Source organism: Cyprinus carpio, chromosome A16 (genome assembly GCF_018340385.1).
Source record: "Cyprinus carpio isolate SPL01 chromosome A16, ASM1834038v1, whole genome shotgun sequence".
NCBI lineage: Eukaryota > Metazoa > Chordata > Actinopteri > Cypriniformes > Cyprinidae > Cyprinus > Cyprinus carpio.
The window spans coordinates 2,003,170-2,286,787 of record NC_056587.1 but is presented as its reverse complement, the minus strand read 5'-3'; the positions used below and the strand labels follow the sequence as shown (position 1 = coordinate 2,286,787).

General features: G+C 36.9%; 2 protein-coding genes and 2 long non-coding RNA genes across 7 annotated transcripts; 2 read left to right on the top strand and 2 right to left on the bottom strand.

The window, feature by feature from the left end:
* The first annotated feature begins 4,191 nt into the window (after positions 1 to 4,191).
* LOC122147944 lies at positions 4,192 to 16,366 on the top strand. The gene is made up of 2 exons (XR_006161923.1): positions 4,192 to 5,724; positions 14,856 to 16,366. It is a non-coding gene; the product is annotated as an uncharacterized LOC122147944 (long non-coding RNA).
* A 54,452-nt stretch (positions 16,367 to 70,818) lies between these two features.
* On the top strand, positions 70,819 to 96,571 carry LOC109082426 (catenin beta-1). Of its 2 annotated transcripts, XM_042771997.1 has the most exons (17): positions 70,819 to 71,015; positions 88,468 to 88,512; positions 88,605 to 88,829; positions 89,149 to 89,402; positions 89,490 to 89,728; positions 89,948 to 90,149; positions 91,037 to 91,181; positions 91,280 to 91,383; positions 91,486 to 91,512; positions 91,928 to 92,266; positions 92,381 to 92,539; positions 92,663 to 92,782; positions 93,572 to 93,722; positions 94,023 to 94,144; positions 94,426 to 94,486; positions 95,379 to 95,604; positions 95,829 to 96,571. In XM_042771997.1, the coding sequence occupies exons 2-16, from the start codon at positions 88,500 to 88,502 to the stop codon at positions 95,585 to 95,587; spliced, it is 2,370 nt and encodes a 789-aa protein (XP_042627931.1). In that variant the 5' UTR covers positions 70,819 to 71,015; positions 88,468 to 88,499; the 3' UTR covers positions 95,588 to 95,604; positions 95,829 to 96,571. The 2 variants fall into 2 exon arrangements, with proteins under 2 accessions (XP_042627931.1, XP_042627932.1); XM_042771998.1 differs by lacking the exon at positions 91,486 to 91,512.
* ulk4 (unc-51 like kinase 4) lies at positions 95,827 to 282,983 on the bottom strand. 3 transcript variants are annotated; one of them, XM_042771992.1, is made up of 37 exons: positions 282,591 to 282,947; positions 282,367 to 282,504; positions 282,150 to 282,249; positions 281,581 to 281,720; positions 281,161 to 281,329; positions 280,936 to 281,052; positions 280,745 to 280,828; positions 280,591 to 280,666; positions 280,198 to 280,302; positions 273,308 to 273,405; positions 272,629 to 272,698; positions 272,211 to 272,277; positions 270,769 to 270,876; positions 270,574 to 270,634; positions 269,294 to 269,487; positions 267,502 to 267,548; positions 265,441 to 265,519; positions 253,181 to 253,288; positions 244,501 to 244,584; positions 224,165 to 224,326; positions 222,568 to 222,750; positions 217,651 to 217,778; positions 206,501 to 206,634; positions 205,984 to 206,105; positions 197,749 to 197,805; positions 197,160 to 197,211; positions 196,725 to 196,819; positions 194,171 to 194,222; positions 192,934 to 193,114; positions 192,289 to 192,381; positions 172,102 to 172,150; positions 158,460 to 158,565; positions 148,326 to 148,492; positions 139,071 to 139,163; positions 126,966 to 127,151; positions 100,613 to 100,696; positions 95,827 to 96,866 (listed from the first exon to the last, which is right to left on the bottom strand). In XM_042771992.1, exons 2-36 carry the CDS (start codon positions 282,502 to 282,504, stop codon positions 100,613 to 100,615), a joined length of 3,789 nt encoding a protein of 1,262 aa, XP_042627926.1. In that variant the 5' UTR covers positions 282,591 to 282,947; the 3' UTR covers positions 95,827 to 96,866. The 3 variants fall into 3 exon arrangements, with proteins under 3 accessions (XP_042627926.1, XP_042627927.1, XP_042627928.1); XM_042771993.1 differs by having other exon boundaries at positions 280,936 to 281,037; positions 282,591 to 282,935; XM_042771994.1 differs by lacking the exons at positions 95,827 to 96,866; positions 100,613 to 100,696; positions 126,966 to 127,151; ... (2 more) ...; positions 158,460 to 158,565; positions 172,102 to 172,150 and adding an exon at positions 186,457 to 187,139 and having other exon boundaries at positions 282,591 to 282,983.
* Positions 230,312 to 231,889, bottom strand: LOC122147943. The gene is made up of 3 exons (XR_006161922.1): positions 231,329 to 231,889; positions 230,927 to 230,991; positions 230,312 to 230,596 (listed from the first exon to the last, which is right to left on the bottom strand). It is a non-coding gene; the product is annotated as an uncharacterized LOC122147943 (long non-coding RNA).
* Positions 282,984 to 283,618: the final 635 nt, after the last annotated feature.

Genomic DNA, 283,618 nt, shown 5'->3' with positions numbered 1-283,618 from the left:
TTTCTGCCAGCTCTCTACATCAAAGGTTTGCTTTCACTTTGTTGGTCTGATTTTTTATTTATGACTAAACAAACCTGAAAATGCCATGGAAAGCATCTTGCCCAGCTGTGTTGCTCTACCCGACTAATACAGTCTGTAATAATCATGGGGTAGAATACTACAAGAGGATGGATGGGGGGAGGTATCCTTATTAATAATTATATGTCTTTATGATATATTAATAAAAAAACAAGTCAGTGATGGCCTGGTAATGATTAATAGGCTAGCCTTAATAAAACAAATGTTACAAAGAACAATGGTACATTTTCATAAGAGTAAGCACAAAATCAGGGGCCATGTGTAAAATGGGTTTTAATGATGAGTGAAGGAAAAACCTGGCCTTCAGATATCACAATAGATGGCGCAGATTAAATCATCACAAACCTGATGAACTGTTAGGACTTAGAAACAAACAATATCAAATAAGAAAATGTTAAGTTAGATTGACTTTCCATGGCATGTTGAATTAGAGCATTCTGTCAGTTACAAGTGCATAAATAATATAAAATACATTATACAGTATGTAGACAAGTATTTGTTAACTAGGCTATTACTTTATTGCAATTGTTATTAATTAACTTTGCTTGTGTGGGTGATAGCACAAATGACCACTTTACAAAAGTAAACATAGAAGCAAAAATAAATAAATAAAAAACCTTATGAGGGAGCATGACCCGGGACCCTCAGTTCCACAAAATGTAATTAAGTCATTTTAAGAGGAGATGTGCTGCAAGATTCACGATGGTATAATGCTTTGGAAGCAGTCATGTTTAAGATGCATGAATTTTATTTAATAGTTTAACAGAAATTAAATTAAAGGTCTATTTTTTTGTAACTATAATAGAATAAATACCATATAGAATATATTATAAACATTACCTATTCACTTAATTACATTATAATTTTTTTTTTATTATTATTTCATTATATTACATTTACAGAAATTGTTTCAATTACATTAAAAAATCTTAAATCATCTGACATAATTCTAGACAAATCTACGCATATACACTGGTGTTTATCTCATGTACTGTATTCTGAGACAGACTCATGAGTGTATAGCAAGGTCAAAAGTTCAATGTCATTTACTGTCATGTACTTTTGCTTTGTACTTTAATTGTAGCTAATAGCAAAGTCAGAATGTGCGCAAGCACTGATATAAAGATCAGTAATTGATCCTTCTTATGTTTTTCAGGTTATCATTATCAGAATATATTAAATATTTCCCTCTCTAATTTAAAAAAGTATTGTGTGCAGTATGGAAAAATGTGGATATGCATTTTTTCTTAATCATTCAAATGAGGAAATTATAGCAAATAAATAAGCAGACACAATAATATTCATGGGATGTTTTCCTTTTTTTAATCTACTATTCATATTTAAATGTCTATTTACTAATATCCTGCCATATTTGTACATGTTCAAAGTTAATATTCAGTATGTTGATAACAACAGCAACAACAACAAAAATGTCTTCTGAGTAATTCTATTATTGGAAGTCAAATCGTTCTTATTTTTAAGCAGAAAGTCTTCAGCTTTGTCTATGAATATTTTTTGCTCAAGGGACCGTATACTGCTAAATAACCCTCATAATGCAGGGATTGTTTCAGAGATAATAGCAAAGACCGTCAATAGGACTGTTATAAGTCTTTAAATCAACAGAACTGTCGTAGCCCATGGGATTTGTTTATATTACGAAAGTACAGTAGTCAATACTGAACCCTGATGCTGAATCCATGCAACACTCTCTAATTACCAGATCTGTGGAGTCTCTGTGTATTAAAAAGATCCAGATCAGATTAGGATCTCTTAGCCTTTAAAAAGATGAGTAGGTGCTGGGAGTTTCTCAGCATAAATGCACGTAAATGAACAGAAAAGGCTTGTAGGCAGGATATTCTATCAACTCCTACACTGTATCATATGGAAATAATAATAAAAATAATAATATGTGCAAAAAGGATTTTTACTTGTATTTTGTGTCATTTTAAAATAAAAAAAAATCTTGTATTATATGTACAGTAGTATCTTTTTTAAACCATTTTTTTAAAAAGAAAAATGTTCAGTAAGATAAAAATAGATGAATGAAGGAATGAATGAATGAATACTAGATCTGATTATGATGACACACTAGACTCACATTCAAACAAGCTTAAAATAATCAGATACCCTATGTGATGGTGAGCTATCATGGGAGCTTACTACATCGTCCATTTCAACATAAATTCACTTTGAGATTTATCCATTAATTCCAAGTCCAAGGGCTTATGCTATCGCCATTGAGCCAGGGTCTAGAAGTGTCAAAGGTTAAAAGGGTGCTGTGATAGTCATGACACTGCTGCAGTCAAACATGAGAATGCTAACTCTGTGCAACTTTTGCTAACAGTCACAACAGTATCAAGCATGTTGCTAAAACAATTTTAAAGTGGAACTTTTTCAAACGAGTCTTAGGAAAAGAAAGTCTTTTTAATCAAGAATTGATAGGGTAAAAGCAGCTTAGTGTCCTTTAACACTCAGTCTCTCCGTTACCTCAAACCTAATGATGACTCCTGAGGATGGTCACATTCAAGATGGAGTCCTAGAGGTAGATGAAAATCAGATCTCTCCTTCTGCGCTTTTCAGCCATGAAAATGGTTTTCGTGCCACTATAAAATCCTTGAAGCAAAATCGAAATAGGAAATTAAACAGACTGAATTATCTTTTTTAAAATCATGAATGAAGGGTCTTTCATGGTCTCTAGAGCAAGACGGAGGTGTGTTTGAAGGAAGAGGGGGATGGTTGGTCTGCATTAAGACATTCTCATCCCTGATGAATCTCCCTGCTGCGTTTTATTTCCTTTCCTCTTCACCCAGGCTCTGACACAGTGGTAAGCTGCTCGAAGAATCATTGAAAGGGTGAACGAGAAGCAGACACCGAAGGGATTAATTATTTTGGTGTCCAGGACTTGGCCGGATTTACCAAACCACTCAGAGACACAGGCAAATCCTCTCACCTCCGTATGAGAACAACATGCATGCAAACATTTCAATCGGAGTCCGAAGAGGAGCAGAGGACCATGGGAACAGACACTGCGATATGCCCATGCAGTTTACATCTGCTCAGCCTTGGAACTGCCAGATATAATCAATGCTTCCATTTGTATGAGGAGCAAAAGAAAGAAGAAATCAATTCTGACCATAAACTGACCATGAAGACAGGTGATCTGAGACAAAGTTCAATCAAAGTGGTTATAACCCATAATAAGTCCATGACTAACTCCTGGTCACCTGACATTTTTACCTGACATCTTGTCTATGCATTTACAAGGAATTATATAAGTTACACAGCTCATTATTAAATATCTGTAAATTGAATGCCAAGTTTGTAATGCCAGAATGTAGGTTTTGTGTGTTCATCTAAAATATTTGTAGCTACTAAATAGCTATGTATTTTTGTTTCATTATTTATTTTTTATAGATTTTATTTTTTAAGATAAAATTCCAAAAACAATCAGACTCCCCTTTTAAGGAAATAACTAATTATTAAAAATGATTAAAATTACATAAAAATAATAATAAATAAAGTTATTTTTTTTAAATGAACATACACACACACACACACACACACACACAAATCATTGTATGTGCATACATACACAAGAAGCCTTGATATGCCTACTAAAACAAATTCACACAAATCATAAAACAGATTGAGCCATTGTATGTATGAAGTTTTATTTATTATTTATTTTATGTTTTCCATGGTATGAATAAAACATTCTTGGGAATCTCTCTGATTTGAGTGTCAGTGATGTGCATGTGTAGAAGTCAGGGCCCTCGGCTGGGGCCCATTTCACAGTGCTAATGTATTTCACCCAGCTCAGTATGATCCACATCGCTGCAGGTAATCCATGTCAGCTGCCTCATTTATACTGGGGACCTTCTCAGAACGTTACAATCATGCTGGAAAACCGCAGTCTGTCAGGCCAAACTCTGCCAAACTACAATCTTTGATAACATGCCAATGTTTTATCTCAAAGCCATTATAAATTTACTGATTTGATTGGAACTTTTTGATTTAATTTAATACAATTTCGGTGTTTATAGAGGGAAAAAGGTGCTTCATAAATGTATTTATAATTTTAAATAAACATCGGAGCTGTTTGCAGAATGAACAGCAAAACAAAAGTTTTGATTGACAGCATTCATTATATATTATTCACAGTATGTCACTGAAACATTCTGAAAGAAATTTTTGTACACACAGGTGCTTAATATTTCTCAGGTTGTTCTATAATGTGCCTATTAATTATAGATTCATATACTAAAAAATATATGTTGGTGACACCACCCTTTGCCCAGCCCCTGCCCTGCTGAGCATTCAGAGCTCAAATCTGTTCTCCTAAATGCCTCCCTCCTGCCAGAACAACACACACAAACACATACACACACAAACACTATCACATACTTTCCGCTCTCCTCCGCAGTCACTTGTCAGCTAAACCAGATGTCGTCTCATAATTGGCTGATGTGAGCACCCACAAAGGCGAAGACATTATTACACACAAACTCCAGACACCGCTGCACCCCACCCCACATCCCAGCATCTTCTTCCCTACCTGAACCCAAACAAGCTTCCTACACTACAACAAATGAAACCAACTCACACCGGCAATTATTTAAGACCGTCTTGCTGCCAAACATTAACGCGAGAGAGCGATAATCAAGCCGGATGTGATTCAATCCGAGCAACGATTCCACAAAACCGGGGTGAGGTATAAAAATGGCGGAGGTAGTTGTGGTAGATTGGGAGCAGGTCTGGTCTGTGGTTGCATTGGTGGATTACTCCCTGACACAGAGAGAGCATATCTAATCAGCATTCCTGAAACCGAGCCGGGGTGAGAAAATAGATCCTAGTCTTAGTATGACGGCCCCCCTGCTGTGCTACCTGTCAAAGCCAATATTTCCCCTTCAGCTCCCCACAACAAGACCACATTTACCACCCTTCATATATTACCCATCATTCTTCTCAACAAACTCAAGCACCTCCTTAATATGCTTGCCAGTTGTAATTGGTATATGGATAAAAGCTACACTTGATTTCACTTCATTTCGATTTTGCTGTTAAAAATCAAAAAATGAAAAAGAGCACAGGCTACTGTTGATGTGGACATTTCAGCCAGATTGAAAAGTGTGTGTCCTGTAGTATGTAGTATGTGGTACAATCTGCAAATTTGGCAAAAACCAAAGATGGTAAGGGCTATTTCAGAATGGTGCAAAATGTTCGATTCACACGCACACACACACACACCTACAGAGAAATGGAAAAATGAAAACTCACAAGCGGTGGCTAAATTTCATTATGTCTTGGCAGGATATTCCTATAACTTACTGGGGATACATTCTCTCTGTGTTATGCAGCGAAAAAAAATCATTTGCATTTTTTTTTTCCCGCAAGTGTGAAGTATCAAAGGCGGGCCCCTGCTGAGCAGCGAATAGACAGAGCTGGCAGAGGCATGAATTTTTCAGCAGCTTTCGCCCTCCCTTTCTCTCTCTTTCTCTCTTTTCCTGTCGGTTCAGTCGATACGCTGCATGGACGAGAAGCCCAGGCTGCATGCGAACTAGCCGAGCTGCATTCCCGGATTTCCACCAGCTTCGTGAACTGGTACCTGAATACCAAATTGAAAGTAGATGTGTAAATACAATTCTTGTGAGTGTTTCTTTACCTCCTCAGAAGTGATTATCCGTGGCAGCAGATGTGATAAATCTGGAAATCTCTTATATGTTTACCTCTCTTCCACCGCTGGGGACGCACACTATATGCCAGTTTGTTTCAGTCGTTCACATTAATTAGGCTTCCGTTTCAGTCAAATCCCACCCTTAAGAACAGGGTGAAGGAAATCTTTTGACTCTTGCAAAACAGACTTGAGCTTAGCAGTAGATTTTTAATCAAGGGGGATCTGGGGATGTGGCCATGTTTTACATCTGAATACAAGAGCAGATGGAGAGGAGCTAAATTATGTTTCAAAGAAAGCAGAAAAAAAATCCTATTCTTATAAAAACTTTTATAAAACTTTGTTTTAATTAATAATAATATGTAGTCCATTAAATGAATGCTGTGGACATTGTCAAAAAAAAAAAAAAAAACATGGGCAGTGGTAACATGTTTGTAGTCCATACAACAGAGCTTATATATTAAGAAAGAAAATAAATAAATAAATAAACAATTTATTATTATTATTATTATTATTATTATTATTATTATTATTATTATTATTATTATTATTATTATTAAATGAATAAATATTTGGGGGAAAAATCATTATAAATTCAAAATAGTTGTAGTAATAATGATGATAATAATAATAATAACAACAATACACAGTAGGTTATAAAATAATGCACAGTATAATACAGTAAAATAATAGCAGTAAAAACACTATACTGTAAATATGAGCAACATATTTATAGTGTTTTTTACTTTATTATTACTATTATTATTATTAACACAACAAATCATATTAGCACTCATAAATATAAGCAACTACTGTGCTTAATCATTCTTAAAGTATGAAGTTGAAATATACAGTATATTATAATTATTATTACTATTGAAAAAAAAAAAAAGAACGTGATGTGACATAGGCCAAGTATGGTGACCCATACTCAGAATTCGTGCTCTGCACTTAACCCATCCAAAGTGCACACACACAGCAGTGAACACACACACACACACACCGTGAACACACAACCGGAGCAGTGGGCGGCCATTTATGCTGCGGCGCCCGGAGAGCAGTTGGGGGTTCGGTGCCTTGCTCAAGGGTACATCAGTCATGGTGTTGCCGGCCCGAGACTCGAAACAACACAAACTTAGGGTTAGGAGTCAAACTCTCTAACCATTAGGCCACGACTTCCCCATGATTGGTAATCATCATCATCATGATCATCTTTTTTTATGTATTCAGTCATTAAATTTGCTCATGGTTTGTTTATATTTTATGTATATATTGGAGTTACATTGTATAATATTATAGTAATAGTAATAATAATAATATTATTATTATACAATGTACCTCCAATATACACATAAGATATAAACAAACCATGAGCAAATTAAATGAATGACTACATAAAATGATGATGATGTGCAACTACTAAGCTACACTATTTAGTTTTCATACAAGGATGCAAAGTAACACGCATGTAAAGTGCTCAGGTCATAAATGAAAGATCACTGATATGAGAGTGTTTAGGTTTATGCATAGGTTATTCATCTGCAAATGTACCATACAGCTATTTTGAGCACAACTAATGTCTTTAGGGGATCACGCTTGATCCAGCAGCAGTCTATCTGTTTCTAATCAGCTGTTTTCAGCACTGCTATCAATTTGCAAGTAATGTGTTTCTGAGAAGTCTGGCAGGTAAGCTCAAAGACATTTCCATATTGTTAACTTTAGCACAGAAGCGTGCAAATTCCCATGCCTGCAAATATTGTTATGCTAAGCAAAACTGCCAGGCCTATTTATTACAGCAAATAATTGAATGGTTCTGTTTTAAAAGAATTGGTGACTTTTGCTCTAAAAAAAAAATAATAATAATAAAAAATAAATAAAAATTAAAGACTCCAAAACAGAATTCCATGTCAGTGTCACAGAGCTGGAAAACACTAAACAAAAACAATCTTCTAAATGGAAAGTCCTATAAGCAGTAACACATCACTGCTGCTCAGACACTGTTATTATTTACTGTCTTCCAATATTTTAGAGGCCAAAAACTAATATTATGCAGGAGTTCTGAACTGGAGGCTAAGTACTGTGTTATTGTGGCATTTCTTAGAAAAGCATGCCAACTCCTGATAACTCTATTAAGCATGTTAATAAGCATACCAGTAATAATCCAAAAACGGAATATCTATTTTTTCCAATACAAAACATAGAAAATGCATTAAATAACCAAGATAGAAATGTTAAATAAGAATCGACTACTTCTAGCCCCCATGTCTCATGGTATTATATTTCTATATTCCATGATATGCTTTGGCATATCAGACATGTTCACTTGCCTAATTATATGTGTTAATGAGCACATATAAACTGTGGTTGTTTGGGGCACATATCACCTTAGACACATTGCCAGAGTGTTAAAGTGAGCTCAGGAACCTTACAGTGATGGAGTGAGACATGAAAGAAAGAGAGCCACTTAAGATATGGATCTTCCATATCCTCTCCTGCAGCACTTATATCTGCCATTATCAACTTCTAATAGAGCCATTGACACTATCTCAGTGAGAGGAAATGTCATTTAGATGTGTTTAGAATCACATTAGGGTGCACAGTGAAGGTGCAAACATAAGGATTGAACGACAGAGCTGTCTCTGTGTGTCTGCTCTGCTCCACTAGTATTTACAGCCCCTAGGGAACCGAGGTGATGGTAGTATCCTTCTTCAATGTTGTAGGGCCCTAATGGTTGTTCTGTCACTGGGGCAGCTTGACCTGCCTGCTTCTGATAAGAGTTTTCAAAACGGCAAAGGACCAGTGTGCCCCAAAGTACCAGGAACTTAGAAAATTGAGCCAACTGAGCTTCACCCGAAAAAGAGGATTTTGTCATTATTTATTCACCCTCATGTCGTTCTAAATCTGTATGACTTAGGCTCATTTCTTCTGCAGAACACAAGAAGAAGATATTTTGAAGAATGGTGGTTTTGGTGAAAGAAAGTCTTACAGGTTTGAAACAAAATGAGGGAGAATGTTTGGAAACCATTGCTGGTTTGTGTTTGTGAATATCTCTTCTGCATTTGTCCTTGTGAAAAAGAAGTGTGCCTAATTGTATTGATGGTGCACTTATATTTAAATCCTAAAACATGCACTTTAAGAAGGTACACTTTAATGACTGTTTCTTAACACACTTAAGTACACTTTTAAAAAGTGTATATTGTGATAATGTCAAATTAAAAATTTTACTTTAAAGTATATTTTAAATAATTATGTTTTCATAAACATTTGGTATGCTTTAAACAAGTACACGGTAGCACTTTATAATAAAATTTATTTAGAAATCATTAACAAACATTATATAATGCTTCACAGATCATTAGTTAATCTATATCCACATAGCTAGAAATATGAGATAATATTATTGTTAATGTTTACTAATGAACTTTTTAAACATTACCTTACTGATTAACATAATATTATTTAATGTAAATTGAAATGCTTACAAATGTCAGTAAACTTTCAGTTCATTTGTTGGTCTTTTTTTGTTGTGTAGACCTCTATTTACACATCTTAACCAATCATTTATTAATCATCACCCAATCTAAATTGCAAAACACAAACCAAAGTGCAAACTATTCATCATTTGCAAGTGTTTATAAATGTTTACTAATCATTAATATCTTCATGAGCAGTCATCTTAAACCTATACAACAAGTTCTTTACTTATGTGTCAAAACAAATCAAAAAATAAGGGTACTTGGTGACACTTTATAATATTTTTTTATAAATGATTACTAATAACTGATTATTAAAGTATCTTTATGGGCAATGAACATTTAAATGCTTATTCATCATTTGTAAATGCTTATAAATCATTACTAATTACTGATTATTAAAGTATCTTTATGGGCATTAGACATTTAGCTGCTCTAACAAGGTCTGTGTAAAAGGTGGCTGATGAAGTTTAGCTTAATGCTTGCTAAAGACATAACAGATCGTAATTTTGGTGCAAACAAGTTTTTAATTGCCTCACCACTCACATTATCTAATGTTTAATAAGTTTATTAGCAAACATTAACAAGCACATTATCTCACGTTTCTAACTCTTTGAATATATATTAACTAATGATCCATTAAGCATTATATAATGTTTGTTAATGATGTATTAATGAAATTTATTATAAAGTGTAACCAAGTACACTTATTTTTGATTTGTTGACACATAGTAAAGAACATGTGTAAAGTATGTTTAAGCACATAGTAAAGTTAATTGTAGTGTTATAGTGTTTTTGATTTTAGTTTTTTTATTGTACTTTTAAACGTAATATATTTTGTATGTATTCAACTGCAACTTCACCATTATAAATATTTGTTATTACAATCAGGTAACACTCTCTATGAAGGCCATATTTATAATACATTAGATACATAAGAGTATTCTTAAGGCATTATAATGAACGCATAATGTATTAAAAAAAACTTATGTGTTGTATCATCTCATGAGTAACCAAAACAACAGTTTTAATGCATTATATTATTTACTTATTTGTGGTTATAGCTTTTAGTAGTATGATGTGTAATGTGTAATTGCAAAAATATTTAAATACATGACATGTTGGTTTCAATAGACATATAGTATAGATGTAAAATATGTTATAGTTTACCATAAATGCTTGTCAGTACATTCGGCAGTACACTTTAAACATATTTGAATTTAAGTAATTATGAAATTACAAATAAAAACATGTACTTATATACTTATTTAATATACATTTAACAGTGTACACTTCAGTATATTTTTAAGCAAATGATTTCCCTAATAAGTATTCTTGGTGGAACTAATAAGTATTCTTGGTGGGTGTTTGCCAACCAGTGGCAGATGATGTAACCTGTGTAATAACAATCATCATTTAATAACAATCATTACTGCTTGGTGGTGCTAGTAACGAAAAATAGTACACTTTAATTCTTACTGTGCTTTGCCTAGTTACAAAAAGACTTATTATTATTGCTTTGCAAATTTTCAGCCCAAAACACAAGTAAAGCATACGTATAAAGAAAAACTTGATTTCTCATACTTCATTATAGCATATATAGCAAACAAGACAGTAATTCTGCACTAATTCCAATGAACATTTTGATTTTCACCGATATCTAGCAGCTGAATGTCAGACTAATGCAATGGCAGTGTCTGTCAAAAACTAGAATGGCCTTTCACCACCAAAAAATGTCAAGTGCAAGTGCCAGCTGAGATTGTCTGGAAGATGATGAGTGCCTGTGTGAGTGTGTCTGTGTGGATTGATGAGGGAGGTGTGTGTGTGTGTGTGTGTGTGTGTGTGTGTGTGTGTGTGTGTGTGTGTGTGTGTGTGTGTGTGTGTGTGTGTGCACGCGTTCTCACTCAGGGGGCTAGGAAGAAATCTCATCACACCATATTGACCCATTGGGACTTGGCCGTATTTACATTATACTTTTGGTCTCAATTCAAAATTCTGCCATATTGATTTCTGTATTACAACAAAAAAAGAGAGAGAGAGAGAGAGAGAGAGAAAGAGAGAGAAATCCCTCTCCTTGATGAGATTCAGTCAAACTTGTTGCAGTTTCTGACAGTTCTCTGTCACCTGTTTCAAATATTTATAGACATGCTGGAAAACCTACAGTAATTTAAAAAGTGAAGGGCCCTCTGATAAGTTTATTTTTTGTTTATATTGAGGCTTTTAAATACAAAGTGCTATAAAAGGTCAGACTTGATATTCTCAAATTTCTCTAAACCTGACAAAAATGTCAACTAGTTCATCTTGATTTTCTACTCATTCATCAAATAAAATCCCCCCCCCCCCCCCCCTTTCTCAAAATGCATCAAAGCACAGTTAATGGGACTGTTGGATACTTGGAGCTCATGAATTTGACACTGTCCTTCGCAAGCTACTGAACACCTGTTTGTCATTCTACATAATGATTTTTGACAAAGAGAACAATGACAGAGGACAGTCATCCTCTGAACAATGCCTGTTGTGTTCTTTTCAACGTAAAAGCCAAAGGGATTGTGGTGGGGTTGGGGGTAGCTTGTCCCACACTAGCTAATCACACAGGGCTATCAAGACCGGATCAAAAGGAACTGGTCCAAACCATGCTCCTTTGTGTCATTGCACTCAATATATGTAGAGAATAGACCAGGGACATTGCGAATATAGAGCTAGATTCACCTGGACAAACACTTTTTATTGAGATGACACAAATGAAAACAGAACACTTCTTTTAATGAAGAGATTTTTTTTGACACAAAACCTGTTAATGCAATTCAGCAATAATAAAGTAACATAAAGGATGCATCCCCCTGAAATATTAGTTGTCTCCTATAAATGTAAAAAGTATAAATGAAATACTAGTATTTATTAACAATGTCATCTTTACTTCAGGAAATAACACTGTAGAATACACCAAGTGTCATCTTTATTTTGTTATGCTACTAGCTTTTATTATTTTAAAATAGGAGCTACTAAGTCAGTGTGTTTTCTGTTTTCTTTGACAATCTGTCTTTAAACTGTGTAAATTAATGTCATGTACAACAACGAGTGGTGTTGTTGCAACCTATACTCTTTAAAATAATAGTTCCTATTTATTTATTAACTTACTTACTAACTTATCTATTTTTTTAGTAAGAAGAACATTAATATTAATAATCTAACTAAGCTTTTATCCACTATAAAGAATCTATATAGAATCTATGAAGAATCTTTCCACTATAAAAAACCTTTTCTCACTATTATCTAGCATGCATATTATTAGCATATTGGCTGTTTATTAGTACTTATAAAGCACAATTTAATGCCTTATTCTGCATGACCATATTTTAGATCCCTTAATTCTACCCTATACCTAAACTTAACAGCTATCTTATTAAATATCAATAAATTAGGAGTTTATTGAGGCAAAAGTCGTAGTTAATAGTTTAATAGTTTAACTGTTGTCATAGTTAATAGTAAGAATTGAACCTTATAATAAAGTGTCACTGACTCTTTTGTGCAATGGAAAGGTTCCATGGATGTTAACAATCAATGTTAACCATTATTTTTTTGCCAACCCCTAATAAACGTATAAATCAGCACAGAAGGTAAAACAAATAATCAAATAAAAATTAACAAATGCAAAGTGAGTGCATTTTAGTCAAGTCTTCATGGGTCTAGAAAATGGACAAAAGTAGTGTTACATTGTATTTCTATTTTTAATTTATAAATATTATATATGAAATTAGACAAGAGAATATGTTGATTTCACAAATTAATAAAATAAATTAAAAATTAAAATATATCCCAGAAGATTTTTTTTTTTCTGTGTTGTTGTTGTTGTTGTTGTTGTTGTTGTTGTTGTTTTTCATCCTGGTGGTCATGCATGATAGTGATTTCATCACTGTATCTAATTTATAAGTTATTTACAAGCAATCATATAACTCACCCCATATTAGAACCATTCATGGTCTCCAATTCTCTAAACTAGCTACCACATCATACGTGCAACTCAAATATCACTGGTCAGTTTGACAGACAGACCTTCAGAATTAATTTTCTTCAACTAGAACCCCAGACCTTGACAAACAAGCACAGCCAAAATCAAACCAAACTCCAGCAATATCTCCAAACTGTCAATTTTGATAACCTATATAAAACTTATCCTAAACATCTCATGGTTAGGTCTTCCTATCATTGGCTTTTCACTATCCAGTCCTCTCTCTTTTGTCTCTTTCCACAAAGGGACATAATGGAAGGATAGCACTGCTTTTCTTTATTGATCAGAGTGAGTCAGGTTGGGCTGTCAGTGGAAGGCAGAGAGTTCTCTAGCCACTGACAGGCTAGACACAGAACCAAACTGACAGACATAGTTACCTTCAATGAAGTAGGAGAGAGAGAGGGTGGGGAGCAGGATTTGGATTGTTGGGGCCGAAATGGCAGTCACAATTACCTTCAATTCCCATTTCCTCCAGATCGCCTCAACATAGCTCAGATTCCATCAAAGCATTGATTTCCAATAGGCATGCAGACAAATTTAATTGTGCTTTATCTTTGAGTTTTGGGACAGCATGCTTTTGATGGCTACAATCAATGTGTGTACTTTTATTGTGAATTTATCAACATGCCATAGCCAGGAAAAAACAATCTCCACCTTGACAACTTGAACCTTGCCAACACCTTTAGTCACTTCATTAAATTTATGTTCAGAACTATTTTACTCCATTTATTGTAATTTTTTTGTTTAATCCATTAGCTTTTTCAGTATATAGTATATAACCTTGGATGATTTGGAATCATGAAAGAAAAGATCATTTCAACTCATGTCAAAAAAAAAAAAAAAAAAAAAAAAAATTCATTTAAAATCCTGTAATGTTTTCAGTAATGCACATATATGGAATTGTTGCTGTATGATTCCCTGCTAGGGATCCATTGTAAATGCAAGTGCAGATTACTGTAAACATGTTTTTCATTTGAGGGGTAAGTCAAAATTATTTTTCTCTCATAATTGATAACATGCCACAGCTTTCTAGAGAAATTAAACTGAATCTAGCCGGGAATATTCCATCAAGTAAAGAAAAACAATGTAATTTTCAAAAAGACCTGGCTGTAAATAATCACACTTGCTTCATAGCCTAGCATTTCACATCTTACTACATTCTACAAATTTGGTACAATTAATTTATATCTGCTAATAGCAATGCATTAAACAAATCTATAGTGGAAGAAAACAGGTTAAGCAGCAATGTGGTTGTCAGGATTATGGACCTGTTTTGTTGTTTTTTGCCCCATCTTTGTTCCTGGTTTTCCTTGCATGGTCTGTTTCCTGTCCTCATTTGGTTTAATTATGATTCCTGGCACCAGTTTTTGTTAATTATCCCCAGTATTTAAGTCCTTGCATTTGCGTTCTGTGTTTGTCAGTTCTGCTTGTTATGTTTGAGTGTTTCCTGCCATCTCCTGTGTGGATGTACCCTGTGTTTCGTGGATTAAAGACGTTTACTTGTGTCTCCTGTGTGCTTCCTAAATTGCAAACCGTGTCAGAAGAACCAACTGAAACCGTTACTTCCGTGTCTACCATCCATTTTTGTTTTTAATTTTTTTGTACTTTTTTTTTGTTTCTGTAGTTTCCCTTATGGATCCCCTTTGCCACCTTCATGGAGTGGATACTGGCGAGAAATGGATCTCCGTTCATCTCACCGGATCCACTCCAGATTCAGTGCCCAGCTAACCATCTCCCTGCGGTGCGGAGCATCAGCTCGAGCCCACTGATGACAAAGAGCCAATTCCAGCTGTGATCGACAAGCCAACACAAAGCTGAGTGACTAAGCGGAGGATCGTCCTGGACGTGGAGCTCAACCCGTCAGACCAGGTGCGAGAGCTGGCGACCACGTCCAACGTGAGGGAGCAAGCCGTAGACGGTGAGTGTGCAAAGTGGAGCTCCACCCACTGCACCGTCTACAGCTTGCTCCCTGAGGATGGGCTGATTATACACCTGGGACTGCTGGACTTAGAAGGGGACTTAATAGAATGGGAAACTGAGCTGGAAGTCGACTTGCCCCCTCTCCTTTCTCCTTGGTCCCCGCTGGTACTGTCCATCCTTAAGGGGGCTCCTGTTTCCCAGTCCAACCAGGAGTGGGCTCTGATCCCCGAGGGCAGCCCTGAGAGCCCGGAGGCTCACGAATGCCCGCCCACCCGCCCGCTCTTGCCTCCTCTACAGTCTGTCATCTGCCAGCCCCTCTGCTTGCCCTCAGCCCACCATCAATACCATGCGAGTGCCGCAGGTCTGCCATCCTCCATCGTCGCTGTGGCTGGAGCATCCCTCTCCTCTGCCCTCCAGCCTCCGAGACCCGGACTCCACCTCGGACAATAGACCCAGTGGCTCCATCTTGGCTCCCAGCTCCCTCGCCTCCACCATCACCCGTCAAACCCCTTATCCACCGGGTTCCCTCGTCCCTCCGGCTCCACCTCGGTCTGGTGTCGACCATTCTGCACCTCTGGACTCCGTCAGGACGATTCTGCGTCCCACCAGCTCCGTCAGGCTCCATCATCCCTTCAGCTCCTCCCCAGTTGTTCCGGCTCCACCGCAGATCTCCGGCCGGATCTCCACCTCCGCCTTGGTCGCCAGAGCCCTCAGCTCCACCCTGGCCCCCCGGATCCTTGTCATTCCCCTGGATCGTTGGCTCTCTCGGTCTCCGTTTCCACTCCTTCACCACCTGCTCTGCCGCCATTGGTCAGCCCCCTGCATTCGGCAGCCATTCCTACTCCCTGGCTCCTCCCTCCATTGTCTCCTCCCTGGACTCTGTCTGCTGGCCACCCTCCGGGGTGTCCGTCCTCCACCGGAGCTGCCTCCTTAGTCCCCACTTATTTCGATATGTCAGGATTATGGACCTGTTTTGTTGTGTTTTGCCCCTGTCTTTGTTCCTGGTTTTCCTTAAATGGTCTGTTTCCTGTCCTCATTTAGTTTAATTATGATTTCTGGCACCTGTGTTATTACACCTGTTAATTATCCCCAGTATTTCAGTCCTTGCTTTTGCGTTCTGTGTTTGTCTGTTCTACTTGTTATGTTTGAGTGTTTACTGCCATCTCCTGTGTGGATGTACCCTGTGTTTTGTGGATTAAAGACTATTTTCGTTTACTTGTGCCTCCTGTGTGCTTCCTAAATTGCAAACTGTGACAGTGGTATTTACAAAAGTTAATTGTAATGTGAAGTTATTTCAGACAGCCAGAGAAGCTGGCCTTCTGAGAAAGGAGAGCCTGGCAGCTCTGTTCTTCTGTTGAACTGATATCTGAATAACTGTCTGTCATGCATTACAGTGGAGTGACTGAGGAAGGAAAATCACCTGTTTTGTTTTGCATAGATAACTGTCACTCTGATAGAGCTGTCTTCATCTGACTGCAGTGCAAATATCAAACGTCACCAAGGTCATTTCTCACTATGAAAGCAATTAGCCTCAGTCTGGTTCCAGCAGCACACTAAACTGGGTGTTCTTTGTGCTCTGTGACAGTCCAAACCAAAAGAGTGAAATACTGCATTAAAATTACTCAGAAAAAATAAATAAAACTGTTATTTTGCCATTTTCCGCATTAAGGAGTCAAGAGTTTAACTAACAATTTGTAACAACTAGGCATACAGAATAAGCATAATCTGTAAAAATCAATAAACCACATCTAGGCATACAGAATAAGCATAATCTGTATAAAATCAATAAGCCATGTCGGTCGGTCGGTCGGTCAGTCAGTCATATAATTTACCAGAAGCCCAAAAATAAATAATGTGATGTGATAAGTAAATTTGGCTTCAAAGGTTAATGCCATAAGACTAGGCAACCATGTGATATTAGACCAAAATAAATCCCTGTTATCCTTCCAAACTGCTTTCTTTCAACCATGTAATACACTAGTTGAGTTTTTAGAGACATTTCTGGCCATTTTTCCCCATATACTAAAAGTGAATGGAATGCAAAGTTTTAAAATGATATAAAAACACAAGTACACGTGTTTAGAGACTCATGTGCTCTTCTAAATCTATTAAAACTGTACAATGTGATCAAGACAACATATTGAAACTGGAATTTATTTGGATGTGTAAGTTACACATCATTATTATAATGGTTTAAACTAGGGAAAGAAAAAAAAAAGCCAAATGCTTAGACAAGAAATAATGTATTATTTAAAAGGCCATCATACAGACACATTGATCCAGTTATGAATACACAAACACAATTTCCCCAAGCAAAAACTTTCGTAGGGGATCTTAAAATTGTAAATTATTTATTTATTAATTTATTCAATTATTGGGGAGAACTACTGCTCAGCAGCATCAGTCATCTTATCTAAAGTAGATATATATCAGTAAAACAGCAGAGAGGGAACGGATTAGGCAGATATGAGATTCCATTGAGTGAAAGTCCTGACTCTTCTCTTCCTTTCAGTGTTCTATAGTTTCTGCTTAATGAAGCTCAGATATGTGTAGCTCAAACTCATTGAGTTTCCATTCAGTCCTGGAGGCCAGTGTGTGTCCTTGCCTCTGACATTGAAAACTGAGTAGGATTGCCGATTATAGACAAAGAACCATTTCACAAAAATGATAAGAGTTATCATTGAGTAACATTTTTGGTGACAGCTTGTGAAAGGGAGAAAAAAAGGAGTGAAATTATGTTCTTATTGTGCTCAAGGTGATTAAATAATTGTGGAAATTTAGACAATATGAAGAAATTAAAGGGCACCTTGCAGATTAAAAAGTAAAGCAAACTGTTTAAGTTTTGGCGGATATTAATAGTATTTTATATAATTCATTTAAATTATTACATTTCAATGTTTTATTTCTATTAAAAAAATATATATAAAAAAAATCATAAAATAAATTATTTTGGTACTGTGTTCGGTCAGCATTTGATGTCCAATGTAAAATGCAAGTCCTGAAGCAAAACCAGTCGAAAATCACAGCTCTGTATCACCGACTCCAGTCCTCCCCCTCATATAAAATAAATATTTGCTAAACACACTCCTCCTCAAGCTCATAAATTTTGTACAGAGGCTATGCAATGGCCTTGGCTCACTGACTACTGAACAAAGTTCATCTCAAGAAATTAAAATTTTCACTGGAAAGATGAACATCTCGCTCAGAAACATTTATGGGTATACAAACAACTCCAGAGCTGGCCCATGGGGCTTGCTGCTTGAGATTTCCTGGGTCCTGGGTTCCAGGAAGCTTGACACGCAGCGAATCACGGTAAGCTGCGGAGACGAGAAGAGGCGGAGGTCAGTTCGCGCCTGCAGGCAAGCTCATTTGCATGCGTTTAGGGGCGGGACCTAATGGTGGTCTGTTGCAGGCACACTCAGCAGGACATCATTTACATAATTGATGAAATATGAGAATAATGCAAGCTGGCGTTGGCTTGGCAGGCTGGAGCAGCTCCCAAGGAGCTGGGCCTGGGTGAGCCTTAGGATGCGTGCCAGAGAGAAATCGAGAGAGAGAGAGAGAGAGAGAGAGAGAGAGAGAGATTGAAGCCAAGAGCAGAGTTTTTTGGGAGGTGTTGTTTGTGGATTGACATTCCTCTAAAGACCACAGTGGCATCGCCAGTGGTGGCCTGGTTGCCTTTGTGTGGTTAGTATCTTGAATATTTAACATTCTGCTGTAAGGCACCCAGAGCCTTCAAGCTAATCTGAAGACTTTTTGGTGTACATATACCATGTCCTTACTGTATATATAGCATTTATATACATTTTATTTTAAGGTGTCCTTGTTACACGTAATATGTACTTACTATTATAAGAACAATTAATTATGCATAATTACATGCAAGTAACCCTAAGCCAAACCCTAATCCTAACCCTAACCATATAGTAAGTACATGTAGTTAATTAATATTACTCAGTAATTAAATGTATAATTACACTGTAACAAGGACACCTTAAAATAAAGTGTAACCGTCTTAAGTATGTGTTTAGAGTACTACTGTATAAAAATCAGTCTAAGCCAAAATGCATTTATCATATTTTAGCTTAAAATGTTTTTATTACAATGTAATTACATTTATAATTACTAATGAACAACTCATATGATAATTTTGAGTTATACATTATGTAGGTGTTATAATGAGTGATGTTTAATAACATGTACAGTACATGTACTTTACATGATAATAACATGTACTTAACTCCACCATTGCTGGTCCCAAGCCCAAATGTGAAAGGAGGAGGGTTGGATGTCGGGCTAGCAACCCGTCCCTGCAACAACCAAATTTGCTATGTAAACAACAAAAGAAAATACATAAAAATGAAATTGGATGCAGGATCTCGGATCCTAGGTATCTAGATCCTACTATGAAGATGTTTGACCAAACCCATTGTTGAGTCCAGTGCCTAATGACGGATATGATGTTGACTGCAAAGAAGAACACCCAAATGGGAACTTGGAACGTACGTCTACTTAGTGTTGTTTTTGGCCGCCTGCTTTAATTTTAGTTTTAGTCTAGTCTTTGTGTGAAGCTGGCATTTTAGTTTTTATTAGTTTTAGTCACATTCATACTCTTTTAAGTCTAGTCTAGTTTTAGTCGATGAAAACTGATGACATTTTAGTCTAGTTTTAGTCGACTAAAACTGATGACATGTAGTCTAGTTTTAGTCAATGAAAATGGCATTTTAGTCTCTTTTTAGTAATGCAATTCTATGTAACCCAGTCAATCTAGTACAAGTACCTAGAAGTATAGACGAAACCAAAATTTTATTTTAGCCAAACCCATTTCAGTTATCTTATTTTATTATTGTTACCTTATAGACTCAAGAATACATCCATTCCAGACACGGAAGACGCTCTGATTTGAATTTACAACATTTATTTTACCAACCAGACATGTTAGAAGTACACACACATAAATTTAAATAAAATAAATAAAAACAATAAATAAAATTAAAAATAAAATATCTGCAAATTTTTCTCCCAAAGACGAACCCCGGCTGGCCAGCCATCGGTCCCTTTCTTTGTGTCAAGGTTGATTTATACTCGACATGTCCGCAATTTATTTTGGGTGAGCGATATGTGACGAAAATATAACCTCATCATGGTGTTGCCGGAAATTCGCTTTGAGTGCGAACGAACTAATTTCGCGTGGCGGAGTGCACAGCATTTTTTTGTAACTTTACGCATAGCTCCGCATCCGAACATGCACGTCTGTGCCGACATTTGTGTGAAACAGAAGCAGTTTAATGTGAAGTTCAAACCCCATCGGGTGCTTTTTGACGGAAAACTTTTTTTGGGAAAAAATGTTTCCATAGTTTGTCCAAGGCCTCTAATTTGAAGTACGTTTTATTTTTATTGTATAAAATAGAATTAGAAATAATTTAGATATTAATTATACACGATTTGCTTAAGGTTGTCTTGTGTTTGATGCGAAATACAGACAAAAGTTTAAGATTGTTTTAAGTTTGTACATAAAGAAATTATTAATTCATTAACTCATTCATCACAATATTTGTACTGGCAAATGACTTCTTATCACCGGTGATTCCCGACGGTTTTAGAGGACAATTACTCCTCGTCGCTCCCCTGTCGTTTCAAACAATAGTACAACGGCGAACGCGACAAGTATAAAAGCTTCGTCCGTTTGGGAAGGAGCGCTCGCAATCAGCAGAGCCAGACGAAAGTATAAATCCCACTTATCTTTGTTTGTTGTCGTCTTCTAAATAATGCCGTGAGTGGGGCTTGGGGAAGTGACTTCAGTCACGTCTGCTCAGTTAGACATAGGAAACAGAAATACTGCAAAATAATAATAATAACGCGACTAAACGAGACAAAATAACGTTATAACATTTAATTTCGTCTAGTTTTGGTCAACGAAAATGAAGAGACAGTTTAGCATAGGTTTTATTTTGTAAACCACATTTAGTCTTGTTTTTATTCATCAACAATATTGCATTATACATTTAATTATAGTCATCGTCACATGACCAGCATTTACGTTGCGTCTCGTCTCGTTTTCGTCACATGATAAAGGTTCGTTAACTACGATATTTAGTTATAATTTTCTTTGACTAAAGCAACACTACGTCCACTTCATCAAATCGCCCAGCTAAATCATTTACTTATGCAATTTGAGCAACATCGATTGGATCTGATTGGCATCAGTGAAGTTCGATGGACAGGGAGTGATGGAAAGAAGATCCAGTAACACTTTATTTTAAGGATCAATTCTCGCAATTAATTAGTTGCTTAATAGCATGCATATTACTGGCATATTGGCTGTTTATTAGTACTTATAAAGCAAATATTAATGGCTTATTCTGCATGACCATATTTTAGATCCCTTAATCCACCCTGTACATAAACTTAACAACTACCTTACTAACTATTAATAAGCAGCAAATTAAGAGTTTATTCAGGGAAAACTCTTAGTTAATAGTGAATATGTGTTCCGTATTCTAAAGCATTACCGAAGATTCTGTACTCCTGTAAAGGCAGCAAACACATCTGTGGTGTTGGACTGGTCTTCGGGAAACAAGCAATATGTGCCCTGGTTGGGTGGAAACCAACTTGTGAATGGATCATCATGTCCCGTTTTGCATCGGCCCATATATGGACAACAATCATTCAGGTTTACACACCAACTGAGGAAGCAGATGAGTTTTATGATGTGCTACATATTGACCATGTCTGCATTAGTCGACAGTGGAGGACGGCTTTGCAGGATGTGAGGGTCTTCCGTGTGGCAGATGTAGGTTCAGATCATCGCATTAGTTTGTATAAATCTAAAACTCAAACTGCAATGACATGAAGGAAGATCTGAAACTGTCCAACCATTTGGAACTGAAAAGCTTAAAGAGCAGAATATTGCAGATGTCTTCACCCTTCAGCTTTCCAACTGACTCCAGGCTTTAGCTGATGTGGCAGGGATAGAGTCTAAATGGCACAACTTCAAGGAAACACTGACCACCTGTGCGCAAGAAGGGATTGGCCAAAAGAGAGGAAGGCAGAAGGAAGAATGGATTCAGGATATATCATGGGCCTTGATTGACCTAAGGAAGAAGGCCAAAAAGAAATGTGACCAAGCCCAAAAGGTTGAGAATAAATAAACAGCATCACGTGCATTTTACTGACCTTGACCAGGTTGTGAAACAGAGCTGAAGGTGAGATAATAAATACTGGTTGGAGAAGAAATGTAAAGAAGCCACGGATTGAAATAATACCCGCACCTTGCACCGAATTGCTTAAGATCTATCAGGAGCCTGGAGGAGCTCCACCGTTCCAGTCAAAGACAAGAATGGCAAGTTGCTCCTTACCAGAGAGGAACAGAATCCCCAATGAGTCGAATACTTCCAAGAGACATTTAATCAGCCGCTTCCCTTAAACACCTATGACCTATGGTCAGTAGGAAGTGCAAGGGGAGCTAGATGTGGTACAATGCAGAGATGTGGCAATATAACAGCAGAAGAAGTTCAAATTGCCATTAAGATGTAGAAATTAAACAAGGCAACTGGCTTGGATGAAATTCAGGCAGAACTTTTGAAGTATGATGGCCCCAATGTAGTAATGAAGTTCGTTGATCTCTTAAATGCATGTTGGCGAACACAAGCTGTCTCCAAAGACTGGCAAAAGGGTACTGTCATTAAGTTACCAAAGAAAGGGAATACAATGGAATGTACAAATTGACGTGGCATAATCCTCCTGTCAGTACCAGGAAAAATGTTTTCCACAGTTCTCCTTAGACATTTGCAGGCAGCCATTGACAAACGCCTCCGAAAAGAAACAGGCTGGCTTCCAGAAAAGACGATCATGTAGCGAGCAGATCTTCGCTTTACGTAATGTCATTGAACAGTGCGTGGAGTACAAGCATCCGCTTTCCATCAACTTTATTGACTTCAGGAAAGCCTTTGATAGTGTCCATCATGAATCCTTATGGAATATTTTACAATTATATGGCATGCCTTCCAGTACTTGTTTAACAATTCCAGCTGCTGCATCAGAACAGATACAGGCCACAATGACTTCTTTGTCATTGAGACTAGTGCCAGACGAGGATGCATCTTGTAACCATTCTTATTTATGGTTGTGATGAGGTTCGACACAATTATTCACAGGAAGGAGAAGACAGGGGTCGGCTTGTGGCTGGGACGCTCGTTTTTATTGTTCCAAACTAAATAAACAAAACAATCCTGCGCAACATGCGCCAACGGTGTGCCCGTTGCACAACAATATCCCAATAACTTAGAATTCTCGTCGTTATCACTCCGTAGTCCCCACACGAGGGTCCCAGCCCGTCTCTCTCTCTTTCTCTGCCGTGCTCCGGTTTATATCCGGTCTCTCCACGCCAATTACTGAAATCAAACACAGGTGTTCGTTATTTGCACTTGACCCACTTACGCCTCGCTCTGCTCCCTCGTCTCTCTCCCGTTACAGACTCGGCAAAACCACGCCCCCCTCGCCACATACCCCCACCGCCCGACTCAGGCCGGGGAGCCATCCGGCCTGCAGCCTCCCCCCCCCTCCTCCTGGAGAGGAAGTCAGCCACAATCATCTGTACACCCGGCCTGTGGATCACCTGAAATTTAAAAGGTTGTAAAGCGAGATACCAACGGGTGATCCGCGCGTTGGTATCTTTCATGCGGTGGAGCCACTGTAGGGGAGCGTGGTCCGAACAGAGGGTGAACTCCCGCCCCAGGAGGTAATACCGGAGGGTAAGAACAGCCCATCTGATGGCCAGACACTCCTTCTCTATGGTGCTGTACATCGTCTCTCTCTTAGAGAGCTTACGACTGATGTACAGCACCGGCCGTTCTTCTCCCTCCACCTCCTGGGACAGGACCGCGCCCAACCCCCTGTCCGACGCGTCTGTCTGTAAAATAAAGGGGAGAGAAAAGTTAGGAGCATTTAGGAGCGGTCCGCCACACAGAGCAGCCTTTATCTGGGTGAAAGCCTGCTGACACTGCTCCGTCCACTGGACCCTATCTGGTGCCTCCTTTTTAGTTAAATCAGTCAGCGAGCTGGCAGTGTCCGAAAAATTAGGCACAAACCTTCTATAATAACCTGCCAGCCCCAGGAACTGTCTAACCTCCTTTTTGGTCTTGTGTCTTGGACACGTCGCAACCGCTGCCGTCTTGTCAATTTGGGGACGCACCTGTCCATGACCCAAGTGGAAGCCCAGATATCTTACTTCCACCCGCCCAATTGCACACTTCCTCGGATTAGCCGTGAGCCCCGCCCTCCTCAGCGTCTTCAGGACCGCTCGCAAATGCTGCATATGTCGCTGCCAATCACCACTGTAGATGATGATATCATCCAGGTAGGCGGCGGCATATGCAGCATGCGGCCGAAGAATTTTGTCCATCAGACGCTGAAAAGTGGCGGGGGCCCCGAACAAACCGAACGGAAGCGTAACAAACTGGTGTAATCCGAACGGCGTTGTGAAAGCTGTTTTTTCTTTGGTCATGGGAGACAAGGGGATCTGCCAATAACCCTTAGTTAAGTCCAGTGTCGAATAAAAGCGAGCAGTGCCTAGTCGATCAAGCAATTCGTCCACCCTGGGCATTGGATATGCGTCGAACTTCGACACAGCATTCACCTTTCTGTAGTCCACACAGAACCGTACTGAGCCGTCCGTTTTAGGAACTAACACTATCGGGCTCGCCCAGTCACTGTTGGACTCTTCTATTACTCCCATTTCTAGCATCGCTTCTAATTCTCCCTGAACCACTTTTTTCTTATGTTCTGGTAACCTATACGGCCGGCTGCGAACCACCACTCCCGGCTCAGTCTCAACATGGTGCTGAATGAGATTCGTTCGGCCAGGCAGGGGCGAGAACACATCAGCAAACTCTGCTTGTATTGACTTTATATCAGTGAGCTGCGAGGGCGAGAGGTGGTCTCCTCCAGGGGCCAGGGCGAGAGATTGGGACTTTGAGCTCACCTCCGGACCGAGATCCTCCTCCCCACTCACTACCGTCGCCAGCATCACTGATTCAGCCTCAGACCATTTTTTAAGCAGGTTGAGGTGATATATTTGATGTGCTCCGCCCCTATCCGTTCGAGCTACCTCATAGTTGAGATCCCCAACTCGCCGTGTGACCTCGAAGGGTCCTTGCCACTTTGCGAGTAATTTTGAACTAGACGTAGGGAGTAATACAAGCACTTTCTCTCCCGGAGTGAATTGACGTAGCCTAGCCCCCCTGTTGTACGACCGACTTTGTTTGTCCTGAGCCTGTAACAAATTCTCCATTGACAGCCGCCCCAACGTGTGGAGTTTTGTTCTCAGGTCCATGACGTATTGAATTTCATTTTTGCTATCAGAAGGTCCGTCCTCCCAAGTCTCCCTAAGGACATCGAGGACCCCACGGGGCTGACGTCCATAGAGAAGCTCGAAGGGGGAAAACCCCGTGGAGGCTTGCGGGACTTCCCGTACAGCGAACAAGAGGGGTTCTAGCCACTTATCCCAATTTTTGGCGTCCTCCTGTACGAACTTACGAATCATGGATTTTAACGTGCGATTAAATCGTTCGACCAGCCCGTCTGTTTGTGGGTGATAGACGCTTGTTCGAATCGATTTAATGCCCAATAACTCGTAAAGCTCGCGAATAGTACGTGACATAAACGCCGTGCCTTGATCGGTGAGGATTTCCTTCGGAATCCCCACCCGGGAGATTAATTGAAACAGTGCACTCGCAACACTTTTAGCAGAAATAGTGCGGAGAGGCACTGCTTCAGGATATCGCGTTGCATAGTCCACCAGAACTAATGCAAAGCGATGCCCTCGCGCTGACCGCTCTAATGGCCCGATGAGGTCCATACCAATTCGTTCGAAGGGGACCTGCATTAACGGTAATGGGCACAATGGTGCTTTTGGGGTGGCCGGTGGGTTCACCAACTGACATTCACGACAAGACGCGCACCACCTGGGCACATTCTCGTGGATGCCCGGCCAAAAGAAGCGGGCCATGAGACGGTTTAGTGTAGCCGTTTGCCCTAAATGCCCGGCCATTGGATTACAATGAGCCGCCTGGAAAAGCATTTCCCGACGGCTTCTCGGGATCAGTAACTGGGTTGTATCTTGCTTTGTCTGGGCGTCTTGGGTCACCCGATACAACTTATCTTTTAAAATTGAAAAATAAGGATAGGAGAGCGGTTGATCAGGGTGAAGAAGCTGCCCGTCGATAGAACGAACCTGATCAAATGCGTTTTTCAGCGTTTCATCCCGGGACTGTTCCAGAGGAAAATCATCGCGCTCTGGAAGGATGTTCCGTTCCAGAGCACTCTGCTCCCCTGAAACAGGCTCCGGAGGTTCCGGTTCAGCCTCTCCCAACTGCGCAACCGCTACTCCAGCCTTCTCTCTTTTCCCCCAAGAGGCATCCGCACATAAATACCCCAATAATTTATTAAATAAGGGCCAATTAGTACCCAAAATTAGTGGATGCCGGAGGTGCGGATTAACTGCCACCTCTAGTCTATGCTTTTCTCCCCTGAATTGAATATCCACAGGCAAAATAGGATAATTCACCACTTCCCCGTGTACACACCGAACCTTAACCATGCGGCTGTTATCCAATGCCCTCGGATGAATCAGACTTTGATGGATGGAGGATTGGTTACATCCTGAATCCACCAAAGCCTGATAGGTACCCCCCTTGATACTCACTGGTATTTGGTATAGGCCAGCTTGATCGAGGGCAGCCTGTGGCGCGTCGGGGACCCGGATCAATGTCCCCACCTCCATCAACGGACATCTATCAATGAAATGTCCTGGGTCCCCGCAGCGCCAACAGGCCGGCCCAGACTTTACCGCCGCCCTGGCGGCAGGAAGTGGGTCAAGCAATTGGCGGGGAGAGAGCGGAGAGGGCAGCGGTGGTGGGAAGGGTCCCGTGGGCGAACTCCCTCCCCTGGGAGGAGCCCGGGGTGCCGCTGCTGGATCGGCCGCATAACCCGTCCTCCACCGAGGTGCTGGCTTCGGCTGAAGCCCTCCACGGGACCTAGGAAGAGGTACGGGTTTGGAGAGGGAGAGGGGAGGGGGAGAGAAAGAGAGAGAGAGAGTTGCCGATGGTAGGGGATCGCCGACCCCTGGACACGCCACCATTTGGTCCTCCGCCAGCTGGATGGCCTGGTTCAGCGACGTCGGGCGGTGGCACTGGACCCACTGCGCCGTCTTTCTTGGCAGTTTGGCCACAAACTGCTCCAGCACCACACGATCGATCACATCCTCGACGTCGCTACTGTCGGCCATCAACCATTTGCGGCAGGAGTCCCGGAGCTGCTGTGCCATCACAAAGGGCCGGCCAGACTCTTCCAGGGTCAGGATCCTGAACCTCTGGCGATGTTGCTCCGGGGTCCGACCGACCCGCTGGAGGATGGCACGCTTGAGGTCACGGTAGACCAGGAGGTTCTGGACTGGCAGTTGGTGGGCGGCTACCTGCGCTTCTCCTGACAGCAGGGGGATCAGTCGCATGGGCCAGTCCCCGGGGGGCCATCCTCGAGCCTCTGCCGACTTCTCAAAAAGATCCAAGAAGGCCTCCGGATCGTCCTGAGGCCCCATTTTGTTGAGCGGCAGAGGAGATGTACTATCCTTGGACGAGGGGATGGCCCGGACCTCCCGGTCTACCCAGCTCCGGAGCATCTCGCGGTCTTCATGCTGGGCTCGGAGGAGCGCCTCAAAGCGTTTGTCCTGCTCCTCCTTGATCGCCAGCATGTGCTGATGTTGTTCTTGGTGCAGACCCGCGAGTGACTGGATGATGTCCGCAAATGGTGTGCCTGACGGAGACTGCATGGCGGCGGCGATCTTCCTCCTTCCCGGGTTTCGGCACCAGTGTGATGATGTTCGACACAATTATTCACAGGAAGGAAGAAGACAGGGGTCGGCTTGTGGCTGGGACGCTCGTTTTTATTGTTCCAAACTAAATAAACAAAACAATCCTGCGCAACATGCGCCAACGGTGTGCCCGTTGCACAACAATATCCCAATAACTCAGAATTCTCGTCGTTATCACTCCGTAGTCCCCACACGAGGTCCCAGCCCGTCTCTCTCTCTTTCTCTGCCGTGCTCCGGTTTATATCCGGTCTCTCCACGCCAATTACTGAAATCAAACACAGGTGTTCGTTATTTGCACTTGACCCACTTACGCCTCGCTCTGCTCCCTCGTCTCTCTCCCGTTACAGACTCGGCAAAACCACGCCCCCCTCGCCACAATGGTGTCCCTCGATTTTGTCATGTGAAAGGCTATGGCAAGACCAAACGCAGGCATTGACTGGGATGGACAGAACCGCCACACTGATCTCAACTTTGCGGATGATATTGCTTGCTAAAACGGTTATCTTTTACAAAGTAATAACATCAAGCTTGCATGAAGAAGCAACAAAAGTCAAATTATGCATTAGTGCCGAGAAGTACAAAGTCATGCATACTGGTGTTCAAGGTGACATCGTCCCCTTGGAATTATAAGGTTCTTATCTGCATTCCGAGTAGTTTTGAGATATTGAGCTTCAAAGTTTTTGTGTTCCATTTGACTGTGTAGATAGAACCTTATTGTTTTTTAAATAAAAAGTCCCATAATGTACACAACATAAAAAAAAAAAAATCTATCACATAATGTAAATACGTTGACATAGAATAAGAATATGTGAATAACTCAGTTTTGACAAAAATGTCAGATAGAACCTTATAATTCCAAAAGGACGACATGCCATGGATAAAGGTTGATGAATGCAACATTGAAGAGGTTGATAGGTTTACATACCTTGGCAGCACTATTGGACTAGATGGAGATGAATGCCGGATTGGCAATGCATCAACAATCTTTCAACAAATGTGCAAAATCTGGTCATCTACATCGATCTCACTTAACATCAAGCTCCGCTTATATGCATCTATCATCCTTCCGAAGGGAACTTATGCAGCAGGAACTTGGAAGGCTGATTCTCACAAGGTAGACGTCTTCCATTGGTGCTGCCTGCAAAGAATACTGCACATTCGATACTACAACCACATTATCAATGAGGAAGTCCTGCAACGAAGCAATATGCCAAGACTATGTCCAATGATTACACACCACCACCTGTGGCTGGCTGGACACATTATGCGGATGGAAAGCAGCCGCATGCCAAAGAAGGCGCTTCAGTGGTTCCCACCTGGAGGACGACGATGCACCGCCCTACATTCATCAATGACCTCAGTTCCCTTAACATCACATGGGAAGAAGCCAATGATCTGGCCCTTGATCGCATTCACTGGAGAGCTCTTTTCGCCCAATATGCTTCTTGGTGCAGCTGGAGAAGAAGAAGAAGTACAGTACTTGCTATAGGGTTAGGGGTTTGGTTTAGGGTTAATTTCTAGGGTTAAAATCATTAAGTACATGTAACACATAAACTGTTTCCTTATTTTGTAGTGCTACTTATAAATATACTTTTAAAAATACTTTTTTTTTTTTTGTATTACTGTGTGATTGATATTGCTTTAAACACTCTGGTTATGGGTATGACCTAAACTTATATGATTAATTCAGGGCAAACCAAAAGATCATCCTTTCATCCTTAGATGTGCAACTTTTTATTATCCTTTTCAAAACATCATACTTTAATAAATTTGGTCCCTTTGATCTTGTAATGTGATCCTGTAATTTTGTTTCATGTTTTGGGTTTTGTCATGTTCATGTTTTCATGTCTTTTATTTTGTTATTGTTTGATTGCTGTTTGTGTCATGCTTCCCTTGCCCTCTTGTCTTTATGCTATTGGTTCCTCTTGTTCATTGTGTCATGTTCTGATTGGTTTATTGTCTTGTCATGTGATTATCAGTTCTGTTTAATCATTGGTTGTTTTAGTCATGTGCCTTGTACCCCATGTCATGGTTCCATCATTGTTTGCACTCCAGAGATCTCTCCTGTCCACGAGTCTGATCCTGAGGCCGCTCCTGACCCTGAATTCACTCCACCTTTGAACTCTCTGCCTGTCCTGTCACGGCCATGAAGGCCGTCCACGAACTCTCTGCCTGTCCTGTCACAGCCAAGGAGGCCATCCACAAACTCTCTGCCTATCCTGTCATGGCCAAGGAGGCCGTCCACAAACTCTCTGCCTGTCCTGTCACGGCCACGGAGGCTGTTCACGAACTCACTGCCTGTCCTGTCATGGCCACGGAGGCTCCACCATGGCTCCATACTGCTCTGGATCTGCTCCATGGCCCAGGTCCCCCTCTGCTCCATTGTCTGTCTCTGCTCCATAGTCTGAACCTGCCTCTGATTCATGGGTCTGGCCCTCCATCCCTCCCCCTGTTCCGCCTCCACTGCACCACCCTCCTGTACTTTTTGGGTTTTGTTGTTTGGGCGTCTGGAGCCACCCTTAGAGGGGGGGAACTGTAATTTGGGTTTTGTTTCATGTTTTGGGTTTTGTCATGTTCATGTTTTCATGTCTTTTATTTTGTTATTGTTTGATTGCTGTTTGTGTCATGCTTCCCTTGCCTTCTTGTCTTTATGCTATTGGTTCCTCTTGTTCATTGTGTCATGTTCTGATTGGTTTATTGTCTTGTCATGTGATTATCAGTTATGTTAATTCATTGGTGGTTTTAGTCATGTGCCTTGTTCCCTATTGGTTTGTTCATGTCATGTGTCCATCATTGTCTGTTATAAATAGCCATGTCATTGCCTTGTTCACTGTCGTGTATAAATGTTGTAACCTGCTGTCGGTGTCAAGTCTGTTCATGCCTCATCAAGTCTGTTCAAATCTAATCAAGTCTTTGTTTATTGTTTGGATTATGTTTGGATGTCTGGATCACCTGTAAATAAACTGCACTTGGGTTCTCACTACGCTCGTCTCAGTGGACTGATCATTACAGATCCATACTTTATGTAAATGGGAAACTAAACTAAAAGAACATAAGTAATCCCATCATCATAATATTTGCACATCTTTTTGCATACTAAATTGCATATTTGGTTAAACTTTATCTTAAGGTGTCCTTGTAACAGTGTAATTATACATTTAGGTACTGAGTACTTAGGTACTTACTATATGGTTAGGGTTAGGATTAGGGTTTGGCTTAGGGTTACTTGCATTTAATTCTGCATAATTAATTGTTGTTATAATAATAAACACTTGTAACGTGTAACAAGGACACCTTAAAATAAAATGTTACCGCATATTTAAAAAAAAATTCATTCACCTTTACACTGTGCTGTGCTGGTGTAAAGACAAAAGGCAAAGCAGCTCTAAATGAATTTAATTTAAACAAAACTAAATTTGAAAACCTAAGCTTACCCAAAACACTATTTTTTGCATGCATGCAAGAACTGGTATTTCCTTCATGAAATGCAAATCTAGTTACCTTTGTTATTAATTATGTATAACATTGTAATTTTGTTGGAATTCTTGTGGTACAATTCAATAAAAGAAAAAGACACTAATTGGTCTTTCCAATTTCTTTCCATCTCTAATCACCTTCATTTCTGAAACACAACTGTCTAACGACAATTTCTCAGTCATTCCCACAGAGACACAGTCGTGCAATCCCGTCCTCTCTCCCCACGCACTAGGTCACATTGTCTGCGCCCCGCTCTTTTCACACCTCGGCATATGTTGCAGCAGAGCCTGGATCAGTGCCACATGCTCCTCTCCCTGGTCTCTGCCACCTGTGCTCCCTCCCTCAGCGCCTGGCTCCGGGCTCTCTGGCTCTGACACACACCTGTGACTGGGATTGAAGCTTCAGCCGAAGCCTCTCCTCCACCTCCAAGCTGTCACTCATCCAACTCTTCCACAACACAAGTTTTATAGACAACCCCCATGGAAACTCTAGACAATCTCCTCAAATTAAGCACATCAACCCACTCCTGTCAACTGACAGGAAATTCAGAACAGTGCTAAAGTAGGACAGCAGAGATTTCTTTTCATTAGAATGTTTTCCAACACCCACATGTCATTCCAAACATGTTTGACTTTCTTTCTTCATTGGAACACAAAAGGAGATGTTTTGAAGAATGCTCACACTGCTCTTTTCCATACAAATAAACTAGTCTAGTTTCCAAAATATTCTAAGTAGTCCATATGACTTTTGGACTATATTTCAAATCGTGTTATATTTTAGCTTTGTAATTTATTCTTTATGATTTATTCTACTTAATTTTTCTTGCTCTCACCCATTGCTTTCAAATTCAATTTGTGATTAAACCAGTACATTTTCAGACTTCGCACATTGCTGTGTTTCTAACATAGTATGGTTGAGAATACATAAAATGTTCTTTCGGACAGTTTGTTTTTAATTAACTGGTTCAATTCACTAGTTTGTTTATTTAAAACAAGCAATGAAGTAATGTATACGCAATTATATTATCAAAGCAGCCAATAATGAAGTGAAATGTGGATGTTTTACATGTCAAAATAACATAAAGTGAACAAACTTGTATTCATCAGCTCACATTTCTACATAAACAATGAGAAACCATAAAAAATTAATTTCGCCCCTTCATTCCTGTGCTTGGTTCACACATGCGCATATCACCTGCTTGTGGGTCTTTGGTCTGAGTCGGAGCTGTTTCCTTAGTTCAGTGACTGTTGGAGGTACTGGATTGCTGAATGAGTTGGCAAAACCCAGCATCAAGCGAGTTTTGATTGAGTAACTGTTTCAGACAGTTCAGTCTGATTTGGTGAACTGGTTCAACTAGTCCACCAAAAAGAACCGCTTCAAAATAATGATTTGTTCACAAACCATACATCACTCAGGACTGTTTGCCTAAGCCTATGGATTACAGGTAGCAACATTGTAAATAATGATCAGTTTCTTGCACAGCTCAATATCTTCCAGAGCCACCGGTGTTAATTTTGTGGTCCTTAGCATGTTTTTTTTTTATTATTATTATTCTCAAAAATGGGTAGCCGCTGACTTTTTTTTTTTTTTATGAATTACCAAGAACCATGGTTTCAGCTAAAAAGAAAAAAAAAGTTGCCTACTGTAACGCTTGTTGCTGGGTAGAGTAGAAAGAGTGCACAACAAAGACAAATATTAAATAACAATCCATTTAACAGTAATCCAAGAGGAAGGGTAGCACAAGTTCACAACAACATCAACAATACCAGACAAGGAAGAACAGAAAGGGAGCAACTTAAATACACAGACCAAACAAAGATAATTAACAACAGGTGAACAGAATTAGCTAAATCAAGGGAGACAGAAACTAGGTCAAAGGAAACATGAGGGAAGAAAACTAACTAATGGCACTTTGCCACTGCATGGTTACGACTCGACTCGGCATGACTCAGTACGGTACGACACGGCTCGGTTGGCTTGGTTTGCGTTTCCACTGCAGTTTAGTATCACTTCAGAGTGGGTGGGATTATTCACATGTGTTATAGTTGCGCCACCTCTACTGCCATGACTTCTAAAAAAAATACTTTTTAATTCCGCGTCGCCCCATCAAGCTCTTGCTGGATCTGCTCCTCTGCTATCTACAGGAACGTCTGTACTTCCTCAACAGACAACAAAACCAAGTTTTGGTTGTTAAAAAAGGTGTGCTTGTTCAGAACAGTTGTGTCTGATCCTTCGTTTTCTATGTTGATTTAAATCTAGCGGTTCTGTTGTGTTCGTGTCACAAGTTCAGTGACGCAGGTAGTGACGATTCTCTCCGGCCAATACATGATCAGCAGAGTTCACACGTCACATTTTGGTAACACCATGGTTCACTTGGAACCGAGGTAGCACTAAAAAAAAGAACCAGGTATCAGGTATTGTACCCAGTGGAAACACCCCCCCCCCCCCCCCCCCCCCCAAAAAAAAAAGTGAACTCTACTGAGCTGTACCAATGCCGTACAATGCAGTGGAAAAAGCGCCATAAAAGTCCATGTTGGTGACACCTACAGTACATCATGTATGGCCTGACGGTGAGCAAATTAAGAGCAAATTTAATTTTTTTTAACAATCCCTTTAAGTGTCTTCAATAACTGTGTACTAACATTTAAATTAATTTGCTACATTACACATAGATGTTTTACGTTAAAAAAAAAAAAAAAAAAAAAAAAAAACATACCCATATCCCATTCCAATAAAAGTACTGCAATACAACAAGAACATAGTAAGCACATTGTACAAAACAATTATTTTCTTGGAAGTGAGTACATGGTACACCTTATATAAAATGGGACCTTTTTCTTTTTGGAGCTTGATGATTCCTGGTCATTATATGCTTTCATTCTCTTTTACAAACATTGTTTACAAAAGACAGCTATATATGTTTGGAATGATTTTAGGATGAATAAATAATGACAGTGTTTGTTTTTTTATTTATTTATTTTGGTGGAACTGATCTTTTAATTTTTACTTAACATGATATTTTGAAAGGCCGAAATAAAAATACATCACATAACCACATGTACAATATCTGAAGGTCAGGTAACAAAATAACATTTTTGTTAGGCAGCGCTGCTGGGGAAAAACTGATCTTTTCTTGATGTTTAGATGAATACTCAAATCAATTGTCAGGTCAAGCTACAAGATCCAATTCAAAACTCAGCAGAAGCGCAGAGTTCTTCTGACAAGCAAGTGTTGTGAGATTTTGATTGTCAAGGCAGTTTTTCCACTATAGTCATGATCATTCAGTAGACAAGAGAAATGAAATGACTTTGTGATAATCCTCACTCACATTGACCCACAGGGACTGAAAGCGGCTCCAGTGTGTGTTTGTGTGAGTATTCATCTCTTCCTGATCATTTCTGATGGTGCATTATCATTCACAGGATGTCATAAAGCAGGATACAGACAGCACAGGGGATTAATGATGACCTTATTGAACGACATCTTGATGAATTTTACACGGTATGAAAATAACTGCAAGCAATGATTCACTCTGATAATAAGGGAACAGAACAAGTTTTCAGATAACATCTGAACATTTAATGCCCTGGATTATTTTGAATGGGCAAATATCGAGAGACTATTATCACCAATAACTGCTACTGAGACTCTTAACAGTCTTCGCATCAAACAAAATTATGTGTTTTGAACTGCTAGAATGCCAGCAGATTATAGATAGGATTTAAATACAACTGTTGAAAGGGGTAAGGAAAATAATTGTGCTAGCCATAAATTGTTTTGTGTTTTTCCAAGCTTGACATATTAAATTAATTATACAAAGTAATGTGATTAAACAAAACTGCCAAACACAGATTCTGTGGCATATCGTAAAACAGACTTTTATCTTAAGCGATATAGTTAATATAAGCGATAATAGTTTTGCTTTTTCGAAAGTCGAACTGTAACTTGACACACGTGAGGGTTATGTTTAGTTTCTTTGTGTTTTTGTTGTGTTTAGAAAGACAACTAGTTTTTGGCTAGCTTAAAAAATTAAGAGTTTAAGGAGTTAGATAAAAAGTAAAAGAATAAATAAAAAAAATAAAGTAAGAAACTTGGTAAGAGTATTTCATAACAATAAGATTCCCAGAGAACAGCTTGATCACATAGAATTAGCGTAATTGTTGCTAGATGTCATCTGTGTTTTTAGTTTATCAGGTCTTTTAATCTGGCCCTCTGCAAATGTGGGCTGCAGGTTTGCGTGCAAACCAGGCAACCAAAGGAAGAACAACACTGATTGCCATCCTGCTGACTTTCACAAAAGACTGAGTTTCTTTCCTGTGATGAACAATTTTAAATCTGAAAATATTTTGACTGAAGATGATGTTGGAAGTCCTAAATGGGCTAATAAATGGGCTTTTAGTTCATATCTGTTTGTTTTGCGATGATCTATAGCTAGTGTACTCCTAAATGTTAACAAAATTAACCTATCAGATATGCAAATCTTATAGTCTTTCTCTTTCAGAAAAAGGAAAGAAAATATTGATTCATCCTTCCCTCACATCATTTGCACATTTATGTCCAATCAAATGCTCTCTAGAAAGACAAGGGGCATCATTTACGAAATAAACATACAACAATGTGGTGTACGGTCGTTTCAACGCAAAACTTGGAATTTATCAACATGGACGTGAGTGGTGGCTATGATCTAATCTTACGTCTGGTCTCAGCTCTTGTACGCAAGTTTTTGAGATACCTGAACTTGTGCTCAGCTTACAAATCTGATGGAGAATTGTAGAATGACAGCATTTTGTCCCTTTTTATTTTCTTGACCATCAAACGAAGCTTATAAGTCGTAACCATTCTAATTTTTAACCAGTAAAATTAGAATGTTTTTTTTTATTTGGGGGGGGGGGGGTTATACAGGGCTTTAGCGTTATTTGCGTGAATAGCAGTGTAAACAAGACCATGCATGAGGATTCAATTGTCACATCATGCACATGCAGCGCTTCTGTGAAAGGAGAAAAACAGAAATTAAGTCTATAAAATAAATAGGATCACACAAAATATATATTACGCTATAATATAATTAACCGATTAACAAAAGGGGGGAAAACACTGTGCAAGAAGTATAGGCTACACTCATTTTTGTGACACTCTTAATGCATTTTATTTCTTTTCTTTATATCTTTATTTGATTTAATCAGTCTGATCACACATCCACCTCATGGAGACATAATGTTTGTTCTACCGCTGCCTGACATTTCAGCCATTCATCAAACTAAAATGCAATCAACTAAGCATAAAAGTTACACTGTTTATTTTAAAAGGTCAGCTGTAAAAAATCAGCGTGCAGCGCCCAAACAATCATTTTTTGCGCATGTGAAGGATTTTACATGGATATTAGAACATGAGCAAAGTATAAAGCCATGTTTAGGCTACATAATGAATAACAGTTATGCAAACAAATGTTAAAAATATGGCAAAAACGGAAACATTTTGGATTCTTGTGGTATGAGACAGGCTCGTGAGCCCAATGCCGTTTCAGTTTTGCTTGACATTTGTATGATGTTTATAATGAATGCCATAGCCTAACTTGTGTTTTATTTTATAGTTTAATATATAATTTTATAACTACTTATTTTTTATTCTTGTTCTGTTCTGAATACCGTTAAATTTAAAATATTTGTTGTAGAGTGAGAGGAACAAATAGGCTGTTTACATTTACCAGTATTTTAATATAAATTACATAAGTTAATGTAGCCTAATTGTTTGCAATTACAAGGTTAACAGATGTTTTTGGAGTAAGATCAATTTCTCGTTTATGAGATTACTTCCTCTTTTTGGCCGGGTTCGTTTCTCCGTGTCGTAAACTCTAGGGGTGAGGATTCTAAACTGGGGTGTCTTTATCTGCTTCAAAATCAAACAACGAACGATCTATTCTCAAAAAACAAACAACTCATGAACCACATGCAGCATACAAATGTGAACTCTGTCATAATCATAAATCACATCACAAATCTTGTGCTTGTTTCTACGTTAGATTCATAGCATTCAAGTGAACTCCATGAATGTGAGAACAAAAGTCTACAAGCTGTTCTAATCATGAAGATCTATGAGATAAACTGAATAAACAAACTTTCCTTGTGAAAGGCATTGATGAATGTCTGTAGAAGCACTGTTCACCCCGCATCTTTGACTGGCATCATATAAAGCAGTGACGTCTATGTGAGTCATACAGAGACTGATAACATCCTGCAGCTCTCAGTATCATTTCCATACAGCATCAAGTTTTTGAATACCTTTCCATAAAGATTCCTTTTTCTCAGGCTGATATGAGATAAGAGATAATCAACATCTTTATAAAACTGTATCAGTTCAAACGGATGGAATCCTGCATTACTGAGCTTGAATTCTTGATGCATTAATACAAGTATTCAACTGGATTAAACACTTCCCAACAACACCCTAAATTCAAGTTCAACCACAACCCTCAAAAACAACCACTGTCCTAGTTAGGCTCTCCTAAGAGGTTTCTCTAATCTAATCTGATCACCTGAGCCCAACTGAATGCCACATTTTTACCTAAACACACCTGGCTATTTTCCATGTTTCCCTCATCTTTTGCTTCCATTGTTCATATAGCTTTCCCCCAAAAAGAAAACTCCCCCAGCTGAGACACTGTGGCATTGGCACTGATTTAGATATTTTGTCCTAGAAGCCAGCACTCACCTAGGAGCAAGCAAGGAATGGCCTGACTGGAGTGGCCAGCCTCCATTAGTTGATCTGGCTCAGCTAGTTGCAGATTAGGGACACACTGGGCCTGAGGTGCTGTCAGAACCCATGTGTTAGCTAAACAAGTCCGGCTTTTAACCCATCTGCTGAAATGACTGGGCATGTCCCTCAACGCAGGCGTGGTGTTTTGGGGCCAACATGCTGCTGCCACCTGGCTCTCCTTCTTAATCCATACAATCACACACACACAAACATGTGAATAACACTTTTTCATTTTTGCTCTTTGCACTTTTCTCTCAGAATAAATCAATTATGTATATGTCTGTGCATTTGTAATGCATCAGACAAATAAAAAAAAATGAACTGTAAAAGATTGCAAAAAAAAAAAAGTATGGTAAAAACCTGTTAATGGGTTAATGTTAAGTTCCCTTACTGGTGAAAAAAAATGCAATAAATGACAGTGAAAAACCACAAATTGACATTCCCAGAATTCTGAATTGACATTTAATGTTTTTTCACTGAAATAAATGTTTCTTCTTAATGTTTTTCTTATAAGGATTTTATATTACATTTTATATTACCTAATGGTGTTAAACATTTATTGAATTAATTTAGTGTCATGTGTTACAGTGATGATGTTTTGTATTTGAGTGCATGACACTGTATACATTCTGTATATTATTATTTACCTCAGCTTGCTTTTATTCTAAATTTAAATGAAATCTGTAAAACCTAAAATATTATTACCATTTTTTTTCACAGTAAAGTTCTCGTATCCACATAGCAGCTATTTTTGTTTTACTGTAAATTTCACAATTTTTATTGCCTGTAATTAATGGAAAAGAACCATAAGAATTGTCTTGAAACATTAAGTTATCATCTAATACTGGCTGCCAATTAGGGTTGGGAATCGTTTGAATTTTATCGATTCCGATTCCGATTCTGCTTATCGATTCCGATTCTTATCGATTCCTAGTTTCGATTCCAATAAGATAAAAAAAATCCAATATAAAAAAAATTAAGTCAAGCATTTAGATGTCAAACATGTATTCTGTCTTTTTACAAAGTATTCTGTTGAGGCTGAATAACATGAGCAAAAATCAGAGAGGAATTTTGCCTGTGCTTTTAAAAAAATAAAAATAAAATAAAATACCATAGCAAAAACAACTAGATTAATATAAATTTAAAATATTAAAGTGTTAAAGACAAGTAAACAGTCAGTAATAAGACAGAAACAAACAAATCAATTAGCAATATCATGATTACAACTAAACAAAATTTCAGGTACAGAAACTGTAATTAAAAGTTTAAAAACATTACATAGTTTTCTTTTTATAAATAAAATAAAAATTAATCAAAGTTATTAAAAATATTCAGTCAAGATCAGTGAATGATTTTCTTTTGTTCTTTGATTAACATTAATGACAGGCAGCGCGTTTATTAGGCTGTTGTTTTCTCGTTAAGCAAAAATACTGTACATGTGTGTTATCTTTCTCATCTGTTTATGTTCACGTAAAACAAAAACGGCTGTGTTTATGATGATATACTGATGTAGTTTTCTGTATATTGGTCGACAAATATGAAAGAAGTTAGTTTCAGATCGGAACAACCTTTTCTACAGTTGAAACACACTAAAACACCCTAGAACGGACACAAACCGGGAACCCGCAGCGCGAACGGCTGCTCTCTGTGCACGCGCTTGCGCTTCATGTGTGCTGCACACAAACAGGGCGCAAATTCTTTCCATTCCTGCACTTAATCGTTTTTAATCAAATTGAAATGCGAACGCAGGAATCATTAAGCAGAATCGAAATGCACATGTCTTATCGAATACCCGGTTCTTGGAAATTTGGAACCGGTTCTAAAATGGAACCGGTTTTCGATACCCAACCCTACTGCCAATGACAGCTAGCCTTATCATTTTTGACTCAGAAAAAAAGGCTAAAAGGTTTCAGTGTACTGTGGCTGAATGTTAATTAAAATTCTCACAGTATAATAATCTTATAATTATCTCTTCTGCGGGGCCCTTGCTCATTTGAGCGGTTAGTGTAAATCCCACCACTGTAAACACAATCTTAATTTTCCTCCCAAAGGATTTCCTCTTTGGCACAAGTGCAGCTATATCATGTAGGATCCAAGAAAATGAATGAAACCCCCTGGCACTGACTCTAGTTTATGAGAAGCATCTCATTTCAATAAATAAAAAAGTATTCAGAGTTACAACACCAAATGTGCTCTGTCACTTTTTTTTCTAAATAACAGACAGTTTGGAAATTCCTTCCACCGGAAACTCAGTAGAACTGATTGTCAGCAAATAAACCTATTTTAAGTTATTTCTGAAAAGACATTATCAGTGCTAAAACTGTCACCCTATGATATGTAGAATCAAATTAACATGCTTCCCACAATAAAACTCTTAGCTATGCTCAGTTCTTAACAAAAATAGCATTGCTCTCCTGTCTTTGTCAGCCTCCAGTGCTGAACCAGGCTTTCCAATGGACTCTTGGGGTCCTCAGTTTATTTTTCTGCACAAAGGTCGAGAAAAGCCTGTAGTCCAACAGGCTAACTGCCAACAGGATCTCCTGCAGGACTACTGTATTTTCCACCCCAACTGGAGCACCATCACCAGGGCCCTGGCCCTCACCAACCCTGACATCTGTGTCCTTGCTGTTGCAGAATTGCGGTTCCTGCATCTACATGTGGACGTGCAGTAAATGATGGGTTTGTGAAGAACCGTGGCAGTGACGGATGGTATGTGGCTAACCAGGCTCACATAATTACAGGGCCAAACTGAGGCTCCAGGGCCCCGCCTGGCTTTCTGGGAAATCGAAGCACAGATGGAGCTGTAGAAGAAACACCAGGAAAAAGTGGCATGTGTAGCCCCAGTCTACTGCCATTTGGACTGTGTGTGCACCATGCACACAGAACAGCCATTTTAAGATCATAATGAGTTAACATTTATGGGATTTGAAGAAGTTCTTCCCTCTTCTGACTCACTCAAGTTCTAAGTTGTTGCCAACAGGTCCAGGAGCCTCACGGCAAGATAATCCTGCAAAAAAATGTTTCAGTCAGTGACATAGATGGGTATAAGTAAAACTTTTTCAAATATCATAGTCATCTTTGAGCGTGCAAAGTATGCTTTTGATCCCTCTGAATGTCTGATTGGGTTTCATTATATTGATTTCTTTTGTGATGGTCATGGGTAATGAACACACCATTCACCACTTGCCTTAAATTAGCAGCGCACGCTCCCCCAACCTACAAACATCCTTCATCCCAGCTGATGTTCAGTTTGTATTTTTTCCAACATCTCAAGAATACAAATGAATACTTCTTTCTAATACGCAAGGCGAGTTTTTCCAGAGGAGCCCTCATCATTATAGAGAAGAGAAAGTTGCAGAGAATTCCCTTCCTATTATGCACTGATAATAATTCAATGTTTCAAACATGAGCTCTCCTTTAAAAAGTCACCTAAGTGTCTGAGCCCTAAAGATTGGAACAAAGGGAAGAATGTGGCAGCCCTGCGACTTGACACTGCACCCGACTGGCTCCAGTGCGTCATGCGCTTAAAAGGGGATTAGAGATAGAGACTGAACTTGCTGTCTGCTGCTTGGCAGGCTGCTGGCATATAGACACTTTTTGTTTGTAATTCATCCACTTAGTTTCAAAGAATAATTGGAGAATTCTTAAAGAACACTGCTGTATCCTTAACTTTCACTATATCAAAAATAGAACAAAAATCTTTGTTTGTTGTAATTAACTTAACAGTTCTTTTTCATCTTCATTTACAACAAACATATACTTCATAGGCATTGTGGTTAAAATGGTGAGGGGGGTGAGGGGTGTCAAATTTTAGTCAGGTTGTTGTGTAGGCATGGGGAAAGGAGACTATTTCCCAGCTACATATATTTCATAATGAAATTAGAAGACAGCATCTACTGTATAACAAAAGGCCATACAAATATGACTTATCAATCAATCAATTTTATTTTATTTTTAACAAAAACAGTGTTATAATCATCCCATTCCAAGGCTGATTCACATAGAATGAATTTTTGTGTTCCACGGCAGTGCTTTTAAATGGCTTTTCTATATAAACATGCCAGCTGTGCTATGTTTCACTGCTTTCAGAGAATTTTTTTTTTTTTTTAAAATGACTCTTTGTATTGCTGCACAATGCCCATTGCTCCATTCTTTTAAATATATCCATAAATCAATCAAGAAAATGCTAGAGAGAGAGAGAGAGAAAGAGAGAGAGAGAGAGAGAGAGAGAAAGAGAGAGAGAGAGAGAGAGAGAACAAAGTAAACAAATAAATAAATACATAATTTACTAAACAGAACAAACTTGAGCAGTATTTTTCACATCCTAATCATCAAAAAATGTTGGTCTTTTCATGGTCTGTTTTCTGAAACTCGGATAGCATAATCTGAATTCATAACTTCATGGGACACATCCTTGATATTTTTATTTGAAAGGCCATTTTTATTTGCCCGAGCAATCTCAGACTTGTCCTCAACATAACATTTTTCATCAAGACTAATAGTAATAGTATTGTAATAATATTTCCCATATCTGGATCTTTTTTTTTTTTTACATGCATTTCTCAGTCATATGCAGCTTTATGAGATGACCCCTTTCTAAACATATATACACACTGTGGACAGTTTCGTAGATTAAGGGAGTGACATCATTTATTTCAAGATACTGCTCCACATTGCATTCACAAGAAATTATTGTAAAAGAGGTGTCTTCTACAGTGTCTAGATTGCATCTTCTTCCATTGACTGCATGATTCTTCACATCGACTAACAACACATATTGCAAATTTTCCTTGTTCCAGTTATCTGAGCCTCTATTCAGTCTGGAACCACTACCCCATATGTGCCTGATTTATCGCCCATTCCACAAATAGATGAGAAAACAATGGTCTCATAAATTAGATTCCCAACTCATTAAAATGCATTCCTCTCTAAAGATTCCAAGTAACTGCAATAGCCACCAATGGAAAAGTGTAAAGTCTTCTTCTTTTTTTTTTTCTGGTCCCAAAATATGTAATAATTTTTATAGAAAATGGATGAAGTACATAATGGTACAATGTGCTTGTTTGGATTAAAAATCATGCAGGATGAATATAGATAAAAAGGCACCACTTAATCATTTGTATCATTTGTGTTTTTGTGTGTATATTCTACCATTAAGTTCATCCTATACTACATAAGATGACACAAAATTTCAGAAAACATTATAGTTCTTCTTTAGCTCTGACATAATTTCAATTGGTGTGTCATACTCTGTAATAAATAAATATAAATATATAGTTAACTTATATAGCTGCAAAGCATTTTTTGAGTTTTCTCAACTTCAGTAGTTGCAGTTGTGCCCATTGATTTTTGACAGTTCAGACTGGTTGTTCACCTAAGCTCATATTTTAAGTTAAATCAACCATCCTCAGCAAGTACTTTAAGTATTTGGTGAAAGTTAAATAAGGAGTCGTACAAACTACTTGACTTGCAATGATCTCACAATCAAACATTTTCACGGCAACACAAACAAGTTCAGATAAGGAATAATATCAAATGAAAAGAGAATCCTACACTAAGACCACAGAACAGAATATACTGATATACTGTCACAGTTATGGACCTTTTTTGTTCTTTGTTTGCATTGAGTTTGGTCATCCTGCCTGTTTAGTTCTATTGCCTTTCGGTTCATTCCCTCATTTGTCTTCTTAGTTTGTTAATTAGCTCCTCACCTATTCTGTTTCCCTTGATTACGTTTGCTGTGTATTTAGTCTCCCTCCTCAGTTCATTCAATGTGGGATAGTATTTTTGTATGCTGCTTGTGTTTTGTTGCATTTTGAATGGATCTTCATCATCTTGGATTATTATTAAATGTTATATTAGATTAGCTTCATCTTCATGCGCCTATCTTCTACATGAGCGTGATGCGTATTATACTGAAAAAAAAACATTAAAATATTGTTTATAAATTACTGCAGATTATTCAGGTTGCTTGAACACTATAAGGGTGATAAAGAGGTTGAATGAGTACATCTGCACAGCAGAGGTCATACTGGTCATCTCATTTGCACACTATAATTTACATACTGACGAAAAAAGAGTCTGATAAGAAAATGGGATCTGATCTGAAGTAAACCATGTTTAGAGGTTAACTATTGTGTTATGTGTAATGTGAATGTTAAAGGAATAATTCACCCAAAAATGAACATTTACTGAAAATGTACTTGCTGCCTGGCCATCCAAGATGTAGGTTTGTTTCTTTGATTTGGAGAAATGTAGCATTGCATCACTTGCTCACCAACAAATCCCCAGTGAATGGGTGCCGGCAAGGTGAGTAAACTTTCAGCAATTTTTCATTTTTGGGTGAACTATTCCTTTAAAAAAGAACTTATACACAGATGCAACTTTAAAAAGGTTAAATAGTCAAAACATCTCTGGTATTGTTCCATGTTCCACAAGTAGAACTACAGGAAAAATGTTAAATTTGTAGTAGTAGTAGTAAAAATATTTGTGCCCTTTTAACCACTTTTGTTGAAATACTACTTGAAATTATGTCACAACTAAAGAAAATTACTTGAACTTAATACTGGTTTTATTGTTGATTATTATTTCTAATTATTGATGGTATTTTCTGATAATCTTCCCATCTAATTTTTATGTAAAATAGCACGTCTGTCTTGGTAAAAATGTTCACCTTTCAACTGAATCAATAATAATAATAATTATTATTATTATCATTATTAATATAAAAAATATTTTTCTTTTTCAAAGTGGTACTCAAATTACACCATCCTGAGAATGGTCCTGAAATCTATCTATCTATCTATCTATCTATCTATCTATCTATCTATCTATCTATCTATCTATCTATCCTATCTATCTATCTATCTATCTAATCTATCTATCTATCTATCTCTCTATATCTATCTATATATATATATATATATATATATATATATATATATATATATATATATATATATATATATATATATATATATATATATATATAACTGCAAATAGAAGCATGCAAGGTTGTGTATGGACTGGTGCTAATGTGTAGACCATAACAGCTCGTTGATTGCACTGCAAATCATGATTCTGCTGAATGAGGCTGAATCTCATTGAATTAATCACAAGCTGGCTCAGGAAGATCAATCTTCAGAGCTCATCACACTTCACTGGCTGACTATCACAGAAGTGTTCACTGTTTCAGGGTCACTGGGTGATTTAGGAGCTGTGAGATGAGCAGGATTGAGTTGTCTTGATGGTCGTATACCTTGCATGACAAATAGCTGACAAGGCGTTCTCTCTCTTTAGACACCCTGCTGAGGAAATGTCCACACTCAATATCCAGGACTCAAGCTTTAATAAAGAAAAGAATAATAAAACGACTCTGTGCTTATACAATATACTAATAATATTAACATTAAAATTTGTAATTTGATATAATGCACTTATTGTGCACTTATTGGGTTTTGTCGGAAAATATTCCATCTAATCAAAACTAGCATCTAGAGGAGCACTACTTCAAAAAGTCAAGTTAAGTAATGTGCATTAAATGGATTTTACCAGTGTTAAGAGGTGTTGTCAGGCATGGCATGATTTATTAATACTAGTAGTCATAATAAACAATTGTTCTAACAAGAATTATAGTTCACTAAGACTGCTTAGGGTTGCTAACTAACATAAAAAAAAAATTAAAAAAAATAATTATTCTGGACTTCCTAATAATGTGGATCATTTAGATAATTCATGTGGATAATTTCATTGACGCTATATGATTTTAATGGTTTTAATGTCTATAATTGTCAGGTGTCTACATATAAGATGTATTTACAACAGTTTTAAGCCTATTTCATCCAATCAGATTGTAGTTTTCAGCAACACTTTACAATAAGGTTCCATTAGTTAACATTAGTTAATGCATTACTGACAATAAATAATACAATACAGTAATACTACAATACAGATCCTTTGGTACCAGTTTACAATAAGGTTCCATTAGTTGATCTTAGTCCATGTATTAACTAAGATGAACAAACAATACATTTATTACAGTATTTATTCATCTTTGTTAATGTTAGTTAATGAAAATACAGCCGTTCATTGTTAGTTCATGTTAATTCACAGTGCATTAACTATGTTAACAAGCACAAATTTAGATTTTAATAATGCATTAGTAAATGTTGAAATTAACATTAACTAAGATTAATAAATGCTGTAGAAGTATTGTTCATTCTTAGTTCATGTTAAAGTAGTTAACCTTATTGTAAAGTGTTACCGATTCTTTTTCCAGCACTGACCTACTAAAGACACAACTCTTACATCTATGGCTATGCTAACATCCGTTAAAAGGAAGGAACAGTATGGCTCCAAATACATCACATTAGCTATATACATTAACATAAACAGAATAGGCTCATTTTAAAAGATGCTGTCAGATCTTTCAATGCAGAGTCAAACTAATGAAGGCCACTTTTTCCGAGAGCCACAGCTCAGTGACTGTCAGAGTCATGTGAGTCATATTCTGGTATGGAGGCAGACACTCGTGCTGGTCCCCTGAGAAAGCCCCTGAAAGAGCCAGCAGTCAGAGTCCCACCTGTCAGAGATGAGCTTTGGCATATCCTGGGGTGCTTGTGTGTGTGTGTGTGTGTGTGTGTGTGTGTGTGTGTGTGTGTGTGTGTGTGTGTGTGTGTGTGTGTGTGTGTGTGTGTGTGTGTGTGTGTGTGTGTGTGTGTGTGTGTGTGTGTGTGTGTGGTAGCGGATGTGGCGCAGGCTTCAAATTGGTCCCTGTGGTGGGAAGCACTATGCTTTTCCATGTTGTCTACTGCATGCAAGATTTGATTGCCTTCACTCAGTGTACATCAAACTGTGAATGAACTGAGAAAATACTAGAAAACAGTTTGTACTCTTTTAATGACAATTTTTGAAAAAATTTACCTGATTATGATACATATGTTAATTATACAGATAAAAAAGATCATGTTGGATAAACATATTTGGTTCAATGACTTGACGCTCAAGTTTTTGTTCCATCTGTTGATTTATTCAAAAATGCATTTAGAATGCATTTTATTTTTGTACATCTTTTTAATTTTAATATTCATTTTTAGGGTGATATAACTGTCTTGATATTACAAAGTAAAAAGTCTTAGGTAACACTTTATAATTACTATAGTTATGTAATAACTTTCATTAGGCTAATAGATTATTAACAAACATTATATAACGCGTTACAGATATATATGTAATATATATACATATATTTAACTTTCAATTCATATGATCATGCACTTTTTAAAACTCCACAAATGATTTTAACAGAAATTATAAAATGGAAATGTTTAATAAGTTTATTAGTAAACATTACCAAGCGCATTATCTCCAATTTATAAGTTTGTGAATATATAAATACTAATGATTTGTTAAGGTAATGTTTGTTAATTATTGTTAATTATTTATTAATGAAAGTTGTTAGAAAGTGTTACCAAGCCTTATTAAAGGAATGCAAGAAAAAAAAATGTTGCAGTCTTTAAAAAGTTAAGCCTTTTAAAATATCAGTTCATATATTATTATTCTTATTATTTATTTATTTATTTGTTATTTAATTTTTTTATGAAAAGGTAAGGTTAGTTCAGGTTGTAAAATGTTTCAGTGCAATCTCATTTTTTTGAGAGATATTATGAATTCATAATACATGTTAAAAATAAAGGTTACACTTTATTTTAAGGTGTCCTTGTTACAGTGTAATTTTACATTTAAGTTTTGAGTAATATTAATTAACTACATGTACTTACTATATGGTTAGGTTAGGATTAGGGTTTGGCTTAGGGTAACTTGCATGTAATTATGCACAATTCATTGTTATTACAAAAGTAAGTACATGTAACGTGTAACAAGGACACCTTAAAATAAAGTGTAACCAAAAAATAAATAAATAAAATAAAATAAAATAATAATGATAATAATAATAATGATTAAAATGTGGAGACTCACAGACATTATATCGCCTTTTTACTTTTATTTGATGGTAACACCACATGACATTTTTTAGAGTGATTAAATTCAAACTTTTCTTGACTTTTCTTGGGTATCAAAGATTTTCAGAATCACATGAAACCAACATGATATAGTGTACATTTCTAAGAAATTTGCACATGTTTCAAACAAGATTTCTGAAAGATTTTTTTTCTTTTCATTATCATGGACACTGTTATATATCATTGACCTTTTTTTTCCATAAGGGTTTAAACTTGACCAACTTTAATGTGAGCACTGTAAGAGTGAAAGTGTGCAGTTATATTAAAAACTCATTCATTTACCATGATCTGTAAAATGCTTTTGTTGGTGTAATTTGAGTTTGCCAGAATAATCTAGTCACATTAAATCATATTTAGTCTTCATACCAATTAATTTAGATTTTACCAACTGAAACCCATTTTAGGTTATCTGACAAATTCTTTTCAGGGTATTCACTCATTCACAGTGATTTAATACATTTTTCATTACAGTCTAAAATGAATGATGACTTCACTCAATAGCTTTAACAGCTAAAGAGAAAATGAAACTTTTAGCCATGATAACAAAACTCCCTGTTATCATCATGGTATATGTTTGTAATTGATCTAGTGTCTTCATCAGCATCACTACAGTTGCTTCAGTCAAAGTGCTCCTTTCATATGGAATGTTGGCAGGAGTCTATCAGCTCAGCTGGCTGATATGATAGACTGAATGAGTCCATGAGATCCTCAGAATAAGAATGGTGCGGCTGATGACTAACAGTCCCTCTGACCTTAACACAGACGACGAGATGTTTTGCTTTAAATGGCAGATTGGTTGTCAGCACCTTCTTTTGGTTAATTCCTCGAAATGGAGGCTCTCAGACCATGAAGGTTTAGAAAACAAGTCAATTATTGACTGTTGCTTGTTCTCCGGACAGTAGTAATTGAAAATTAGGACTGGCATTTTTGGGAATTGCACTCCAGTTGTACGGTCCACAATAGTCTATCATTATCCTAGTCTCTGCCAAGCCTCAAAAGCCAGATCCACCAGATACTGTATTTTTTTTTTCTTTTTTTTTTCCCATTAAGATTTACTGCAACAATCAAGTTCAAATCAGACTGTGGCAAGGTTCTTTTAAAATTTGCAAACAAATGATTTACTGGTAATGTTTGTTTTGTTTGAGCAGTGCCTTGAGCATTTCCCGTTCCTCAGCAAGGTCAAGAGTTTGTTAGCGACCTGAGGACATCACAACATCCAATGATTCAGAGCATTAAAACCCAAATGCGGATCAATGCGATCAAAACTCTTCGCTACTTGCTTTACCATTAAAACGGGAAAATAAATCAATGTCCTAAATAATGAATGGTGCATTTTTAGCAGTAGAATTACTGTGGTAGTTAATAGTTACTGGATCGTTTCAGCTGGACAGTACATGGAATAAATCTGTCATACAAAAACACAAACATTACCAGTAAATCATTTGTTTGCAAATTTGAAAAGAACCTTGCCACAGTCTCGTACATTTAAGAATCCTTGATTTGAACTTACTTGCTTGCTTGCTTTGGAATGATATACAACAAGATCCCTCACATTCTAGCATAAAGCCTTATGTTTAATAAATGCATAAATGATTCAAGAAATATTTTCTAAAAGGCTTTGTCCACAATATAATACACCTTAGAGATAACACTTTGGAAAAGTCACAAAATGTTTCATTGGTTTCTTTGTTTATGTAAATGTTTACTATATTGTATAACAGACCAAACTCTCTCTATCGTCCTCATACCTGGGACACTGTTAATGCAGAGAAAGAAGTCTCGGGTACTAGGGGTCCTAAGTACTAACAGCAGCACTGAAAGCCCCTGGAGAGAACTCACTGATCAAATTATTGAGTCCAGAGAGTCCTGCTGGAGTTCAACAATGACTCTTAATGCCTTTTTTTCTCTCCACCTAAACATTGTGGTCAAAGTGGAGTGACAATGGAGTAAAATTTGGACTCAAGGGCAAATTTAATCATTATAGACATATCCTTATAATGGATTTGATTTCCATCAGACATATTCTATCATATATATAATACCCTTAAGGTAAATAATGTATACTGAAAGGTTTAGTTGCTTGTTTTCTGTAAAAGGGGAATTGCAACCTTGTGTCAAACACTAAAAACTGTATATTATTCTAAGATAATATTTGTGAATTTAATCCTCAGAAAAATATATAATTTTAAGTGCATATTTTTGTAATATAATCAATAATATCTATATCTATCTACCTACCTTGCTATCTATTTATCTGTCTGCCCATCTTTCCATCCAGAATTTCAGAATAAATAGGTCATGAACGATAAAGGTTTTGATGGTTTTTAATCGTTGTTTTACAAATTATGCGTACAGTCATATCTGTATTCCACAAGCTGTCCGTTTTCCTGCTAGAGTTGCTAAAAAAAAACAACATGGGAAAACAACCTTGTTTCCTTCATTCAGTTCTCCACAATCGGAAAGGCCCAAAGTGCATCTGCAGTGGTTAAAATGGAATATGTTCACAGGACACAGCTAAATGCAGAACGGATTTCTAGCGCTGCAAAAAATCGATCCGTCAGCCAAGAAACGTGTGTACATACATGTTGAAAAATCAATGAGCAAATAAATAAACATAACAGCAAGAGAGCAGACAGTCCATCACCTCCAAAAGTCTGTAGATGTCTCAAATAAAGCAAACAACAGTGGGTCAGAGGATGAAAAAAAGAGATCTATGTCTTTAAAATGAATGAATGAATGAATGAATGAACGAACAAACGAATGAACGAATGAACAAATGAATGAATGAAAACAATAAAAGAGAAATTCATTGAAACAAGACATCAAAACCTTTCATGTCAGAGGTGGGTGTTTTAATTTGTATATTAAACTGTAAACCATGGTTTATTGGGCTATATATATTTACAATACATTTAAAGTCTGAGTGTGGCTGTGTTGTCCAGTGTTGCTAGATGTCTTCGAAAAGATACTATGGATGTGTCTCTCTATTCAGACAATCAGAATTGCAGGATTAGTCCCGAGGTGAGGGCTAGCGTCCAAGAGGACTGACAAAACATCAGCATTCATCTAATCCTATAGTAATGGAGGTTATCAAAGCCACAAGCCCAAAACTACTGAAGACGGCCCCTCAGCTAAAACCATTTGCATAACATTACGCCTTCCTAACAATGAGCATTATGGCCATATTGGTTTAAGTTCTCACAAGATCTCGTAGAGCTTTGCTAGCATTCACTGGGGGGAAAAGACCCAAAATCTTAATACTTGTTGGTTTATGTCCTTTATAAGACTGAGCGATCACTACAAGTGTATTATGGGGATTTAAAACCCTTAGACCAAATATTTCCCTTATTTTATTTTATTTTATTTTATTTTATTTTATTTTATTTTATTTTATTTTATTTTATTTTATTTTATTTTATTTTATTTTATTTTATTTCAATGCCAAAGTAACTAACTAAAAGAATTTACACAAAAGTAAACTGTTCTCTTGAAATTGCACTTATAGTAAAAATGTCAAAGGTTACACAAACTTGGTCATTTGTACAGGAAAAAAAATCAGCATTTCAATTGCCCTTGTTTTTGGCACAACAAACGTCCTTTGGATGAAAAGGGAACATGAATTTCGTGAATACTGCATAGTATATAGTGTTTTATAATACAGGTAATTTAAAAAAAAAAAAAAACAGCACAGAAGTACAGCTCTGTTCCATATTTTGCTGTTGTACTAGTCAGGGATTTGTCCAAATCAAGCTTCTTGAATCCAAAATTGAACATGGCACCCAAAAACAGATAAATGTAGACAATGGAATGTGTGAGGAGCAGCATGTTCCCCCTGCTTTTTATCATTTTTTTTAAATCTCTGAATTTCTTCCCCGCTTCAAAGACCATACTGTGCACAGTTGGGGGGCTTCAAAGCTACAAGTCCCCAGAATTAGGAGAGAGAAAAGCAGCTTCTGCATTGCTGACGGCTCAGAAATATCACAAGGCAAGCAAGTAGAAAACCTAAAATTTTCTCTCCCTCTTAAGAAGAATGATGTGTTTCACCTGCATCATTTAAACTGAAGATATGGATGAGGTTTTCTCCTTTGGATGAGATTAAAGGTGGAGATTTTTGACCGAACCAGACCAGCTATGGCCTTTATATGGTGGTTGTTGTGTCCTCTTCAACATTAAGTCAACTCTAGGTATGTTGGGTAAAAATGATGTCTTTGTCTCATAAAAACAGGCATTGTGCTAGAGCTAATAGAATTAGCATACAATGTTTAATGACTGTTTGGGTTTGTTAGTAGGTCGTTGTGAGTGGAACAGAATGCGATAAATTGTATTTAGAGAGCTTGTGAAGGTCTTTGTGAGCAGAGTGTTGTTTTTACTTCATATTGTTTCCAGATTTTAGAAAGGAATAAAAGTTCTTAAAGAGCTTTAGCTAAAATTGCTACTTACCGATCTTTATGTACAAACTTTAGTCTAAAAAAAAGTTGGTGCAGACAATTCCTGGCTTTTAAATGCACCACATACTCAGCTGATTTTTACATTTTCAGACATTGTTGGTATATGTAGCCGAGTTAGGTGGGGACCTGATTGTTCTCTCAGCTTGCATCTGCGCTTTCTCTAAAATAGCTACAGTTTAGTCCCCAGCGCCCTCAGCATTCTCCGAACCCCATCGCTCATAATTATGCATCACTGGTCACATTTGTTGGGGGAAAAATACTGTGACTGATGTAAAATAATTAGTGTGCTGTGAATGGGGCAGCTTGTTGCCAGCGCGGGATCAGTGCTGGCTAATGGGCTGTGAAAGGAGATCGCTACCTAGCTGAGTTCTGCCTTGCGCTACTAAATAATGCAGTATGTGCATGCACTGCACGATGGCCCGATCATACAGAGGCACTCCAGCACCCAATTATATTTTACCTGCCAAGGTGACACGCTAGCTAATGCTAATAGTACCTCATTACCTCCCCGTCCCCCTGCCCAATTTTTTTTTTTTTTTTTTTGCATCAAGATTCGGTATTTACTGCACTGAATCCTAATCAAGTAAGTTATAAACCTCTGTCATATCAGTTCTGGTAGTGTATAAAAAAATAGCTTTTGTATGTCAGCTGTCAGCATGTTTATGCTTGCAATACACTGTTTACTATTACAGAAACAGGAGATATTTTATATATACACACATATATGGTAGCACTTTATTTTAATGTGTCGTTGTTACTCGTTACATATTTTTTTTATAGTAATAACAGAAATGTATGCATGATTACAAGCAACTAATACTAAACTAAACATTAACCCTAAATCTATAGCAAGTACACATTAACAAGGACACATTCAAATAAAGTGTGATCATTGACAGCAAGCGATTATACATGATAAAGTTCAATAAACGCAAGCAGAAATTGGTTACATGTGGAAATTTGGTTAACACTTATTTTAGGACCAATTCTAACTATTAACTGGCATATTACTAGTATATTGGCTGTTTATTAGCACTCATAAAATACATATTGATACCTTATTCTGCATGACCATATTTTAGATTACTTAATCCTACCCCATATGGTAATTTAACAACTATATTATTAATAAGCAGCAAATTAGAAGTTTAAGTCATAATTAATAGCTAGTTAATAGTGAGAATTGGACCTTAAAATAAAGTGTATAAAAATAAGCATGATTTGTAAAAACATTTTTGTATATTATTGTACATACAACATATGTTAAAACGTATAGATTTTCATTCATAGTTTAAATTTAATTACATGTAACTTGATAACAAATTTCATTTCAATATTATGTGCCTTGCTATAGGGTTACTTAAGCATAATTTCACAGTTTCCACTTCTGATATATAAACTGACATGCTACTAGATGCATGATCATCTTTTTTCCTGTGCTCATTTTGTTCATTACCAGCATTCCTGGAGATACATCTATTTCCACCTTCATCCTCAAAAAGATATTACATTGTCCATCAAAATCATTTATATTCATTGTTTGGTTATTTGACATAAACTGCTGAATGTACTGCAGTATACATTTCCTCATTAATCACGAAACAGGGTCTAAACTGTGTCCTGTCAGAAAAAGAAAAAGAAAAAATGGCATCAAAATCTTAACGTGTTGAAAAAAGAAAGAAAAAGAAACGGTGCAAATGGTTATCTGGCAAACAATAGGAAGAAAAGGACACAGGAATTATGTATAATGTGTGTGTGTGTGTGTGTGTGTGTGTGTGTGTGTGTGTGTGTGTGTGTGTGTGTGTGTGTGTGTGTGTGTGTGTGTGTGTGTGTGTGTGTGTGTGTGTGTGTGTGTGTGTGTGTCACAGGTTTAAAGGAAAAATACACAATATAAAAAAGACATACACACATGGTTTTTGTACATAACAAAAACAATAGTGTCAACTGAAAAATAGAGCCATTTTAAAGTCTCTAATTCAGAGGCCAATTCTCACTTTCAGAATAGATCAAAATTTTCAGCTTCAAATTTGTGTACGCAGCAAATATGTTTAACCTCGGTTTGACTCTCAACAACCATCCAATTAAAGCAGTACTTGATGGTCCATTCATCCAAAGGGCTTTATTCCCACTTTCAGTGATGAGGCTAGTGGAAGTTCAATCTTGCCGTTCGGCTCTCACCACATTACATAAACCTTAATTTTGCCTGAAATGGGACATAAATTGTCACAGCAATCACAAATAAATCCTGGAGCATTCCTACTTACAAATTTGAATTACCCATTAATGTTAGAGTTGTAATATGAAGTTAAGTTTAAAATGCTTTTCAAGATCCAATTTTGAAAAAAAAAATCTCTGTCTTTATCATTGATTCAGACAACACCTGACAAACTGTCTGTTTTTCACCTTTGCTTTTTGAACAGGAATAATGGTGTCAATTTTTGCCACAAGTAGAGTATATATTTGTTTGTAATGACTGTACTTACTGTGTAATAATAGTGTAATATAAACTGCTATTACTATAAATTATTGTTTTGAACACAAAAATATAAGCAGATTTTTCTCATCAGCAGAGTCAGTGCAGCTGTGTGCAATTTAATTCAAATCTAAATGTGCATATATCCACCAGACAGATACAGATGTTATTCCTTGATTTAGCTTCCTGTAGTATTACAGACTGTAATATATGTACTAGTGCTAAAAGCTGCAATTACTTTTCCAATATGTCTAGAAAAGTGAAAAGAGCTAAACTGTGATAATATGTAATGAACATCTTTCAGTCATTTAAGAGCATGCATAATGTTTGAGAATGTTTAATTTTAATACCTAATATAATAAAATTATTTAATAGTGCATATAGTGGAAACATAAAATATTTATTTTGCAAACCTTTTATAAATGAAATTATTTTTTTCTTTGTTTTGATGTATTATGTCACCTAATCACAGCCATTTCAAAGACCTCATCTCACTTTTTTATATAATCCAAATATGACTTTAAGTGGCATCCTGTTTTTAAAAGTATACTTTAGCTTCATTATAGTAAGGAAAAGCATTATAATTCACTACTATCCCCCAGTCACAATGTTTCTGTTATACTGATCAGGCAGCTCTCAGTCTTGTGTTTCAGCACTGATTCATGACCATCTGCTGTTTACCTTATTTTTCCTGATAATCAAAAAAAATCAAAAACCTTAAAAAAGAACTGTTGCCTAAATCTGTGTTAAATTGTGCCAAAGCTTATTGAACTGATAATACCAGGGAGGAGGTTGAGAAACACACACACACACACACACACACACACACACACACACACAGACAGATTACAGCCAGGGTGACTGAACTCAGGCATTCTAATGGTATTGATTGAAAACAACAGGGGGTCCAGGGGCTGAGAGCATGAGATATTCACTCACCTGCAGTACAAAGTCACTCTCTCTTGCTTTCTCCTTTTCTCGTGTACACACACACACACAAGCACGCACAAATCCCATTTAGTGCTGCTGTTAAACTAGCTCACTAAATTGGCCTGCAGCTCTTGGTCTAATACAGCAATAATATCATACTGTGCTTGTTTACTCAGAATTTTAATTTTCTGTTTCATTGCTTGTGGTTATTGATGTTTGCATTATCACATTCACTTTAAACTATTGATAAACTGGTGTCTTAGGTTTCATACATATAATTACTTCAGTCATCTTGCCGACCAAATACACTGAACCAGCCTGAACCAGGGACGCCACAGTCAGAGAAAAGATACCTCTGCAAAAGATAGGGAACATCAAACTTTTACAAAACAAGATTCCCATACTCAGACATACCATGATATAAAAGTTTGTCTCATTAATATATATATATATATATATATATATATATATATATATATATATATATATATATATATATATATATATATATATATATATATATATATTAGTGGTGGGCATAGATTAATTTCTTTTAATCTAGATTAATCTCACTGTAATCTTGGAATTAATCTAGATTAATCTAGATTAAAATGGCTCATTTGAATACTGCCGAAGGCATTCAAATTATGTTCAATAAGATGTACTTGTTATGCTGATAGAGCTGTGCTGCACTCAAACATAGTAGTTTGACGACGACTCTTCCCCTGCGCTACATTGCTTGGCCCGGCATCTTCCGCATTAGCTAAGGGATGTTTTGCATTTAGGTGGTACTTGAGACTGGAAGAACTCCTACAGTAAACTAATTCCGCATTGCACAAGTTGCAAACAACGCCTGTTTCACACATACTCCGTCTGCAGTGCGTATGCGTTGCATTTTTTTTTTTTACACACCCATGTTAACTGATTCCAGCGTTCACGCGGTTGTGGTCCGTCAGTGCGTTCCAGGAGTGGTGCGTCTGCAGCAGTGCAGCGATCGTTTACGTACAGAGTCTATTTTTGCTGTGCTGCATGCGCTGAATTAAAATGACAGCGCATTGTTTGCGTTAAAAATTAACATGGATTGACACGGAAATGCAGTAATTTCACAATAAATGTATACTAATTAAAGCCTACTGTTTTTCACACGCAACACATGGGTTTTGGCTAGGTTTAAAACAAGAAAAAGAGCACCTTTCGATAAACGAGGCAACATGATATAGGCCTATGCACTTTTATGGAAGCAGAAAAACAAAGTTCATTAAGAACCGTGCGATTGCTTGTAATAAAGATTTAAATGCAAAAGGCACGAGAGTCGACTGTTTCTGTCAGCCGTGCTTTAATTTTAAATATTTGCGATATCCCAACAAGAAAAGTAGGCCGATTGTTGTGTTTAAATGTTTTGCCGCTTGCTTGAGCAGCTTATTATACAAACCTCGAAGTCAAATGCATGAATAAATTGTTGTTTATATTTATTAAGTTTAAACTAATGTCTATGATTATGAAAGACTGTTACTGTTCTGTGATAAGAGTCACAATTTTTTTATTTTTTTTTTAACGGTTTGAAATATAGAATAATGAACAAATGTTGTGTTTGTGGAATAAACAGCCGCGGATCAGTAGCGCACTGCAAACGCGTCCTGTGTGAAAGCACAATGAGTCCGTGTTGCTTCTGCACCACATACGTAACGCACACGGACTGCATACGCAATGCAGACGGAGTATGTGTGAAACAGGCCTGAGTCTTGTCGAGGTTTTTTTTGAGAAGCTTGGTAATTTCACAGCAGGCATACACACAGGTTCGAAGACTTGTTCTCGCCCCCTACAGTGCAATTCGTCTAGGTATACATCTGCGCTAAAATATCACGGTGAAAGTCATCATAGCTTGTGTAGTATAGACCCAGCTCCCAACCCATCTTTGAGAATAGATTAACGGCGATATTTTTTTTTATCACCCGATAAGAGTCTCACGTTAACGCAGCACGTTAACGCCGATAACAGCCCACCACTAATATATATATATATATATATATATATATATATATATATATATATATATATATATATATATATATATATATACACACATATATATATATACACACACACATATATATATATATATATATAAGAATTACAATTAGAAATTAGTTGAAGCTAAAGCATCCTGCTTTCTAGCCCTTGATCTTTCCAAAGTTGAGTAGCCCTGTATTTGTACTATTAAGTATCTAAATCTCTTTTTAATGGATTGAATTTAAAGTTCTAGTGAAAATTATTTTTAATATTTGAATATATTCCTAATGTTTTTGCTGTTGAACAGAATAATAGGAAATGCAATGACAGAAAACATTCTTGTGGAAGATTTTTATTTGCCACTCGTATTGTTGTTCAAATGACCTGCAATTGAAAAATCAAATGTATATTAAGGTGTATATAAAAACTCAAAAAGCAGACACAATCGATTTACAGTGATTCATTGTTCTTTTCTTGTTGAATACAAGCTACTACAGATAACCACATCCTTAATGATGTCTCTGTACATGTAAATGCATTAAAATCTTCATCATCACGGTCATATTCATTTCCAATGCTTCGTTGCGTTCATGTGATTATATCTACATAGAATTTCGCTGGAGTCTTCAGTGAACTGGAATTGCTGATGCCACCTTTTCATAATGATATTGAGATTATTTGGATGATAGTGGTCATAGGGCACTCGCCTATTAGGATGAAATACTTGAGATGCATGAGCAGGTGCACATTACCAATGATTCAACAGAACCATAATAGATAGGGAAAGAAGATGTCTAAGATTGATTCATCTAAACTATATATAAAAATTCTCATCTATAAGTACCAAGGCACTAAGTGGGGTGAGCACGGGGAAAGTGGGAGAGTTACTAAAATGGGACACTTCAATTTTTAATTGAATGTCTTCTTTTTTATGTTTCTTTGTTTGTGTAGCGAAGATGTTTAGCTGAATAGACTCGACTAGACTCGACTAGACTAGACTAGACTAGACTAGACTAGACTAGACTAGACTAGACTAGACTAGACTAGACCAGACTAGACTAGACTAGACTAGACTAGAATAGAATTTCATGTTCAATACAAGTTAAGTTTAATTAACAGCTTGATTTTGATTGCAATAAATAAAAATAATAATTTAAATGAATAAATAAAATCAAGCTAAAATCAAAGTTATGATGAGGCATTTACAATAGAAGTGAATGGGGGATTTATAAGCTGAAATGTGAAGCATATCATTTATAAAAACCACTGACACGAAAAGTTTGGGGTCAGTAAGATTTATTTATTTTTTATTTTTTTATTGTTTTTGTAAGAAGTCTCTATTATTCACCAAGGTTCCATTTACTTGATTAATTATATAGTATAAACTGTAATATTGTAAAATATTAATAAAAATTGCTGCTTTTCTTTTGCTTCATTTTAAGATTAATTTTATTTTACTTCTGTGGTCAAAAGCTTAATTTGCAGCACTCATTACTCCAGTCTTCAGTGTCACATGGTCCTTCAGGAATGTGCCAACATTTTTTATTATTATCATGTTGGTGTTGCTTATATTTCATGGAAATCTTTTGTAAAAGAAAAAATGTCTTTTTTGGCATTTTCTTCAATTTAATGCACCCTTGCTAAATAAAATGATGAGTTTCTTAATATAAAAATTGCTGTCTTATGTTGTCATGACAACAAAGTTGTAAAATTGGAAATAACTTTACACAGAAAAGTTTAGCAAGCTATTTTTTTCATGTGCAATTTGATCACATTTAGAGGCTACACTGTTTATAAAGTGATTATTTTGATATTTTTGGACTGCCCCAATTCAGTTCTATTCTAAGATTCTAAGATATTCACTGTAACCTTGATTTCCATTTTTTTTTCCTTGATTTCAGATATTCACTGTAACCCCAATTCAATTATATTCTAAAATATTCACTGTAACCTTGATTTCTATTTTTTGTCAGCACTATACAAGCATTAAACACCATAATTTGCCTGTTTTTATCTCAGCAACTGATAAATAAACTGTGAATTAATGTGTGTGTGTGTGCGTGTGTGTGTGTGTGTGTGTGTGTGTGTGTGTGTGTGTGTGTGTGTGTGTGTGTGTGTGATGATTTCTTTTTTTTTTTCTTTTTTTTTGGTTTGCACTCCAATTCCTTTGTGAAAGAAAAACACAACATTTGCATGGATGTTTATGTTTGCTACCTTCTGCATGTGCCACTTGCTTGTAATTTGACATTGTGGTTTTGTGTGTGAGTGAGTGCACTTATGAAAGTGCGCATGTGTCCATGTATGTATATGCTTTGTGTGTGCATATAGGGGAAGGGGGCTTAGTTAGAGCTCCTGGAGGCCTGGCTGGCCAGCTTCAGAAGCTCTGCCTCAGCCCAGCGCAACACAGCAGGGAGTCCTCTACAGAACCCAGGAACAAATGTCACCAGTTCTCAAACCCCCCAACCAACTAGCCTTCCCATCCTCCTAGATGTCAACACACACATACACACACAACTGGTCTTACCAGGGAGCAAGGAGAAACAGAGGCGTTCCACCCTGCAAATGCAACAGAAGCAACCATACGCTTTTCTTCACAGCTGTTGAGCAGATAATTCTATATTTCAAATTTAATTTGAAGACGACGAGAGAAGATGCTGCTGTAATGTTTATTGAGGAGAAAATTCTCTCCCCTGTTTTGTTGGCAGCTTGTTATCTGAAAACAAGATGGTGGCAACAGGTACAAAGTGCCGCTCTGCAAAGCTGTTCTCGGTTAGGGATTCTTCAAAATAACCTCGGCCACTGGGGAAAATATGAAGTGAAGGAGAGAGAGGGTCTTGTTTTTCACTCTCAGTGCCTCTTGTTTTATGTCCACAGTGAAAAAAAAACCAGCAGCTCTCTGCAGCACGAAGCCAATTAGGTTTTTTGCACAGGAGTGTCTTAATCAGTGGCGTAATTGGAGGCACCATGCTGAGTTTGAGGCTGATATATTATAAACCAACATATAATCAGACATATTGAGCTTCAAACTGACAGAAACTATCATTATGAAGAATTAACCTGTGTTTGGCTAAACCTGCTGAAATAAAGTTACTTGGCATCATTAAAAAGTATAAGGGATACTTAACAACCAACAGGGCTTTTTTTTCTGTGGTGCGTTTTATTTGAATCATTCGTGGCTATTATATGTGGTGTTGAATCAGAATGTGGGGAAAAAAATGTTCTTTAAAGTAATTCTGGTCTTCACTATCTTTTCAGACTCATCTGAATCTCAAAGACTGAAGTTTAATCAAAGGTTTTCTGTTCATCAGTAAAGTATTACATTTAAACCGGCCAGACATCTCAGGTAATTCCTTAAGCTTTACTAAAGTTTTTGATTAAAAATTAAAATTCATAACGCTTCTATCAAAAACTAAAAGGCTGGACATTTTAATAGCCATTTATCTAATATTATTCATTATAAGTAAATAGGGATTATCCAGGTGTGTTAGCTAACTGATGCATATTTTTCTTTAATCAACAAGATTTAAACGTCTGGATCTTTGGAAATGTAAAAGTCTTGGGTTAAAGAAATAAATTAATACTTTTATTCAGATGGATTAAATTGATCAAAAGTGACAGTAAAGACATTTATAATGCTGCACAAAAGATTTTGGACCTACTTTATATTAATATGAATTAATATGATATATAATATGACTTTAACTATGTACGTATGTACTTACATTTAAAATAATCATGATACATGATACAATTAGTGAGCACATACATGTTTTTTACATTGTACTATTATTTAAAAGTACCTTTGTGTATTCATTTCTGTAGTTACATCTAAAATTACACTGTTGACCCACCCTTAAACCTAACCTTAACCTATCCATACTATCATACCTATCCCTAACCTTACCCATGTCCCACCTCATTAGCAGCAAAAGTGATTTGTAATTCAATATGAACACAGTAAGTACATTGCACAAAAATAACAATAATAATAATAATTTTGATGTAAGTGCATAGTAGTTAAAGACACCTAACATAAAGTAGGACCAAGATTTGTATTTGAAATAAATACTGTTCTATTGTGGCACAACTTGATAATAATAAGTAATTTTTGTTGAGCACCAAATCAGCATATTAGATTGATTTCTGAAGGATCATGTGACACTGAAGACTGGAGTAATGAAATTGAATCCAACGCAGAATCCATCTTACTGACCCCAAAGTTTTGAATAATAGTGTGTGTACATATAGGTGCTGTAACTGGTCAACATTTGAAAAAAAAACAAAAACAAAAAAATTCTAAAAGTACAATTATTTTATTTCATCTCTTAGTTGTAATAAAAGTGGTCATAAAAATGCCTAAAAATATTTTTATGTGAAGTATATAGCATGTCATAACTCAAGACATCAATTTCATAAAAGTATTTAATGTTAACTGTAACAAACTGTACTTACAGTTATAGTACAGATTATCTGTTTTAAAAATAAATACAATAAATAAAACCTCTCTGTCACTGCACTAATTTAGAATGTTTTCTGCTGTACAGAATCATGGCAAATGCAGTGACAGAAAACAGTCTAGCCCCTTCAGACTCTGCGTTCATTGAAATGGACATCACACGATCTCTTGATTAAACCAATACAATTATACAAGAGCAAATATCAAGTGGATAAATTATTATTATTATTTTTTAATTCAGGTCTGAAGGGGCTAGTAGAAGATTATCATTTGGTACTGAATTTGTATTATAGATGCAAAATATTGGAGTACCATTGTAAAAATGCACCAGGACCAAACCCAATTTATTTGCAGTCATTCGCTGTTCTGTTATTGTTGCATCAGAAGCCAATCTATATCAGTACCATGTTCAAATACATCTCATTCTGTTTGAACGAAATGAACTAAATAATTTAGGTGAAGCTGTGTTTTACAAATCTGGAACCCTTCATATTACACACCGTCAAAAATAAAGAAAATGTTGAATGTTTGTGAGGCAAACTTTGACACTCTATAGTTCAGCGGTGATCCATTCTGTTGATGGAGGGTAAAGATTATCATTGCTATGAGGACCATCATCAGGTTACTGAAAACAAGAAGGTGGAAAAGTAAGACTTGGGGGAGGCCGGGGGGTGGTTCCCTCCTCCTTTCGCTTGCGGGAGCTTGAACTCTTTTAAGTCGGCCACCACACCATGGCTAATGGCCCCCGCTGAGCCTGCTGTCTCACTCCCGGCATCAAGCCCATCGTCCCTAAATCAAACCATAGAAAATTGGGCTTAAAATATTGGGGAGAGGCCCCCCAAAAGAGACCCAAAAGCTGCATCTGTCGCCGGCTTACATGAAAGTTGAGCTCATGAGGAGCAGTGGTCATATCAGTCCTCATTCGCAGTAGATCTAAGATGAAAAAGGTTGAGGCTTGTTCCTCTTTAGCTTTGCTTGTACAATGTTTCATAGAGCAGGATCTTGTGGACTGTTGGAGAAATAGGCGCCGTTCGATACATTTTCTGATGGATGTGACATGCTAGTGGTCTTGAGCGAGCTAAGAAAGGTGAGCATCGTGTTCAAAATTATTCTATTTCAAATCTTAGATCTCACATTGTTGTTTGAATATGATATGTAAATTAGAATATCGCAATCTGATCTCATTTGACTTGAGTTTGAAAAGGTCAGAAGGTGTAAATATTGTGTTTTCCGTTCAGTACCTTTGAGCTTGAACAAAACAGCATTTGCAATGCTAATAAGACTATATCATGTATTGTTCCAAAAATTATATGTGCAAGCATTTTTCTGAGCACAGTCAGCTGGTGTGTGTGTGTTTGTGTGTGTGTGCTGGCAGAATCATACGGCTGGTGATGCAGAGGTGAGGATTCGGAACAATGCGGCTAGATCAGGACCAGCCTTCCTGCAACACACACACGCCATGTTCTTTTCCTAAAAATACACATACACACACGTCACACACACAAGCAGCAGTCATTCCGCTAGTGCTGTCTGTATTCTGTCAGTCCGTCTGAAAATGCATGTGACGCAAGACTGAAAAATTCAGGAAATCCAGGCGTGATTCCAGTGGGCAGAATGCAAATTATTGTGTTAGGGATGCTGTAAACTTTGAGCTGGAGCTGAGTTTGGCATAGAGAACGAAAGAAGCATTGTGCATGTTGCAGAGGGGAGATGGAGGGTGGGGGGGTCAGACTGACTGATGCAAGTACGTCTGTCTGTGTGTACAGGGAATCATTGTGCTACTGTGTATCATGGTTCCTTGCAAAAGACACGTATAGATAGTTATCATCCTCGACTTCAGAACAGGTTTGGCATGAAGACCGTTTTTGATGTGACCTTTGCAGGATCTCTGATTGTCTTTAAGGTTATACAATAAGGCGATATCTGCTGAAACCGAACCAGAGATAGCGTCACACAAATTTAGCATCACTTCGAAAATCCGAACATAATTATAAGCCTTCTAAAAGTAATATTTTTTTCTTTTTTTAAATAAGAAAGTGATGCTAATTATCCATGCTGCTGAGGAAGACAGGATAGATGGATTTATGGAATGGGTAGCTTTTATACAATAATAAAAGATGGGGGGGGGGGGTATTTATACAAAGAGTAGGTTTTTCATTGTGTGAAAATATAAACACAAATGAGCTGTGTCTTTGATTTGTTCCTGCTTTTCACTCTACGCAGCAGGGATGCGCAGGCAGACGTGCCCTCTTTGCATTCGATGTAAATAGGTACCGTGGACTCTGCATGATGAGATTATATTCCGCCCGTTTCTCTCTCTTTGCTTTCTTTCTTTCACCCTTCATCAAAGGATACATTTTTTTCAGCACTGTTATGGTTTTTTAAGCTGGCTTTGATTCAGCTTTTTTCAGTGTTTTCCTCTGAATTGATGTGTCGCATGTTTTAGTTTCCTTGCAGATGATTGTGTTTTCAAATCAAGGTGACTGATAGCTCGTTTTTAACCACTAACTCATTGTTCTAAAAAACCCCAGAAATTTTAATTAAACAAACAGAAAAGAATTTATCATTTTTATTAAATTAACATTACTTTTAAATAATCTAGGAATAGAAACTGTCTTGTGTCATTCACTTTTAATATAACATTGGTTAAAATTTGAAATTCATCATGTTGTGGAAATATTACTGTGCCTTTTTTATGTGGCTATTCTTTTTACACATTATATTCTCTGTAAATACTGAATTCAGATCAGCTTGTTATCTTTCAACATGGTGCAATTCAAGGCCTTTTTAATCATTATATTCATCACAATCATTAAGGATTATATTTCTATATCATAGCATAATTTTTATATTACAGTCTAGTACAACCCTAAACTTATGGGCATCATAATATACCAGCAGCAGCAATTTCTGTATCATTTCATGAGGCTTAATAAAGCTTAATAGGCCACCAGGACATTAAAAATCTCAGTCTCTACCATCTACAAATTCTCATCATGACTGAATGCTCTATTTGACTAAAACAAACTGCACAGTCACTTCTTTATACCCCCCCCCCCCAATTCTGCAAACAAAGAAAGGATAAAAGGCTGATCTCGGCATAAGCAAGAGCAGGAAGAAAAGAAAAAATTGATGGAGATGTGTTCAGCGCTCTGATGTGTATTATACGGTTTTTAGTTGGTGTTTATTGATGTCGTTACACTCTTCATCTTTTTACAGTTCTTTGATTTGTTTTTCTTTTGCTTAAGGGGGGGATTAATAGAAAAAGAAAACAGTCAGTACTAATAAATGTTGGTGAGAAACGGCAAAAACAGCTGACAGCATCATCATCATCATTATTATCATCAACAACATTAATAATAGCAGACTAATAAAACAGGTGAAATTTTACAGCAATTTGGTATTGTTTGAAATAATTCTGCATGTTTTGCTTTGCAGTCTTTTAAAATATGAAACAGTGATAATACACAGAAACAAATTTTTATTTGAACAAATGTTGAATTTAAATGTAGGTATGAAGTTATTGTTGTTATTATTATTATTATTATTTTACATTAACAACGGCTTCATTTGCCATAGCCATCTGTTACAGCCAAATTAGCAACATTGTAAGAATTGTAAGAATCTCAAAATAAAAATAATTTTGATACTGAGAGTATAATACAAATGCAAAATTAGCACTAAATTATTCTATATCAAGAATTAATCAAACGCTTTGATATTTGAATTGGACTGTAATAATAATTCTAATAATGAAGACTTTTATATTTTGAAAAGACAAAATTTCACCCCTGTTCTCTTGCTCTCTTTAACTCATTTTGCTTTCCTTTTCACTGACATTTTCACATTTATTTAATGCAGAGGTATTTATTCAGTACCCAGCTAAAATTCTACAAGTTCTAATGCTGTGTTCATGAGGAGCCTTCCATTTTAAAACCACAATGTACTACATCGCATTGATCTGGGGATCCTGAACATTATTCAGTATTAGAGATATCAATAGCACCAGTTGGAATAAAAGTGGAGGGCTGAATGTAATGGGGGTGGCAAAGCAAGTCTTTAGTCTGTGTTTTTGAACCTCACAATGAACCAGAACACAAAAGGGGCTGGTCCGCACACAGATATTGTTGCCTGTGCAACCTTACAAAGCGGAGAGCCTTTGAAGAGAATTTTGAGTCTTTGTGCTGAAAAGAAGCTTTGTATTTGTCTATGTGCATGAGAATACACTCAGATATCTGAGGCTAGTTGGATATTTTGAGGTCTGTGATTTAACAGTTAAATAGCAATGTCTATTAAGATGAAAAAGTTGTAGAGCGTTGCAATTTAATCAAGAATGAGGGAAGCTTTAATGCTATTTGCTGGTGCTATTTGTTTGTATGTTTGCATTAAAATAAATCGAAGATTGTACTTTTTCAATAAATAAAAAGACTGGTGTTAGTGAGCTTGTATTTTTATTTTTTTATTTCACTGTGACTGTTTCACAGACTGTTGTTAATTTGTTGGAAGAATTTATGTAAATGCTTTCAAATTCTAAAATTTATATTCATTGTTTAAGCATCAAATATAGTATTTTGCAATTAAAATGATCTAACAAGCGTAGTAGATGGGTCAGTGATTTTATTTGACCTTTCACAACAAAGATTAATGCAGAAATTGTTTTAGATACTTTTCATGTCCTAAATATTAAGTTTCCTTGATGTTACTTTTAATATTAAATGTGATTTTCTTTCTTTTGCTTTCTAAAAACATCTATTATTATATTTCCTTTAAATTATGGCATAGAAATATTTCTAAAGAAAATCTTGTGAGCTGTTTATTCATGACAATTCCTTCACAAAATACACTTTATAAAAGAAGATGTTTAAGAATAATCATGGTGATTTAAAATGTGTGTGTTTGTATCTGTGATATTGGTTAAGTCTTTTTTATGTTTAACGTTCCTTCCAAACAGGGCAAACCAACAAATGTTGCCCAACATTAAGCATAATAACAAAAAGCTACCTCAAAAACAATTAAAATTCACGTTTCTTCTTTAGTAGCTTTTTTATTAGTTTATTTTGCTATTTATTCAGTCATTGCAACAATTTGTGTTTTTGCAATTACTGATTTTTCTCTGTGTCCAGTGTCTGCAGCCCTGACTTATGAAAATCTGGCTCTAGTTTTCTAATTTGCAGAATTTATTATTTCTACAACAATAGCATAAAATATTTATTTTGGTTTCATAATTCTTGATTAAAAGTAGCCATGAACAATTATTTATCAAATCATACAACAAATTAAAATGATCTGTAAGTCACAGGAATTATTTGGCTCAGGTATGTGAAACTAATGATAAATCATGTAAAGTTCAGAACAAGTTTATAATTAACACAAGTAAATAAAACCATTATTGTCTCAACACAATGTTTCCTCATCTAATGTGATGCTGTACACATTGTTACCAGTGTTGAGTCCTTTAACATCAGTGTTGTGTTAATAATGTCATTAAAGTACCAAAATTATATTTATTTACCTAAAAGCAAAGTTTTAAGTCACATGAGTGATTGTAAAGTCTTTTTTGTTCTCTTCCATGCTGGTGCCGTGGACCCGGGCTGTCTTCTGCCCAGCATTATTGTGACAGCCAGGATGTCAGTTCAGGACCTTTGGAGAAGTCGGGGTCATGGTAAACAATCATGCCAGCACACAAGTGGGTTTTAGCGTGCCCCTTTCATTCACGTCCAGAGAAAAGTGCCCCTCCCCTCAGCACACAGCTTCAATTCCTCCGGCTTCCCGAGGGAAAATACTGCCTTTCTCTAAATAAACCCACTATATATCTCTCTCTTTCACCCTCTCTCTCTCATACAAACATACACACACTCCAGTAGGAGTGCAAAGCTTTGCAGGATGTGACCTCGGCTCTCCTTTAGGTAAACCGGCACTCCTGGCTATGAGCAAGACCTGTGACTTCTTTTCTCAGCTTGATCCTACTGGGAGAAGGCAGGAGATGCATATGTAATCCTGATGTGTGCGTATGTGTGAAAAAGAAAGAGTGAGGGAGTACTTTTTTTTTCTTGGACCTTATTTATTAAATGCTGATTTTACTATGTAAAGGAGCAAAGTGCAAATAGCTGAAGCTCTTTTTCTTTTTTAATATGTATTAACAGAATGTTATGTATTATGTATGTATAATGTATTAACAGTTTGAGCAAGGGCTACATATGATTCAAGCTGGGTTATAAACAATAATAACTAATTTATGATATGTATGTATCAACAGCCTCTTTTATCATGCTTACATCATGTGGAACCAGGATAAAGGAAGACTTTATTTTGTGAAGAAGTGAATATTATAATCACAATATACATTCAGTGTATGATGAATTATGTTGAATTAATATAAAATAATATAATATATACAAATTTTATACAATATATCAGTTGTGACTATGATAATAAAGTAAAAACAAACAGTGCTTCTGTGAATGCAAAAATGTTTATTGTTAGTTCGGTATGAACAAATTACCATCATATCTTACTTTATTGAAGAAAAAATGGAAACAATGCACTGAAATATTGCTCATGCATTATTTTCAATTTATAGAGAGAGAGAGAGAGAGAGAGGAAACAAATATATTCTACTATTAATTATGGGTACAGCAGATAATTTCAATTTAATGTTTTTGTATTAGGTTTATTTATTTTTATTTAGCCTATTTTTTTATTTAATCAATAAATATACCATATTTAATCGCAAGCTTTAAATAGATATTTAAAAAGGCTAAGAAAAGAAGTTGACATTCAATTTTTGTTGCATAGGAATAAAAACATAATTGGACTGCAATTAATAAACATTGTAAAATGTAAAATGCATTAAAAATACAATTCATGGTATTAAATGAAGATTTTATGTCGATGGGGGTCAATGTTTATTTAATATGGATTTTTTTTTTTTTTAAATAGGAATATTGAATGACGTGAACAAGAGTTGAATTCTAGCATTTATTCAGACATGTTATTTTGACTCCAGCTGACATGCAAATATTGTGCTAATACGAGATGTTTTATTTACCTCAGGTTTGTTTATATCAGCTTTGTTTACCTGTTCTGCTTTTAATGACACTAAAGAAAAACCATTAGGTCAGTACTGGACTTTAGGAGTCATCTCTTAATCCAACAAATCTTAATGCGTTCATACATAGTAGCCTACATAGTTGTCAGTTGTAAGAATTTTAATTGTGACATTTACTATCCTCAGTAAGACTTTGAGAAGCGGATGGAACACAGACAAACAAGGGTCAGTCAATTACCATTTTTTTGTCATAAGGTATACAAAATACCACAATGCCTTAAAAATATTTTATTGTTATAATTAAAGATGATTTATTAAACCATATATTGTTGTGTGTGTTTTGGCATTGCTGTGTTTCTTCAGCCCCTCCTTTCTCTATTTTTTCAACAAGAGTTGAGGTAAAAACCAGTCTGAACACGACAGCTTCGCCATGGAGGCACACAGTCCCAACACCAATTGTGTTTTTGGAGACATGCAAATTAGGCACGTTAAAAGGCCATTAATTAAATTTGCATCCTCATTTCAGGGGTTTAAACGTCATACGTCGAATATTTGCTTTCGTGAACCTCCGCTGCAACCTAAAAATTGTCCTCGGAGCTTTTCTAGTTTTAAATTAAGGAAAATACAGTCTACAATTAAACAGATCGTCATTTAGCATGCATAAGTAAAACGTCTCAGCAGTTTATCCGATCCGCGCTGCATTGTTCTACACAGGAGAGAGGGTTGGAAAAACTTCCTCCGCCTCTAAAACCTAAACGCCGAGCTCCCGTTTGACAGGAAGGTTTACAAACATTTATTTCCACAAAGAAATTGCAATTTTCTTCATGATTTAAGTCTGGTTGTCTTGTGGCGTTGCTTCTCACCAATACTATACACACTCTCTATCGCGATAGTCATAAAACTTAATGAATAGGTGCGCCCCCTTGCCGCACCACAGCCGTGCAGTTCGTTGTATTCCTACGCACGAATCCTTATTTCTACATACTCCCTAAATTATCTCTCATTTCGGTCGTTCAGCTCGCAGCAATCTTTAACACTACCGAATTTTATATCTGTAAGTCACTGTTGGGTACAGAAACCGCTTTTGGTTCCATTACTATAAAGATCCAGTGGCTCGGGATCTAGTTTTTCAGAAGGCGGCAGGATATGGTGTGTGCAGGAGTTTTTATAATGGCTCGCGCACATATGGAGTGACGCCATCTTTCCCAGTGTGCTGCTGCTGCGCGAGCGCGGAGTGTGAGTCCTCGCGCACACGTTCACTCTCAGCGGGAGCTGCCGCGCGCTGCGGGTCGTTCTCTCAGATTTTCTCAACGGATTGTCGCCGTTATACGAGTTTAAGCACTGAGAAGCGAAAAGGGAATATACAGCGTTTGACACAGGTAAGTGTTTTCGCCGACAAAATGTGTGGTTCGTTATCGTTTGGGATGTTATGAGGGAATGTCTTTCTGCAGCTGTGGGGAAAGAGGAGGCGAAGCAGCCAGTGGAAATATTACTGCAAAATCACGACCAAATCCATTTACATTTACTCATATGAACGCGGATTTGTCCGAATATAATATTATAAGCGTTTTAATGAATCGGACAAGGTGTATTTAAAGCTCCGAGTTAAGACATTTTGTGTCTTTGCTGCTAGCTTGGTTAGCATTTTAGGGCTGAAAAGTGTTTTGTGGAGACCATGTAAAATCCTCCCCTAACTCAACTGGATCTCAGACTCCTTTTTTACATTAATTATTACCTCCTCTGTGAATTCTCCCTGTAATATTCAACAACTTAAGTTGGTTTAGTCTGACCGCAATCTCAAACCCGTGTTTAGTTGGTTGTGCGGTTGAAAGTTAGTCTGTGGTTAGCTAATATAAACTAGCTGTTTTTTCAGTTTACCTTCTACGCTGTTTGCGTATTACTGAACCAGAGAGGTTTTTTTAAAGCTTTTTTCGTGACTAAAATCTTGAGGATAATAAGTTTGGGATAACATTTTCTGTTCAGATGCGAGGCCATCTGTATCACCTTGAGTTGTTTATGAAATGCTTATGATATTAGTAAGGTCATGCGCTAATAAATACTCTAAATATGACCCATATTAAAGTCCACCTAAGAAAGAAACAAAGGCATTTAAAGCGTTTGGCCGTTGAGAGGAAGTCGAGGAGGAGCTTGAGTGAAATCTGACTCTGCTGGAGCTCGTGCAGAGGGGGGTGGGGATCACCGGCTCGGGCTCGATGCGCGCACACGGGCTTTGCGGACGGGCGCATACCCTACCCATACATCACCCCCTAGCTCTTCTTAACAATACCCCCCACTGACTTGAGCTTTACTACAATATTCAGTGAGTGAAATTATTACATTCTCAAATGGCGTTACTGCAGTCTGCCTTACGTTCTGTAAAAGTATGGGTTCATAATTGGTTAAGGGTTTGTTTTTTTAGCGCAGCATGTGATACTGTAGCCGCCCCTGTAAGCACAACTGGCAGTAGATTTGTTAATGATTCACGTGGCTTAAAAAGAAACCCAAAACCGTGCCTTTTCCTCCATCTCTGCCATGGAGTCTTACTGAAAGCAGTATGCACGTCTTCCTCACTTTTTCATTGACATTAGGCATTCTGTAGTCTTTATTCAATCCATGGTTGTAGTAATTACTATAGTGTGTGTATATATATATATATATATATATAATAATATCTCTCTCTCTCTCTCTCTCTCTCTCTATATATATTAAGAGTTATATTCCGATATATATATATATATATAATACAAACACACAAAATATTATAGTTGTGGTTTGGTAGTTTCTGAGATATGAACATCAGTAGGTATACACTAGGAAAAAAATATTTCTGCTGCTTGTTCAATTTACTTAATTAAAATGAGCTAAAACAACAATTGCTTAACATTTTATCAATTTCAGTGCGATTAGACCAATTAATTATTTAAAGTTAAAGTTTAATTCATTTGTGGTGCGACTACATGAATCATTTTACATTAGCTGAAACTGCATGGGTGGATTTTTAGTTCCCAGCATGCTTTGCATAAGACTCAGTTGGGAGAGAAAATGTTAATTCATGCATTGATTTAAAGGCAGAGGCCTTTTAGAATTTAATATTCAGTTATGCTGGACATTTAAAATTGAATAAAAAAAAAAGTTTGCACTTATTTACATTTTTAATTTTATGTAAGTGGATTTTACTTTCATGTGAAGTTTACCTAAAAAAAAATTCTTGCTGTTTTAATTACAAAATATATTAATTTGTTAATAAAATGCTTGTAATAGTTGTCAAACATATCCACACATTCAGTTTGACAGTTGTGTGCATTATCAAGAACTTTTAGAAAACATTTGTTGTTGTTGTTTTCCTAATTGGTGTATGAAACTTCATTTTCATTTATCTGTGGTCTAACAAGCACTGTTTACTTTTGAGTCTTCATGCCCAAACTCTCTAAATCAGGGATGGGCAACTGGCGGCCCGCAGTGTCTTTTAGTACACCTGCTGGATCATATTAGACTCGGATGATCAATTTTAAAACATTTGAAAAGCAGGTCGCGTAAAGTTTGCTTTCAGTTTATGATGCTAATACTATCTCCAACCAGGAGAGGTCACTAGTTTCCAGCCGCTCCCCGTATTAATTTCAGCGTAGTAGGACGCGCACTCTAATGTAAACATTCAATAACATAATAAATGAAAAAATGACCTTGAAAACAGTATTTTCCAGTCAAGATGGTAAACAGATTATCTTTTTACCAAGTTCAAGGGGATACCCATATGTTTGGAAATCTGTATTTTATTTAAATCGCCATCACACCACTGGTCACAAACAACGGGGATGCCAGAGAAGTGTTTGCACTGAACTATGTTCTTATTAGGGTTTCCGTGGGTCCTTAAAACGTCTTCAGTTAAATTGTTTACATTTAAGGCCATGAATACTATTAAATGGTACAAAAAGTCTAAATTATGAGAGGTCTTTGGTGATGGAAAGAGAAGAATTGCTATATGGATTAATATGACGATAAAACTTCAAAAGGCTACGATTTCACTGAATAAACTTGAACGCTGCACGTCAGTTTGTGTACTGCGGTTACCAGGGAAACCACTATATTTCTGCAGTTCCGAAAGTGAAACCTGTTGGCAGAGAACAATTAGCTTTTTCAATAAGCCCATCTGCTATTTTTACTACGTATTTTTAAATGTGAACCAGTGGATTGACAAAGCTAATGCGTTATAAAAATCTAAACACTTAAAGACACAAAGATATATTAATTTAATGTAATTAATTGGGAATAATTGTTTAAATTAATTTAATAATTGATACTTCTGACTCATCCAGTAAAAATTGTTTAAAGGCTGAAATGTGAAGTGCAGATCTTAAAAAAGGTCTTTTAAGGTCTTAGATTAAAAAAATTCTGCAGATACCAGGTTATTTTATGGTATCACTTGGATTAAATGTTGTTGTTGTTTTTTTTTTTTGGAATAAGCCCTTTTTAACTGCCCTCTTAGGCTGTTTTGAGAATGTTCTGTAGGCCACTAATAAAAAAAAGGACCTCTGTACAATTGTTTGTTGCAAATTTACAGACAATGCACTTGAGATGTTTACATTGGCTAGTTGGGGTAATATATCTGTCCACTGACATCAAAGTTTTCCTTCTGAATTAGAATAACTGCACAAGTTTTGTACTTAAAATCTTTAAAAACAAATTATACTTTAATTTCCTTCAGTAAAAAGGTAATTGAGTAAGACTGTGTTAAAGCTGTGAGGATATGGATTAGTAATCTGGCCCCTTAGTATAAAGGAGAAAAAATGCTGGCCCTCGTCACTGTCAAAGTTGCCCATCCCTGCTCTAAATGGAAGCTACTGAGGTAGTCATTTTGGTTGTACAGAGTGGCTTCAGTATGTTTTTGGATCTGGGTGAGCTATATGAAGTCAGAATACACTGAACTAAGCTGTATTCGGTGTGTACTGCACCTGTGCGCAGACTCATGCTCTTTGAGCATCTCTCATCACAATTGACACATTTGGAGCAGATGTGTAGTATGGGATGTTCCTGGGAGCTAGCAACTAAGATCTTTTGAAATACTGCAAACAATAGGCAGATCTCTGAAACTGAACGCGGGTGCTGAAATTACTATCTAAGCTGCATGCCCCTGGTCACAACAGGCACTTAGCCCAAGCCATTTGGGTGGTATTTAAATTCACATTCTGTCAGAATGCCAAGGATAACCAACAAATGCCTCAGTCTTCTAAAGCCTCCTCAGGTTTCTTTGGAGGGGAGCCCATTGTTGACTGTGGAATAGGCACATGGTTTGAGAATGGATGTATGTTGGATACTTTAAATATTGATGTAAAGCCCAGGTGCAGTCATGTGCGTGTGAATTTCATAAGTGCAATACTAATTTAAGTATATACTGTTTTATGATCAGGCTGGGTGAAACATTCTGGTGTTAATTTAACTTTTTTGTTAAAGTGCCCGTTATGCCATTTTGAATATTGCCTTTCACGCAGTGTGTAATGTAGCTGTATGTGAATGCAGATGATCTGCAAAATTGTAAAGCTGAAAGTGCAAAGTACTGAAATTTTAAAAGTGTGGCGATATCAGTATTTTGAGTACTATTGTGTGGATTCTCAAACAGCTCTGATTGGTCATTGTGTTCTCGTGCTCAACAGATATGTCTGTGATTGGCTACAATGATCATCGCTTCACGCTCTTCACTGAGCACTTATACAGATACACAAGGGGGCGTTGGAAAGCAGTGTCTATCTGCAGATCCATCTACAGGGATTAAAATTTTCCATCGCTACGACAGATTTCTGTCAATTGGAAAAAATGAGAGGAAAAGAAACGTAGAGCATTGTTGTTGTCGTTCTGCTGGCACACCAAATATCATCCCCTTCTCAGTGACAACGTAGTGACATCGCTACCTTCATTCACAGTCGGGTTATTAGCAGAGAACACAGACCAGAACTTGAATTTCAACGTGGGATTGCGGCTATTAATAACAATTCTACTCATTCCCTCAGGTTCTGCGCTTGTAACACGATGCAAGAACGTATCATTTGCACGTGCTTTTGAGTCTTAAACTCACTCGCGTGCGCTCATTTTTTGTGCATCCACAGATCATGATAAGAAGAGTGACAGCTTTTAATAATTAAGTAGTGGTGAAACGGATCGTAGTTGATCCGTACGGACCAAGCCTCACGGTTCGGCACGCATATGAGCCGCGGATTAATTGCAAAATGTAACCATAATAGAGTATAAGTTTATCATTCGTTCGTATTTACACAAGCAAACAAATTTTAAACAATTCCAGATAGAAAAGGCGAAAGGGAACTTGATTCGTTTCAGAAGACGCACGAATACCGAACTGAATCACCTTCTAAATCCTTTGAACAGACACATACACATAAAATTGACAAAATACCCATCTTGACAATCATTCAGGTAAACTCGGTCAGTTATGTCTCAATTAGGGATGTCAGTGATTAATCGATGATCGATAAGAGATGCAGTCGATTAAAGATATTTAATTTTGCGCTGCGTGTGGCTCATGCGCAAAACACGTGTGAGCGGCTGTTAGTGACAGTGATGGTATATAAATGCATCATTCATTCCTAATGTACGAATTAAGCTTTTTATGTGATTTAAACTTTAAAAGTACATTAAAATAAAAACAACATCAAGTTCTTTAACATGGAAAGCAATAGAAATGTAGTAACTAAGTCCCCAGATAATTTTCATATTATGCGCTTTGTAGGGCTGTGGGACACAGGACACATAGGCTATAGGCTATTCACGAGTTTTTAGAAGACAACGCTTCCCCGCTTCTTGCTGTTTCCGCCGGTGTCATGTTGTGGAGATGCCGTTTCGTTGTGAAACGAAAATGCTTTGTTTGGCCTTCCAAAATAGGACACAACTAGAAATCAGTGGTTAAGTTGTATTTACAACATTGTCCCAGAACAGTTCAACCCAAATATTTAGTATGCAGCACATTTTATGGAGGACTGTTTCTTGATCCTGGGAGAGAAGACTACAATGCCAGTGCTTCTGACTCACAGACTGTAAGTACGTTTACAAATGATGATTCAAACGCGAGTTCTGAGCAGTGTAGAGCAGTGTTTCTCAATTCCAGTCCTCGCGCCCCCCTGCTCTGAACAGTTTGTATGTTTCTCTTAGGGATGCATGATAAATATTGGCACGATATTACTGTGCATCTCGTCAGTAAAGCCGGTTCTGTAATCAGCGGTAAATCTCTACAGGTACGTGCTTTCATGTGGAGCAGCATTTATGCTGCTTACACGTTTGTGTATGTATGTATGTATGCATGTATTTTATTTATTTATGTATTTATTTATTTTTTTAGTGCTCCTAAATTTTTGAAGTTGGGAGCACCAGTGCTACCAAGTAAAAAAGTTAATTTCAAGCCCTGTAAAAGCATTAAGTTTTCATAATGTTTAGTGATAGTCTGAGGTGGAATGGGGCTTTTCCTATAGGTTTAAAGGGCCACACGACCAAAAAAGTTTGAGAAACACTGGTCTTAAGCAGATAGTGTTTAAAAAGTGCTGTCCACATTTATATACGTTTATTACAGTGACTTTGAGCTACCTAAAGTAGTGTGGTAAAGCAACAGATTTGTTTTTATATTTCTGCAATCTAGTTTAGTTTGTGTGATTTGTTACTGAATTTCATATTAATGTTTACATTAATACCGGGCTTATTTGTCAGTGCTTTATGTTGAAAAAAATAAAACATAAAAAAAAATATAGAAAAACAACAAATCAGTCAATATACTGTGATTTGTAGTTGTTAAATAAAAATTTAATTCCAATCTATTTATGCATCATCTATCTATAATCTATCCAATATTGTGTTGGTCATACTATACAATGATTTATAGCTTGTCTTTGAATAATACAGAACATAAAGAGCTTTAAAAAAAGTAATTGCATATTAAATCGCAATCTCAATATTGGTAAAAAAAATAAAAATAAAATCACAATTAGATTATTTTCCAAAATCATTCAGCCCTAATTTACAAAGGTACAAAGAAAATGCCCCTGTAAATCACTTTGAGTCAAATTTTTGATCAGCATTTTTTATTGATTTGAGAAGTGCTCCTAATTTTTTTTTATTATGAGGACAAGCACTCCTAATTACAAGAAGAAAAAAACTGCTCTTAAATTGGGTGTGTGATAGGTATGGCTGTGTATTGGGGTTTGGCTGAGGAAAAATTCAGTCAAAATATTTTTTTTTACTTTAATCCCTGCGTCTATGAGCAGATATATCAGGGATTTGCTAAAAGATGCGGCTTTCAAATGCTCCAGTGTGTATGTGTGTAAGTGCTCAGTGAAATGCGTGAAGCGATGATCATTGTAGCCAATCACAGACATATCTGTTGTGCGCGTGAACACAATGGCCAATCAGAGCTGTATAAGAATCTGCTCAACAGCGTTCAAAATGTTAGCGGGAATGCTGGCATCGTCACATTTTTTATAATTTCAGTACCGACATCGGTACTGTTGACAACACTACACAATAAAGTTATTGTAACCCAAAAGAAAGAATCGACTCTGAACAGCCGAAACGAGTCGTCAGTAATTTGAATCCCACTTCCGTTATGGCTACACGTCACAGGGTAACACATTTGCATAATGCCCATCTATGCTCTACGTTGGCTAGCCGAGAACAAGTTGACCCACCCTCAAACACTGTAGCTTGTTCATGCAGTAAATGTGTCGAGAAAATGTTGTGCAAGTATATTTGTTTTTTCACTTCAGAATGAAGAGGCTGTAAAGAATCAGTGGTTAAAATCAATTCTTTCCACTGTACCACAGCAGTACAACCCAAATCGGTTTTGTGTTCTGGCCTTTTTTACTGACGACTGCTTCTTGGGCAGTTCAATGCGGCATTCGCACAACACTCTTGAAAAATGGCTCAGTGCAGTTTATTTAGACCAGCTGGCTCCACTGAATCACAACCTGTAAATATGATTAATAATTGATGTTCATATTTTCTTTTGAGCTTTCAAAATACAGAACTATTGCATTGGGTGTATCATTTCCGACTGGGTCATCTGAGCAATCAGAGTAGGCTCACGGAAAGGAGGGGTTTACAGAGGCTGAATCTTAGATTTGCTTTGAACGAATTATTTGTAATTAGTTGGAAAATGAGGTAATATAGACCCCTTAATCGCCTACGTCACTGTGGCGTCACCGCTCTAGCTGGAGGCAAAACATAAGGAAGAACTCATAGCAGGCGCGCTGAAAGTTTGAGGTTTTGACTTTAAAATGTCGTCTTGTTGTGTTTTTTGGCTGCCAGAATTGAAGGAACAGCACTTTTGGTTCAAAACTAAAGTTTCACCGGATCCCAGCCGACATTCCTTCACAGAAATCAAATAGACAATTGTGGTTGAATGCAATACGGCGTACAGACTAGACAGAGACGATCATAAATAATGCTCGTGTTTGCAGTGCACACTTCATATTAGGTAAAATAATATATGCATATGTACTGGTGTGTTGGTTTTATCTAGTACAAATCAGCAAGTTTGTTTTATAGGTGAAAAGTCGCCAACCTTCAGCGCACTAGCTAGCTTAAATGTTAAAAAAACATACAGCGATAGATGTGTGTGTGCCATCCTTTGAATGGTCTCTTAAAATAATCCACATTGCTAATCATAGTTAGCCCAGCGATAGGTTACATTAGACAATAAGCCTTGCCAAATATCCCTCAAACCACCCGAAAGTAATTCATATGTTGTCTAGGAAATATCCAAAACCTGGTTAAAATGTTTCCAATGAGAACAAGATACAAGAACTACACCAGGCTTAGCTAAAATAAATAAATAATGAGTTAGGCTACTGTAATGTTATCCACTCATCATTATATTTTGGTCAGATAGCCAGTTTGGTCAGTGAACTGAGTGATCAACTGAATTAATTGATAAATGTATGCTAACTCCCACTTTTTTTATTATTTTTTTTTTGTCACGGTCCCGCAGAGTCAGTGACTGTACATATTCGGACAGTTCCGAACCTTCTTCTGCATCCATGTTTAATAAATCCCTCCTAAAACGTGCTAGTTTACGCTTGTCAACATTGTGTCCGCGCCTCTTTTTGCCTCCAGCTAAGCCCCGCCCACCCGGAGACGTTGCAATGTTTACAAACTTTTAAGGGGTCTATTAAATGCATATTTTGAGAAATTAAAGACCTTGTATGCATGTAAACCTATTGTAAGAGACTCACAAAAAAATATTAAGAACTTTAAAAATGGCATAATAGGGGCACTTTAATGCAAAGTTTTATATAGTCTAATAGTAGGGCTGTGACTGTCGCCATGACAACCGCGTCAGGTTGTCTACTGCCAACGGCTGTAGTGCACGTGACGTTACGCACTCTACGCACACTTGTTTTGTATACAAGTGTAATAACAGTAATAGTTGCAAATTGTTCTATTTAGACTTTAAGTCTATGGTAATTTTCAAATGCCATACACAGCGTTTCCTTTAGATTGGCAGGTTTGAGCATAGGAAAATAGTTTCTTTCAGCAAATTGATTTTGTGTTGGGTGATGGACCTTGTTGGGAAACCTAATAATACATTGCAGATCCATGATCGCAAACACCTGGCTGGTCAGGTTTGGCGAGGCTTTCTCCACGATTGCCATTTCGAAGAGAGTGCGTGCAGACGAGGAGTTAATGCACCCGCTTAAAGCGGGATTTATACTTTCGCCTGGTTCTGCTTCACGAGCCTCCGCTGACTGCGCGTGCACCTTCCCAAATGGATGAGGCTTTTTTCAGTGAATCATGTATACACCTGACACGACACCGCGTCGCAACAGGTTTGTTTAGTGTCTACACAGGACATTTAAACTCTGTGTCAGTGCCTCATAAATAAGACAAGGCAGTTTACTGTCGGGGATTTGTCATGTCTTGCCGCATCCAGTGTAGCATCACTGATTGATTATAGTGAGTTGTATAGTATTTTGTCCTGTCACGCATTCTGTAGACAGGGTGCATTTAACTTTCTTTAGGCTACTTTCTTGTTTAAAATTATATCTTTCATATATAAATATACTGCATAAATAGTATTCATCCAAATAACCAAAATCCCACAACAAGACACAAAATTTGAATTTTAAAAAACAGAGATTTTATATATATATATATATATATATATATATATATGTATCAACACTGCACCACTGGCGGTAGTTGGTCCATTACCACCGCGGTGATAAAAATCTGCCACCGTCACAGCCCTATCTAATAGAGCTCCAGCTAGAAGGGCTGAAGTGACTAATGACAGAAGAATGGTGGGTTTAGTCCAGGCTGTTGTTTTGTGATGCAGACGTTAGCTTTTCCTAAGAACGCTGAGTCTGAAATTCTACGTATCTGTAACAGATTTGTATGCCAGGTTCCAAGTCAAATTCAGGCTTCGAGTAATGAGTGCTTATTTGGTGCTCATTGTTAGTAACCTCTCTGTTAGACCTCTATGCGTACTGTGCATCTTTCTCCACCCCTCCCCCCTTTTTATGTGTGGCCAACTCCACCCATATTCCACCTAAACAAAATTCCTACCAAAACACGGAGATTGATTTCAGATGTGCAAGTAGGCCAGGCAGTGAAAAACACATGCATGTGGTTATTAGGGTTGGGTTTTTTCATGCCCATGCCAGTATGACTGTGAAATAATGAAACTAGTGGAGTTCAGCTAGAGTAAAATTTAGAAGAGCTCACCCAGCAGGTTTTCTCTTCATGATTGTATTCACACTGTCCATTCAGATGATTGTATAACCCAGCGTTTGAGCTCTGGAAGGGAAAACAGATTGTCTAAATACATCCAGCATGACCTCATCAATGACCCAGACTAACCTGTAGTTTGTTAGGACTTATTTCCATGTATCATCTTGACTGACTGTGACGAGAGGACTGTTTGAATGTAGCTTGTGTGTGGGATTTCTTCGAGGGTGAGGCTCAGTTGGCACTTCATATTGTGTGCAAGAGAGAGCAGTAATACTGCAGGGGGGTTAAGGCCTGTATGCTGCTGGGTTTATTTCTCCAAATGACTCCAGATGTTGTGAACCGTAGACCGAGCGACTGGTTGACTGCTGTCAAACTCTTGGCAGCCCCAGTTAGAGTGCCACAGCAGCACTGTTTTGCACATCCCCTTATCAAACACACTTTCCATGCTCTGCATTCACAATACTGACAGCTGCCTCCTAGAGGAACTGTTCTCGTTATTGGCAAATATATATATAACATAAGAGCTGACTGTGTCATTTTTGGCACTTTCCACTGCATGGTACGGCTCAGTATGGTTAATTTTTGGGGGGTTTTCCACTGGGTACAGTACCTGGTACTTTTTTTTTAGTACCCCCTCGGTTGAGGTTCCAAGTGAACCGTACCGTTACCAAAATGTGACGTGTAAACTCTGCTGATCATGGATTGGCTAGAGAGAATCTTCACTACCTGCGTTACTGTCAATCAGCACAGCCAGCAAAGGATCGGACGCAACTGTTTTGAAAGAGCACACCTTTTTTTAACAACCAAAAAGTGGCTGTTTCGTTGTCTGTTGAGGAAGTACAGACGTTCCTCTCGTTGATAGCAGAGGAGCAGATCCAGCGAGCGCTTGATGGGGTGAAACGGAATGAAAAAGTTTTTCGGGAGTTGCTGCAGTAGAGGCGGCACAACTATAATGACGTGAATAATCCCGCCCACTCTAAAGCGATACTAAACTGCAGTGGAAACGCAAACCGAGCAGAGTCGTACCATGCAGTGGAAAAGTGCCAATTGACTAATTTAAATTCTTGCAACGTCAAATAATCTGAAATATAGAAAGTGTGTCATTTCTGTTCTCCTCCTGGGCTGGGGGTTTGTTTTGGCACCTGTTTTGGTCCAGGTGAGATTTCCATTTGTAAAAACAACATGGCCTGCTTTAGGGCTGTCAAAAATTGAATTTAAAAAAAAAACCAAATTCAAATGCAAAAACATTGTTCAAATAATAAAACATTGCATTTGCATTGTGGATCACGAGATGCGATGACGATATACTGCAAGTGTCATTGCATTTTAATGTTTTTGATAGCCTATCCAGTTGAAGCTTCTAGATGCGGCACTACTGCGTTGTTAATTACAAATATTGTGGGGAAAGAGAACATCAATGTGGAGAAGGTCTTGTTTCTGTTAAAACTGAAACCAAACCATTCACACAGAACTAATATTTCACGCATTTTCAAGAGGGACATCTACCATTGCACTTGAGTCTCGCACAAGAGAACCGCATGTTTAGAAAGCAATATAAAATTAATTGAAGTTCAACTTTGAAAAAACATATCTCGAGACTTAATAGCAATTTTTTTTTTTTAATTCCCCATCCCATGAAAATTGATTCAAATATGTGACTATTCAAATTGTTTGAGATGCCAAACAACTCGCGATTCATTTAGGTGTAGGAGTTTTTATGAATGCATGTCTGAGGGGAACTTACTGTCTTTAGAAAAGTTTAGATGGTATTTTTTTCTTTTCATCTTGCCTCTGTATAATGCATATTAAAGTTCATAAGTGCAGCGCTGCTTCGTTTACAGCAGAAACCAAGGAAACACTTTAAGCGCCAACTGCTGGCAGAGATTGAATCTGCATCTCATTCAGCTCGTCTGTGGTTTCATGCAGATTATGTATAGTTTCACAAAATTGAAGTCAAACCATTGTTTTTGCTTAAATTTCTAAATTATACAATCTAATTTAACTTAAAAACTGCTCATGTTGCATGCAGCATCTTTGTTTGGATTATGATTAAAATGCAGTGGTTGCCTCTAATTTTAAATGGAAAGAGCACACACAAAGTCTTATTTTGTTTATATGAAGAGATTTATTTTATTTGTGTTATTTGATTTGGGGCTTGTTTTAAAATTTCAATTTAGTTTTGTTATTTACATTTACATTCGATTTAAATTTTGTCATTTAGCAGATGCTTTTTTTCCAATGCTACTTAATGAGGACACTAGATGCAATCAAAACCAACAAAAGGGCAATAATATGCAAGTGCTATATTAGTATATTATTATAGTTATATTATAATTTCACAAAGAAATGTACAGCATTTTGTCCAAGCAACAATAAAAGGACATTTAATTCATAATTAGTTTTAAATATCATTTTGTTTAAAATAAAAATAAGAATTGTGAATCGAATTGAATCGTGAGTTGAGTGAATCGTTACATCCCTATAGATAGTCATGTTATCTTATGTTCGATGCACCCTTTTGTGGCCTCAGGAGAAAAGCCAAAAGCTTTTCTTTACCCTGACTGAAATCATGCATTTTAAATTTGAATACAATTAGAATTTAGATCATATTTAAGCACAAAATTTGAATTTAGTTTTTCAGCCATTTTGACAGCCCTAGCCTGCTTTTTGGCTTCACTATTGAGCCGCGGTGCAGTTTAAGTGTTTTGTTGTAGTGATGCACTAATTGTTTTTTTTTTGCTAAAACACTTGGAGCTAAAATTAATTTAGCTGATTATTCAATAAGCAATTAACTAATCAAATGTATTTAATCAACAATTAAAAATTGAGTTGTATGCAAACATTTAAGTTGCACATAAGACAGTTTGTATAAACTTTTCTTAAATGTTTTTTTTTTTTTTTTTTGTTGAATTACATTAAACTGTGGATCTAACTTGCTTTGACAGATTTATTAAAACAGTGAATATATAAGTAACAGGTTAAGTAAAAAAAAAATTATTTATCCTTTCAACATACCTTCTGATATTCATTCATGTATATTTCATGCAATAAATGGTGGTAAAGAGGTGATCGGTCCAGGTGTGCTGCCAAACAACACTTACTGTGTGAATTTTGTGATAAAACTGACCATTTGAAAACATAGACTGTTTCATTTCAAAACATAAAACTTAAAGCTTATTGTGATTTATTGAATGGTAGATGGTCTACAAATAATGCTCTGTTAAGTTTTGTTCACATATCAACAGAAAACAGCTTAGACTAAACTATTGATTCTTGATATTCAAGGATTTGCTGAAACGGAAAATGTTTTTCTTTTGCCATAATTTTGGTGCATCACTATTTTGTTGCCGTACCATTCAGTCTGTTGTATAATTATATCTCTAAAGTAGGCTATACTGACTTGGTGTCTTTAGAGAGGCAAGCCCCATTATGTCTGTGTAATTGAGGTTTGAACATAATAGACAGTGTGCAACACCACACACATCTGTATTCCAGTCTACAGGACCTAATTCAGCTCCTGAACTTTGAAGAGGCTGCTTTCAAAAGCCAAATCCTGACAAAAGTGAATGCTTGAATGAACCAGTGAACTGGAAAAGTTATTTCTCTCTGAATAATTGCCAGGACCTTGCTGTGTCATAAAGCTAAACCTCCTGTGGTGCTGTTCCACATGGACTAACAGCTCCAGAACAGGAACAGCAAAATGTTGACAAAGGCTAGCCGTAATGTTCTACCGAGTGACCTTTCCACATGCTGCAACATGTTTGTGTTTTGTAAGAGCTGTTTGACAGAAGAACAGTATGTTTTGCTAACCAACACAATAGTGAGACATGGGCAGCCAGTTTTGGTCTCAAGGCTACATGTGAATGTTGGACCTCTCTGAGAGGGGTTGTATTCTGCCTGCTGACTTGGAGAGGGGTGTTGTACGTCTGAATAAAGGAGGTGGGCTTGGGGCATGTGTCATGGTAATTTTGGAGGAGGCCTTACAAAAGGAAAGGAGACCGGGGCCCCCTCGACTGAGACACTGAATTCAATATCGCTTCAGTAGGTGTTAACTGCTGACGTTGATGGGCAATCGACAAAGTCATGCGCATTTTGACGCTGTTGTGATGGTGGGGTTTCTGGCTGAGCACATTATTGAAGGTCATATAAACCTTTAGTGCCTATTTTGCTAGAGAATGCGTTAAGAACCCTCATGGCTTGGAGGAGGAGATTGAGGTTGGATGTTTGGAATGACACTAATAGTTAAAGCTTTGTCATGCTTGTGATGGAGTGACTTTATAAAATGCAGAAAAAAAAACTCCCCCAGGCTTTCTTTATGGAATAGTTTTTTTTTTTTTTTTTTTACAGCTGTGGACACTTTTTGATAGAAGAAGCTGATGTATGTTTTGAAACAGATTTTAGTCATTTGAGAGCATTCTAAGTTCTAACTGATACTTTCACCTGGAATGTCACAAGTTATTCTCACAAAATCAACGAAATTTCAGCTGTGTAGATAGTTACCTTGATGTCATTTACATGTTTTTTATAATTCAATGCAACTTTTTATCAAATTTTTACTAATGTGGCTTTAGTGGCTGATAAACACACTTGAAGGATAGATGGAGTGACGCCTAAAACAAACAAAAAGTATCATGAGTAAGGCCCTATGATTTCTGCGATGTGGAAAAGTTTAATTTACTACACACATACTGAAGCGAGTGTTACGCTAGCTGTGATTTCAGCATCTGCCGTCTCACTAGATGAGGACGTAAACGCATGAACAACATCTCCAGAACTGCTCTGAGAGTCACTTCATGAGCTTTTAACCATTTGATTTGAGTAAAATTAGGGTCATATAGGGGTGTGCGATAAGACGATTTTTGATCGTGGATAATAAAAATGTCTCCACGATCTGCTTTTGAAGAAATATCGTAGTATCGTGCTACAGCGCACATTCTGTCAGCTGCAGTTCTGCCGCCTCCGTCATGTACTGTACAACGCCACATGCATTCACGTCAATGTTAACTCAGTGGTAGAGTTACTCTCACAGGAGGTACTCTCTCATTATTTGCATGTGCTTTTAAATGCTTCATTCACACGCTGGTCTGACCTGTGCTTTTTCTGAGTGCCGCATACACCTGAAGCACTCGTGCTAAAGTGTGTCAAAAAACGCCTGATTATTGAACTAAGTTTTTTTTTTTCGCTAATACGGTCAAAACACACAAGGTTTACATGTAGACACAGATGTTAATGACTAAAATGAAAGTAAACAGTTGAAAGAAAAACGTATGCGTGCCTGTATATTAGATGCATGCAGGTCTTAAAGGGACAGTAGGCCTATTGCAAAACATGCAGTCGAGTGTCATTAGGGATAGTTCACCCTAAAATTTCATTGGTCATTATTTACTCTGTCACGTTGTCCCAAACCTGTATTAATTTATTTCTTGTGCTGAAAACAGAAGATGATATTTTGAAGAATGTGGGTAACCCAACAGTTGCTGGGCCACATTTAATTTGATAGTAACAAAAAATAATATGGAAGTCACTGTGGACCAGCAGCTGTTTGGTTTTCCACGTTCCTCAGAATAGCATATATGTTTAGCAGAAGAAAGAAACTCATTCAGGTTTAAAACAACTTTTGAGTGAGCAAATGTTGGTATAAAAATAAAACACTATGACAGAATTGACAGAGCTGACAGAATTTTTATTTTTGGGTGAACTATTCCTTTAAGGTTAATAAAACTACAAAACACAGAAAAATCACTCACTGCTCTTGACTGAAGAAATTTGATACAGTTGCTTTAGGAATCAGTTTATATAGCGTTTTATTTTTATATTTGTTCATTTAATTTCTTGAATGCTCCTGCTAAATACACCTATTGTACCTGAAAATAAATCACTGCTTGTTTTATTTGTACATTATGTGTAGTTGTAAAATGTATCTTTGTCATTCTTTTATTTTCTTTGTTATTAAAAATATTAGATTATATTAGATAAAAGATTTTTATCTTCACCCCCTTTGGCCTAAATATCTGCCATTCTTTTTTTTTTTGTTACCTTGAAAGACTTTGTCTTTATAATAGGGAAATTAGTTTGGCTGTAATGCTCAGACAACTTGCAAAATAGTTAAACCAACATGTTAAAGAACCGTGATAAAATTGTCATTATATCTCAAAAAAAAAAAAAATGATTTTTTTTTTCCATATTGCCCACTCTAGCATCATATCACATACACAGAACTGTAAAGGTATTCACAGCAACCCGTCAAAATAGTCCGGTTTGATTTGAAGACATTGTGCCTACTACTAATTTTAAGTAGAATGTACATAGCCTACTACTACCACTAAAATTAAGCAAACATTATTTTTTTAAGGAATAATCACACAACATTTCTTCCAGGTTTTCATTTTAATAGTAAATCCCCTTTGTTTGCCAAAAAATAAAGTTTGCTTAATTTTCAATAATTAAGATAAATCAAATTAATCAATTATGCCTTCATTTGATAGCCAAAAAAATGTAAATACACAACACAGAATTTCTAAAGGGGAAAAAAAAGGTTATTTTAATAAAGAATTGAATAAATTAAGTTGTTTTATGCATTTAAATAACTAGACATGCTAAAACATAATTGGGTAACAATAAAAAATATGGTTATTTTATTATATATATTTTTTTTATTGTGCCCTAAACGTAATTTTTGTTAAACTTTTATTAAATTGATGTGAAAATGTACAAGTTTTATGATTTTAATTAATTAGACATGCTTTTTGATTAATAAAATTAAAATAAAAAGGAGTCGGGAAAAAACTGAATTTGGAAAAAAAAAAACTGAATTTAGGAAAAAATAAAACTGATTTTGTAGGGGCCCTACATGAGGGATCTGCAGATAATAAGAGTGGCTGTGTGTAGTGTGGCACATCCTGCTTGACTCTTTCATCCCAGCTGCATTCAGGTTAGGAGACAAAGCATTCAGTTCGAACACTGGGGCTTGTATGTGCTGCACAGCAGACTTTGTGGAATGTGTTCGTGTGTGAGAGACGGACTTGAGTGCTATATGAGAATGAGAGGGAGAAAGTTGGTACCACAAATGCAAAAATTAACCGTTTTGCTGTGCGTTTTTTTTTTTTTTAGATTAGGAGGCTGTGCTTGGCTGTGAGAGAATCATGGCTACCCAATGTAAGTTATTCTACATGTTTTTGGAAGAGCTAAAATATTTAACTTTTTTTTAAAAATACTATTTATCACTTTTTATAATGTTTCATGTTCAGCTGACTTGATGGAGCTCGACATGGCCATGGAGCCAGATCGCAAGGCTGCAGTAAGCCATTGGCAGCAACAGTCTTACCTGGACTCAGGTATCCACTCTGGGGCCACAACCACCGCCCCATCCCTAAGCGGCAAGGGCAACCCAGAGGATGAGGATGTGGATAATCAGGTGCTGTATGAGTGGGAGCAGGGCTTTAGCCAGTCCTTCAACCAGGAGCAGGTAGCAGGTGTGTGGTGAATCTATTCTCCTGTTTTAAAAATTCATAGAAAGAATATGGAAAAATAATGATTTCATGTTCTTTATGTGGTCAAAAAAGTCTGGAATAGAAAATGGTGCAATTCACTTATTTAAACCGTTAACTGCACTCACATTGGTTTACGTAAGACCCAATGCTGAGACAATTGCTTATTGTTTTAGCTTGTTTGTCTTTTGTGTGGGATTAACAATCACTGTATTATATTAATAGACATAACAGACCTTTATAGTCATTGTGATTAATTGTGCATAAGACAGTTGCTTGATATAGTACTGTGGTTTCTCTGTAGACATTGATGGTCAATATGCCATGACCAGAGCCCAGAGAGTCCGGGCGGCCATGTTTCCTGAGACTCTTGATGAGGGCATGCAGATACCTTCCACACAGTTCGACTCTGCCCACCCCACCAACGTCCAGCGCCTGGCCGAGCCCTCACAGATGCTCAAACACGCCGTGGTCAACCTCATTAACTACCAGGATGATGCAGAGCTGGCCACCCGCGCCATTCCAGAACTCACCAAACTACTGAACGATGAGGATCAGGTTAGAACGGATGGATTGTCATGAACAGCCAGTGCTGTGACACTGTCAAGAGTGCACTTATGGCTCGATTTCTACTTTTTCCATCAGGTGGTGGTAAATAAGGCAGCTGTGATGGTGCACCAGCTCTCAAAGAAGGAGGCCTCTCGTCACGCCATCATGCGATCCCCACAGATGGTGTCAGCCATTGTGAGGACGATGCAGAACACTAGTGATGTAGAAACGGCCCGCTGCACCTCTGGCACCCTGCACAATCTTTCCCACCACAGAGAAGGCCTGCTCTCCATCTTCAAATCGGGAGGCATCCCTGCACTCGTCAAAATGCTTGGGTTGGTTCACCTTCATGCTATCTATTTTTAAACAGACAAATATCGACCATCATGCGGATATATATCCTGTGAATCTTTTGAATCAGGGAAGTTGTGTTGTGTTGGAATTCAAGGACTAACAGGCTGAGTCATACTTTGACCTGCTCTGTGTGCTTAAGCTTGAATCCCACGCCAGAGCCCTTAGTTTGGCTCTAATTAATATTGCTGTGGTCTCTTCAGTTCCCCAGTGGACTCCGTACTGTTTTATGCCATTACGACTCTACACAACCTCCTACTGCACCAGGAAGGAGCCAAGATGGCTGTCCGTTTGGCCGGAGGCCTGCAGAAAATGGTAGCCTTGTTAAACAAAACAAACGTCAAATTCCTCGCCATCACGACAGACTGCCTTCAGATTCTGGCATACGGCAATCAGGAGAGCAAAGTAAGAAGCAAAAACTTCTCAAAAATAGGCACATCACAGCAGGGTTCTTGGCCAAAATAACATTTGTTTACAAATTGTTTTATTTTTCAAAAATCTTGTCACATATCTAGCAGTGCAACAAAATAACTGCTAAATTTTAATTTGCACCTTGAATGTTTGAATCACTGGATGAATGACTATTGTAGGGCTATTTATTCAGATAAAAATGTATATTTAAAATTTTTTTTTTTTTTAAAAGAGTTACAGGTTTGCTGTGCTTCTTTGAAGAACTGCACAATTTGGCAATAATAGTAACTACCATTTATAACAATACTTATTAGTAATAATAGTAAAAATATTAAAATATTTCTGAATTTAAATGTTAAACAATCCAGCTTTTGTTCTGGTGGAGAAAAACAAAACTCAAAGCTCCTCTTTTGTTGACAACAGCTGGTTTATAAGTGCTTTTCAGTTCAAGTTTGAGAAGATTGTTAGCGCATACACGTTACAAGCTACCCAAACTCAGAGCAGATGCAGAGATAGAGTTTGTGTGGAGCAGCAACATTTACTCTGAACTGAGCCGCTCCTAGACACTGAAAGCACTAGATCATGAGCTTGATTGTATATGTGCCACACTTCACTCTGAAACATGCAGCTCATATTTAAATCACAGTCATTCCGATTTCGACACTTGCACTAAGCTGTAATATTAGCTTAATAGTGTATTATGTAGCCCAACAATATTACTGTAGTACTTTGTATATCACTTCATTTACACAGTGTCCTTGGTAATTTATTAACAAAGTTACACTGGTTTGAGCAGTGCAGCATGGATGGTAAAATGTTAACTTGGGTAAATTTATAATTTAAAGTATGTATGATGATAAAAAATATAATTTGCTTTTCAGCTTATCATTCTGGCCAGTGGAGGCCCACAGGCTCTGGTCAACATCATGAGGACGTACACATATGAGAAACTGTTGTGGACCACCAGTCGAGTGCTCAAAGTGCTGTCTGTTTGCTCCAGTAACAAACCTGCCATCGTTGAGGCTGGTGAGTCCATTTGTCTTTGGTTTACTCAAGTATAATGTAGTGGAAGGTAGGAGCTGAGTTAGGATGGTTTGAACATGTAAGCTTTGTCTTGTTTTCAGGTGGCATGCAAGCACTTGGCCTTCACCTCACAGACCCCAGTCAGCGACTGGTACAGAACTGCTTGTGGACTTTGAGGAATCTCTCAGATGCTGCCACCAAACAGGTACTGATCCGTTTGTCTCTTTCCTTCAGCTCTTTTACGCTATCTTCTGTTCTTCCTACATGAGCCCTCTCTTTCTGTCTCCCCATTGTTTCCATGGAGAAGACGTCTTTAGCAGAAGTAGATGTGCAGGTAACAGTCATTCCTGCCTTTGTCTGTGTCGGGGATAAGGGGCTGTAGCCAGCTCTGACCCCACACAGGACATCAAATTGTGAAGAAAAAAAAAAAAAAAAAAATTTGTCAATGGAGCATGAACGGGTGCTACATTTGGTTGTAATGCCTGCGCTATATGTACATTTCACCCAGCTGTTGTTGTGGCATCAGAATTCTTGAATTATCAAAGCATTTCTGGAATGATTTTGTGTATTTAACCGCTTACCCACTCATGGTAGGCTTACAACCTCATGTAACGTGTAGTAAAATGTTACGAATTGCTGTGGCTGGTCGTGTGCGGGACTAAAAAAAAATTCTGGATCGGCTTTGTCCTTGATGTAAATTCTGGGTTGAATAAAGTAGCGTCTCAACTCTGGATCCTTCTCTTCTACAGGAGGGAATGGAGGGGCTCTTGGGCACCCTGGTCCAGTTGCTCGGTTCAGACGACATCAACGTGGTGACGTGTGCTGCTGGAATCCTGTCCAACCTCACCTGCAACAATTACAAGAACAAGATGATGGTGTGCCAAGTGGGTGGCATCGAGGCCCTTGTGCGCACTGTTCTTCGTGCTGGAGACAGAGAGGACATCACGGAGCCTGCTATCTGTGCTCTCCGTCACCTCACATCCAGGCATCAGGATGCAGAGATGGCCCAGAATGCAGTGCGGCTGCACTATGGGCTGCCGGTGGTGGTCAAATTGCTCCACCCTCCCTCACATTGGCCTCTCATTAAGGTATGCAAGTGATATCAGATAATCTTTCATGTCTTTTAGTGGCTTTCATTGTGCATCAAGAAAAGGATAAAAAAAATTGTTTTCATTAAAACAAATCACTCTATCCTCTCCCAGGCCACAGTTGGGCTTATCCGTAACCTGGCACTGTGCCCTGCCAACCACGCCCCGCTCAGAGAGCAGGGTGCCATTCCCCGCCTGGTGCAGCTTCTGGTCAGGGCCCATCAGGACACTCAGAGACGCACCTCCATGGGTGGAACACAGCAGCAGTTTGTGGTGAGTAATGGTCACATGATCGGCTGGCTTTTATGCTGTAATCCGTTTATATATTAGCAAGAGTATCCAGTGATTTTCTTGCAGAATGGATGTGAATAAGATTTTCATGCGTGTTGTGTTCAGGAGGGTGTGCGTATGGAGGAGATCGTGGAGGGCTGCACTGGTGCTCTGCACATTCTAGCCAGAGACATTCACAACAGAATCGTCATTAGAGGACTCAACACTATTCCACTGTTTGTTCAGGTCAGTCATTCTTCCTGTTTGTCCATCAGACTGTCTGTTTATTTATCTTTCGCCTTGTCGATTTATCTGGCTATTGATCTTTTTCATTCGGTTGATTCATTCCATTAATTTGTTCTATCATTCTATCACGTGATCTAACATTAGTTCTATCATGTTCTTTCATGTTGATCTTTCATTTGTTTGCTTGTTCTGTCTATTGAACTTTCATTCACTTGCTTCTATCTATTGTTTTTTTGTTCTGTATACTGTTCATTCTGTCTGTCCATTTGTTAGCTTGGTTTGTTCTATTCTACCCATCATTCCTTCTGTCCTATATATTGTTCTGTCGTTCTGTCTCCTCTCTGTCATCTATCATCTATCGCTTGTTTTAATTCTGTTATTCTATTTCTCTATTGACCATTCTTTGTTCTATCGTTCCAGTTATCTATCCTTCATTCGGACTTTTATTCATTCTATCATTCTATCTATTTATCTTTCACTTATTAGCTTGTTTGTTCTTTTGTTTGTATTTCTATTGTTTGTCTGATTTTTGTCGCTCTTCTTTTCATTGTTTATTTTTTTGCTGTTGTATTCTTTTTAACTTTAGATTGTTCACTTTCTTGTTCATTCTGTCTATCATTCTGAAGTTTTATCTGTTACTTGGTTACATTATCTATTTTAGGGAATTGAGTAAATTAAAGTGTGGATGACCCTTGTTTCCTTTCATTAAGTTGATGGTATATTTACATCTGCTGAACTTAGACCCATTGTCAGTCTGTCTGACGTGTCTCTCTCTGTCTTTCTCTACAGTTGCTGTATTCTCCCATCGAGAACATCCAGCGTGTAGCTGCAGGTGTACTGTGTGAGCTGGCTCAGGATAAGGAGGCAGCTGAGGCCATTGAGGCAGAAGGAGCCACCGCTCCCCTCACAGAGCTCCTCCACTCTAGAAACGAGGGTGTTGGTGAGTGTTTTAATAAGCAAGACATGTGCAAGCATGACCGGCACACAATAATGCAGAAAGACATCAGTTAAATATAATGGCAACACAGTCTCACTGCCTACCGATGTCTCAACAGAGTTTTAAGAAACAAGTTAAACTTCCACCGAATAAACACAGAGAAGCAAGCATTAATACAAAACACTATGTAGATTTTTTTTTCCCAGCTATGCACCGATTTCCACTGGAGGCAGTGGCTGGGGTGAGCAGGGCTGGCTTGAATGTTTTCTCGGTCACACTAACATTGCTATCTCTCGCCCACAGCCACGTACGCTGCTGCAGTTCTGTTCCGCATGTCTGAGGATAAGCCCCAGGACTACAAGAAACGACTGTCTGTGGAGCTCACCAGCTCTCTGTTCAGAACTGAGCCCATGACCTGGAACGAGGTAAGGGGGCTCATCTCTGCTAAATCCTGCAATCAACGCTGGCACAGAGCCCTGTTGTAGATTAAGCCTATAAATTCCCAGCGCATTACAGAATCGGTTATAGCAGATGTGGGTGTTATATTTGTGAATTTACTGGGCAGGTGATTCAAACAAAGTATTATTGTTTTTATGAGCCTCGAGCACTTTGAAAGCATTAGTATAACTGATTCAGTCCTGATATACACTGAATTTGAGGCTGAAGTGAGTTTCTCTTATGCAACTCTTCTTACATGTCTTTGCAGACTGGAGATCTAGGGCTGGACATCGGTGTGCAGGGAGAGCCTCTGGGCTACCGACAGGACGGTAAGTTCATTCTCAGAAATGAGATCAGCTCTCAGCATCTGGGTGTGAATACTCACTAATCCACTGCTTCATCAGCCTTCACCCACCAACCTAGAGACGAACACACCTGGCATGCTCCATGAAGACAGGGCACTAAATAAGTCCTGGAACTCTTAAACGATTAGTGGACCAAACATAAAAAAACAGAAAATGTTTGTTCATACACCCCTCGTGTTGTTCCAAAACTCTGAGACTTTCTCAAGAAATGAGATGTTAGGCATAATGACAGCATCCAGTTAGCTTTTCTGTGCAAAGAAAGTAAATAGTGACTTCACTGATTCATGTAGTTCTGCTTAGCATTTTTTGTTGTTTATGGAAGAAAGTCGGTCAGTTTGGAACAGCATGAGTCTGACTGAATTTTCATTTTTGGGATTTATCTTAAAGATTTCCCCCCAGCCCTGATTTCAACAAATGGTCAGTAAAAGGTGCTTAACGCTCAGACTAAAGGAATAAATAATGATGAAATAATTATTACTAATTTGAACTAAATTTGCATTTATGCAGTACATTTTGCTGTAATCTTGCATATGTATATATATATATATAATTATTATTATTATATATTTTTTTCCTCAACAAAGAGGTATTACTTCAATTTTACCATTCCAGGTTAATTTTATTTTAGATGAGTAATCCATCCAAAAAAAAAAAAGCTCTAACAGAGCACCATATTCCTAGAGAATGTCAGGTTTCAGCTGAGTTCGGTCACATGCCTGGTGTTCTCTCTCTGGTCTTGTGGGTCTGAGGTTGTGCTATTGTGAGCTGCCCATTTAATATGCTTCTTCTAACGTACGTGTGTGTTTGTGTGTGTGTGTGCTCCCTCCACTTCCCATCCACTCCCCTCATCCTCCAGACCCAAGCTACCGCTCCTTCCACTCCGGAGGTTACGGGCAGGATGCCATGGGCATGGATCCCATGATGGAGCATGAGATGGGCGGGCACCACCCCGGCCCAGATTACCCTGTAGACGGCCTGCCTGACCTCAGCCACGCCCAAGACCTGATCGATGGCCTCCCGCCAGGCGACAGCAATCAGCTGGCCTGGTTCGATACTGATCTGTAAATACAATGACTTTTTAGGTGAGGCACCAAGATGGCCAAACATGCAGTCGATGCGAATGGTTGGTTGTTTGATTTGTGCTGACTGCACTGTGTGTAGGAGATTTGAAAGGCTGGAGTAAAGCACGCCAGTAGCAGAACTAATCTTGAGCTGCATATGAATTCATTACAGTCCTGTATGTGTGCGTGTTTCTCCTCTTTAATCAGATTCTAACCTGTTTGTCCCTCTTTTCTCTCTGCTGCAGCTGTATCGTCTGATCTGAATGAACCTGCATTGTGATTTTGGCTGGTAGAGTTGCTGAGCGGGCTCAAGAGAGTGGGCTAGTTTCTCTGAAAGTGCCTGACACACTAATACAAGCTGAGTTTCCTATGGGAACACATGGAAGTAAAACTTTTGTTCTGGTCTTGGTCGGTCAGAATTTGGTGTGATTGACAGAAGAAAGCCCAAAAAGCAAATCCTAAGATGGTATTTTCAACCTTAACCTTGCCTGTACTTTTTATTACTTTTTATTTTTCAAAGGATATTTGAGTCTGTAATGGTACTTATCTAGCTTGCTTTGATACTCGTCTTTTATTTTGCAGAACTTTGTATTCCTTTCGACTGTCTCTCTTTCTCTCTCATAGTGTTGAGTTATATAGTGGTAATGATCCATCAAGATTTTATCGAGTTTATGGTGTAGAACACTAATTAATCAGTTGAATTGTATTCTTATCAAATGTAAAATTGTGTAGCTTTTGTATAAAACCAAGAATTGGAGAAGTCCAAATATCAACTCTCTTGCTTTAAAGAAGTCACAAATGTTCCAAAGGATTTGCAATGAGTTGGGGCCAGTTTTGCCTTTTTTTTTTTTTTCTCGTCTTGGATCTATTTTTTTTTATGGTAGCTTTAGAAAGGTTTTGAAAAGAACCCCTAATTATTGTAGCCTGCAATTGTTGGTTGGAGACTTGGTGATGACCTGGCTAAACAATAAAATGGACTTTAAATTTATCCAATTGTGGACATTTTTATTTTTGAAATATGTGAACAAAGTGATTTTAAGGTTTCTAAGTGGTACAATCATTCTAGAAATACAGAGTATATTTTACAACCACTATCACAAGAGTTCAACAGTCTCTTGCAACATGTTATTCATGTCATAGTAACATATAAATTAAAAGCATGACTGTGTACACATTAAATACCAGGTGTGAAACTCTGTTCTGTGGGTCTCAGTTCTGCCCGGGACCCGATGCCCTTCATAATCTCTGCAGCTAGTGATTCCACTGCCATGTCTGATTGGGACCTGGACCTGGAACAGAGAAAGTGGTTGGAATATTCTACATGTTTTTGTTTTCCCAAAACAAAAGAAATCAATTTCATTAATTCAGTAGTCCAAACATTTGAGGTGCTGTATGTAGGATTGACAGTGAGTGGTTGAACTAGGTATAGCAATCCAAATTCAAAATATTGGAGAGGGTTTTTTTCATGCGGCCCCTCCTCAGACTTGAAGCAGGTTGCCAGATTGACGGCACAAACGAGTGCACTTGACAATGAATGAAACGAAATACACTGTTTTCAGCCAACTGGCAACCCAGGGTGCCGAAATACAACTGGGTAAACTGGCAGTGGGCGGGTTTCACAAACCAAAACAAAGACCGATATTCCGGCCCATTATGCACATTTTCAAAGGAGAATAACTGACTGTAGCATTGTTTGTCAGATAAACGTGTTAACTCAGCATGTTTCTTAAATATCTGCAAACATATTATGGTATTTTTATACTTTAGCCTAAAAATCTTACATACAGCACCTTTAACGTACGTGTGAAACATCCATTCACTTATTGCAAGTTCACAAAGCGAGTCTCAAACTCATAGCCTTAAGTTGGCAACCAGAAGCCCGTCTGTCACAGTGGCTTATCCGGTGCGCACACTTGTGAGACGCTGCAAATGATTTTGGTCTGTCAGGTGTGTGTACATTATCCCGATGAATGACAGCGTTTAAGAGAGTGATGCACTGGGAAGCAGTGGCAAAATTAATATCAAGCTGCTCTCCAAGCACACACCTCCATGTTTCCAGTTCTGTGCAAATTAGTGCCCTCCATGTTTTTTTCACATCACAATTAAAAAAAAAAAAAAAACTTTGCTGTTACTGTGAGAATGTGTTCTGAGGCACAAGGCAACAATATTCTTCTAGTGTTTGCTGAAAAAGTACATCACCTTATGCATCGGAATTAATACTTTTAACCAATTTATGAGTGTTTTTATACCAGAACGAACTGGATTATTTAAATGCATTAAGCATGTAGTGCATTAGCTTATAGTCAAAAGTTATTCACATTGGATGTTTACTTCATGAATATGATAATTAGAGAGCAGTGCCACAGACCTGCTTAAATAAGATAACAGCACTGTCCACATATATTATTGATGCAAACACTGTGAATTTCACCCTAAATTAATTACTAATTAAAAAAAAAAACTAAATATTTCTCCAAATTAAAACTGAGTAGAGGTAACCTGAACCTGAGCTAATTCAATTATATTGAGTATATAACCGAGTATAAACTATTTAAAAATCAAGTAGTTATATTTCTGAGGTGTATTTATCACTGTATGTCTGTTCGATATTCCCTATAGCAAGAACACATAAATCAGCAGGACAGAGTTCTGCTGAAACTAATGCTGCATACAGTTCTTAGCATTGTACATTGATATGTATTGTTCTACAAGTTAACATGAAACCCAATCGTAACCCATTTTTTCTGATATAATGTTCAGAAATATGTAATCATGAATCATGCTCTATAATAGAAAGGGAGCCAGATGTGAATGCCAGTTTGCTAAATAATGTTGAGCAGATAAAAAAATTAAAAGATGAATTGAGCACAAGACCAGCAATGTGTCTTACAGTAACTCAATGTAACAACTTTGCCAGCGCAAAATCAGTGCGAACCCTATTTAAATCTACAAGTGTGAAATGGTGCTTAACCCAGGGTTAAAAGGGGGCCATAACTTGAGGTTAAAAAGACTAATATAGTATATCTTACTTCCTCTGTCATACATTTTCAAGGAATATTCCTGGTTCAAGTTAAAGGGTTAGTTCACCTAAAAACGAAAATTCTGTTCTTATTTACTCACCCTCATGTTGTACAAAGCCATAGATTTGTTCCTCTTCAAAACACAAAGACTTTAACAAAACCTGACATTTCTGTCCTTCCATTGAATATTTAATGCTTAAAAAGGTTCATTAAGACATTGTAGAAGAAATTCATATTAATCGATTTAATACTAATCTTTTAAAGGGACATAATTGCTTTATATGATGAACCAATTTTATTCACATATAAAAAGCTTTGTTTATCATTTTTAATGTGTATATATTTGAATGCATTACTTTGGCAATGCTTTTACAAACTTCTGGAAAAAGTTTTGGAGAAATGGAGTCAATGTAGGGACAGAAACCTCTCAGATTTCACTTAAATATCTTCATTTGTGTTTCAAAGGTAAACTAACCACAAAATGACATCAAAAATGACCACAAATGATTACCACAATAAATAAATAAATGAAATAAAACAAACAACCCCCACCACCACCAAAACTACTTTAAATAACATTTTTTTTTTCTGTCAACTTCTGAAAAGAAATGGCACAGACCTGTTCGGCTGTATGCATTCACAAAACGTTTGCATCAAAACTAAAGTATACTTTGAGCTTTACCCAGATTAAGCTGTATCGAGTGCACTCACATAGTAACTATTAACTAATTGCTTATTAGCTTGCATATTAAGCACATATTCTGCATGACCATATTCTACATCCCTAATCCCTTACCTAAACTTAACTACTAACTTATTAACTATTAATAAGCAGCAAAGTAGGAGTTTATTGAGGCAAAAGTCATAGTTAGTAGTTAGTTAATAGTGAGAACTGGACCTTAAAATAAAGTGTGACCCTGTATACTATATAGCAAAAATCAGCTGCCTGATTTTTTTATGTGTGTTTTGAAAAGTGCTATAAAAAAATTGGAAATAATTTTTTTGTAGTTACCAACACTGTTAATTGAGCTTAAATTGTACGTGGAATACTCTTTTAAGTTCAAATATTTAACTTTTTTCAAAGGGCTTTCTAGAGTGGAAAGCATTTTTGTGATGTCATCATTCAGTTATGCACTGTTTTCAATAATTCATCTCTGCTTTGGCAGGAACCCAATATTGCTGAAGCTTTGCCTCCCAAGCTTGGCTGGGCAATTTCAAAGGGATTCTTCTCATTTCAGCAGAGGGAAGGGGAGGGGGGTCTTGCCCCCACAGACAGCCACAATAGGCCTGTATCAATCTGTGGGTGAGTCCTGAGCTCAAGGAAGCTCCGACATGAATGGATCAAAGATAAGGGTCACACTAATGGTGCTTTTCCACTGCGTGGTACGACTGGGCTCGGCACGGCTCAGTACGGTACGGTACAGCTCGCCACGGCACAGTTCGCATTTGCACTGCAGTTTAGTATAGCTTTAGAGTGGGCGGGATTATTTACATGTTGTTATAGCTGTGCCGCCTCTACTGCCACGACTCCTAAAAAAAACGTTTTAATTCCGTTTCGCCCCATCAAGCTCTTGCTGGATCTGCTCCTCTGCTATCAATGAGAGGAACGTCTGTACTTCCTCAACAGACAACAAAACTTTTTGGTTGTTAAAAAAAGGTGTGCTCGTTCAAAACAGTTGTGTTATCCTTCGCTGGCTGTGCTGATTTAAATCTAGCGGTTCTGTTGTGTTTGTGTCACAAGTTCAGTGGCGCAGGTAGTGATGATTCTCTTCGGCCAATCCGTGATCAGCAGAGTTTACACGTCACGTTTTGGTAACAGTACGGTTCACTTGGAACCTCAACCAAGGTGGTACTAAAAAAAGTACCCAGGTACTGTACCCAGTGGAAAACCCCCCAAAAGTGAACCGTACCAAGCCGTACTGTGCCATACCATGCAATGCAAAAGCGCCATAAGAGACTCGACTGGGGGCCCATGTGGTGCTGGATGAGGAGCCTGTCGATTAACTCACCTAGTAGGCAGCGCCAGTTTCTGCAGCACGTGACAGGATCTGTCCTTCCGAAGAACCCCAACAGGAGCTGCCAACCGCACTCATCTGTACGAGAAGAAGATAAAATGTACCTTAGGAAACAGGCTCAGAGACGACACTCTCATACGATGTCAACCAGAAGCAGCGTGAAACCTATTTAGTCCCTTTAACGCGCTCCACGAGTTCGGCTCTATCATAACAGGCTGAAAATAGCATGAATGGTAACCCGAACGACACCCGAGTACTTTGCCGCTGATTTGACGTGTCTGTTTTTAGAATTAGTAGCTCTCTGCACTTCAGCGTGACAGAGCCCATTACAATGTCATCTCGATGGCGTCTCACAGATGAGATGCTTCATCTGAGTGAATGAGGGTCAGTGAAAGCCCCCTCTGATGAACAGCACAGGACAGACTCTTCATCTTTTTAAGAGCTCTCGGTGAATCCTGCTCCCCTCGGTGGCAGACTGTGAAATCAGGAAGGCCGTTTGTCATTTTTTCCCTCATAACTCATACTCCTACAAATCTACCTGCCATCTTTTGATATGAAAAAAATATATGTGATGAAAGTAACTAATAACAGACATGATGAAAATCGCAAGACCATAAAAACATGTTGAATACAACAACATACAGCTGTGGTCAAAATTTTATATACACCTTGTGCTATCTGCAAAATGTGAATTATTTTACCAAAATAAAAGGAATCATACAAACTGCATGTTACTGACCTGAATAAGACATAAAAGACATTTACATATAGTTCACAATAGAAAATAATAGTTGAATTTATAAAAATTACCCTGTTCAAAAGTTTACATGCTTGATTCTTAATACTATGTTGTTACCTGGATGATCCACATCTGTTTTTTTTTTTTTTTTTTTTAATTAAATGATAGTTGTTCTTGAGTCCCTTGTTTGTCCTGAACAGTTAAACTGCCAACTGTTCTTCAGAAAAATCCTTCAGGTCCCACAAATTCTTTATTTGTGTATTTGAACCCTTTCCAACAATGACTGTATGATTCTGAGATCTGACAACTGAGGGACTCATACGCAACTATTACAAAAGTTTCAAATGTTCACTGATGGTCCAGAAGGAAAATAATGTCTTTCAAAATGCAAACCATGGACAAATCTAAGGCTGATCGAAGGCTGTGTTGAGGTGTAAACAGAAATGTAGCAACATTGCTAACTTGCATGACAGTAGTTCAGCTGTTTTCAAAATTCCTCTCAGTAACAAGCTGCTTTTCCAGTTTAGTGGTGTCACATGACAAAATGCTACATCTCTATTGTTCCACTCACTATTTTGCATATGCACCATCTTAACTGAGCCTCTCCCTCAACAGTGAACAGCAGTCAGATGAGATGATGTCAGGCCATATGTCAGTAAAAGCTAATTTTCCTGTCCTGTCAGCCATTGTACTGTGCTTTTAGCACATGCTCTTCAATTGCATGCTATTCAACTGCAGTGACACGCTGTAATATATTAAAGCGCTGTACCATATTTACGTGCAAATTAAACGACGAGCATGCAATGTCATAGTTATGTTGTCCTGAAGTCCTGAAGTTACCAAAAAGGCAATTAAAGCTACTGTAAGTATTTGTTATATATGAGTCAGATTTAAGAACATGTCTCTGAAATGCAGTGGTTTTCAAAATTGCTCTCCCTCCTCTAAAAAGTGAAAGTAAAGTGATAGTGACATGACATACAGCCAAGTATGGTGACCCATACTCAGAATTTGTGCTCTGCATTTAACCCATCCAAAGTGTGCACACACACAGCAGTGAACACACACACACCGTGAACACACACCCGGAGCAGTGGGCAGCCATTTATGGTGCGGCGCCCGGGGAGCAGTTGGGGGTTGGTGCCTTGCTTGCCCGAGACTCGAAATCAAAAACTTTTGTAGGTTTTAGGATTCATCTATATTTAATGTAAAATTTAGTGTTTGATAACTTTATTAAATTTCTGTATATTTCCTACTTGCTGAAGGGTGCACAAGTAGCTAAATATGCCATTATAATGGGTTTACGTAATGATTGTTTTAAGTTAATTGTTTTTCTAAAATTGAAAATTGTTATTTTTTAAAGTCTAATACATGTTCAAATTGATAGCTGTCAATTATACTGTACCGTTTAATGGCTAGTCAATGGTTAAATATTAGGATAAATAAAAATTTCAGTAGTATTGGTATCAGTGATACTCGCCTTCAGTAAGAAGTCAAACAAATATTAAAAATATACTGTCTTAATGTTGTTTCTACATTAATTTGAAGATTGAATGTGAAATTATTGCAATTTTTTTTTATTTAAAAACTTGTTTTATAATGTTTATAAAATAAATAGATTATAAACATTAATCGCAATTAACTTCAGAAAAATAATTTATTAGTTTTTTTGTTTTGTTTTTTTATTGACTGACACCACTAATATAAAGTGATCTTGGATCTTGGAAGACTTGGATTCAAATGCTTGACATATAAATTATTTCCACAATGTCTAAACTTTTTGAAGAAATCAAAGTTTTAGTTACAGTGGAAGGACAGAAATCTCATTTCATTAAAAATGTCTTCATTTGTGTTCTTATGAGTTTGATATGAGATGAGAGTGAGTACATGATTCCAGAATTTTTATTTTTGTGTGAACTAAGTCTTTCATTTATCCATTAATCATTATATTTTCAGTTCAGTTAAATAAATCAGGGTGTTTTCATTCATTATGTGTGTAAATTTGTGTTCAACAGAAACCACTTTCACACAGAGATTCCGGAAAATACACGGATAATGTGTTCCATGATTTATTCCGGGATCGTTTGATTTTGGTTCATTCACACTGCCAGTGATTTTCCGGAATCTGTGTGTGCGTTCACACATCCCATAAGGATCCCGTAAAGACATGTGACATTACGATGTGAAGTGTAATGTGATGCACTATTTCTCTAAGCTGGAGAACGATCTCCGCTTCAGCGCAGATAGTGAGGAGCTCCCTGATTTCTGCTTCATTCCAGTTTGCACATATTTTTTCGTCGTGAACGTTGATCTGCCTTCAAAACACCCGGTAAAAGAGTCGCACGATATAGTGCGTCATCACTACGACACACCCTTTACAGCACTGGTTCTGGCTTTAGTTCACACACAGAGCTCGTTCCAGGACTGATCCCGGCAATGTTACTAGGTCCCCAACCCGGGATTGATCCCGGAATTAATCCAGGGACATGTTTGCGTTCACACAGAAAGCACTCCGGCAATTTTACAGGACCAACATGCAGTGTGAAAGGGGTTTGAGACTGTCATCCTAATTTAAATACAAATTGTTTTGTGCAAGACAAATACTGCTCTGATTTCTTATGTAAGGTGATATTTATATAAGAAACTATGTAGTGCCCTTAAAAAGCTTCAATGAAGCTTTAAAACTACTTTTTCTAGATTAGCTAGACTTAGGTCTAATTTATCAAGTGCCAAATGAGAGCATAAATTACAGAAGTTAATCTCACTTTCCACCCCCCCAAAACTTAATGTGGTGAATATTGCTAAATGGCATACTGGTGGTTTTAATGGTCTAAACACGTAACAACTAATATGAAAAGTATGAGAGACAAAATTGATCAATTCATCCACCATTGGCAGATGAAATCTGAAACTGAGACTATCGTGTTAAAACTCAAAACCAAATCACCTAGAAGCACATATAGCTGAAACTGAGACTATCGTGTTCAGACACTACACCGAAGTTCCCAAACAGATTGTCTTATTCTGTGTTTGTCTTACACACTCTTTCATGCTGAGCCACATCTAAGCAAGGAGCCCACAGATTGTGATGGCACGTTCAGAAAATGCTCCCTTTTCTTTCAAAACAACTGGGCAAAACACAACAGCAAACTGCAACAACTTGATTATCCAATTATTATTATTTTTTTTTTAGAAAAATCATGTTTAAATCATGTTAAAATGTGAGCATCAACTATCACACATCAAGTAATCATCATTATATCGCATTGCATTATATATTGGGAGATACATAGTGGCAACTGATATTTATATGCATTTTATGTAAGTAGTCTGCTTTGATCGATATGACAGCACTGACTGACACCATCAGATTAGAACAAAACTTGAACTAAATAAAGCTGGATAATGGTACTACCGTCTTCTGTAAAGCTGCTTTACAGCTGATTTACAACTCGCAACATCAACACTGGTATTGTCCTGAACTGAATCAACATTGAACTCACACAAGCTGCAAAATGTCATTGCTGCCTTTTGGAGAACTGCATATAATGGAGATGAACACTGGCTTGCTTAGTAGGGCTGTGGAAGACTCTTAAGGGATATTTCACCTAAAAATTAAAATTCTGTCATTTATTTCTTCTGCTGAACACAAAAGAAGACATTTTGAAGAATGTGGATAATTAAAGAGTTTCTGGTCCCCATTGACTTACATTGTATTTTTTTCTGCAGCTGTTTACTTAACCACATTCTCCAAAATATCTTCTTTAAGGTTCGTCAGAAGAAAGAAACTGCTTTTCTAAAGCTGTTTATCTGTACTGAATAAAGCACTATAGTACTAAGCGTGACTTGACTATAGTGTTATAAAAACCTCACTGATTTACATTATAAGCTATCAGAATTTCATCTTGCTTTATGGCCATATAAATATCAGCAACTACACCAAATTGCATATTTTGCCCAGTTTGGTTCTCTGAATAAATAAATAGTTGTTTAGGCTCCATGTTCTTCTATATCAGACAACGTGAACCATAAAAACCTGATGCATCAAATACGATGCTTAATAAAAAAATAAAATTACATAAATAAATCAGGTACAATATTATTAAGGCGTTTCTTCTTGACTCTTAATATTCCTTCTTTATAGCATTACCTTCGAGCCTTTATTATGCTTAAACTTTTTTTTTTTTTTTTTTAACATAGTATAGGCCAGCCGGAAACTGAGAAAATGTATTCCCCTTTCCAGGAATTCATTTGAAAGAAGCCAGATGATTCACAAACATGCTCTCCCTGGAAAGCCCTCAAATGTCCACTAGACAGCGGATGAGGAGAATGTTTTGGAACAACCAACTAGAAAAAGCTGCTTTATATAGCTGCTGAAATCATTTCTTAGCAGCTCAATGTGCCCAACATGCCCAGAGCAGTCTGACTCAATGCAAGATGTTATGTTGGCCTTTATACCTCAGAGTTGGACACAGAATCTTGCAGCTTGGATGCAAAGAACAATGAATGGTGACATGAACAATGAAAGCTGACAAGATATATAGAGTGAAAGAATGAGAATGAATAATCGAGACAAGGACAGTGGAAAAACATAACGAGACGAAGAGAGACGGTGGAAGTGAATCAAACATTATTTGCATGTGTGAGAGCTGAACTCTACTGATGGCTTCAGTCACTTTAGATTTTTATGGCTGTCATCAGATGCAGACAACAGTCAGTCTGGTCTAAAGGGGTGTTCAGTCTGACAGCCATTTGCAGCATGAAATAAAAGCAATTAAGTTTAAATTAATTTAAAGAAGTACAATTTAAGCTCAACTGACAACTTCTGTGACATAAAAGGTAATTTCCACAATAATTAATTTCCATTTCACCCTCAAAGTTACGCTTACAATGCAAATTAATGGTGCTAATTTGTACACATTAAATTGCTCCTTGTTTCAAAACTTAACCACAAGAAATGAGCAATATGCATGTTAACATGATTTGTGAAAATGTTGAAAAATCACTACTTTTTTTCTGTAAAAATATGCAGTTTTACAACTTAGCTGCAATGGCAAAACAACACCGACCTTAAAATGATAGCAATTATTGCATTATTTAAATAGCTTTACAGTTCAAATAATACACCGGTTTTAACTGAAGAATTAATGAGTACTTTATAAAATCATAAGCTAATCATTTAAAAACATAAAATTCACAAAAATCTAATGTTTCCCTTGAAAGGCTTCCAAGAAATCCAGGTAACTACGTTCATTATGCACACATTTACATTTAATCTTTTTAATGCCTAATATGCTAAAAACTGTAATGTTTCTCGTCTCTAACAGATGATTTTGAGGGTGTGCCTCATAAAGTGTTAACTACAGTGGGAAAAATGCAAGTCAAAAGTTTGCAAAATGTAGACATTAGATTTCACATTTTTCTTAAGATGGTTACTTCTTTCCTCTTCTTTGGTGTACCAATGGGAAATATGAATTAATTATTTTTGTACGAACACAAAGTCCTACAACAGATGGTACAGCCTCCACAGAGCTCTGATATCAACATCATTGAGTCAGTGTGGGATAACAAGAAGGGACAGAAGCAACTGAGATGGCCTTAATCCATAGAATAACTGTAGCAACATCTCTAAGAACAACCTAACTAATGGAAAAACTGCAAAAGTGTATCTAGATGAACCTAGCAAGCCTGCTGCTCAACATCTGTTCAACTCTGAGCCAATAGACATATACAGTCATTGAGAAACACACTTTAACATGATTTAGTCGCTACCAACCCTGAACTTAGGATGATCCTTCTGACAGAGATAGATTTTTTTAACATTGATAAGAAAACATCACATCCTCTGAACCTAAACAAGCTCTGTTGCACATTTAATATGCAAGCAGTTTCCTAGATTCCTCACTTCAAAGGCTGACATGGAACAATAAACCCAAGTCCTTGTAATTACCAAGTGAATTAACATGCCTATTAGCATATTAGTATAACAGATTCTCAGATGGGGTCTTAAGGGAGAATCCAATGTTCCTTACACTCGCTCGCTCAAGTGCACGACCCACCATTCTGTTAAGAGGACAAGATGAGAGGATGTGGAGATGAACCCAATCAATCCACAACTCACAAACACGTGCCCTCCACACACACACTTTCATCATTGGCTGAATAATCATGTAAAATGAAGAGATGAGCTTTAATTCACTTGTGCACATTGTCTTCAGAAAACACCTCTCATCAGACCTGACAAAAAAATATCAGTGACTATGAGAAGATAAACAGTTTGAGGCAATTTTGAATAATGCGTGGGTAAGCAGAATGGGTATCCTCTGCTAAAAGAACATTCTGAATGTATGGCAGTGCTGTGAGACAGGAAGCACATCTTGAAACTCAAAAACTCTTAAATCAGAAAAAAAAAGAATGCTGAATATAATTCAAACCAGGGCCGTAACCACCATAGACACTAAGGGGGACAACTCCCCCACCAATAATTAAAAGTGGCCAAACTGTCCCCCCTAATATTTGAAATTCTTGCAGTGATCTGCTGCACTCCTTTACACAGCGCTCTTGTTAGGATGACAAAAACCTTCAAAAGTTATCTTCAGCCTGCTCTGCCTCTGCGGTCTAACAGCGCTCGTCAATGTCACAATAACTGAGATGACCAGGGTTTTACGGGTTTTACCATTCACAGAAGCAGAGCAAGATTTCCAGAGCGAAGCGTGAGTTTAACATTGAAACCTTTTGAAATAAGACATCGAGGTAAGATGTGGAAGTTGCAAATCATTTAATATTAGTCCACTTTTTTTTACGTAAAAAATATGGAAATTTTGAGAGAGAGAGAGAGAGAGAGAGAGAGAGAGAGGGAGGGAGAGAGAGAGAGAGATGAAAGTTGTGTTTGTGAATTACCTGCATCTGTGCATCTCTTTCAACAAAAATGAAGCTGTGAGCTTAGTTGGTTAAAAACTGTGATTTAACCTCCTCGTTGTTGAGTAATATAATGTAGCAATCCCATAGACTGTAAAAAAAAAACAAGAAGAGCGATCCAGTATCAAAGCTATTTTATTAATAAAAGTCGCAGTGCAGCGGGCCATACACACGAGTTTCTCTGCTGTGATTTGTGTGCGAGTGGTGTGTGTGTGCATGCGACAAGTGCTGCATTAATATAGCTTTTTATGCACTGTCGTTCAAAATCAGTTAGTTTTTAATGATTTTTACTGGAGTCTCTTATGCTCATCAAGGCTGTATTTATTTGATCAAAAATACAGAAAAAAAAACATTAATACTGTGAAATATTAAACATGGTTTCCTATTTTAATATAGCTTAAAATGTAATTTATTTCTGTGATGCAGTGCTGAATTTTCAGCATCAATAGGCTACTCCAGTCTTCAGTGTCACATGATCCTTTAGAAATCATTCCAATATGCTGATTTAATTACAGTGTTGAAACTGTTGTACTGCTTAATTTTTTTTTTTTGGAACCTGTGATGATACTTCTACTTTTTTATTTTGATTATTTGATGAATAAAAGGATAAAAAGAATAGCATTTATTCAGAATAGTAATCTTTTCTAACAATATATGTCTTTACTATCACTTTTTATCCATTTAACACATCTTGCTGGATAAAAGTAGTATTGACCCTTAACTTTTGAATAGTAATGTATATTGTAACACAAAATTTCTATTTTGAATAAACACTGTTCCTTTTAACTTTTTATTTACCAATGAATCATGAAAAAAGTATCATAGGTCCCAAACAATAAGAAGCATCAAAAATGTTTCCAACATTGCTTATAAATCAGCATATTAGATTGAATTCTGAAGGAAGATTGGAGTAATAATGCTGAAAATTCAGCTTTGGTTCACAGGAATAAATTATATTTTAAAGTATATTAAAATATAAAACTGTTATTTTAAATTGCAATAATATTTCACAATTTTGTTTTTGTTTTTTCTGTATTTTTGATCAAATAAATGCAGCATATTTCACAATTTTGTTTTTGTTTTTTCTGTATTTTTGATCAAATAAATGCAGCCTTGATGAAAGAAACATATTTAAAAAGCATTAAAAAAACGTACTGATTCCAAAATTTTGAACGGCAGTGTGTGTGTGTGTGTGTATATATATTTATCGAACTTATACGTTGGTGCCCCCCAATGTTCAAGACATGGTTACGGCCTTGATTCAAACTGTGTTTTCTTCTGGTTTGTAATGTGCAGGTTCTTTATTTCCATGGTGAAGCTATTACACTGTATACTTCGATATACACTACGGTACTGAATGATTACCATATTCATGCACAATGTTATTTACAAGGTACTTCAAAGAAAATCCATGCCTGCAAGAATGGTATTGCCATATGTGTTTTACCACAGTACAATGTCCATATCATGGTACTTTTCGGCACTTGTTGTGTATTTTCCATTACAATCACAATGTATTACACTTACATCTATTTATCTAGCAGAACATGAGTTGAGAACAAGTGTCAAAGTAAGTTCCAAAGAAAAGTTCCAAAGTTGTTCTGACTTCAATTAAACACGGAGTGGTTCAGAACAAAGAGTTCAACAACCTTGTTTTTCTAAACCTTTCCCTTTCACAGCCTCTCTCTCTTTCTGACATCAGAAATTATTCTGTGAAACCACAGAGCATAGAACTATAGAAGAAATCATGTCTCCAAGGCTACCTTCAATTAAATAAAGTTTATTTTCTCTAGTCTGACTTTTTCAGGTATAAAAACCCAGCAGATGAGGTTAGGGCAAGAGAAAAATAAACACGGCATCATAATAAGACATGGCATGTGCAATTTATGAAGAAAATGCAAAAAATGCTCTTCACTTGTAGAAAACTTACCAACATGATGCCATGGAATTGCTATGCTGTTTCTAAGGAATTCTATTGTTGCTAGGGAATTGATAAGTGGCTGCTTACTGGCCCATGTCAAAAGAGTCCCGTCCCTATAATATTCTCACTCTGTTTCCTCTCTAAGGCCAAATATGTTCACTTAGATAAGTATTAGCTGTCCAGAATAAGCCAAAAGATTTGAAATATAATCAGCAAAAATGGTATGGGAAGAGTTTTAGTGTTTTAATTCCCACTGGTTGTAAAAGAGCAGTAAATCTTGAAACATTGAGCTCTGTATCTCTGACTGTAGTTGGGTTCTGTTGGCTTCATGACATTTAATGAACTAGATGACATTTCTAGACCTGTTGATGTCTTAGACTGAATGCTGTGCTTGTACAGAAACACCGGAGAGAATGGGAAAGCTTGATGTTATTTCAATGTTAACCTGCATGTTTCAAGATCCTTAAGAGAAACCTTGTAAAAAAAAAATAAATAAAAATAAAAGGCAGAAATATAAGCTTTATAACTGACTTCACTTGAAGAACGTATTGTGCTAACATCTACCAAATGAAACTGTTTTTGCTTGCTTGCAATGATTCCATTTTTAAATGTGAACGTGTATGAACTGTCAATTTTGACTCTAAGGAAATTAAGCCACAAAGCTCTCATTTTAATTAGTCTTGGAACCTATTGCAATCTATTGGCCCTAACTTTTGTTCATTAGCTTGTTTTAACATTACCCATCCACATAATATGCTGATGAGCCATGGTCTTTGCTGACTCATGAAAAGCATGCACTGCACTCTGGTCCCTCAGAACATACTGTTCCCATTCTGAACCAGTGTTTTGAGTGGCCTGGGCATGAAATGGAGCCCTCTTCCTCTTTACCCTTTGTACTGTTCTTTGAAAACCCCTTCATGGTGTGCTGGATCTATTTATGATATTATAGAGGCAATTAGTGAGGTCTTTGATGGCTTGATAAAAATGAGCATGCATAGATTTTACAACACTGCAATTAATGAATACTAATTAGAAGGCCTTTGTTGATTGTCGGGGTGAGAGATGGATGAGTGAGCTTGATTTTTCTTGCTTTAATTGAAAGCCTTTGTCACTTGCCCACTCGCGTGTGAATAAGTGCTCTCTGTCACGCCGCAAAAAAATGGAGAACAATGTAAATTAATTTGCATAAATATAAAGCTTTTTGCATAGGTGGTGAAAGCAGGCGGATTCATAAAACAACCAACCGTCACTCACAAGCTTGTCTGATTGAATAATTCATGCTTGCACTGGTTTACGTCAAACCGGCTTCGGTTCATCACTCTTTCATCCTACTGGATGTTCTAAAGACAGCAGAGCATCTACCTGTCTCGCTGTATGGTCCGGGAAGTGTAAGGAAAGAGTGATGATCGAAAGGATGTGTGTAGAATGTGCCATTAATTTGGAGTCTTGCAACTCTTAATGGAACTGGTGTGAACTACTGGAACTGTGTTAGAGCCTTAAAAATAAGAATGTTCCGAATCTAGGTCAATCCAAATTCAATTTGACAAATTCAAAGAGAAAATTTTGTAGAGAAGACAGATTGTAGAGTTTAAGTACAGTAGATTAGCCTCCTTACCCAATTTAACAGGTAGTCTCAGCCTCAGATGTCACATCTACACACCGCCCACATTACTTTCAATAGCCATCTAATGCACATTGCACACAAAACTTGAAAAGCACTTTGTTTTGTTTACAAGGTACCAGGTTGATATTATAAGCACTTTTGAGGAAATGATCGAATTTGGATTTACCAAAGTTAGTGGAATCAGGTCACTGGCATCAGATAAGCTTTTGTTTGAGATGACTATAGTATTAGGATAAAAATGCATATGCATATGGTCAAGTTATATCTGTGAAAATATGTACTTATTACTTTGGGCGAGACAGACATTTTAGACTAATATATTTTTTCGCAACTTCCTAGTGTTTTCTCTGATATTGCCAGCCCATTGTTGCATTCATTCAATGCTGCATTCATTCAGATGAACCCATTCCTAAACAACATATAACAACAAAACCACCTATGGTTGTTGCTATTATATATCAGTCAGTCTGTCTTTTCCTGTCTATGTGGGACTTGGCCAGGTGACACTACATGTTAGGTTTCATGAAACCAAGGTGGCGGCGCGGGAAGACGCAGCGGCTACTCCGGGTCCCAAAAGCTGTATTTTTATGTCTGTTAATCTTGTTTCCTCATCTTTGAACAGTCTCACCTTACCGCAAAATCATCAGGTAAACACATGGAAACACATCTACGATCGACAGAACCTTTTGGAAATCAGCAGTGTGTACAAACAACAGCTTTCGCCGGAGACTACTGAGAAGCTAAGAGGCCTCTGTCTGCTGCTGAAGCCGAACCCCGAGACCGCGACCTTACCCACACAAAACAGCGGCGCCAGCGGTGTGAGAGGGGACAGAAGCGCGGCAAGCATGGAGGCACACGAACTAAGACCAGCAATTCCATCAATCATGCTCTCAAACGTTCGCTCTCTGGAAAATAAACTGGACTTAATTCAAATCAGTCGGTCTACACAGCATGAGACAAGGGATTGTTGGGTTTGTTTTCACTGAAACATGGCTAAACGACAACTTTTCTGACAGGGACAAAGAACTGTCTGGTAAGTCTTGGGGAGGTGGATTGTGTGTGTACGTCAACAAAGAGTGGTGTAATAATGCTGTGGTAGTGACAAAACACTGCTTATCACTGGTGGAGTTTATGTTTGTGAAGTGTCGACCGTTCTATCTGCCGCGGGATTTCACGGCCATTGTTATTGTCGCAGTTTACATCCCCCGTGTGCTAACGCGAAAGACGCGCTTCGCGAGCTGTACAGCGCCATTAGCGAACAACAAACAAATAACCCCTACGGCTTTTTCACAATAGCCGGTGACTTCAACCATGCAAACTTAAAGACAGTTTTGCCAAAGTTCTACCAACATGTGAACTTTGCAACAAGGGGAAAAAACACACTGGACATTGTTTACACAACAGAAAAGAACACGTACAAGGCTGTACCCCGCCCCCAATTTGAGTACTCGGATCACATCTCTGTTATGCTAATTCCAGCATACAGACCACTTCTGAAACTCACTAAACCAATACAAAAACTCATCACAGTTTGGCCAGATGATGCTACCTCAAAACTACAGGACTGCTTTCAGTGCACAGACTGGAACATGTTTAAAGAGGCAGCCACCTACAACAACCTCACAGACCTGCAGGAGTAGATTGAAACCGTGAGTGCTTATATCAGAAAGTGCATTGATGATGTTACAGTCACCAAGACCATCACCACACGTGCAAACCAAAAGCCGTGGATGACAGCAGAGGTTTGTGGGCTGCTAAGGACCAGAGATGAAGCATTCAGATCAGGAGATAAAGCAGCCCTCAAAACAGCAAGAGCCAATCTGTCCTGTGGCATCAAAAATGCAAAACGGTCATATGCTCAAAAAAATCAACAATCACTTCACAGACAGCAGAGACAGATGGAGCCTGTGGCAAGCCATTCAGACCATCATGGACTACAAGCCCCTGCCACAGGCCTGTGATAATGACACATCACTCCTGGATGCACTCAACCACTTTTATTCACGGTTTGAAATGCAGAATGACACACCTGCACAAAAACTGCCCATACCTCCCAACGACCAGGTGCTCTGTCTGTCTCCAGCTGACTTGATAGGATTAACCCATGCAAGGCTGTGGGTCCTGATGACATACCAGGCCGTGTACTGAAAAACTGTGCTGCACAGCTGACAGACGTCCTTAAAAATATCTTCAACCCCTCGCTGAGGCATGCAGTCGTCCCCATGTCTCAAATCCACAACCATCATACCAAAGAAATCACCTGTGTCCTGTTTAAAGCGCTGACTCCAATCATGATGAAGTGCTTTGAGAGGTTAGTCATGCACAACATAAAAACCAGCCTCCCCAACACACTCGATCCGCTCCAGTTTGCATACTGTCCAAACCACTCTACAGATGATGCAATTTCCTCCACCATCCACCTGGCTCTTACCCACCTAGAAAATAAAGACTCCTATGTCAGAATGCTGTTCATCGACTTCAGTTCAGCATTCAACACAATAATCCCACAACAACTCATTAAGAAACTAAACCTGCTGGGCCTTAACAATTTCCACTGTATTTGGATCCTGGACTTTCTAACTGGAAGACCTCAGTCAGTCTGTGTCGGCCACAACACCTTGAGCACTACCACACTGAGCACAGGTGCCCCACAAGGCTGTGTGCTCAGCCCACTGCTCTTCACGCTGCTGACCCACGACTGCACTGCCAAGTTCAGCTCCAACCACATCATCAAGTTTGCGGATGACACAACGGTGGTAGGTCTCATCAGCAACAGCAATAAAACGCACTACAGAGAGGAAGTGGCACAACTGCCTGAATGGTGTGGCACTAACAACCTGTTCCTCAATGTGGAGAACACAAAGGAGGTTGGGATGGACTTCAGGAGAAACTCCGTTGACCACCCCCCACTGACCATCGAAAGCTCAACTGTGGAGAGAGTCAGCAGCACTAAATTCTTGGGGGTGCACATCACAGAGGATCTCACCTGGACCACCAACACCATGTCACTCTCCAAGAAGGCATAACAGCTGCTACACTTTCTCCGCCGGCTGAAAAGAGCAAGTCTCCCTCCACCCATCCTAACCACCATCTTAACCACCATCTACAGAGGAACCGTAGAGAGCGTGCTGACCAGCTGCATCAATGTCTGGTATGGGAACTCCCCTCCATCCTGGACATTTTCCTTAAACGATACTCTAGCAAAGCCAACAGTATCATGAAGGACCCCACCCATCCCTCCCACAGTCTCTTCCAGCTTCTACCATCAGGAAGACGATACCGGAGCATCAGAGCCTGCTCCGCCAGACTGCTCAACAGCTTTTTCCCCCAGACTGTGAGAGCCCTGAACTCAAACAACCCCACCCTCCTCTGAAACATGGGCCATCTCACCTCCTCCACCCCCCACTCATTCCCCAAACTTACCACATCACAGAAAACTGTCTGAAACATCCTTTTTTTGTGCAATTCTCCTCTATGCGCACTAGACACTTTTCACACACACTGCTGTGTGTACATAATCCCACAAAAGACTAAAATATGTATTTACATGCTCGCGCACTATAAATCATCTTGCCCTATTCCCCAGCCAGCTGCTTGACTTACAGTGTTTCTCTTTGCACATGTACAGTATTATGTGAAACATTAATATAGTCTATATATTTTTCCTTTTCAGTCTATGTATAGGTAAACATTTATACTGTATATAGTATATTCATATTTAAAATCTGTCATTAGGTTAGTTGTGTATAGGTACAGTGTTTATGTGTAGCATTTGTATAGTTTGTATTTTGTTTTTAGTTTATGTATAGGTAAACATTTATACAAAGTATTTAAAGTCTAAATCTGTCAGTAGGTTAGTTGTGTATAGGTATAGTATCATGTGAAGCATTCGTATAGTCTGTATTTTTTTTTAGCTTATGTATAGGTAAACATTTATATATAGTATATTTATAGTCAAAATCTGTCAGTAGGTTAGATGTGTATAGGTTTATACTGTTTATTTCATTGTTGTATGTCTGTATTTATGTTGCACCGTGGTCCTGCGAGGCACAACATTTCGTTCCAATGTATGTCCACACATGTAGCGGAATGACAATAAAGCTCAACTTGACTTAACTCATGGTCCATTCATTCTCCAAAACGCTTGTCCTATGTTGGGTTGCAGGGATGCTGGAGCCTCTCTCAATATATCGGGCTGAAAACAGGGAAACATCATGGTTGTATGGTGGTTCTATGATATTACACCTTATTTGATATTGCTCTTGATGTGATAACATTTCCAATCACTGGCTTTCACCCCACTGAGGATGAAGTCTGCAGGTCCTGGCTCTTAATGAAGAATCTGTTATTTGTACTGTATCTAATATTTTCACCACATCAGACAACTGTCACTATAGAGTAGACTAAGACTACCTCAAACTCCACAAAAAGACATACCTGAGCTGGCACTGAGCGAAACCTTGGGCATTAAAAACTTTTTATGCAACTGTGCAGCACGCAGCGTGCCAGCACTCAAGTCCCAATGTGTGTGCTGTTTCTGGAGCTGATAATTGTGTGAGATAATGCAGATCTATGCTGATAACAGAAATCTGGTGAGCATTGTTTTTGCTGCAGACACCATGGAGAGAAGATAGTACAGATGGGATAGAGGACAGATAAAAATGGATAGAGAGAGAGGGAGAGAGCTAGAGAAAGAACACAGTTTTCTTGGCTTTGCTGTGGTGGTGGAAATGGAACATGACATTGTCAGTGCTGTTCCCTACATAGCCAAACTAGGACAAGGTCAGCAAGGAACAATAATACAATTGCTGTCATCACTGGTAACACATTAACATATTAATATTATCCTGAAGGAAGATCTGGGGCTTCTCCGTAACAGTTGCATGTGTTTTAAATGGACATTACATTGATTTAATTAGGTACTTTTATCACATACTATAGAATAGTACAAAGTTCATTCATAAACACCAGTCTTGAATTTGATATACAGTCATGGCCAAAAATATCAGCACCCTTGGTAAATATGATCAAAGAAGGCTGTGAAAATGAATCTGCATTGTTAAAAAAAATCACAAAAATCTAACCTTTCATTGGATAATAAGAATTTAAAATGGTGGGAAATATCATTATGAAATTAATGTTTTTCTCAAATACATGTTGGACACAATTATTGGCTCCCCTAGAAATTCTTATGAGTAAAATATCTCATTCCCATTCATATTCACAATTTTGAGCACTCCAGTGTGATTATGAACATGAAATTATCCATCCAAGGCTTCCTGTTTCACAGAAATATAAATATGAGGGAAAACAAAGTCCAAATTCCGTTAATCATCCATCACAATGAGAAAAACCAAATAATATATTTCTGATGTGCAGCAAAAGAGACTTAAGCTTCACAAATTAGTGAAGTGGCTTTAAGAAAAGAGCTAGAGGAGTGAAAATTCCCATTTCCACCATCAGGGCAATAATTAAGAATTTCCAATCAACAGAAAATGTTATAAATCTGCATGGAAGAGGACGTGTCTCTATATCGTCCTAATGCACAGTGAGAAGGAGAGTTTAAGTGGCTAAAGACTCTCCAAGGACCCCAGCTGGAGAATTGCAGAAAAAAGTTGAGTCTCGGGGTCAGAAAACCTTAAAAAAAAAATTGTCAAACAGCACCTACATCACCACATGTTGTTTGGGAGGGTTTCAAGAAAAATTCTTCTAGCTCATCCAAAAACAAACTCCAGCATATTCAGTTATCAGACACGACTGGAACTTTAAATGGGAATGGCTTCTATGGTCAGATGAAACTAAAAAAAAAAGAGCTTTTTAGCAGCAAACACTCAAGATGGGTTTGGTGAACACGGATAAAAAGTACCCCATGTGTACAATGAAATAAACTGCTGTATTTTTGATGCTGTGAGCCTATATTTCTGCTTGAGGTCCTGGACATCTTGTTTTGACACATGGCATCATGGATTCTATCAAATACCAACAGATAAAAAAAATCAGTGACTCTTATAATGGGCCATGTAATCAAAACACAAACCTCAAAAACAACACAAAAATGGGTCACTGAGCACAAAACCAAGCTTCTGCTATGGCCATTCCAGTCCTCTGACCTGAACCCTGTAGAAAATGAGTGTGGTGAACTGAAGAGAAGAAGCACCAACATGGGGCTGGGAATCTAAAGGGTCTGAAGTGATTCTGGATGAAGGAATTGTCTCTGATTTCTTGTCAGGTGTTCTCTAACCTCATCAGCCATTATAGGAGAACATTTAGAGCTGTTAAACTGGCAAATGGAGGTTTCAAGAAGTATTGAATAAAAGGGTGCCGTTAATTGTGGCCAATGTGTATTAGAGAAAAACAGTTATTTCATAATGATATTTCCCCCCATTTTAAATATTATCCAATGAAAGGTTAGATTTTTGTGATTTTTTTTAAAATAAAAGATCAAAAAGATTAACAATGCAGATTAATTTTCACAGCCTTTTTTGATCATATTTACCAAGGGTGCTGATATTTTTGGCCATGACTGTAGGTAGCTTGATGTGGATAGCAAGTGGAGTGTAACATGGACTTTCTTTGAATGACTGAAGACTTGACTCCCTTCCATGATCTTTTGAGATTATCTGATCAGCTAACCATTGTTTCTGATCAAGAAAGCCATCTCACGTCACTGCAGGATTACATTTTTGAGATGTCAAACGAGCTTCAAAGAATATTCAGACAGGTTTGATTGTACTAATATTGTAAAGCATGGGCACAAGTGATAGGAGAAACTGAGTGATTGTATGATTATTGCCAAGTGAAGCTGTGTATTTCAAGAAGAGGAGGTGGACCAACACTGAACCCTGAGGCACCCCGGTGGCTAGGTGATGCAACTTAGACACCCTTCACCTTCAGGAAACCTTGAAAGATCTGCCTGTGGGATAGGGCAGTTTTAACATAAATATGAAGGGCATAACAGCCCCATAAGTAACATAAGAATCATTGGAGTAAAGATAATCACCAATAACTGCACAGGAGAATTCAGTCAATCACAGTCACTCCTCCTATCTGTTCCCAACCTCATTGACAATTCAGCTCACACCTTCGTCTGTGACTAGTAGTGCAGTACCCAGCCCTAACGGTTCATCTTTCTAAAACAAGTTTTGCCCACGGAGGAGTGTGCAAATGTGTGTTTGTGAGCGCAGACCGGTGGCCTGAGGCACCGAACCTGGGTCAATACTCTTTCTTGCTGCAGCTGGGCTGAGCGATGAGGCCATTGTTGCTACTGTCACGCTGTGAGCGGCTCCAGTCTGCAGGGGTGGCCACAGCAGAGCTAATGAGCACACGTCTGAGTCCCAGGAGTGGGAGCTTGCCGTGCAAAAAGTGTGTGCATGTGTTTGTGTGTGAGCAAGCGTCTGCTAGCACCACTGTCCTGCTCCTTCCTCTGCATTATTCATATACTCGATACACACTGCCACATTCTGCTATCCTGAGAGCATCATGTGATGTGTATCTCAGGGAATGTCTCACTACCTCTGTCCCTTCTCTGTCTCTCGCTGTCTCCTAGTTTGCCCCTTTTGTTGTCACTGACGACTCGGGGAACTGATTGAGAATGTAGAACAGCAGTCACACTTGTGTCCTTGTGGTCCAGGTCTCGTCACAGCAGGGAAGGTGAGAATCATAATGATGAGAATCAAGTTTTTTTTCAATGCAATTTTATATAGACAGGATAGTGCAGAAAGGACACAAAATAGAATCTGCAAATGATGCTAATTCAAATGTGTGCTAACCACAGGAGAACCATGGTCCAATATGATGGAACATGCAACCTAACCACTAGGTCATGGCTCAGGGGAGAATCCTTTTTAAAAGGCAACATATTTTTGGTCCATAAATCTGTCTCAGACAAATTCTTCAGTGCAAGTCTATGGGATTTTTTCACCCACTTTATTGTCTTCCAGGGAAAAAAAGCTCTTCTCAACAATTGAAATAACACTCGTGCCTGTATCACAAGCACTACAGTAATAATGATGCTTCCCTTACCATCCACCACTAATCAGGACTTTGTGGTTAATGTAACTAATTGGCTATAATGCAGGAAGTCAGGGAAAGTTTAATGAAAAGACTCAAACTCCTACAGATTGGCAAATAATGCAGCAATATCAAAAAGCAAGAGGTTATGATAGAACAAACAGTGTCATTTGCCTGTGAGAAGGAAGCTAATTACTCATGCTCAATGTGGATCAGAGCAGAATTCTCTAGAGACTAAATCATTAGGCAGAATCAGACATGACAATAAAATACCACGCATACAGCACATCAGATGGATACCAGGAGAGCGTATACGTGTGTGTGTAACAAACAGCCGACGGGTGATTTATCTCCAGTAGTCTCGAAAGTCTGACAGCAAATGAGGGCAGTAATGTGACCTGGTCATTTCATTCCATTAGCACGTCGGTTACAGAGCCCGTGTGTAATTAGGACATGGACACCAAGTCATGAATCAAAGAGGATGATTTAAAACACACAAACAACAGACATGCTTCAGTGTATACCAGCACACACACACACACACACACACACACACACACACACACACATATACACACACATACACACACACACACACACACACACAAAACCCCGGGGCTGCGGCCCCCCAAGTGATGGATGTCTCATAAGTGTCTTTATAAAATTTGTAACAAACCTTTCAGTCGCGTATGGACTTGAGACAGACAAGTATCATTGCAAAGCCCTAGTTTGGATGGGGTTAGTTTTCCCTGAGAATATTAAGTATATTTGTGTTTTGCAAGTGTACTTTTAGATTTCTGTTCTAACACAATCTTGGTAAAAGTTATAGAGAAAATTACAGAATAATTTCCAGCAAAATCAAGAAAACTAATCCTATCTAAACAGAAATTTCTGTGACAGTGGTAATGTTTTTTTTTTTCTTACATTTCTCAATGCTTCTCCTCATTTGTCCTTTGTCGAGTAATGTAACTAAAGCTAATTTTCTTGATGCACTGCCTGGTGTCCCTTCATTAAAGATTCAGACTCAAACTAAATGGCATTTTCGTCAGAAGACTATGATTATGTGCTATTTGCTGTCAAAATTAACACTGCTTATAAATGTGATATGGTGAGAGGTAAATAAAGATGAAGATAGTCAAAGAAGTCCATCTAACATATTTGTACACAGTCCAGTATTTAGAAAATTGATTGGAATTTGCACAATCAACCTTCGTCGCAAGGTCCACAAAATCAGCAATGAATTAATTAGTTGAGTACTCAAGCATCAAAATAACCAAGATGCATATTCATAGCATTGTGTTCTGTTAAAAGTGAGAATGATGAAGTAGCCAGCATCTTTTCTGAGAGTATTCTATGATCAATACAGAAGCAACAGTCAATCTTATGTTTTGTTAAACATATACATACAGGTTTAAGTGCTTACAAACACAAAGCCCTCTTTACCACACCTAAACAAAACAAACTAAAACATTATTTACATCTCCCTCTGAATCTAGGATGAGAGACAGAGACAGGTGGAGACAGTAAGAGAAAGAGATAAAAAGCGAGACAGTGTTAAAACAACAGAAGTGCTGTGATCTGACTCAATGACACTAATGAGGCATATAAAAGCTCTTGATGGAGGGAGAAGATCCTGGGGGCAGAAACAGGGGTGGATAATCAACGGGGAGAGAGAGAGAGAGAGAGAGAGAGAGGCTGACACAACCAACATATAAAACACTTCCATGCAAACATATAAAATGATGAAGCACACATTATACTGCGGATGATCAAAAAAGTGGGGAAAAAAAGTTTGGTGATTACACACAGAGAAAGGGAGATTGGGAGAAAAACAGGAAAAAGTAGATGGGTGTGACAGATCAGTAGAACACTTAAGGTTGTTCAGAATAAAAAGTGATCTGTGCATACAACGTTCTGGGAAACAGCAGTCTATTTAACTAGCCTATCGAATTTATATTATGAAAATGAAGTGGGAAAGCACTTTATAAATGTGGTTTGGTTAGGCTCAAGATATTTTCTGGTTTAATGGTGTAGTATTTAGGGAATAAACAAAATAAAAATAAAATTAACCATCAACATTTATTCACATTCCAACCATATAAGTTGTTCCAAACCTGTTTTATTTATATTTTGCAGGCAACAAGGTTCACTGTCTATGGCCATTAGTGTAGCAATGTATGAAACACAGCTCACAAGTAAATCTCTTGCAAACCAAGCAGCTTTCTGTTCTGTTTCTTTCGGTCAATGCTTCAAATTTGTGTGACCAGTTTGAACCAGTTGTGAAATCTACATGGGGAAATCTTTCACCCTTAAGCAAAATAACCAGTCTTGTGGACTACCAATGAAATGAGTGGATTACACCCTCGAAAATGTCACCACACCTTTACACAGGAAAATACTTTTCAGAATGTCCAAGCTGCTCTTTTCCATGCAATGAAAGTGAAGGGATAAGGACTGTTGAGCTTCAAAGTACATTAAAACATGGTGCTTCAAGACACATAGCACTTACTGTAGGTTGAGGTCAAATGTTTCTGTCACATCATCATTGCTGTCACACCTGACATTTCACTGTACACAAGCGTGAATGAGATTTAAGGAATTGTGGTACTGGGGAAGTCTTTCAGCAAATAACGACTTATATCTCAGTCTTCTGCTGACATAAAACTATTGTATGCTTTCAGAAGCCTTTTGTCTATTTTGGAGCTTGAAAGCCCTTGTCCCAGTCTATTTTTTGTTGAATGGAAAAGATAGTCTTTGATATTATGCAAAAAAAAAAAAAAATAAAAAAAAAAAAAAAAAAAAAAAAAAAATATATATATATATATATATATATATATATATATATATATATATATATATATATATATATATAATATATATATATATATATATAAATGAATGATATAATCTAAAGGCATGAATGTTTTTAAAAAGTTAGTGTTAGTGTTGAAATGTTTCTTGAGGACTTAGCATATTAGAATGACTTCTGAAGGATCATATGAAACTGAAAACTAGAAAATAGGTTGCTAAAAGTTCAGTTTTGACATCACCGGAATAAATTACATTATAAAATATATTAAAATATAAAACAGGTATTCTACATTGAAATTATATTTCACAATATTACTGTTCTACTTTGTTTTTGGTCAAATATATGCCGTTAAAAAATTAGCATATTGTGAGCAAAGGTATGTATGCTCTTTTATTTTGGTAATGCAAGAAAATTATGTCTTCGTGATATGTCACCTTATAAAAGCATTCTAAAAAACTTACCAAACCAAAAAAAATTAACACTACGTAGTATGCTGTACACTGACTTTATATATTAACCAGAAATACCGAATCCCCCTAGATAATTCATACGTATCCACAATTCTTTTGTACATTTATTTGTGTATACTCACAATATCAGCAAAACATTATGCTTTTGTAAAATAAAGAAAATAAACAGGGTGCGCTTTCAGGAGTCTCAGTCTCCGTGAATATCTTTCTGAAACGCGTCACTAAAATGAACTGAAACTCAGCGAATTCTTGACACACACATAGAAATATATCTATGGAAAGTTTGATGTGTCTACTTATAAATGAAGCAAATCTTAACAAAAATTCTCTGATAAAGAAATCTGTATGAAACCAACGCAAGGTCCAGCCTTTCCCGTCTGAGTTCATTATCTGTAATGTAGTCACACCCATGTGCAGCGCTCTATTCATACATGTAATCATCCATGTGAGACGCAAGAACATGTGAACGCCCCGATCACCAACATACCGTGAAGATTCATTTCTCTCTCTGTCTAGACCGTATTGCAAAACTGGAGATCAGAGCAGCTTGAGGTTTGTTTGCATTCTGACAAACATATCAAGTTCTTACACATTTGCCAGTGTGGCGACACTCCACTGCACTGATTGTTTTACAAGCTTTAAAATGTCAGGGTCCCCACATATTTTGACCATTTAATTTCCATTTGTTTGTGATCACTGAATATGGCTTTTATTAGATCTGTCAAAGTAGCTTGTTAATGATTTTGATTAAATTTGTTTAATTCAACTACTATTATGGGTTCACTGAAGGTTTACCTACTGCAGGGGTCTCCAACCCTGCTGCTGGACAGCTACAGGAGCTGAACTCTGCTGGACAATAGCTCTCCAGGAGCAGGGTGTGAGATTCCTGACCTGTGTTATTTTTTCATGAAAATTATCTTTTTTCATGAGAATTATGATCTTTAGCCCATGGTGACAAAAGGTTATGCAATTCAAGTTGATTAGTCAAACTTGTGAATGAATTAGACGAGGAACATGCCAAAATGAATGTGAGGCTATATCTTCACAACACTTTAGCGTATTCAGGCTGAATTTGGTGCATGTTATGATGACAATGACCTGAGGGTATGTTAGAAGTTTTAGTAGTGCGCCACCTATTGGTCAATATAAACGGTAGATTTACATTTTTGCTACATTTTGCCACCTATTGGTCAATAATTAATAAGCAATTACATCACATTAAAAGTGATTGTATTTATGGGTTTTCAACCCTTTTGCCTAAAGGCATGAACAAATGTATTTAATTCCTCATTTTTACAGTTGGTCTGACGCTCTTTGCCATGCTTGCTTAGCTCCTCATTTTGTGCATAATTGCTGCTTTCAGCTTTATGTAATATCATATTATGTTTTTGTTTTTGTTGTTCTGTGCAATTTTGAAGGACTAATTAGAATCAAGTGGATCTGATGAAGTCCTTCTTCACAGATAATTTTTGTATTAAATCAAACTCAGATGGGAAAAGTCAATTGCATTCTTTTTATGATGAAATTTAATTATCATTGAAGCTCAACGAGCAAATTCACCCATAAAGGAAACTGTAATTTATAGAAACGTTCTAGTGTGAATACTCTAATATTTCCAGGTATTCCATGATGGTAGGAACCCTGGTTGCCATAATTCACTTTTCCTTTATTGAATGGGGGGGTCGTTTCAGTGCAAATAAAAAAGATAAAATAAAATAAAAAAAATTGAGAGCAATTTCACCCACAGAAGGTCAAAGGAATCAGTGTTTATTTTTCATATGAATGCTCGGGTGTCCCTGAAGTGTCAGTTTGAGTTTGTGGCTGGGCAGTGTGTGAGTGATTTGTTTGGATGAGGTCACTCTCTTCTCTCTAGAGTCTGCCAAAGCCGATAGCTCCTATCCAAATATCTGCAGTGTTTGAGCACAGATGAAGTCATCAGAACACTGATGACAGAACCACAGGCTGGGCAAGGGGCACATATTATAATCACACGCATTTACCCAATATGCAGAGGATACTCATATATTTGCACACAACACCAAATCCACAAATTTTATAACAACGTATTTTCCAAACCAAAAAACAAACACGTTTATCCACACAATATCCCGCAATATGAAAGAAGAGCCTTTCCAGGATCTTGCAGACTGACCATAACACTAAATACTTATGCATGGTCATGATAAGAATGAGTGTAAATAAGCAGGATATGAATTAATATATATATATTTTTCTGGGTCTGGGTTAAAGGGCTTAATTTTATCCATTGGGAATTGATTGGTCACTACATGACAAAAAATTGGACTGAAAAATAAGAGTGAATAGTATCGTCAGCCAAAATGGAAAGACGTTTCAAAGGCAAAGCAAATAATTTGATTTTTTAATTAAAAAAGTTTATGTGGAAAGTTTTCTTTTGAATAACGTGCACTGATGAATCATTCATGATAAAATCAGGAACATTTATAAAGAAAGTAAATAGAGTCAATTTTTCGTTTCTTGTTGACTACGACTTTACAGTGCAAATGAAATATTTTGACATGCTTATGTAAATCTCTGCCTTGAAAATTATATAATAAATGTGATTTGTTAATAGAGGCAAATTGTTGAAAACATGGATAATGACAGGGATTAATCCTGATTGAGAAATCAGTCATTCTCATGGTCTCACCCATCATAAATGAACTGAATAACTTTCACAGAGTCAGTGCTAGAGTCTCAACCCCTGTGTTATTTTCATCCAGACTGATGATTTATATTTTGTCCTTGATGATGTTGGACAGTCCCCCTAATCAACAAATACATGCAGATGAGAGGATCAGAACAGGCTGAGAATGAAATTAAACAGCCTGTTATTGTTACTAAGTAGTAATTGGATATCTCAATATTAATATCTAATATCACATATAAGTGAAAAGAGAGGAAATCAGCAGTCATGAAGGACAGGATGCTGTCCTCCTCACTCTGCATGGCTGAAACCAACCCCTCAATGACCCAGAAGGCCACACTGTACTGGAAACACAGTTCATGCCCTCCTACCACACAGACTATCCAATATTAAAGGGAGAGTTCGATTTGCCACTCATAGACAAATCACATTTTGAGCTGACACACTGAATCTGACAGCACCAGGATTTACAATAAATAAATAAAATAATAATAATAAAAAAAAAAAATCCCTGCTTGTACTTCCTCCAGAGTCAGAGACAGAAAGTTCAGCTCAAAAAAAGTTTTCCTTCATATCTGATGCCCAATTCCTCTTTAATATTATTCCTATTACTCTCTAGAGCTGAAATGGTGCATTAATAAATCATAATATTATTAAAAAACAAAAAACTGATTTATTAATAAATAATGATATTAATAAATACATCAGAAAATAACACACTAAATAGGGCACTTAATTTTAACTTTCATTTTGAATTCTTTTTTCCTTATTCCTCCGTTTAGTGTAAACCTATGGCTACTTAAAATGTGCTTAAAGGATTAGTTCACTTCCTGAATGAAAAAAAAAATGGCCAATCATTTCGCTAGATAAGACCCTTACTCCTCAACTGGGATCGTGTAGAGCCCTTTGAAGCTGCACTGAAACTGCAATTTGTACCTTCAGACCAGAAAGACATTATGGATGACATGGGTGTGAGTAAACTATCAGGAACTTTTTATTCTGGAAGTGAACTAATCCTGAATGGTTAAGATATTTACCATCATATTTAAAGTCAGATCCAGTTTCCCACTTTACTCGCAATGTAGAATGTAGTCTGCTTTTACAGCAAAATATTATGAATTGTTCATACTGCATTCATAATATAAATTTCAGGTATGTGCTGGTCTCAGATCAGCATTTGCGTGCACTTACCATGCGTTTCAGCACGCGGAGCAGCAGTTTCAGCTGTCTGGGCTCAGTGTGTGTCTGCAGTGCATGTGCCAGGCTGAGCAGTTCCTCCGGCTGCAGGCAGTCCGCACCCTCTCCTCCATACAGCTGAGCCAGCAGAGACACACAGTGACTGGCCTCCTCATACACCTCACTGTCATTACACGCCAGCTGCCGGAGAAAAACACCAAGATCTGAATATTTACCCAGGAACAACTAAAATAAAACACAAAATGATAGTATGTATAAACTGTATTACATACAAAGTATACAAAACCAATAATTATCCACAGTGTATTTAATAAAAATCTTTGTCAGTCTTGGTAAAATTGTCAACATTTCTGCATCTAAATAACAGTCAGGATGACTGAACAGGATGAATTATTAAACAGCTGAGCTGCAGCCAAGCTCTCCCTTCATGCAGATATTTCTAGGACTTTTATATTACACTTCTATTGCTTTTGGGAAATATGAAACTACATCCTTCAATACTCAGCACTACAAATCTGTTTGTCTATGCATGGTCAATATTATTATCTTATATATTTATTTCAAAACTTCTCATCAGGTGCCTTATGCTTCACTTGAGATAAGGTGTTATTTTGTAAAAATCACGCTTTAAGGGAAACATATATGCATTTACATTTGCATTTGACAGATATTTTATGCAAAGCAACATTTTATCAGTTTATCAGATTTCCTTGGGAATCAAACCCAAGAACCAAGCCTTTGATGTACTATGTAGACAAAATACGATTCATTCAAAATCCACCTACAGTAGGACATGAACAGGACAGCTCTACTACAAAGGTTGTTCAGAAATCATCAAAGCTTTGACATCTAGATCAACAATGTGGTTCAGGTGAGTTGCATATAGAAATCTTAAGGGTACAGCAGAAAAGTTAATCCTAAATGTAATCCTAAATTCTGCAATTCACCCTCATCTTGTTTCAAACTTGTATAACTTTTTTTATGTGGAACAAAGGGGGATGCTTTTTGTCAGAATGTTATATACTCAATCACACTCATCATTCTCTTTCACTGCATACTGTTTTCTATACAATGACAGTTAACAGTGACATCGATGCTGTCATTCTGCCTAACATCATCTTTTGTGTCCCACAGAAGAAAGGCAGGCATACAGCTTTGGATCAACCTCTGATAGGTAGAAGACAATTAAATGACAATGTTCATTCTTTGAAGACTGAACTATCCCTCAGTTACATAGTTGTATTGTATACCTGTATTTCAGTGAGAGTCCACTGTGGGCAGAGTACTCAGCATTATGACACAAAAATAGAAACCTTCTGCTCACTGTCTATGATAATTGTGGCTGGTTAGGACTAATGGTTGACTGATATGATATATAAAGCTGATATAGGCCTATATGATATCACACTAAATAACATATGCATAACAATTTCTGCAATTAAATTTATATTTATTTTACATAATATTTACTAAAAACTTGAAAAATAAGTAAATAGAAACATTAATTAATTAATCAATTAATTAACCTGATTTATATTTTAGACAGGAACTTCTTGATTCTGTTATCGCTAGTATCTTTCATAAAGACATCAGAACTCTCCTGTCCACATTCAATTAACACGGCTTGGATTCTTTGCATGGACGGAAGTATTTTTATGCAGGTTATACACAGAGCTAATAGCTGGATTTTCTGAATTTTGTGAGGTTTGTGCCATTAAACGTTTCTTAGATATACAAAGACTTGATTAAAACCTGCATCTACTGAATGCAGGGAGTATATGAAAAAAGTATTTTAGTGTTTGCATTTCTATTATTACACAGGGTATTTAAAGCGGTAAACTAAAGAAGGTGGAGGGGAGCTCAGGCACTAGGTTCTCAGTCAAAATATAACTCCTGCTTGACTTATTAGCCAAACAGAAAAACCTATCAGCCAATAATGAAAAAGTGCAAAATATCGGCGATAAATATTGGTTGACCACTAGTTAGGACATGTGTAAGATGGAAGGTGGGAAATGTTTATCCAGAACTAAATTATGACTAATACTGTAAATGGAGTTCAGAGAAATAATAAAATTCAAGCACAAACATGCACCTTTAAGAAAGGAGTGAATCAATGCAGTGGATTTCAAACTTTTTGACTCGAAGCATCCTTCTTTTGTCTTTTTCAATGGTATTTCTGTTGGAATTATGAAGACGCTTCTTGTTTGTAAACTTTTTAACAGTAACTGCCAAGTAAATATATGAAATTATTTTTTTCCAGATTGAACATTGTGATTATGTATGTTCTTCAATGGAAACTACATAATATGTATTGAAAAACCACCCTGTGGCATCCTTGGAAGTTTGTTGAGGCCCCCCAGTGGGGGGCAGTCCCTAGTCTGAGAAAAAGACTTAAATCAATATAATTACTGACTACTTGTTCACATGACACATGAATGTGTAAACATAAACACTATGCATTTTGTCAGATGAATTTAATCAAATAAATGTCATCATATTTTTTGTTTGTTTTCTATTGTTTAAAATAGTTACATCCAATTATTGGATTGCATTTGTCTAAAAAGATATTAAAATGTAAGTAAATACACCTTTTGCAATAATTATTTATAAAGTACTAAAATGATCGAGAGTACCAGCATAGTATTCTGCTGTGGCAAACTGTGGCTTTCTGTCATATTTCTAATTACTAATAACTATTATAATTACACACACACACACACACATACATATAAGGATGTGTCGTGATATACCGTTATATATAAATCATGAAATATCGATATCGTGTTAATTTAGGGTGTGACGATATACCAGTATTGGCGATAACCACGATATTTAAAATGAAACTTATGATAATACGATATGCAAATAGCCCACTACAGCTCCAGTACCTGGTTGTCCTCCTAGGAGGCAGTATTGCACCTTGATGCTGACACCTGTCAATCAAGAAGACGACGCAGCGCACAGCCGCGCTACTCCGGGAAGAACCATGTTCAAACAGTAAGTTGCAATTATTTTCATAGTCATGGAATGGGAAAGGTTCCATTAACCTGTTAACAGCAGTTTCCTGTGTTCATATATTTAAATAAAGGGGTGATTCTTTTAATAAGTACCGCATTTTCTTTACTCATCTAATTTTTTTATTTGTATTTGCAATCAAGTCATGGCCAATACAGCCTGTTCATACCACTTGATTTTTTTGTTCAAATCTATTACACGATTAAAACAAATCTAGAAAACTGAGTGACAACATTACTACATTAAACTCTGTAAAATGTTAAGCTGGTCGCATGTGCCATGCACTTAATGCCTCATCTTCAGCCATTTTAGAAGCACATTAATACTGAATTAGAAGCGCGCTAACTGCATGCTTAATTGGCAGCGGTGCAACTATAGGTTAAAGAGATTGAAATACAGGTATGCAAGTTAACAGGTTAAAGTATCAGTTTTGATGTTAATATGTTTCTCTCTTGTTATTTCATAGGGAGCTTCAAAGAAGACAGAGAAAGCCAAATTCTCTCAGGTCAGCTGTGACCTGAAGAAGAAGAAGTGAAAATTTATGTGCCCTGTGTTCATCAGTATCCTTATGTTCATTGGGTAAAATGAAAAATTAAATAAACCAAATAAAAATTAATTTGGCTGATTCCACAAGTTTTATATAGATACCGCGATACATTGATACCGTGAATTCTTTTGGCCCCAATTCTTTTGTGCCGTGGTGTGAAAAATCTAATATTGTGACAGCCCTACTATATATATAATATATATATATATATATATATATATATATATATATATATATATATATATGTATATGTATGTATATACAGATGCTGGTCATATAATTAGAATATCATCAAAAAGTTGATTTATTTCACTAATTCCATTCAAAAAGTGAAACTTGTATATTATATTCATTCATTACACACAGACTGATATATTTCAAATGTTTATTTCTTTTAATTTTTATGATTATAACTGACAACTAAGGAAAATCCCAAATTCAGTATCTCAGAAAATTAGAATATTAATTAAGACCAATACAAAGAAAGGATTTTTAGAAATCTTGGCCGACTGAAAAGTATGAACATGAAAAGTATGAGCATGGGGCTCCTTTTGCCTGAATTGCTGCAGCAATGCGGCGTGGCATGGAGTCGATCATTCTGTGGCTCAGGTGTTATGAGAGCCCAGGTTGCTCTGATAGTGGTCTTCAGCTCTTCTGCATTCTTGGGTCTGGCATATCGCATTTTCCTCTTCACAATACCCCATAGATTTTCTATGGGGTTGAGGTCAGGCGAGTTTGCTGGCCAATTATGAACGGGGATACCATGGTCCTTAAACCAGGTACTGGTAGCTTTGGCACTGTGTGCAGGTGCCAAGTCCTGTTGATAAAATGAAATCTGCATCTCCATAAAGTTGGTCAGCAGCAGGAAGCATGAAGTGCTCTAAAACTTCCTGGTATACGGCTGCGTTGACCTTGGACCTCAGAAAACACAGTGGACCAACACCAGCAGATGACATGACACCCCAAACCATCACTGACTGTGGAAACTTTACACTGGACCTCAAGCAACTTGGATTGTGTGCCTCTCCTCTCTTCCTCCAGACTCTGGGACCCTGAGTTGCATACGTCTGTGCGTAGTGGTTCTTGAAGCACTGACTCCAGCTGCAGTCCACTCTTTGTGAATCTACTCCACATTTTTGAATGGGTTTTGTTTCACAATCCTCTCCAGGGTGCGGTTATCCCTACTGCTTGAACAATTTTTTCCACCACATCTTTTCCTTTCCTTCGCCTCTCTATTAATGTGCTTGGACACAGAGCTCTGTGAACAGCCAGCCTCTTTTGCAATGACCTTTTGTGTCTTGCCATCCTTGTGCAAGGTGTCAATGGTTGTCTTTTGGACAACTGTCAAGTCACTAGTCTTCCCCACGATTGTGTAGCCTACAGAACTAGACTGAGAGACCATTTAAAGGCCTTTGCAGGTGTTTTGAGTTAATTAGCTGATTAGAGTGTGGCACCAGGTGTCTTCAATATTGAACCTTTCCACAATATTCTAATTTTCTGAGATACTGAATTTGGGATTTTCCTTAGTTGTCAGTTATAATCATCTAAATTAAAAGAAATAAACATTTGAAATATATCAGTCTGTGTGTAATGAACGAATATAATATACAAGTTTCACTTTTTGAATGGAATTAGTGAAATAATCAAAATAATTTTTGATGATATTCTAATTATATGAACAGCACCTGTATATATATATATATATATATATATATATATATATATATATATATATATATATATGTACCCATTGATTAAAGTGTTAAGTTTACCATAATTATATGGTAAACTTAACACTTTAATCAATGGGTTCCAGAAGCTTTAAACTGCATTAGTGTGAATGTAAATCATATTGTGTAACACTTCAAGATTTAATTTTGTGTTTAATTTTTGCACAATTTCCATACCCTGCACTGCACCGGAAGTTGCGGTGGCCGCTGATGCTAAATGGTAATCAAAGATTGAAGCTCTTTAAAAATAACATCAATCAAAAACAAAATCTAATTACAATAAACATCAATAACCAAACTCGAATTAGCTGAAATTGCAATAAGCCAAATACTGAAAAAAAAAAACACTAATAAAAATGATATAATCCCAAAAGACTGTGCTCCCCCAAAATCGAATCCATTGACACACAAGGACCGTGGGGATTTTCTCTGCCGCTTATTTAGGCCCTCAAAGGCCTGTGTGGCCGGCTCAGGGATTCCAGCCTCTTTTCGGCACTGATCTGATACTGCCCTCTGCCATAAAGGCATAATCCCAAGAGTCTCTGGGGCAAGCGCCAGGCGCGCCTAATCCCGCCCCTCTTTGTGATGTCGCTGGCCACTCCAGAATGGAGTGTGGGGCTTAGGGAGGCCACACAATACCCCTAAAGAGCACCGCCCCCTCCCTGGCCCAAAGAGAGGCTGACCAGAGGGAGATCCCCGGCACTGAAAGGCCTTTGGTGTGCATCCACGGGCTCCGCGGTTCCGGTATTGTTCACATGCCAACACAGAGTCAGAGCAGAACAAGAGTTAACACCTGCTTAGACGGCCTCCCAAATCTACCCTGTTTACTTAGCAGGGTTTGTAGATGCATCGGGGAAATCAGACTGAGGAGTCTAATGGGACTGTGGGCTGAAAAGCACACAGGAATCAGGGAGATTAGGGAGTGTTAATGCCACTGTGGGCTGTGAAAGGATGATTGGAGGAGAGAAAGAAAGAATGAGAAGAGGAGGAGAACCAAAGCCTATGGGGACATGTAACTAGTAGGCCTCTCATGACCTCCACACTCGGGCACAAAACTGGGCCTGTGTATTTGAGGCAATCGATATTTCCCACCGCCTCATGCACCACTGCCTTTGGAACAAACAACACTGCAAATTACATTTTTCAAACCATGTGTTGCTTCAAACTGTGAACTCAGCCGCCGCGTAAACAGACTGCAGGGAAGATCATGTGTGATTGTTTGTGGGCAAAAAGAAAAAAAAAGAAAAGTGTGTGGAGTAAACACATGAAAAGCCTTTTATGAGCAGAGACTTTGAGGTGACACATTTCCCTTTCGGATCAACTATTTAAAATGCAGTATGTCCCTAGCACACAGAGACAATCTGTTCACCTGATCCTTGAGCACCATTCGCCCTTGACAAAATACTCACATACGGTCCCATCCTGGTGACCTGCTTCCACATATATGCATATGCGCGCACACACACAACATACACACAAACTCAGCCAATGCTGTGTGTGCCACTCCTATGGCTGTGGATTTTTGTTTGAATGGCCCTTAGAATTATCTGGAGCTCAGAAAAAATAAATAAATAAAATTAATAAAAATTAATAAAGTATTTTTTTTAAATAAATATACATATATTTTTTAAAGTAGTGCCCTATCATTATTAAACAGATGGTTTAAAAACCCAAGGTCAATGAGAGAGTGAAGCTGTTTATTTAGTAAAGAATGGAATTAATTTTAACCAAACACTATATGCATCATTTGTGCAGTGGTTAAAATATTTTGGCCTTTACAAATGTCGCTTTAATGATACAACAGAATCATGACTTATTCACAATGAGTATGAATAGGAGCACTTTTCACAATTTCAATTAATTAATTGACATGTTGCAGGACTTGACGACTTTTGAGTTTTAGATTACAGATGTGGTATTCTGAGACAAAACTTATATGTCTCTGTGATATAAGAAATTCTTTACTATTTCTGTCCAGTCTTCTGCTTTGCACACTTTTTTTTGCACTTTTTTTCTGACATTTGCACAATTTGTCAAAATGGATTTAAATGTAGTGTAAAGTTAGCCAAAATATTTAAAGGACTAAATGCATATGTCAGTAGATGTAAAGAATGTTGTGAATAACATGTTCTGCTGAATGACGAAATTCTGTGGAAATCTTTCTACACAATTCTGCAGGTGGGTAGGTGACATTAAATTTCAAGCGCTGACAGCAGTGTCCTGCAATGTGACATGATGTACTTTATTTGAAACTATTAAGAAAAAATATCTTTTAATACTTGCACTGTTAAAAAAAATAGCGTAACACTATTTAAATGAACTGTAGTTAAAATGTAATGCACTGTATGTAATATAGCACCTTAAATTTAGATTTTATATATGCATATACATTTTCTTCTAAAATTTTGATCTGCAAAACAGTGGGACACTGATGATTTAATTGCCTCTAACACAGTTATGATGTTGTTCATTAAAAACGCAGCTGGCATTTATTAACCGACGTTGTCAAATGATGAGATGACTGAAATCCTGCTGGCATCATCTCTTTTGTTTATCATACATCTTTACTGTTAGAAAGTACAGGGTTATAATGGAAAATGCACTCAGCTGCTTCTGACGACTTGATAGGGAAGACATGATGAGATGACTGGTAATTAATACAGTGAGCAGCCAATGTGTGCTGTTTTTTACTGTCCACTATGTAACTTATAGGAAGCGAATCAGTGCACAGTTCTGAAAATGTCTGATTCCCTGGGCAGTGCATTTACTGAACTAGGGAGTAGATAGAAACAAACCCATGGTTTTTCATCTTCAGCTATTCCAGAAGGTACATGTCACTGTAATGTGTTTGTATTTAAATATTTTCCCAAAAAGGTCCACCAGAGACCACTGGTCAAACAACAGACAATCTTGTTGAGACATTGTTGGTTTTGGGCTTAAACAGATCTTTCATATTGTCACATAGCCACAGGCCACATTTATTCTTGAAAAAATTATATTTGTTTTGTATCCGTATTTGCATTGACTTCCTTCTAATGCGTCTCTGGTGTGATCAATTAGAGATCACACCACACTTACGTATGTACAGTGCCATTCGCCACTTATTGCATGAGGTTGCATTCATTGAAACATTTCTCGTATATTTTCCATCATTACATCATTTGCATCATTTCTGGAGTTTCCTGTCAGTAAAAGATAGTAACAGGGATTAAAACTGCAGAAAAAAGGAGGAAAAGTCTTAAAGTGCTCACTTTGGGGAGATAAATTAAAGAAGCAAGATTCCAAGTTTGTTGATCATCTTATTACTTAATTACATATTTATTACATAGTAATTACATTTTGCTGAGTGGGACATGAATAATAAAAAAAAAAACTAATTTGCATTTACATCTTCATTAAATGCAGTAAGAATCCATCCAAGACCATCTCCAGACCATCTTGGGTAAATTTACATCTTGCTTTTAATGTGGTCAGTTATGACATCATTACATAAAACACTTTAAGAACACTGCCTTGATTGATTTGCAAGATAATGATAGAATATCAGATTTTAGATAAATAAATCAACCCAGGGTTTAAAAACTTTTTTTTTTTTTTTTTTCGCAGCAGAATTGCATGTTTTAGAGTGTAACAATGTGTCTGTCAGTTTTTCCTGGCACAGTGGGCAAAATCAGCTTGGATTCTGCCTTGAGGGTCATGTGGGCACAGCTTGCCACTCAAACACACACACACACACACACACACACACACACACACACACACACACACACACACACACACACACACACACACACACACACACACACACACACAGAGAGAGAACCTGGATCCATCTCTGAGGGTTACAGAGTTGAGTGGAGTGTGTTGGTGGGGAGCTGGTCTCTGGTCTTTCTGCCATCTGTGAAAATTTTATGCCACAGTGCATCACTATGCCAACCACTTTCATTTGGCTCTCTCTCTATCTTCAGTAGAAGGGACTGTCAGTGTAGTCTCATCTAGACGTGTCAGCTGAAAGCCTCTATCAGACATGAGTCATATACAGTGAAAAAAATCTACAACAATGGAATACGAAATACAACAAAGCCTTCCACACAACCTAATACTGAACTGCATTTCTGTTTATTGCATCTTCCACAAACACTCAGACCCTCTTTTCAAAGGCAGTGCAGAGTCTTCATCTACGCCTGGCTGTCCTAATACACTTTCATGAGTGAAAGATACAAAACCTTGGCAAACACACAAAATTCACTGGCGATGAAATTCAGTCTATCTCTCTGTCAATTTGTGGCTTCCATGAAATGAATGAGAAGTAAATCTCTCTTTTCAATTATGAATGTCTCACTCGTCTGAATTGATTATTTGTGAAATGGATGCTCCATTATTCATTATAGGGATCGGTTAATGACGATGGAGAGCAGAGGGTGTGTAAAAACAGCCCTTACACACTTACTATAGTCTAATAATGGATTTCACATCAAGAATTCTTTATTATACATCACAAAATTATTGCTGGACACAGTGGAAGCAATCTAATGCAAACTGCTATTTAAATTACATTCTTATTTGTAGGATGGTCATCACTAATGTAATCTGTGTCATCAGGCATGATATGATATCTTTGTTTACCACTGTATCGTCCGCATATCATCAGATCTCTAAAAAACAAAAGTTCCAATTAGACCCAAGAAGGGTATTTCAGTCTGACATTGTGTCAACCCTGGAACCTTTGAGACTAAGCATGGACCAATCTGCTGTAAGTGTAAGACTAGAGAGAGAACAATGTATCCCGCTGACTTCTGAAATGTAACAAAACAATTTAAGACATAATGTACACACTGCAGCTAAATTTGGTTTTCAATTCGCCTTTTATTGCTTACCTATGCTGTTCTGTACAAAAAAGAGTTTAGTAATTTACGAGAGAACTGACTCCCGATATATGCAGATAGTCCCAACCACATTTGCAGAAATTCTGCAGGGTGTACGGAACTGAAATGAACAACTAGTTGTTAAAGACGTGCTTAAATGTATATCAGAGTTGTGGTGCAAGAAATCATAGACAAGGAGGTACATCTTGTCTCAGTGTTGCCAGATCTTGCTATAAAAAATGACAAATAAGAACAATCCTATAATAAACTTAAATCCAAATGTGTTATCTTACCACATACCAAAATATTGTGACATGCAGCTGTCTACTTTATTATCGGTAACACTTTAGTATTGGGTCCAATTCTCACTATTTACTTGCTGCTTATAAGCATGCCTATTATTAACATATTGGCTGTTTATTAGTAATTATAAAGCACATATTCTGTATGACCATATTCTACATCCCTTAATTCCCAATACCTAAACTTAAAAACTACCTTACTAGTAATAAGCAGCGATTTAGGAGTTTACTGAGGCAAACTTCAAAATGTATTCAATTACAAATCATGCACGTTAAAGTGTTTTGAGGACATAATATAGTATTGTGCAAGAAATGCACAAATATAAGTATTTATTAATTATTTGTGATTATAGCTGGAAACTGCAGTGAAATATATGTACAGGTGCGTTTTTGTAGTTTTGCAGAAAATGTAGGGAGAGTCACGTATTTCCAGTGAGTCTGGGTTGGGTTTCAGTGAACTGATCACAAAGTGTTTTAGACACAAAGCATCTTAATACCAGGGCCAACGGGTTCTTTACAAAAGAAATCATTGCTAAAGACAAAGTCTTGATTTTTGAAAATTAATCTGCTCTGGTGATGGATGGATGAAGATTCCAATCAGTATTTCAGTTCAGCACCTCCAGATTGTTCTGTGAACTCCAGGTGAAGGTAGTGTGCAGGTCAGAGAATGGAGGAAACATTTTCATAAATGTTTAATGCTATAGTCTTATAATGTCCCATGGAGGACAACATTGAGAACCAGATTTATTGAAGTTTATTTAAAAGTTACGGACCTGAAAAACAACATATTTTCAAAACAGAGTTGAAAGACTCTCAGAATAACTAGTCAGTCCTAAGTAAGCCCTGTATGTCTGAGTTGTAGCATGGGGGTAGCTTGTGGGGATGTGGGTTTGAACCTGGCCTGGCTCATGTCCCAGTTTCATTCCCCCTCTGTCTCCCTTTACTGCCAGTTTTTTAGTGTCCTATTTAATAATAGGTAAAATGGCAGCTCTGTATAAGTAACCTCTGATATGTTACGAGTAATATCTGGATGTTTACCACAGTCCTTCAAAAGAGTAACCGCAGATATTCAAATTAATAGGATGCATAACCTTTTATTAACGCAATATTATAGACCAGCACATTAGACCGCATGCTAAAACACTTTCTGGATACTACATTTAATCTCTTAACTATCTTTGGTACACTATTGTCATATGGCAGCATATAATAGTTTTAGTTTTCTCATTATTTTTATGAAATAACAACAAATTGATATATTGAAAATAAAAGGTTATTCTTAAACAAGCAAAACAACGCTACACTTTTTAAATCACTTGACATCTGACAAAACAGATAAATATGTAATTTAGTATTATTATTATTATTATTATTATTTAATTGAAAAACAAACAAACATGATCTGCCCCCAATGCAGAAAATTAAAGGTTATAAAAACAAATATAGTGAATGTGTCTATGTATTCAATGCTAACATGTGCAAACGATGGATAGATCAAACTAGTTTTAGAAACACAGTAACTTTCTGGACTGGACTAGTAGACCATCCTGGCCCACCCGTAATTTAGATTTGGTTAAATGCAAAACAGTTGGAAAATTAGTATGGATAGTAGCACATAAACAAACAAAAGACGGACTGACCAGCTGAATGAGGAGGTTGTTTAGCTCTGTCAGTGGCTTGTTGATGAGCAGTAGTTCCTCTGCAGCCTCAGTGTCTTCATTACTCTCTGATCTCTACAAAAAAGAGAATGAGAGTATTATTAGATTGAGAAGAAAAAGCAACAGGGAGAAAGCAGGAGAGGCGAACTGAAGAAAATGAGGACAGTCAGTCATTGGGGGGCTGCTTAGAGAAGAGAACTCCAGACCCAACGCAGCAGAGGATTGAGCGTCTGAGAGACTCCTGCTCATGTAATCATCACAGGAAGTACAGTAGCTTGAAGCTGGTGCTATTTTTAACAGAGACGCTCCTCAGAGGTGTGCTGGGGTCTCTGCACACTGCCCAGCTCGGCTGCCAGAATGGAACAATGTGTGCAGCTCTCTGTATACCAACAGCCACAACATCTTACTCTTTAGTAACAGCTGTCAGAGTGAGACAGACAAAAATAGACAACAACAGCAAAAATGCATAAGAAATGCAAACTTTGTTACCCATCAGCCATCAGCGAGAGCAGCCAAGCAGTGAATCTGGTTCAAAAGTTCATGGCGCTGTCTCCAGCTGTCGTATTTTGGCTAATATTTCAGTGAATATGAGAGTCTGGGATCCTCATGCAGATTGACAGACCGGGGCAATGAGATTACAGCAGGCATTCGCTTAATGGGACTGCAGCTTTTTACAATTAAACTCCCTTCACTCATTTCAAATATTAATGATGGACTTTGGGTTGACATCGTGAGAGAAACCATGAATGCGAGAGGGAAGGACAGTCAGTGCAGTGGGAAAAGTGTTCGGTAACGTCTCGCTCATCATTATCACCCAAATGATTTTTTTTTTAAATAAGCTTTGCATTTCTCTCTTTCTGTCGCTGTCTTTTTTTTCTCTCTCTGAGAACTGAATTCCATCACACGCTCCTTTTCCGCAATGTCCGTGCATAAATATGTATGGAAGGACGCTGAGTGAAAGACAAAGGCCTTGGGTGGATAATGAGGGCTGAGGAGGAACTGACAGGGGAGTGACTTCCTGTATGCCACATACCTGACTTTAAAGCGCTGTTTACCACAGGTCTGCTGAAGCACACCGGTAAAAAAAGCACTGGGAACTATTAGACGTCAAAGTACTGGAAATTGAACACGAACGCTCGCACACGTGAGCTCGGTAGCTCTGACAAAGATGTCCACGGCGAGTAATTATGGGTAAAAGGTGTGGTGGATCCACTTGGAGTGAGTGGCAGCATGTATCCTGCTGGTATCTGCATAGCAGTTCTCATTGCATAACAATCTAATCATCAGTGAGGAGAGGATCCAGACATGAACCCCCTAAAAGCATGCCTACGGCGACAGTAGCAGGCAAGCGCTCCCGGAGGACGGGGGGGCTGGGGGGGTATAGGGAAAGAGATAGAGAAACGAGGAGAAGCTCAAGAAATGAGGGTGACAGAGTGAGAGATGTTTACAAACAAGAGGATGGGACGGCGAGGGTGTGAGAGGAAAAATACAATATGAATGTATAAATATGAACTACTGGAATGAGAAAAAGAGAATGAGAGGATTAACAGCAGACTGTGACATGAGAAACAAGAAAGACCAAGAAAAATTAAAGGACATCTGGATTAATAATGGCTTGTTTCCACCTGTTTATTATTTGATAATAAATTAAATCGTCAAGTAAATCAATCAGATTAAAAAAAAAAAAAAAAAAAAGACTACTTATTTTTACTAGTATTTTTATTGTATTGAAATTGATTTTCTGAAAAGTTTGTATCACACTCCAACCCTGAAAAGACTGGGGATATAAATGGGGATGTACATTTTTTAATGTACACAGATGTAAAGCCTTTTATTTATGGATGAGTCTGAATTGGACAGAAGCAGAAAATAGAGGAATAAAGCATTAAATATTTTTTAAGATATACACTAGAGTATTTAGAGTATGTTAGAGGCAGATTTTTTTTATTTTATTGTTATTATTATTATTTGTGTTATTTTTTATCAAGTTTCAAAATTTTATTTATTAGTTGTTACAGCCCTAGGTTAAAGAAGAAACAATAGCTTTTGACAATCTTCGGTTCAGTACAGAGCTGCTATATCTTAGTGCTTCAAAATTCTATTTTTGAAGAGAGAAAAACAAAACAACAAAAACTCATTACTTGACCACAGTATCCTACTAGTTTGATGCTGGATGACTAGTAGACCATCCTGACCCATCTATAATTTATGCAAAAGAAAAGGTTAGAGGTGAAACAGAAAATTAGTATGGAGGGAAAATTATTTTGGCACTTCTCCAGTGGAGACTCTAGTGATAATGTTCAAAGGAATGACTTTATATTATTTTCTCTGTGGGACAATGTTAATAAACACAAACAGAAAAAAAAAAAGTTTTGTGATATATATATATATAAAAAAAAGAAATAAATAAAAACAGGCATCTCAAACCTCCTGACTCTAAAACTGATGAAATTTAGTTCCAGTAAGACCCTTTGGACCCTAATGGTTACATTAGTAAAAGTATATGGGGATAGACAGTAAACATTAAGAAAATGTAAATATATTAATACATTTGTAAAAGATTTCCACAAGACGTAACATTACATGTGTTGGAAGGAGACCTTATGATGACAATTGAAAGAATTACTGTTAGTTAATTTTGTTGTAATTTTTGTTTTTTAAATTTATTGTAAAGTGCTTCTAGTTTAAAATAATTGTTTTCTATTTTTATATATTTATTGATGTGATGGCAAAACTGAATTTTCGGCATTATTACTCACATAATCACATGAAATGAATCATTCTAATATGATCTAATCTTATAATATAATATGATTTGGTGCTCAAGAAACATGATTATCATGTGCTGCTTAATATTTTGTGGAAACTGTGATAGTTTATTTTATAGGATTCTTCAATGATACAAAAACAGCATTTATTTGAAATATAAATCCTTTGTAATTATACATGTCTTAATTTTCACTTTCGATCAGTTTAATTTAATTTTTTTCCAAAAAAAAAAAAAAAAAAAAACCCTCTCTCGTCCCAAAATTTGGACCAATAGCATTATATCAAGTCAATATTTATTACATCTGCACAAACAAATTCACTAAAAATTTCCAAATGCTGCATATGAGAGAGTGGACAGTTTAGGAGAGTATGTTTGGTTTTTGCTCATTAGAGAGGATAAAGCAGTACTCTGCTCACTTAACTGTAAAACTGCATGTGAAATATACTGTGACAAAAAACAGCAATCTAGACTTTTGTCACACTACATTGGTAAAGTTTGGAAAGAGTAGTTGGTAACTGTAAAAGCTACAGTGTTTGATACTAAGAGCATCAAACAAAAATCTCTTTCTCTTCTCTTTTAAAAATACATTCCACAGATTCAATAACACACACCCTATGATCTTTGGGAATTGTCATTTTTGTGTGCAATATGCATCATGTGGGCCACACTGGGCAGCACATCAACGGCTGAGACTACAGTTTAATAGGCTTATTCACAAATGGCCATATTCAGAAATTTAAACAAAATTGAAATGAGACACAGTAAGGAGGATAGAGGCCAATAAAGAATATGAGACAGAGAGACTGTCCTCCCAATTACAGAGAAAACATTTTAACATCACTAAAACATATGAAAATCAGCAAATACCATATCTAGATAAAAATAAAGAACGTTTCCTGTCACAACAAGACATCTTGCTATGTGGCATATACATGCCGCCACCAGAGCCCCCCTGCGCAGTGAATATATGTTTCATACACTGGGAAAAGAGACATGCCATTTCCAGTCTCAGGGAAATGTGCTTGTTTGAGGGGATGTGAATGCATATATGGGATTGTGGCTTGACTTCACGGACACACAGGGAAGTAACTACATTAATAAGAAGATGTCCTGTATAGATAACAACATTTTGCCTTTCCAGAGAAATAACCATGACCATATACCGTCAATAAGAATGGGAAATTCTGTCAGTACTTGTCAGCTGTCATATTCACACACATCCAGGTGAATACAGTATTTATAACAGAGATCCCTTATTTCTCAGAGCATTTATTGTTAAAAAAATTGTTAAAATTACTATATACTATATTTAATGTATATATCAAAAGGACAAACTAACATTAGCAAATAGTTCAGTAAACTGTACTATACATTACCAACAGAAATTGCATAATTCTCTGGATACATATACTCACATTCAAGGTGTTAGTCTATCTGTGAAAAATATTAATTAAATATTTAAAGGATCATCAAAAGTAGACAGACAGACAGACAGACAAATATAATTTTGCATACTTCTATATTATATTTATATATTTACCATATTAAAGCCTCCTGTGTATAGCGCTCTAACACGATGTACTGTATGTGCTTAGAGCGACCATGCATGGTCCTCTCCGATATGGTGACCCAGATAGCACACAAAATTATGGCAAAATTATACTCCAATATATAATTTCATGATGATAAAGTTCCCAGGATTCTGCAATGTCTTTTTTAAAATCATATTTTAAAGTAGGCCTCTGCATTGTTTCAAAGACAGCTCTAGTTCTCAACTGAACGTGCAGGAAAAGCATTACTTCTAATTTGTAAAATCAACATTTTCTATAATAATTTGTGCATTTTGAAAATGTTTATTAAAGGTGCAAAAAGTCACAAACAACCATATGAAAAGTCAATATTTTACTTCTTCTGGTAGGATTTTGTATGTACAGTTCTAATTTCAATTTTGTTTTTCAACATAGCATTTAAAAATACAACAATCGTTTTTTTTCGCCATGGTTAAAAAACGAAAAAAATGAATGGACACGTAACAGGGAGAAACCTACAGCCTTATTAAATCAATGCACACTGAAAGTGAATGCGGAATAAAAAATAGCAGCAAAAGAACAAAACACCTTTCTCAGGACAGTGAAATGAATGTTGCAGCTTAATATGATGTGATTTAAATTTTTTCTTTCTCTTTGGAGTGTTACAAGGTCTTGGTGCATAAAGAAGATCTGTGAAGTTGCAAAGATTAAAGTCTCAAATCCAAAGATATATTCTTTATAAAATTTATGAGTCAACCACTCCAACCTTTCACACCCTCACATGTCTACGTCATGATGTGGGAAGATTTGATAACGCCACCCAAATGTTCACGCAAAGAAAGAAGGCATAACTTTTATTCTCGCTGTTTCCGCCGACCGCCATGTTGTGGAGACGCTGTGTGTTTTGTTGTTTTTGTAGTGGTTTGGTTCGACATGCAGCAGCACCGTCTCAGTCTCTGTCCGGCACGAGAGAAATAATTATAATGCTTTAGGTGAGGTACAATTCATATTTCTTTATTAAATAACTTATAAAGTAATTCGAAAAAGTTTCTATGAAACAATTTCACAAACAGCGTGAGTGAATCAGTAAGCGCTCTCTTTCTCTCAAAATGCAAATGGCTTCAAATCACATTGCGTCTGCACTATAAGTAAGCTGCACGCTGCACAGTTGACACAGGAAATTTTCACTTGCACTATCAAGGCAGTGTCGCATCATCAATAAAGATTATAAATTGCATTTTTTCTTTTTAATTCTTGCCAGTGTTTAAACCATTCAACGCTCGTGCGCTTTCCTAAAGGCCGTGCAATCTCCTGGAGACAGTCGCAGAGCACACACACAATGCCAGGTTCACATTACTTTGTTTGCAGTGCGTAAGTGGTGCATATTTTTTCCATGCTCATGTTAACGGATTAAAGCATTCACACTGCACACACCGTTGCGTTTAGTAGCGGTGCGTCTGCAGCAGTGCAGAGATTGTTTCCGCACTGAGTCTATTTTTGCTGCACTGCACACACTGAATTAAAGTAACAGCACATTGTTTGCAGTAAATATGAACATGCAGACACAAAAATGTAGTAATTACACCATAAATGCATATAATTAAATCTACTGTGTTTCACAGTCAACATGGTTTATGGATTTTTGGCTAGGTTTAAAGGAAAAGAGCACTTTTAGATAAACAAGGCAACAATTTTAAAGTTCTTAAAGTTCTTAATTAAAGTTCTTTATGAACCACAGGACTGCTTGTAATAAAGATTTAAAGGCAAAAGAAAAGCCAGTAGAGCTGACTGTTAGGGTGATTATTTTGTGTATTTGGTGTAATGAAATGTGTTTATGTGATTTAAGGTTCAAAAAAACACATCATTTTCCACATACTGTACATTATTGTTTCTCCTCTATGCCCCACCTTCTGAAATGTGCTGATTTTTACAAAGCTCATCGATCTGAAAAGCGAGGTGTGCTCTGATTGGCCAGCTATCCAGCACGTTGTGATTGGCTAAATATCTCAAGCTGTCATGCCCTGTGCAACGACAAAAACATTAAAACCCATTATAAATGAGGCATTTGTTGCATCCAGTGGGGACATAATTAGGGATTATAATGACTTATACTGTATTTTTACGTGATGCGTTGTATTGCGCCACATAAACATAAAACCATGTCTGCATTTGTGATCGGAGAAACGTCAAACAACAAGTGCTACTCTACACTGCTCAAAATTAGCATTTGAATCATCAGTGGCAAATCCTTTACATATGTAAACGTACTTACAGATTGTGAGTGAGAACAGACAGCATTGTAGTCTACTCTCCTCTCCCAGGATCTTTACAACATGGTGGCGGGCGGTGGCAGCAACAATAAAGTTACGCCTTCTTTCTTTACGTGAACATTTGGGCGGCGTTATGCAAATCTTCCCACATCGTGATGTAGACATGTGGGGGCGTGTTTGAATAGCCGTTTTAGGAGGCCATGGACGATTATAAAGAATATCTCTTTGGGTTTGAGACTTAAGTCTTTGCAACTTTAGGAATCTTATCTATTCACGAACAGCTTTTAACAGTCCAAAGAGAAAGGAAAACTTGAAATTGCACCATTTGACCCCTTTAATTTAGAATGTTTGTGTTAACGTAAGAAAAGTAGTTTAAATTTTTTGCTTTAGCAACAATAAATTAATCTAGAAGTAAATGCAAAAGTAAAAAGCATTGAATAATTGAGTAAATTTATTTTACTGTACTGTGTAAAAATAAAAGAATCACAATGTTGAAAATGCATTTTAAGTAACAGTCAAATCAAAATAATAGATAAAAGTTGTGTTTGTGGTAAACAGCCACAGATCAGGAGCATTCTGCAGTGTGAAAGCACAGTACATGCTGCTTCTGTACCACACATGGACTGCATACACACTGCAAACAGAGTATGTGCGAACCTCACATAGCTCACAAAATCAGGTTTGTGATGTGTAAGCTATTGTGCAACTATTACAAGATTGTAAAAACAAAAATACTGTGCATTATCAAACATTTAGGTGAGATAAATATATATTAAGAGAGGATTTTTTTTTTTTTTTAAATGAAATTCAGGCCCTAAATAAATGTCAAAAAAAAAAAAAAAAAAAAAAAAAAAAATCTTGATTGGATCATAACTATAAATAATTTTACATGATAAAAAGAAGGCTTTAAAAAGGTTGGTATTGGTAATCGGATCAGCTGATACTGTTTTCTGTGATCGGCCTCAAAAATCCTGATTGGAGCACCCCTACTTCTTATCCAACTTTGTCCAATCAAATGTCCCGTCCCCTACACTATAAATAGAAGAACAAAATATAGCTGAAATAGGACAATTCAATTTACAGAATTAGTATTTTTTGTATGCTGAATGGCACTCAGTGCATTATATGGGGAATAAGGAATGATTCTGACAGTGTAAATATGCTTTCCATTAGGTCGAAAGAAGACTGGTTCCACATTGTATTGTGTACGGGAACCGCTGCTGCGCGCACAGTTTGCTCCGGTCCAGAGACAAGATATCACAGAGTGGATCATTTGTGCGAGTCACACATACCACAAAATGCATCAGACCCATTTGAATTCTACACAGAATGCTATATTTTATAGCTATTTGGATCAGATTAGGAGAAGAAGAGATAACACCAGTGCCCCTGCACCAACATAAATTACACAATTTTCAAACGACACATCCTCAGCATCATTATAATCACTGTTTTGCTTTAGTAACAGTTTTATATTGAATCTAAAGGCCTAATCTATTAGACTGTGGCTGTCATAATCTGTCAAATGCTGCTTTACCGAGCTCAAAGGCTCTGGCCCAAGCTGTGACACAAACAAAAAGCTATTGGCTATTTAAAAGGGGGCGGGGCTGCTTGATATGTCCCGCCCCGAGTTCCTGTTTCAGTTGAAATTACGTCACCACACAGCATAACGCTGCGTGTTTCAAGGCACTTCAATGGACCTTTAACTCTAGAACGCATAAAGGGTTCAAACTGACCTGGCATCCTGTGATTTTTAGTAGAGTAGATAGTAGAGTAGCCGTGAATGACAATGAAATGACACAACTCACTCTATATCTCACATGACAATGCCAGCATGGCGGCAGATGAGCTATAGTACATTAAATTGCATTCATAATACACATGCTTGATAATACTTTATTCATACTATACACATGAATACTTGTGTAGAGTAAAATATACTTTACAGCAGTTTGAGTGTCTTTAGAAAAATAACTTATTTATTTTAAAATTCTAGATTTTGTATATAAATAGTGTGTAAATATATTCTATGAAGTGCACTAGAAGTGTGGAATGTTGGACACAAACTATCCTTCTAAGGGGGGGCGTTTACACAACCAAAAATGGCAAACTTTTTTATGTGTTTTGGTTGTACATTTACACAACACCAGTGTTTTGGGGGCATGAAAATGCAAACTTTTAAAAGCGGGTTTCAAAGTGCACGTTCTTGAAAACAATATGGCTATAATCTCCATATAACAGGAAAGTGGATCTGTAGGGCCAGAGTTGCCCAGCAGTATTTTTACTGTATACTGTCCACTATTTACTCTATTCTATTGGACTAGAAAGCAGAGTACACAGTGCATAGTATACAGTAAATACACACAGATGGTACATCGTTTAAGACACAACTAGAAAAGTGTTGTCCACACTATAACCAGACAGAGGATTAACATAATACACAGATCGGGGAAAACACTCTTTCACTAGATTATTATTAATTATACATAAACTCTATATATTCTATCTATTTCTATTTTTATTTACATTAGGTCAATTGTTTTGCACAAAGTTTGTCTTTGCAATATTTTCTAAGTATCAACAAATCAGCAAATACTTTGACTATACAAAATGTACAATCATTTGTACATTTGGCAGTATATCAAAACTGAAATAGAGAGAATGTTACCTGCAAGGCCAGTCGGACTACAGACGAAAGGTTTTTGAGCAGGCAGTGGATGATGTCCAGCAGACACAGGAGCAGAGAAGAGCAGCTCTTCAGCCCTGAGTGCATTTCTCTCACCAGATACACACCAGTGACTTCCACAAAGACATTACACACCAACTCAATCACACCTGAGAAGAGAGGTAGACACAAACAAAATCATTCTTCTATACATCCATCGGCTCTGACTGTCCATCTGATGGACACAAACACAATACATCTAACGTAAGATATAATTAAAATAAAAATAAAAAAGTTTATTGAGCACCAAATCAGCATATTAGAATGATTTATGAAGGATCATGTTACACTGAAGTAGTGTATATTTAATAAAACCATTTTCAATTTTTCAATAGTTTTGTAATATGTTGCACAACTAAAGTGTTACTCAATATCCATATAGCTGCGATGGTTGGTTTCATTGTTTTCAAGTTTTCATTTCATTAAAACATTCTGCTTCAATCCAAAGCCACATGATTTAGGTCCAAATGCAGTCTAACATAAACTACAGTGTTATACACTTGCAAAGAGCAGAAGTAAAGAGATAAACTGAAGTCTTCTCATTTAAACCTTTAACGGTTACTTAAATTCAATGATGACAAAAAAGGAAATGGAACATAATTTTTACTTAACTCCACTATACTATACTGGGTAAAAGTTCTTTTAAAATTAATTCAGGGGAGCAGCATGAATAGTAGACCTTGGGCTTCTACGTTAAATGCACTGTACAATACAAATACATAGTGCAAAGCACAAAATAGTACTTGCTCCTTTATAGTATTATGAACATTCTTTTACAATATAAGTCTGAAATGCAAAACATAAAAAAGTCATTTCTTTTCTTCAAGTATTTCCCATTGAAAACAGGAAGCCAGGGTGGAAGGGCTTGTGCCTTTTTAAAACATAACTAGTTTACATCACAATGAAGCCATACTTCACAGCCACAGATATAAAAAAAAAAGTTTACCTGATTTTCCTTATTAGATTTTATATGAAACTGTAACATTTCTGTCATAATAACCATTTACATTTTAATAAAGATAATGTGTAGTTTGAACATCTTTTAATTTATGTTGGTGCATGTGGTATTTATAATTTAGGGAGGAGGTAACATTCTTGCTCTAGAAAACATCTGACTGAACAAAATTTCTCCACTTCATTGAGAGTTTTTTAGTTCGTATTTCTGGACAAGAGCATCTATACCTTGTAAAATAATACATAATACAAAAAAAATAAAAAAAAATTAATCACAAAACATTATAAAAAATAAAATTATGTGTAATGTGCTTACCTTTTCTCTTAAGATCAGACAAAACAAGAAAAATTCAAATTCTTGAAAAGGATCATTTTAAATAATTTCTTAAGAAAGATTTAATGGATTTATTGGGTTATTTCAAATTAACTGTTATGATTAAGCATTACAACATACTAGCTACATAGTAGGACTATAACTAAGGACTTATACAAGTTTTCTGAAGTGACAACAATGATTGATAATGTTAACAATTATATGTTATGATTATGTGTGACACTACTTCCCTGAATTCAAAATTCAGTAACAACAAAAAATGAATCAGATAGGGAGCTTGTTTTTAATTTTAGCCTTTAAATACATCATCATCTTTGGTAGCATTTGGCACGAATGTGCTCATAAACAGGACGAATTTTCTGTAGCAGCATGCAAAAATAGTGTGTGCACTTATCAAGATTATTAACAATGCACAGATAGCGATATCGGTATCAGGCCTGAAACTGCACTCCTACTCATGGACTGATATCAAAAGTGTGAACAGTGCTGCACCCAGACAAAGAAACAATGGAGAAAGAAATGAAGTTGTTAGATATAAAGAATGTCTAAGAAGTACATGAATGTAATTAATGTTAAATATTCAATATTATATCAGCCTGTATAGCCTATGTGTGCGAGCTGATAAGCAAAGCACGCTGAGTTGTAGTACGGTCAAATATGTCAAAAGCAAGTAAGTAAAACAATGCACAAGTTACTAATGTTACTTCATGGTACATACAGCCAAGTATGGTGACCCAGACTCAGAATTCGTGCTCTGCATTTAACCCATCCAAAGTGTACACACACAGCAGTGAACACACACACCATGAACACACCATATATATATATATATATATATATATATATACACACACACACACACAGGTGCATCTCAATAAATTAGAATGTCATGGAAAAGTTAATTTATTACAGTAATTCAACTCAAATTGTCAAACTCGTGTATTAAATAAATTCAATGCACACAGACTGAAGTAGTTTAAGTCTTTGGTTCTTTTAATTGTGATGATTTTGGCTCGCATTTAACAAAAACCCAATCTCAACAAATTAGAATATGGTGACATGCCAATCACCTAATCAACTCAAAACACATGCAAAGGTTTCCTTAGCCTTCAAAATGGTCTCTCAGTTTGGTTCACTAGGCTACACAATCATGGGGAAGACCGCTGATCTGACAGTTGTCCAGAAGACAATCATTGACACCTTCACAAGGAGGGTAAGCCACAAACATTCACTGCCAAAGAAGACTGTTCACAGAGTGCTGTATCCAAGCATGTTAACAGAAAGTTGAGTGGAAGGAAAACGTGTGGAAGAAAAAGATGCACAACCAACCGAGAGAACCGCAGCCTTATAAGGATTTTCAAGCAAAATCTATTCAAGAATTTGAGTGAACTTCACAAGGAATGGACTGAGGCTGGGGTCAAGGCATAAAGAGCCACCACACACAGACGTGTGAAGGAATTTGGCTACAGTTGTCGTATTCCTTTTGTTAAGCCACTCCTGAACCACAGACAACATCAGAGGTGTCTTACCTGGGCTAAGGAGAAGAAGAACTGGACTGTTGCCCAGTGGTCAAAAGTCCTCTTTTCAGATGAGAGTAAGTTTTGTATTTCATTTGGAAACCAAGGTCCTAGAGTCTGGTGGAAGGGTGGAGAAGCTCATAGCCCAAGTTGCTTGAAGTCCAGTGTTAAGTTTCCACATTCTGTGATAATTTGGGGTGCAATGTCATCTGCTGGTGTTGGTCCACTGTGTTTTTTGAAAACCAAAGTCACTGCACCCGTTTACCAAGAAATTTTGGAGCTCTTCATGCTTCCTTCTGCTGACCAGCTTTTTGAAGATGCTGATTTCATTTTCCAGCAGGATTTGGCACCTGCCCACACTGCCAAAAGCACCAAAAGTTGGTTAAATGGTGGTGTTGGTGTGCTTGACTGGCCAGCAAACTCACCAGACCTGAACCCCATAGAGAATCTATGGGGTATTGTCAAGAGGAAAATGAGAAACGAGACCAAAAAATGCAGATGAGCTGAAGGCCACTGTCAAAGTTCCTGGGCTTCCATACCACCGCAGCAGTGCCACAAACTGATCACCTCCATGCCACGCCAAATTAAGGCACTAATTAAAGCAAAAGGAGCCCCTACCAAGTATTGAGTACATGTACAGTAAATGAACATACTTTCCAGAAGGCCAACAATTCACTAAAAATGTTTTTTTTTTTTTTTTTTGTGTTTGTTTTTTTTTCATTGGTCTTATGAAGTATTCTAATTTGTTGAGATTGGGGTTTTTTGTTAAATGTGAGCCAAAATCATCACAATTACAAGAACCAAAGACTTAAACTGCTTCAGTCTGTGTGCATTGAATTTATTTAATACACGAGTTTCACAATTTGAATTGAATTACTGAAATAAATGAACTTTTCCATGACATTCTAATTTATTGAGATGCACCTGTATATGTATATATGTATACACACACAAACACACACACACACACACACACACACACACACACACACACACACACACACACACACACACACACACACACACACACACACACACACACACAATTACATTTATTATTATTTATTTATTTTTGGTTGGTTGGTTTCGGTACCCAATATTTGTAAAAAATTACAAATGCAATGAAAATATAGGTATCTGTATTGGCAACTATCAGAAATAAAAGTATTAGTATCATACTCATTTTGGAAAAAGTGGTATTGATGCATCCCTAATGACCTGATTCTGCAGTACAATTATAAAAAAAAAAAAAAAAAAATTCCTTGAAGTGTTCTTTGCTGAGTTTATCAGTGTGTTTTCAGCAAGAACCACCATTTGTTCAATCAGATAAAAACTGTTATTTCCTTCTTAAGAAAGAGAAAAAAATTATGTTCTTCATATATTTAAGAGCTTCTTGAAATTTTTTTTGCAAGAACTGCACTTAGCTAGCTAGGATAGCTAGGATTCGATATTTGATATCATCACATGCCTACTGAACACACCTTTTATCAGGTGATCAATACATTCAAACACAAAGACATACTGCTCTATAAAGAACAAAGCACAACACTCAACACTAAATGCAATTCTATCAATACTATCAATAATTGACTGCATTGCTGCACCCTGGGGACTATAAACTCAACACAAACAACACTAAAAGGTGAAGTGCCCACTTGGAACACAGACCATTTCCAGTTCCAGTGTATTGGGAAGGCCTGAGAAAGCAAGTGTGTGTGTGTGTGTGTGTTGAGTCTTCCAGTCCCAGCAGTAATAATCAGGAGGAGTTGAGTAAGACCTGAGGCTATCACGCTGTTTATCTGAGATTAGCACTGCAGTTATCTGAGGTGAAGGACCCACGCATGTAATTCGCTGCTTGACAAATTATGCAAGATGAATACAACGGCAATGCCATCAACAATACAAATCCACTGCTGAACGAAGAAAACACATCCAAGGCTGTCACCTTTAATACAGGGGAATTACAGATAAAACTGGAACTGGAGCCTGGAACGTTCACAATTTAGGTGAATTATCATAAATGCACACGGTGCAAAAATTACTTCTGAAATTTGTATGTAAATATATTGAACTGAAACGCATACGCAGGTCTTAAAAGAGCTGCCTCAAACACAGAGAGCCTCTCGCCATATACTGAATATTAATGCTTACAGCTACACAGTTACATTTATATAACTTACTTTCTTTTGGTACCAAATTTATTGCTATTACTTCCAGTAAAATGAGTCATGCAAATATGACTCTAGGATATGGATGTTTTTCCACCTCCACGAGCAAAGCAAAAACAAACAAGTCAGCAGTTCACATTTTAAGAGAAAATTCCTCTTTAATGTCTTATTCTGCATGACCACATTCTAGATCCCTTAACCGTACCCAATACCTTAAAGGGATACTCCACCCCAAAATGAAATTTTTGTCATTAAACCCTTACCCCCATGTCGTTCCAAACCCGTAAAAGCTCTATTCGTCTTTGGAACACAATTTAAGATATTTTGGATGAAAACCGGGAGGCCTGTGACTGTCCCATAGACTGCCAAGTAAATAACAGTGTCAAGGTCCATAGAAGATATGAAAGTCATCGTCAGAAAACTCCATCTGCCATCAGATGTGCAATCTGGGTTATATGAAGCGACAGTAATACTTTTTGTAAGCGTAGAAAACAAAAATAATGACTTTTTCCAATAATTCCTTTGTCCTTTGTCAAATAAAATGCTGTTTTATTTCAAATCAAAGCTAAATACATGTAGAAACAGCGCATCTTTGTGGCTCGGATGACACAAAAGAGCATACACAGCATACGGTGATATGGAGAGACACAGAGGAGACCGTTGACAAAGGAATTATTGAATAAAGTCGCTATTTTTGTTTTCTTCACTTACAAAAACTGTTCCCGCCGCTTCATATAACCCAGATTGCACATCTGATGGTGGATGGAGTATTCTGACAACGACTTTCAGACTTTCATACCTTTTATGGACCTTGACACTGCTATTTACTATTTACTGTCCCATTCTATGGGACAGTCTCAAGCCTCCAGGTTTTCATCCAAAATATCTTAAATTGTGTTCCAAAGACAAATGAAGCTTTTACGGGTTTGGAACGACATGAGGGTAAGTGATTAATGACAAAATTTTCATTAAAGTATCCCTTTAACATTCCTACTACAACAACTACCTTACTTACTATGAATAAGCAGCAAATTAGGAGTTTATTGAAGAAAACTCTTCCTAAATGTAAAGTGTTAATGTGTTTTTCATTTTTAGTTCATGCTAACTAATTTTAACCAAACAACCTTATTGTAAAGTGTTACCTGAAACATTACACTACATTTAATTGAAGAACATGTTAGCAATTGTTCGTTTTAACTGAAGGACAAAACTGGACAATTTTCAGCTTTTTGCACTATTTTTGTTTTCTAGGTTTAACAGTCATTGCATAAACATGACAGGATACAATAAAGTATGGTAACACATCGGTCTCTCTTGAGACAGCATTTCCCTATCAATTGAGAAAACACTTCACTTAATTATTTACAACCGCATGACATTTAAAGCTGTGTACAGTAGTTGAGAGATGCATTCATAGATTGTGAGTGTGTGTTTGTTTTTGCTTTGTAAGAGTTTCTGTGTGGCATAAATTGTCTTCCATAGATGCATAGTCTCCAACACAAACACAATCCATTCATACTGTGAGTGCAAGCACCCTCAGAGCTCCTTGATGTAACCATTTTTACCTTGAATGTGCGGTCATCTGCTTTCAGTTATTTTAGCTGCACAAAAAAGGTCTGTTATGCAAACTGGTATCTTTTATCAAATTATTTGAATCTATTATTGTTATCATAAACACACTAGTTTGCAACACGAATAGTTTTACTGTTTACTATTTTGTTGTTCTTCTAGTTATTTACCCATAGCAGCTAATGGATCAGAAGCCTCACACATTCATATGAAATAGCTTCATCACTGATTTAAAAACAAGATTGATCAACACTAAAATAATAATCTCAGATGTTACAATCTTAACAAATAAACATTCTTTATCGCCATTGATGGTTCTGTGAAGAACCTTTAACATCCACGGACCCGTTCTACTGCACAAAAGGTTCTTTATAGTGGAAAAATCTTCTTTAGATTATTAAAATGTTCTTCAGACTAACTGATCACTGAAACATTCTTTCAGGAGAATAAAAATGGTTCACTGTGAAAAACCATAATTGCAACCTTTATTTTTTAAGAGTGTATGCAAACACATGCAAACAACACATTATTTGTGCATTAAATAGCAGTCACAGGATATGTATGTATTTGTGTTATGCACTGTGAGCTTACAAAAACATGTATAATTTTGTTGCGTGCAATGGTAAATGACAGCGTGCATTTGTGGAAACCTTTGATGCTTTAGAACTAGATCAGAAGCCACTGTTATGGTGCCTGTAAAAAAAAAAAAAACACTCTTATCCACCTTATTTTTCACGTTGGAACAGCTTTTTTGTAAATTTGTCAATTCAATATGTCTGGCTTCCGGTGCAATTCACTTCTATTTATTTTTACCTGTACAAAGCTGCTCATTATGCCTTTTAAAACGGCAAACTGGTATTCTTTCTATTTTTTTTTTACCACATTATTTTAATGTATTGTCTTAATTATAACACACTGGTTTGCAGCTCATACAGTTTTACCATTTGATATTCTTCTTGTTATTTCCCTATAACAGCTAATGAAACAGAGGTCATGCAGATTCACAGAAAACAGCTTACTTCCACATTGAAAAATAAGGTGAATAAAATAAAAAATATAATTGGATAGTTGACAAATGCATTTATATATTGTAGATCCTAAAGGGATAGCCCACCCAAAACTGAAAATCTCTGTCATCATTTACTTTCTCATGTCGTTCCAAACCTGTATGTCTTTCTTTCAACTGTGGAACACAAAAGAAGATATTTTAAAGGAATCTTTTAAACTACAGTTTCGGTTCCCATTTATTTCCATTGTATGGACAAAAAAATAAAAAATAAAAATACAACAGAAGTCAAAGGGAACCAAAACTGTTTGCTTATCAACATTCTTCAAAATATCTTCTTTTAATGTTTAGCAGAAGAAAGTAATCACTATTAACTGAAACAGTATAGTATGCTACTTTTTGTAAGTAACTAACTACTTTAAATTAAGACTAACTTGGCAAGCAACAGTTTCAAAGTAGTTTCCGAACACTGAACTATCTTGTTTTCCAGAGCCTCTCTGTCTGGTTTTCTTCCTCTTGCTTACTCCTTCTCCATCTGTTATCTTTCACCTCAACAAATCTCACCAATTATAAAACCCATCTCGTTTTTCTCACTCTCTCCCCTTCTCAATCAACTTTCAACTCCACCACAATGCTCTTACTCCCTCCTTCACTTCTTGTGTCTGCGTCCCGTGCCCATGATCTCTTGCTCACACCTAAAAGAACCAATTACAGCATTTCCCCCCTTCTAGAGCAGAACAGCGCTGAGGGGGCTGGCATTAGCAAGATAATACTAATTGTAGAGGTTATATTTAGTGCTGGGTCAGAGCTTTACAAAAGAAGGAGTGCTGATAATGATTGTGGCTATATGAGATGGCTTGTAGATGACCCTGTGCTGTAAAAAAAACAAAAAAGTCAGCTTAGACAAATGAAGAAGTCCATGAGGGGTTGTTGTGATATGGGGAAGTGTGCACAGATCTACCAGAAAAGAAGCCATTACAGGCATCTACTTATCTGGATGGCTTGGAATGTGTGTGTTTGTGTGTGTGTGCGTGTACCCCCCCACCCCCATGAATGAATGGCTGATGTTTTACATGGCAGACCTCATTCCTTGCAACATATGATGATATTGACATGATGAGAGAGTTCTTAATGGCTTTAAACCTGGATGATTGACTCTCTTGATAACCACATGAATAATGTTGATAACTAAACCGTTTCAGTTCCCTTTGCTTTCCATTGGAACAACATGAGAGTAAATTACAGAATTATCCTTTTTGGGTGGACCATCTCTTTAAATATATATGTATGCAATTCTAACCTTAAAACCTGATTGGTTGAAAGCCATTTTGTAAAAGGATCAACAAGGATGTAGAACCTGTAAAATCATGGTTACCCGCTCAGCCACTGCTCCCTTCCTATAATGTGCGCCAATAACGTGTTACTTAATGCAGTCAATGTGAATCTCTTCTCTACAACCGTGTGTACAAACTGAAAGTGCGAAACAACGCTCTTTTTTCCACAGTGTGTTGAATGTGGAGAGTGTGTGTGTATCTGACTCATCTCCTTTTGTAAAAAACAAACACATCACACACACACACACACACACACACACACCTCAGTGTCCATCTCACCCTATCGGACGGCAATGTGGCAATGAACAGGCATGCAGGTCCAAAACTGTCAACATGAGTACGGCTATAGGAATCCATTACTCAATAATTCAGCACAGGGAGCTGGAAGCATCAAGGTGAGACTGGGCATTCACACGGCAGACTGGGGGAAAAAACAGCCTTGCATGGGCATGAACAGAGAGGCAACAGACAGCAACATGTGCAGATGAGAGAATGAGTGAGAGGCTGTCCAGTAGCTAGTGTCAAATGTAGACATTGTTAAAAGGAACTCAAAGATTTATTTATTTCATCAGGCTTTTGACGTTTAAGTGGCTCTGTTTAATGTGAGTGATTTCACTGTACGATTTAAATTGGTGTCATGCTGTGTTGGTTTTGTATGTTTGTAATGTTTTTTTTTATTTTTAAGTTTTAATTATCTCTGTTCAGCACTTTGGTCCATTCTTATGGTTTTGAAAGTGCTTTATAAATCAAAGTTGAGTTGAGTTGAGTAGCTGGGTAGATAGCATCAGATGAAAACAGAAGGAGACGGGAGGCTTTTGCAGATGCCCAAGCCCGGACAGTGGGTTATGTGAGGGCTAGAGGGGTGGGACACTAAGTAGATGTGGGCTACAGAGCCGTCACACAAGAGTCCACACTGATAAAAGCAGCAGTATCAGGTGGAAGCTCTTAAAAAGGGCAGCTGAATGCCCTCCCCCTCCACACACGAGAGTCAGACGGCGAGATGAGAGCAATAAGGGTCTGGTAATGGAAAGAAAACACTCCAAAACAAGGGCAGCTCTCTGAATGCAGGCCCTTTTCATGTGCGTGGCAGTGTCTGGGTGAAAAGAGCGTGTGGGTTTGTGTTTTCTGGTTCAGAGACAGACTATAAACCGGAGGGCCGATATATCAAAGCAAGTGACGTTCAGATGCACTGCACCTTGCTGGTAGAATGGTCGGAGGTCTGTGCCCTTCTGTCCAATCAGATTGCAGAGGAGAGCCATGGCATTCTGCATCGTGCTGCCGACTGTGTTATTCTGGTGCACCTGAAAAAAAAAGAACAACAAAAAAACTCTTATATAAAAAAACTCAAAATATATAAATCAATATCAGAGAAAAAAAAAAAAAAAACTTTTGTGGCCCACAAGGGGGCCTCGGAAAACTTCCAGGCAGGCCCCAGTAAGTCTTCAAATTATTTACATTCCATTATATTAAGATAATCTTATTTAAAATTATAAAAGAACACACACACACAAAAAATATGTACCAAATTAAAAAGACAACTTTTTTCTGAGTTTGATGTGATTTATCACAAAAGAGGTACATATCAGCTATGTATCAGCTTAGTTAGGAGGGCTTTTGAATATCGTCTCAGACAAAAGGGTTGAGAACCACTGTTCTAAATGATTAGCGTGGGTGGATGACAAATTGAGCAAACAATTCTACAGCCACTTGGAAGGAGAGATAATATATTAACTTAGGGCAGCACTGGGCATAATTCATTACAAAGTAATCAGTGACAGTAAAATAATTATATTTTTACTAAAAAAGCAGTTTAAGAGCCAAATTTACTAAACAGGGCAAATAAGCGTGAAAAAGCAATCCCACGAAAGCACAGATTGGAGTGGAAAGTTCTGCAGGTGATCGACTGACAACAAACAAATTAAAGAACACAGACACACCCATATCATTTCCATAATGACAAACACAATCTAGAGAGTAGCACAAATTAGCAACTATCGCAGCCATGTCAAGCGCAAAATGGGTTAAGACATGCACTTTATGGGCATTAAATTATATTGCAATTACCAGTAAACTGTCTGCCACAAATGCATTTGCAGAAGGTCAAAAAAAAAAAAAAAAAACCCTGTTCATGCCTTTTCATTGCTAATTTTTCACTGTGTGTCTTTAGTAAATTTAGTAAATCAGTAGGGCTGCAACAACTAATAGATAAAATCGATAATTATCGATAATGAAAATCATGGACAACGAATCTCATTATCGATTAGTTGGTCTGCCCACAGTGCACGTCCAACTTCAGCCAGTCGCATCAAATTACAGCACTGAATAACACATTTCTAGACAAAAATGCATCTAATAATAGTGGAGGAAACAGAATGAGCTCTTGCAGAAAAAGTATGTAATACAGGCTGCCCAAAACATGAGAAATCTTTATTTTAATTTTCAAGATGATGCATTAGCATAATGGCTTGCCCTGTCAGTCGCTTTTACAGATACGTGTGTGCATCCTCAGCGCAAAAAACTTTCATTTAACGTTCATATCCTTATCTGTAAATGTCACAAATTCATGCGAGCCTTTCCATTTTTGCATAAAGACCTGTCCTGACAGTCTGCGTTAAGTTGAAATCTTTACTGAAAGAGCGCCAGCGCGGCAGGCACACACATTAAACAGACGGAACACAGTAGAGAGGGAGACACTATTCAGAGCAAAAACATTGACTGTGCTGAAATATCTGGTGTTGAACATTAAATATATGTTTAAACATCAACATGCAGTGTGAGTAATTTATGAGAGTACTAGAAACTGAAGGGACAGCAGCGTGTAATTGTGTGAATATACATGTCAGACGCTTTCACAGGATAAAGAAATGACAGTAAGAGGAGACTGCCTGTGATCAAAGTGTTCCTGCAGAACTTCACTGTGATTTTATTCGTCCTAATTATCTGTATTATTTTCATTTTTGATCTAGAGATTTAAACTATATTGCCTACAGTGATTAACACATTTATTAAAACAAATTTATGTAAGGTTTACCAATTTTGTAAGGTTTGTGCCACTGCTGCTCTAAACTAACAGTATTAGTAATTACCAAAATTAATTGGTAATTACCATTTTTTAGCTATCTGTATTGGTTAGTCCTCCAATATGCGAAAGCTCTTTAGTTACAGTAGTAGGCTATTTCTAATGCTATAAAATAATTATTGCTGTTATCTATGAAAGAAAGGCAGAAAAAATAGTCAAGCGGTTTATGTTTTTTATTTTTTTATTTTATTCAGATACACAGAGGTATGATGGTATGATAGAGGTATGCAAGGTTAAGTGTATGGATTACATTTGAAAAAGAATGAGAAGCAAATATAGACATTCTGTAATACGTTGAGCAGAAAAAAATAAAACTTTACTGTGAAAAACAAATTCCTCAAAGAATATATGATTTACAGTTTATCAGAGAATGAGACTCATCTCAGGTACACAGGCAGACGTATCTGCACACATACACATGTGACACAAGCAATGCACCAGGGCTGACGGAGCAATGGTGGCGAGCTAACTTTTGACTCTGCACTTTTCTACTGGGATGGTGCACCAGCATTTGCTGTAAAGGTTTAAACCATGCTTTATTGCTCACTGGCGCTTAACAACAGTGTATTGATTCAGTACACAGTATACACTAATGTTTTGATATTTTCAGTGAATTTGAGCTATGCAAAGCCCATTCATTCAAGACATGCATTTAATGAATGAAGAACATAAGCAAGAACATAATATAAGTTTGAATTCTGCTAATACTCGAATGAATGGTAGTTGACATGTAGTTGCAAAGTTACTTATAATCAGCGGAATGTCTAAAGTGGTCTATTAAAGTTCTACCCCCCACCCTTTCTTTTTTTTTTTTGTAAAGAAAATAAGCCACTCAAGACTGTGTAGTACAGTGATTTCCTCAAAGTTAGTAATTTTGGTCATTTTAGTAAATAAGTAGTTAGCAATTTTACACCATGTTGTGCCAAATTATTCCCCTTAACCATGGTATTATCGCTGTAGCAGCCTTTTTGTTGCTTAGTGCGGAAATCCAAGGCACTAAAACACTTTCAGTAAGACAAACACTGCCAGCTACAAAAAACAGCAACAGGAAAAAGTGCAGATCATCAATTCCACTTTTGTGTAGCATCTATTTTCAAGAGTGGAGAGTGAACCTAACCAGAGAGGGCAGAGGTGCTATCAGATAGAGCCAAGCCTCTGCCCTTCTCATCTCTCCCCAAGGCCGGACACCCAAGGCTGGGTGAGGCCAACTGGGGGAGCCGGGTAAGGCCGGAGGTGTCAGGACGGTGTTGTCTGGGTCTTTCGACTCTAGGGTCAAAGACACTGTCTAATCCTGCAGTGAGCTCAGGTCCAGGGGCCGATTAAAAACATGATAAACAGACAAAGAAAAGCAGAAAGGCGGCAGAAGAAGGAGGGAAAAAAAATCGATGGGGGTTTTAATTAGAGGTCTGGGTGAGGCTTGGGAGAGAAAGAGAGATAGAGAGAGAGGAGTCTGGCCAACTCTACTGGCTGACAGACAGATAGAAAAGGGTATGTCTGTCCCAGGGGAATCTCAGAGCCCCTCCACAGGCTGTGCAAGAATTTTCGAGGCCTGGAATCATTACTTTTTTTCACTTTATTTCCGCACGGAGACTTGGGAGAGGTGGAGTGGAGGGGTCATTGTGCATTTATCAGGAACCTTCAGTCCATACATTAATATAGCCCAGACACTTACAAACTGCAGGAGAGACAATGAGGAAGCATTTAATATTGGATCAGTGCTAAAAATAGCTTGTTTAACAAAAGCAGTAGTACTGGAGTTTTTACCACTGATTTTACACATCATCAGTGTAAGGTGGTCTCTTATATTTGTAGAAAGACAACCATTAAGGCCCCTATATACGTTAAGCAAAATCAGAGAAAGAATTGGTGTGACGTCATTTGGAGTTTGTTTTGGGACTTTGAAACAGTTTGCCAAAGCAAACTTTCCAGAAATGTAACTTCTCCAAGCTGGTAAACACCTTTGAGGTTAATATGGTCTGTGGTGATTTGCTGACATGGAAATCCTCTCTGGTTCATTTCTTCCGTTCAGTCTGTTGAGGTCAGACATGAGTAAAAACATGAACAAACTGGAGAGCTGTTTTTTTTTTTCAGAAACTGAAGTTGTAAATCTAATTGAAAGTGACAGCAACGTATTGCATATAAACAAACGTGCCGCAACTTGAGTGTCAAATTGCAGAGCTGGTACAAAAATATCCACATCATGATTAGATGTTTTCTTAACCGTTTTATCAATGCTGACATTGCTGTTGTGTGTTAAACATGCATGCATTTACATATTCATCTAAACGCCGCTCTCAACAGGGTGGGCGGCACTGGGATGTTCTCTAATACAGTGGTTCTCAACCACGTTCCTGCAACACTGCACATTATGCATCTCTCCTTTGTCTGACACACTCATTTCAGGTCTTGGATCTCTACTAATAAGCTGATGATCAGGTGTGTTTGATAAAGGAGATATGGAAAACATGCAGTGTTGGAGGGGGGCTCCAGGAATGTGGTTGGGAACCAATGCATAACGCTGCTCAGGTATTTCAAACAATTTTTTTCCTCTATGGAGCAGGATCAGCATTCCAATTACCAAGCTTAACTACTGTAATTTTCTTGCAAACCAGAGCACCTTTAAACAAATAATTACAATTGTGACAGTGTATGCATACTGACAAACTATGCATTAACAAGGCAGTTGTCCCTCTGAACAGTTTCCTATAACTAGGGAAAAATGTATTGCTAATCCAATTTTATAGATTAAATATTTCCTTTTTTCATATTATATTTAACTTTGAGGTAACACATTACATTAAAGGGGTAATATTCAGAACGCTGTCTTACACTTCTATTACTACATTAAAAACAGCCACCTTTAATTTCTGCTCCTTAGGTTGAAAAGAACAGCTAAAAGCTTTCAGTGCACATTTCATGCTCAGAAAGTGTGGCTGAGCACATCTCGGCTTGAGAACATCAATGGTTTCTTTTCCTGTCAGATCTATACTGACAGGTCACATTCAACAGAAAGCCATGGCAGTACAAACTGTGAGCTAAGCAGTGTTGGAGTCATTCTTTAAGTTTTGTCTCAATTATACTATACAATGACACTGAAAGGGTCTTTCTTTCTTTGAATTGCTCATGGCTGCCTTGCTATTTAAGTGACTCAAGTAAAGAGTAAAGACGGTCAAATAAGGATTTTCTTTTAAAGGGGTCATAAGATGCGATTTCAATTTTTCCTTTCTCTTTGGAGTGTTACAAGCTCTTGGTGCACATAGAAGATCTGTAAAGTTGCAAAGACTAAAGTCTCAAATCCAAAGAGATATTCTTTATAAAAGTTAAGACTTGTCCACGCCCACCTAAAATGGCCCCCTCAAGCCCCATACTGTTCCTCACTCAAGCCGCTGGCCATTCCTCACTCTTTGCAAGGACAGTCTGGTGCTTCTGACTCATGGTATGCAAGTAGGTTTACGTATGTTAAGGATTTGCCCTTGATGATTCAAACGCAAATTTTGAGCAGTGTAGAGTAGCACTTGTTGTTTGTCATTTCTCCAATCACAAATGCAGACATGGTTTTATGTTAACCGGTGCGATATGCAACGCAATGCGTAAAAAGACAGTATAAGTCATTATAATCAGTAATTATGTCCCCACTGGATGCAACAACTGCCTCATTTGTAATGGGTTTTATTGTTTTTTTCCTGTCATGCTGGTGTTCTGACCGGGACACGCCATAACAGTATATATTGAGGGGCATAACATATCCGTCAGACGCTTGAAACATTTGGCCGATCACAACGCACTGGATAGCTGGCCAATCAGAGCACACCTCGCTTTTCAGAACGATGAGCTTTGTAAAAAATTACGCATTTCAGAAGGCGGAGCATAGAGGAGAAACAATAATCTACAGTATGTGGAAAATAATGTGTTTTTTGAACCTTTAACTGCTTAAACATTTCATTACACCAAATACACAAAATAATGTTATTTTTAGCAACATCATATGACCCCTTTAAATAAACTCTGGGTTTTACAGTTTCATGGGAAAACTGCACATGACTCTCTGTTTGACATGCTAGTTGTATAATTGCGAACTGATTCCTAGCATAATCTAAGTAGAGCTGAATGGGATGGATATATGTTAAACAACTGTCATCAGTATTTTTCTCTTCTTGAAAGTTTCAACCAATAAGGCGCTTTGGTATTTGGGCTACACCAAGAAGACTCACCTCAGCGCATTAACACAATTCAAATGTTTGGTAAGCTGTAATCCTTTCGCTTGTTATAGCAAACAGGCCCAAACCTCTGTGTGGAGGCAGTTTGTGAACTGGAAGCACAGCAGTATTGAGGGATTGGGATTAAAGGTGATGTGAGGCTGTAGCTAACATCTCTTACGGCTCACTAGCTTGCTAAGATGGCCAAAGAAGTCAGACAAACCTCTCTCTCTACTTGTTCATTAGTGATCTCTTGTTCATTATTTAGAGTCCTCAGCTTCTTTTCATGTCCTCCCAGGGCTCATGAGGATGAATGGACCGTATCTGAATTACACTGAGACTCAGAGACTCTAATTGAAACAAGCGGTTGAAACAAGTTCAGTTTGGCCTCGAAAGAAAGTATAACATGAGACCAGTAGACACAAAGAAGGGTGAGCTTAACTGATAAAACAGTTCCCATTTTTTCTTCTGATTGGTCAATACAGCATTCCAGCTGTGCTAAAATCCATGCTATAAATATAATACTATGACATGAAACACCTGTTCAGAATAGCAGCAATTATAAATTTTACATTATATATATCTATATATGTATATAAAAGTATGTACTCTTTTTGTGAAGAAAAGGTTCATACTTTTGAGTTTGTAGCAGAATAGTAGGCAAGCTTTGGGACATACTACTTCATCAGAACTGCGTCATTAACAGACGCTCAGTTGCTTAGTTACGTACATCCTGCCACCATCCTGTATTATATGGAGGCAAGATATATATATATATATATATATATATATATATATATATATATATATATATATATATATATATATATATATCTTGCCTCCATATAATACATATTAAATTTACATATTATTTTTAAGCACAGCACTGCTTTGTTTACAATGGTAACCAAGGAAATGCTGTATTGCTGCTGTTCCATCAGCGCCACCTGCTGTCAGAGAGTGAATCTGTTGCTGTGTGCCAATTCGCATACTATCCGTCCTAAATAGTAAAATAGTAATAGTATGTCAAAATTAGAATTAGTATGTCCCAGATCAGAGTATGTTGAAATGAGTATTCCAAAGGTACCCGGATGGTTTACCTACTTCCAGTAGAAATTCGAAGTGCAGATCTGTGCATACTCTAACGGTTAATATTGCCCACAACACATTGCGCAATGGACAAGGAATCGATTAGAACTAGAGGTAGAGAAAGTGGTTAGAGTGATAAATAATATCTAACCTGTTGAAAAAAAAAATTAATAATGTTATCCACATTATATTTCATCTGCAGCAACACTTTGAACTTTATAATGATACATTTGGTCATTAACTTTTAAATGCATCATTATGCAAACATATGAGCAGAGTTCTCGGCATGATAGACCCACAACTGGCAGATCAACGTTCCTCTTCATTTCGCTCCAATACTGTAGGAAATTTAATTAAACAAAATATGAGTAATGTTAACATTAATGACGCCGTTATGATGAAGTAGTATGTCCCAAAGCTTGCCTACTATTCTGCTACAAACTCAAAAGTATGAACCTTTCCTTCACAAAAAGAGTATATACTTTTATGGCATAGTATAAGTAGGTGAATTGGGACACAGCATGGGTCTTATTCAGTCCGTCTGCTGTTTTTGTTTCGTGCAGATGTTTTATGTAGTATAGTTTCACGAAACTAAAGTCAGACCATTCTATTTTTGTTTAAAATTTCAAATTATGCAATCTGTTTTAGATAAAAACTGCTCATGCTGCATGTATTCAGCATCTTTGTTTTGATCATGATTAAAGTGCAGTGGTTACTTCTAATTTTGAATGGAAAGAGCACCGGCAAATCCTTTGTTTATTTTGAAGCGATTTATTCATTTTTTTTTTTTTTTTAATATATGAAGTCTTATTTATTTAATTTGGGGTTTGTTTTAAAATTTCAATTTAGTTTAGCTATTTTACATGTTTCAATTTCACAAAAGAAATGTGCATAATTTTGTCCAAGCAAAAATAAAAGGACCATTTTTCATTTATAATTTTTCTGAAATCTAAAAAAAAAAGGATAAAATTGCATCGTGAGTTCAGTGAATCGTTACATCCCTAAATTTTAATATATTTTAAGATTTAAGTCTATAATGGCAATGAATTTTCAACAGCCATTACTTCAGTGTCACATGATCCTTCAGAAATCATTCGAAAATGCTAATTTGGTGTTCAAGAAATAACAAAAACATATCAGTTGAAAATGGTGGAGCTGCTTGATTTTTTTTTTTTTTTTTTTTTGTGGAAATCAGATCAATTTTCAGATTGTTTTATGAGCAGAAAGATCAAAAGAAAACCTTTTCTTTGAAATGTGTAACAATGTAAAGGTTTTTACTATTACTTATGATCAATTTAATGCATTTTTGCAGAGCAAAAAAGTATTTCTTAAAAAAATAAAATCTCACTAGCCTCAAACCTTTGAATGGCTGTGCATGTAAAAACCATTTCGAGTGACTAAAGGCTGTTCCGTAGCATGAATACAGTCATAGCTAAAGGAGACGCAGGCATTCAGCTGTAGACCTTTAGTTGTAACTATTCACAAGAAAACATTTTCTCTACACAGCAAACCTTGAAGAAAACACACACACAAAACCTAATTTCAGGTATGAGAACTAGAAATACTAAAACCTGTCTTAATGAGCATGACTAATGACCTTGTAATCAATAATGGCCAGAATTTTATATCAGCACATCCTTCCCAAATAGTTCATAAATTATCTGCCGAGGTGGAACAAGAATTTAATGAATTTATCAATTTGAAAATGTGCACGCTTTGAAATGAATTTTCTCTCCAGATATTAAACCTGAATGATCCTCTCATGCTGTTTGATTGAATCTCCTGCCAGACAATAGCAACTGACCAAATAAAATAGGGCTTAACTGCTGAGGGAATTTCCAAAGCAGACGCTATAGCTGCGAGAAAAAAGACAAGCACAGATGAACGTTACAGGTCTGAGATGAGCCCACCACATCGGCACAACTGCAGCAACTGTGAGTACAGACCAAAGAGAAAAGAAAGAGAAAAGAAACCAGGTAAATGAAGATAACAGAAGTGCAATCAGCTCACTGCAGAACACTGCGGGAAAAGAAGCTGAAGAGCGAGACTACTGAATATTCTGACTGACAAGATCATAGTGAGGAGGTGCGCCACTGATTTCAACTTTCAGTTGTAATATTGTATTCATGTTTTCATGCATAATGTTTAACTTTACATAGTAATAATATTGGAAACACTTTACAATAAAGCTCCATTTGTTTACATTAGTTGACAAAAACTAATAGTGAAAAATACAGCATATCTTAATCCTTGTTATTACACAGCTCTGTCGAATACTTGATTCTGATTGGTCAGTCACAACATTCCGAGGTATGTTATCCCTGGATAACAACCTGTAAAAGCTAATAACACAGGCTCATCCGGGTAACAGCAGTTGGCACTGTACTCTTGCTTGAATTATTTTTTATCTTGGTGGAAGCTTTGCGTTTGTTTAGCTAATAAAATATTAAAACTCGATTCAAAATGGTGTACAATTGTTTAATTGTGTCATCCTGGTATCGCGGATTTCGCTCTCGTTTCATACAAACCCAGCTGCTGCCATTTTGCTACGATTGTTTTGTACGCTGTAATGGATTATAAGGGAACTAACAAACTGGCAAGGTTTTAAAACATTTTCGTCTTAATTCTTTTATTGCCTTAATTATTTTGTGGTGAAATGTTGTGTAATACATGGTTTGACTGCACCGTTTCCCTTAAATGTCCATTAAGTTTGAATTTGCTGCTGTCTTTACGGAAGCTTTGCGTTCAAATATTTCAACTCAAATCAATATTTAGCATCTAATTATTTACTTATGTGACAAGTAGCCGTGTAATAAGCGGGATTTGCGTCAGGGTCCTGATCACCCTGTCGGGGTTTATTCTGCGAGAACAACCAACTGGATATACATTATCCCTTACTTATTGTTAATTTACGTTGTTAATGTTAATGGATCTGAGCTAACATAAAACAGTTGTATTTTTATTAAGTAATCACATATATTGCATGAATAACTATAATGAATATTGCAACAAATGCATTTTTTATTGTTAGTTAATTTTAGTTAATACAATAACTAATGCTTAAGTTTGAACTGGAAGTTGCTACTGACTTCAATATTATGATGTATTTCAAACTAAATAGAGGGTGAGGGTTTATTTTAGCACACCTCTCGCTGGAAGCAAACTAATGGTTGAAGGGGAGTGGTTAAATATATTTAGTCAAAGTCATCAAATTGACATCATCAGAGAAGGAATGCCATTCTATAGCAGAAGTAAATTACCAAGGCCTTTTCCCCCTGGTGGATTAGACTAGCAATGTGTGGTAACTAGCAATGTGGGCAAGACTAGCAATATGCAGTAACAAAGGAAATGGTGTCAATTTTGATTTCATGTGAACTTTAACTATTGGGACCTTATTGTAAAATGTTGTGTCCTCTTTTTTTGGCTAATAATTGTATCGTGTATCATTGTATCAAATTATATCATTGTATAATTTTTGCATATAAAATGCCCTATGATCAAATACTTAGACTGTGGTTTTATTTGGTTGGCTTGGCATGGGAAAGCATATCCTTTGGAAAATTAAATTACAGTGCAAGAGACACTTTGGGACTAAGGCTTACATTAACCTTGAAAAGTGGTTGCAATGCAATGGTAATTTTTCACTTCAGGTAATGGGAACGTCAAAGGATCAATCATGAGATACTTCTTGAAAATCTGTTGGCTCTGGATTGCTGCTGGGCAGCTCAACAATGTCCATTTATCAGAAAGCTTCAAAATTTGTAAGAAAAAAAAAAAATCTAAAGCATTTTTTTTTTCTCAGCTCTGCCATTTAGATTGGCCTATTGGAAATAAGTATGTATGTGTGTTTGTGAGTTTTCGAGGAGGTGGGGTATGTTGACTGTTAACAGTCGATGTAGGGTCCACTAATGAGAATGTAACGTGCTGTTGAACAGGGCCTCACATCCACACTCCATTAACTCTGCAAACCCAATTACACATTGCACTCTGATAGGTCAGACCCCTACTGCCTCATTTACATAATAACTCAATGGATAGTAGGATGTGAACATGCTCAGAGGGAAAGGTCTGACTGTTACACACAAACATATGCACACATCATGTATATGGCTAAATTTGCCAGTATTTTTACACCTATAAAATACTTTATCATGTTTTGTTAAAGGATTAGGTCATCCAAAAATGAAATCCAGGGTTCCTACACATTTCAAAATTCCATACTTTTCCAGACTCAAATTTACTCTTAGTAGGTTTTCAGGCCATATTTAACATACATGGTTCATACAGCATTATTTTCAACATTATATTTGGTATATAGTACAGTCATCTGTAAATATTTTTATTTTCTATGGGGGTTTTCATTGGTTTTCTTGCATACAGACTTTTGCATGTACTAAAGAAAGGGATTTTCTGTGTGCTTACGCATTACATTTTCTAGTTTTATATACTATAGTTTTCTTTGTGCGTCAATGCCATCTTACTATAAAGAAAACGAGAGCGTGGATGCACATGGATTAACAGAGATGTATTTGCTCAAAATTAGGCTTTCCTTAGGGTAGTACCTCTACTATCAAGGCCTAATGTCTAATTTTAAACATGCTCTGTGGCGGCAGATAAACCATGACACGAAATGGGCTGACAGCACAATACAGCTGTGTGCATTGTTCTGTTTGACAAGTTCAATGGTCTATAAAAGACTGGAACTGTTAAAAAAAAGTGTTAAAAATTTGGCTTTCTTTATGTTATATTTCAAGGCCTTATCTCTGCTTTAACACATCGCCTACTCTGTGGCAGCCAAGAAACCGCACCACGAAATGGGCTGATGGCACAATAGATGGGTCAGTGTGCACTGTCCTATATGCTAAGTTTAATGGTTTCATGTGCACACACGAAAGTCTGTATATATTTATTATTTTTGCAAAGATGCCAAAACACACTTCTTGTATGACAAATTTATTTTCATTAAAAATATATTTTCTATTAAAGAAAACTAAATAGGGGCACAAGTCTGGAAATGCAAATATTTTTCCATAATCTGCTTTCTTTTTTCCATACTTTTCCAGACCTGGAAATTACTTCCATACTTCTCCAAATTGTGTAGGAACCCTGGAAATCTCTGATCTCTGTCATCATGTACTCACCATAATGTTGTTCCAAACCTGGAATCTACGATTATTATTATTATTATTTTTTTTTTTTGTAAAGTCAAAGACATCTCATTTCACCTCACTCGCTGATGCTTTTATGTAGTTGAATTTCATGTAATGTTGGTTAAGAAAGTATGTGGACTAAAATCTCCTTTTAACATTTGCTTTGCTGACAGCCATTGTGTGTGTCATTGTGTAGTGTCAGCTGAATGTTCATTCGCTCCTCGTGTGCAAATAATACTCTATATATTTGGTTATTGTTACATTTAACTAACATTTTGAATCAGAATTAAATAAACACATAAAATACACTGTCATTCAAACCTTTGAGGTCAGTATGATTTGTTTTTATAAAATAATTTTTTTCAACAAGAATGCATTAAATTAATCAAAAGTCACAGTAAAGTGTTTCAAAAGCTTTTGTTTGGCAGTTGTATTTGTCAGTTTGGAAAGGAAATGTATTAGAACTTTTATTGTTAAATTGAATTAAATGCTTTAAACATGAATTAAGCAGTTTCAGAAATGTCTATTTGTCAATTCGAAATGCGATTTAATAAGACATTTATTCTGGAATTAATAAATTAATAATTGATTCCTTTGTTTCATTTTTAATAGAAACTTCTATTCATCCATTTTGTGGTAGACGGAAATAGTGTCATTATTTTCTGATAATTTCCCCCTCCATTGAAGCATAAGCATTAAGATTCTAAAATCCCATTTCTGTTTTTTTTTTTTTTGTGAAGGAGATGCAGTGAAGATATATTTATTTATTTTTTCAATGATTTAATTCTCTGCTATTTCTTACAAAACCTATCATATGGTTTTAGAAGGTTTGTACTGCAGCACACTAGTTTTTTTATTTTTTTATTTTTGAGGATTTATTGGTCCTTTTTGGAGCTTGAAAGCCATGGTCACTATGACAATGACGATTATAAGGAAAATAACTGTGAGAAGATGCTTCCAAATAAGGAAGTAAGGAAGTAAGTAAATAAATACATTTACAGCGTAAAAGTTTAGAATGAAATGGGAGTCAGTAAACAACTAAGTTCATCTTTGATTTAATTATGCCTTTAAAATAACCAAAACAGTGAAAGTCCGTCTAGGACTGATAAAACTCTACCAATCTATTCCTTTGCCTTAAATACTTTGATGCATTTCTGCAACAGGGCTAATGTCTCCAACATAGTTTTTTTTCTGATTTTCATAAAGCTCATAATTTTCTGCTAATTCCATTGCTTACCGAAGTCAGAGTACAATACCCAAAGGCAATAAATGAATCAAGCAAACAGACAGTGAGGAAACCAGAAGGCTCAGAAGCACACTTACCTCTATGACTTGAAAGATAGCAGGCAGGAGACGGCTCTCTCTAACAAGCCTGTTGGGGAAAACACACACACACAAATACACACATTTAGCTTGTGACACACACATTTACTTTATGGCACTAGGCCCATGTTCCATCTTCATTAGTGTGACACTTGTGCGTGCATTTGGGTTTTGGCACTGAACGGGACCGCTGAGGTGTGAACGCTCCATCGTGCCAAGATCAGTCAGCTAGGAAAATGACCTTTGACTAATCCAGTGACGAGTGAAAAAGAAAGAGAAAGAATGCTGCTGAAAGGATGAAAGAGTGAGAGATTGATGGAGGGAGAAAGTCAGATGGAAAACACACAACAATTTATTAAGAGTGAGAAACAGAGGGCCTGTGTGTACAAACCTAGTGAGCTGCCTACCTAGACAGCATTTTTTGGGAAACACAGAATAAGATTATTAGATTATAATGATCAAACATTCAGTCAAGAGTGAAGCTCCACTAGGCTCACATATTTAAAAATGCTTATGATGCCCGAAAAAGCTGTGGTTGCCAGAAATTTACTGTAACCATATAGTGATACTGTTTCAGGTATTATGGGATGGCATACGGATGCCTGCATATTTTACAAACTTCATTAAGCGACATTATGTTAATATACCATGTTACCTAATTATTACCTAACTACGCTTTTTGCTTTAAAATGGACTGCTAACAACCATAATAATAAAAGATGGGAAAATAGAAAGCCACAGGATGAATCAGAGTTGACTGTAAATGGTAGCACATGATAATAAAATAATACTATAAAAATTAACTAAATAACAGAAAATGTAACACAAATGGCTAAATGTACATTACTGATAAAAAAATAATGAATGAATAAATTATTAAATAATAATTAATAAATAATTAGTGCATCCCACTCTAATGACATGGTAAATAATACTGTACATGCAAAACCATACATTTGACAGTATTTTACAATAAAATTAAATTGTATGTGATGTTCAACCATTAACAATTTTTTTAAAACTGAATCAAATGATACTGTCAAGAGGGACAGTTCAAATCATTAGACTGTAATATTTAAACACATCTATGATGCCCAAAAATGCTGTTTATGTAGGCAGTTCACTTTTTTAAAAGAACATTCAAAGGCACAGTAATCCCAAATGTTGTCTTTACTTAAGTAATCATGAGTAACATTACTTAAATTTTTGTTTAAGTTTGACTTAGTTTCCTATAAAATATGTTAACTTAAATTCCAAGTGTTGTGAACTCAAAATCCTAATTTATTAAAATGGCTTTATTAAATGTGATTGGCTGTGCCAGCTGCTCTGCCTGGCAACAAGACAACTACTGCACTGCTTGGAAAATATTTACAAAAGGTGGGTCTCTCTTCATCTCATCTGTTGCTGGCTCTACTGAAGTGAAGTACAACTTGTAAACTGTAAATGTATTTGCTTAAATCTTAACCATAGGTTAATCAAGTTACAAGAATGAATATGGCTGCTACTGCCGAGACCAGTTGGTGATGTTTACTAGTTAGTAAACATTGCCATCTTCACACTCATCAATAATAAGTAGCTACGGAGAGAACTAGATCTTATTAGCTAGATGTAGTTGATCTACCTTCCAATATGTTTGCAATTTTCAATTATAGCCATGGTTTAGCTGTAGATCTTGTGTCCCCCCAGGTCTCCATGGTTTTTAACAGAATTACTGGCAAAACCTAAAGCAGGAGTTCTATAAAAACCTTGTCAGACACAGTACACAGTTCATGAACCCATTTAAAGCCAAAAGTGGGCTTCTTGGTCTATCCCTGTTGAACTTTTTAGAGCAAATAAAGGTTAGTTACTATGAGACTCATTGGAGATAACATAAAATGCATTACATGTTATCAACATTGTATGCATTTCTAATGTGTTTAAGCAATGCATGATTGTGATGGCAATTCCATTTTAATTCCATTAAAAAAAAAAATCGACCCAAAAATACTATGTGTAATATTGTTACCATATATATATATATATATATATATATATATTTTAAGTAAATACCTCGTTCCATTTTTTACAGTAAAGTGAACATAAAAGTAAAAAAAAAAAAAAAAAAAAAAGTAGAGTGCTCAAGAGCAGTAAGTTAAGTGAATTTTGGGATTCCCCATTACTCAGTTTAACTGAGGGAACAAGTTTACTCAACTTATTAGGGTCTTCGGTGTGTGACTATGACTGTCAAAAGTAACTGTACAAGTAGGCAGCTCACTAGGTTCAGAACATTTGAATTAATTTTTTGATGTGTCTACAATGTCTAAAAAGGCTGTCTAGGCAGGTAGTTTACTAAGTCCAAACTGAATACTTTGAACACATCTATGATGCTCAAAAACGCTATAGACATCAAGTTCAAACTTTACTAATTAAATGTTTAAACATAAATATAATGGGCAAAAATGAATCATGTTGAAAGTGTGTCTTTACTAAAATGTGCTTATTTAGTTTAGTAAATCAAACAGTTTAGTAACCAAATATGGTTACACCTAAAAATGCTGACTAGGTAGGCAGTTCACTAACGTTTAAATCATTTAAATAGAATGTACATACATGTCTATAAGATGCATGAAACTGCTGAGATGATAGACAGCTCACTTGGACTGTATATAATTATGATGTCCAAAACTGCTGACTACGCTGTGGCTACTCACTGGACTCACTTCATTTGAATAGAACCTTCAAAAACGTCTTGGTAGACAGTCCATTTGGTTTGAATGTAATGTTCGAAATGGCCAAAATGCTGTCTAGATAGGGAACTCACTAGGTTTTGAAATACAGCAAGAGAATGCTCCAGAAAGCCTGGCTCAGAGGAGTAATGGAAGCCTTTATTGAATGTGACTTGTAATGTTCACTTATTAATTAAGGTCTTTAATTCACAGTCAATTACCACATGCAAAAGGTGCGTAGAGCAGAATGCCACAATCTGAGAAAAGGACAGACAGATAAAATGAAATTAGCTGAAGGGTCACATTTGGAATACTTACAGTACTGTGCCCTTCCTAGTCAATACAGTGATATATGACATATTGCCATAGAGTTATTTGGCCATTCTCCCCTGAGTGTGTCCTCTATGGAGGATACAGTTTCTTTGAGTGAGAAAGAGCGAGAACTGCTCAGTACCTGAGATAAGGTGAATGCAGAGGTCTGTATGAGTAAATCTCCCACTAACTTGTGGAATTCTTGTTATATGAACCCAAAGCCACAGGTAGAGAAAGAATTATCCTCTTTGTGCCTGAAAGTCAGCACAGCTCACAGCCTGGGATTTAGGGAATTTTCTAAGTTAAAAACAGGCTTTACTGTGCAAAAAAAATTGTGTATTTTGAAGGAATTGGGTAAAATAAATAAATAAAATAAATAAATGAATAATAATAATAAAACACACACACAACCAGAAACAGGGACAGCAACAGCAATGTTATTTTGTTAGACCCCATGAAATTAGCTTTGAATTAGCAAAAATACAGTAGAAATTAATAATAATAATAACAAAAAACCTTCAGTGTCAATTGATCCTTCAGACATAAATAATTTGAATATGCTGATTAAGTGCTTAACAAGGTTTCTGCAGGATTTTTAAGCTCAAATTCTAGACTTTTTAAGACATTTTTAAGACCTGCACAAATAAAATCACAACCATACAAGTGGGGTAGGGCAATGTCTATAGTAACATTAAATTGTAAAATGACTGTAAAAATCATGATTTAAGGTTCAGATACAAGTTTTCACAAAATCAAAGTTTTATAAAATGATACACTTCACATTTCAGCCTTTAAACCATTTTTATAATTTTTTATAAAATGCATTATTTTCTTATCGATCCACTAGTTCAAATTTACAGCTCTCCGTGCTTGCAGGGTAAAAAGAAGGGTTGATTTTCACATTGGTCTGAACAAAAACAATATACAGAATTGAATAGCAAGTTCTATAAAATAGTATTAACTGCTAATAGATACATAAATACAAAAACAATAAATAAAGAAAAATAATAATAAAGAAAAGAAAACAAACAAACAAACAAAAACAAAAACTATAGGGTCCTAAATGTGGTCCTGATACTGCAGCCTCCGTTATTGCAAGAAAACAGGCTTATTGAAAATGCAAATTCATTTTCTACCAGCAGGAGGCAATTTCAGAACGGCAAAAATAGCAGCACAGCACCAGACTCTGAAACGTATATCGCTCATGTTTACTTAATGAAATCATAGCCTTTTGAAGTTCAATCGTCACATTAAGCCATATCGCAATCTTGGGACCAGACTCACGAAAATCTTCTTCAGAAAGAAGTTAAGAAATTTCCTAAGATAAATTCCACGAAGTTCGTAATAATCTTCTTAAGTGTAATTCTTGAAAAACTCTTAAGTTCTCAAATATATTCTTAAGAACATCTTCATTTTTTTCTTATCTGAATGAATACATGATGCACAGATAAACTCACACTTTATTGTCTTTTTGCGCTTCCTGCAGATTACCCTAATAATCGTAAACAAGCACACTAATTTAGTCACGACTATGACTGGCGCTCAGTTTCACGTTTTTAATATAGCCTGTCATGACCTCCCGATCTCAATTTGAACAGCTGAGTCTTTACTCATTTTCAAAAAACATTTAAAGACTCATCTTTTTCGCCTGCACTTAACCAACTATTACTATTACTTACCTTTTCTTTTCTTTTCTATCAGATTCTGAAAAAAAAAAAAAAAAAAACCCTGGCTACGTGTTCTGTACTAGACTAACTGAGACTTGTCATAGCACTTGTATACCATTGTTGTTCTCTTGTTGATCTGATTGCTTCTATTGTTTTCATTTGTAAGTCGCTTTGGATAAAAGCATCTGCTAAACGATTAAATGTAAATGTAAATGTAAACTAGAGCTGCACGATTCTGGATAAATTGAGAATCATGTTTTTTTTAATATATAAATTGGAGATCACAATTCTCTCACGATTCTGAAGAAAATGTTTGTTGTATATGAATGCATATGTCTTTAAAAAATATATTCATTTGAACAAAAAGTCAGTGTCTCAATTCATAAAGACCTGTTTCACAATTCACAATTCACAACCTCCTAAATGAATAATTCAATGACAAATACTTATTTTTTTAAAAACAGGCAGTTGTTGCCACCTGCTGGCAGAAGAGAAAAGCATTACAATACATACAAGTGTTAAGATGCTTTCATTTTGATCGCTACTGCAGAGATTGTGTTTATACCCAAACTATAAACTTTTATCCCAGTACCTGTGTTATTTAAATGTCTGTATCACAAAAAAAATAATGATGTGTGATTGAAAAGACTGTTTGTGTTGCTCTTTCTGGATCAGCAGCAGCATGAATTATTCATACACATGGGCAGTGACAAAACATGGTTCTCACCCTCCACTGACATTCGCGATGTGAAACAGTCATAATAGACATAGCTGAATCATTGTCATTCACAAATAAGATTGTGTGGGTGTTTGAATCGAGATCGCAACCTTTAAACGATTAATTGTGCAGCTCTAATGTAAACTGCAAATTGTTTTGCAAGGATATCAGTACATTCTTGCGAGACCAGTCAGATCTCATCACATCCCTAATATATAGATATATAGATATTCATATCACTGATATGAATATCCAACCTTTCTGCCACAATACCAACATGTCAACACGTTAGAGTTACTAGAGTAAATCCATAGTAAATGAGGGTGATTTGTAGATTGAAAAGCGTCCTGACTCTCGTGCACAATGTTTCTGCTGTTTGTCAGTGCTGTTTAATCTGGCTTTAAACCACTGATCTATATATGACTGGATCGCTCATCGCGTTCTAAACTGCCAGCAGGCAGTGAAGCCACCGGAAGTGTTCGATCCGCCATCTTACTAATCCCTACCAGCAGAGAGCACCATTGAGTCACATTCAAACCGCTGACCTAGAATCACCCGATTTGAAGCAGATCAGTAAAACGGAACTAGTTTTTATGTTAAGTGTATGTAAATTAATGTTTACTTCAGATGTTATCTGCAGTGTTTACGGTCTTTTGGGGAAGTATAAGTGATATATTTAAACCGTTTAGGTGGGTGTGTCTGGTGCGCACTGATGATACAGGTAACGATCCACACAAAATATAGCCTATTTCTTTATGAACATAATTATTCAGGAATTATTAAACATGAACGTACTAGTATAAGAAATGGATTTGAATATATTACAATGAATAATACAATTGTGTTGTTAATGTTGCTCTATAATGATAAAAAGCTTAACTTAGGCTACTATCTTGGAAATAAAGCTTTATGTCTTTAAATCCGTACTGTATATATTCAGTTATTTCTCTGAATAAATTCAGATTTCAGAATGAGCACTTTGTCGTTTGTTTTATATGTTGAAGTCATGTCCGTCTGATGTTTGTCATGTTTATGATGTTCGCGACTGTAATGAACGTAGGTTTTTAATAAGTAGGGGAAATTCCCGACATTTAAAAAAATAACCGTTTACATGCCTAGGGTGTTTGCATTGTAATAATGTACAGATATACTTCAGATCTATAAACGCTGACTTATTAGGTAATGTTTTCTCATTAAAATCATACAATTTCCTATTAATTCAATAGAACGTTTACGTACACTAGGGATTACCAATATGGCGGCGCGGCGGCTTCACTTTAATGACGTCATGAGCAATCCAGTTCTATATTATAGATCAGTGCTTTAAACTAGTTTAAAGTCCCCATGATCATCTAAATTAAAGTTTTTTTGGGTGTCAGTATCAATATGTTAGTCTTAAGGTTTTCTATAAGGCAGTGTGCTCTAAAACAGTAACAAAATTTGCATTAAGAAATTATAAGCATTCAAAGCTTGCTATTCATCACTTCTAACAAAATGGCTCAACCTCGTTTTTTTTTTCTTTTTACCCCAGATACCATACTTTTATATATTCTTTCATTATTTAAAAACTGTCGCTTTAATTATCTTCAAGGGGTCATATGATGTTGCTAAAAAGAACATTATTTGGTGTAATGAAATGTGTTTATGCAGTTTAAGTTTCTAAAAACATTATTTTCCACATACTGTACATTTTTGTTTCTCCTCTATGCCCCGCCTTTCTGAAACGTGTTGATTTTTACAAAGCTCATCATTCTGAAAAGCGAGGTGTGCTCTGATTGGCCAGCTATCCAGTGCATAGTGATTGGTCGAATACCTCAAGTGTGTTATGTAAAAATGTTACGCCCCTTACCATACTATGATGCAGAGACAAAAACATTAAAACCTATTATAAACGAGGCATTTGTTGCATCCAGTGGGGACATAATTACGGATTATAACGACAATACCCACGGTTCTCAATTCCAGTCCTCGCGTCCCCCAGCTCTGCATATTTTGCATGTCTCTCTTTGATAACACACCTGATTCAGATAATCAGCTCGTTAGAAGTGAGCTCCATGCATGAACTGTGTTCCGATTGACATGGTCCCTACACAGCGTTCGTTGCTCCCTACTCCCTGAGCAGGGGAAATCTGTTGAACTTTACTTCACTTGTGTGGCATCATATACCTCTGTAAATAAATACAATTTAAATTCACGTCTTGCACACTTCAATGCACTTTGAATGGAACATATACATTCGCTTCTAACTGGAATCATGGTGGAATATCCTGTGATGTCCACTTCACAGGGCATTTCCGTTCGAAAAGAACAAACGTCTGAAGCAATAAGAGAACCATTAAAAATGTGCAGAGCAGGGAGGCATTCTAGTTGTGTCCTCTTTTGGAAGACCAAACAAAGTATTTTCGCTTTCACAAGGAAACACACAGCGTTTTCATAACATGGCGGCGGCAGCAACAGCCAGAATAAAAGTTACACCTTCTTTCTTTGCATGAACATTTGGGCAGCATTATGCAAATCTTTCCACATCGTGACATAGACATGTGGGGGCGTGTTAGAATGAGCAGTTTTAGGTAGGCATGGTTGACTCAACTTTTATAAAGAATATCTCTTTGGATTTGAGACTTTAGTCTTTGCAACTTTACAGATCTTCTTTATGCACAAAGAGCTTGTAACACTCCTAAGAGAAAGGAAAAATTGAAATCGCATCATATGACCCCTTTAAACAAAACTGAAAATCATAAAGAAGGACCTTTCTCTCAAAGTATATTACATAATTCTAGCAATTCTCATTTGCTACTTAAATCTACAACATTTTAAAAAACATCAAATAGATCAAGTAACCACAGAATCAACTTTGTACTGCTGTGCGCGATCGCGTCAAGGATCAGACAATTATACACGTGCATCTTGAAAAGCGGATGTTTTGTGGTATATCTAGTGGTATAGATGAAAATAATATCAAAGGTGCCTTTAGTCCCTTTGTACCCTATAGATTTCAGGAGGAAAACCATGAATAGAAACAGTATTTTTTTTTCTGTCACATGGCCTCGCATTTATCTAAATGTAAAAAAGTTTTTTTTTTTTTTTCTCGGACCTCTGTTTGGAAGAAAAAATAGAGGCCGCAGCTTGGAACTGTAATTGAATACCCCTGACTTATATCATAAAGAAATACTTTATTTGTATGGTTTTGAAATATCTGTGTCACATATTTCCTGTGTGTCATGGTAGATCGGACCCTTATTATAGAATTTCATTACAGAAAAAATTATTTTGAACATGGTAATGGATTAAAACATAGCCTATAAATAACAGGCTGGATGTACAATAACCTTACATCTTTACACTACTTAACCATAGAATATATATTTTGTCTATAGCCTATAAAACATCTTCGTAAATAGGAAGTTTTTTTCTTACTGATATATAATAGGGTAAATACAGAAGCTGAACTAGAAAAGCTTTCATAAGAGCATCAGAACTCAATGTGTTTATCAGTGTGCATAAACCACTCGGCCTCGGTTCTGAGACAATAAACTGAAACTATTCAATATACCTGGAACAGATTACCTGCAGCAAACAACATTAATTAATTCCCAACTACATCATGAAATATACAGTCACTCACGGTACAAAGAGTCCATTGACAGTGACGCACATCGAGCAATCAGTACGCTCAAGTGTGCACTGACCTTTCTGCAATCTGTTTATTTAGAACAGTCAATGATCTCTCATCTGTCTGCGCTCTCCTTCCTAACAAACATCATTATCCCTACAATTACTAACAAAACACAAGAGCCAATACAAAACACACATGCTCTGGGTACAACGGAGTAAGCAGGCATAATGAATAGGACCATTTTACAATGACACAACAGAGAGAGGGAGAGAGATGGTGGCCTTTTCTCACTGAAGGCTTACTTGTGTCCAGTATGTGCTCCATTAGGTCTTTAATAGGCAAGCAGCCCAGTGACTAGGATCACTCATCCATCTTTCTGAATGACGGGCGTTTGCAGAGGTAAATGGGGTCAACTGGGTGGGTGAAAAAATATTGAGCTTTTCACTTACACAGCTTTCAGACCAACCAGGTTATTAGCCCACTTACACAGTCCTCAGGCAAATTAGCAGGTGTCCAGAGGCACAGTTTTTCACCACTTGGATAAAATGATCGTGGTCCACATAATGGACTGTGTTTCAGACTATGGGTGAATGTCATGAAATCTGTTAAGAACATATCTGGATCATTTTTAACCCCAAAATCTGAAGGTATAATAATAATAATAATAATAAAAAAAAAAAAAAAAAAAAGTCCAACAGTTGACATAAAAAATTGTCAGTTTTGTCTTTTATTTTATTTTTTTAAAGTCATGGACATTCTATTTTCACTACATTTCAAATGATATATATTGTGTTTGACAGCATTCTGAGTAAAAATGGTGATGGAAATGACATTCTGAAAATATTTCTAATGAAATGTCAAAATGAAATAACTCTTGCTAAGGTAAATTTCATAGTTAGCATTTTATGTATTATTTAAATACAAATAAATACTTTTAATACCTTTTTGCAAAGTAAAAAAGTGGTTGATCTGATTTTAATTTTCCTTGATATTTACAGGGCTCTAGAGTAACTTTTTGCACTGGTTGCAATGGTGCGCACAAAAGTTAGGTGCACCCAAATTTTCGACCACATTACATTTAACACAGCAGTTTTACAAGTTCACCGTTTTTTTTTTTTTTTTTTTTTAAATCGCTGTCCATTTAGGCAGTATTGACTTGTAAATGATTAACTAACAATCTGGTCAACATAAAGTTCTTTATTTGAAGCACAATTCTACAAGAAAGGTAACTTACTGAAAAAGTGTTGGTGCTTAAAGTGCTTCACTGAGCTAAAATTTAAACTTAAAACATCTCAAGATAAATGAAATAAAAATAAAATCTAAATTAAGTGTTTTAAGGGCTTCAAACTGAAAATCTCATGGGTCAATGTCTTATGGACTATCCTCAATTGCAGTCACATGTCCCTCGGATTGCCAATTCCTGTAGTTTGGCCTTCTAGATCTTTGGCCTTGGCTAAACCAGTTGCCCACAATCTCTCTGGCAGCAAAATCTTCCAGACTTGGCCCCTCTACACTGATTCTTATCAGATCTTCCACTGTGTCTGAATGAAGGGATGCTCTAGTGTCTGATTTGAACAGCTAAACAGTCCCTAAACAGCTTATACTACTGTCTCAGCTATTAAAATAGTTCAGTTTTGTATGTAATAGCAAAGTAATTACATTTTGTTACGTTTTTTTTTTTTTTTTTTTTTTTTTTTAGTTAATTTAGAAAAACGTTTGGAGCATTTTTTGTTTGTTAAATATAAGTTTTAGTTTTTTTTTTAAAGTAACGACCAAGCGGCCAACGTTAGACAGTGAGCCTATGTTAAATCAATTTAGCCTTCGCAAATAATCACGACTCGCCTAAAATAAAATCTATAGATATAAAACAGTTCAAGCATATAACAATGTTTAAACGTTAGACCCAGATAAATGTGCACTATATCCAATAACTTCTGCTATTTAACCAATTAGAGATGCTGCTAACATGGCACCTGATGACTAATTTAGTAGTTTATGTTCCCTTTTTTTTTGCTTTTTAGTCACACCATTGAGAAATTAGGTTGCATGTGCGACCAAATTGGTCGCACTCTAGAGCCCTGTATTTACCTTGATTTATACCCCCCCCCCCCCCCCACACACACACACATAATGTCTTACATTTCATCTCAAGCATGTTTTTCACTTTACACCTTTTATACTTTTGTCTCCACAGTAAGCAAGTAGGCCTACACTAACAAAATGCAAAATGTTGGTTGTAAGAAATGATGTCACAGCTGAGGGGCAGCTTTTGTTTTAATTAATTCATTTATTTTCACACAAATGTCAAGATTTTATTATTTTTCACCATTATTTAGTTAACCATAACACATGTGATAATATATATACAGTGGTGTGAAAAATTGTTGGGCCCTTCCTGATTTCTTTTTTTTTTTTTTTGCATGTTTGTCACACTTTAATGTTTCAGATCATCAAACTAATTTAAATAGTAGTAAAAGATAACACAAGTGAACAAAACATGCAGTTTTGAAATGAAGGTTTTTATTATAAAGGGATAACAAAATCCAAAACTACATGGCCCTGTGTGAAGAAGTGTTTACCCCCTAAACCTAATAACTGGTTGGGCCACCCTTAGCAGCAACAACTGCAATGAAGCATTTGCGATAACTTGCACTGAGTCTGTTACAGCGCTGTGAAGGAATTTTGGTCCACTCATCTATGCAGAATTGTTGTAATTCAGCCACATTGGAGGATTTCCGAGCATGAACCGCCTTTTTAAGGTCATGCCACAGCATCTCAATAGGATTCAGCTCAGGACATTGACTAGGCCACTCCAAAGTCTTCATTTTGTTTTTCTTCAGCCATTCAGAGGTGGACTTGCTGGTGTGTTTTGGATCATTGTCCTGCTGCAGAACCCAAATTCGCTTCAGCTTGAAGTCATGAACAGATGGCCGGACATTCTCCTTCAGGATTTTTTGCAAACAGCAGAATTCGTGGTTCCATTTATCACAGCAGGTCTTCCAGGTCCTGAAGCAGCAAAACAGCCCCAGACCATCACACTACCACCACCATATTTTACTGTTGGTATGATGTTTTTTTTCTGAAATGCAATGTTACTTTTACGCCAGACGTAATGGGACACACACCTTCCAAAAAGTTCAACTTTTGTCTCGTCAGTCCACAGAGTATTGTCCCAAAAGTCTTGGGGATCATCAAGATGTTGTGACAAGTCAGCTCCCTCCCCCTAATTTTCATCGGCACCCCGTCCCAAATCGCCACCCTTCACCAGGCTCCCGACAGGATTGGGTGTGTGAGAGAGGAGGGGCGCTGGACGAGCCAGGGCTGAAGGCGTGTGATGGGGCACAGCTGATGTAAATGGAGCCTCATCACCGCCACTGTTTAAAAAGCCCAACGCGCCTCTCCTCAGGAGACCGATCTCTTCCCTGTGCATGCACACTGGTGTCCTCGTGGGTCCAGGGTCCAGTAAGGGATTCCCGCGTCGCCAGAGACATGAGCTGCCGGACCCGCGGTCCGGATGAGAACCACACCCGTTACACGGCCGTTGGGCCAGGATGCCGGGCCGTCTATCCCCTTCAAGCACCGCGGCCAGCAAGAAGGATGCAGCCACTGGAAGAAGCCGCCACCCCTCGCGCCCCGGACCGAAGAGGGGAGCGCGTGCGGCAGCTGGATTCCGCCCCTTACCTGGACCCTTCCCTCCTGAACACTGCCCCACCTACACAAACCCCGCAGCACGACGAGGACACCAGATTCCCTGTTTATTTTGGACACTTTTCCCCTTTGGGAACTTTTGTTTTCCTGTTTTGGTTTATTTTATGTTAATAAAAGCCTCTCCAAGGCCTGACGCCACCCCCACTGTGTCTGTCATTTGCTCCTCCCGCCACAATGTTTTCTAGCAAAACTGAGATGAGCTTTTAGGTTCTTTTTGCTCAGCAGCGGTTTTCGTCTTGGAACATTTTTGCCCAGTCTCTTTCTTATGGTGGAGTCATGAACACTGACCTTAACTGAGGTAAGTGAGGCCTGCAGTTCTTTGGATGTTGTTGCGGGGTCTTTTGTAACCTCTTGGAGGAGTCGTTGCTGTGCTCTTGGGGTAATTTTGGTCGGCCGGCCACTCCTGGGAAGGTTCTCCACTGTTCCATGTTTTCTCCATTTGTGAATAATGGCTCTCACTGTGGTTCGCTGCAGCCCCAAAGCTTTAGAAATGGCTTTATAACCTTTTCCAGACTGATAGATCTCAATTACTTTTTCTTCTTTCTCATTTGTTTCTGAATTTCTTTGGATCTCGGCATGATGTCTAACTTTTGAGGATATTTTGGTCTACTTCACTTTGTCAGGCAGGTCCTATTTAAGAGATTTCTTGATTGTGAACAGGTGTGGCAGTAAATCAGGCCTGGGTGTGGCTAGAGAAAATGAACTCAGGTGTGATAAACCACAGTTTTAACGGGGGCAAACACTACTTCACACAGGGCCATGTAATTTTGGATTTTGTTTTCCCTTAATAATAAAAACCTTCATTTAAAAACTGCATGTTGTGTTTACTTTTGTTATCTTTGACTAATATTTAAATTTGTTTGAAGATGTGAAACATTAAAGTGTGACGAACATGCAAAAAAAAAAAAAAAAAGAAATCAGGAAGGGGGCCAACAATTTTTCACACCACTGTGTGTGTGTGTGTGTGTGTGTGTGTGTGTGTGTGTGTATATATATATATATATATACACACATATATAAAGGATTAAAAGTCTGAGATAAAACAATCAACGGATAAAATTCCATCTATACATTAGGGCTGCACGATAAATCGCATGCGATATTTAATGCACATCTCATTAGTAAAGTCGGTTCTGTAATCAGCAGTAAATCTCCATTACCTGCGCACTTTCACATGGAGCAGCATTAACTACACAGAGCCGTTGTTCACTGACAAGCTGCACAAAACATGCACAAAATATGATCATGTTTTTGCGCAGCTTGTCAGTGAACAACGGCTCTGTGTAGTTAATGCTGCTCCATGTGAAAGATGCGCATTAAATATCGAATGCAATTTATCGTGCAGCCCTACTATACATAATGGGCATTTGATATATTACACGACAACTGGCATGAAAATGTGCCTAACGCCATGATAATATAACAATGCAAAAAAACGTACTGATCGTAAAAATAGGCTTAAATTCTTTATGCAAAATAAATCTTATTTTTCTTTAGATTTGGGGGTGAAATGTGACATAGGGATGTTTTTTTGTGAGACTTGTCCTTACAGTACTCTGGTCTGTAAAGTGTTAACCTGTCAACTCAGGACAGATATCCATACTAAAAATTAGGCTGATGTAATTGGCGATGTTGACACATTTGTCACAAAAATCAGCAGAGATAAGGTTCAGTCCAGCCATTACCGGCATCTCAAATCTCGATTCTACTTCTTGTCTTTTCCTTGTCTCAAAAAAAAAACAAAAAAACATGTGGATTGTGGATCTTAAATCACAAAACAAAAAATGCATCAACTAAGAGTGATTTTAATGATTCTAAGCAGCAGTTTCACGGAAATGGGATGTGCAGAGATTAGCATCTACACAGATAAATGACAGCCAAAGACACTAAAGCATCTAAAAAGAGAGTGTACGCACATAATCTTTACACTTGCAGGCAACCTTTGCATCTGATCTCCACCCAGTAAGTAAGGAGAGCTGCTACATGCGGCCCTCATTTCCCCCTCACTCTTTCAGAATGGCATGCAACAGCCATGACATTTACTGGCGCCATCGGCACTCTGGATCCGAGACACTATCAGAGCCGTTGTAGGGTGTGATTTCCCCCTGGTCCACCTCTTGAGATTTCTGTTGTTCTGCTGTACTAACAAATAGATCCATTACATAGATTCCAGACACAGCAACCATCCATCCGTCCATCTGTGTCTCGTCCGTTCAGTGGATGTACAATGTTGTCAGGGGCCAGTGTTTGTAGCCAGAACAACTGCTATGCCCACACATCCTTTCAGTCTTGAGCCACCTACATAAACTGTGCTGAAAGAATAATAGCCAGTCACACATACAAACAAATCGTGACACTTCCACTGCCTGAACACCATGGACACAGACAGCTCCCACAAACCACACGTCCTGTCCAATATCCCACTAGCAGAGAGTTTCACCCTTCACAGCAGAAGCTGCACAAGCAAAGATACCTCTACTGGTGTAGAAAGACACCACCTCATCTCCACTAGCACAGAACAAAATGATAATACTGATGTACTTAAAGGCACAATATGATTTAATATATATTTAAGACAATATAAATAAGATTTATGTAATAAAATATCCAAAACCACTTGCACAGTGTTATATATTTCCTGCAGCCGTGCACTTACGTTATCCCAAAAGGTCCCAAGGATTTGTAAAACCAAAAAATTAGCAATTTTAAATAATGGCCCATCCCAGTTCATTGTCACCTATCAATGATGTAATATCCACGCTAACTGTTTTCACTTTTAGAAACTATGGCAACACACATGCACAAAAATGCTGCTGTACAGTTAAACTAAATCCATTATGGCTGTCACAAATAAAATGTTGACTGCAGCATTAAAGTGCCCCATTATGGATTTTTGAAAATTACCTTTCATGAAGTGTGTAATATAGCTCTAAGTGAATGAAAACATCCTGCAAAGTTGTAAGTCTGAAAATGCACCGTGTATAAAGTTATTGTCTCTCAAAAGAAAGAGTCGAACCCGAATCATTGAAATGAGTCATTTTTAAAACGAATCCCAAGCCGTTTCATGTTGACGTCAACATGAAACATTAGCATATTGCCCACCCACTTGTTGGTCTTTTCCCGTTGGTCTGCCACTTTAGGAGTGGTAAAAATAGTGGTTTCCTCAGTAACGCTGTACACAAGGGGTCGACCGATTATTGGCGTGGCCGATTATCGGCGCCGATATTAAGCATTTTTATTGTTATCGGCATCGGCCATTTTCAAAACCGATTTGCCGATAAAAACCATTTTATTTTGAAATGCGCGATCTGGCACTGATCCAGCCACCTCAGTCAGAGCGCACCGCTCTGTGGCCTAGACTAAGCCCCGCCCATCGTCCGTCTGATTTGTTGGGAGTCACGAGCCTGGCCAATCAATACGGCTGGCGCGGCTGGAAAATGTTCCGCTCTCACACACCGAAAGCACAGGAGCTGCTTCAGTGATCATCATCACACATCAATAATTATCTCTCGAAGGTAAGAATGCAGTAAACGTTCCTGAAGTTGCAATAAATCATTACACTGAAGTTGCAAAACACCTAAATATAATCGATTTATGATGACAAGCCCCGTTCAGTTATTATACTGTGAATTCCCGGTCAATGTCCGTCATTGCAGTGATATGCTTTAACGGATCAACACATCAGTGCTGAGATAGTGAAACTAAAACCTACTTCTCTCACCATTTGGCCAACTTAACGTTATATTGTGAATAGATTATCAACACGAATGAATTCACTCGCGTCTGCTGCGGTTTTTTTTTTTTGTGTTGCTTCACTGAACAGCGTCCATTCCGTTAGGGCTCTTAGTCAAAAAAATTGCACATATTTGGAGAAATATTGCTTTATTCTAACATGTTTGCATGGGGATTTCCCCCCTTCTGGTCTATGCATCCCTGCCTCTGCTGAATAACTTTTATCCCCGGTGGGGATAAAAACATCATGCAAACCCGCTCTGACGTCCAGATCTGAATCAAATGATACGCGATCCGTTTGAAGCGCATCGAAACAGTGAATCATTTTGCGACGCAATGGTTTAACTGATTCGGAGTTTCAAAAATCTCCGTTGTGTTCTTTTCTCGCTTTCTCGATGTAATTTTTTGTTTGAATAACCGTGGACATTAAATCATTACAATTAATAGGCCTAACGTAGGCTTACAATGTTTTTATTAAACTGAGATCACACTAAATACAATTTCCGTCGTATTAAAAACATTTCATAAAATTTTTCAAAAGCACCCCCCCCCACCTCTGTTTATTTCACAAATCGCACCCTGCTAATAACCCTATGCTAATAACGTAAATTTGTCACGAATCTCACATTGCACGTTTCTGGATGACGCTGTCCTGTATACTTCCTAGTTTGTATCGCCGTGATAAACAGTCAAACAAACATTTTACACATCAAAAATAAAAAAAAAAACACTATTACAATATGGGTTGTATATGATTTTAATGCAATTCTGGGTTGCAAATAAAATGCTAAATATAACACACACACACACACACACACACACATATATATATATATATATATATGAGAGAGAGAGAGAGATTACATTTATTTTCCATTATTTGTTCATTTGTCGCTGTTTAAATTTTGCTTTAAGTTTTACTTAGTTTACAGAATGCTACTGATGGATGCTCCCAGCACTTTTTGTTTGTTGTTATTATTAATATTAATGTTGTTATTATGAACAGTTCTCAGAATTAAAGATGTGTTAAAATAATTTAAAGAGAGTCTTTGTCAGAGGCCTTTTTATTCTTAATTTTGACATAAATTTTAATTTTTTACACTAGACACATATAGGCAAAAAAATATCGGTTATCGGTCTCCTTGATCTGTAATAATCGGTATCGGCATCGGCCCTGAAAAATGCATATCGGTCGATCCCTACTGTACACACAAAGCAGCACTGCGCTCACAAACGCTGCTTTATCAGGCATTACAGGCAAGATGAAATGAAAATGAGACCAATCGGACCAATCTGCACCGATTAGTGTCATGCTAAGGAGGGGTTTGGAAAAATGAATCGTTGAGCGAATCGTTTGGGAATCTTTGTGCAAGTAAGGTAAAAATAAATGCATATTATAAGACAATGAAAGTGTTTTTTTTGATCTTACACGCATGTCAGCCTGTTGTTGGGGACCCTCAAAACCAAAATATGAATCTTTCATTACTCATAATAGGGGCATTTTAAATTTAGATCTGCTCAAAGTTGCACCATGGCCCTTTTTCCATACTTTTTCAGTGTTGTGTATTATAACCAATCACACACGAGTCTATTAAGTTTATGAATGCAACGGCCAATCAGAGGTGTTCAGATGACTCATTGCTGAAACTCCGCAGTTTTGTTGTTCATTGTTCATTGCGCATGCTCGCTGAAGGAATTCTGCTCTCTCATAAATTCTCTCATCACAAACAACAAAGTGCAGATGTATGTATGATGTATGTAGAAGATTTATTCATCAAACAGTGTATAGACAGCTTTACTGATTATAAAGGGAGTTTTTTGAGAGTGCCTAAATTTGCGCTAAACTGAAGTCAGTCATACTGTTCTTTGACAGTGTAAATGTTATTTGCTCGCTTTCTCTGTATAACTTATTCACTGTTTGAATAACTTTGAAAGGTACAGGTAAAAAAAATAAAAAAATAAAAAAAATAAAAACTCCCATGAACATGATTTGGACATCTCTGGATATCTCCCATCATTCCACTTTCTTTCATAGTGTGATCAAGCTTTGCCTTCACTTTAGGTAGAAAAAAATATATAAATTCACTACATCAATTTCTATGACTTTTTAAGATCTTATAATTTGATTTCAATAGTTAATTTAATTTAGTCAATCAGACCATCATTCAGGCACATTTCCTCCTTCAGCTTAGACAGAGACCATTAGGAGTTTGAACTAAACTTACTGCTTAGATGCCAGTTCATTATCCCCTGCTTGAGCAATAGCCAATGTACTCTAGACATAAATTCTTAATACTGATAAAATTAACACTTTAGAGAAGCCATTCAACACTGCTGTCTTAACAGCACATATATTTGCTTTTGTCTGCACAGAGCCAAGAGTGGCCAAAGTTTTTCGATAATTGGAAAGTTTGAACTACTATCACAACCAATAATAAAAGAACGCCAATGCTCGCACGGAACCTATTAATGTCCCTCATTTGCAATCTCATTTTGCCAGGAACCCATCAAGAGAAGGTCTGCGTTTTTTAGGACTTTATCAAGTGCTGGCAAACGCAATTTAATTTCACTATTGTGAGTGGAAATAGCTCTTTGCAGGCGGGGGGGTTGGCACAGCGTCTGACAAACGTTTTCTGATTGGTGACATCAATTTGAATAGTTCAACCATGTGGCTCCAGCTCTATCAGCACCAAGAAAGACAATGTGCAGGAGGCCAACAGGAGCCATTAGAGAAACAGCGGGGGGATGAGGATGAGATAAGAAACGTGCACACACACACATTTCCTCACCTGTGCACCCAGACACTCGTTACAGCCCACAGATAGAAGTGGTAAGAACAATACAGGAAATGAAAGACAAAAGAGGTGAAAATTTTAAGAAAATTAGAGGAGGATTGTGTATGTATATATGTGTGGGCATCAGCCATCATATATGTGATCTACTGTTCCAAGCAAAGCTAAGATCCAGAAGGGAGACAGATTTAGAGCTTTCAAATCATATTAACAAATGATCTTATTATAGATTTATATACTTTATAAATATAAACAGTCAGGGTTATTATATATATATATATATATATATATATATATATATATATATATATTATTGTAGCATTAGCTGATTCTGTGGATGCAGTGAGAAACTATGTGCGTCCTCTCTGAAGTTCATTACCTCCTCAGCATGACCTACTTTTAAAATTTCAGGATCAATAATCTAATAAGGTTGAGTACAGAAACACATAAGAAAGAAATGCCTCAAGACAATCTTCTGCCTGGCATCGCTGATAATATTAGGAGTGTATTTGTCCAAAATTTCTGCTGTGAATATTCTTAGTATACTGTTCTGTAAGAATGCATTAGTTTAGTTAGTTAGTATTATTAATAAAAGGACAAGCTGATGTCTTGTGGCTAGAGAACTGGATTTAATGTAAACCAGATTGTACAACTGCTCAATGGAAAGAGAGAGAGAGAGAGAGAGAGAGAGAGAGAGAGAGAGAGAGAGAGAGAGAGAGAGAGAGAGAGAGAGAGAGAACAGAAAGATGGCTATCAATCTATATTGCATCACCCATTCACAGAATATGATATGGGGCTCATCTTGAGGGTTATACAAAAAGGAAGGGTATTTGGTGTACCTGTGCAACCTGTCAAATTAAGGAAGTGTGTTTCACTTAAAAAAACTAAATGGTTTCTACCATAAAATGTATGTGTGTGTAGTTGTGTAGTTGGTTACCTGCTGATGGGTGAGCTGTGCTCTGTGAGGGACACCAGCAGTTTGAGAGCATATACCGGTACAGGATCTGGCTCCAGAAGCAGAGTCTCATACCTGCAGAGAAGAAAAAAAAAAAAACATTACAAAAACTACACAATATGTATGCAATTCGATACAAGTTAATTCATGTCATAAAGAGACTACCAAACATTGTACCTTTTATATGTTGCTGACACTTTCTCTGGGAATGGAACCAGTTCCAATAAGATTTCGGAACCAAATTTGATGTGAATTTTCACAAAAATTGTGTTGATAGTTGTGGGATTTTCTGCTTTGCAGTGAAAACTTACAATTAACTATCATTTTATTGTCTATTACTGTAATACTGCTTTTGAATTTTTTAGTACAGTTTAAGAGAATACTTTATATCATGTATCGTCGATCTCACGGGCTGACGATATATGATGATTTGAAAAATGACCATATTGCCCAACACCACTGTACATTAAGCATTTGTGCAAGCTATTGTGTGCACAGACAAATTGCTCGGTGCTGGAAACTTCACATTAGATCATGCCTATTTAGGACACAATCTTAGTTTCAATAAATAGAGAGGATGGAGGAGTAAACTGAAAGAGCATAATATAGGTGAGTGGTGAGTCTTACTGTGGCAGCAGGGCCTCAGAGATGAGTGTTAGCAAGCGAGTGTTGGAGGAGATGCCTTCACCTTCCCACTCTCTCTCTCGTTCTCTCCCTCCATCTCTCTCTCTCTCCTCCACCTCGTCTTGGCTCAGCAGCAGCAGCGTGATCTCTGACAGCACACGCAAACTCACAATACGCCATTCCACTGGGACACACACACAGCAGAAGGGTTAGATATATACTTTCTCACATGCATGCAAAAAGCTAAAAGATGCACAAATATAAATATAACATAATATAATCAACATATCCATAACTCTTATTCAAAGAATAGAGAGATGTTTGTTTCTCATGATCTTAAAAAAATTTTGTTCAAAAGGTTTATGCTTAAAATGGTTTAAATGTGTAGGCAAATGCAAAATGTGCCTATCAATAAATGTATTTACATAAATAAATAAATATTGATAATTATAATATTATTAATAACTTTGGAAAAACATTCAAAGAAAAAAAAGAAAAAGAAAAAAAAACACTCGTTTTTGGTCCATCCATAATTGATTTGTATTTTTTTCAGCTTTGTGTAATAATACTATCATAAACCAGCTTTCATATAAATAATTACTATGTGCAAAAGTGCAAAAAAAAAAAAAAAAAAAAAAAAAAATTGTTTACATTTTTCAGTTCTAATATAAACAACCCAGGCTCATTGGAATTAAATCTGAAATCTGGCGATGTTTTATGATGATGTTTTTTCTAAGTATTATAACAGTTTGGAAATTAAATATCTTTATTTGTATGTATATATATATATAATATATATATATATATATATATATATATATATATATATATATATTATATATACACACACACACACACACACACACACACAAATAAAGTTGTTGATGTTTTACTGATGTTTTATTTCACATGGAAATTACAGTGACATTTCTGTATAGGTTTACAGTACATTTTAAATGGCAGAGACATATTTCCAATGAGACATGGTTTCATATAAATGTATATCCACTGTTAGTTGACAAAAAAAGTGAGAATGTGAAAATGGGTTCTATGAGCATCTAAGTCCACAGGGCCCAAGAAACACCGAATTTTTTTTCTTCCATTTGTGCTATTTTATAGTTTTGATGACTTTACTATAATTCTAAAGTATAGACAATCGTAATAAAGAATGAATAGTGTGCTAAACCTTGATTCACAGTGAATAATTGTCTGCTTATTTGGAGCTGAAATGTGTTCTCACCATTTTTACTGAAGGCCAGAGATGCCAGAGGTGGTGCAATCAAATCCACAACTGGGGAAACAAAGAAAGAAGTGCATTATTTTAAAAGTGAGAAATCTCACCTACATGTGGTTAGTCTCACCAGACCACACACACACACGGCGTGAGTGAGAGTGAAACAGCTGGAAGCAGAAGACTGAGAGAGTGCTCTGAAGAGCTCCAATTTGCATGGAAATGTGATGTCAGCTCTGCCCTTTGATCATAGAAAGTGTGTTCCAACAAAAGGCCTTACGCCAGCTCTTTTGAAAATTAGAATCAGGTTTTACGATTATTACCAACTACAATCAGCCACATGGCAGCAAACGTTGTGCACAGGTGTCTTAATGTGGATGGCTGTGGGCATCTCCCAAACAAAGGATTTCACTCTCTCTGATTCTAAGTGAAAAGAACACCAAAGAAACATATTGTAAAGGTTATCTATGAATTTTCCTCTTCTTGTATCTATTGCAAGACACAGATTTTTTTCAGTGAGCTGCAAGCATTGTACAGGTGCTATGCTAAACCCGTGGCACATCTTTGATCTCCTGCCCGCTCCTTATGAGACGTTTGTCAGGAATGCCAGTATAATGGTAATTCTTTCTCTGTAGCTTAGTTAAGGTATGTTTGAACATTAGAATCAAGAGCGTTTTCTACCCAGACAGCCATTAATATGGGTCAATGACGAGTAAGTGTTCTTGAGAAAGAAAAGGAAAAACTTTTAAAAATCTAGTTAAACACACATGTGCTGTGTTCTTAGAATTTCTTTTTCTATTCATGCTGGTTTCATATGGTTTTGAAAAACTCTTATACTATTCAACAAAAAATTACATTTAATGAAAATGTCAAACAAATCTATGATTTTGGCCACAACTTTGATTTTGATTAACTTAATAAGAAATAATAAGTTACAACTACTTAAAGGAGTCATATGATGCCATTTAAATGTTTCCTTTCTCTTTGGAGTGTTACAAGCTCTTGGTGCATAAAGAAGATGTATAAAGTTGCAAAGACTAAAGTCTCAAATCCAAAGAGATATTCTTTATAAAAGTTAAGAGTCAACCACGCATCCTAAAACGGCTCGTTCCAACACGCCCCCACGTCACGATGTGTGAAGATTTGCATAACGCCACGCAAATGTTCACGCAAAGAAAGAAGGCATAACTTTTATTCTCTGTGTCGCTGCCGCTGCCATGTTGTGGAGACGCTGTGTGTTTCGTTGTGAAATTTCATTGTGTTTGGTCTTCCAAAAGAGGACACAACTAGAAATCAGTGGTTAAGTTGTATTTCAACACTGTTCCAGAACAGTTCAACCCAAATATTCAGATGTGTGCTGCGCATTTTATGGAGGATGAGGACTGTTTCCTCAACCTGCAGTCTAGCCTACAATGCATCTGTGGCACAACGGCTGTTTCTATAAAGTGGGGCGCAGTTTCAATTTTGCAAGGACAGTCTGGCACTTCTGACTCACAGCCTGTAAGTATGTTTTTTATATTTAAATAATTTGCCAATGATGAGTTATGAGCAGCGTAGAGTACGCTTGTTTGTTGTTTCTCCGATCACAAATGCAGACATGGTTTTATGTTTAACCAAAAATCGACACGTTTCAAAAAAGGCGGGGCATAGAGGAGCAACAATAATGTACAGTATGTGGAAAATAATGTGTTTTTTTAACCTTAAACCACATAAACACATTGAATTACACCAAATACACAAAATAATATTCTTTTTAGCAATGTCATATGACCCCTTTGAGGTTTTATTTTTATTAATAGTAGTAATAGTACTATTGGTAATGTTAAAAGGGTCATATGATGTTGCTAAAAAGAAGCCTTTGTATCTAGAATCCTCATTAGTATTGGTTCAAATAAACCAGACTATGCTATATAGTGTGTGTGTGTGTGTGTGTGTGTGTGTGTGTGTGTGTGTGTGTTTTGAGAGTGAAAAATGGGATCTAATGACTCCTGGCGAACTGTAATTAAGGTGCCTTCTCCTATTATAGAGTATCAGAGAGTCTGTGTCCTCTCACCGCTTGCTGATGCATCAGTCCTACAGAACGCACGTCAATACTCATTACAAAAGCCTTACACACAGAGAGATATACACACTCCCTTCACTCCTGAGTGATTTCCTGTTGCTGAGAGGTTTGTGAGAATAATAGTACTGTGCAGAGGGCAGCTGTGATCTCAGTTGTAGCTCCGTCAGGCATGAGGACGTGAGATCTCAGGTTAGACGTGAATGTGGCCCTTACTGCTCTGATGCACAGCTTGATATTGTGTTTGTGAGCCTGTCATTATGGAGGGAAAGTTTAAATTGCTGAATGGGGCCAAATAGAGGGTTTAGAGACTAACTTTGCCAGAACATTTTCATCAACACCTTCCATACACTTTCATGGGGAGACTATTTGTGCAATAGTCCCATAACATACTTCAACAAAATGTAGCTAAATGCTGTTGGAAAGATGCTTAAATAATTTAGAAATAACTGGGAGAGACTAAATTAATAGCAGAACATCACAGAGTGGTATATGTATACTCACAGTGCAGTGATAGAGGCTGAGAAGAGCGGGATGTTGGGAAATGGCCTCCACTGCAGATAGTGTGTTTCTGATCAGTTCCTCGGACGCTGCTTGACCTGTTAATTGTGGACAAAATTATCATAGAAGGCATAAGTTTAGGTATACAACAGTAATCTCACTTTTGAACAATACATTTTTAAGCAACGACTGAAAAAAACAAATATTACACTGGAAGACATCAACAATTTAACTACATTTGATCTCCCGAAAAACAACATTTCTGAAAAATTGCAGCTAAAATACATTCGAGCCGCACATCTGATTTGAATCAGCGAAGTGCCTTGAACACTAAAGAATGTAGTTCATGCAAGAATGGTTTATAGTAAAAAGCACAGAAAGAGATGTTGAAGAGTTTGTGAAAGCCTTAGATAAATAAAACAGTAAATAAAAACTTACCTATAGCACTTCCCAAACTCGTCTCATTAGAGTCAATGGAGGTTATGTGATTCTTTCCATAGTGAAAGAGAAAAGAGATATTTAAACTTACACATTTTAATCATTCATTCAATCATTCATTTTCACTGAGTTATGAACAAAAACAACTACCACTTTTTGGACGTAACATGCAACATAATTAAATGGCCAATGTCAATACTGATTCTAATATTTATAGACAGGATGGCTGATATGTCTAATGTAATTTAATGAAAGATTTACACAAAATTGCTGAATTTAAACTTTTTTTATAATAATAATATTAATAATAATAATAATGCATTTTGAAATAGATTTAAATAAAAACAGTTATTTGAAATTGTAATACTATTTAACATTTAATATTTGTACAGTTTTGGTTTTTGTTGTTCAATTACATGCAGCCTAGATGAGCATAAGAGACTTCTTTAAAAAATAAAAAAAATATATAAATAACAAATCTTACCAACCCCAAACTTGTGAAGAGTACTGTGTGCTTATATAGCAAATGGCTTAAAAAGGAAACATTTACAAGACTTTTAATCAGTAATCACTAAACTGAGATACTCACCAGCAGTTTTCCAAATTTGATGAGAAAGGCCTCAGTCACCACCTGCGGTCGGAAGATCTGTCAAAGCAAACAGGCACAGTCATGAAGCGATGTAGTCTAAAAGACACTTCACCAACCTACCTCACTGTACAACATTGCTATTCACTACCCTTGAGTCTTATTCCGTTTGAGTTCCACCAAAGACTGTCAGTCTTCACTTGAGCTGTAGTGGCTATGAAGTCTTACAGTTGTCTTGAACACAGCTGAATGTACGTTGCAGATTTCTTTCATCGTACTGCAAAATTGGCAGTCTTGGATCTATTAATGCATCATGCTCACCGACGGCCGATGAATTGCTTTTGCAATGAATCTTCTGGCAGGTTCAGAATTTTTAGGCCGCATTGCTGCGCTCTAGATGCTCAACGCTGTCAATCGTGACAAAAATCCCAGCTTCGCTGCGCATCGTACAGAATGTTAATGTCACTGAGGAATGTCACCGTTAAAGTCTGCCGTGGGCTTTACCCAAGATCTCATCCGGGACACATCGTACCGTACAATCTGACAAGCAACGATTGTAGAGGAGAGCAAAAAAAAAAAAAAAAATATTCGCAAAATGTTCAGCCGGTTTAAGAGAAAATGTTCCTGGGATGTGATCCTCCTCTGTGGAGGACTTCAGCGCTGTTGTGAGAATGAGGCTGTTCATGTTTGTGCTGTAGTACAGTAGGACAGAGGTCATAGTCCTGGACAGTGAGGTATTGAGATCTTATCCACTCTCGCCTCTGAGAACCACACCGGATCTGACCTCTGTGCTGACCCCTGTGACTGATGAGTGTTGTGAGTGTCAGTGTAGTGTGCTGGCTGTCAGTGAAGCAACAGGCCAGAGAGACAGATGAGACAACAGAAAAAGATCATCACATGAATGTATGTATGGATGAACAAACACAGAGGCATGGTCTCACATTACAAGAGCACGACGCCTCACAGAACCACACAGCAGCTGAAGAGATCACGCACACAAGGCTCAAGGGCATAAGAGGCCAGTGAAGTCTCAAAGATGCAGACCAACCTGCTACTGGGAAGACAACCAGCTATGCCCTACAGCATTTTTCTTAACATCAGAACACACACACACACACACCGGAATGGTGTAGCTAGATTTTTGACTACAGGCACACTGCAGCTTATTCTAGCCAAGTACCGCCCACTTAGGCAGAAGGGGGTCAACTGTCTGACAAAAGTTTGGAAATTTAAAATAACAGTAAAGCCATCACAACTGTGAAATAACACATATATAAATATTTGCATTATTCAGTGACACAAATGTTATATAAAATCAAAATGTTCATATATCCATCTCATATTTCAGCTTCTTCAAATCAGCCACCCTCAAATGACCCTTCTGCAATCATTATAACACACTGATTTACTGCTCGAGAACATTTCTTCTTATTATCTGTTGAAAACAGTTGTGCCACTCAATACATTTGGGGAAACCGTGATACATGTTTTGTCAAGATTTTATTCAGGATTCTCTGATAAATAGAAAGTGAAAAAATTAAATAAAAATAAACAATCCATCCAGTGTTTCCCACAGACTTGCACTCTATTTGTGGTGACATATATGCAAATTTATTTTCTGCCAACAGGAGGCGCTTGTAGAGCAGGAGAGATAGAGGTTTCCCCAGTAACAGCTGTACACAAAGCAGCTCTCAGCTCACAAACGCTACTTTATCAGACAGTACATGCTTATTTTATTTACAAGTGTCATGTTTGTGATTTTTTTTTTTCATGCAAGCTATAGCTTCTGACCTTTAAATCAAAACATACTCATTATTTTATGACATCAATTACCGCTTTATTCAATCAGAAACACAGTCTAAATGTTATTTGTGTAGGCTATTTTACTTTAAATTATTTAGAAGTAGGCCAACAGCGCCCCCTACAGATTAAAACTTCTTACCGAACAGGCATTAGGACCTGGGAAAGGCTGCGCTGCACTTGCTATTACTGTTTACTCTATCATACAACGAATGCGTCATTCTGTACATGCTTTCACAGATTAAATGCAGCGATCCAAAACAGTGAATCTAAAACCAAATAATGCAAAAAAAATATCATGCAACCCAAACACTAACACAACACAAACTCATATGATTTAATAAATTAAAACCATCAAAAAGACACAACTACATAATTTTTCATATCGGGCTGATGCCGATATTTACATTTAAAGCCATTACCATCCAATTTCTAAATCAAATCTATAAAATCTCTCATCCCTAGCCCCTTTCTGGTCAAAGATCAGCGACGGCCCCAGATTATTGTTTCACTTTAACAGCACATTAAACATAACTCTCTTACTTGATCTGGAGAAACTGTGCATCAGTTGAAAGTTTAAAGATTCTAACTTCGATATTTGACCACTGTTTTGATAAAACAGTGTTGCAGTGACAGTCATTTTTAGAATAGAAATTCACAACGCATTCATATTCAGTCACGTCTGCAGTGGTTTATTTGTGTTCACATAGATTCACTGAACAGCGTCAATAAGGGTTTATAGTCCAAAGTTGCATATACATGGAGATATTTAGATATATTTACTGATTTTTACTTCATATTTCTTCAGACAGAATCATCATTTCTATTAATTTTCCACTGATTTACGTTATCTGATGATAATTATCCGCTCAGAGCGCTCTCTCTGTGTCTTGTCCATCATAATTGTGCATCATATTCCGCCCCGTCCTATCCTGTGATGCAGTTCCTGTACACTTCCGTGTTTATATCTGACCACAACAACACAGAGAAACCTGTGTACCCACGAAATATCCAAATAATAAACACAATTACGTTAGCAAATGGTTTGTATGTGATTTTCTTGAAATTTGGGGCATTTTATAACAACATTGAAAATGTACATCTGAAATGTTAATTTGTGCAGCGATATAAAAGGCTATAAATAGCATATTTTTACAACAGTAGACGACCAAATTCCACATGAGATCGCAAAAGGAAGTTATTACAAACACTCTATAAAGTTATAAATTAATAATTTAACAAAAAATCACAAAAAATCTCATAAATAGCCTTATGCAACTACATACCATTGTTAGCACTAATGCAGCTACATAACAGGTGCAGTTCTTCTTCATAATGCATTCTGTCATAATAATTCACGTAAGGTCATAAGAAAATGTTTTGTTGTATTTTTATAGAAACTTTTGAAAATAGTTGGGTAAATAAATACTGGGATTTAAGCGATGTGGCTTGGTAAACCTTGTAATGTCAGAATTAAGGCTAATAATGGCTGAATAAAACAAAAGAATAATGATAAAAGAATAATGAGAACAATGTCTCATACCTGGCGGAGGTGTGAAAGGCTCATCAAGTGACAACAATGGAATCATGAATGGGGCAGTTTGCCGATCCAGACAGATAATAGCACAAAGGAGAGCTTACAGGGGCCACAAATCAAATTTATTAGCCTTTTATTAGCCTTCTCTAAAAACACACGACATGGTCTTATAAAATGTTTCATAAAATTCACAGTTTGTGAGATTATGTTCTGAAATATCAAATGAAGCATTAGTAGACTTGTGGCTGTAGCTTCATTATGTTTCTAAACTCATATCCTACATCAACTTTTTTTTTTATACATTTAAAAAAAAATGTTTTTAATATTTTTATTTTCATGTTTGAGCTCATATATCTCTATTTTCATAACAGTCTGAGTAATTCTGATTCCTGAACAGTAAACTTTGAAGTGTCAGCTTTGTGAATATATGTTGATTATGTATCTAGTAAGACTCATGAGTAGCAACCTTTTAATTTTGGGTATGTCATTTGTGTCTCCTTGCTGAAAATGGGGGGTGACTGGTAAGGGGCTAGCCACAGTTCATTTTTAGAGGAGGGCAAATAATAATAATAAAAAAAATAATCAAAGAAAAATCCAGTGAATCATTCTTCTTTAGAAGCGCTCACTGGAGCAGCCTGGTGACACCGTCTCCTAGAAATTTCATCAACCATTAAGATTAGACCTGTGGACAAATATTTGCCATATTTGAGTGCAAAATGCATCAGGCGGCCAGTGAATGTCTGTGGGTGATCTGTGGATGTGCTGTCTGAGTCTGGCACTACACCAACACAACTCACTGTGAGGACCATTAAAACAGACAGACACACAAACAATTAAAAGAACTGCCTATTACCACTCTAAGCCACCCACTGCAGCTCTGTGTTAATGGACATCAGTGTATCCTCCTTAGATGAGTTAATGACAGTGGAACTATCAGACAGACAGCTCTATCAGCGCCGACCCCTTCAAATGAGACGACTCAATCTGCTACTGAGTCTCCATGGCAAATCCTGGCCGAATGTAAAAGTGTATTAAATCAGCAGAGAGACTCATCAACTCTGCGTACTGACAAATATCTTTCTCTGAGAACACCAGATCCCTTCATATTAATTTTGGTGTGACTGAGTGTGTCAGAAGTAAATCCAATTTTGCACTGTTTGGCAACTGGTAATAATCTGTGTGTGTGTGTGCGCGCGCTGAAACCGAACCGGAAAGCTCTTTAATAGATCATTTCATTCTGACACAGACAGTGATTACACTTGGTGCGTGACAGGCAGGTACAGCACATCCTTTATTTTCTGTTCAGATAAAGACATTTAATAAAGTGAGAGGTGGATGAGAGCTTGGAAAGTTTATTTTGTAGTTAGTTTAAAAGACAAGTAATGATTTACACATTTACTCTTTTCAAACATTATCTATCACAATACCTCTCTATACTTCAAAAATGAACTTCATGTTTTTGACGATTTTGTACTTATGACGGCATATGAATATGCTTTCTTTTCTAATATATACCAGGCAAGAAACAATATGTGTGACTGAATTCACAGTTTTCATTAAACAGCATGCAAAAGCAGCCCAGATAATCTACTACTTTAGGCAAGATGAGTGACCATCCTATGGACACTTTACTATCCCACAAGGCCAAAGGAGAGGAGTTGTGAATGGCAACTGCTGTTGTAGGTTACATGATAATGACAACATGATAAATGTAGTATGCCTAGATTACAATTATGTTACACACATTCATTTTATATAGAACTAGGCTTGCCGTGATAGACGGTGGTGACGGTGATACCGTCGTTAAGCCAAAACACCGGTTACGTCACTTGCCCACCACGGCACCGTTCCCGACCATCGTTTAGATTTTTTATAGTAATAAAAATCATTTAGTTCAGCAAAAGAACAGACACTACAATTGAAAACTGAACGCGGCTGCTTAATGCAGCGTGCCGAATGACAGTCACAGATCAGATTTAATTTATCCAGTGAGGAGAGTGAGTCGAGCTGACTGACCAGTGTGAGGTAAGACAGGCAAGATGACGGAGGATGATTTAGTTTTGAAACGAAATGCAAAAGCGCCTGTTTGGCAATATACTGTGTGTGAGTGTGAATACATATATACACATACACACACACAATATAATGTCCTGGCTCTTCCAAGCTTTATAATGGCAGTGAATGGGTGTTACTATTCAACAGACCAATGGAAGTCCAATAAAGTGCATCTATCCATCAAAAAAAAGTGGACCACGTGGCTCCAGGGGATTAATAAAGGCCTCCTGAAGTGAATCGATAAGTCCTACATCATTCGGCTGGATGCCACTCTCTCGTGAAACACGCATATGACGCATATGAGGTGGATATTTTTCTTCAAAACATTAATTCACATCAGAAGGCAAGAAAGAAAGAAAGAAAGAAAGAAAGAAAGAAAGAAAGAAAGAAAGAAAGCTTTAGCTTTGGTTGAAGGTAACTTTAACAGTGTATTTTTTAGGGTGGGAATACCAGCTTATTTGACCAATGGCAGATGGAGAGTATTTGAGAAACATGTTTTCATTATTTTTAAAATTTAATTTTATGACCCAGAAATCACACATTTCATCTTTAGGCACTAAAAAAGGGAAACATAAAATAAAATAAATAACTTTTTAAAATTGTATATAAATTACACATTTAACTAGGCTAGGGCTACAATATTATGACAAAAATCAGTATTGTTGATAATTGCTCGACATTGTAATAATGATTATTAATGCTGATTAATAGAATACATATGCAAAAACATTTTTTGTGTTTGGGGAAACATCACATATTCTGGCTACACAAACAAACGTGTCGGTCCATGACAATAGTCTAGTCTAGCACAGGTTATGGAAAAACTATTTTATAATCACTGAAGCTGCAAAATGAATCTCTTACTTACATCTTTTCTGCACTTCCCTGTTTTTTTATTTGGTGGCCCAAAAAGCCCCCCGTTAATTTCTGACAAAATGGTGACAAAAGCACCCCTCCCACCCCCACCTCCAAATAAAACCCTACATTTTTAAACACATACTATTTTAAAGGCTTTATTGTTATTTCTTTAACTATGCTAAATTTCAATTTAAATTTTCACTTTCATTCATGATGATGACATGAAAAGAAAAGAAAAAAAAAACCTCTCCTGCAAACAGCGCATCGGCGCTGCACGGCTGACACTGAAGAGCGTACGCCATCTGTGTACTCATTAGAATTGCCAAAAAGGGGCTACGCTGATTTGGAGAAACACAGAGGAGAGGAATTGTTGAATAAAGTCGTTATTTTTGTTATCTTTGTGTACAAAATGTATTCTCGTCGCTTCATAACGTTACGGTTGAATCACTGATGGAAGATGGACTATTCTGAGGATGAATACTTTCCTGGACCTTGACACTGTTATTTATTTGGCAGTCTATGGGACAGTCTCAACCCTCCTGATTTTCATCCAAAATATCTTAAATTGTGTTCCGAAGATGAACGAAGCTTTTACGGGTTTGGAACGACATGGGGGTAAGTGCTTATTGACAAAATGTTCATTTTGTGATGGAGTAACCCTTTAAGTAAATTATTAATGGTATAATAATTAATTAATGCATTAATATTTTGAGATATTTTAAGATTTCATTTGAAAAATAATTTTTTTGAGCACTGCCTTAAAAAGACACATCAAAAAGAGTGCTTTAAGTTTTATCTTTAACTGTAAAAGCTGCTAACTTGTTGCTGCTGTTTTGTTACTCTGCATCCCTTAATGCACAGCTCTATTTTGACGTCGGTTTGTCAGATGTTTCATTCAGCCCATTGCTAGTGTTATCACTGTCAATCACAGCAATGATTCGCACAATTCAGCGGATTCACTTGCGTTTGTCATTCCTGAAACAGTATACGTGGACGTTCGGCCCTCTCAGACAAAAAAAACTTTTCTTCAAACTGTGAATAAAGTTTGTAGAGAAACCGAGCAAAGGGTGCTTCCCTTATAGCGCAACTGACCAAGCTTACACACATGAAAACTCCTGATATAATCGATAACTAACTAAACAATAAATATATTATTTACACCATGAATGCTTTCTTTTTATCTTGCTATAATAGGAAGATTTGTAATTGTGTAGAGCTCCGTAAACTTGCGAAAACAAAAATGAGTTCAGAGTGGATTCTGACTAACCTGCAGGAAACACCTCTGATTGGCCACTGCTTTCAACAGAGATGCCTGTGATTGGCTACAATACTCAATGCTGCAAAACACGTTGTAAAAAGAAACTTTTGGTTTTGTAATTTGTAACTATAGTGTGCACACAAAAACACAAGAGAGTTTGGAAGCCGTTGATTTGGAGCCGGTACAGAATTGGGTTGGTCCTGTAAAAAGGACCCCCCCCCCCCCCCAAATAAAAAACATTTTCTCATCGGATCTACACAAATCTCGTAGGTGACCTATTTTGATCTCAAAAAGTTATATTTTGGAGTTTGCATCTATGAATATAATATTGTGTGCAGCCGTCTGCATCTTGAATGTTCGAGGCTTCCAGTGTCATTCGCTTCCAGTTATTTTTAGCTGTCCAAAACAGCTTGTTATGCTGCTTAATATAATAAACCGGTATTTATTTTCAAATTAATTTAATTTATCATCATAATCATAAACACAATGGCTTGTAGCACAATTAGTTTGACCTTTTATTGCATTGTTATTTTTCTAGATATCTGGCTAATTAATCTGAAGTCTTGCACATTCACAGAAAATAGCTTGTGAAATAATCTATTGGACCACAAGCTAGGTCACCACATTTTTTTATTTTTTTTTTTTCAGGTTGTACGATCCTTGTGGAAAACGAAAACCCAAAAGAACTAGCAAAAAGGTAAATATAGCAAGACCTGACACAGACACACACCTGTGAGGTGAGCAGATGCAGCACCACAGCCATCATGGGGAGGCTCTGCTTCAGCTGACGGGACTGCGTAGGAGAGGGGTGCTTCCTTCCCACAATGCTGCCTAACACGGACAGGATGTCATCTACAGAAAGACCACATAAACAGATCCAGTGAGAAATCAGCCAATCATAAAACAAACCATCATGATAAGTCTGGGTAGGTGGCCGGGAGCGTGAGCAGGTGCATCGCTGTGTTGGGACGAAACCCGCAGGAAGAACTGAACCGGTTTGAACCGGTTTCATGGGGGAGCAGTGGTGTGTAGCGGCACTGATTCACACATGAAAAAGGAGGAACAGGTCGATACCTGAGAGCCTGCTCACGTATTCAATCAGAAAGATAATTAAAGAGAGGCCAATCAAATTCAATTTTCATTCGCATTGCCCCTGCTTCGTTTTGTCCATTTCACTCTGTTCCTTCTCAAGTGAATTATTTGCATTCCCTTTTCCCTCTTTTTTGGGTGTATTGTGATTGATTTACCCAGGATGGCTGGCAGTTCGTGCACGGTGTGACGGATGAGGAGGGTCAGGCAATTTGACAGGTATTCATTGCTGCTTTGTTGCTCCTTTCCTGGCGTGGCCTTTCGGACGTCTCTTTCAATGTACATCACCAGCCTGAGAGAAGGGTTGGCAAAACATTATTATTCATCTGCAGACACCCAGACTTAACAGAGAGAGGGAGAGCAAGAGTCAGATCTGAAACGCACAGTGGGGTGAGGATAGATGCTTTTAATCAATTACACTCAACAGCTGGAGGGGTGACAGAATGGAGATGAAATGGTGTTGATCCTGAAACAACATTAGGAAGGGAATGAGGTCTGTCTGCCTGGCTGGAAAGACCAGAGAGAAACAAGATGCATCTGGCAAGGAATTGAATTTGAAGTGTATAAGGTATGAAAATTGGAGGCTGAATTAGAGATGAATGAATTCGACTTGATTCAAACATGCAAACCAACATATTAGGATTGATTCATGGGGTTGGTGTTCTCTAAGTAAAAGCTTGGATCAGATCTCCTGGGATTCTGGGAATTGCCTTAGATCCTGAATTTTGATACCAGCAGAATCCCTGAGGCATAATGAAATAAATGTTGTTCTTTTTATGGATGTTTTTAGACTTTTAGAACAACAACAAAACCTTCACACATTATTTGAATTTTTCCACCAACAACGTCCAAACATTTGTGAACTATATTTATGGATCATCAATGTTGCCTTTATTTTCTTTTTCTTCTTCTTGCTAGTATAATTTCAGCCACATCTGAAATCATGTATTGTGTTTGATAGCATTCTGTGGTACAAATGATGATAACGTAAATGAAAATATTTATTTTTCTATGAACAAAATTTGCAAATCCTTTGTTTTGCTAAATTTAATGTCATAGTTAGCATTTTACATTAATATGTACAATTAAACATAAATATACACAATTGTTCATCCATCCATCCATCTATCATTACCATATGTGACAAAATGTACTGCATGATAAATGACAATAAAAACTGTAGGATTTTTTCATGTATAAATCATATATACTTAATGAAATCCACCAGGTGAATATCTTAAGTCCATTTGCTCCTTAGCAAACACCATAAATTAAATTTTAACACTTGGCATTAAAATAGTATCATAACACAACATTCATTGATTCAGCCTCACCTCTAGTATCTCAAACTAATCAATTCACTACAAACAACAGATGTGTCTCATGAGAGAAGTAGCTAACGTAATATTCATGCTATTGTTACACGTTTTGGATATAGTGAAGAACATGAATAAAAAAAAAGAGACGATAGTTTTTGGGCAGAAGTGAGGATCAGGCCATTCTCAAGAACTGCTGATCACTGTAGTGTTAACGCTGACTGATACACCATTTTAAGGAATAGGGAGGTAAAAAAAAAAAAAGGATAAAAGAAAGAAAAGAAATTTGAGTCACTCAGATGTCACTTTCAAAACAAGAAGCAATGTGGAGAATTTTAAGCAGAATCTGCTTTCAAACATTTTTTGTATTTGCTTGGTACATACTGTATGTGTACCAAACTGAAAGACCCATACCAAAACTATTAGAGTAGAATGTGTACCGATACACCATATGCATCATAAAAGATATTGTATGTGCTCCAAAAAGATAACCAATCCGTTCTCGTGGGTAAATCAAGAAAAATTTGATCAACCAAAAAAAAAAATGTTCACACACTGGAAGACATACAATTAGACCAAGACAAGGTTCTATCACAAAAAATACTTTAATTTAACATCTATAAAGTGACAAAAGTGCAAAAGAGTGAAAAAGTGTCCAAGTAAAAACAGACCAAAGAGCAGATGTTTCAGCTCATGCTTTCTTTAGTGCTCATGGAACAAACACCAACACCACTCTACTTTAAACACAATTACGAATTGTTACCAGCTGAGCTCAATCAATAGGTAATTACAGAAAAATAATAATAATAATAATAATAATAATAATAATAATAATAATAATAATAATTCCAAAACTCTGGACTGATACAGCTTTAAATGTTGGCTCGACGTAAAGTCTACCCAGATACACTGTGCAGTACTCATTAAATTAATTGCAGGATCAAAGATGTTCCAAGATCATTCAATTACTATTCTTACAGTAAAATGGTGAAGCTCTGCCAACAGTACAAATATGTCTTTAAAAATAGCTTGACAAGAGCAACCTCTCCTCTCTTCTAAATGAGAGAAATGAGACCGAGAGGGTGAGATCCACAGCACCAGAAGTGACAGCCCGTCTCTGCCCTCAAGCCCATTCTAATTAAGAAACACTGTTAATTAACTTGTTTGCAACCAGCACTGCACACTTCTATACAATCAGTGCCTCAAAAAAGCGAGTCAGTTCCTCCCAGCCCCTCATAACACACACAAGCATGCAAACTGGCCCAAACAAACAAACAAACACACACACACACACACACTCACACACACACACACACACACACAAACATGTCTGCTGAGGCACGTCTCTCAAATTAGACACGGATGAAAAAGCAAACAGTGAGAAAATTGCACAGAGCCCAGCAGTGTGGGAAGGAAATACACCCAGCAATTATACCAGAGGCTGAAAGTAAGTTTGAACAGTGGACTAGAGGGAACACACTGGATTAAACTCCAATGAGAGAGCAATCACCTATTTTACTAGCAAACTCAACAAAGAGGAGAACTGGGACCTGCATGCATACCTGGCAAATAGCTACTGCATTAAATTTGCACTAGCCAAGCATATAAAAGCATAAGCTAAAATGAGCATCACAAATATTTAAGAGTGCTTGTTTGGATAACAAAAACTCAATAATGAAAGATTTTATCTTCCCTTTGAATTAGTTGCTCAGTGACTTGACTCTGCTGAATTGTAATTGGCACTGAAATTAGCACAAAAGTTATTAACTCAAGGATATTCTTGGTAAAATTTCTTCAGAGAACAGTCAATATAGAAAGTGCCAACCAAACTAAAAAGCTTTAAACGCCTCAACGTCCAGTAAACAGAAATGTGTGACAGCACAGTTTGATTGATTGATTGATTAATTTATTGACTGATTTGATTGATGTTGTTTTGAAGAATTCCCTGTAAACACTTCCAAAATTAGTAACACTGCTTGTTCATGAGTTGAAGTTCACAGATGAGTCCAAAAGAATGTAACACTGACCACCCACTATTCCAGTGGCCTTGGTCCTTGGAAAAATGACAAATATACTCACCCTATGAATCATAGATAAATGATTCAGGAATATGAAACTGAAGAGTATAAAATATCATTCAAATAGATACATATACATATAAAAGTTGTCTGACACTGAATGAACTCTGCAATGCTTTATTAGAGTGAATGGTTGCTGTTTTGTCACAATTTTGACAATTTGACAAATAGATTTGGATTTCATGGGGCCCTAAATGAAAAGGTAGCTTACTCTGTGGAATTTAACTGTGAACAAACAATTTATGATTAGATTCATTCTGAAGGTGCAACAAACATGTGGATAGCATTTCTTTCCCCATTAACTGGTAGATCAATATTGTGATAAATATTGATATCATAATATATGGATATGTTTGACATATATTTTTCACCCAGCCCGACTTATTACTCTTAAAAACTGGCATCACTGGCATGTGAATGTAGATGGTCACATGGTAATGTATTAATTTAGCTTAGTTGAGAAAGTAGAAAAAGTTAAGAAAAGTATTTTTTTTTTGCAGCCCAGTTTCAATAAATGGTCTCTCTCAGAAATAGATCTGAGCTCTGAAGGTTACAGTCTGTTTTTATTTTATGTTGATCACTTATTTCAAAAGAGTATTTGATTCCTTGTGATATGGTTATTTAATCATGTAAATGATCACCAATGCAAGGATTGCAAACAATCTGGCTTGCCATTTCACAATCAGTTTCCAGAAATTAAGCAAAATGAAATACAAAAGTGAGTGTGTGGGCTACATTCCCAATCCTAACTTGCATTGAGCTCATCTGCAGAGAATGTTGTTTGTTCTTAGATTAGTCTGATTGAGCTTGATGGCTGTGTAGGTGACCTCCATCGATTCTATGTGATGCGTTTTCAATGCGTTGAAAAGCTACAGCCAAATGAATTGTTCCCTTGAGAGAGAAATATAAAGTCCCTGGAGCTTATGGCTGAATTGGATTTCGTCTAACCTATACAGCGAAAATTTGGGCCATTTGCTTGTTTGTTTTCTATTTATATATGTACTATTTGTATTGACGTGGCCAAGTTTAATGCTTAAGTTTAGATTCTGCAAAATATGAGCACTATAATAGCATGCCTTATCAGGCACCACTAATATCACCATCAAATTTGACAACTTATACATTTTTAATACAAAGACAAGTCTACCACAGCCTTCCAGTTCTCATTTTCTCTTCAGCCAAGTCTTTCTTCCTGGGTCAAACAGAACAGAGCTACACTCTTAATTGACAGCAGCTTTAATGTAAAGCTCATCTCTTAGAATCTTGGGAGCAATTTGAAGAGAGAGCATTTTCAGGTTTGTAATTCATTCGATTGAGCTTCGAGTTCAAAGGAATCATTCTTGTACTTCTCAATGTTAATGAAAATAATGGGAAAAAAACTATCTGACACCATTTTTCTTTTACATTTCAATAATCGAACAAAATGTGTGCCCAACTTTAACAGAAGCAGAAGTTGTACTTTGTAAAAGACATATACCGAATCAAACTCTGGCACGCCTCCTAAAATCTCTCCTGAAGTGGTGACCCTTTACTAAACCCCATCTCTTAAAATGCAACACAAGCTCATTGAGGAAATAATAATAATAATAATAATAATAATAATAATAATAATAATAATAATAATAATTAATAGTAGTACAATGCTTCTTGCACATTAATTAATGATCTGTCCTGTAATCATTGTGTGTGTGTGTGTGTGTTTGTGTGTGTGTGTGTGTGTGTGTGTGTGTGTGTGTATGTGTGTGTGTGTGTTTCTTTCTATCCCTTAAACCTAAATACACACTAATTTGTGATGTCCCCATGGGGAAACAAGCTTAATAATCATACAGAATGTTTTTCTTTTCTTTTTTTTTTTTTTTGGAGAATGTTAAAAATGCAGAAAAGTTTTCTGTGAAGGTAGGTTTAGGTGTAAGGTGAAAGAATATACGGTTTGTACTTTGTACAGTATAATAAACATTACGCCTATGGAGAGTCCCCACAAGGATAGTAAACCAGACGTGTCTCTCTGTGTGTGTCTGTGTTGTTGTTGTTGTTTTTACTGCCACTAGTGTTTATTTCAACTGGAAACTGCAGTAAATTGCATGCATTGGTATGTTTTTAGAGATTTAGAGTTTACTGACCAATCCTACCACTGCAACTTTTGCTACCCACCATGTTGTCTGACAAGCTGTTACTCATGTCTAATATATGCTGCCTTCAAGTCCTCTTGGGAAATTAGCTGGGCGAATTGTTATTAATCAATGTGGTCAAGTAAACATTAGCGAGAGAAAGATTGTGCATCAAAATCAATATTATATGACATGGTTGACAGGTTAATTCAATCAAAAACAGAAAAAAAAAAAAGAAAAAAAAACATAAGAAAATATATTAGAAATATTCTTCATTACAAAGGTTTTGGTCCCAGCAGACTAGACCCAAAAACATTTTGGATATTTTGGTTTATAAGACCTTTTTTGATGATTAATAGATTGTTTATTTATTATTATCTATTTATTATTATTTATAATTTTACTATTATTATTGTTGTTGTTTTTTTTAGTAAACCCTTAAGGACAGTTCTTTTCACACGCAGTATTGTTATAAATTGTAATTATAAACACAACTGAGGCTTCTCTTTACCATAATTATTGTTTGCCCTAATATTTTCTTTCATGTAATTTCATGTTTTGGCTAATAAAACTTGCCAAAAACCTAAAACACCCAAGAATGATTTTTCATCACATGAGCACCCATACAGCAAGTACTCTGAGGGTCCTCAAAGAATTTAACACACCTCTGCTTACTGACAGGAGAGAGGCAATAATAGCAACTTTGTTATTTACAATTGCACCAACGCTTCAGAGTACTGCTGCTGCCAGACTGGATTAGCCTATAATAAATTTCCTCCTCCCAAAAGGCTATCATTTTCCCTCTCTCAGAATGAATTGTTGTTGGATGTCAGGGATATACTGTGCTTGTAGGTGAGGAGGCACGTGGGAGAAAATGAAAATTCAGAGACATGAACATGATTTACAAAACCATTTAATCCAAGATGTTAGGATCAAGCAGCCCTTTATTAGTTGGACATGGTGAGCCGGCCACTACATTACCTGAGGAAGAATAGAATTGAGGAAAGGGAACATAGACTTTCATAATAAATTGCATTTACTGGGTGCCAGGACTGCTGTGCTTGGATGGGTCTACATGCATACGGTTATAATTGGAATCCTACGCAAGTTCGTTTTTGACTGAATGACTGGGAACAACAGTAGTGACAGGGTAACATTTTATTCCCTAGTGGTTCTTTGTTATTCTGACAGTTTGAGCTGTAATGCAGTGATTTGTGAACCGGCTCTTATACACCCACTGAATGGAGTCATATATTTGGTCTTTGTCTACTCTGAGGCAACATTTTCAACTTATCAGTGAATTATCAAACCCTTGATTATATGAACTACAGTAGGTGTGTCAGAGCACAGACAGAGCTCCTTTGAGAACTGATGAGGGTCTCTGGGCACAGCTTTAGATCTGCTGCTGTACAGAAAATAGACCAGATTTTCTGATTAATGGAATCTAATCTAAAGAGTGGGCAGAGATGCAAGAGAACAGCACCAGCTAAACCAAGGATGCTCAAATCTCCTTAACCAGGAGGCAGTTTGTCCACTTTATACATTGAGTTGTGATCCTGCTGGATATCAGGATATCACAATTCAGGATATCAGAATCCTTAGGCCTCGGCTAAGGTCAGTGTACCTGACTCTGCCCTCAGAAAAAATGGTTTCCATGACAGTCTAGCAAGGAAGAATCTAGAAAACACTAAAAAACTGTCTCAGGTTTGCACCTGGATGTTCCTCAAGAGGTCTGGAACAACGTCTTACGGACAGATGAATTGAAAAGTGAATGATTATACATATATATATATATATCTATATATATATATATATATATATATATATATATATATATATATATATATATATATATATATATATATATCTCCTCAAAGTCATTATCGAAGGCGATTCATCTTCAGTAATGAACTCGATATAACATAGCTTGTCAGTGAACTACAGCTCTGTGTATTAACTGCCGCTCCATTTGAAAGCAGTTGATGGGGATTTACCACTAATCACGGAACCGGCTTTACTGACGAGGTGTGCTAGCAGGCTAGCAGGTTACAGTATAAACAACTTAGACTTACATCTTACAGTATAATCGGAAGACAGATTCATCCTAAAGTCTTACAAAGTCTTTCAATCCTAAATTCATCCTAAATTCAATGCTAGAATTTTCACACTTCCGACCACAATAACCCACAGTTTAGCCAACCATAATCATGCTATTTTAATTTGCATACCGAACTGAATCTTTCTTACATTCATTCAAATTATTTTTTTTTTTTTTTTTTTTTTTTGCAATTTGTACAATGCAGTGCATTGAAAAGCCATTTAGGATTCAAATTATCTATAATTAGTGCCAATGTCAATAGTAGTTAATGTGGTAAGCTAACTAAAATTTAAGATCCACTACAATCTAATTAAGGGGGAGGCGCAATCTACTTGATTTGAAGGTGACTTCATGCATTGCTACACTATTGACAATAGACCTTTTTTTTTTTTTTTTGCCTGTGAAGCTTCTCTAACGTTATTGTACCTTTACCAAGCAAGAGCTAGAATCTCAGAAATTTTCTTGAGCAGACTTTTTCTTACTTTTAACCAGTAATGACATAAATTACCCAGAACACCCTAGCAACTTCCCACGCTGCAGAATATTAGCTTTAGCGATAAAAATGAACAAGACATAGTCCATAAAACAGATCTAGATAATAAAGCTTTCATTGTGAAGGTCAAAGGAAGCACAACAAATATGAAAAATAAAATTCAGATGGATGTTATGCAAATCCCACAAACACATTGTTAGAGAATAATGGAGTTAGAATTATCAGTTAACAGCAGTAGCGTTTAGTATTTATCACCACTGTTATAAAACCTTTTTCTACAATGCAGATATTCTGCCAAGCCATTTCTGCAGTCTCTAAAATGAAACATTCTTATCTCAACGCTCAGATTAAAAACTCCAGTAGAGCTCCAACCCCTCCTCCATCAGAAACCTCCAGAGGACCAATCCTAGAACAGAGACATCTCCTCACTACCTCTGAGCTCTGCTGCCATCTCATTGAGTTAAAAACATCCCCTTATCTGGGAGCTGGGAGAACTCCATGTGTCTGCTCAGACCAGAGAGGGGCTGGGCACAACGTGTCCGGTTTGACACATCTGAGGCAGGCTGCAGCACTCATCTGACAGGCCTGCATGCAGCAGACGCTGCACAGCTAATTAGAGAAGTGTTTATGAGAACAGCGAGGAAACGCTCTCACTCTGGGAGATGGAATGCTGGGTCAGTTCTGACACACTCCATCAGTGCGGCACTACTTAGACTTGGAGGTACATGGAGAAATTGAGGAAGAGAGAGAGAGAGAGCGAGAGTGCAAGAAGAGAGAGCACATTTCATTCCTGGGCTTGTTGCAGAGAAAGCACTAGTGAGGACAGACATCCTGTGTTTGTAAGACAGTGATGAGGCCAATTAGGAGCTTCAGCTGTTCAAGATTGGCTTCAAATTAAATATAGATGAATTAGGAAAACATGATTAAAGAAAATGACCAGTTGTATTCTGAAGATGTACATACAAAAGGAATAATGAGATCAGTTTCAAGATCCAGTCTTCTTATGTAAGATTCAAAGAAAGACACACATTTAGAAAAAGGAACGGTTTTAAATGGTCGGCCTGTTGCTGTCATTGGTTTCACAGTTAGAGGTCAAGCCAATCTGCTGCAAAGCAAAAAAGGAGCTGGATTAAGGAAACCAATTTTCCAGAATTTGTTTTGTAGAGTTTTTTTTTTTTTTGTGTGTGTGTGTGTGTGTCTCAGTATTTTAACTTTTTCAGGGAAATCTATTATGGATGTATAGTTGTCTATGCACATTAAACTGGGATATGTTTCACCTTTAAGAAATATTTAGATTATTGGAATTTTACTTTACAAACATATTTTAGTCAATGCATTTTAATGAATTTATGTTTAATATCAACTATCAACTAAAATAAATAAAAGGGATAGTTCAATAAATAAATAAATAAATAAATAAATAAATTTTCTTCCCCCTCAATGTCATTCCAAAACACAAAAGAAAATATGTGGAAAAATGCTGGCATTGGCAAACTGCTTTGGTAACCGTTGACATCTGCAGTAAACAGAAAAATGCTCCTGCAGTTGAATTTGAGCTTGTATGCAGTATTTAAATATACTAAACACAGATTCATTCAGTTATTTATTAACACCCATAACCAGGTTGCACTCAGTAGCTTCTAATATATATAGGCTATATATATATATATATATATATATATATATATATATATATATATATATATATATATATATATATATATAGGCTATATATACACACACAGAAACATACAATCAAAATTCCTTCAACCAAAACCACTTTTACTAATCTAAGGAAATGACATTGGGAGCAGAGAAAGATTTAAAGGATGAGAGAATAATACTCATCTATTCAGGTTTTTGTGTCTAGAGGCAGCTCTCCCTCTACACTCACCAACGAGATGAAAGTGACCATCATATATTCTCATCTACTGTAAAATCTATGATCTCTGAATTTCATGCATACACTCAAATTTCTTAAGCAGAACTTTTTGTTATTATCGACCAACCAAAAACTAGTTGGGCAGGGCAGGGCAACATGGCAAAAAAAAAAAAAAAAAAAAAAAAAAAATCTATATTTTTTTCTTCTATATCATTTTTTAATCTTTATCTAGTCAACTTAAAAATGTAACTACAAGATAATTCAAATAGCATTCACTTAGCATTCATGGGGTCGGATCACTTTTTTCTGTTGTCATTGTGTTCTTTTGTCTGTTATCATTGACATATTGTCAACATCTAATTGTAATGTTTTCTAATATTTTTATTAAAAACCACAATAAAAATAATAATAAAAAAATTGTGGCAAAATATTACATTCAAATTAACTGATAACTCTGGGGGGGGAAAATCACTCAATTTTAAATCATGTTATTTCTGAGGAGAGTTGTACTTCATTAACCATCTAAAAGGTGTTTATTTTTGTCACCTAAAGGAGTTTGGGGTCCTTGCCACTGTTGCCTTTTTGTTTCCTTAGTTGTGGTCTGAAAGACACTTAACTTATTGCTCGCAGATTCAGTCGCAGTAAACGCCACAAATGAAAAAAAGAAAAAAAGAAAGAAAAGAAAAACACCTGTAATATGTACCCTTAACAATATATGAACCTTTTAGCAGTAAAAAATGGCACAAAGATGTCCTCCTGAGGGCACTGGCCCAGTGACAAGCTGTTGTACCCCAAAGTTACATTCAATGGGACAGAGCTGTTTAAACTATTATGAATGATGTGTAGAAATCTACTGAGCTTTCTTCTGAGTTTGTGAAACTTTTGCAGTCATAAAGAGAAAAGTCACTGAAACTCTTAAAAATCTTTAGCCAAAACAGCTACTGTCCAGTGGAGCAACAGACCAAGTTGAGTTTCCTTCCTCTCATGTATCTCTCTACCAGCAATTTATGAAACATATGATATTGATTTAGTCCATGTGTTTCCATACCTCCATCTCCCTGAAGGTCTCTTTCTGATTCATATGTGGAATGCACTGTAGCATGGTTGTGTGGTTTGTAGTGTGTTTTATGATGTTTGTACTTGGATATGGGGCACTAGAGGAACATCTATCTTCTTTTTCCTTTGTGCTAGTGTCTTTGTTTACCAATCCGTGTACATTTGGATCTCAGTGCTTTTGAGGAACAGAAGCATTTCACCGGATCTATAATGTGTGTGCTCTGTCGATGTATTCTGCACAGTTGGTTGATGGGATTTCATTGTTTAGAGAGTTTACCTGGAGTTACAGCAGAGCAGAAGCATCTCTCTGTTGTTCATAAGGACCTGCAGAAGAACGAGGAAGGCCTTGGCACGGATGACTGAAGACGGACTCTCCAGAGAGCGGATTATCTTCATAACAAAGTCCTGCAAAGAGGCGTTCAAGCCATTAGCGCAGTCTTGTTAGTTGGCATGCATCATTTAAAAAACCGGGAGGTCTCTGGACACTCAGTGTGGCATAAGCCTCAGTTGTGTGACAGTAATTTGACAGGTGCTATCACTTACACAGCGAGGTGCTGGAGGGGATGGAAAAGCACCCCAAAATGCACTTGATATAAAACAGAGGTTAATAAGCTAATGAGTTCCACGCCATTATGTGGGCAGCAAATCAGGAGGAATTGATTAACTTTCACTATCAGCATAATTGGGGGGGAACTGTCAAAAGCAAAACAATCCAAAACATTAGGATTAACTACAGCTGGAGAAGGGGAGTTAATTAATTTCAAACACACCTACTGTACTCTAGGCATGGATCATAATTGCATCAACAGTATTCCAAGCTGCACTTCGAGATTGCGGCACTTCCTTACCCAATTAGCCCAGTCGCTCGGCGCGTCATTGAAATTTAAATTCTATGCTAGACAATGTATGAATAAACACGCAGCGTTCTGGACTTCTATTTGTCAGGGGAATTAAGCAGTGAAATCCACAGCAGTTTATAATTGGTCCGGAGGTGATCCAGTAAGTTTTAGGCACTCAAAAGATTGTTTGTTTTTGTTTTTTCCCCCTCTAATATTCAGAGTCAAATACGAAATATACATGCAAATGAATACAGGTCAAAGAAAATTAGCATTGTGCAGTGGCATTTCAATCACTTTCTACAGGCCATTTTCCAATTGATTACGGTCTCAGATAAAGAGCAAAGAAGAGTCGTACAATGTTTCATTCATTCTTGACATTCTGCATGGCCTGCATTGCTTCACAAGCTGCTGGCTACATCTAGGAGAAACAAAGCTTTTGAAACTTGGAACTTTTTTGAAAGAATTTTATGGTTAAAGGACTGCTTGCATAGATAATTCCGTATTAAGATTGAACATAATTGTTGAGGAAGTTTGATTAAGTGTAGTTAAAAATACACAACCACTCAAAAGTTTGGGGTTAGTAAGGTGCTTTTGTTTTAAAGAAACAAACACTTTTATTCATTAAGGGCACTTCAAATTGATTAAAAGTGACAGTTAAGACATTTATCATCTTACAAAAGATATGTATTTCAAACAAATGCTGTTCTTTTGTACATTCTATTTACCTAAACATTATGCAGCACAACTGTTCTCAACTGATAATAATAAGAAATGTTTCTTGAGCACCAAATCAACATATTAGAATGATTTATGAAGGATCATGCAAGACTGAAGACTGGAATAATGGCCACTGAATGAATGAATGAATGAATGAATGGTATTATATTAAATATTTTAAGATAGTCATTTTAAATTTACAGTTTTTACTATATTTTAATTAAAGAAATGCCTTGGTGAATATAAAATTCTGACCCCAAACTTTTGAATGATAGTGTGGAACAATATTGACACAGAAATTACAGTTATTAATTTATGTTATCACAGAAATTTGTTCCACCTCCTTTGTGAAATAAACAATGTCACAATAGCTATATGTAAACACTATGTGATGAATTAAATAAAAAAATCATATTTCTCAATTGATTTGAAAACAATTGAAGAACTACAGACCAGAATAATAATAATAATAAAAAATAAAAAATCAATATCCTAAACTCTTCTGCCAGTCTTTCTGCAGGTGTTACTAACAAAAGAATGCTGAGTGGCAGTGAGGCACAGCGGCTGTCAACGCGGCTGCTTCAGAACACCGTATAGTTGCTGAGTTGAACAAAAATGGTCCGATCTCAAAGTTGTTTGAAGTGCTGCCAGTACTAAGAACGATACAGGGTGTCAATAATGCAACGCAGAGAGAGAGATGGCACAGGATGTACAAAGTGTGTGTGCCAAACATAAATAAATAAATAAATAAATAAATAAATGGCAGAACTTGTTAAAAAATAAATAAATACATATAAAAATAAAAATACTGCACTAGATGCAGCATTTCCTTCACATTGGACATTGAAATGCTATACTACTGGTGCACTGGCATCCCTGTTGGGAGGGTTAATGTCAAACGTAAGGAAATGATCAGTATCGTTTTTTTTTTATGTCCGATATATTGCAAACATGCATTCTATCTCAAGGTTGTTAGATAAAAGCTACAAAACATGAATCATAGATGCCAGCAGTGTTTCAGAACAATTCCTCTCATTCTCTGCTATAGGAGAGGAAGAATTGTATAAACTTGTTAAGTCATCTAAACCAACAACATGTATGTTAGACCCTATTCTAAGCTCCTAAAAGAGGTGCTTCCAGAAGTCATAGATCCTCTTCTGACTATTATTAATTCATCATTGTCTTTAGGATATGTCCCCCAAACCTTCAAACTGGCTGTTATTAAGCCTCTCATCAAAAAACCACAACTTGACCCCAAAGAACTAGTTAATTATAGACCGATCTCAAATCTCCCTTTTCTGTCCAAGATACTAAAAAAGGTAGTATCCTTACAATTATATTCCTTCTTAGAGAAAAATGGTTTTCCAGTCAGGATTTAGACCGTATCATAGTACTGAGACTGGTCTCATTAGAGTTACAAATGACCTGCTCTTATCATCTGATCATGATTGTAGCTCTCTATTAGTGCTACTGGATCTTAGGTGGATCTTGTCTCGTTCGACACTATTGACCACAACATTCTTTTGCATCGACTAGAAAACTTTGTTGGCATTACTGGAAGTGCATTAGCATGGTTCAACTCATACTTATCGGACCGCCATCAATTCGTAGCAGTGAATGAAGAGGTATCATTTTGATCACAAGTGCAGTATGGAGTACCTCAAGGCTCAGTACTAGGGCCGTTACTTTTCACGCACTACATGTTATGCCTGGGAGATATCATCAGGAAACACAGTGTTAGCTTTCACTGTTATGCTGATGACACTCCGCTCTATATAACTTTGTGGCCCGAATTAACGGAATGCATAGTCCATATAAAAAAAAAAACTGGATGACGAATAATTTTTTACTGCTAAATCCTGAAAAAAACAGAGGTGTTAATTATCGAAACTAAAACCTCTGCATGTAATAACCTACAACACTGTCTAAGACTCGATGGCTTCTCTGTCAATTCTTCGTCATCAGTTAGTAACCTAGGTGTGCTATTTGATAGCAATCTTTCCTTTGAAAGCCACGTTTCAAGGATTTGTAAAACTGCATTTTTTCATCTCACAAATTTATCTAAATTACGACCTATACTCTCAATGTCAAATGCAGAAACATTAATTAATGCGTTTATTAGATTATTATAATGCTTTATTAGGTGGTTGTTCTGCACGCTTAATAAACAAACTCCAGCTGGTCCAAAATACAGCAGCTAGAGTTCTTACTAGAACCAGGAAGTATGACCATATTAGCCCTTGCAACATCGTTAGAAGAATGACATCTATGCTAATATTAGTCTGTTTCTTTCTTATTCCGAGGTCACCGTAGCCACCAGATCCAGTCTGTATCCAGATCAGAGGGTCACTGCAGTCACCTGGATCCAGAACCTATCCAGCCCAGATGGTGGATCAGCACCTAGAGATGACCTTGACAGCCCTGAATGTCAGTGGAGACCAGGACAACAAGATGAGCCCCAGAGACAGATCTCCAGTGACAAGGGACAAGACCAGGACTAGACCACAGGAACCAGATGAGTCCTCTCCACAATGTGACTTTTCTGCAGCCTGGAATTGAACTGCTGGTTTCATCTGGCCAGAGGAGAACTGGGCCCCTGACTGAGCCTGGTTTCTGTCACCAATGGAGTTTTGGTTCCTTGCCACTGTCGCCTCTGGCTTGCTTAGTTGGGGACACTTAATATCCAGCGATATTATCGACTTGATTGCACAGATACTATTTAAACTGAACTGAGCTGGATGCTGACATCACTGAATTCAATGATGAACTGCCTTTAACTGAAAATTGAGTGTTTACTATTGCTTACTACTTGACTGATAAAAACCTGTACAGGAAGTACAAAACACCACGTTCTCAGGGCAATTGCATGGAAGCTCCCCTGCTCCAAACTTAACTCAAACTTAATCTCAACTAAGACATCACATGCTATAAACTGCTGTGTTCCACTGAATTGTAGGCAACAAAGCACACTTGTCCTTTCCGGTTTCCCTACTGATATTCTTCTCAACTATTTTTAACACTCTCATTAAAAGTGAAAGCAAAGGGAGTGAATGTTTTTTTGAATGCAAAAAAAAGAACATGAGAGAAAACATCCATCATTAAGGTGCATGTTTCTTTCACACCACCACTGTATCAATATTTAAATATATAAAAACATGTTTGTATATTTCTGATAACTATGAATTATGCAGCCATGTCAAATCCCTAAACCTCATCCTAAACATTGCCAAGAATGATAAATTATAGGATTATTTATTAAGACTGTACACACTTGGTTTACATGAAAACTTTTTGAAAACCTGCTACAGTATAAACGTTTTGGGGAATGTTTGGTCTGGACACTGGCATCCTGGTTACAAATATAAATATACTTGTGCATGTGTAGTCCATTTGAAAATTTTTATATACTGTAGATGTTTACTTCTAAAAAGTTTTTTATTTTTTTTTGGCTACTATAATTAGAAAATCAAATTCCACCATGAAAACATGATTACATGATTTTATTAAACATCCCATTTGGAATAGATTTCTAAATAAATAATCCACTAAGGAGGTACTTGTCCATAATTTAGGCAAATGACAAAATGTAGTTTTTTTTTTTTTTTTTTTTTTCATGTGTTTGTATATGCTGTACATACCCGGTCCTGTACCAGTCTGTGGGAATGTACTCCTGATGCCAACATGGCAGCGAACATAGTAAGCATGTGTTGCTGGACACGGCTGATGCCTGACACCAGACAACTGAGGATGCTGGGTAATCCCACCTTGTCAATCACACTCTGGAAGGCCCCCGCAGACTGGCGTGTTATTTTACACAGAGCCTGAAAGGGCAGATAAAGGTAAGACAGGTGGGTGGAGGTGAGCTGAATATAGAATCTTCAATACTGCTGCTTTTTGTCACATAATATTTAAAGGGGTGCTATTATGTTTTTTCACTTTTTCAACTTTAGTTAGTCTGTAATGTTGCTGTTTGAGCATAAAAAAAGATCTGCAAAGTAACAAATCTCAAAGTCCAATTCAAAAGGAGATATTTTATTTAACAGAAATCACTTTTCAAAAACTACAACGAATGACTCGTTTGGACTACAATGCATATTTTCCGGGATTTGTAATATCACAAAGATCGACGAAGGATCTAGCTGCACTAGAGAAGACAATGAGTGTTATCACTATGTCAGAGACACGCTAGCTTTCCCAAGGCAGACAAGCTTAGAGTGGTTAAAATCATCTGGGTTTAAATCGCACTCAAATTGATTTGATTTTTAATAATAAAAGGACACATTTAATTTATAATTTGTCTTAAATCTAATTTTGCAAAAAAAAAAAGTGAATCGAATCGTGAAATCAAAATCATGAATCGAATCATGAGTTGAGTGAATTGTTACATCCCTGCAGTCAAGTCTTGGAGAAACTAGTTCATGCCTTTATCACCAGCAGGGTACAGACTATTGTAACTGACTCCTGACCGGCCTTCCCAAAAAGACCATTACACAGTTGCAGCTCATCCGGAACGCTGCTGCCAGGGTTCTGGCTAGAACCAGAAACTCTGAGCATATCACACACCAGTCCTCAGGTCTTTACACTAGCTTTCAGTTACATTTAGGATTGATTTTAAAGTATTATTACTCGCTTATAAATCACTTAATGGTCTAGGACCTCAATACATTGCAGATATGCTCTTTGAATATAAGCCTAACAGACAACTCAGATCATTAGGATCGAGTCAGTTAGAAATACCAAGGGTTCACTCAAAACAATGGGAGTCCGCTTTTAGCTATTATGCCACCCGCAGTTAGAAACAGCTTCCAGAAGAGATCAGATGTGCTAAATCAGTAGCCATATTTAAATCCAGACTCAAAACACGTTTACTTTCAATGAATGAGGACTGTGCTACGTCCAAACTTAATGTGCTGTATTTTATGCATCATCATTTTCTATTCTTAACTGTTTAAATTCATTTTAAATCAATTTTTAAATCATTTTAAATGTAAATCTTATTCTTATTATAATTATTGTTGTGATTATTTTTATGATTATTTTAATTCCTTTTATGTAAATCACTTTGAATTACCACTGTGCATGAAATGTGCTATATAAATAAACTTGCTTTGCCTTGCACTGCAACTTCTGTAATCAACTCCCTGAATGGAAACTGAATTGAACAGTATGCACATCTGAACTTTGTGTTGAAACACCCTGTTAAAATGGTGAGAATCATGTGTGTTTAATACTCACAGATATAGCGCTGACCCTGAGTGCATCCACTGTGGAGTGTGTGAACAGATACCAAAGTGCAGGTCCCACCTCTGCAGTGATGAATCCCTGGGCATATTGAGACTCACGGCTACACACGTTCTCTATGGTTTTAGCAGCCATGTGGTTCACCACCAACTCCTCCTGAGCAACAAGAAGAGCGAGAGAGAGAGACAGACAGACAGAGAGAAACACTTTACTACAAAGTCAGCTTGGTTAATAAATTAATGACACATCTGAACAATTAATTTACATCTTTGTTAACAACTGTTTATTATTAGTTCATGTTAACTCAGGACCATTAAATAATATAACCAGATACAACTTATGGTTATTTTTATGTTGAAATTAACATTCACTACACTGAAAACAAAATAGTGTGGGATTTAGTTTGAAACACTTTCTGCAATTTTTTTAACAAATATTTTTTTTTTTTAAATAAATAATTACAAAATAATGGCAAGTAACATTGAATGAAACATGAAATTTAAAAGCAGAAAGACTGAAATGGTATTTTCTTTAAGTGCAGGAAGATGGAAATAGTATTTTCTTGTAAAATACATCTAATAATCTAATCAACTTTGTAATGTTTAAATGAAAATGTAATAAACTTGCTTCACCTCAAAAACAAATTTTGGTTGATGTTACTAGGACCTCCTAGTTTTCAACTATTTCCCTGTATCCACCTCCACTATTCTATTATGTAACACCCACTTTTCAAGATCCAAACAATTCCCCATGGCTAAAATCAAGCCCCATAAACATCAGATTACATAAGTAAAGTATATTGGGTTACTAAGAGCATTTCATGCAGACTTTAAACCCAATCACACTCTCAAAAATGTGCATATTTTAGTGAATCTAAAGTAGAGGCTGTAGCATTAAGCATTACACTCAAAGACATGCGTTTATAAATTCATTCGTAAGTGGGACACACAGACCTTTACGTATTTCACGCAATTACATCATGACCTAATAGTCCCTCAACACCCTCCAAACTTGAGTGAAATAATTTCCTTGAATTTCACACCACAGCGAATCTCGCTCGCAGATAACGAACGCTGGCTCTGTTTTTATGTGTTTGGACCCCTGTCCTTGAGCGTGTCTCACTGCAACCGTATCTGGTGGAAATTAAACATTTAACAGCATTCAACAAACGGCAAGCATGCAGAGTTGAGTGAGGAAAATAGCAAATGTAGAGGTTGGGCATATTTAAGAGGCGCAGTTACATTGTGCACTGCTGCTATGCAATATGGATGCCTTCGCTGTAATCTAGTTCCTAGACCCCCGTCTCAAAGCTAAAAAAAAATTCAGCTTAGTCCATGGAAGAGGTGCATTAATACACATACTGTATCTTGGGGGCAAAAAGTAGAAAGAACTCTCAAGTAGAATATTCTGACGCAACACAAATAACAGCAGCTACTCCAGAGTCCCTGGGCCTATCGTCTCTCTTTGTGCTGGAGTCTGGTGGTCTGGCTTCGTGGAGGCTTTAGGTAATGAACTAGAGCTGGCACTCACTAGAGCAGGGGAAATGACTGACAGCTGCTACAGGGTGCAAGAGGTGGGGAGGAGGGGTGCTGAGTGCTTTTTTTTTTTTTCTTGTAGCACAAGCCTTGTCAAAAAGGCATAGAAAATGAAACTAAAATCCACCAGCCTGAGGTTTCTCAATAAGAATTTAAATTCCACATGACAAATACGCTCCGTTGTAGGCGAGTTTGTGTTTTTTTCAAATGTTTTTTCAACACAGCTAGTCTATTTCCACTGAGGTCTGAGTAAGATGCTTTAGGGATCATCTCACTGTGGTCGAGGGGAGAGTTTTTTGTAGACTGCCCTGACTAGACCGACTAGAAATTACCCACAACTAAATAGAGCACATTTCTCATCCGTCGACACGCATACACACATACGCGCTCTCGTTATGAATAGGCCAAGCAGACAGCACAAGGCAGTGCATCTCCGTTACCTGAAGCCAAGTTTACACAACAGAATTTTAAGCCTGATTTAAGCCCGATTTGCAAGTCAACAAACTCGCCGACTGTGATCAGGGGAAAATCGGCAGGTGATCAGCGCTCGGCAATCTTTATGTGTGAACTACTCAACAACGCAACAAAGATGCTCGCTGACATGTCGCCGACGCCAAACAAATATCCAACATGCTTAATATCTGGACCAGTCGGCCGAGATACAGTCAATGAGTGAGCAAGGCATGGGTTGAGGTCAGCAGAAGAACAACAGCAGTAGCAACATGGCTTTAAGAAAACTTTGGACACAAGAAATGGTGTGTCCAATGGAAAATGGAAATTTTTCACAACGGATTATCACACAAACAGCTTGCAGCACTAATTTCTTCCTGATGTCCATTTTTAAATAAACAACTCTTGTTTCAATTGTTGTTTCGAGTTCAAATTCTTGCGTGTTTTTGTGACAAAAAGTGGTTTGGGGGCCGTGTAAAGTCATTGGGTGACAGTTGTTGTCAGCTTGTGTAGTGTTGTGGATTTTTTTACATAGTGTTATGTAGCGTGAACACCACAACTACTTCAAGACAGACAGCAAGTCATGTAGTCTGAACAGGACAGCGATCTGTCGATGTTTAAAGTCATGTAGTGTGACTTTAAACAAGGCCAAGGCTCCAGACTGGGGAGTCATTACCTATATTTCCATCCACCTATTTTTATGCGAATTTTGGGATATTACTGAAAAAAAAAAAAAAAAAATGCTGGATGGAAATGCCAAGATGCATAAAAAATCTAAAATGTGTCAAATTGAGTCAGATCACATTTATTTTGTGTAAATAAAGAAATGTATTACTTTTTGCATGTGGGTCAATTATTAAAGTATTACATAGGGTACATAAGATGATTTGTTCATTTTTAAGTTTTTGGGATTTTAAGAACAAGTGGAAAATGTGCTGAATGTTTCATTTCATCCAAGTGAAATTAGCAAAGCAGTTAGACTGAATTTACACTCGTTTTAAAGATGTGCGGTGCAGAGCCGCGCAAGAGTATAAACATAAACGAGCATTACGAGAAAGGCTGCATGCGTGCGGCAAGTGTAACGTTAAACGGCTCCTCCGTGAGACGCGGCAGAGAGGAGTGAGTATGAGAAACATTCAGAGACACAGGCTGTGTGCGGTCTTCTGAATAGGGAAGTGCGAACATGCATTATAAACTTCTTTCAAATTAGAATCTGTTGGAGAAATAAAATGTGCAAGATAATGTTCATGTACTAACAAAAACATCTAAAAATATATATTTTATTCCCCATTACTTAAATCACAACCAATAAGAAACCTAATTAAACTCATATTAAATAAGCTCTTCCAAATTAACATTACCTTTTTTGTTTGGTGTCTGTCATTTCGAAGCCGAAGTAATCTCATATTACATAAGTTTTTCTTTAGTATTAATCTGCCTATCGATCTGACCATTTAGACGCCATAATCACACACACTGACACACATACACACACTCTCTCTCTCCCATTTTCCGTGTTTTTTTTTTTTTTTTTTTTTTTTAATGTAATGTAATGTAATGTATGTGCTCTTGAACAGAGTAATATCATGTCCACATCGCAGGCTTTGCAATTAGCAAAATCGCAACGTCTCAAAATGCGATTGCGATTTGATTTCGATTAATCACACAGCCCTAGAATGAACCACTCATTTTAAAATCTTCCTGGTCTAATGACATTTGTTATGATATCAGCTTCGAACATTAAAATGCACATGATAACTTTCGTAAACTGAAGTAAATCAACTTCACCAGCTAATTGCTCTTCGACAGTGATGCTATAGAAGTGAAGTTCAAATACAAAACTCTAAAGATGGCTCCACACCTGTTTCTCTGATGCATAAGGTCTATAATCACCTCCCAAAACTGTATCATATGATTTGTTCCCAAACATCCGGCATCCTAACACAAGATAACATGACAGTGCTTACTTTTGCATTTTGTCTGCACGCTCTTCATTTATTATAGAGGAGAAAAGAGCCACAGGTTTCCCTGCTTGCAGCTAGGGCTGGCTCGATACCACTTTTTCAGAACCAATCCCGATCCGATACCAGAAATTCTGAGTAACAGCCGATACCGATACCGATCTGATACAAGCTCATTTTTTTTTAAAATCAGTGTAGAATTTCTATACCTCCATGTGTTGACCTGATTATCACTCTTTTGTGTGTTAAACACAACCTACAGTACCACATATAGATAACTTCATTGTAAAGAAAAACAACAACTGAATAATTATATAAACATAATTTATGACAAAAATACTACTATAAACTAGGTTAGTGGATAATTTAGTAGCAAAAATTACTCTAGAAAAATCATGAGTGCACAATAATTTTATAAAATCTAATAATTTAGTGAAAAAAATAATAATTTAGTAGGGAACAAATAAAAGTGAATAAGTGTAGGGCTAAATCTGGTAAAAGTTAGACATTGCTCTTTGTATTGTAAAATAAAATTCATGAAAAACAAGTAATATATTTAGATATTAATTAATATACTATAAAATTAAAAGACATTTCTTTTAAATGTACAGCACAGTAATGAGGCAGAAACATATGATAGATAAGACAACAAGAAAGGCTATTAATAATCTTTCATTGCGCAAAAGTATTATAACATGAAATATTCCTATCCGGAGTGGCACAAAGCGCTTAGGTGCATCCCGTGCGCAGAATGACACACTTAAGGCAACACAGAGCCACAGCGTTCCGCAAGTTCAAAGCACAAAGGGAAGAGAAATTGATGCGTAGTGTATTATATCTGTGCAATAGTTTATTGACCCTTTTCTTTTAACAGTTTTAAAATTAAGTTACTGTGTGCATGAAGAACAATTCATAGTGCTCTCTACTCCAGTGTAGTGATCTCTAACAGACACCAGGTAGAAAGTAACATGCTTTAGAAACAGCACTAAACTCCAGCAAGATAAAATCCTTTTATGCAAAACCATGTATCTTTATCTACAGATCAAGTTTAATAATAGGAACATTGTATCATCTTAGAGAGAGTTTCATCATCTTGACTGTCGTAACAGAACGCGACCCGCAGTTTGAATGCTGAATGGAGGTTGACAGACAGCCACAGCGGAGAGAAGAGTTGAATTTAATTACTTAAATATTCATCTGTACCTCACATAAACAATGGAACGGTTCTCAGAACACTTGATAGATAGTGCACAAAAACTTTGTGTCTTTCATGGGGCTTAACAATAACACAGAATAGTATACGCAGAAAATGGCAGTATCAGAACGATACCGATACTGAATATCGGATTGGCGCACCACTAGTTGCAGCAAGTTCTACTTAGTTGCAGCAACTTCTGTCTTATTATTGATAGTTTGTGCCAGTTTCCCAGGAAGTGACAATTTTATTAATCTTTATAAATTGAAGAATCACTCAATAACAACTGATTTATGAACAGACATTTTAGCACATAGAGTATGACTCTGACGATTTAGGTTATGTAAACTAGGATGTTTCCTTGTTGCACTTAATGCTCTGACCTAGAGCATACAGTGCCTTTAGAGTAACGATTCCTGATTTATTTCGAATTCGACATAACTGAAAATTAATCACAGTACAGTCAGGAAGTCAAGTAGGAACTCAGTAATGATTCACTGAGTCCTGAGTCCAACCATCTATCACCTTAAAATGATTAAACTTCAAGATTATAAAATCATTTCAAACTTTCAGACAACATTAACAGACAATGTCAGATTAGGCTGCTAATGAACAGACAACTTTGATCCACTAAAAATTCAGTTTGCATTCATTTATTTACAGAAACACTAGGACATTTTGTCCAAGAAGTGCACATACTGTATAGCCAATTTATACACTGTTAGACATTTCAAAGAGTTTTTACAGTAATTTACTGGCAACACTATTGCCAGTAAGTTACTGTAATTAAGATTTACAGTAGCAAACTGTATTTGGTTTACAGTTGCCAACTGTATTTTTTACAGTAAATTACTGTAATAAATCCAATTAATCAGTATACTATTGTAATTCATTTTAATAAATTTCATTAGATTTTATAATTGTTATATAGAAAACATTTTATTTTTACCTTACATAGGTAATACTGGCATTCAATTAAAACAGACAATAATTACAAAATATCAAATTCTTTATTTAAAACATTGCATGTATAACACTTATAATACAGTCTTCCAATGCTGGAACAGTGCATCTTCATTTCTCCTGTCGTAGGACATTTTGCATTGCATTATGTGGATTTTATGGATTTATCCTAACAAAGAATCTTTAAGCAACAGAAACATAATGGGGAAAAAAGATAAGCAGCCAAAGTATACATAGCCATCTGCAAAACCCAGGTGCTGCTCCAAAATGTGGCCACCACCTTTGCTCACCATCCACCTCGTTAGGGACAGAAATGTCTTCTCTGAAAAATAAGTAGAAATGGCACACTTTTAAAAGGCAAACCCCATATATAATACACAAATTTCTCAAAACCATAGTTGTTCTGGTTGCACTTTATTTTACAGTACGTGTACTTACATGTACTTATAGTGTACTTACAGTGTATTTATCTAAGAAAGTTCTGGTAATACAAGGTAACTACATGGGTTAGGGTTAGGTTTAGGGGTAGGTTCAGGGTTAGTACCTAGTTATTACATAGTTATTGTAATTACTATAATAACCCTATAATAAGTACATAGTATGTAAATGAGGAACAGGACTGTAAAATAAAGTGCTACCGTTGTTCTCTTACCATGAATTATCAGTCTCAGGGTGGCTAGCCTGCTCATGTTTTTCTTAATGCTTCATTGCAGTTGCCTTTGAAACACAAATACAAAAAATGCAGTAAAACTTGTTTAACCTAGCTAACATACGATTTTATTTTCTCAATAGGCTACTGGCCAACATTAACTACTAACACCTGAACAAAATTTTACATTAGTTAACTTAAATGTTAATACAAGACAAGTGTTGCTCGTTAAAAGTAATTTTAATTTGATAATTCAATAAGCTGAAAAAGTCATTTGAAACGACAGCGCAGTTTACCATAGTAAAGTTTGTTACTGCTATGTTGACGGGTAAATGTTAATAGCTTAAGCTGGTGTGCAAAAATGTTGACAAACACACAGAAAAACTTACATATATTTTTTTTTACCTTGCTTACTGGTCTTATTCTCTCGTAAAGTGCATCAACACACAGCGCAGATGTTCTCTGGAACACTTCCACTCTTGTGGGTTCATCCCCGGGCAAAACCTGAAGACCTGAAGACATGGATGCTTCCATGTATCCTTCCGCAGTCATTGGAGGCTCGCGAAGCGGAGCCAGGCGAAAGTATAAATCCCGCTTCAGACGTGAGAAGCGCAGCGCGACTCGACAAAATACAATATAGAACCCATTATACTATCTACAGTGGATGCGGACAGTAAAGTGATGCCCCGGTATATTTCTGAAGTAGAGACGTACTCCAAGTGTTCGCGCTGTTTCTGACATGAAGGACAAATGGATTTTCCAATCATTACAAGTGATGTAACATCCAGTGTAGTCAGTCTCAAGCATAGGTCCCAAGCTGTTGCGGGGTTGTAGACATGGTGTAAGTCAAATCTTGTCAATCCAAATGTGAGAAATGGGGAAAATAAAGCAACCTCAATAGAATTCTGCCAAAGAGGTCATTACGGCAAATACAGTAGTACACAGCAATTTAAAAAAATACATAAAGACACTAAATGTAATTTTCAACGTCACACAAAATTCCCATGATGCAAAGGGTATTACAGTTATTTACTGTAAAGTGAATTTGCAGTATTATACTGGGTGATATACAGTAAATATCTGTAGAAATTACAGTTGTAGCAAAGTGTGAGTGCATATACATACACACAAAAAAAGAAGCCATTTATCAATCAAACAGCACATGGATAGTGAAAATTATCTGTACTATAACAGATAACTAGAATGGTTATTTCTTATTTATTTATTTTACTTTTTTTCCAGTACATCTGACATCTCTAGTGAACATATAAATGACTTGTCGCTTGAAACCTGTCGTGACAATCCTGCTTAGAACACAGCATAAGCCAGATACCCTGACCAAACTGTGCCGCTCATATATGCCATGTGCTCTGCCTGACCAACCTGGTTTGATGCATGCAAGACTCATTCCGGTATATGTTTATATATAAACTTGCAGCTGCCTCCCAAACCCACACAATGTCAGACTTACAGGGGCTACGAGGTGAGGACAGCTTCTCACCAGAGATCTGTCCTCCAATCCCTGCCTCATTCTCTCTCACACACCTCTGCTGAGCTTCCCAGTTCGATTCTTGCCTCGGGCCAAGCTCAAGCCAAACTTTACTGAATTTATGTATTTCTCCCAAATTCTCTCTCGCAACATCAGCAGTCAGTAACTCGATATGGTAACAGGAGGTCAATCCTGAACTAGTCCACGTTTGTGAAAAAGTCGATGCACACTGAAACAAAAACTGAAGATGGAGTGTTAAAAAGTTTAACAGCTTCGAAGCCAGTGAAATTATGTAATTCCTCTAAAACAAATTCACTGTCCTAAATGCAGGAGAGTTTAGACTCTCCCAGGGTATTAACACAACCAAATGTTTACTTTTTTTTTTTTTTTTAAACCTTCTGGGGCCTGAGGGTGTTTTGGGGGCCTAGAGAAGTTTTGACATGCCCTGATATTTGTGTTTTTTTTTTTCAGTTGCTTATAAACACATAAATGGCTAAAGTCTAATAACACTGTAATCAGCACAAACTGGGCTACAATAATATGTAGATAGCATGTATGTACACGATTGTGTTTTTGAGAAAGCAATGTTTATGCGTGGTTACTGAAAAACTAAAATTTTGAAGTCACTGAAATTAGGCAATAAAACACCTAGAGAACATTTGTTCACAAGACTTTTGAGAACAGATTTTGAAGCCTAGAGTTTTTGCTTCAAAATCATGTGAAAATCATCTTGATTACTCGCTCACAGAAAACGATATATTGATTTAATTTTTTAAGACACTTTTTTTGTAGGAAATGTATATGCGAAAAGGCATCAACTATCATGCATAATGCTGTGATTCACACCTGAGAAGACAAAGGCCCCCATAATAAGCTGTATAATGAGCCTTTCAGCCAGGTGTGTGACTGAGAGAGAAGAGTTACAAGAAAGAGTCTGAGGACAAAATATTTTTTTTTTTAAACTACATTATTAACATTATTGTGATGGTCACTGATACTAGTACTAATTTATAAAAAAAAGAACACAATTACCACATAGCACACATTATCAGTGATATTTACAGATTACTTGATACATTTACACCTCAGAGGATCCCGGGTATAACACATTCAAAATACTTACACCAGAGTAGATATTTATGAACAGAAGCTTATACAATAAGCCTATACAATATATATAGTTATAAACATATTTGGCTATATTCGTGAACAGAGAATAGCCTATCTCAGTAAAGTTTTGTCTAACCATTCTTACTGACATTAGGCTAGCAACAATATATATATTTTTTTTTTATATCTTATTGCTGTTTATGTTATATAACATAAAAAAAAGAAAGAAAAAAAAACATCCTGCCATGGTGACACATTTAGATGCTGTGAATGAAACTTTATAATTAGGGATGCACCGATACCACTATTTCCAGTACTTGCCCGATACCGATACTTTTATTTTTGGTACTTGCCGATACCGAGTACCGATATTTTTATTGCATTTGTAATTTTTTTAAATATTGGGTACTGAAATCAAAAGAGTACAATGTTAGCTGGTTGATTTAATTTATTAAATAGAAACAGTCAAACCAAAATTTCTTCAGACACCTTCAACATTTCACATTATAACACATTATGTTTATTCTCTATAGTTTAGAAGATGGTAATAAAATATGACAAGAACTCATAGTTAAACTGTGTCACAAAAAAATCATCATAATAATATAAAACAACTTTGATAGAAAGGTATGTAATGAATTACAATCAACCAAAAATTATTCAGACAGCTGTTAGTATGACAGTATTTACACAACTATCAATACTTAGTTGTGCCACCCTTAGCCTTAATGACTGTCTGTAGTTTCCTGGGTATGCTATCATCCAGCTTCATGCAAATCTGAACTTCCAATTTTTCCCCAGACTTTGTTTGAGGAATTTTTGGGTATAATTTGTCACAGTTTACTTTATTTTGCTATCCTCATTTACATAAATGAACTATAGTGTCCTGCACCCACTAGTAAAAAAAATATAAAAATGTATATCTGATCTCTGAATAATTTTTGGTTTAACTGTATATCATTCGGTTATTTTCACACTTAATTATGCCCATTAAAATATATTTTACAAGATTTTGTTACTTTGTTCATGTTTTTGCTCTGTGGTTCATCATCTGTAATTTAATAGCATTAGAGCTGATCCATTGCAGCGACTTAGTACTGTAATGACGCGCTTTGCTGTAATAACGCAGGGAAGCACTCGTTATAAATCTCCTGTGCTATTTATCACTAATAGAAGTCGCGTTTTTTGTTTTTTATCTGAAACGTGCTCCGATTTATATTCCAAAGCCACTCATACTGTATAATGCAGAAACACTCAAGCAAGCAAAACGCGCAACGCGTGCATGTATTTGTACTGTTGGAGATTGAGAGGGACAGTAGTAACGTACTGCCTAGTGCATTAGACACAGGCTGCTAGATTCACTTTCCCCAGAAAGTCATGTATGCCTAAGGTTGAAAATAAATGAAGTTTATAGTAAATGCCCATATAAATGTTTTTTTTTTTTTTTTTACAATTTAGTGTCAATCCAAATGTGTGTGCTAAGTGAGTGAACATCAAAGATCACACGACAGAAGTGCGCGAGCATGCTCTCTCTATCTCTCTCCCTCTCTCTCTCCCTCACTCTCTATCGTTAAGTAACTTGTGCATTGTTTTACTTATTTGTTTTTGACATATCAGACTGAACTACAAACTTTCCAATGATGAACTGTATATTCACTAGACAAGCTCGCGCACCTCCGCCACTGCACGCTCAATCCACTCAGTGTGCTTTATCAGCTTGCGCACGTCAGCTATACAGGCGTAAATACTGACTGTTTAACATTAAATTCATTGTATAAATATCCTATGTAGACAACCTTAATCTCTAATAACTTCATTCTGCTGTCTGTTGTTGGTGTTTCTTTATCTGAATATGGCACTTATCAGGTGCTGTGTGGTATCGGCGTTTGGTATCAGGGCATTTTAACAAGTACGAGTACAAGAGCTCAGTATCGGGCCGATACCGATACCAGTATCGGTACATCCCTATTTAAAATGTTTCACCTGATTATTTATTTAGTCAGGAATTATAGTTTGAAAAAAGTCTAACTAGTAAAATGTGTACAGGTTATGTGAAAACTAATACAACTAGGAAAAAAAAGACTTACTCATGTTTAGGATCTCTGCTTGATCAAGCCGCTGCATCAATAATCCAAAGGTAATCCAAAGCTTCTTGAGGTGAATTCTTTCTTATTTGTCACAGCGAGTCTTTTCTGCGGTGAATTCAGTCTCATTCCTCTCAGCGCGAAGTGCAAAGTAAAATGTAAATAACTCGCTGCTTTGTTTATTGTTATGGGGCGTTTACCCACCATGAGCTTCACGTGGATAATTATAATGCCAATAGCGCGATCGGCGCGGTCACATTAGACATAATGAAGGGAGACGTGAAAGACTGGACATTGCATTGGTTTCATATGGACTATGTTATCACAGAATATTTGTTTTCAATAAGACTTGCTTAGTTTAAAAGTAGACATGTCAAGCTTTCTATAGATATCTCTCTCATGTCTCTGTGTTAAGTATTTGCTGAGTTACAGTTCATTTTAATGACACATTTCTAAATGAAGATCACCGCAGACCAAGGCTGCAGACAGCGCACCCTGTTTGTTTTCTTTATTTTATAAATGCACAAAGTTTTGTTATTATGTCTGTATACAAATAAAATTAGACCCTTTACAGATTCGATTGATGTATTGCTCTTATCTGTACAATCAAAACTGAAAGTGTAATTTAAGTTATTTTTTGTGTTATCAGGAGAAGATGCCTCAAAATGCATATTAGCTTTAGTCGGCCCCAGAGGGTTAAGAAAAAGTGGTGGTTACATGTGCAAAACCCATTTATACAATGCTTACCACCCAAATTTGTGTCAGGGGTCCAAAAGCAGTTTGCATTAATTTTGACAATATATTGTATATCACTCCAACCAAACTTTACAGTGATCTGAGATTATCAAAGGTCTTCCTTCAGTGTTTGGTGCAAATGAAAACTCAGGGGTAATGTCGCAATAAGTTACATCAAAAACATATTGTATTCTATTCTAATGTAAAGATGTTATTCTATTCTAATGTTTCCTCTTTTAAGCTATAGAAAACAAACATTATGAAGTAAAGATGTTTTATTATTCCAATAATCAAGAAATTATGCTTTATTGAAAAAGGACATGAGTTTATGCTTAATATTGCTTATCATTAAATAAAAAAAGTTTGTTAAGTTTGAATTCAAATATTCCTCATATATTCAATGTAATAACCATCAATATTATATTATTAATAATCAAAGCTGGGTTCCACAAACAAACTAATAAAAAAATAAATAACATATAAATAAAAATAAAAACCTAATAATAAATGCATTTCGGTCATGACAAATCTCAGGATAGTTTGGCATGCTAATGGATGTCACAATGTTAATGTGAGAATTGCTACTGTTAATACATCCTCAGACAAGCAGCTGTAAGCATGTAAGACATGCTGCTGCTGCTGCACATATAGCATACATTAAATTACCCACAGCAGATCTTTATGGGTGGAGCTGGGGGAGATGGAAGGTTTCTCATAGAGTGCTGCAAGACTTGCTTAAAGCAAACACAGAACCATACAATTTAAAAGTTGAGCAGCAAGCTCATTTGGCTGCAGAATCAGCAGAGGTCAGTCAGCTTGTGCCATGTGGTGATGATGTCATTGTTTGCAGATTGCATTAAGAACAGCCTGTGCCACGTTCAAGAGAACTGGGTTCTTTTTCATTCAGCAGACTTTAAGTGGCCTGAATTTGGTTTACTTGTTTGGTTCAAATGTTTTCTTCCTCCCCATTTTATTATCTGACTGGTAGGGCTGCACAATTAATCAAATTTCTAATCGTGATTACAATTATGGATGCCACAATTACGTAACTGTTCAAAGTGGCAATTAATTATTCAAAGTCCACTTAGGTTATTCTGAGTGCTTGTGGGTTTTTTCTTTCTTTCTACAGGTTATCTTAAGGGTTTTCCCCCTTTGTTTTAATTTTAGTATAACATTATAATATCATCCAAATTTTTACTTTATTTAAAGAAGAAACCAATCCAATGTATAGTTTACATTTGAGGCTTAATACTACAGAAAAGCAATAAAAGTTTTTCAGTTAAGAGTGTTTTCAGCTTGTTTATTTTCAGCTTGTTTATTTGCATATAAAATATGGCATGCAGTTGCTTCAAACAATGGTATAAACTAGAGGTCGACCGATATGGGTTTTTCACTGGCCAATGCCGATATTTAGAAATCAGGGCAGCCGATGGTCAATATATGATGCCGATTTTTTTGGCCGATATGTTTGGCCAATTTTCTTTTCTTTTTCTTTTTTTTTTTCCATCTCATAAAAGTGAGTTTAAGCAAATTATTATTGCAGGGTACAAGATAGTAATAGTAGTAGGAACCCAATTTTGAGTAATAATACATGGCTCAAAACTTAAGCACCTTCTCAAAACAGTTTTGAAGCATGCTTTTTGTTTATGTTTACTGACAGACCAGTGTTTCCCACAGACTGCAAATTAATTCTCTGCCAGCAGGAGGCGCTGTTTCTCTCATGGCTTCAGACATTTGTTCTATTCGAATGTAAGTGCCCTGCGAACTGGACATCACAGGATATTCCGCCATGATTCCAGTTCGAAGCGAACGTATATGTTCCAATCAAAGTGCATTGAAGTGTGCGAGACGTGAATTTAAATTGCATTTATTTACAGAGGTATATGATGTCACACTTGTCCGTGTGTGAAATCTGTGAATGAATGTTCGGAAGTGAAGTAAACTTTAACAGATTTTCCCTGCTTAGGGAGTAGGGAGCAATGAACACTGTGTAGGGACCATGTCAATGGGAACACAGTTCATGCACGGAGCTCACTTCTAACAAGCTGATTATCTGAATCAGGTGTGTTAACTAAAGAGAGACGTGCAAAAAAAGGCAGAGCTGGGGCACGAGAGGACTGGAATTGAGGATCGCTGCATTACAGGAAAGATTAAATTAAAATGACATCGAAGCTTTTCTGAAGACAGTCTGTTCTTTTCAAAGATATATTCATATAAAAACACCCGCGCTGTATTTTAATTCTAAAATGTGAAGTGCTCATTTTATTCAATGAAGTATAAGCCTTCTGGAAAATCTATTTGTGGCAGTTTTGATATAATGACGAGCCGTCACAAATAACTTAATGTATAGGAAACACTGGACATTGCTTTAAGTCAAATGGCCATAGTGATAACAAAAATAAAAGATTTCACACATATTACACAGCCTGCTGCTCCTAACTGCTTAAGAGTGCACTGACCACGAGCGATGACATCGTGGAGGAAATTGTCGGACCTACAGACACATTTCATGAGGAAAGTTAACGTTCACATTTTAATCAACACAGAAGTTTCATCTGTTTCTACTTTCTGTTTCTACTTTCACATGCAAATGACTTGATGCACTTCTGGCATCAATTCTAGTAGGGTAAAAAGTATTTCCGAAACGGGCTGTTTTGCCCTGCCATTAGCTGAAGCTGTGTGTGAACAAGCCACTGCTGCAGAGTGTGAGCTGCTCCGTCTCACACGCAGCCTCAATGGGAATTCCGCAACAATGCTTAGCTGCCCACCGGTGCGCCTGCCTATAAATCTGCCTAATTTTTAAGCACAATCGGTCAATACCGATTAATTTAAAAATGCCAAAAATCGGCCAATTAATCGGTCGGCCGATCAATCGGTCAACCTCTAGTATAAACATCATTCAATGTAAATTGTGAAAATCATAATTAATCATCACTTACAATTTAAAGGGAATAATCGACAATTATGATTTCATGAGCCCTACTGACAGGTGAATATCTGTGATCACTAAACAAATAATGGTGTGGACAAGTTAAAAGTTGAAATTTAATACACAGGGTTAGAGGGGTGTGTTCACATAATATACAGTAGGTATGAGCAATAGTGGTTGTGATGATTGCTGTTGCAAGCACCATTAATTATTTCCATCTCAGCGCTGAGTGTCAGTGGCATTTTGCAACCATCTGGGAAACCATTAAAGGGGTACATTTATGTTAAATAATGCTGATTGGGCTCTTTTTAAAAAAAATAAATAAATAATGAACAATTTTTGTAATGGAGTACAGGTGTTTTCTTTGGTTAAATACACTCATTCAAGCCTACTTTGGATTTCTATGTGTGTGTTTGTGAAAGACAGAGATTACGTAAAGCTTACAGAGGACATCTCTGTGTGGCTCCCTCTAACAACGCGAGTGTCTGTTTGAAGGAGCAGCACACCTGGTCCTGAATAAAGACCTATGTAAATTGCCTGAGCCAGACAGGCCTTTCATCAGTGTGGTCTCACTGTTTGAGCTCTTTCTGTCTCTCTCAGCATCAATCCAATCAGTCCCAAGCATAAACATTCTTTTATTCCAGCTAATCTGCTCAACAACAATAAAAAAAGCTGCTCAAGACATGGAAGATGGAAGAACCTCCGTTAAAGGCAAAATATGTAAGATTTGTTTATTAAAATATCCAAAAACCACTAGAACAGTGTTATATATTTTACTGACTTGTGTACTCCCAAATGTTTCAAAGAATGTTTAAATCCAGAGAAATAAGCAATTTTAACTAGTGACACGGATTGTGTCCATAGTGTCATTGTGTCACCTGGCAATGACGTCACACACCCTCGATTTCCGGTTTTGTTTTGTAGAAAACATGTAAACACAAAAGACGTGTTTAATATGTTGTGCATATTAATAGACCAGTGACGACCGCACACAGTAGCATTGTAACAGAACTTCAAATGTATCTAGTGTGATAAAACTGGGTGTTTTTTTTTTTTTACATATGCACGAGCGGAAGTGGTCGACTGAGGCATAACAAAAGCTCCGCTGCTTTCGATTAACACCCTGTGTCACACTCGTTCGGCGTCTTCGTTTCGCTTCGATGGCTTTCAGCCTCACCCTGCTTCATTCTACTACGTTAATCATCCATGGTCATGATTTCTGCTTGAGTCCTGTCGGATTGCGGTGGCTGTGGGGATGAAGACCACAACTCCCATGATTCCACACTCTTTGTTTATTTTGCATACGCTCCCTCTAGTGGCAAAAAAATTCATATTGTGCCTTTACAGTAAGTCAACATGATAAAGCATTCACATATTGCTTCCATAATGTGACATCTTCTATTACAACTTGAGCTGTAATAAATATTACTATTTCTATGAAAAAGTTAATACATAAGAACAATAATTTCCAAAACTGTTCCATCACTTATTAATATTTGAAAAATGTAATGCAGTGCATTTAACATGCAGAAATTATATTCAGAGAGGCCTAAGCAGACCTCTATAACCATGTGTCATGGTCAGTATGTAATCAGGCTTAAAATATCTTGTGCAAGTCCCCAAAAACATAGTGATAGAAAATATTGTATTTATATATTTACAATTATTTAGCAAATTATATATAATAATTTCTTAAATTAAAATCAAAATTAATTATATGCATCTAATTGTTAGTTTGTATGTTTTCACCCAAATACTTATATGTAACCAACACGAACATTTGCTTGTCATCAGTGTTGGGGAAAGTTACTTTTAAACGTAATGCATTACAATTTTGTGTTATTCCATGAAAAAGTAAATAATTGCGTTACTTTTTTACTTTTTATGGACAGTAATGCATTACGTAATGCTCTGAGCTGGACTGTGCTGGGCTGTGCTTCTCGTCCGGAGTGCGGAGTTTACACCGAGTGGTTGAACTAGGTATTGGAGTCCAAATTCAAAACATTGGAGAGGGTTTTTTTCACCCGGCCGCTCCTCCTCAGACTTGAGGCACAGGTTGCCAGATTGACGACACCAACAGGAACGAGCGAACTTGACAATGAATGACATGAAATACAATATACTTATTTTTAAATCTATGCATATTTGGACTAATAATAAGGAACATTTTGATTCTGCATTTTGGTTTGTGGTTTCTGTACTTGGTTCTCACTTTTTTACACGTTTAGGGAAGAAGAAAAGTGAAGAATTCTAAGAAATTGAATAAATAGGGTTCTAGCATCCCTGATGCTTGGACCCTAAACAGCTATTTGGCTTCTATTTAACATTAACAAGATACACAGTATACACTACCGTTCAAAACTTTGCACTGAAAACGTAGCAGATGAATTTACCAAATGAAACCATTTCACTTTACTCAAATATACTGAAAAAAATCATTGTACTTAATAGAAAAATATCTGAACTTAATGGATTATATCAAGCATAACTCAAACTGAATGTGTTACAGCAAATTTCTCAATTTAACAAACTTTTCTCAGCATGCTGTGCTTCAAAGTGTTAATGGAGAGTAAATGTTAAAATAAGAGCTATTTTGTGTTTTTGCACAAGAATAATATATAGAATAGAATAAGCCTTGGTGAGCTTAATTTAAATAAAATAATATTTTTACAAAGAAAATCGTGTGGAATTATTTGAATAATGTTCACAATGAATCATACACAATATGATCAGCAACGTGTATCATTAAAGTAAATAGTTTTCATTTCATGTAGCACTTAAACTGAGTTTTTCCAAAAGAAGAAGAAAAATCCAAATCACACATAGCACTTTGATAGCCTTCGGTAACAAAGTTACGTAGCCTTCATGATCAACACACACTCCATGATACCAATCCCCAGGGTGATGCATATCAAATGGCTGTTCGTGACCGATTCAGCAGAGCGTCTTTGCTAAACGTGAAGCGAGAATGCGTGTGGAGCCGCTGAGCATGTTTGATTACGGAATGACAGAGATCAGAGGCAAAACCATATTTATATAAACTGCATCACAGATATTCAGAGTCTCAGAAGGGTCAGCGTGTGCTATAGTGAGGCATTACAGGCAGAGCTAATAAGGAGAGGATGGAATATGCACAGTATGTGTGTGTGTGTGTAATAAATATTTAATGGAAGAGTAGTGTGATGCCCAGTTGCAGCCCAAGGCTCTGCTACACGCCACTTACAGTGAGCACAACCCTTTCATCATCCACGCACACGGAATCGCACACACACAATTGCGCATGGCTCTTCCAGTTGCAGTCTGACCTGAAAACCTGTCTGCATGCTGCTCTGGCTGTCTTTCTGGATTAAGAGCACTCTCACTCTCGATTGAGCACACAATATTATCCAGCTAGCTCTGTTACTCTCATCTCCTCTCTGTGTGTTATGCACTTCTTACCCTCCCCCAACCTACTCCCATCATCACCTCCTGGCCTTTTTTCCTCCTTCTCTCCCAATAATTCCCCATCCCTCCCTCTCTTTCTCCCTCTCTGATGTCTTGTTTCCTGAGCTCAGCTCTCTCTGAATCAGCAGAGGTTCTCAAGCAGGTCAGCAAAGCGAGGCATTACAATTATTGCCTACATCAGCCTCAAAACACACATGGATTTATTACTGTACTCGCATGGCACTAATGCTGGGGAATCGGTGGAACTGAATTAACCTGTTTCTTTCATGGCTTTCCAAAAGATGTGCCATTAATGTTTGCGGGAAGTAATTAGCAAGGCAGCATCGGGGAGGCATGCCAGCATCTGGCCGTTGCCTCTGCTCCGATCGTGTCACTGTCAGTCTAGACCTGCTTTGGAGAGAGTGATCAACTGCATAGCCTGGTGGCAGTACTGCTGGGAAGTGTTTGTTAGGGAGTGCACTGATACTGATATTCTGATTGATGCTGATGATTATTTGCATGTTACACTGAACAGCTGATGAATGGATGATTTCATATTACATTATAATAGATTAAAAACACCTTTATAATAGAAATAACTGCAGATGCCTCAAATGTGTATACTTGAATCACAATTCGTTAAAGCCATGTCGTTTCACTGGATACAGAATCAGAAAACTAAGTAACATCTACAAACAATTTTTGGATTTTTTTCATTGATCACAGTAAGTTAGTTTATTTAGATTATTAAAATGTTCTTCACACTAAGAATTGTTCACAGATAGGTTCTTTAGAGAACCCCAAAACAGTTCTTAATTGAACTGCTGCAACCCATTAGATTTTTTGCATCAGATAGTCAAGGGGGTGTTCCGTCTGTAGCAGAAACAACTGTGATGTCAGCTAAGAACTGCATATGTAGTTTTGAAAGTTGCTGATGCATTGAATACACAACGTTTTTATTGAAAGCAAAACACACAACAGCTGTTGATCATCACAGCCATCAGTTCTGAAACACAAATTTGAAATTTACCTAGAAAGGGAATCAGATGAACTCCAGCAAGAACTACTTAAAGCAGCTGAGAATATAAATTTAACTGCCGGCAAAAAAGTGATGAGACAAAAAAAAACAAAAAACAAATGCTGCATAAGCAGGTTGGAGCAAAGATGTCTAAAATTAGGCACAATCACTGGAGGGCACAAATTTGGCCAATTGTTGGCAGCTGACCAGCCAGAAAACAGTAGCGCAGCCACAGAACAGCTAGACAAACTTCAGTTTTACCACGCCCAATTTTTCCTTCAGAGCGCTACTTTCTTTTAACGCTGCAGACCAGGGGTTGTCGGCAACACAAGCTGTAGCTCCTAAACTCACTTCTTAATGGCAGATCTTTCCCTGCTAATAAAGGAATAATGAGGGGTCTGTATGGTGTTCGGTCCCCTGTGGGCGAGAAGCTCTAAGCACTCACAGTAAATAGTCTGTTCAGACTATTGATGATCAGTTTGATGTCTGTCTCATGCAGATGGTTCCATTCTTAAACAATGCAGGCCAGCGTGGTTAATTGCTACTGAGACGACCAGAGGTGCGGTTACATGAGCATTTCTGTTGAAGGTGAGTGAGTTTTTTTGTGTGACAGGACTGACTGACGAGCAAGCGAGCGCGTAGAGCGCCCATGACTCGCAGCAGGCAAATAATGCCTATAAGGGCTGGGGGAGGTTCGTTATCAGACAGATCCCCCCGCCCCCATATTCACACACACATACTCGTGCACACACTTACACACACTCTATGAAAACAGTGTAGCAGTCTTACCCCTTCCCGAAGGCACCTCATTAACACGGTGTAGGCGGCAGCAGGAACGACCCACAATCCTCCTGGGCGCTCTTTCTTCTCTTCCTGCAGGGGAAGGAAAGAGAGAATGTGTGTGTGTGAGTGAAAAAGAGAGAACTATTACTGAGACTCTTTGGGGGAACAATTAAAAGCAGCAAAATGCAGCCGCCATCATAATGAGGCTAAATAAATAAAGTCCTGTGACAGTAAATAAGACAACAGGCTCGCTGGTTCAGGCAGGTAAAGCAAACACAGCTCAAGTGATAAGCAATGATAGTGTCAATTAGAGGGAAAAGCAGGGAACGCTGCGAAGCAACATCCTCCTCTCATTTAACTTCTAATGCTTGTGTTCAGCACAGTGCTGAGACTGATCGTCAACATCAACGGCAGCTCGTGAGCAAGAGCTTCATACAAGTCAAGGCCTGATTTGGATTTCTGTTCATATGTAGTTGCATTATGCAACGTGCAGTAGGCTGTTGAAAATTTGAGGATTTTTTTACTTAAAAACCAAAACACTGTTTTGTTAACTGATAATTACATTTAATAAAGGTAGAAATGTTACTATGACAAATCGGCCTTAAAAAAATCTATCTAAATTAGGTAAAAAAAGTAAATACATGTGCCAACTCAAAACAGTGATTCTAATTTATAAATGCATCACTATCACAAAATAACTGAAAGTTATTAATATTTACAATGAAGCTAAATATGTGTGCACAGTAAAATTAATGAGCATGCAAGTAACACTGTCAAAGAGTTTATGTAATTTTGTATATTTTTTTTTTATAAAGAATTAGATATCATTTTGCATTTTAAACTATTTATATAAAATGTATACATGAACTCAAGGCTAAGGTACCTTTTTTTTTTTTTTTTTGTCAGTTTATGCAATAAAACATTGTATAGCAAATTTAGCAATTCTGAAGGATTGATTGACTGACTAACTGATTTTTGATCGTAACAATAAACCTCTTGTAATAAACTTATACCTCTGTTGGCAAATTGTTCTTACATAAAACTTCCCAAACTTTTTCTAGGGCCATTAAAATTGATTGCCATGCAATAGCAGGAGAAAAAGGGGAAAACTCGAACCCACAGTGGCTGATTTGGAAATAAATTTGGAAGCAGGAATCATCCTGTTAAAAAAAATAGTGTCATCTCATTGGTCTCTCTTTGTACACTGTACACTAAGTGCAGGTTATTAAAGAAATAATTACCATTGACTTCTGATGAACAGTTCTTTAAATATATATATTTGTTTGTTTGTTTGTTTAATGATGATGATTCACATTTATCATCTATATTGCATTAGACAATAAAATATCTAATCATTTAGGGTCGTAACCACCATAGACACTGAGATATGGCCAAACTGAGATATGAACCACTGTTCAGGCCACAATTAGTTTTCCTGACATAATTATAAACAGGTAAGTGTCATTTTGCTCCAAAGCATATCCTAAGCATCTATCCACATACCTAACACATATATTAATGTATATTGTGGCAGGTGTAGGGGTGGAGCCAAAAAATAAAAGATGGCACATGTGAACATGAACAGAGAAAGAAATAATAAATGCCAAATATGTCACTACAGTTTGTTGATAAAGTGTTTGGCCATCTTCCAGTAATTGCAAAAGTGGCTAAAAAACAACAACACTTTGAGCGCTATTACACAACTGGCGCAATGTGGCGCAAGATGCAGCGCAAGTGTTTTTGCTAGTTTGAGCCTGACCCAGTTCTCATTTTCCCGCCCTGCACCACATTGTTAAAATAGCAAATGCATTTGCGCCCATTTGTGTGCCTATGGGCGTGCTGGTCTAAAAAAGAGCATTGTTGGTGCGTTGCTATTTTGAGGAACTGAAAATAGACTGCACCATAGACCAACTCAAACCTGGTCTAAAGGGTTGGCGCAATATTTTTTCTTTGTTATTTAAAGCGCGCATTAGTAATATGCGCCTATAGGCGGGTGCACAACGCACGTACACTTTGCTTATTACACACACAGGGACACGCAGCAGCACACAAACATGTTTAAAAATGAAAAATTACATTCTACCATGTAAATAACGAACCCGCCATGACGCGAGCGCAACTGGCTTTTAAAGGGGATGGGAGATGAGACTCTGATTGGTTTATTACATGTTACGCCCAAAAACACTCATTACTCATTAAGAGAATAGGGACAACCCATTTAGACCATGCGCCCGGGCGCGCCGACTATTTTCCCATCGTAAAAATAGCAAAAGTGGATTCGGACATGCCCTGAGTGCACCTGCACCATCCGCTTTAGCCCATGCACTTAGATCGTTAAAATTGGGCCCCTAGTTCTTAGTGTAGCTAATTTATCATCCATTTTGACATTTGATTATTTCTACCTGTGCACACTATACAGAAACATAAAATGGTATACTGGAAACTAAGGGTGAACCATGTTAAAGAAACAAATATTTAATAGTTGTGTTTTACCGAATGACAGGCTGAAGAAAAATCAAAGCTAGAGCATGGCTTATCTTGCATCACTTCCATTCATTATGTCGCACAGACATAGTTTTCCACCCGGACTGCCATTGAAATTCATAGTGTCAACACACCTATTGCTCACATTACACAAGAACTGAGAAGCAGAGAAAAGTCATTAGATAAAGCCAATCAAGGTGACAGCGTCCCTCACCCTCCCTCTGTGCTCAGAGCTAATGTGATCAATAAAAGCTGTGTGCTGTTGTACTGTGTGACCCTGAAAAGCACAACCGTACAGGAGATACACACTTATATAAGCCCAACAAAGCATGTTATCAGCTAACCTCGGGTCCCTTACAGCGATCAATACAGTGATCAGATTAGGGTGACCAGACATCTACAACATGGGGCACATTTTGGTGAAAAGGGTCTTAAAAATGTGTCTTGGAAAAACAGGCCATCTCATCACACCGCTTGTAATGAGGTAAAATGGTGCTGTGATGAGCCATTTATGGACTCCAGAGGCTGTGCTTCATTACACCTTTAGACATCATTGACAGGCTGCTGTACATGTGTGATGCTGAAAATAACCCAAACACTGACTTTGACCAAAGCATTGTGTTATAGCAGGCAAATGATGTGTTACCGTGACAGACAGCAGAACATGAGTAAATTCAAAAAAAAAAAAAAAAAAGCAGTTTTCAGCAGTGATATTTACGGTGCTAAAATTCTGTCAAAGGTTAGACATGATGCACCAGACTGCATCAGCTATGAGATGGTCCTCATGTTGAGGTTAATGAGGTCTGAGAGGTTGTGTGAATCTCTCCTCATAAGGGGGCTTTTTAAATGTCATGGAATACTCCGAGGACAAATATTGCCTGTAAGACATTTATGAGAAGCAAATTGAGCTGTATGAAATTTCAGGCCATTAAACATACTGATCTGTTCTTGAGATCGCAATCCCGAGGCTAGTCCCCCTAGAAGCCAAAGTGGAAGTTGTACACTGATCAATATTTACATCCGCATAATAGACAGTCTACTTTATTTTTCCCCCTCCTTAATATCAATCTGTCACTAATTGGTAGAGGTGGAAAGTAACTAATTACAAATACTTTCGTTACAGTACTTAATTTTTTTTCTACTTTCTTGAGTACAATAAAATTGTGGTACTTTTACTTTTACTTGAGTAGAATAAAACTAAAATATTCAATTTCGCTACATTTATTTTTCACCAAAAGCACAAAGTACAAAAAATAAAAAAAACTAACAAAGAAGGTGCCGATGGAGAAGAGCGAGGCGGCATTTGATGGGCACTTTTCAAGCTCCTGGGGTGAAGACCCGCGCTTCAGCCAATAACAGACAGATCTGACTTGGCTGCAAAACCAATAAAAACTTCCAGTTCAGCTGCGGGGGCGGGGCGTACAAACCGCGCTTTGCTTTGACTGTCAATCACCGGCGTTGTCGTTTTGAACCAGAGTTTCAGTATTTTAGTGAATGTGAGCTATGCGCTGATTTTAAATTGTAATTTTGTCAGGTCCTGAAATGGGTCATACCGTCGATATTACACTCGGTTGATAGAAGGACGCAGTTATTGCATGGATGGCGCAAGAACAATGTAAGTGTCTAAAATACATGCACATAGCTCAGTTGAATGGTAAAAATCGCCCTCTTTAACAGTGCAGTTAAACTAAATGTATGAAGCAAAATAACCTCAACATTAACAATAACACTGAAATAAGAGAGCATGCATTTTATGTGCATCTGGCTGATAGATCAACCATGATTAATCTCTCAGTCAGATGCATTTAAAATCACTTTTTCTGTGTGTGTGCTTTGGATGTGTGAGCACATGGGCGTATAAACAAGACGCATGTATGACCGGAAGATTTATTCATATCCAAAACGAGACGATATGGACGATATTACGGAGCTCATGCAGTGCATATACTGCTCCATTCATACTCGAAGCCAGAGGACGCTCTCGCGCAGAAAGTCCAAAACGGCCCAGTAGAAGTAATAACTTATGATAATGGCTAATAACTATTGCTGTAACTAAAAAAGGTCATTTCGAGGTAATAATATGAATAATCCAGTGCTAATAGACATAACATCATCAGCAGCCATATCACCCTGCAGCCCAAGACTGGTTCCCCATTGAAACTAAGCAGGGCTGACCCTGGTCAGTACCTGGATGGGAGACCTCCTGGGAAAAATTAGGTTGCTGCTGGAAGAGGTGTTAGTGAGGCCAGCAGGGGGTGCTCACCCTGTGCTCAGTGTGGGTCCTAACGCTTCAGTGTAGTGATGGGGACACTATACTGACAAAAAGCACCGTCTTTCGGAAGAGACGTTAAACCGAGGTCCTGACTCTCTGTGGTCATTAAAAATCCCAGGATGTCCTTCGAAAAAGAGTAGGGGTGTAACCCCATTGGCCTCTGACCATCATGGCCTCCTAACCATCCCCATATCTACTGATTGGTTTCATCACTCTGTCTCCTCTCCACCAATAAGCTGATGTGCGGTGGGGGTTCTGGCGCAATATGGCTGCCGTCGCATCATCCAGGTGGATGCTGCACACTGGTGGTGGTTGAGGAGATACCCCCTTCTATGTAAAGCGCTTTGAGTGCCCAGAAAAGCGCTATATAAATGTAAGGAATTATTATTATTATTAATTATTTAATATAGCATAGAAACTATTCTGCATTATGTGTTTGTACAAACCAATCCTAAAATTGTCATTTGGAAAATACAGAGATAATATTATAGAATACAAATTACTGGTTATCATCCAGCATTGTATTTGATTTCTTATCCAAGTAAAATACATAAGAAAAAATAAAGCCTGTCAATTAGACAAAACTCAATTTGTTTTTTTTTGTTTTTTTACATTTCTGTGCCCTTATTTCTGTTTTCTCTGCTGCACACACATCCTTGTGTAAGTGTTCTTTAGCCTGTTGATTTTTATTCATAGTATTCAGCTAACAAGGAAATATTTTGCAATAAGAGTTAGAATAAATGTGAATAATATCTGAGATTTTTCATTTATTTATTTATTATTATTATTTACCTTATTGGAATCAAAATTAGGAATCGACAAGAATCGAAATCATAAAAATTCAAACGATGCCTACATTATTTTTTACTGGCACATTTCAATTCACATGGTTTTAAACCCTTTCTTTTCTATTAAACCTCACTTACCCTTCTTTGCCTTTTGCCCTTCTTAAAAACAACCACATAATCTTATACGTCAATGTAGTTTTCAAAATTAGTTATAAAACAGTTGCTCCTGGCAACAGGGATAGGAAGTATGTTTGCTTAACATAGCGTCAAACTTGACAATTTATGAGACTAGTATCATGTTTTACTCCAAAATCACTACAGGTCCTTCTCAAAAAATTAGCATATTGTGATAAAAGTTCATTATTTTCCATAATGTAATGATAAAAATTAAACTTTCATATATTTTAGATTCATTGCACACCAACTGAAATATTTCAGGTCTTTTATTGTTTTAATACTGATGATTTTGGCATACAGCTCATGAAAACCCCAAAAATCTCAAAAAATTAGCATATTTCATCCGACCAATAAAAGAAAAGTGTTTTTAATACAAAAAAAGTCAACCTTCAAATAATTATGTTCAGTTATGCACTCAATACTTGGCCGGGAATCCTTTTGCAGAAATGACTGCTTCAATGCGCCGTGGCATGGAGGCAATCAGCCTGTGGCACTGCTGAGGTGTTATGGAGGCCCAGGATGCTTCGATAGCAGCCTTAAGCTCATCCAGAGTGTTGGGTCTTGCGTCTCTCAACTTTCTCTTCACAATATCCCACAGATTCTCTATGGGGTTCAGGTCAGGAGAGTTGGCAGGCCAATTGAGCACAGTAATACCATGGTCAGTAAACCATTTACCAGTGGTTTTGGCACTGTGAGCAGGTGCCAGGTCGTGCTGAAAAACGAAATCTTCATCTCCATAAAGCTTTTCAGCAGATGGAAGCATGAAGTGCTCCAAAATCTCCTGATAGCTAGCTGCATTGACCCTACCCTTGATAAAACACAGGTGACCAACACCAGCAGCTGACATGGCACCCCAGACCATCACTGACTGTGGGTACTTGACACTGGACTTCAGGCATTTTGGCATTTCCTTCTCCCCAGTCTTCCTCCAGACTCTGGCACCTTGATTTCCGAATGACATGCAAAATTTGCTTTCATCCGAAAAAAAGTACTTTGGACCACTGAGCAACAGTCCAGTGCTGCTTCTCTGTAGCCCAGGTCAGGCGCTTCTGCCGCTGTTTCTGGTTCAAAAGCACACACCCTGTGCACGGTGGCCCTGGATGTTTCTACTCCAGACTCAGTCCACTGCTTCCGCAGGTCCCCCAAGGTCTGGAATCGGTCCTTCTTCTCCACAATCTTCCTCAGGGTCCGGTCACCTCTTCTCGTTGTGCAGCGTTTTTTTTTTGCCACACTTTTTCCTTCCCACAGACTTCCCACTGAGGTGCCTTGATACAGCACTCTGGGAACAGCCTATTCGTTCAGAAATTTCTTTCTGTGTCTTAGCCTCTCACTTGAGGGTGTCAATGATGGCCTTCTGGACAGCAGTCAGGTCGGCAGTCTTACCCATGATTGCGGTTTTGAGTAATGAACCAGGCTGGGAGTTTTTAAAATCCTCAGGAATCTTTTGCAGGTGTTTAGAGTTAATTAGTTGATTCTGATGATTAGGTTAATAGCTCGTTTAGAGAACCTTTTCATGATATGCAAATTTTTTGAGAATTTTGGGTTTTTATGAGCTGTGTGCCAAAATCATCAGTATTAAAACAATAAAAGACCTGAAATATTTCAGTTGGTGTGCAATGAATCTAAAATATATGAAAGTTTAATTTTATCATTACATTATGGAAAATAATGAACTTTTATCACAATATGCTAATTTTTTGAGAAGGACCTGTATATAACAACTTAAACAGTGTTCAATACAGCATTGTATAATAATCTTTACTGTGATACAAGCTATGCAATTGGGGGTGTTTATTAACTTCAACATTTCATCAGTCAAAGCATCTCTATCTGCATGTTATTCAGCTGTAGTGATATCTGATGCATTTGTCCATATAAGGGATTTCCTGGGTCTCACTTGTGAAACAGACATTACAGTACATGGGTGTTAGGATTAGGGTTAACCTGCTGCATAATGCTCACATCGTCTCATTTTGGGTAAAAATAGAAAAATAATACTAAAGTACTTTGTAACACAGTAACTTGACTAGTTTTTCAGCAAACTACTTTTTTACTCTTACTTGAGTCATATTATTTTTCAGTACTTTTACTTGTACTCAAGTAAATTATATACTTTTACTTAAGTACAATTTCTTAGTACTCTTTCCACCACTACTAACTGGACTTATGTGAATATTTATATGACATGCAAGTTATAATTTACATAATTTTTTAATTAGAGGAGCTTTTATTTCCAGACATTTTTTAGTTTTAGTTTGTGACACTTTAAATAACAGATAACAACATTACACATTTGTGCACATTTATTACACATTTTTAATTTCCCCTTTAATGTATACAAAGTTATAAATTCAGAGAGAAAGATTCTACTCTGTACTTTTTCCTACAGAAAACAAAATAAATAAATAAATAAATAGATTTGTTTTTTGTGTGTGCAATTTATATTACACACACACATATACATATACCGCTCCGGGTGTGTATTCACGGGGTGTGATACCCTGATCTTCAAATTTAAAAAGTTTTCACCTCCAGGTTCTTAATCCATTGTGTTTCCCTCTAAGCTTCAGTAAGCGTTTGAACCTTTTGTAAGAGTCCCTCAGTTATCCTCAGTGTGAAAAGATGGATCTCAGTCATTGTTGGAAAGGGTTCAAATAAAAAACAAAGAAATTTGTGGGACCTGAAGGATATTTCTGAAGAACAGCTGCCAGTTTTAACTGTTCAGGACAAACAAGAGACTCATGAACAACTATCAAAAAAAAAAAAAAAAACCCGCTGTGGATCATCCAGGTAACAACACAGTATTAATAATCAAGAGTATGTAAACTTTTGAACTGGGTAATTTTTATAAATTCAACTATTATTTTCTCTTGAGGACTACATGTAAAGGTATTTTTTGTGAAATAACATGCATTTTGTCCGATCCCTCTTATTTAATAAAATAATTAACTTAATTTTGTTATACCTGTGTAGCAATGAGATAGAGCAGCTCCCCCAGGGGTGGAATCAAGCATTGCTTCAATTTGCTGCTCCTGAAGTTCTCTCGGATCAGTTCTGTGAACATGGCAACTGCCTGAGGAATAAACCAAACACAAATTTGTAGCTAATAAATAGTTTGATTCACAAGCACTATAAATTAATTAATTCAATGTATAGTTCACCCAAAACATTCACTTTGACAAGTAAGCATATTTGGGCTGTCAGTTATCATATCAGATGTGCTCTATGTATGTGCGTTGATCAATGTTTCTATGTGAATAAAAAAAAAAGCTTTATAAACTTTTTAAAGGTTGAAAATTCTGGTGGTGCAAACTTTCAATGCACAGACAAAAAAAAAGATGAGAGAAGATCTCCATTTATATTCCAACAATTTAAGAAAAGCTGGTTTTAACATGACACAGGGGTGAGCTTTGCTTCCTGTGTCTATATTTCCCAAATATACACTGGGCAGGAAATGTTTAATATCCAAAAGAGACTATTTTCTAACTATAGAGCATTTGATAAGATGTCATGAGTTCAGGATGACTCATCAAAACAATTGGTCTGTTTCCCTGTAGCTTTTGGTCTGTGTTTTTAAATACAGGTCTCATCCACAGATCTCTGCCCTTAACTATTAGCATTTTATTATCTTCTGCCTATTATCTTATCTTCAGATGAGCAGTATATATGCTTCTCTCTCTGCAGTCGTTCTCTTAGTAGGGTGCTATGCAAATGCCCTGTGTAGCACTTTTGGCCCTGTGACGATTAAAGTCTCATAAGTAATGATTTTTCCAGGGAACAGATGTTGGCGGCTATGTTTGATGAGTCTTGGCAACGGGGGACATGCAGTGATGATTCCTGTTACACAGGAAGAAACAAACAAAGCTAAGCTGTCTTATTCAGCCACGCATGCAAAGTAATTCCTGCTTTAGAACATATCATTATCATCAACAAACACACACACAAATTCCCTTCTAGAGCATGCTGCTATTATCCACATGCACATAAACACACATACACATGCTATCCTGCTTTAGAAAACATTATTGTTGACACAAACATAGCGTGTGTGTCAAGCTGGGTATTAAAAGGTTTAAGCTGTACAGATGTGGCATGCTGGAGAAGACCGTGGTGCAATCCTCTGTCCTAAAATCAGGTATGGGTTTTTAAGCTAAGAATCCAGGAACTCAAGACTGAAAAGACCGAGCCGGATTCTACCTGAGGTCTATTTGGCTCATTATCAAAGATGTGTTTTAAGCATAATTAATGCTGCACTGTGCCACCGGAGAGCAATCCTATCCTTAATACAAACAAAGCTAATCCAAAACTCTCTCTCTTGTAGTTTTATGTTTAATCTAACTGTTCTAGTGATGATTTGCACTTTAATAGGGTTTTATGTTTACGGAACAGCTGTCTCTGTGTATATATCTGCAGTCCATTAGCTCTGATCAACTTTATGGTAAAACACCTGCGTTTGATGTCACTAATGTCACTCTGTCATGCCATGCATATTAATTAATTAATACATCTCATTAGGATGTTTTACGTTTTCAGGAGTACAATGAAACTCATTTTGTGATATTCAGACATAAGATATCAGAAATTACTTAACTTGTTCAAGAATTTCAATACGCTTCAATAGGAACGTAAAAAATAAAACAATTTAATAATAAACTAACATATTAACTTTAATATTTTATTCTATGTTTTAATTTTTTTCAGAGCAATGTCATTGCAATATTATAATAAATTTATTCAGACTAATCTGACATTTCATTCTGTGTTTTAACTTTTCTTTCCAAAGCATCACTGCTAAGCACATAGCAGTTCTTCATGGCCTTCCTCTCAGAGAAGAAACCTCTGACTTTTTCAAAACAATGTTGAACAGTACCTTTTTCTGTTTCATTCAAAAATCCCCTACACATCACATATAGGCTATCAATTACACTTCATTCAACTCTTATTTTGCACCAGACTAGCAACCTCTGAATTTATTTAGTTTTTTAACTTAAACCCTTTATGTTTACGGAACAGCTGTCTCTGTGTATATATCCTTGAACATTTTGTTATATGCATGTTCTGCCATTATTGTACTATTTATTGTCTAATTTCTACACAATAAAGAACAACCATTGTTTATCTCTGTTAGTTGTACATAGAGCATAAGATAATAGTCAATTTAATAGTCTTTGAAACACAAATCAAGTCATTTTAATGAAATCTGTTTCAGTCCCTTTGTTGAAAGTCCAAGTAAACAAAATGTAAAATATATTTAAAAAGGTCATTAAGGTGTGTTAAGATTTAGGCTTAAGTTAGACTGGCCACAAGAGCAGTAGAAGCTCAGGAACTCCAAGCTTGCCGACACATTCCTGTCAGGTGGCCAAGGGGAGAGACCTCAATGTCGGTCTCTCCCCTTTTTCCCTGATCTTCATAAGGAGTTATCTCGCTCATGGAGCAGGCCTTGCTCCTCTTGCATCTTTGTGCACACAATGTCTGTTTATTCAAGTATTGGGGGTGCAAAAGTGCAGGGGTATGCGATGATGCCCCAGGTGGAGGAGATGCTTAAAAAGCTGGCACTCCCCACCAAGCCATGCATAATAACATCTGCTTTGGTGGGGAAGGCATTCCAGGCAGTGGGTCAGGCTGGGGCCGCCCTGCACACCATGGCGGTTTTGCAGGCCTACCTACCAGGCTGACCTGCTTAAGGACCTGAGCACGAGCACCAGTGTTAGTGAGGAGACGTTTTTGGACCTACGCTGAGCCATCGATTTGTCTCTCCATGTGACCAAGCAAACAGCCCGCGCCACTGGCCGTTCTATGGCGACTATGGTTGCCACAGAAAGGCATCTGTGGCTCAACCTCACGGGCATCAAGATAGGGACAGGGTCTTCATTCTTGATGCCCCTGTGTCGCCTTCCAGCCTATTTGGCAAATCTCTTAACACAGTTGTAGTAGTAATATCTTTATTTGTCCCTTTACAGGGCAATTTACAAACAAACAAACCTAAAAAAAAAAAAATTTTAAAAAAAAAAAAAACAATAACCAACCACAAACAACCACAAACATTCACAATACATACTATTAAAATCAATACATTACTTAAAAATCATGGTACACCTTTATCTTTATGTTTCAGATAAGTATTTACACTCAAGACTGCATTTGTAACAAACAACCTAGAAACTTTAACAGTCCTCCACTTCGGCACTCCATATCGCCTGCCTGAGGGGAGCAGTTCAAATTCTAGATACAAAGTGTGGGATGAATCACCCAAGATAGTCAAAGACTTCCTACTAACTTGTCAGTAAGTTAAGGGAGGTTAAAAGACACACAGAAGCTTTTGATAAGTTTCTTCCCTGCCATGCTCAGGGGTCTGGGCTGTCGGCCTCCAAGTCCTGACCAGGTTCGGTTCCTCTGAGACGGGATGCTCAGAAGGAGAGTGTTGTGAGACGTGCACCCCCTCATAGAGACTGGGGAGTGGCTCACCGCTCTCAGCAGCCTAGGAAGAGGCCGGATCTTAGGACGATCATCTCATCCAGGATAAAGAAGTCCTAAGGGTTTTGCACCCACGACCGTGGGGGTGTTTCCCCTCGGGGAGGGAAGAGGTCATCTTCTTGTCCTGGTACTCTCAGAGTCTATGTGGCCACTATTTTGGCTTGCCACACTCTGATTGACTGGGACTCTGTGCGAAAGCACTCTCTAGTCACCCATTTCATTCGTGGAGCTAAGCGGTTGAGGCTGCCCACCAGAGCAACAGTTCCTTCCTGGAACTTATCTATAGAGCTCGAGGGTCTGGTTGGGGCCCCATTCGAACCACTAGAGTCAGCGCCTGTCAAGCTTCTAACTCTCAAGATGGTCTTTCTCATGGCCATTACTTCTCTGAAGAGAATTGGTGATTTGCAAGCTTTGGAATTGGTGATTTGCAAGTCTTGCCATCCTGCTTAGAATTTGCTCCTGGGCTGATCAAAGCTATTTTGCATCCTCACACTATTTATCTTCCCAAGTTTCCATTCTCAACCTTTAATCCGGTCATTCTTGAAACCTTCTGCCCTCTGCTATTAACAACAGGAAAGGAAAGACTTCACTTATTGTGTCTAGTATGTGCTCTTCACTAGCCAGTAGTGTATGTCGGAGCAGCTTTTCATATACTATGGGGGCCGCAACCAGGGGCGGCTGCCACGAGATAAACAATGTGACATTGGGTGAGGAATGATATTGCCTACGCAGGCAACTTCAACTCTAGGAGTTAGGGCCCATTCAACCAGGGGGGTTGCATCTTCTATGGCTTTTGCAAGAGGTGTCCCCTTGCAGCAAGTGTGTGATGCAGCGGGTTGGTCCTCAACACACATTTATCAGATTCTATAGTTTGGATGTCCATGCTATTCCAGGCTTGCATGTCCTTGAGTCAACATCCCAAAGTCATGTCTGAGACCTCTTCAATGTTTGTGAGCACATACTACACAACCTTGAGGGGTTCAGACACTTCCAGTGTAGCAGCGTTACTGTATGCGTTACTAAAACACAGCGTCGAAAGTAGCTTTTGATAGGGAACGTCTCGGGTTACTTGAATGTAAACCTGTACCCTGAAAAAGTGAGAACGAGATGCTTTGCCTCAATGCTGCACTGACGTCTCTTCGGACAAAGGTACAACCTGAAGGTGTGTCCGTTTCACGTAAATTTATAACCCCTCAGGTGCACATAATCAAATGACGTCACCCACCAAGGTTATTTAAGCCAATTCTTGGGGTGTTTGACACACATGCTTCACAACCAGTCGAACAAAGAATGTTCTCGTAGGCATTATTGAAATGCAGCATCTTGTTCCCGCTTTTTCAGGGAACAGGGTTACAGTCAAGTAACCTGAGACATTTTCTTTAAAGACAAAAATATTAACTAAAACATTTTTTTTGTACTGCCTACTTATAATGTTTAGATTTTTACATCAAAATACATTAAACTTTAGAAGTAATAGGATATTTTCTGTCCTGTTTTTACCCCCTTTATCAGAACACAATAGACATGGCGTATTGTAGACTCGTAAGTAAATGCCCACTGCTATGATTGGCTAACAGTTGTGTGTGTTTGACAGCCTACATCCTTCAGATGGATGCTTCATCCACTCTTTCCTAATGTTTGAATCATTTATATATATATATATATATATATATCGAAACACAATTTCCATATTTAAATTTGTGTTATTCAATCACGTGACGACTTATAATATTAACATATAGTTTATTATATATAATATTTTGACTTCTTATTCTGAACTGAGGAAGAATTCTGTATGGCAAAATAAACACCGTAACATAAGAACCGAAACGGAGTGTCCAGGAAGACACAAAATGAGATGCCTATTGATATAAATCTATATTTGATCTATGTTGTATAAAATGACTTCTATATTATTATGTAAACTTGATACAGTAAGTTCATGAAGACTGCCAGATCAATTACTAAGAGATAACGTACTAGAATCTCTTTGTCTATCATCCTGTTTATCTAGTTAGCAGCTCTACATTAGTTAAAATGCCCATATGAAGAAACTAGTTAATCTTAATCAATATCCATTGAAGTGTGCAAATTTCTAATGTTAATATAATGTGGAAGTAAGTAAATGAGTGGAGAATTTTAGCCAGCATATTTTCTTTTTGACTCATTTAAAAAAAGAAAGAAAAAAAATATATAAATCACTTAAACTCACATAAAGAGTTTTCCAACTTAAGTAATATTTTGACTTTGTAGACCTTGGATGAAAATAGTGTCACACCAAAAACCATATTTAAAATTCATAATCCTAACAATGATATCGATAGTGCAAGACAAAGGACACGAGAAGTGGGAGATACCATAGAGGACGTATTGTTAGATGCAGATCTGATTAGCTGGAGCTCAGAGAATCAATATATTTCCCAGAGTCAGTCAAACAAATGCAGTCAAACTGTGTCTTAGACGTCCAGGGGGCAGAGCGAGGGAGAAACAGAGTGCCCTTGATACTCTCTCACTAGTTTCCAATCACACCGATACTCTTGTGTGCCACTTAAAATTCAACTCTGAAATATTCACTCCCTCCGGCACAAGGCGCTGCAGATGGCGATGCCTTTATGCATTGACAAAATCTGGATTTTTAATACATTTCTCTATTAAATATATATGGCAGAAGTAACTTTAAAATGACTTTCCAGAAAATGGTTTACCATCAAATAAATAAAGTAGTGAAAAAAAAAAATATTAAACCGGCTCATCCCTGTGGTACCTCCTTCAGATGGCTCCGCTGTAATTCTTAGCAGTGTGTAATGGGATTGGTCAGGGGAAACACTGTCAGGCTCTTCTGAGAGTAACTGTGAATTTAGGCTAGGGGCACGGGGGATTGCCGGTGCCAAGGACAATGATTAATTTACCACTTCATTAGACTAGTGTTCAAGTATTCATGGCGAAAAACAGGCACAGAGGGTTTGAGGGAGGATTAGAGAGCTAACTGAACGTCAGAAGGAGAAGGACCAAGTGCGCAAAAAAATAAATAAAAAAAAGCAATGGAAATTTTTCTGAGAGGAGACTTTTCTGCTCTACCTGTAATTCTGCAATTCCTTCCTTCTGCATCAAGCCCCTGTGCGACATTTCTATTTATAGAGGCTTTTATGGTTGTCATGACGATGAATTAGCCCAAGTTTCTTTTAGATAATGGATACTGCCAATGGGTGAAACTTACCTATGAGGATGCTCTTATTGCAAACCTTCCAGCTTGCACAAACAACACTCATTACAGCTCAAAATCCTTATTGTGAGTTTTATATAAAATCTCTCAAGAAATAATGTTAAGGCTGGAATACACAACACAATATTTGCTTAGATTTTTGCCATGATTTGCAGTCGTAATTGACCAGTTTCACAGAATATCACTTGTTTGATGAGCAGACTCTGATTTTTGAAAAAAAAAAAAAAAAATGTTTGAAAATGTTTGAAATCAAACATGCTTGCTGACATGAACTTATACAATGAAAGGCTCAATGCACAGATCTGATCTTCTGACCATATCTGATTGTTGTCTCACCTGTTTACATTCACTTGTATACAGCATCCGTGTACCTCCATGAAGTTGGCACACCATAAAAAGAAATAATCACCAAAACTATGCCATTCGTTTGTGCTGCGTTTGTGCTGATTTGTGCCGCCAAAACGAATGTTTGTGCTGGTTTGGTGTTTGAGATATTAAACATTCTTTTTTTGACCGTGTGACGTCACTCTCCACCCCATGTTGCCCAAATCGCTCCAAACCAGTGCAGTTTGTTTGTGCTGGTTTGTGCTGTTTAAAGAAACCCTGTAACTATGACCGCTTCTTTTATATAACAAAAATAAAAATCTTACGAACAGTAACGTCACTTTCCACCCCATGCAAACTAAATCATTCTAAAACGGTGCCATTCGTCTGTGCTTGATTTGTGCTGGTTCGTCCCCATAAAATTTACATACAAAATATTCCACTCACTCAAAAAAAACAAAAACAAAATCTGCCAAAAACCCCACAAACCATCCAACCCATTCTTGCTTGATTTGTGCAAACTGGTGCCGTTCGTTTGTGATCGATTTGTGCTGGTTTGTGCCATTAAAAGAAACAACCATGACCTCTTCTTAAATATAACAGAAACTTAACTCTCCACCCTGATTAGCGTAACTGCAGAGTTTAAAAAAAAAAAAATCTGCTCCAAGTTTTACTAACCTCATATTTCAAAGTTGACAAAGCTTAAATTTCAAGGCAGAATTAAGTTGAAACGGTGAGTCAGATTTATTTTTTCTTTTCTTTTCTTTTTTTTTTTTACAGTAAGTCTAAATCGTTCTATTTCATTTGTGTTTGATTTGTGCCGTTAGAAGCAGTCATAGTTACAGGGTTTCTTTTGACAGCACAAACCAGCACAAATCGAGCACAAACAAATGGTTTGGAGAGATTTGGACGCCACGGGGTGGAGAGTGACGTCACTGCCCAGAATTGTTTTTGTTATTTCTAAGACAGAGAAATATATTTGACGTTCATTTCAACAGCACAGACCGGCACAAATCGAGCACAAATGAATGACACCAGTTTTGTGTGATTTAGACGAACTGGGGTGGAGAGTGACGTCACAGCCTCTGAAAATATTTTGGTTATATCTACAGAAGGAAAATAGATACAGTTTTTCTTTTAACGGCACAAATGGGTACAAATAAAGCACAAACAAATTTCAATGGTTTGGAGTGATTTGGGCAACATGGGGTGGAGATTGATGTCACACGGTTAAAAAAAAGAATGTTTAATATCTCAAACACCAAACCAACACAAACGTTCGTTTTTGCGGCACAAATCAGGACAAACGCAGCACAAACGAATGGCATAGTTTTGGTGATTATTATTTTTTATTGGGTGCCAACTTCACGGAGGTCATCCGTATTTATATTCATTCCTGCCTGAACTAGAATGATTCCACTGGTAATGGCTTTCAGCGACCTGTTTAGTCCTTGGGTTTGAAACTTTATATAATTTATATAAAGTCAAAGAATCTGGTGGTTCTTTGACTTTAATGCACATCAGATGTGATTATGCCAATTGTACAATGATCTCTTGCCAGCATGGACAATTTAAAGCTGTTGTTTACTTAAAATTTGTAGCATATAATTTTTACTGAAGGGATAAAAAAAAATATGATTTTTATAGTTATTTTATCTACAGATCATTAGATTTATAATTCTGAGTTAAAATAAAGTAGTAAAATTACATTTATTTGAATGAATCTTATTTCAAAAACAGTGACATTAAAGTGAAAAAAAAGTGACAGTGAAAGTGACGTGGCATACAGCCAAGTATAGTGACCCATACTCAGAATTCATGCTCTGCATTTAACCCATCCAAAGTGCACACACACAGCAATGAACACACACACACCGTGAACACACACGAAGTGGGCAGCCATTTATGTTGCGGCGCCCGGGGATTAGTTGGGGGTTCGGTGCCTTGCTCAAGGGCACCTCAGTTGTGGTATTACCAGCCCGAGACTCGAACCCACAACCTTAGGGTTAGGAGTCAAACTCTCTGATCAAAAGAGAGTGATCAAAAATAAGTAGTGAAGCCATTTTGTTAATAAAATTCACAGAGGTCAGTGTCTCAAAACAAGTTTTTGTGCTCCTGATTGTTTCTGTGTGTGCACAATATCTTGCATGAGTAATAATGTACATTCAGCCAGTTTTTATAGCAGATAAACCCCGCCAAGTGGATCACCCTGAAGTGGTGATCAGGGCTGTTTCTTGAAGGAGTTTATTTTGCGAAACCAACTGGCTAAATGTACATTCTCCCATTTATTACATAGCTAGTTCCCGCATAAGTAAATAATTGGACACAAAATATTGATTCGAGTTTAAATAATTTATTAGCTCACTAAAAACAAAGCCTGCGAGGAAAAATGGTTCCTAGCAAGTGTCTTTTAGTCAAGATGAATGAGCAACCATTAAATAAACACTTAAACATTTAATCCCGTGTCAAATTGTGCCTTGTTTGTAAATGAATCTACGGTCAAATTAAGTAACAAAAGGACCAAGTTCTTACTGACGCGGTCCAGAACTTCATTAAGTTCATCCACTCTTTCCTAATTTTGGGATCAGATGCAAAGACTCTGTTTTTCTACAACTTGGCACTGTACAGTGTCTTCTTATCTTTAGAGAATCTTTATCATTTGTTTTCTGCATAGACCTACATTTGCCTCTCTCATTATTTACCTACTGCAGGTGCAAATCGGTTTGGCATATTGGCTTCAATATAAGCTGTTTTAGACTAACGAGGAGGTTTTAAGTTCTAAATTTATGGGATGTTTTTATAGTACAGTGTAGGGCTGGACGATATTATCATATATCGACGATGTCTAGTAAGTATCAACAGTCAATGTCAACGTCAACAGTCAGGTAACAGACGATTATCGACATTATCGGAAAAAAATGACAAATGATAAACCCATGTTGCAAACATTTTTTTTACATAGCCCCATAGTCACCATAAAGGTCTTTTGCATGCAAGAATGAAATAATTTAGTAGTTTGGGAATCGAAAAGCTATTCCACATTTGGAAATCAGATCAGATGAGTAAGATCAGGAATCAAATTACTTGTTATTAAATTAAATTTCTATTCTGCTTCTTGATTCCTGTATGCGCATTAATTGTAATTTCAAAAGATTCAACTGCAAGAAGACTAAATAGAACTCACTTCTGTACTTGCATGCTGTTTTCTGTGATGCGCTATCACACGCACACACACACACACACACAGCACATGCACAAAAGCCGCCTCTTATATACTCAATCACTGGACTGAGCTCACTTTCTCGCATTCTTACACATTTGAATGGACAAATAAACAGAATTATATCAAAATATCCCATAAATACAATTGGTTATGTCTTAAGAACCTAAAGAGTTGAGAAAGAAAACAAGGGTGTATTGGATCCGTGCATCATCCGCTGCTGCCAGTCATTAATGTTAATTAAAGAACAAAAGAAAAGAAAATCCCTCACTGATCTTGACTGAATCATTTTTGTAACCTCACTTTACATTTTATTTGCCTGTTGTTCAGCGCTGACTGAACAGTGCTGGTAACGTGCATCTGTGTATGCGATTATTTTTGAGATGCGTTCCACAAATACGATTTAGCCTATCCTTATTTAGGGTATAGGCCTATATTATTTTAATAAAATTTAAACAGAAAAAAGAGACAAATATTAGCACTGCATGTTTCTGAATATTTATTTAAACAGACTGTATAATGATGGAAAACCACAAACATGACTGTTTTAATTAAAATATGCGAATTCCTTCAGCGCACATTTTAATGCAAAATTTTTACAGATTTTTTTAAACAGTGTACAGTATAATTAAGCTGAGATGTAGCACTATAAATTATTTAGACATTAGTGGGATACTCAGCTGGCCCCTGGAGTTTCGGCAGCCCGACGCTGAATGTTATATTGTGGGCATTGTATTTTGATTAATACAAAAAAAAAAGATAAAAATTACAATACAAAAAGAAATTTAAATTACCCCTGCTTATAAATAAATAAAGCACTTATTTTAATTTTGTTAAAAACAAGACAAAAAGCTCAGTTCATCTTTGGAACACAATTTAAGATATTTTGGATGAAAACCGGGAGGCCTGTGACTGTCCAAAAGACTTCCAAATAAATAACAGTGTCAAGGTCCAGAAAAGGTATTAAAGTCATCGTCAGAATACTCCATCTGCCATCAGATGTGCAATCTGGGTTATATGAACATATTTTAGAACATATACTCCTTTTATATGTTTATGTAAATTTATATGTTTATGTCTAAGTTTATGTTTGAAACAACCTGAAAATCTGTAGTATGTAATCCTCAGTCATGTAGTGTACGATTCTTTCTTTTGTACCCTTTTACAAAATTTACATTTTCAAGATTTTAAAAATTGTGTAGTGTATTCCAGCCTTTAGCTCAAAATATTATCTAGGAAGGCCCTCTAGAGTGCAGAAGAACCATAAGAAAGCAGCTCTGCTTTTCTCTCGCCAAAGAGAAGAACTGAAAGAAATCGCCATGACAGGATCGGCCACTCAGACACAGAACCCCCACAGAGCACCGAGGAGAGAGTCCGTCACTCTGAGCACTTCTTCAATACGACCCACTAAGCCCAGAAAAGAGAGAAAGAAGAAGTCGCCGAGAGAAGCTGCAAAGTTTAAGCCTGTATTGTGTGAAACACACCAAAAACACGGCCTTAGATTACGAGGGACGGCCATTTTGTCCTGCTGTCCATGCAGAGTCTGGGTGGTACTGCCAAAATCTCCATGAACAAAGAGGTGGGGAAGTTCATAGCGGAAACGGAAGACAAACGAGTGTTAAATCAAGGATCGGGGTGGAAGAAGTTGCTTTTTATTAACAACAATGCATCTGTGCAGCACTTTGATGATTAGTGAAAGCTTTTATAACCCTGTTTGGATGAGATGCTTGCCTATGTATTTGGAAAGGCTGAGATTGAGATGTAAAAAGCTAATTTCACCTGGCTTTTAATGGATTTCAAGTGCTTTGGATTGAGAGCTGAGAAATTTTTTTTTGTTTAGAATTTTCTGAGTGGAAGCTGAGAATAAGCAAAAACAGAAATGCTACAGTGACACCTGCTGGTGTCTCTCGTTATTTTCAAAAATGTCCTGTTTTAGTGTGAAAATGTCCATCTTGCTTTAAACACATAGACACACAAGTCTCACCTCTGTGACAGGAACGTTATCTCGGAGTTCTGTGCAGTGGGAGGCCATCAGTCCGATCACTCTCATCACTTTGCTCCTTCTAAAACACAAATTTGAACAATTAAATGCCTCTCATCCAGCTGTTTGCTTGATTAAAGCTGCGTGAGCAGCATGTGAGTGTGACTACAGCGTCACTATAGCTGCAGATGCACCAGAGTATTCACACCGGGAGCGTTTGTATAGTGTCACAGCAGCAGCTCCAAAGCTACATATTTCTTTACAAAGACAACTATAAATTTGTTTTTAAAGGTTGGTCAGTTATAAACTTGAATGTTTTGAAGTCTTGAAAGTTTGTAAACAACAAAAACGGCTGCTATCATGTCGTTTCAGTCATACTCAAATATAGAACGTGCTGTTTATATATTTTTTTTTTTCATATATAACAACACATATTTTTACCCATAGGCGCTTACCCAGATATGCGCTATTAACCAAGTTATAGCTCAGTGTGTGTCCGTAATCTCCATGTCCATGTTTGCTTTTCTATCCAATCTTGATTTAAATCTTCATATTTTTCTTAGAAGCTGTCAATATGATTTATATGATTTATATTTCTGTCCTTTGTTTGTAATTTGTGCCTTGTCCGTTTTTATAACTGAAGATCTGCTGCACTATAATTATTCATTCTATTTTAGTTCATAGTTAAGTGAGAATATTATGTTTAAGTCATTATTTGTTCATAGAAATTCATTTAAAAAATGAAAAGGTGTGTTTCTAACCAAGGTGAACACATTTATTAAGCCGAATGTTGAAGATGTCAATATGGTTCATGTGCATTTATTGTGTCTATAGCTCCGTTTCTGTAGCTGAAGAACTGAAAATAAATAAAAGGCATAAGTCTGACGTGTGCAATATTTACACAATACAATATTTACAGAAGCTGTCAATAATGAATGAATAATGAATTTCTTATGTATATACCCTATTATAACTTAAAATCCTGCGCAAGATGAATTGTTCGTTGTGAGTTTGAGAAAATGTTTGCTTATGGCAATGAAAAACAAGTTAAAGTGGGTAGCCTAAATCTTCTATACATATTTTTATTCTTCATTTTCTTTCCTGACATACTCCAATTCGTGTTAAAACACACTAGATATGCTTATTCTGTGAATTTTTAGCATGTTTTGTGCGAAATCATGTTTATTTAGTCTATCAAAACTGTGCTGTCACTTTAATTGAGCGTCAGCAGCGCAGCAAAAATAGACTCGGCACTGAAACCCCCGCTTTACTGCTGCTCACGCGACGCTATTGCATGACGCTCAAGCGCTGCTCCTGCTGCCGGTGTGAATGCACTCATTGATTAACATGCATGCCGAAAAAAATATGCACTGCTCACGCTTGCAGTGTGAAACTGGCCTTAAAGATAATAACTTTGTATTTCATCTTTTAAGTTCTGGAATCTTTCTTATGTTGAGGTCTACTTATTTTTTACTATATTTTTGCATTAAATAAAGGCAGCCTTGTCATTTCTTTTAAAAAACATAAAAAATAAATCATACTGACACCAAAATTTTAAACAGTATTATATATAATTATACCATGATTGCAAAACACACCCTGTGGTAAAATCACTGTAATGCACAGTCTCTTGTGGCATTCTGCTTTATTTGATTATTTTTGCAATACTGTCTAACCACACCACATCTCACTCTTAAAAGAGCAGTGTTGCATGCTGGTTTTCAGTGTCATTTAAAACTAAAATTGTTCTGTCCATTGCTTGGTGACTGTAGTGTGGAGGCCGTGGTCCTGTGAGGGGCCAGTGAGACACATGCCTATCATTCCTTCCAGAGAGAAACAGGCACTGCATTTCTCTGAGCAGACACTTCCAAGACTGCCACCATTAGTGTCAGCTGAGAATACTACACTAGTTATGATCCAGTAAAATTGTGAAGGTAATTTTTTTACTGTATAATTGCAAATTATACAACTGGATAGCTAATGTATTTGATCAATTAATTAAATTGTTCTTTACATTGCATGAAAATCCTGCAGAATTATATCCTACGGAATTGTAACACTTACATATCCCAGTTCGGAGCATGTCGCATCTGTTGAACCAGCACAGGGAACTATGTCAAAAAGAGAGAGACAAAAAATGTTTCACATTTTGAGATTTCAATATATTTTCATATTTCAATCAAACAGCCTGTGATATTTTATTAAATTTTTTTGTTAGTGTTTTTTTGTTTGTTTGTTTTTTTTTTTGGAGGACTCTTAACAACATGATTTTATACATGTCACAGTTCAGGACAATCCCCAGTAAAGAGCTGGGAGAGTGCTTGTGTCCCATCACCCAGTCAGTGCTGTCATCACATCAAGAAATTATTTTCTGACTCCAAAATATTTGGTCACATGGCATTTACGCCTCAGAGGATTGGCTCCAGAAAAAAAAAAAAAAAAAAAAAAAAAACCTGTGTCCAAAATGCTCAACCTAAGCATTTGCCAATGAGATGAATGGACATGCTAATGGTGGTTAGACACCTGGTGGCCAGAGGAGGAATGCACTGGTATCCAAGCTACTTGTGGCAAAAAAAAAATAAAAAAAAAAAAAAAAAAAGGATAACTAAATTAATAAAATACACTCAGTCAAATTATACTTTAAATCCAAAAGAGAAATTTTACTTATCTGATTTACATTGGCTTAAAGTTTAAGTATAAATATAAAACCTTTAGGTACCACTGAAACCCAACACATTCTGAATCTATTAAGTTCCTCTGATTACAGTTTCCATTTATGAAAGCTAAGGAAGAGGAAACTCATATTCAGACAGAGGCAAGGATGGCAGCAGACACCCATTCCTCAGCGGACACTCCATTGTTCAACTTCCCTCATTAGATGATCTACACTTTCAATCGCTCTACAATATTGCAAAAGAAAAGAAATTTGCACCACATGGAATGGGCGCAGATTAAAAAGTATTTTTAGTCGATTTGTATTACAAAATACATTTTTATACATGAATCTCATTTAAAACACACACATGAAGAGAGTGTATGAAACAATTGTTTCAGTGAGAGCAGCTGTAGGGTAAATTCTGTCATTTAACTCACCCTCATGTACCAAACCCAGAAGACATTCATACTTAATAATAACTGAAGATTTATGTCTTTCCATTAAAATGTTCATGACACCAAAACTACCAAACGTTTATAAAGACATTGTAAAAGTAATTCAAATGAATCAAGTTTAATCCAAGTCGTCTGAAGAAACTTTATATGATAAACAATTAATTTAGAAGGGATGGAGGGGGTAGAAAACTCTCAGTTGCATGAGGGCGAGTAAACGAAGACAGAATTTTAATTTTCGGCTGAACCATCCCTTTAAGGTATTGCATGCTTAATGTCACAGAATAGGAATGTGTCGTAGTGCTTCATTTTAAGTTAAGACAACCAGAAGGTTAATGCTTTTTTATTATTACACGGTTCTCTGGAATACCTGATTCTGATCATTACACAAAAAGAACACTTGAATGTTACATTATAGCAAAAGATGTAAGTCCAAAAAAGTCCAAATAAGTAACCGGAATTGCAGTAAGAGTATTGTTCCAGTGTTTGTATTGTTACTAGGCTGAATCTACTGATAATATAATTACAATTCAATTCAAATCTGTATCAGAAGTATTCATATTTATTATTCAGTAGGTAGTTGTGTACTAATTAGTCAGCTGGTCATGGTTACAAAGTTAACCCTTTCAGTGTGACACAAGATCAGAGTTATACATGATGCCTGGTCATCCTGTCATGGTTTTTGGTGATAATGACCATGTGACTGTACATTATCACATAAATTGCTTGGGTTTCAGATGCATCTTACCAGCGGGGAGTGTATGAGGCGTGTGGCCGTCTCTCTGTGGTTACAGACAGTGCACAGGTAACAGAGCAGGTTGAGTTTAGTGCGTGGTGCTGTGGCATTGGCTGATCCGGCCCGGTCTACTGACTCCAGAACACCACACACCTGTTGCAGGAACTGAGACCAGTCTTCTGAGTTCAGACAGGACAATCGCTCAGCTAAGAGAGAGAGAGAAAAATATTTTTTTCAAATTGGAGCAAGCATTAATCACAATTTTCCCAAATCATTTCATTTTCATTTTAAAAACAGTTTGCATGTGTATCTTTTTGTTAAGCATCATATATAATACATCAGGCTTTTAAGGCTCATATAGCATGATATAAAAAATATGGAGCTCATACTGGAGGAGGAAAAAACACCTCAATTAATAATCAGAGGCCCAAACCTAGCAAAAATATGTAATTTGGACTAGTTGCTAAAATTTATATGACCAAAAAGTAAGGTGAAATTCTGATTGTAATAAAAATGAATGAAATTTTAAAAACAGTATAGCAGACTACTTGCATAAAATGCATATAAATATCAGTCACTCTATACCCAATAATATATCTTAGTAAGACGATATTAAAAAGCATGTAGATATTTACAAGCTTTTTTCTTTTTAGGTAAAACATAATGCACTGAAATAAAATGATGATTGAGAAATGTACATTTTAACAAGATTTTTCATAAATAAATACAGATATAAATAAAAAAAATAATACATACATAAATGCACACATACTGTACACTGTAGAAAACCAAGTTAGCCCAATCTGATTCATTCCACTAATGGTTCATCTTGAAATATTACCAACAATACAGAGGTTATTCTTACATTTACCATATAAAATTCAGTAAAGAGTTAAAAGATAACCTCAAGGGGGACATTTTTACTATTATACTAAAAGGCTTTTTAGTTCCTTAAAAAATTATAAACTATCAATAAGACAAAAGCAGGGATGTAGTTGATTGTGTACAACAGGTTATTCAGCAAAGTTTTGATAATGTTGATAATTCAGATGCCTTAGAATTTTGCGTACAAAATAAATACAGTAGGCTTTATAGCTTTGTGTGAGAAACAGACCTAAACTAACCTAAATTTAAGCCTTAAATAAAATAAAAATAAAATAAATAATAATGCTCCTTATGGGATAATAATCCAGTCATAAAAGTTAATGAAATTAGATCAGTACTATTCATGAAAAACAATAAAAAAAATAATTTTAGGTGATCAAAAAACACAACTAGCTCTTCCAATTTACCTGAGTGTGCTGGTACACAAAGCGTTTTGGGGTCAAAACGAACTGGAGAAGTCTTTAAAATCTAAAAACAGAGACGCAAACCAACATCAGTGTTGGTTAGAACATTGTCATATTTACACTAGAATACTGACATATAGTTTAGACAGTAAGTCCCTCAGACAGGGCAATGTGTTCAAATCCTGAAGTTCTCTTTACCTTTGGGTTATCCATGATGGGAGTCACTGTAAAGTCGCTGTCTGTGTATAAAAGGGGTTTAATACAGGCGCTCATGTCACCCTGCTCCTCCACCATAACACTGGATTCCTACGGAGCACAGGGACAACATACTCCTTTCATCCATTTAACACTGGTGTCATAACTTCAGCAAAACCTGCACCACTGTAAGCAATCATTTCAGAGCAAGTTTATCCCATCCTGCTCCCGGAGGGACACCTTCCTGCAGAAATTAGCTCCAACCTGCTCCAGTTCATCTGCCTGGTCTACTTAGCTCAGGTGCATTCAATTAGAGTTGAAGCTAAGCTCTGAAGAGCTGTGTTTCGATTGGCAGGGTCCCTACACAGTGTTCACTGCTCCCTATTTGCTAAGCAAGGGGTATCCATTGAAGTTCACTTCACTTGACAAAATGTGTTTATTTAAACATCCTGAGAAGTTTGATCACTTGGGTATGAATATGTTTGTGTATATAGTACATCCAAGTGCATTTACATACATATTGTTATTATTCATTTAATTTATCTTATTTAAAAGTGCTAAACTAAATATCTGTTGGGTTATATATCATGAAAATAAACAATTTTGCAATGTGATAACTGATAATATACATATAAGCAAATTACATATATTTTCATAAACTAAGTGATAAATGAGAAAAAATGTCTATTGTGATGCTTAATATGAAAATAAACGTACACATCTTATATAACCAAATTACATTTGTTTTCATATTAAAAACCACTCACTTTGGCACCATTAAATATTACAATTTATATTATTTAAATTAATAACTTTACATTAAATGTACTTTGATGTATTATATACATAAGTATGGATATTTATATTCTATTTCAGGGGTTCTCAACTCTGGCCCTAGAGGTCCACTTTCCTGCAGAGATTACCTGGAGATTGTGAACACTGTGTAGGGGCCTTGTAAGGGATAACAATGAGGTAGTAGCAGATTGTAATGTTGAATATATCCAGTAGATGGTGTTGTGGTTTTACAAAAGAGCTTTGTAAACATGAACACTAGCAAGACTGAGATTAAATGTTGAACAAGCATAAGCAATTAATTACTGTGACGTTTTGTTGGTTTTGATTGGGCTTTTGAATCATGCTTGTAGTTTTGGACTGCAACAAAAATGTGTTTGTTAGGATTTAAATACGTATTTGGACACTTTCTGTTTGTGGAACATGTTGATGTGATAAAATACACCTGTGGTTACTATAAATTACAGTGGGACTATTGTAAATTTGTCTTAGAATAGTAAAGTTAGTTTTGAGTAGAGCTAGAATCATTGTTATGCAGATGCCACTTGGTTTGATACTTTGTTATATGGTATGAAAATGATACCATTTTAAGTGTGGCTTAAGGGTCCAAATACGTTTTTGGGATGACTGTACGGTTTTGTTTGTGAACTCACTTGAATTTCAGAGCCTTTGCCTTCTGTCTCTCGAGCTGTATTGCTTGTTCTGGGGGTTGGTCTCGAGCTGTTTGATCAGAGATATGAAAATTACTGAAATATGCTGGAATATCCTCATGACATATCACACTACAAAGTCTACACACACTTGACTGAATTAGTTTCTTTTACTGAATTTATTTATATATAATATATGTGTGTGTGTGTGTGTGTATCTGTGTGTTTTTAAATTATATAGGTGTTCACATACTTGACTGGTTGTGTACATTAAGGCAAAGAAACTGAAATTAGTTCTTCTGATTTTACTGTATTTGAATCTTCACAAACATGTCCAAAGAACACAAAAAGCATCAATATCCACATATATTAAAAGATCCAAGATATATAAATGAAAATACAGGAGAGTGAGTTGAGGTACCTGAGGAGGAAAATCGTCTCTCTGGTGTCAATGTCCAGCGCAGACTTTGGTCTAAACTCTATCACATTATCTATGATACAAACACATCACAAAGAAAAGGTCTGACAAAAATCACAATATGGAAATAATGTAATGCTATAAATCAAGAAAGAGAACTATGTATGCCTAAAATCTAGAAAAACAGATTAATACCCAGTTCAGGCTATTAAATAGGTATGTAATTTTTTTGTCATTCTTTTGTATAATTATTTTCCGTTTGATAACTGTTAACATCTGTAAAACAGGAAGTTTAAAGAATTAACTTTTTTTTTATTTCTTAAAAAGTCAATTTTGACAGATTAAGTTTCAATATGATGTACAGTACATGAGTGTTTTAGTTGATTCACAGTTACATAAGATCACTCTTCTGTCATGTATTCCCCTCTGATACTATGCTATGGAGATATTAACCAGCAGCAATCTAATCCTTGAGTGTATGGATGTGTGTGTGATTTAATACTGAACGTAAATATCATCTGCACAGCAATGCAAACTGAACATGAGTACACAGGCTCACACGTGTACGTGCTTGCCGACCACACATGCACACAGCATAAGCATGAAATCCACAGGCCCTTTGAGGGCACACGGAGTGAAGCAGTGGGGCAGGACGTGCTGTCTCTCATGTCTGCTGCATTACCTAATGTGAAGGACTTGCTGAGGTTTGGGCTGGCTGGGTCAGCAGGTGCCGGTTTTGCTTTCTTGGTTGTCTGAGAGGACACAGGGGCTAAATGCAGGCTGAAAGCACACACACATTATCAATTAGAGAAGATACTAGACACAATAACAGCATACAGGGCATCTCATTATAAATGTATGGATCATATTTCACCCCAAAAGTAAAATAAACAAATATAAATTTATTTTGCATTAAGAAAATAATTGTGGCATTATTTTTTAAAACAATTCAGTATAATATGATCCTCAATAATATGATGTGGGGAAAAATCGTATACTCACTATCACAATACAGTAATGAAAATCATCCTGTATGGTGACAATTGTTCTTTAATAAAATCACTAAATGCAGTGCAATATACTTTCAGTGGTATTTTACTGTTTTAAGGTCATCGCTGATGAAAATATCACTGGGATATAAACTACCAGTTAAAAGGAATAATTAATATTTTATGTACAAATTACCACTATGATGGCAAAGCTGACTTTTCAGCAGCAATTATTGTCTTTGGTCTTCAGTGTCACATGATCCTTCAGAAAACTTTCTAATATGTTGATTTGCTGCTCAACTGTGTGTTTTTTCAAGATACTATGATGAATAAGAACTGCATTTAATTTATTTTCTTATACAATACATTTTGTAAATATAAATATACATTTATAAATATAATTATGAGGTCAAAATAAAAAATTAATGCAGTATCTAAAAAAAATCTGATTGTGATTAAACCAGGAAAATGCCAAATAAATGAACACTTTTTTTTTTTTTTTTTTTTTTTTTTTTTTTTTAAAGCTTGGCCTCCTGAACATCAGATCACTCTTACCCAAAGCAGTTATTGTAAACGAAATGACCACAGATAATAGGTTTGAGGTACTCTCCTTGACCAAAACCTGGCTTAAACCAAATGATTATATTGGTCTAAATGAGTCCACTACTGTTATAAGCATGAGCCCCGTTGGATTGGTGGAGGCAGTGGTGTTGCAAGAATATACAGAGATATTCTCAGTGTTACTTAGAAAACAGAACACAGGTTTAACTCATTTGATGTAGTTCTGCTTAATGTTACATTGTCAAATATACTACGCACACACATATATACATACATACATACATACATACATACATACATACATATATACATATATATATATATATATTTATGTGAGTGTGTGTATATATATATATATATATATATATATATATATATATATATATATATATATATATATATATATATATATAATTTCTCCAATCTTTTGCTTTGGCTACTATGCATAGACCACCAGGGCCATACAATGATTTCCAAAAGAATTTGTGGATTTCCTCTCAGAACAACTGGTAAATGTTGATAAAGTGCTAACTGTTCACATTAATATGATGCTTTAGGACCTAATAAACTCTTTTGAGGTCAAGCAAAACATCACCGGACCCACTCATTGTTTTAATCATACACTAGATTTAATTATATCACATGGAATTGATCTTACTGATATATATATATTCAACTCAAATTGATGATGTTACTGACCACTACCTTGTATCATGCATGCTGCATATTACTAATACCAAAGACCATAGAATACCCAAGACATGTCACTCATAGTTTTGAATTGGGAAAAATGCAACGCTTAGTATGGCCGCTCAATAGCAGGAAGCCCCGCCTTCTGAATGAAGGAGCCAATTGCTAATCGGTAAAGTCAGCGCATCACTGCAACTGCCGTTAGAAGCGTCCCGGTTGCTATAGAAACAGTCAGCATTCTGAGACATGTGCTGGCTGATCTAGCCTGAATAATAAGCTTTTTATAACGCTATTTAAGCAAAATAAACAACATTTATTGTCAGATTTCTTTGGTGATTTCAAATATGAAATTTAATCGTAAGCTTAGTGAACAGTTTTGGAGAATTTGATGTTTCCCCATTCAAAGAGATAGGAGCTGCACTTGGATGCCTGAGGGGCGTTTCAAAGATGGCCGCCGAGTGACATGACTTGTCTTAAAGAGACTTTGCTAATACTAATAGTTCGGGCAGAACTATTGTTACAACCACTAAAGACAGATTCACAAATAATCTGCCTGATTTGTTTCAATTGCATTGTATATCCATGAATGAACATGAACTAGACAAAATGACTAGCAATATGGGCACTATCTTCTCTAATACATTCGAAATTGTTACCCCGTCAAATTAAAAAAGGTAATGTGCCATGATACAACAGTAATACCCATTCTCTCAAGAAAGAAACTTGTAATCTTCAGCGCAAATTAAAAAAAACTCATTTGGAGGATTTTAGAATTGCATGGAAAACCAGTATGTTCAGCGATAGACAGGCTCTAAAACAGGGCTATTCAATTAGTTTCATTTGAGGGCCAGATTATTGAATTGAAAATTTGAAGGGGGCCGGTTCACACTGAACCTCCAAATGAATGAAGAAATAACATAAAGATGGTATATTTTAAATACGGTTTAATGGCATCTTTTTACTAAGTAGCCTACTGTTAATGAAGGCCAGTATCACTGATACCAGTAATGTTACTGATATCTCTATTAAATTCATTTTCCTCCAATTTTAGCCAATAATAATAGCCTTTCAACATTACAGTATAATTGAAAGCCATTATTTTTAACACTTAATGAGCTCTGAAAAATATGAAAACTTTAAATTTAAGTGAACTTAAATTTCACATAAACTTAAGTCTTCACATAAACTATAAATTGTATATGCATAAACTATAAAATGAATATAAATTATTCTTTATTGAAACTGCAAAAGTTAATCAGTGACTAGAGCAGTAGAGTGATTTCTCCTTTTTCTTTTGTTCTTTGATTTACATCAATGACAGACTTCATCAGGTTGCACTTTATAAGCAGTGCTATCTCTTTAAAACCTGATGCACATGACGCAGATCTGACACACATTTGCTTTTCTCCCAACATTTTACGGTCATTTAGGACTCATTTAAGACCTTGTTTATGAGGTAACTCACCATAACAGCACATTTTAACATAATTGTGTGCATTTTTGTCTGCTGAAGCGGCTCAGCAGTATATATGGAAAGTCGAACGTGCAGCCTTTCAAACTCCATTTGACAATCAACTTTGTTCAGTCTCTGTGCTATTTCTCGCTATAAGATATTACCAATAGCACGGCCATTATACTAGTTTAAACTAGAGTTGCGGATATCTCATAATCCCCTCACGAGCGCTTGTCGGTGAGTGTCTTTCTTTTCTTTTTCGGCTGTGAAACAATGGCCCGGGCCAGTGTTGCCACCTTGTGGACAAACTAATTAGAGCAAAAACAATTCGAAGCTGTGTGTGACTCTTCCCCCGGGCCAGATGAAGATGATTGGCAGGCCGGATTAGGCCTGCGGGCCACCAATTGAATAGCCCTGCTCTAAAAGCTTCCAGGGCTGAGCTAGTGTTGGGCGATATGGTAATTTTTCAAATTGTCATATCGTCAACCCGTGAGATCGACGATACACGATATTATCGTGCATGGGTGGAGCAAGAGAGAGACTCTCTGTACTTGTCATAGCATAACTATTTGGTGTTTTAAACCGCGCAGGTGCATGAGAGTGAGCCTATGGAATCACCAATAATTGAAAAAATATACTTTCAAATACTATATTTAAAACAGCTAGTTCATATATAGTCAGACACAACTGTCATATAGCGCGTCCTGTGACAAATTTGCCGCATCTGCACACGGAAGTTATCAGTCTAAATGTTCTGCAAAATCAGTTAACGGTGAAAATCAATAGTAGATTTCATTTAAAAATCAACAGTTTAACACTAAATATTGGACATAAACGAACATGTTAAATGTAAAGTATTTAAAACAGGTAAGTTCATATATTTGGAGTAAAGTTCAATTGAATGGATTCATCAGTCATACAGCGCTCTGGACCGTGTGCCCCATGACGAGCCCGAAGCATCCCCAACAGAAACAAATGAGATGCATTCTAACATAACTGTTGCATTAAACTCAGTTAGTGAGGGCTCATTTAAAATATTGTACATATATAGGCTGTTCAGATTACTTGTTAAAGTGCAATGAAATACCTTATATCTGCAGACGATGTAGGCTGTGTCTGTTTGTGGATGGAGACTTCTTCACTGGCTACAGGCTCTAATCCTCATTTGCACGCACGTGTGTGTGAAATGCGGTGCTGAAGTGAAATAGCGAGGCAATTTGATAGCCGAATTATAATAGGCCACAAAAAAAAATTACAATAATTATTATTATTATAATTTAATACATTAGCAGGAGAATGAGCCTAATATCATTTTGACTATTGACAAAGACATCTGCTATCGTCAATATCTCTGACTATCGTCGATACACGATACTATCGTCTATCGGCACAACGCTAGGCTGAGCATCTCATATTACTAACTCATCGTTACCTCTAGGTCACATACCAAAACCCTTCAAGCTGGTGGTTATTATGCCGCTCATTAAGCAACCACAAGATATCTGTGAAGAATTTTAGTCAGGTTTCAGATCCCATCATAGCACAGAAACGGCACTTGTTAAAATTACAAATAACTTGCTTCTTGCATCAGACCAAGGCTGCATCTCATAACTAGTTTTACTTGATCTTAGTGCTGCGTTCAACACTATAGATTATGACATACTCATAGATCGATTACAAAACTATATGGGTAGGGCTGTGCAAAAAATCAAATGCAATTTTCATGCGCATCTCATCAGTAAAGGTGCTCCTTTGATTTGTAGTAAATCTCCAGCAAGTGCTTTCAGATGGAGCGGCATTCACTACACAGAGCCGTAGTTCACTGAAAAGCTACACAAAATAGCGTTCATAATCGGCAATAAATCACCTGCGATTTTGAACACGATTTTGTGTAGCTTGTCAGTGTCAGTCATGAAAATCGCATTAGATTTTTTGCACAGCCCTATATATGGGTATTCAGGGACAGGCTTTAAGAAGGTTTAGATCCAACCTGTCTGACCGTTACCACTTTGTTTATTTAAATGGGAAATCATCTCAATTAATGCCAGTAAAGCATGGAGTACCACAAGGATCTGTCTTAGGCCCTCTGCTGTTTACAATATACATGTTGCCACTTGGTAATATTATCAGAAAATATTAATTTCCATTGTTATGCTGATGACACTCAACTACATTACAACATTTCAACAAGACCAGATGAAACTAATGAATTATTTAAGCTAACAGAGTGGGTTAAAGATGTAAAAGTTTGGATGACCAATACATTTCTCCAAATAAATTCAGATAAGACAGAGATATTACTTGTTGGACCAAGAAACTGTACACAGAATTTTTTCACAATTTGCATCTAGAAGAATGTACTATTACTTCTTCTACCGTCAAAAACTTGGGTGCTATATTAGACAGCAAACTGTCTTTTGAAAATCATATTTCACATGCATTCTTCCATTAAATGGTTTAGCTCGTGCCAACCCTGAACCAGTATGCAAAACTATCATATTTTCCTTGTATTACTAGAAGTTTAATCACAACTCTTAAACACTGTTAATCGTGTTCACCATTTCTTTTTGAATACATGTAATTAGCTAACTGTATGATTTTTACCATCCTAGAACCTAGAATTTCTGCCATATGGACATCACCTTGACATAGTCACCACTGATAAACTACTCCTAAATCTGAAATTATTATTATTATTAGTAGTAGTAGTAGTAGTGATTTATGATCAATTTAATATACCCTTGCTGTTAAAATTAAAAAAAGACTGCAGTGTTTTCATATTTTGGTGATGTAGTGATATAAATGCATACATATAATATGTACACATATATATATATACACACATATATATATATATATATACACACATATCACACAATACTTTACTATATATATATATATATATATATACACACATATATATATAATACACACACTATATATATCCCCACATAGACACATACACACATATATATATATATATATATATATATAGATATACACACATATACTATATATATATACATATATATATATATATATATATATATATATATATATATACACACATATATATATATATATATATACACACACACATATACATATATATATATAGAGAGAGAGAGAGAGAGAGAGAGAGAGAATATCTCCACCTAAATTTACTGAACAGGAACAAGAAAATGTAATGGAAAATAAAAGTCTTTGTCATTCTTTAGATATGCAGAATGGCCAAATAACAATGCTCTTTGTTTTGGCCCACTCACAGCAGCTGACACCAGCTCAGAACACAATCACAGCCCAATGTCAGCACCACCCCACACTCACAGACTTCATCAGATCTGCTGGAGCTTATCAGCTTACTATATTCAACCAATCTGCATTGTCTTAAAACATCCAGAAACACAAATGAATGTCATAATTTCCTGACCTATATTTAAACATGATCAATAACTTATATCTCTTTATAGTTAACAGCAATAAAATAAAAAACATATGTGCATAACTGTTCTCGAGTCATAAAACAAACGACACCAAAACAAATTAAACAGATGTGGTCTGTTCCCCGTGGCGGAAGTGCCAATACCACAGAGAAAGCTTTTTATAACCTGCATTTGTTGTGTTTTCTAGGGTGGGACAAAGCCGTATTGTGTAAGGCATTGTGCTGAACACACAGGCAGTGGATGAAGTGTGCCATAGGGCTGTTTGCCCACTCACTGCATCAGTACTAGACTGAGAGCTTCTGTGCACAAGATGATCTATAAAGACATATACAAACACCCAACTCTTTAAGGGCTTTTGGCATAGGCCACACTGTAACTCTCAACAGAACAAGGTCAGGAGCACCAAAACTGATATTTAGACATTTGTCAAATATACCTGGACATTGGTGAGACATCATCTTGTGCTTTTTCCAAAGTGATGTATGTCTCTGAAAATGCTTCCCTCCAGAACGGGTGAGATAATAAAGGGTCCCAGCTTAACCTACAAATGACATTAATATAGGAGATCCACAGATGAAGCTACAGTGCTAATGTAATGTGACAGGTTCAAGGTCTGAGACTATGAATGGCATAATTTATTTGGAATCAAAGAGCTGAATTTTTTTTTTTTTGGTGTCTATCATTGTAATGTCTATCTCATAAGTAATAAGTAAAGAAATTATTATCATTCAGAAAGAGAAATAACAGTCTCCTGACTACAATCAAGAAAAATTATTGCATTAACACTTCCTTAACTCTAAGAAGAGACGGGGTAATATAAATGTTTTACCTTTTCACAGGGTCTTTCTGAAGTAAACCCATTACTAGGTTCTCAAACTCTGGACTGGGCTTTGAAAAAGCAGGTTCAAAAAGAAAAAAGTATGTCATTAAATGTTTAATAAAAGCAACACTTAAAACAATATATTTAAGTTGAGGTGTCAGACCTTTTTGTCTTAGGGGTGGAGGACCTTCATTTAAAATGAGATCAACTAGACCAGTCATACTCTCAGAGACAAAGGGTGGTTTTCCTAGGAAATAAAAAAGACAATGAGACAGAGAGCTAAAATTAAAAATGAATCTGACCAGAATGCATTTTGCTAAGGCAAAAGCTGCGGATTAAGCTGAAATGGGTAACCTGTGAACATCTCATACAGGATGCAGCCTAAAGCCCACAGGTCACTGCAGACACTGGTGTCTGCTCCTCTCAGAACCTCAGGAGCACAATACACAGGAGAACCTGCCAGAGCAACATCTTATGACAAATCATACAAGCACACAGTGAAAAAGCACAAAGTTACTTCATATAAGATCTGGATCATATTAGATAGTTGACTGATGGAAAGTAATGAACCTAGCTGACCTTTAATTCTGTTCTTGATGTTTTGTGGAGAGATAATATTCTCCTTGCTGTCTCCAACTCCCATCTCCTCTGCCATCACAAGAGAGAAGAACTCCTCCAGACTTTCTCCTTGAGCTTTGGCCAGGCAGAAATTAGAGTACTTCAGAGTTCCTGGTCCATCCAACAAAATCTGTGAACACACAGGGCCATTAGCTAGGTTTGAAAAAAAAAGAAACACAAAAAGACACCTTGGCATATAAATTGAACCTTATCCTATCATGTGACTTAGTGTTTGTTTAAATAACAATGAGTAGTTATTTTATTTATATAGCAATTTTCTAACCTCAACATTGCTTGTAGAGAAAACAAACAAACAAACATTAGAAAAAAACAAAACAAAACTTAAAAACAAACAACTTGATAAAAGAAAGATGCTTCAACCTTTGCAGGTGTGAGATCCGAGACAACAATGCCAGAGTCGTGGATGTATTTAAGACCTTTCATCAGGTCGATGGAAAACTCTCGCACTACTTCCTCAGACAGGCACTCATCTTGAGCAACCAGCGCTGCCAGGGATCCACCTAGAAAAAAATGCAATTGCAACAAAGGTAAAACCAAACAAAATTACCCAAAACAGAAGCATTAAGCATAAACATTTCAATACCTTAAAAAGCACAGCATACCTTAGTGCACAGATAAAAGTTTATTACATTTTTAAGGATCTCACCAGTTTTACTTTGGTATCATTGAGATACTATTAGTTTCATTAATATTTAAATTATTATTTTTATATTTTGTTTTTATTTTAATTTAAGTTTTAGCCATTTTTAGTTTTTATTTTTTTTATATATAAACAAATGTTTCAGCAGTTATTTATTCATTTTTTTGTTTCAGTTATTCATTAAATTTCGGTTTTTATTATTTACTTAAAAAACTAAATTAAAATGATAAATGTTCCCCTAGTTTAAGGATTTATTTTTATTTTTTACTATAATAATCCTGAATCTTACCTGTGCACATCTCCACCACCAGCCACAAATGGTTGCTGGTCTCATACCATTCATAAAAAGACACCACATTGTCATGCTTAATGTCGTGAGCAAGTCTCACCTGTGGAGATAACGTGACATTTATCAAACACAAGAGTACAGTGTGAGGCAACCTCTTTGATGTGCATGAAACATATTGCTCTAAACAAACAGCTGAACAAATATTCCGTTTACACACATGGTTTGTGAGTTCAGGTCTCTTGGATTTGTCACTGCAGATGATGGCCACGAAATGTATGCTGCCTTTCCTTCTGCCCTTATACACCACCGACCTGTTACCTCTCCCGATCTCTTCATACAATATAAAGTTCTCCATCTATGCAGTGATGAAAACATGGACATTAAAGCACATGCCAGTTTTGAAATTCAGTTTTTAGATGCATAAGAATCAAATAAACACACCTGCAGAGACTCGCGTGAGATCACTTCCACTTAGTTTACTGCACTAACTACTAACAACTTCCTGACCATAAGGACACTACAAAAGTTCAATATTACAGACACGGAGCGATTAACACCATATTTAAACAATTTCTCGGTTCATTTTGCAATGTCTTAACAATATATTTGACTTTAATGCGGCGTAATTGCCTTTTGTATAAGTTTCCTTACGCGCGGTAGACAACTGACAAACGGAAACACAATTAGAAGCGAAACCAACTCGCACGAGGGGAAGTCACCTCAGTCATAAAACCAAACCGTTTAAAAATAGCAAGTTCATTTAAAATTGTATAACTTAATTGCATTTTTTACTTAAAAATATATTTAAAAATGTTAAATTTGCATATATCTAAAACATCCACATGCATTTTTCTCATCTGTTTTTAACTTTGCAGTATTCCTACACCCCTACTATTGGACGGTCCCTCGTTGCTAGGATACGGAAGAAGACGCATTGTTGCGTTCAGGAAACAGGTTCCACTGAGCATGCGCACCCGAATACTAACCTTATCCTGTTACATACACCTGTTTACATACATATTGTTGGTATTATTTTTATTGTTGGCATTAAACGGTCAAATACGTTATCTTAAACATGTGAAAGAGTTGCAAAAGGTCAACAGCGAGGATGGGGAGTGGCGTGACGCTCAGAGAGAGAGAGAGAGAGAGAGAGAGAGAGAGAGATCAGTTTAATGTCTGGGGCGGAGATCATGTAGCGTGTGATACCGGCTTTTCGGATGAGATTCTGGGCATCATAACGTCCTTAGCTTTTGGAAGAGCACGTCTTTCTTTATCCGTCCTTCTTGCGCCCAGAGCTTCGTTGAGGTGAATTACAGATGTTCAGATCTCCTAAAAACAGAGATATCAAACTGAACAGGATCGCTGTGCTACTTTTCATACAGCAGCAGGTCTATTGAAAGGGAGCCGGGGATCAGTGGCTTTGTTTTCGGATTATTACAAAATAATGTCAACTACATCGTAAAAAGTTT

Bases quoted from the DNA above. Each gene is read 5' to 3' on its own strand.
- LOC109082426 (XM_042771997.1), top strand. The intron at 92,540-92,662 runs GTGAGTAATGGT...TGTTGTGTTCAG, and splicing joins GAACACAGCAGCAGTTTGTG to GAGGGTGTGCGTATGGAGGA. The intron at 94,145-94,425 runs GTAAGGGGGCTC...ATGTCTTTGCAG, and splicing joins AGCCCATGACCTGGAACGAG to ACTGGAGATCTAGGGCTGGA.
- ulk4 (XM_042771992.1), bottom strand. From the start codon at position 282,504: ATGGAGAACTTTATATTGTATGAAGAGATCGGGAGAGGTAACAGGTCG. The intron at 281,330-281,580 runs GTTGAAGCATCT...GTGTGTTCACAG, and splicing joins CGGATCTCACACCTGCAAAG to ATTTTGTTGGATGGACCAGG. The intron at 197,806-205,983 runs GTGTGTGTCTGT...TTGCTTTGACAG, and splicing joins TGCATCTGCTCACCTCACAG to ATCTTCCGACCGCAGGTGGT.